At 36.9% G+C, this 288,358-nt stretch overlaps 4 protein-coding genes across 13 annotated transcripts; 2 read left to right on the top strand and 2 right to left on the bottom strand.

Annotated features, from left to right (window-relative positions):
• Positions 1–12,230: 12,230 nt before the first annotated feature.
• PROS1 (protein S) lies at positions 12,231–86,522 on the bottom strand. Of its 5 annotated transcripts, none has more exons than XM_042999112.1 (15): positions 86,506–86,522; positions 58,954–59,111; positions 56,201–56,225; positions 47,851–47,937; positions 44,986–45,108; positions 44,755–44,886; positions 41,207–41,332; positions 38,549–38,670; positions 35,785–35,900; positions 32,541–32,730; positions 25,893–26,060; positions 24,447–24,615; positions 18,728–18,876; positions 16,470–16,695; positions 12,231–12,627 (listed from the first exon to the last, which is right to left on the bottom strand). In XM_042999112.1, the coding sequence occupies exons 2-15, from the start codon at positions 59,053–59,055 to the stop codon at positions 12,467–12,469; spliced, it is 1,896 nt and encodes a 631-aa protein (XP_042855046.1). In that variant the 5' UTR covers positions 59,056–59,111; positions 86,506–86,522; the 3' UTR covers positions 12,231–12,466. The 5 variants fall into 5 exon arrangements, with proteins under 5 accessions (XP_042855046.1, XP_042855047.1, XP_042855044.1 ...); XM_042999113.1 differs by lacking the exon at positions 86,506–86,522 and adding an exon at positions 86,406–86,471; XM_042999110.1 differs by lacking the exon at positions 86,506–86,522 and adding an exon at positions 86,401–86,444.
• A 223-nt stretch (positions 86,523–86,745) lies between these two features.
• Positions 86,746–153,924, top strand: ARL13B (ADP ribosylation factor like GTPase 13B). Of its 3 annotated transcripts, XR_006222184.1 has the most exons (11): positions 86,746–87,060; positions 100,191–100,261; positions 106,713–106,962; positions 132,078–132,183; positions 133,239–133,441; positions 138,270–138,381; positions 141,325–141,550; positions 144,349–144,465; positions 145,426–145,494; positions 148,246–148,323; positions 153,695–153,779. XR_006222184.1 is itself a non-coding variant. In XM_007095927.3 (10 exons), exons 1-10 carry the CDS (start codon positions 87,002–87,004, stop codon positions 153,769–153,771), a joined length of 1,290 nt encoding a protein of 429 aa, XP_007095989.2. In that variant the 5' UTR covers positions 86,746–87,001; the 3' UTR covers positions 153,772–153,924. The 3 variants fall into 3 exon arrangements, 2 of the variants coding, with proteins under 2 accessions (XP_007095989.2, XP_007095990.2); XM_007095927.3 differs by lacking the exon at positions 148,246–148,323 and having other exon boundaries at positions 153,695–153,924; XM_007095928.3 differs by lacking the exons at positions 145,426–145,494; positions 148,246–148,323 and having other exon boundaries at positions 153,695–153,924.
• Positions 115,443–127,514, bottom strand: STX19 (syntaxin 19). 2 transcript variants are annotated; one of them, XM_042999105.1, is made up of 2 exons: positions 119,462–119,526; positions 115,443–116,698 (listed from the first exon to the last, which is right to left on the bottom strand). In XM_042999105.1, exon 2 carries the CDS (start codon positions 116,571–116,573, stop codon positions 115,689–115,691), a length of 885 nt encoding a protein of 294 aa, XP_042855039.1. In that variant the 5' UTR covers positions 116,574–116,698; positions 119,462–119,526; the 3' UTR covers positions 115,443–115,688. The 2 variants fall into 2 exon arrangements, 1 of the variants encoding a protein (XP_042855039.1); XR_006222185.1 differs by lacking the exon at positions 119,462–119,526 and adding an exon at positions 127,315–127,514 and having other exon boundaries at positions 116,671–116,698.
• Positions 153,925–160,708: 6,784 nt separating the features above from the next.
• Positions 160,709–220,376, top strand: NSUN3 (NOP2/Sun RNA methyltransferase 3). Of its 3 annotated transcripts, none has more exons than XM_015543734.2 (6): positions 160,709–160,949; positions 161,722–161,831; positions 173,137–173,480; positions 187,616–187,770; positions 188,496–188,617; positions 218,757–220,375. In XM_015543734.2, exons 1-6 carry the CDS (start codon positions 160,938–160,940, stop codon positions 219,025–219,027), a joined length of 1,014 nt encoding a protein of 337 aa, XP_015399220.1. In that variant the 5' UTR covers positions 160,709–160,937; the 3' UTR covers positions 219,028–220,375. The 3 variants fall into 3 exon arrangements, with proteins under 3 accessions (XP_015399220.1, XP_042855037.1, XP_042855038.1); XM_042999103.1 differs by having other exon boundaries at positions 160,709–160,902; XM_042999104.1 differs by lacking the exon at positions 160,709–160,949 and adding an exon at positions 166,538–166,667 and having other exon boundaries at positions 161,767–161,831; positions 218,757–220,376.
• The last annotated feature ends 67,982 nt before the right edge of the window (positions 220,377–288,358 follow it).

The following is a 288,358-nucleotide window of genomic DNA, read 5'->3' on the forward strand; positions in this document are numbered from 1 at the left end:
AGAGCCTGGAGTGTGCTTCAGATCCTGGGTCTCCCACTCTCTCCACCCTTCCCCCACTCTCTCTGTGTCACTCAAAAAGTAAATATTAAAAAAAATATTCCTCTCGTTTTCTCTGTTCTCTTAAATTTTAACATCAATCTAATATGAATTTTATAAATTTTTTTAACATTTATTCATCTTTGAGAGACAGAGAGAGACAGAGTGTGAGTGGGGGAGGAGCAGAGAGAGAGGGAGACACAGAATCTGAAGCAGGCTCCAGGCTCTGAGCTGTCAGCACAGAGCCCAACGCGGGACCCCAACTCACTGGCTGCGAGATCATGACCTGAGCCGAAGTCGGACGCTTAACCGACTGAGCCACCCAGGCGCCCCTCTAATATGAATTTTAGACTATAGTAAATGTAATGGGCTGGATGGTGTACCCCCACACTCCAAAAATACATGCCTACATCTTAATCCTTTAAACTACAGATGTTACTTTACTTGGAAAAAGAGATTTTTTTTGCACGTGATTAAGTTAAACATCTTGAGATGAGAAATCATTTGGATTATCTAGGTGGACCCTAATTTTTTTTAAGAGAGAGAATGAGGGAGGGAAGGAAGGAGGGAGGAGGGGCAGAGGGAGAGAGAGAGAGAGAGAGAGAGAGAGAGTGAGAGAGAGAGAGAGAGAGAGAGAGAGAGAGAGAGAGAGAGAATCTTAAGCAGGGTCCACACCCAGCACAGAGCCTGACACTGGGCTCAATCTCAAGACTGAGATCATGACTGGAGCCAAAACCAAGAGTTGGACACTTAACTGACTAAGCCACCCAGGCACCTCAGATGGGCACTAAATTTAATGGCAAAGGCCATTGAAAGAGACAGACGCACAGAGAAAAGACACACAGAAGGGAAAGCAATGTTAAGAAGGAGACAGAAATGGAGTAATGTGGTCACAAGCCAAGAAAGCCGAAGAATGCTGACAGCCACCAGAAATTAGAAGAGGTAAGGAATGGATTCTCTTCTACAGCCCCCAGAGGAAGCATGACCTTGCCAGATTTTGAACTCTGGCCTCCAGAACTGTGAGAGAAGAAATTTCTGTTACTTTCAGCCACCAAGTCTGTAGTAATTTGTTACAGCAGCCTCAGGAAACTAGTATAGTAAACAATGTGTTGGTTTTGGATGACTACACTGGAAACAGATTTTGAGGAACTGTTAAGAGTGGTATAGCTCAGACAGACTTGTGAGAGATGATTCTTGAATATTCAAGAATTTTGCAAATTTGTTGTTAAGTTGCTACCAATCAGGCATCCCCTTACCCCCTCAGAATCACTTGCCTATTTCCCCACTACCTCTCCTTGATACACTACTGGAGCTGGGTGTTCTCTCTTGGCCTAGGTCTCATCTTTTCACAGCCCTCACTCATTGAGTCTAGTAGAGCTCTGGATTCTGGCAATAGGCAATGTTTCCTTTCCTCAGGAGAGGCATCTTATGCCCTTTAGCAAGTTTTGATTATTACTGTTAGTGTGTATAGGGAGAAGAAGTGTGGAGAAAGCAGGATAAGAATATGAAGTGTTGCTAAACAGCAAAACAGGGGCTTCTATAATAGACCTGTTAGAAATGCTAGTTAAGTATCGACACATTCAACACCTCCCCCCACCTTCTCTCTACCTGCCTCAGACACACATATACTTCTATCCTAAAATTCAGCTTGTATTTCATAGGATAATTCCTGAGATCAGATATTCTTGAGTCAAAAGATATTTCAAATCAAAAACTGGAATATTGTAACTTCCCAAAACCCATAGACATGCCTCTACTGTCTGAATATCTGTTGATTTACCCTGTATTTTTTCCTTCTATCCCAAAAGTTTTACCTAATTCCTAACTACAGGAAACCTTCTGCTGTGTATTGAATTGTGCTTGCCCAAAATGTATATGTTGAAGCCCTAAACCCTAGTTTCTCAGAAAGTGACCTTATTTGGGGACAGGGTCTTTACAGACCCTAAGTATCAAGTCAAAATGATGTCATTAAAGGAGCACCTGGGTGGCTCATTTGGTTGAGTGTCAGACTTTGGCTCAGGTCATGACTTTGGCTCAGGTCATGATCTCACGGTTCATGAGTTCAGGCCCCACATCAGGCTCTGTGCTGACAACTCAGAGCCTGGAGCCTGCTTTGGATTCTGTGTCTTCCTCTCTCTCTGCCCCTCCCCTACTCGCATTCTGTCTCTCTCTGTCTCTCAAAATGAATAAAATTTAAAAAAAATTTTTTTAATTGTTAATATGTGTCCTAATTTAATATGGCTGCTATCCTTCTAAGAAGGGGACATTTAAACAATTATATAAGGAGGAAGATGATGTGAAGACATGGCAGGAGATGGCCATCTGTGAGACAAAGAAAGATGGGGGAACATATCTTCCCTTCCCAGTCCTTAGAAAGAGCCAAACTTGCTGATATCCTGAGTTCACATTAAGCCTCCAGAACCATGGGACAATGAATTTTGTTATATAAGCCAAACAGTTTGTGCTATTCTATTCAGCATCACTGGCAATCCCATTCAATCATGCATAATCTGAATAGAAAAATTGGACAAAGACAGAACCAAGAAAAATTATCTCGACTTACCCCACTTATGAGTATATAAAAGTGTCAGAATATACTATAAATAAAAACCCTTTATTTGACAAATACAAGGATAGTTCAATGTTAGGAAATCTGTTGATATAACTAACTACAGTATATTAAAGAAGAAAAAAATAATCCCAGTGGACACTAAGACATACATGATAAGCTTCAATAAGCAATCTGGAAAAAACCTAGAAAAATATAAAGTATTACTGTTAAGTAATTTATAAATAAATTGATGAGTAAGTAATATTTTTAGATATCAACAGCAAATTTTAACCTAATGGTGAAATAGCAAAAATAATCCCATTAAAATCAAGAGCAATATAAGAACAACTGTTAACAATCAGCAATATTCTGAAAGTCTTAGCCAATATAATTAGTAATTAAAACAAATGAAGCATAGTGTACAGAGAAGAAAAATTAGCACTATTTTAGTAGTAGTGAAAACAGTAAAAACCAAAGAAATATACTGAGCCAATCAAATGGAACATTCAGTGATAAATAATAGAAGACAGATGGTTTATAAGATAAATAATAGATGACATTTAATATCTATGATATATAAAAAGCCCCTAGACTTCAATAAGAAAGACAAACCATTGAATCGCAAAATACATAAAGAACAAGCAAGCCTCTTCTCCCCAACCAAGTCAACATAAAATTCCAATAAATGTGTGCAAAGTTTCTCAGCCCCATTCGTTATTAGTAAAAGGCAAATAAAAACAACAAGCTGCCACTTTTTTCTCATCAGATTAACAAAACGTAAAAAAGATTAACAATATGAAGCATTGGTGAGAAAGTGGAAACAATATTTAAATACATTTTGAGGGAATAAAATTTGGTATCTGACTAAATAGAACGGTAACATCAGAAAGCATGGTAATTTACAAGAGAACCAATCATTTAAACAGGTTTTACCAAGACTCTCCAAAGCAATATAAAGATAAATTCAAGAAAAAATTTAATATTGTATTCCAACCAGGGTTGCTTTAAAACATTTCTGAAGAGCCAGAACAGGCAGAACGTGAAACCTGGAAAAGAGTTGGCCTCAGTAGATCCCACTGCCAAAGTGGTATCTCCTCCACAATGGAAGAAAGTAATTTATAAAAAGGAGTTATCTGCTAGCGTAAGTTTTATGCCAAAAGTTTGGTTTGTTTTAGAAGCATATACGTTTTCAGACTTTTATTTCTGTATGAAAAGTATATTTCAAGTTAGAGGGTTTTTTAAACAAATATTATTTTTATAAGGTATATATATTACCTGCTAGAGTAAGTTACTTTTCCTACGGTACATGAAGGATTTTTTTGGCATGTGTTTTTAATAAAATCTTTAACCAAAAACATGGCAAAATAAGACACGCTTTAAAAATGGGGTGTAGAAATATAGCTTTTATTGAATAGGTTAAGTAAGAAGGTTCCTTAGAAACAATGGAAAGTTTTACTTCATGGTGGGAATCTACAGGTGGTTGCCAGGACCGCTTCTTTGCAGTTGTTCGCACTCCCGCCCCCCCTCCCACCCATCTAGCTTCATGGGTGATGCATGTTCCTGAGATGTGCCTTAAAATCACCTGCAGAGTTTTAAAACCCTCCATGACCAAATGGCACACCAACTGATTAAGTTAGAATCCTGGGCTGGAGTTTGGAGTCTGGGGGTGAGGCGAAGAGGATGGAGGTAAGTGGTCAGTATTTTTAAAGGTCTGCAGGTGATTTCGCTGTGCAATCAAGCTTGAGGACCACTGGTCTAATGTAAGCCCACCATTGTTGCTTTCCTACCATTGTTGATGGTTCAGAATGAACACTCGACCCAGGCTGGGCCACTCAAATATTCCCCTTGGAATTCTGGAACTGGAGATGAAAAAATATTACCTCTGAGCTGTATGTGACCTGAATATGCAAATTCAGAAACAGTTGGCAGCCATATTCCATGATGTTCCAATTCAATAGTTGAGGAAACCGGTATGTATTCTTATGGCAAACTATAGTTGTTCAGAGAGAAACAGCCATGAGAAACAATGTGAGGAAACTTTCCTCGTTTATTACAGCAATCCAACCCTCAGGAACAGTTTTTACCCTTAAATTCTGTAAGTCAACTAAATACCTTTCTAAAAATTATTTTTGTGTAAGCTAGTTCCAACTGAATTCCTGCTACTTGCAACCAATAGAATCCTAATTCGTTTGTGTCAGTAATAGAGGAGCATTTAGTGTTAAGTGTGGATACTCTGATTTTCTTTTAATATAAGGAGAGCTTTCTAAGAGAGCTGACGGTGGCAGATAGGGAAGCATGCTGCTTAGACCACCTTTGAGAACCTGCTGTTGGAACACAGCTGACTGACAGCTGCAGTTGTTCCCTCCCTGGATCCATCTGGAATGTTTCCCAGCCAATAACTTACCACAGTTACAGCATTTACGCCAGGCCACTCCTGCCTTGTGCAAAACTCTTCTGATGGACAATATTTTCAAGAAGTCCTCACCAACCTAGATGAAACTTTCTCAGAACTACACTGAGATATTAGACTCTTCCTATCAATCTATTTCCTTCTCTCTTTGTATGGGTATCAGACATACCTGGCTACCTGAAGATTCTCCCTACCGATTCCTGCTGTCTCCCGCTTTTTCCTTCACAGGTGATTCTCCCAATAAATATATTGCCTGCTGTATTTGCTAGGACTGCCAAAATAAAATACTACACATCAGGTGACTTCAACAACAGAAACTTGTTTTGTCATGGTTCTGGAGGCTAGAAGTCCAAAAACCAAGGTATCAGCAGGTTTGTTTCTCCTAGGGCCTCTCTCTTCTTTGCCTTGCAGATGGCTGCCTTCTTCTCACTATGTCCTCATATGATTTTTCCTCTGTGTGCGTACATCCTGTCTCTCTCTCTCTCTCTCTCTCTCTCTCTCTCTCTCTCTCTCTCCTTATAAGGATAGCAGTTGTATTGAATTAGGACCCCACTCTTACGACCTCACTTAACCTTAATTACTTCCTCAAATGCCCTATGTCTAAATACAGCCACATTGGGGTTTAAGGTTTTAACATACAAATTTTGTGGACATGCAATTCAGTTCATAACATCTGCCTAATACCTTCTTGGTATCTGCTTCTTGAAGCTTCCAAACTAATGCACTGAGCAAAGAGAAAAGGAGCTTTCTCAAATAGTGAGCCCTGCATCAGTGAAGGTGTTCACACAGAGCCTGAAGGATCACTTCTCAATGATATCATTTGGTCCTACTGATTAGGTTTCTATCTGAATTCCAGACTCAAATAAGGTTTTTTTAAATGTTTTATTATTTATTTTTGAGAGAGAGAGAGTAGGAGCAGGGGAGAGGCAGAGAGAGAGGGAGACACAGAATCCAAAGCAGGCTCTAGGCTCTGAGCTGTTTGCACAGAGCCTGACGTGGGACTTGAACTCACAAGCTGTGAGATGATAACCTGAGCCGAAGTCAGATGCTTAGCCAACTGAGCCACCCAGGTGCCCCCCACCCCCGCTTTTTTTTTAAATAAACATGAGCAGTAAAAAAGTAAACTGAAATCTGGAATACAAAGTAAAACCTGATTTAAATTAAGCCATGATATGCAAAGAGTCACAGAATATACTTTTGCTTTCTGGGTTAGACCTCTAGTTTCTTTTTTTCCCATGACTATATTTGTACATAGGTGCAAGATTTTCACTCATGTAGCCCAAGTACCTGCAAGTGTAGAACAAGTGTAGCATATTGTATGTGTTCCACAACAAAACTTTCAGAAGTTTTCCTACAATTGTGTGCAGTTCATGGCCTTCAGAAGCCCCACAGATAATTCTCTGGGGTAAACAATCTGATCACCAGGAAAACTTGATGTTATTATACCAATAGTTTTCAAGCAATCAGGGCCTGTAAGGCTTAATCTTCCTTACTAGAAAGGGAGGAAGGAATAAAGATGGAAGGAAAGAAAGGCAGGAGCGAGGAAGACATCTTTGTGATCTTGAAGGGAGATTCATGATTAGATGCCATGCTCTATGCACAGAGCTCTTGTGAAGCTAGATTGAGCTAAGAGTGAAATAATTACTATTTAAAAGTTACAGATCCCTTGGGGCGCCTGGGTGGCTCTGTTAAGCGTCTGAGTCTTGATTTCAGCTCAGGTCATGATCTCACATCATGAGATTGAGCCCCGCCTCAGGCTATGCACTGGGCTTGGAGTCTGCTTAAGATTGATTCTTCCTCACCATCTCTCTCTCTCTGTCCATCCCCTGCTTGCAGGCTCTCTCTATCTCAAAAAAAAAAAAAAAAAAAAAAAAAAAGGCTATATATCCCTAGTCTTTTCAGGCATTTCTAGAGTATTTTAAACAACAGACGGGAAAGTACAGATACCACAGAGTGTGAGGATTCAGCTCAAAATGGCCTGGCATAAGAGAAAAATTTTCTTTGAAAGCTACTATTTTTAGTTTCATATGCATCTGCCAAAGCCTTCCAAGAGCAACATGTTCAACAGCAAGTTTCACGCTTTGGGGAGATTCTGGAAAAATGTGGTGCTTGCAAGGAAAATAAAAACACATTACTTAAATTTCCAGACAATTAGTTTCCAAAACTAATTGTTCTACATGTTTTGGGGTCTATAACAAAGACAAAGGAATGTCAAAAATCAAGAGAAGCTGTTCCAAAGAGGTATAAGGAGATGGCTACATTACCTTAACGATTGATTCTACCGGAGGGTGCAATTCAAGCAAGCTTCTTCCTTCGTGGAATATGATATGACACTCTCTGTAACTCAGTAGTTTTCATAAACTTGTCATTTGCAAATACGACTGGATTTTCTTTCCTTCACTCCTAGGGGTTGCACATTTATATAACTAGACCACTATTAATAGGCCAGCAGCCACAGGCTATGATGCTTGGATTCTCATAAGACAGTGGGTTTAAAAGTTTTTGGGGTGCCTGGGTGGCTCAGTAGGTTAAGCGCCTGAGTCTTGGTTTCAGCTCAGGTCGTAATCTCACGGTTTGTGAGTTTGAGCCCCGCATCAGGCTTCACACTGACAGTGCAGAGCCTGCTTGGGATTCTCTCTCTCCCCCTCTCTCTCTCTGCCCCTCCCCTGTTCTCTCTCTCTCTCTCTCTCTCTCTCTCTCAGAATAAATAAAAACTTAAAGAAAAAATAAAATGTAAGTTCTCACTGTTCCAATTGTAGCATCGATCTCACACCATGTTTAAGAGTGCCCTCTCTCCTCTGCATTTCCCCAGATGTAATTCCTGACAATTCCTTTTGGTGTAAACTGACCGAGCCCCTAATTTCAAAGAGGTCAGAAATAAGGCCAGAAAAATGCCAGCGATGCTAGTGGCAAGCCCTTCCATCCATTCCTGGCAGAATGGTACAAGAGCATACCTATGAATTCCCATAGAGGATTCCTTGATGATGATTTTGGGGACACTCTGGGGTGTACCCTATTTAGCAGATACTTGGCCGAGAGCTCCACCTCCCAGCATGGAACATCATCTCCAGCCCCAAGTCTTACAGTTGCCACCCTCACCTTGGGTAAACTGAATGCGTCCCCTCTACTTCTTCTTGCCTTCCTCTATATTTCTGGTTCTCTTTCTTTCTTTTTCTCTCTCTCATTTCTTACTTTTTCCTCTTTTAATTATTACTATGTTCTTCTTGTTCCTGCGTTCTCTTCCCGGACATATTCTCTTTATTTCTACATCTGCCCCTTTCTTGTTTTTCTTCTGGCACTCTTTCACTCCTTCTTCCCATTTATATTTGTTCCTTCTGTCTGTCTGCCTATGCTTGGCTCATCTCCTCCCTACTTCTTTTTTTCTTTCTATGCTCATCTAGTCTTTTCTGTTTGTCTCTTTCTACCTTTCTTCTTTCACTTTTTCCTTTTAAATGTCTTTTCTTTTTTAACGTTTATTTTTGAGAGAGAGGGAGAGAGAAACAGATTGTGAGCTGGGGAGGGGCAGAGAGAGAGGAAGTCACCGAATCTGAAGCAGGCTCCAGGCTCTGAGCTGTCAGCAGAGATCCCGACGTGGGGCTGGAACTCACAGACTGGGAGATCATGACCTGAGCCGAAGTCAGATGCTTAACTGAATGAGCCAACTGGGCGCCCCTAAATTTCTTCTTATAAATTATTATCTCTATTTCATTATCTCAGTCTCTCTCTAATCCCTTTTCTATGTGGATCTCAGTTTGTCACTACTAATATCACCTACTCCTATCTAAGTGTCTAGAGGAAAGTAGATATTTCATTTTTTATATTTTTTCTCTATATCATATTCTCTTCACCAATATCTGTCTGTGTCCTTTGCTTTTTCTCTTTCCTTTTCTTCATTTTGTATCTTACCAAATCTTTCAGTGAATCTGTTTTCATATCTTTCTCATCTCATTTTCTCTTTGTCCTTTCCTCTCCTCCTGGTTTTGTTCACACACACTCTCATACTTGTCCCTCTCTCCCTTTCTCCTATCTCCACTTTTCACTGATTTTTTTGCTTTATGTCTGTTTTTCTGTGTGCCCCCGTGAGCTCACATGCACATGGGAGACAAAAGGAGACAGAGGGAAGAACCCAGAGGCTGGATCCGTGCCTTGTGACTCTGGTTATCCACGGGAATCTTCTGATTCAGTTGTCTGCAATGGCGCCAGTGAATCTAATAAGCATCTTGGGTTGAGATTCACTAGTTTAATGATAAAAGCTCTTGACAACTAGGATTAATCATCTGTACTTCATGCAATAATCAATAGGGAAATAAGGGAGATTTTGAGAATTATGCTGAAATAAGATCTCTGTGTGAGAGATTACCAAAACATTATGGGAAAGAGGACTTGGAAGCAGAGAAACTAATGGAAATTCATATGTTCATATATATGTATATATATGTGTATGAATATATATATATACTTAATGTTTATTTTGAGTGTGTGTGTGTATGTGTGTGTGTGAGAGAGAGAGAGAGAGAGAAAGAGAGAGAATGAGCAGGGGAGGGGCAGAGAGAGAAGGAGAGAGAAGGGAGGGGCAGAGAGAATCCCAAGCAGGCTTCATGCTCAGGGCAGAGCCCAATGCGGACGCAATCTCATGACTGTGAGGTCAAGATCTGAACCAAAACCAAGAGTCAGATGCTTAACTGACTGAGCCACCTAGGTGCCCCAAGAAATTCATATGTATCTTATTAGGCCTAATTTAAATAGCAACTCACTAGGCTTGCATTTGTAATCAATTTCTCCCTCACCAAAACCCCCTGCATACGGTTTATTCTCCTGTTGCACCTCTTACCAAACTCAGGCTCACATTTGAATTACTTGTACCATTTCTCTACTATCTCCTAGACTGTGAATATTTTTATGGGAGGACTAGAACATTTTCTCTGTTGTTTTCCTAGGACAATATATAGCCCAGAGTTCTAATTATATACATTTTCAGAGTCATTGTCAGCATTTCCTTAATTTAATTAAGTAATATTAATTTGTCTTCAAAACTATCAAATTAATATTATCAGCTGAGACTCAAAGACATAGCAAGTTATATATAGAACTGAATACAGAATTTGTTCACACCAACAATTAAAATTTACTGAGTGGTGGGATAACTGGCAAGGATAAAAGAGCAGTATAGATTTTTGAATTTGGACATGGACTCTTGACTCAGACGACCTAGTTTGGATCCCCTCCATGTAACCTGCTACCACATGTACAAAGCAGGCTAGGACTGTACCTATTTTCCAGAACAGCCAGCTGTTAATCCTCTGTGGCTGCCTTGTCCATGCTGAGTTGGCTCAGTAAGGTATTCATCCCTGAAGGCTCCAGCCTCAACCCATGTTCAATATAGCTCTGTTTAATAACATTTTATATTTATTATTTATATTTGTATAAAATAATTTATTATTATTTTACATTTATTTATTATTTGGCAACTCCAGATAATGATATTAGATTCTTCCTATGTCATTTAAATATTGACCCAACTCCCTGAAAATCAACTTGAAAAAAGATCAGATGTATCCAGTGGTTTTTCCGTCTGGAGACTACTAACAGAATAAGATTTTAGATCCCACCATTTGAAACTTTAGTAAGAAAAAGGATTTATCCCCTTCTGTAGGAGAAGATCCAATTTTCAAATGTAAGTTCTCTGGGAAGCCTTGAAGTCTGGTATAACAAGTAACCCATGTGTAAAATCATTGTCGGACGAATCTTGTTTGTAAGAAACACCCCCTGCCCCAAGCCACATGTACATGCATCGCAAAGAAAGATGGAGTGACATGAAGGTCACTGCATGTTGGAAGTTTTCTGTTTCTGATGGGAAATGTGGAATTGATCCCTATAGCTGTCCTCGTATCTGGGCATAATTAAGCAAGAATGTGAAAACTCCTCCGCAAAGAAAATTCATTTCCCTTCCTTCCTTTCCTTTTTTCCCTTTCCATATGCTTTCAGTTTTTGTACTTCTTTGCTTTTTTACACCAACATGATTGTCCATAGTTGTTGCCTGAATTCATCGCCCATAGTACACCGTAGTAATTGGGAGAAAGATTACAGCCAGTAAGATGAGCTAGCACAATTTCTGGTATGAGTCAAACACTCAACACATATTACCTTTGCTTTTCTTCCCTTTCTGAGCTCCAGCATACACCTTACCCATAACTACTGATCAAATATTTGAGCTTTACACCTTTCAACTAAAGAACTACTGTACTGTATGAAGACTCACATGTATATTACATAATTATACCTTCTGTTCAAAGAGTTGATAGAATATAGATATTATTCACCTAATTTTTAGAAAATACCCCAGTCGATTATGTTGTACATGCTATAAAATATCTACAGTAGAAAAAAAAATTTGTTTCCAAAACTAGCAATGAAACCTTTGGTACCTACCTAATGTGACTGGTAGGTTTGGGAGTGATAAAACTGCCATTGGAAATGCATTACCAACAAGGACTTGGCATCCTTACCTCCTCATTCCAAAGACACAATCTTAACTATGTCCCTGTGTGGTTATCCTTTCATTACATCTGTTTTACTTTTCAGAGTTCATTGCCCTTCAACAATCACGTGCTGGCAAGTTACCCTGGTAATTGAAGTTTGATTCAAGAATAACTATGAACTTCCACCTCATTCATTGTCTCATTCATCCTTTCCACTTAGGTTCTGCCTTTTCTAATCTAGAGCTTGTGCGCCCCCACACAGCCAAATTTAAGGAGTGTACCCGTCCCAGGTTTCCACGCCCATTCCAGCACAATCTAGTATCTCATCCTCGTGAACTCCAATTACTAACCAGCAAGAACCATGAGCTCTCGTGAACAGGTGTCCCACTTGTTTTGTAACTCACGAGAGCTACTGGTTAAAATGTGAAGCTAAGAGAAAGAAAAATGAAGCCAAAACTGGTCCGCCTGAGGAGCTGCTGGGAATAAAGCTTTAAAGCCTTCCACTCAATTCATACTGAGGCCACTGTCTCTCCTTCTGCCTTCATTAGGAAATAACGAAAATAAATAAAATAGTATCTGCTATGATCACAAGTATTTAGTACATGCACTTTTGTTTGAGTTTACTTCCCTGCCTTCCAAAAAAACACAGATATTTAAGCACCAACTCATGGCGATAAAATTAAATTTTACTTTTGCAAACATAAACATGAAGAGATGTCATTTGTAGCAAAAAAATTCAAATTAGAAATGTTTGTGTATTTCATTATTTAATTTCTAGGCAGCAATAGAGGTAAGAATTTTTTAATGTGGTTTGTATCACAAAAGGGTCTTGTTCTCTTGAAAAACAACCTTTTTTGAAATTCCAGGAAAGTTGAAGTACCATAAAATAATCAAGGCCTGCACACTGCAGGTAAAAACCCTTCAGCTATTATTGAAATGTAAGTATAATTACACACAGGAAAAAAATATCATCAGCACAGGAAAGATGCCCTAAGAATTCTTTGTTTTTTTCAAAACTGATGGACATGAGTGAGCTCTAATATCATTATGCTTAGAAATGGCTTCATCCAGATCCAACTGAACACCATTAATGCTCATTTCCATACAGCCATTATAAAAAGCATTCACTGGCGTGGCGCTGAACGGAATATCTGTAAAAACAGAACATTAAAATATTAGCCCAAGACTTTTGGCATCTTATTTGCTTACAACTAGAGGAACTATTCAGACTTCCCATTTCCAACCTAATTCTAATCATAAGGCAAATGTTAGTAATGTTATTCTATCCAATAAATTTATATTAAGTGACTCATGTATATAAAGTATTGTGCCTGGCACTGGATTCAGCATGTCATGAGTTCCTGTGATTTCATAAACACAATCAGTCTCATCAAAACCTAAGATAAGTAAACACACTCGAAAAAGAGTCAAAAAGAGCATATTCTTACTTGCGATGTTCTACTGTATTATCTTCTCTTTTTAAAATTTTTTTTTGAGAGAGAGAGCATGAGAGCAGGAGAGAGGGTCAGAGAGAGACAGAGAGAGAGAGAAAGAGAGAGACAGAGAGAGAATCTCAAGCAGGCTCCATGCTCAGTGTGGAGCCAGATGTGGGGCTCGATCCCATGACGCTGGGATCATGACCTGAGCCGAAATCAAGAGTCGGACACTTAACTGACTGAACCGCCCGGGCGCGCTTATTATTTTCTCTTTAAATTTGAACAATAGTTTATAAGCATTTTTAAATCATTTTTTCAAATCCAAGCTATAGCTACTTGGGAATCTCTTTAAAATGTCATGATAAATATATCTCTTTTATTATTGCTAGAATAAAAGCAGATTTCTGTATTTTCCCAAAAAATAGCTTCTTGCTGAGCATAAAATGGCAACTCATGATAGGGAATTCACTTTTATGTGCTCTCTGGTGTTCTAAAAAATAATTTTAATAATGCTTCAGTGACTAGTTTAGGGTCTTTGGGCCTTTCTACACTTTCACTTTCTTCATCAGACTTAATACTTGAGTTACACGCTTGAATTCCTAAGAGCTATGATTCATCTTAACAACATCCATCTCTATACTTGCTTCTTTCTTGGCATCTTCTCTCCATCAATTTAGTTCCCAATCCACATTTTTCAGCCTTTATTCTTCTTCCTTAGTGCCTTATGCAAAAAATATTCAGTTCAAATTTTCTACCTCTAGTTTGCCAATACAGTGAATAAAGTCCATACTTTTCTAGGGGCTCACAGCATTTTTTATGAACCCCTTTCAAGTCTGGCAGAGCATCAAAGATTATGCCACTATTATAAAAACCCTCAGAATCGTCAATTTTCCCTGATTTTTAACTCATAACATTCAATTCAATATGCCTATTTTGCATGTTAACTGGCAATTTACCTATCCCATTTTTTCTACTCCTAATATCTCAATTGTCACAGTTCTCCTCAATTTTCCTCACTCTTTTTCTAAACACATCTTACCTGAAGTCAATCTAAAGTGTTGGTGAAAAAGTCCTGGAACCACTAAAATTTGGCAGTTTTACCTCTTTTGAACTCTTTCATTGTCTGATTTACAAAAATTGCATTCAACTAATTTGTAAATAAGGAGGTAGATTTTGATATAGAATTCATTTATTTGAACAATTATACTTCCTAATAATTATTCACAGTAACTTAAGTAACTTTGTAATAATTAACAATGCTAGATTTTCTATCTGTCTAATCTATCACTTTAAAAAAATTTTTTTATGTTTATTTTTTTAATGTTTATTTATTTTTTGAGAGAGAGAGAGAGAGAGAGAGAGAGAGACAGACAGACTGTGAGCAGGGGAAGGGCAGAGAGAGAGAGGGAGACACAGAAACCGAAGCAGGCTCCAGGCTCCGAGCCGTCAGCAAAGAGCCTGATGTGGGGCTGGAACTCACAAGCTGTGAGATCATGACCTGAGCTGAAGTCAGACGCTTAACCGACTGAGCCACCCAGGTGCCCCATAATCTGTCACTTTCATAGAATCTTTACTTCTATTCCTCAAAAACCCAGATAAAATTTCCATATACAAAAATGAAGGCCCTGAGCAGTTAAAGTAATATAATGAAGATTACTAGAAGTCCAGACATCAAACTCAGAATTTTCCTAGGAGAATAACCTGAAAATGGTATCAGAAAATATTCCTCAAAAACTCTCTCCCTCAATTATTTTTGCCATTTAAAATGAAAGATCGATGCCAACTTCATATTTTTCAATATTAAGTTAAAGATGAATGTGCTCTTCCTCCAGTTTTCCCCATCTCACGGTAAATGGAATCTCCACCCATGAAACTGGACATGCCAGATACCTAAGAAGGGGATCCCTACACCTGCCTTTCTACCTTATTAAAAATTTTAATGTTTATTTATTTGTTTTGAGGGGGGAAGCATGGGGGGGGCGGCAGAGAGAGAGGGAGAGAGAGAATCCCAAGCAGGCTCCGCACTGTCGACACAGAGCCTGATGCAGGACTTGATCTCACGAACAGTGAGATAATGACCTGAGCTGAAATCAAGAGTTGCTCAACCAACTGAGAAACCCAGGTGCCCGAAATCCTATTAATTTTGTTTTTCACATACATCTCCAATCTAAACACTGTGCCATCTTCACTGCCATCATCCTAGTCCGGCAGCTTTCTCATCTGTAATATGGGCTTAATAATAGCACCTACCTCACAGGTCTATTTAAAATTAAAATTAAACAAGTGGATCCATTTGAAGCAGTCTGAACATGCCCAGACTGTTCACTAGGCACTGACTGATGACGGTATGCTTGTTGCTTCTGTTTGTTACCACTTCATTAGCCCCCAGCTCATCTCATCCACTTTTGCCTTCCACCTGTCCATCTCCATCCATCATGCATGGTATATTGATATACCATTTCCTTGCCTACAAAATTTTAAAGACTCCCATGGCTCTTACAAGAAGACTCAGGACCCCAGACCAGGTCTACAAATCCTCACCCAGTTCACAGCCTCATCTTGTACTACCATCCCCTTGCTCAATATGCTCTCACCAGACCCATCTTCTATATATTCCTCAAGCGTGTCAATCCCCCATTCTGTCCACATATAGACCATTTCACTTGCATATTAATTCCAATTCCTACCCCATTACTTGTTTAAGTTTAATCCTTCAATTTATCATATTTACATCTTAGCCTTTTCTGTAGAGAGCTCATTCCTGGCCCCCACAACCAGACCAAGTCCCCATTTTCAGGCTGTAAGAGCAATACCTACTATTCCTTTGTATGAGTTATCACTATTTTAACTATCCTCATATTTTCCTAACTGGTTATTTAATGACTGCCTCTACCACTAGATTGTAAAAGGTTTAGAAACAGGGATCATATCTTTTTTTTTATTACTATGTCTCTGGTACCTGGGATGTAGGTTCTTAATAAATATAAGGTAAACAAATGATGGATGAATTAAAGAATAAATGTTAAACTCACAAGACTATTTGAGGATGAACTGAAATAATAAATATGTTTTTTTTTAATTTTTTTAATGTTTATTTCTGAGACAGAGAGAGACAGAGGATGAGTGAGGGAGGGGCAGAGAGAGAGGGGGACACAGAATCCGAAGCAGGCTCAGGCTCCGAGCTGTCAGCACAGAGCCTGACGCAGGGCTTGAACTCATGGACCGCGAGGTCATGACCTGAGCTGAAGTTGGATGCTCAACCAACTGAGCCACCCAGGCGCCCCAATAATAAATATGTTCTGACTAGGATAGTCAAATGCAGCAAAACTTGGTTAGTTTTAGTTCACTATTAAAAACAATTAATAAACAAGACGTACCAATAAAATGTCAATATAAATAAATCCCCAGGAAAAGACTAACGGATACCGGAATTTTGTCTTCCCTTCTAATGCCCTTTTATTAAAATGAAAATTTTAAAATAGTATCAATTTGATTAAAAACATACTTTGAAAGATGTTTTAAAGATAACTTTGAAAAAAAAAAAAGTAAGAAGATACCTGGAAGGCCACCCAGGTAAGTGGACACTCTTTCTTTCATTGCTATGTCCAAAATGGCAAGTTGACTTTGAAGGTCTTCGGAGTAGATGATATCTTTTTTAAGTGGAGTCAACAGTTCCAGACTGGTTCTGTTGACCCTTACTTCCAGATGGAATTGTTCATTGGAACACAGACTTATGGCCTCTACCCGAGATACTACCGTATTTTCGATAGATACCAGGATATCCTGAAAAACAGAGCAAAGACAAAATATAAGCAAGTATTAATGGTAATGCCACTTAAGAGTGACTTTGGGGTTTTTAAGTTCAAAAACTGACTTACAATGAGGAAAAAATAAGTATGATAGAGCCTCCCAATTTAAATTTAAAAATTTTGTTATAATAATCATAACTTTAAAATATACATTAGCTTTACGAATTTCAGGGTCAGCTAAGATGTATAGTGGCTTCTAAAAATTCAGTAAGCCAAGAGAGTTGTTTGCCTAAACTCATGTCTTAAGCAATATTTTTCTGTTTGTGAGCCTTCCTAACTTCAACACTTACATGTGAAAGAGGAAGGAGCTGAATAACCCTTTGTTGGGGAAAAGACTTGGAAAATGTAAAGTGCTTTAGTAAGCACATGCCAGCGAGACTGAAAGGGTTTTGTGTGCCACACAAGCAATCCTGTTAAGACTTGGGACAAAGTGAGCGAAGAACTCCTGAGAGGGAAAAGCCAGGGTTCACCAGAACTAAGTTAGAGTATTCACCAGATGATATTCAAAACACAGAATGTTTTCATTTTGTTAACTTTTCAAAGTGCTGATACACAAAATCACTCAACTTGTTGACAGTGATCTATGCATATAACATATGTGTATGTAGAGGAAATGTAAAAAGACAAAATAAAATGGGGACTAGGAACATGGATGTTATGAGACGGTAGAAAGATAGTCTGAAATATTTACTCAAGAATCCAATATACCTATGTTAAGTCTCTACTTCACAAATACAGGAAATCTGTTACCGTTATACATGTCTATATCCTTGAACTCACTAATATGAGTCTTAAAATGGCCAGCTGACAAACTGTTCCAGAATGATCAACAGTATGTGAAATAATGTTATGAAACGCTGCACACAGATCTTGAGAAGGCAGTCTGACATGGAAATGAAGAAGGAGAAGGAGGAGAAGGAGGGGGAGCAGGAGGAGGGCAGTGGGGGGAGAAGCAGCAGCAGCAGCCATGGATTCAAACACGGAAAAGACCAAATAAACATCAAAGACATGGCATGCCTTAATGTCCTCTACTGCATGGATGTAGTGCTGAAGATAGGATTTCCATTTCATTAAAAAAAAAAAAGGCAAACAAAAAGTTGAAATCAAGTTGAAATCTAAAACGTAGTAAGCTCCTGGTGGTAGACTGGAGATAAAAACTTGGCAGGATCTCTTAGGTTGCTTATGCTTAACCACCAGCAACTCTCTGCAATCATCATTAGTCTGCAAACAGCACATCTTTGTATTATTACAGACATGATTCAATTACACGTCTCTTTCCAAAAGCTACAGAGAACATCCAAACCAACCTGGGCATAAACACAAGCTTCTTGTTATAACTTGTTGGAATCCACTGTCGATGACACATGGTCAGAGCTATTAGCCTCTAATAGAAGGCTGAATAATACAGATCTTCTGATAACGGTCCTGTTTGCTTTTATCCAAGAGGTTTTTTCCTGTTCTTCCTCCTAATTTGAAATCAGAGTTGCCAGCAAGAAGCCAGGTGGACTGGTTTTACTTTTCTCTAGTTCTTTCTAATTTACTCATGGGAGAAAAGATTAAGAGTGCCAGAGAGCACAAAACATTATAATTAGGCACAGAATATCTGCGAGTGAATTTTAATCAGACTCACTTTTATGTTGTTAGCACAGACTCCCATGATAACTTCCAGAACTCTAAATAAAGGTGGATCTCTATGAACTCTGGGAAACCTCGAGGTAGCCTGTGTGTGAATCTACCTAATCTTGGCTGTAGATGCAGTAACAGGCTTTTCAATTTCTCCTACTTCTTAGATCAGACCTTGGAAATAAGCCAGTAAGAAAGTAATAATAATGGACATTTATGGAGTCTTTACTGATGTACTAGAGACTGTGTGCCAAATACTTTGCATATGTTATCTCATTTAATCTTCAAAATAGCACTTTGAGGTAAATACTGCTAATATATCCACTTTACAGATAACAAAACAAAACAGAAAAACAAGAATCACAAAGGTTTAGTAAAGTTACCTGAAGCTTTTCAGAGGCGGAGTCTACCAAAGACAAGGCAAAGGGCACGGTGTAACCAGAAACCAAGGCGAACATAACACCAGTGCCCGCGGATGGACGAATATTCAAGGACACGTTTACTTGCCAGCCCTCAGCGTTGGATATATTATCTGTTTAAACAATAAAACAGAAGTAGGATCAGTGTACTCCTAAAGTACACCAGAAGGAATTATTACAATCCTATTCATACTCAAAGCCATTTTCGTGTAATACTAAAGATTTTAGTTCTCCTTTCTCAATGATCTATATAACTTAGGCAAAAAAAAAAAAAAAAACCCACAGAAAAACAAAAGCCATTTTTTTTTAAAATGCAGGCAAAAAACAAATAAATAAAGCCCCATTCTTCTGGTCTTTCTAGAATAAAATTCTAGATGTGGTATTTCAGATTATTATGAATTTTCCCTGTTTGCTCTTTTACAGATATTCCTTCCACCTGTATAATCACCACTGGTCAAATCTCAAGGTGGTCATATTTGAAAGCACACATTTAGAAGGAAGTTCACTGAATTTATTATAACATTTCTCAGGAAACACTCAGGTATAGCCCCACCACCCCACCATTCCTCATCCTTAAAGTGGGGGGGGGGGGCGGGTCAGTTCAAAGCAGGGGGAAGGAAAAATAAGGATTTATACAAATAGGGGAGTTAGATATTTGATAGTAGAGAAATACTCTGAAATCAATTCTGGACTCTGAAATTCTAACAGGAACTCTTCTCCTGTGATTCTCTTGTCATAATAGTTAGTTAACATCCTTTTTATTCATTACTAGGTTAATTGTCTATCCCACTAGAGTACAGGCTCTACATGTCTCTAACACCATGTTGTTCTCCACAGCAGTCACTCAACAAATATGTGTTGAATTGATATGTTTCCAAAATAGTGTAATTCCTAAAAATATTAATCCACAATTTGAATGAAGTCTTCCTTATTTAATAAGAAGTAATATATAGCAATAGCCCAAATACCGCTTGTAGATTTTGAAAAGGTAAATGTCAATGGAGAAAATAATGACCCCCTGACAAGATGATCTTCCACTTAGCCACATCTAATGCTATTACATTTTTTCCTCCTAATCCTTAATTTCCACTCAAGAGAAAAAAAATATATATACATATATATAAAATATAATCATTTTGAAATAAGTAAATTTACAATAAGATATTAACAAACTAAAACTAAAATAAACATGCAAATGTACAGAAATTATAATGTAACTTTAAATATTAATTTAAAAGTTGGTCACTTTTGGGCAGTATGGTACTGGCACAAAACCAAACACTTAAATCAATAGAAAAGAATAGAGAGCCCAGAAATGGATCCACAAATGTATGACTAATTAATCTTTGAAAAAGTAGGAAAGAATATCCAATGAAATAAAGACAGTCTCTTCAGCAAATGGTGTTGAGAAAACTGGACAGCAACATGCAGAAGATTGAACCTGGTCACTTTCTTACATCATTCACAAAAATAAACTCAAAATGGATGAAACACTTAAACGTAAGACAGGAAGCCATCAAAATCCTAGAGGAGAAAGCAGTCAAAAACCTCTTTGACATCAGCCACAGCAACTTCTTACTCAACACGTCTCTGGAGGCAAGGGAAACAAAAGCAAAAACGAACTATTGGGACCTCTTCAAGATATAAAGCTTCTGCGCAGTGAAGGAAACAATCAACAAAACTAAAATGCAACCAACAGAATGGGAGAAGATATTTGCAAATGACATATCAGATAAAGGGTTACTATCCAAAATCTATAAAGAACATATCAAACTCAACACCCAAAAAACAAATAATCCAGTGAAGAAATGGGCAAAAGACACAAAAAGACACTCTTCCAAAGAAGACATCCAGATGGCTAACAGACACATGAAAAGATCCTCAACATCACTTATCATCAGGGAAATACAAATCAAAACCACAATGAGATATGACCTCATACCAGTCAGAATGACTAAAATGAACAACTCAGGCAATGACAGATGTTGGTGAGGATGCAGAGAAATCCCACTACTGGTATGAATGCAAACTGGTGCAACCACTCTGGAAAGCAGCATGGAGGTTCCTCAAAAAATTAAAAATAGAACTACCTTACGACCCAGCAATTGCACTACTAGGTATTTATCCAAAGGATACATGTGTGCTGTTTTGAAGGGAAACATGCACCCCAATGTTTATAGCAGTGCTATTGATAATAGCCAAAGTATGGAAAGAGCCCAAATGTCCATCAACTGATGAATGGGTAAAGAAGAGGTAGTGTGTGTGTGTGTGTGTGTGTGTGTGTGTGCATGTATACACACACACACACACACACACATATATATATATACACATATACACACACACAATGGAATATTACTTGGCAATCAAGAGAATGAAATCTTGCCATTTGCAACAACGTGGATAGAATTAGAGTATATTATGCTAAGTAAAATTAGTCAGAGAAAGACATCATTTGACTTCACTCATGTGGAATTTAAGATATGAAACAGATGAACATAAGAGAAGGGAAGTATAAAAAAATATAAAAACAGGGATGGGGGCAAACCATAAGATGCTCTTAAATATAGAGAACAAACTGAGTGTTGCTGGAGGGGTTTGGGGTAGGGGATGGGCTAAATGGACAAGGGACATTAAGGAAGACACTTGGTGGGATGAGCACTGGGTATTATGTGGAGGGGATGAATCACTGGAATCTACTCCTGAAATTTTATTGCACTATATGCTAACTAATTTGGATATAAAATTTTTTAAAAAGTTGATCACTTTCAAGTTATCCATGAAATAGCTAATTACTTATGAAAGTGATTTTTTTCAGACACAATATAACTATTTTCATTTTCTTTTTTTTTAATGTTTATTTATTTTTGACAGACAGAGACAGAGCACAAGTAGGGTAGAGGCATAGAGGGGGAAACACAGAATCTGAAGCAGGCTCCAGGCTCTGAGCTGTCAGTACAGAGCCCGATGCAGGGCTTGAACTCATAAACCGTGAGATCATGACCTGAGCGGAAGTAGGAGGCTTAACCGACTGAGCCACCCAGCCGCCCCTCATTTTCTCTTCAGGGAGTTTTTCCTTCAAGCAAATTATTGTGGGCCTAGTTTTTTCCTGCATTCAGTCATCAACTTTAGTTGAAACATTTTTTAAAAATCATATACAGAACTAATGTTGAAGACATTGCATTAACTTATGTTAGGAATACAGAAAGTACCAACGTAAGATTCATCCTTAAAACTGTAGCAATACTTCGTAGACTGCAAATAAACACATTTCACATATAATTTTTTTGGGGGGCGCCTGGGTGGTCCAGTCAGTTAAGCATCCGACTTCAGCTCAGGTCATGATCTCACAGCTTGTGGGTTTGAGCCCCGCGTCAGGCTCTGCGCTGACAGCTTCAGAGCCTTGAGCCTGCTTCGGATTCTGTGTCTCCCTCTCTCTCTGCCCCTCCCCTGCTCTCTCTCTCGAAAATAAACATTAAAAAAAAAAAAAAAATATATATATATATATATACATATAATTTTTTCTCAAAGCAGAGATATCAGAATAACATTAAATTTATGACACAAAATTTAGTCACTCAAATAACGGACTCCTAAACAGAAAAAGACAAAGAACCTAATAAGATAGTTAAGATATAAAAATAGCTAATTAGCATCTGGAGAGATATTCAACTTCAGTAGAAACTGGGATAACCATACATAAAACTACAGGTTGTAATTTTTCAACTCTCAGATTGGAAACAAATCTCAAGCACAAACTCTCTTATTCTGTTGGTAGGAGTGTAAATTCATAAAACATTTTTGGAAAAGCATCTAACTGAGCAACAGGAACTATACATTTGCATAATCTTTGACGGACAGAATCTAAGCTTCTCTCCTACAGAATTAATCATATAAAAGTACAAAGATGTATGTCCTAGGATATTACAGATATATTATTTGTACACACAAAAACCTGGATCAGTCTGGCAAGAGCTCCTGTTCTGCTTAAGACTGTAGACAAAACTGGAAATAGCACTGCTCCTGCCCTTACAACCACAACAACAAAAGACCAATTATATACTTAAACACAATTTTTCTTGAACTGTCAGGGAGCTGTGGTTGCAGAGCAACTAACAAAGTAGAAATCTGAAGAAAGATAAGTGCTTCCATGGAAAGACAGGAAGAGTTTCCTCTCTTACTCAGAGCAGACACCAGATGCTATACAATTTGATGAGAAGAATTTAAATAAAAATATTAACAAACTGATAATTCCAAATGGGGCTCATATGAGAATACAGAAACCCTGGGAACTTCAGGCACATGAGGAATCCACACCCATTTATAGGCTCTTCTTCATAGACCTTAAATGGGTACTCAAGAGAAAAATGGGGCAGAGAAAGAAATTAGAGAAAGCTTCCCTCCTGGTGCAGGCCTAGAAGAGAGGAGCAGTAACCTGAAGGGAGTATACAAAGTCCCACCCAGATCCTTCTCTGTCTTCTTTAGGCAACAAAAGCCTTACAGCTTTGGGAGAAAGGCAACAAACTTTGTCATCATTAGGACACATGCAAAGACCCATTACATCTTCAGGTTAGGGAAAGGAAACTGGAAAAAAACAAAACAAACAACCAAAGAGCACCTACCATGGAAAAGAAGCAGAAAAACATCTTGAGTCTTGACCATTAGATATCTCCCCCGCTGGTGGTTGGGAGGGGGGAAAAGAAAAGTCAAAGGATACATCTGCCAAAAATTGAATCTGTACCAGACCATTAGAGAATGCTCTCCAGACCCCATTGCCTTGCTAGCAAATGTCAAGTAACGAGAGCATTCTTCTGGGGTGAAGCAAGACCATGGAGAGACACTTTCTTGAGGCATACCCTAAACAGAATACCTAAAACTAACGATGGATCAGCTATTAAGAAAAATCCTCTAGAAACCATTCCCTACCATAATCACTAGGTAACAATAAAGGAATTTGAAGAATACTCGTGGAAACAAGAAAGCTTAAGCAGCTCAACTCTTGATGAGACTGATTCAACCACCTTATTAAGGGCCTAGCAAAAGCAGAAATATGCTCATTTCCAGACAAAATAATTATTTATCTGTCTCTACTATTCTACATAAGTTGCTCATCTTTAAACCAAAAATTATCCAATTCAGAAGGAAACAAAGAAAAACAACACATCGTCAAGAGACAAAGCAGTCAACATGACCAGTCTTAGCTATGACTCAGATATTGGACCTATCAGACAGGGAATTGAAAATAATTATGAATAATAAGTTGAAGGCTCAGGTAGAAAATGTGTACAGATGGGCAATTTCAACAGAGGGGTGGACATTTTAAGAAACAATTACATGAAAATGCCAGAAATGAAGACAAATCCTTTTGATGCATTAATCAATAGACTCAATACAACCGAGAAATGGGTGAACCTTAAAATAGGTTAATCGAATTTACTTGAAATTGATCGGGTTATGTGCCAATAATCTTTAAATAATAACATAAGCATATTCAACTACTTTTTCCCCCTAATATACTTCAAAAAGTTAGTTTAAAAAATATATAACAATAAGAATTAGCCTAACACCATTCCTGGCACATAGTAAGTACTCCATAATGTTTACTGAAGGAATTACTGAAGTTTGTCAATGAATAAATTTAGTCATTAATGAGAAAAGAGAAGTAAAATGAGAAATCACTTACTATAATCTATGCTAAATAGGGCAACTCCAGAACCAGGATAGTAGGAACCCTTCTCCACAGTGACAAGACAATGCTTATTTTGTTTTTCTTGAATAATTTCCTTTACTCCCGAAGCTCCTTGATTCATCAAATTCCAGCCTCGTATACATCCATCTAGACGAGGGTTAATCTAACCAATTGAAATATAGGTCAAGGAGTGCAACTTAAACAAGTCAGACTCAGAGTGGTTTAACTGAATATAGATGCAGTTTTCATTTAGAGGGAAAACCCTTTCTTTGACGACATTTTAAATATTTTAAATGTTTCGAATTTTATCTAATTTTTTAAGGTACCCTTCAGATGGACAGTCTTTTTCAGTTTATGCCATCACAGAGCCCCACTGGGATCCTAATGATTTTTAACACCTCAAGTCCTACTGGCCTTTCCCAGCCAGAGATGGTTTTTCTGCTCTCAAGTTCCGTGTATGCTACTAGCTGTGGCCCTGGGCTGCAAGCTGCTTTCTTTAGTTGCATTTATAATATAGGTTTGTCTTGCCATCAGACCCTGACTGTCTTTGGGAACAAAAGTGTTTGCTTTCTTCAGTCAAAAAAGCATCCAGACTCGAGACACACAGTAGCCATTTTACCAATAGTTTTTGAATAATTTATTTTACTTTTAAAATGTCTTGATTTCTCAATTTCAAAGGAACAGATATATTGACTCTGACATGGGTGAACCAATTCAGGTTTTATATCATGTTGCAGAAATCTTTCAAAAGTTATGGTAACTGAATTGCCATGAGTAAAAGATGGATATAAAATAGTAAATATTTAAGGTAGATCAGCAAGTATAATTGGCAGGCCCGTGACTTCAAATGAAATTTTTAAAGCTCTTCAAGGACAGTGATTAGTCTCCTTCATAAAACCTATTCCATGGTTATTAGACAAACATCACATGCAGAAAATCATCTTTTATTTATAACTTCAATTTATGACAGGCTGAAGTTGTACTCCCAGCAAAGATTTTTTTTTTAAGATTTTTAGAAGTTCTATCCTACACGCTATTCTATCTCCCAAATTTTAAGTCCTAAAATAGACCTAAGAAAATTCTTTGACTGGCTTCCATAAAATATTGTATTTTTGGACTCAAATAAATGTATTTGTATCTGCAATAGCTGAATATGGACAGTTATGTTGACACTGAATTGATGCTTGAGAATTGAAAAGGCCTACTTCTCCATGGGTAACACTGGGGATTTATATGGGCTCAAAAACACGACATTCATTTTCTTATTTCCTTAATACAATTTCAAGGATCACTATGTGATTTTTCCTTGTTCAATTCAAGTTGTCACAGTTGGTGTGTTCAACAAAATAACTTCTTTGACTATAAGAAAAACACATCTTCAAATCTATTACAGACAAGAGGAATTCATCCATGATAAATGATAGAAGCTTGGATCATTACCGGTTTAATGAGTACATTCTCCCCTTTCCGAGGTAATCCTGCAAAATAAACTTTAGTTTCTAGAAATCCATTTGCAGGCTTAAAAAGGCTTCTGGGTTTATTTATATTCATTACGGCTTCTTTAGCTATTTTTACACTAATACTGTATTCTAATTCTTCCACAGAGACCTACAATTAAAAATACAGAAATTATCAAACAACCAAACATCACTGCATGTCATTTGAAACACTAAGATTGAAAAAATCCTGGTATTATTCCAGTAAATAATTTTTCAAAATAATCATTTTAATGTAATAATTAATTTGTCATAAACCCATTTGAAATGTCTAATTACTATAAAGGTGGTAAAAATGTGTTTTAAAGTGATAATTCTTGTCTGAAAAGTAAATGAATATTTTAAGGTAAAAAAATCAATATTATTCTTTTAAATTTAAACATTCAATTATAATACATCTTTCAACCCTAATGTGTAATTATACAAAATCTTAGGAAACTTTTAAGTGTTCTTATTTTGCAATTGTCTGGAAGTATACATATGGAATCAATAAGGGAAATAAATTTTTAATATAAATTATGAGAAATCAGTATCTCTAGTGTTCCGTTCATTACATGCAAATTATATTTTATTTCAAAATTCAAAAGTAATTGAGGTCATAAGGAAACACAATACATAAAATTAAATTGGGTTTTTCCAATTTTGAAAGTGGTTTGGTTTTTTAAAAAAGATTGAAAGTGATGGCAAACAACAATAAAAAATCCTCCCAAAAAGACGACTTGAAGAACCAATCTCCTCAAGCAAAACACTAGCACTCAAAATGAAAACTCTTCTTTTACTCATCAGTAATGGAAGTGAAAAGGTAGGCATGTTAAAGCACCACTATAGGAAGAGAAAAATTATGCTCTAATGTAAAATAACTTTGGTGACATTTACAGATTTAAAGTTGGTCAATGCTCTGTCCTCAATGCAGCCAATCAGTATCATTTTACTCAAATGACTATTCCCTTCTGGAGAAATTTTTTTTTTCAATATATGAAGTTTATTGTCAAATTGGTTTCCATACAACACCCAGTGCTTATCCCAAAAGGTGCCCTCCTCAATACCCATCACCCACCCTCCCCTACCTCCCACCCCCCATCAACCCTCAGTTTGTTCTCAGTTTTTAAGAGTCTCTTATGCTTTGGCTCTCTTCCACTCTAACCTCTTTTTTTTTTCCTTCCCCTCCCCCATGGGTTTCTGTTAAGTTTCTCAGGATCCACGTAAGACTGAAACCATATGGTATCTGTCTTTCTCTGTATGGCTTATTTCACTTAGCATCACACTCTCCCGTTCTGGAGAAATTTAAGTTAGCCTCTAGAACCTCAGTCTAGCTTGCTTCTGGAAGTCTTACCACTCCATCTCTGTCTCTTTTGGGGGCTCCTCCTTTTCTTTTCAACCTCTACAATAAGCCCCAGAGCTCAGTTCTCAGACCTTTTTCCCCTTAGTCATGCAAATACTTTTAAATGGGGGCTCTACTCTCCCACTCTAGGGCATTTGGAAAATTTGGGGGTGGGGAGGGTACTTAGCTGTTGCAATGAGTAGGATGCATGCTGACATTGCAAGATGCTGGATACCTGTAATAGGGAGGATCGTCATGCAAAATAATAAAATGCCCAATATCCTGCAAACCTTCTGAATATCCCTGCAGGATATTCATGCAGAGTGTACTCATGCTTATCTGAGTTTGGCATATATGAACACAAAACATTTTTTGTACCATTTCAGCATGCACTGAATTTTTCAAGAATATCAACAGTCTTGCAAACCAAGGATAAATTGATGTTTGTTTTGCGTGGATCTTTACCAGGAGTTTCTTACTATTTTGGAAGATCACCTTTACTGATGGTATCTATGCCTTTACAGTATTTGAATTGCCAATACAATACTCCAGCATGAGTCTTCATTTGCAGCTTTCACATTATTCTACATATAGGAGCAAGCTTTGACAAATACTGTGCTTGCACTTGAGCCCTTATATACTGAAATATGTATATAAATTACTTCCCTTTATTTCTTTGTATGGTAATTAGGGTATTATATTGGTTTCTACTAGGGATATGCAAAAGTAGCTTACATTATTGATGCATTTCATTATAGGACAGGAAAGGAGCATTATGAATATATGGGCACTCGATGAGACAGTTTAGAACCACAGATAAACAATAATCAATCTCATGGCTGTTAAACCCCTCTTTATGTTGAATATTCAAAACTTTTTATCTACCTTAAATTGAAGGCTGAAGCTCAAAAGTATATCCAGAATCTGATCACTTCTCACCACCTACCATCAACGCTCTAGTCAGAGATGCCATCTTCTCTCCACTGAGTTACTACAGTGGTCCAGTGGTCTCATAAGCCCATATCCTGTCTCATTCCTGTCTCTCTACTATCTAGTTTCCACAAAGTCATCATGTCCTGATTAGGATTATCTTCTTTTTTTTAGTGTTTGCTTATTTTTTTGGGGGGGGGGGGAGAGGGAGAGGGGCAGAGACAGAGTGAGAGACAGAGAATCCCAAGCAGGCTCCACACTGTCAGTGCATGTGGAGCCCCGACATGGTGCTCGATTCCACAGACCATAAGATCATGATCTCAGCTGAAATCAAGAGTCGAAACCCAATCAACTGAGCCACCCAGGTGCCCCTAGAATTGATTATCTTTTAACATACATGCAAATTAAATCATGTCACTTCTCAAAATCATCTTAGGTCTTTCTACTTAGCATAAAATCTAATTTCTCAATAGAGTCCCCATGGCCCTACCTGGTGTTATTCCAGACCACATTTCTAACCTCATTTTCTATTCCTCCCTCCCTCCCTTACTCCACTGCATCTATGCTGAGCTTTGCGTTGTTCCTCAAATACAACAATCACATCCGCTTGCCTGATGGTCTGTACTTGCTGTTCATATGGCACAGAATCATCTTGCCCCATATATTGCTCATGATTTGTGCCCTCAAGTCTCCGGTCAGATGTGATTTCATCGGAGATGGCTTTCCTGATTCCACATGCACACTCACCATCATGACTCTTGCCTGGCCTTGCTTTTCCTTTTCCTCTGAGCACTAACCACTATCTGACGTAGCTATTTTGTTCATGCATTCGTGGTTAACATCTCACCACTAGAGTGCAAGCTCCACAAGAGTGGTGATTTTGTTTTAATCACTATTGTAGCCTCACTACCTAGAAGAAGGAACAGCACATAAAGCACTCAATAAATACCTTTTTGAATGAATAAAAATATGGTACAAAGTACAAATTTCCCACCAATATTGGAATTATACCTAAATATGAGATGTAATGACTTATAGCCTTATTTATTTCTATGGTTTATAACCATTTTAATTAACAATTACCCACATTCCATTTATCTCAATTACAACAATCCTAAGCTCTACATTTTAAATTCTTATTTTCAAAGTATTTTATTTGAGGGGCACCTGGGTGGCTCAGTTGGTTAAACATCTGACTTTGGCTCAGGTTATGATCTCACTGTTCGTGAGTTCGAGCCCCGCATCAGGCTCTGTGCTGACAGCTCGGAGCCTGGAACCTGCTTCAGATTCTGCGTCTCCTTCTCTCTCTGCCCCCACCTCTGTCTCTGTCTCTCAACTATGAATAAACATTAAAAAAAAGTTTAAAGTATTTTATTTGAAATTTTAAAATTATTTAAAATTAGTGAAGCAAATGGTACTAAGTGAACACTCCAGTTTGCTTAATGTAACTTAAGTATTAATGCTTAATGATTAATATAACTTAACTTTGTCAATTAAAGCAATTTAATCTATTTATTTGAGATATCTATTTATTTGAGATAATTTCCGTGTCTGCATAAATTTGCCTGAAACTGTACAAGTTATTAACAAACCAACAAAACTGTAAAATGGTAAAAATACCATGAAGTAATATTTTTTAAATGAAAGATAGGGAGAAAAGAAATCTTATTTAAATGGTGGGGGAGAAAATTCATAAATTCCTAAAATATCAAATTAAGAATTTTTAAAAACTAGCCAGCATCAAATTTATTACCAGATTAAAGTTTTTCTCTGATTTCCTTATTATTCTTAAATTTCGAATGTCAAGTTGTATTCAATTTACAAAGGGAAATTTTGTTTTATTTAAAATATGGGCATATCATTAAATAATAGTTTATTTTTAATAAGAATCATAAATATAGAAGACAAAATGTATGGAACTGAATAGCTAGCTGCCTTCTATCCAATCCAGAATCCTGCCTCTAACATATCATTCATGGATAGTTCATTAGTAAACACTATCTGCAACTCAAGATGTTAGCCTTGTAGGTAAATATTTACCTTCTTTATATATATTCTATATTACCTAAAATGTATCTAAATTCTCCTCCAAACAGCTGACATTTTCAATTTGTATCAATTGATCAGAAAAATTCTGTTTGCTCTCTTTTGCTGAAAAAGTAATTTTAGTGATTTTTAGATAGGAGATGTGGGGACACGAGGCAATAAAATGTATTCTTCAGGAGTGCCTGGGTGGCTCAGTCGGTTAAGTGTCCGACTTTGGCTCAAGTCATGATCTCATGGTCCATGAGTTCAAGCCCCCACTTCGAGCTCTGCACTGACTGTGCGGGGTATGCTTGCCTTTCTGTCTTCCTCTTTCTGTGCCCCTCCCCTGCTCAAGCTTGCCATCTCAAAATAAATAAATAAACTTAAAAAAATGGGACGCCTGGGTGCCTCAGTCGGTTGAGCGTCCAACTTTGGCTCAGGTCATGATCTCACGGTTTGTGAATTCGAGCCCCACGTCAGGCTTTACTGACAGCTCAGGGTCTGGAGCCTGCTTTGGATTCTGTGTCTCCCTCTCTGTCTCTGCCCCTCCCCCACTTGTGTGTGTGCGCGCGTGCGCTCTGTCTCTCTCGCAAAAATAAACATTAAATACTTTTTTTAAAAAACTTAAAAATGTATTCTCTAGGACAGTGGAGGAATAGCTGTATGAGCCAAGTATTCTACGTATAGATGCAGTAGGAAAGATGTAGCGGCAAAGCTACGCTAATGAGAGCATTTGGAGAAGCCAGAAAATTTTAGTGATTTCTCTGACAGTTGCATCTGATCATGCGCAGACACTGTTTGGTCAAGAGTCAAGAGCCCCGGGGCACCTGGGCGGCTCAGTTGGTTAAGCATCCAACTCTTTGTTTTGGCTCAAGTCGTGATCTCACGGTTGTTGGGTTTGAGCCCCACATCAGGCTCTCCACTGACAGTGTAGAGCCTGCTTGGGATTCTCTCTTACTCTCTCTCTACCCCTCCCTGACTACCCGCTGTCCCTGTCTCCCTCAAAATAAAATAAATACACTTAAAAAAAGTGTATTTAAGAGTCCAGAGCCCCAAATCTATGGCTATCAAAGGACAGATAGCCCCATTTTTGGTAAACCATATCTGTGCGCAACTGTACCTTATTTGCTACCTGTACTGTAATGATTTCACATTATATTGTATTAGTTCATAAGGCATCACCTGTTAAATTGTGAGGTGCCAAGTAAGCTCAAGAGCAAGGAAAATCTCTTGCCATAGCTCTAGTGCCTTGAACTCAGGAACTTAGCATTTTCATCAATTCTTTGTTTTAAGTTGATTTATTTTGAGAGAGAAAGAGACAGACAGCACATGTGAACATGAGTGGCGGAGGGCCAGGGAGGGAGAGAGAGAGAATCCCAAGCCGACCCCGCACCAACAGCACAGGGCCGGATGCAGGGTGGAACTCACAAACCGTGAGATCAATGACCTGAACCAAAATCAAGAGTCAGATGCTTAACCGACTGAGCCACCCAGGAGCCCCAGGCACTTAACATTTTAGAAGTGCTCACTAAAGGCTTAGTTAATATTTGAGTGCACGAGTGGGTAAATAAAGAAATGAAATAATGTAGTGATGATGTCACATGTCTTTTCAATATAGACCTCTTGCCAGATCCCACAGGCATATAAAGTGTCTCTTTTGGGTACCACGTTCTAAGGTGAAGCTGATTTCTCAGTTAGAACCTGCTGAAAACAGCAATGACTCTTGCAGAAAAGAGTTCTCCCCATTATAGATGAAAGTATTCCCTTCACGAAAACTTCCATTTTAGGCTCACTTTTAGTGATTATCTAAAAGAGCACTGTAATTGGTACTGGCTGGTATATACTCTCTATACAAATTGGTTCCTTATCTATATGCTAATATTTGAAATTGAATTAATTACTATATGTACTAGTCTTTCGATGTGTATTTCTATGTTACTATTGCATTTCTCTTTCATTTAAAAAATATTGGTGGCTATTCAGTATTTTTGTCCTTGATCAGTAGTATCTTTGCATAAACTGTTATGCCCGCTAATAACCTATAGGAGAGACATCAATAAGTCATTAAAAAAGGTAAAAAGTTATAGAGTAGTTTAAGCAAATAACTGAAAACAATGTTACAAAAATCCTAAATATATTCTGTGACATTATCATTTCTCAGACTATTTCAAGGATTTACAGCGTATGTAGTATACTTCATATAACATCAAATAAATCCAACTCCATTTTGATTTGGTATCACCATAGAAATAAATTATTAATGATGTTAAACTGTGTTAAAGTAGAGATATTCTTTCTAAAATCTATAAAACATACCGTATTCCATAAACCATTATTAATAACTTTGCCTCCAGTTGTGATTTTGGTTGCATATTCATTCTTAAACTGAATTTCAATCTTTCCATCACGAAGAGCAATCAGGAACCAACATGAGTGGTCAAGAGATTCTGCGTACAGGATAACACCTTCTGAATCATAGGTCCGGAAATCAAATTCAGCTGAAAATCTATACAATGGGCAAAGAGAGAGCCTTAATAGAGAAATAGGGAATGCTTAATGCATTATTCTTTTTCTCTTATACTAGAAACAGTAATATGTTGAAAGAGTCAAGTATTTCTTTCTTTCCTGGAATTAGTAAAAAAGTAGAGCATGATTAGACTGTTCATGTGTTATCTCTGGCTCTGTGTATGCTCAAAATCAAGGTATTATATTTTCTTTCGTATTCTTGGAGACTTTTTCTCCAGTGAACAGATGCTTTGGTACTTTTTCATCTTTTTTTGGCATTTGTTTTGAAGGTACTCTTGTAAATGCTGGAATTCATACATATGTACAAAATATTAGATATATTGTATCTCTCCTGGAGCTTTTTATACACTATATAATCTGATGTTAAGATTCCTTTTTTTTTTTTTTTTTTTTTTTGGCTGTATCCTTGATTAGTAAAAGATGTTACCATCTCATGATTGGTTTATACATCAAAAGGCCTGTTTTCCCTGTGACTTCATATATGTCAGGAAGGAATCACTCACAGAGATATACAAAACAGCATCTGGATGACTGCAAACATAATTAAGTCTTTGTGTGCGGTAAGAAAAGTAAAGTAAAAAACTCTAAGATAGATCTGTTAGCTTGATTTAAAAACGTTCTCCAAAGCTTTAATTGTATAAATCACTACACTAGAGCACATGGAAGGAGACCTGAAAAGATATAGTCTAGTCATATGTTTGGGGGTACCTGAGTTTGGGTAATGTCTGTTGCTATTAAGACACTGAGTATATATGTAGCTATTACAGGGGAGGAAATATCTTAGAAATGCTGGGTTAAAAACTAACATGTATCCGGGCCCCTGGGCAGCTCAGTCAATTAAGCGTCCGACTCTTGATTTTGGTTCAGGTCATAATCTCACATTTTGTGAGTTTGAGCCCCATATCGGGCTCCACGCTGACAGTGCAGAGCCTGATTGGGATTCTTTCTCTCCCCCTCTTTCCTTGCCCCTCCCATGCTTTCCCTCTCCCTCTCTCTCTCTCAAAATAAATAAATAAATTTTAAGAAAAAATAACATGTATTGATTAGTGCCCTATGACACTGTAATGAAAATTAGCATTAACATTTCCAAGAAACCATCAAATCAAAATGATTGAAAAAAGACAAACAGGGAATAGAAAAAAATAGTTGTATAACTGTTAGTCACTTGAATTAAATTAAAATAAAGGTGATTTAAGTTAAAAAAAAAAGTCAGGACTTCAGATAATTTGCAAGAAAGGCAAGAAAGAATCCCCATAGAGGCACTATATGCAATGGGGAACAGACTTAACTTCAAATAGAACAAAGAAAGGCTGATGAAATAAATGTTTTAATCTTTAGAATTCCAAAGAAATATTTTAAAGAGGTTATGTGGAGGGAAGTATGTTGGACAGATAACAATGTAGTAGGGATTTACTGAACTAAGATTATTTTGTTTATTTACTTTTGCTTAGGATAAGGACCTCTATTCTCTTTCATAATCATCACATTTTGCTGATGTGAAGCAGGTATTATCTTGTCAAAACCCAAATCTGCGTATGCTCAGGATCTTCCAGAAGTTGATCCTCTTAGGGAGATAATTTCCTTCTCTTTGCAAAATCATGCTACACCAGTAACACAAAGAGTTGTGTTCTACATTCTTTCTGTCTGGAATACATCAGCATACCCCGGGGAACAATTCATTCTTTCTCTGAAGTTTTGTAGAATGAAAAAGAAGAGTGAATTTGTTAACTTTAGGGTGGGATAAGTATTTGATCATTGGAGACTGAGCTGAAGGAATTTGCAAAAAAAAAAAAAAAAAAAAAAAGGAAAAAAGCCACAACAAAGCACTAGTTATTCTTTGTGTTGGTTACCAGGTGGCAGTTTATAAACAGTTCATCAAGTTGTATATTTAAGATACGTGTTTATTTCTATACACACATACATATTAAACTTCAATAAAAAAGTTTAAACTATATAAATAAAGGACAAATAAATACTGGAAAAAATAATAATTTGGCTTATGTTATTCCGTGTTACAGCCCAAGCTATTGTGAATTGTCAGAAATGAATCCTCCTGATAGTGACTAAAGGTATGCAATAATTAACCTTTTTCTCTCTCATTCTCATTATTATCTTAGCAAGGAAATGTTGTCTCCAGTCTATGTCACTAGATGACATTATTTGCTCTGAGATATTAAAGGGGAAAACCAAGTCTTGGTAGATAAAAGAGTGTTGAAGGAGCACAATTGCATTAGTGAATTTTAGAATAATGTTCCTTAAGGATACAATTTCTATGAATTTAGGTGAATTATTTAATGAATAATCATTCATGTATCTAATGAATTAAATTGTACATATGCATGCTTATCTAATTAAAATATTTTAAAATATGGATTCTGTAATCAGTCTTAAATACATTCCCTTTCTATTATTACAACAAAATTCTAATTTCCTTTTTTCTAGTTTCAATCATATATGACTCTTAGAAAATTTGATAATTAAAGGAGAATCATGACTCTAAATCATCAACAACTATTCTTTCCCTAGACACAACCTAACTACAGGAATAGCAGATAAGCTACTCAATCAACTAAAATCATGTGATGTGTTTCTTTAAAATACCACTTACACAATCTTATGAATTTTCCTTAGTAATTATGAATACAGCTATATTCTGAAAGCAATACTTCCAGCATTTTCTTTTTACTTAGCTTTTATAACATGTATAAAGAAGAATGAAAATTTGACAAATATATTAAATTTACTTTCCCAACTTCTTAGTAAATCTGTATTCACTAGAAATGGAAGAAGGATGGATTAAGGTACAATGATCATTGGGGAAGGTCAGCCTAGAATGACCCAAATGATTTTAGCATGAAAATTACATGTGTGAAGGGGTGAATTAATGTTAGGGTTCCCTAAATTATCTGATTGATAATATATCTAAATTATCTAATTGGGAGTGCAATTTCATACATTTCAAACCTTTTTGGTCACTTTTCTTCTGTCCTTACCTGCTTACCTCTAGAGATCATCACTGACATTAGTACCTCACCTGGTGATTTCCGGCAAACGAAATTTTAAATATAAAACCACCCCTATGAACTGCTCTGCTAAGTAAAGTAATTCATAATTTTTGTCAAGGTTCAAGGGAAGGCACACTGGAACAGCCTGGAGAAAAGGAAACAAAGCACATAAAAAAATGCATAGATTATTGCTTGCTGTTTGTGTCAGGTTATACATTCTTTCTCTGGTTCCTAGTGATCTTGTCAAATGTATTCTTTGGGATACATTAAATAAAGAACACCCTTGGTAATAAAGCAACAGCTTTTACTTCCTTATATAGTCCATAAGTAAAACCTCCCAGAACACATGTTTTAAAGTCTTGTTCAATGTGTGTGGCTTTATATTTTTGTCCTTAATATTTCCTTTGCAAATCTCAGCCCAAAACACAACCTTTTCCTTCCAGTAACAACATGTATCCCCTTAACTAACTGCAGTTCTGATGCTTTCAAAGAATTACATCGGAAGAAAAAAAAAAAACTGGAGTCAGAAATCATGGAAGAATTAATATACCAATAAGTAGCATCTCATACACTCATTCATTTATTAAGAAAAAATTTTCTGAGCAAAAATATACTATCTAGACAGTGAAGCTGAAGTAGGGAAGTTGAAGGAAATCCATTTTAGAAAGGCTCCATTTCTGCTGTCTTCTTGCCAGGCCCTATTTACTCATGTTCTCTATTTCACTTTGAGTCTATATAGAAACCAAAGAAGCCATATTCCCACTCCAGGGGGGAAACAAGAAAGTTGATCATTTTCTGAGTTTTGTCCTAGGGCCCCCAAACACCTGATAACATCTAAGAAGAACCAGATCCCAAACATGTTGCAGGACATTAGCCTCGAATAAACCCCAGCTGATGCTGGCATCAACACCCCCTACCTTCTATGATTATAAAATAACAACTATTATCCACCACCACTTGCCTTTGATTGGACCCTACCTAGATTCCTGAAGGAACATGTATCCTGGACCCTTTCCAATATAAACCCCTAACCCTAAACAACGAAGAGACTCATTCTCTTTTCCTTTCTGTGTCCCCCAGACACTCTGTCTGCTATACTCTGTTATTCATGCTATTCAATAAACTCTGCTTTCACTTTCTCCAGTTTGCATTTGATTTCTACACTTTGCAAAGCCAAGGGACCTCTTGGATCATCCCGTGGGGACACCCCGCCCCACCTCAACCCAGGTTCTTGGACTCAGCCTGACAGCATCAAAGAGAATGCCTAGAAAACCTAGATAGGATAAATACAAGCAAATAGATTGTGTTAGTCTCCAAGGAATTTACAAAAAAGTGATTCAGAGTCATTAAATTTAATATCAAGTATTTTTTTCCTAAGAGTAACACCAAACATTAAAATGGAAAGATTTTGGGGTGCCTGGGTGGCTCAACTGGTTAAGCGTCCAACTTCAGCTCAGGTCACGATCTCACAGCTTGTGAGTTGGACCCCTGCATCAGCCCCCTTCCTGACAGCTCAGAGCCTGGAGCCTGCTTCAGATTCTGTGTCACCCTCTCTCTCTGCTCCTCTCCCCCTCATGCTCTGTCTCTCTCGGTCTCTCAAAAATAAATAAACATGCAAAAAATAAAAAAAAGAATAGAATGGAAAGATTTTTAGGGGTAAGTTTTCAGGCATACATACAGGGATGTTCTGGGGGAACTGTGCACACGGCACGGAAACAACATCTCATCTCCTCTTAGAACTTTAACAAACCTATTCTAAGGAAGATGGTGATGTGTAACTACTATGAATACTAAAATAATAAAAGGTTAAATTACAAAATAGACATTCAGCGGCATGGAATTCCATTCAATAAAATCAAAGTTACTACATAGATATAGTATAATCTCACCTTCCCTGTCTTTACCAAGGAGGTAGCATATATTGAATGTTTCATTCTTGGACATAGACAGTTTTATCTTGGTAACAGATACAGAGGTTTGTGTATATACATGATTAAATCATTATTGAGGTGGGGTTTTTTGTTTTTTTGCTTTTTGTTTTTTTTTCTTACTGTCTGCTTCATGATCATATAACATTTTACCTTCACTTATGAAAAGAAATGCCGGAGTTGGACCAAGAATCACTAACACATGATCCTTAGTTAGGGGGAGAAAAGCTTCAGATGTTGACCTATTTATTTCAGTGAAGGAAAAGCTACCCCCAACATTCAATTCCTGGATCAATAATGAATTAAATCCAAGTAACTAAAAGCAAGTTTGAGACATACAGATTAACAAAATCAACCTCTCTGAATTTTGATGTACTTAAACCTCACTGAATCCTATCCTGACAGTTATTTCCACCTGAGATTTTATGAGCCCTCTTGCAAGTACCAACATGACAAAATGTGATCAGACTCGTCAAGAGTGGGATAAAGTATATGTAGGAAAATGTTTCCGCTAAGTTTCTACATAAGATTTTTTTCCTCACAAAGAGAAGTATGAACCTCAGCTTGTCTTAATTTTTTAAATAAACATACACATTGGATTTTGTAAACGTATAGGCTATACAGATGAGTGCTCTCTGAACTATGACCTTGCAGCCTTTTTCAAACCTAGTCACTAATTATCCCCAATATTTATGGCTTACATGACCAAAATTAGTAAATAGGCTGTGACTCTGAGCCTGCTAGATCTCTAGCAATTATTATAGAATATCTGTATTTCCCCGACTTACCTCAGCTACATGGAAATAAGTACCCAGTTCTCTCATTTTAGAAAAGAGACGGGAAGTTTAACGTTGCAAAATGTTACCTCACAACTCTTGTGATCTTGGGCAAGTTTGAATCCTTTTTTCCCATCACAATAACAAGAGTAACCTCCAGGGTAATTGACACAAAGTTGAGCACACATGTTCTCAGAGCATTCATCCACATCTGGGGTAAAAGAGAACATAAATCTTAATATCTTCTACATGTTCAATCCAAGAGGAGTATTCTGATTTTAGTGTAAGATAATCAGTGATAATAGATTCTTTAGTGAAAGGAATCTCTGTGACATGAAATCACATTTCAACACTTGGCAGAAATTTAAATGAGTTACAAGCGTAATGCCTATCTATTTATACACCTAAAGCAACAAATGTAATGTATAACTTTCAGCAATAAATAATTAGTAAAAATATAACAACTACACTAATTTTCCAATTTTTGAATTTGAGGGAAAAAAGACTAAGAGTCTCAGGATAACTATCATTTCTTACTAAATAAATTCCATTAAGACTGCTTCACCATTCTTTTCTTGAAAGAAAAGAAAGGGAAGGGTAAGGAAGGGAGAAGAGAGGAAGGGGAGGAGGAGCAGGTAGTGAAGAGAGGGGAAGGGGGAAAAGATCCCTTTTAACTGAAGGTTAATGTAATCGGGTATTAAATAATATCGAGATCATTTGACTTCCCATAATGCAGTGATTAATGGTGGCAATATATTTAAGGTTATATCTTTATTTCTTACCAATTAAAAAAGAAAAACACACCTCACGGTACTATAATCTCCCATACCGTGAAATCTTTGATATGGCCCTGTCCTCACTCCATATTTTGAGAAAGTCATTCTTGGAAAGTTGTAATGATATGCTTCATCTAAAGTCCACTTCAGAGCTACATAGGATCCTTGCTATTTTCAATGAATGAACCCTGCAATCTTTGAAAGTTCCCAAGTACATAAACGCATATATTCATGGCATATAAATTCCCCCATAAAATGCCTCAACATACAACTCCAAAATTAGTGATCCCTTAGCATTAAAATTAATTGGCATATAATTCAGTGTGCCTGGGTATCTCAGTCAGCTACGCATCTGACTTCAGCTCAGGTCATTATCTCACGGTTCAGGCTGACAGCTCAGAGCCTGAAGCCTGCTTCGGATTTTGTGTCTCCCTCTCTCCCTCTCTGCCCCTTCCCTGCTTGTGCTCTCTCTCTCTCTCTCTCTCTCTCAAAAATAAATAAACATTAAAAAAAAAAGAACCTATTGCCAAATCCAAAGTAATAAACGATTTACAAAAAAAAATAAATGACATATAAAGTACTTTGAATATTGTACATAGGTACCACACATGCATCTTTTTTTTTTAAAAAAAGTCTGTCATTCTTGAATAAAACTACAGTATACACAATGAAGTTGGCTAATAATAAATCTGAATATTACCACAGTAATTTCTGTCTGGAGTCGTGGGAGAATAGAGATGGTATGTGGAGGGTATAATTTTTGATGAGTGTATGGGAGGTAAAACATCAAAATATCAAGAGAAGCACAGAAAAAAAACCTATTCTGGAATTACTATTGACTTAGGCAAATTAATATAGAGAGGAATTAGATTAAAGGTTATCTCCCAAAAAAGTAGATAGAGACAAAAGGTAGATTAGAGTTTAGGAGAGGAAGGAGGGGAAACTTATTGCTTAATGGTTACAGAGTTCTGTTTGGGATGATGAAAAGTTTTGGAAACAGATAGCCTTGATGGCTCCATAACCATGTGGAAGCAATTAATGCCACTGAATTGTACCCTTAAAAATGGTTAAAAGGGTATCTTATATCATATATACATATATATATATACATTTTTCATAGTGGAGACATATATACATATATATATGCATATATATATACATGCATATATATATGTATATATGTCTCCACTATGAAAAATCACTATTGATTTGATTAGTTTTAATTATGATATTAAGTTTATTTTGAAATTTTACAAAATTTAAAGGAGGATATGAGTCTATTTGCATATATCCATAATAAAAAAAAAAATCCCCCAAACATCTAAGCCTCTGGGGCGCACCTGGCAGTGCGCCTTCAGCCAAATGAAGTAATGAGTCCAAAGGGCTCTCCCAAATGCGCAGGTCCTGACAGTACTAATCAATACTTCTCAAATTTCTAGAGCTCAGTTATCATTTACTTATGATGAGATTTTTCTTTTACACGTATTTAATTATCACAGAACTACGTCATTTCCTATTTGAGAATAAATGACATAATAATACACGCACAGAAAATCATCCAAAAGCTTGGCATACACCTGAAGGTTTCTAACCATCCATGTAACACCTGTGTGATTTTTCAACTTATCTTTCATTTGCTTATGTTTTTCCTTCCAGGTTGAAATGCTTTTCGTCTTTGAATATTATTTAAATGATGTGAATGTATTTTTATCATCCACAGAAGATCTCCAATTCATACACAGCTTTGAGGGCAAACAGACTGCACAACCCCAGACCTAAAGACCATGTGTCTTACATACTGTTATTCTTGAAGGAAGCCAATGACCCCCAAACCGACCAAGCTACATCACGGAGCTTGCCATCGTAGAACATCTGATTGCTAATTCCAAGCAGAACCAGTGTTTCTAATAGGAAAGCAGGACTCAAACCCACCCTCTGTGCCATCAACAATGATAACCACCACAACTCTACCTTCACAAAACTTTAATGTGGGGTTATATCTGTAGCCTTCAGCACATTCACATTCAAAGTCTCCTGGAATGTTCTTGCACACAGCTGTGCCACAAATGTCTGGCTTCATTGAGCATTCATCCACATCTATAAATGAAACCAACAGATTAAAAAAAAATATTTTTTCCCATACCAGAGAATACTAGCAAAGAATGCTTGATTTGTGTTTCCTGGATCTAGTTTAATATATATAATGAGAAAAGAGAGTGGCCTGGGAATAACAAAATTTTAAATCTGTCACCATGTTTTAGTTTACTAAATATGATTTCTTCATACACACATACAGGGAATTTGATGTTTGCTATGTTCTTTATAGTTATGTAAAAGGAGAGGGCTGTAGTTATTTTCTTATCTACCAGGTTACATTACATGAATAAATGGGAGAAAAGATTCACCATATTCTTAATATATACCCCTAAATGCATGTTTTTGAAGTATGTTCTTAAAAGTAGATTCACTCTGTATTATCACAATCATAAAAAATAAAAAAGAGGTGGCTCATCAGTCACTTTTTCCTTTGGAAATATACACTAGCTAAATCTGCATACTATTATTGCTGGCTAAAGTATTCAAGAGTGATTCAAATTTAAAATGGAATTGAGTAAGGTCTCAAAGTATTTATAAAATCCCAATACAAACTTTAGTGCTAAATTAATATCCAGAAATTTCAGACACATTTATTATATTACATGGTAGAGTAGGAAATAAAGTATTGATTGCAGCTAGTCACTAGATAAAAACATCTATGAGAAAAACAAAGCAAGAGACAGAAATAGTTCAATGGAGATGTAATTATTTTGGTGAACTTTTCTCATCTGTAATCTCTGGAGACAGACAAGTTCAGAATAGGAAAAATATTTTCTACTCTAAAAAATTGAGAGTTTAATTTTTTCACAGACTAATAACCAAAATTTCAGATAATACTCTAGCTAAAAAAAAGCATGCACAGAAATAATTGAATCAATTCCTGTGGTAAGGGAATTTTTCTGTATCATGACTGTATCAATGTCAATGTCATAGGTGTGATATTGTACTGTAGTTTTGTAGAATGTTACTATTAAGGGAAACTCAGCAAAGAGTACATGGGATCTCTTTTTATAATTTCTTGCAACTGTATGTGAATCTACAATTACCTCAAATAAAATATTCATTTTTTTAAAAAGAGCTATAAAATCCATATTTTTAAATGAAAGTAGGGGCGCCTGGGTGACTCAGTGGATTGAGCAACCGACTTCAGCTCACGTCATAATCTCATGGTTTATGAGTTCGAACCCTGCATCGGGCTCTGTGCTGACAGCTCAGAGCCTGGAGCCTGCTTTACATTCTGCTCTACCCCTCCCCTGCTCATGCTCTGTCTCTCAAAAATAAATAAACGTTAAAAATAAAATAGTAAAAACATATGACTAAAATTATTTGGTTTCAGGCATATTGCAGAGAATTATTTAAGTCATATGAGTCCAAGTTATAGTACGTTGATTTTATTACTCTACACTGACATCTAATGTCTGATAAAAAGTTTCATTCTTCCATTTTTAGACAATTACTGGCAACTTGATCTCAAGCATATCCACATCTTGGCAAAGGCCTTATTGTAATAGCTATACACATATTCTTCTATCACCTAGTTTACAGATAAAGACTGTAAATCAGGATGCCTGGTTGGATCAGTCAGTTAAGCATCAGACTTCAGCTCAGGTCATGATCTTACGGTCCGGGGGTTCGAGCCCCGCATCAGACTCTGTGCTTGGAGCCTGCTTTGGATTCTGTGCCTACTTCTCTCTCTATCCCTCTCCCACCTCATGCTCCGTCTCTCTCTCTCTCTCTCTCTCTCTCTCTCTCTCAAAAAAAACAAACATTAAAAAAAACAGATTAATAAGAAAAAAATATTTGAAAAAAAGACTGCGTAAATGAAGTATACCAGAACACATGTTCTGGTCATCTGGGACATTCTGTGTGTGAGAACTTCTTGTAATAATTTGTATACATGTGTATTAACTCAATGGATAAGAATTAAATACCTTTTAATTAAAAATATAAGTTACAACTTCTTTAGAAGAACAGACCATTCAAGTACTAAGATGCAGAAGTATAAATGGGTATTATTTGCTTATAGAATGCATATGGTTCCTGCATTATGATGGCTTTCTATAATGTGTCCTAAGAATACTGGTATTCTAAATTTCTAACCTCAAACAGACCTTCAAATAGGCAGATGAGAAAGATGTATAGTCACAAATTGGGACAATGGTTCAGGAATAATTGTTAATGAATGCAGTTCACTTTAGAGTCATTTAACTGCACTTTAAATAATATAGTAAATTATACTAAACATTATAGTACGATGAGGGACAGATCATCTCTTGAATAGGAATTCAATCTGGGGATTTCCCAAAGCAGATATGAATAAAGTTGAACAAGGATACTTTATGTTTTAACTTACTAAATTTTCAACCTCACAGCAAAAAGAAGAGGAATAGGAGGAAGGAGGAAGGAAGAAGGAAGGAAGGAAGGAAGGAAGGAAGGAAGGAAGGAAGGAAGGAAGGAAGGAAGGAAAAATGGAAGGAAGAATGGAAGGAAGGAAGGAGGGAAGGAAGGAGGCATGGGAGGGAGGAAGGAAGGAAAGGGAAAATTGCTCCCAATTTCTAAAGGCAAAATTTAACTCCAGACTGGGAGATTTCATTTTTAGTCATCCACACACCTAGCATAAATATTTGAATATTTACCTATGGCAGATAAAGGAGTCAAATAGAAAGGACAACAGGCAGAAAGAAAAAGTAAAAATTGAAGGGAAACATAAAGACAAAGAAAAACAAAAGAAATACACTAGTAAAATGACTTACTGAAATAACCTGACAGGAATTTTTTTTAATCTGAAGGAAAAAAATTGTTATGACCAAAGATGAGATCTTAAATGTATAAAGAGAAAGAAAACAAGTTCTTCATCTTTCCCAAAACTGCAACAGGAGATAAGGTGCAAGAGGAAAGGTTTATACTGGATATGCAAAAGGTATTTCTAACAAGGAAATACGACCTACAGTGGAAGAGGTTATGAAGGATTGGATTATGGTGCACTACTTTGTATAGATGGTGTATACTTTGTATAGATGTTTACCTTATTGGAATAAAGGGCATAATATTATAGTGTCTGACAAAAGATACCAACAATGGTTTTGCAAAGACTCTAGTAAGCAAGGATTTGCACTGAGACTTCACGTTATCACCATTTGATGAAATTCTTTATTCAAACGTGCACAGGCACACACACACACACACATACACACAGTAAGAAAACAATAAAATACTCAGTAATAAAATACAATAAGAAAACACTGAAAAATTCTATAAATAACAAAATATGAGTATAAACATTAACCTAAAAGGCAGTCCCCTAGTATCATAAGGCTTCAAGGTGGATAATAACGTATATATATTAGAAGCACTTAGAACCAGACAGTTCCAAGCATTTTCGGGGGGAAATTCCTGTAGCGGAACTTTGCTCTCACACTTACCTTTACAGTCCTTCTTATTTGAAAGCATAACAAAACCACTTTTACAGGAACAGTGGTAACTTCCAGGTGTATTATCACATATCTGACTGCAACCGCCATTCACATTTGAGGGATCTTTGCATTCATTTTTATCTAAGAAGGGAAGAACGGATTGTTTTCAAAGAGATAAAGCCTTTGGAGAACTTCCCAGGAGGTCAATCCGGACGAGCCAGGCGGGTTTACCATACGTACCATGTTCACACTTGTCTCCTTGCCAACCTGATTTACAAACGCAAGTGAATGTAGCTTGGCCATCTTTGCAGCTCATATATCCATCTTCATTGCATGGTAGAGGACTACACTGGTCTGGAATGGCTGAAGGAGATAGACAACTATTTAATTTTACCACGTGCCATGGTAAAAAAAGAATGATATGCCCTTTAATAGAAATCCTGTGCACGAAGCCTGTAATCAATACCAAAAAAAATTACAACCCCTTCCTTCAAGTGACACTTTTTCATAGAAAAGTGAGTCCATATTTATTTTTTATTTTTTTTAACGTTTTTATTTATTTTTGAGACAGAGAGAGACAGAGCATGAATGGGGGAGGGTCAGAGAGAGGGAGACACAGAATCCTTAGCAGGGTCCAGGCCCTGAGCTGTCAGCACAGAGCCCGACGCGGGGCTTGAACTCACGGACCGCGAGATCATGACCTGAGCCGAAGTCGGACGCTCAACCGACCGAGCCACCCAGGCGCCCCTATTTTTTCTTCTATGATTGTTTGCCTTGTTTTCCAAACTCCACATATGAATGAAGTCACATGGTATCTGTCTTTCTCTGACTGACCTACCTCGCTCAGCATAATACCCTTCAGCTCTATTCACGTTTCTGCAAATGGCAAGATTTCATTCTTTTTCAAAGAGAGGCAGACCATGAAGCCGCCTTTTGACTATAGAGAACAGGCTGATGGTTGCCAGAAGGGAGATGGGTGGGGGGATGGGTTGAATGGGTGATGGGAATTGGAGTTACGATTGTGATAAGCGCAGGGTGTTGTATGTAGGTATTAAGTCACTATATTGCTCACCTAAAACTAATATTGCTTTTATGTTGGCTAACTGAAATTTAAATAAAACATTAAAAGAAAAAGGAAAAAAAGAAAGAAAACACATAACTTCCTGAAAAAAAAAAACTGATTCTACTAAACAAACCTTTATAATTATTTTGCAAAAGGGAACTACTTCTTTATTTGCAAATATAGACAGTACTTAACTGTAATTTGATATTTTTCATATAAATTATTTTATTTGATCCTTAAAATGCTTCAGTGAGGTGTGCAGAACAAATAAAACTACTCAGTATCAACAGAAAATGAATTTGGGACTTCCAATTTGGCTAAGAAGAAGTAACATGGACTAGATTTATCTTCCTGCTCAAAATACATAAAACAGTGGTTTCCAGACACTGGACAACAGGTAGCAGAGTATTGGTGATGCCCAGGGGAAGGCTATTTTCTTCATAAAATGTTATAGCACCTTATCACGATCTTAAATGATATGCCCATTTGCTTCTTTACTAATTTGTGGTCTTTCTCCCTCCACTAGACACTGCAATGGTCCCTTGGTTCCTGTACATTTCCACATCTGTTTCTCAAGCCTCCCCAGTTAACTCTGCAAGTTCCTTCCATCCTTCTAACACATTTCCCTTTGCTTAAGTTAGCTAAGGAATTTTCTGTGACTTGCAAAAAAAAAAAAAAAAAGTTTTAAACCTAACCAAAACCTAATTACCCAATTTTTCAACAAACATCCTCATAAAATCATCAAGTTTTTTGAAAAGTAGTAATAAAATAGGTATTAGTTACAATGATAGAAAACAAGCTAATTAGCAAGTTATCAAATTATTTTCATATATTTTGGTAAATTAAAAATAAATAAAGTATGGACGCCTGGGTATCTCAGTCGGTTAAGTGTCTGACTTCAGCTCAGGTCATGATCTCGCAGTTTGTTGAGTTTGAGCCCCACCTCTGGCTCTGTACTGACAGCTCAGAGCCTGCAGCCTGCTTTGGATTCTGTGTCTCCCTCTCTCTCTGCCCCTCCCATGCTTATGCTCTACTTCTGTCTCTTAACAATAAATAAACATTAAAAAAATTTTTTTTTAATTAAATAAATAAATACATACATACATACATACACACATACATAAAGTAGGGGTGCCTAGGTGGCTCAGTCGATTAAGCGTCCTACTTAGGCTCAGGTCATGATCTCACAGTACATGAGTTTGAGCCCCACATCAGCCCCACACTACCAGCTTGGAGCTTGACTGGGATTCTCTCTCTCTGCCCCTCCCCCACTAGGGTTTTTTCTCTCTCTCTCTCTCTGCCACTCCCCCACTCACACTTTCTCAAAAAATAAACTTTAAAATAAATAAATAAAGTATGAATTAAATATGTTTGTTCAGCAAACTGTTTTACCTGTGTAATTAAAACCAACTTAAAATTAGAGAAAATGCAGATAAATGAATATTTAGATAATGCCGATGCTATATGTACAATGTTCACTAGATAAACATCCCAATTTACACCTTGCAATTTCACCTTTGTCTCTTTGACTCTCAATTGGGAAAATGGGTAATGAGAGACAAATAATCTACCAGAATTATCACTAGGCCCTATGTGAACTTTAGGGGGAGAAGGCTAATTTGATATTCAAACAGTTTTCACATTTATGTTACTGATGCCAAAAGTTAGAAGAATAAACATGGCTCCACTTTGACCTATCAATCAACTGTAACATTTGGTCATACTACATGATTATGCAACAACATCCAAAATAAAACTGTTTGGGAATAAAATTCTGAAGTCAATGACCTAAAGCTTAGTAAACAAGGAACACTGTTCAATTTAAACCTTAGGTGGAATATTTATTTGAGTAAAAGAGCAGCATATGCATTTGAAAAAACACTTTTCCAAATGATGTCAAAAATATCTCTTTGCTGGGCATAACAAGTCTTGTAGGGCTCATTCGTTGATTTTAAACATCAGTTATATTTACATGGTGTATTTACTTGCAGATTTTTATTTTGTTTTGCTTTGTTACTCAAATGGACGACAGCGGTTCTTACCAGTGACACAGCTCCTTAGATCAGGGTAGGCATCGGTTGACTGACGTGCAGCAGTGAACAATCCAGCTCGGAAAGAGCCAAGACAATCTGGAAACACAAATGTAATCTTAGAGTAGACACATTTACCTCATCTGAAATCATGGTGGAAGTAGAAATTATCCAAAGTGATAGAATATTTATGTTCCTGTGGATTTATAGGATTCAGCATTCAAAACGTGAGCCCTAAATGTTTCCATCCACCTTTTTGAAAAATTAAATATCTATAAGCAAGATGACAATACATACAGATGACAATAAGGAAAGACAGGTTTATGGAAGCTTCTTCTCAGAGAAGAACCTTAAAGCAAGAAGTGAAACGATCTTAGGTTAACAAAAAAATTTATTCGCAAATAAGTCTATGTTCTTTATTCCGCAGCAGAGACCTAAAGTTACCCTCAAATCTGTAGATCAGAGCCTGGTTTAAAAGCATCTATAATTAAATCAATAGACTAACTTAGTGTTTCTGGTCACTGTAGGCAACTTCTACTTCTCCTAGTGTTGCATATAGATTAATATAATAATATTTGTATAATGCCTCAGTATTACAAAGTAGGTTTACTTCATTCATGTTATTCCTCACTACAACTCTGGGGAATTAGAGCAATCTGGCAGCAATAACAGCTGAAATAACAGAAAAAATACTTATATACTTAAAAAATAAAATAAAATACTTATATACTTTAAATTAACTAGGAGTCATTTAGTCTCAACAACATAACATTTCTTAATAGTCCCTCAAGACAACATTATATAAATATATATGTATGTATATATACACGTATGTATCTTACTTCATTGTATAGCTAACCACAACTTACTAAAAAAGTGGTATTTTTATTATCTTTTGCTGACTAACAACCCCCAAAATCAGAAGCTTAAATAACAACTCCATTTTAGATTAAATTTTAGGTCAAATATTTAGAAAGGGTTTGGTTGGGCTGTTTGTCCCTGCTGCACATAAGAGTCAGCCAGGGTGGCTAGGATCCGAAGATCCACTTCCCAGATGGTTTTTCACTCACATGGCTGACAGCTCAGGCTCCTTGGCATTTCTCTCTATACACATGTCATGTTTCAGGGCTTCTCACTGTGGTTGGGTTTCTCTTAGCAGGCTGGTCCTAAAGTGGTACTTCTTTCGTGGTAGCTAACTTCCAAGAGGAAAAAAGCAGAAACTGCCAGGCCAATGAAAGAGGCATTTTGTCACCTTTGCCACAGTCTACTGATCAAAGCAATCCCAGGGGTCATCCAAAGTCAGGGGGTAAGGGGGTACTATATTTTTATGAACACTTCATGCTGCTGCATAGAAGTGATTGTTTCTAATTTATTGCTTGTTAAACATTACTCCATGGCAAGCAACGACCATTTTTATAATCCCCTCTACCAATAAAAGATACTCAGGTTGCCCCCAACATCCCACCTCCACAGGTGCACTGTGATGGACATCTTCATATGTGTCTCATTAGTATATGCATAAGAAATAGATACCTGGGGGTTCCAGAATTGTGAGATCATTAGATAGGCAGGTACTTTGTGACTCTCTAGAGGTGCATTCCCACCAGAGAGCATAAGGATTTCTATATCTTGGCTGTCTAATTTTTGCCAGAATAGGTAATAAAGTGACATCGCATATTGTTTTTCTGATTTCTAGTGAGATGCAGAATACCGTTATGTCATTTAAAAAACTTTTGAGGGGCACCTGGGTGGCTCAGTTGGTTAAGCCTCCAGCTTCGGCTCAGGTCATGATCTCACAGTTTATGGGTTTGAGCTCCGAGTCGGGCTCTATGCTGACAGCTCAGAGCCTGAAGCCTGCTCTGCATTCTGTGTGTGTGTGTCTCTCTCTACCCCTTTCCTGCTCATTTTCTTTCTTTCTCTCTCTCTCTCTCTCAAAAATAAACAAGCGTTAAAAAATTTAATAAAGAAATAAAAAATTTTTGAGTTTCCTCCTCCGAAAATTTTCATTACTTACTAACCATTTTTCTATTGGCAGTTATTTATTGTTCATGTGGGTTTGCAGAAATTTAAACATTTATAAATATCATCTCTCATTCTGTTATCTGTCTCTTAAACTTTTACGTCTCTTTTAAGAGAAGTTCCTAACTTTGTTGTAATCAAATTTACCAAATACTTTGCCTTATGGTTTGTGAATTTGCAGGTGTTTTTCCATGCTGTTGATTACAAAGATATTCTACTGTGTTATTTCTTTAATTTCATGGTTTGTCTTTAACATTTTTGTCTTTATTCCACCTAGAATACACCATTACATTTGGTGGTACTTAGGGACCCAGATTTATATTTCTGGTTAGAGTTAGCCATTCTCCCCCACACCATCTTCTCAACAACCCACAGTGATTTGTGGTGTCCTCTTTATCAGATATTAGGTTGGCATATATACATGGGTCTCTGAACTCTCTAGGTTGATTAGTCTACATGTTCTGACAATATTATATGGTTTTCTTTATAGCTTTGAATTAATATTTGATGAGGTACTTCCTCCTTTTATATTTTTAAAGGTTTATATAGACATAGGTGAACTTTTATTCCCTGATTTAAATGCTAAAGTGAACTTACTGAATTCCTTTAAAAAATCTGAAATTCTAAATGGGATTGCTTTGAATATATAGATCAATTTGCAGTTAACTGATCTCTCTTTAGCATTACTCAATTCAAGACCATGAAATATCTTTCCATGATTTCAGTTCATCCTCTATATCCTTAATTCACGTTTAAAATTTTTCTATAGAGATCTTACAGAATTTGCAGCTATAGAAAAGGTATCATCTTTTCATTTTCTAGTGGACTACTGTTTGTGTAAGAACTACTACTGATTTTTATAGGCTAGTCTTAGAGCTATCTAAAAATCTCCTATGTGTTCTAATATATTGTCTACGGATCATTTTTATTTCTAGGCGTATCATTGTATCAGTTATAATTAATGCTAGGTATATACTTTGCCCATGAGCTATACAATTCCTATTTCTTTTTCTTTCCGTATTTCATTGACTATAACTTCCGGTACTTCTCTTCTTGTCCTCAACCATAGACTATATCTAAACTTTACCCAGTAAGTATAATTACTGCAGATTTTGAGTTTTTCCTTCCTTCTTTTTTCCTTTTTTCCCATCCTCTTTTTCTTTCTTTCCTTCTTTTTTTCTCTCCAGTTGTGTGTATATCATTAAAGTGACCATACATGGCAATTTTTCCAGAACAGTCCTAGTACTGGGTAGTACTGGTCCTGGACAAAAGTATCAAAATTTGTAAATTATATGGTTATTCTGTATAACCTTCACCAAGTTCAGAAAGTTCCCTTAAAATTATAGTTTGCAAAAAGGTTTTATAATTAAGCTCTGAATTTTATCAACTGCTTTTTCTGTATGAACTGAAGTAATAATATACTATTTACATGGATAATTACATTGATAGATTTTCTGATGTTAAACCACTCTTAAATTTCTGGAATAAACCTAATTTATTATGATATACTCTCTTTGATACATTTTAGATAGATTGGATATCATATTATTTTCTTGTGTTGTTCTTACCTGATTTTGACTTTTTTAAATTTTTATTTAATTTTGAAAGAGAGAGACAGAGCATGAGTGGGGGAGGGGCAGAGAGCGAGGGAGACAGAATCCGAAGCAGTCTCCAGGCTCCCAGCTGTCAGCAGAGTCCAGTGTGGGGCTTGAACCCACAAACTATGAGATCTTGACCTGAGCCAAAGATCATGACCTGAGACGCTTAATCGACTGAGCCACCCAGGCACCCCTTACCTGATTTTGGAATCAAGATTATACCAGCCTTTCTGAATAAGCTCACAGCATAGAATCTTATTCTCTCTTCTAGGGCAATTTTATAAGAGAAAATTTAACTTTTTTTTTTTTTTTAATTTGGAAGAAGTCATCTCTAAAACATCTAGATCTAGGAGATCCAGAAGAGGGCTTTGGTTGAGGTTTTACTTTTTCACTAGTTATTTATAACCAAGTTATCTATATCTTCATGTAAAATTATAGATGTTTCCTACTTTTCTAGGAATGTATCCATTTTATCAAGTTTTCAAATATATTTGGGTACAGCTGTTTGTATTATTTTGTGATTATATTTTATTTTATGATACTCTTTATTTTACCATTATAAATTCAATCAATGTTGGACTTCTAGTATTTCTTCTTTTTATCCTACACCTTCTATTTTGGCATTTCCTCTTTCCTTCTTTTTCTTTTTCCTTAATTATTCTTGCTAAAGATCAGGCTAACTTAATAACCTTTGCACCAAATGCAATTTTGCTTTTGTGAATGTTCTCTTTTGTTTTGTTTTCCTTTTAACTTATTTCCATGTCTATTTTTGTTATTATTTTTTGCTATTCAGTTTCAAATTTAAGAATTTTTCTTGATTTGTATGTTTAGGTCATTTTGTAAATTCTCCAATGTGTTTTTTCACTGCTGCTTCAGAGGTCACCACCCAGTCCCCACACACGCTAGGTAAATCCAGACTTCAGCTTACCCATGGATTCCTCACATTTCTTGTTGTTTTTCATTTTATGTTGTTATCATTAGGGCCTGGAATGCCAATGTTTCTCCTGAGATGATTTTAAGAGAAGGAGTCAGCAGTTTGGGCTAGTTCGCCAACTTGGCAAGAACTAAATAACTAAAACTTATTTCTAACGTTTATATTTAGGCTCAGAATTAGCATTTTTCCAAAAATTTTCTCTCCCATTAATAAAATCATCCATTCTATCAGGTGATATTTTAAAGGCTCATATAAATGGTAGAGTTATTTATTCTATTTTCTAAGGAAAGAACACAACTCAAAAACTTATGTTTGTATAATGAAGCCCCAGAGTATTTCTGACCAAATTCTATGTTTCCAGTGCAGCACATAGGATATGTGGATAAATTGAACCACTTTCTAAGTCTCTGAATCTCTAAATCTAAACACTGCCCACTGTGTCAGTATTAGTGGTCTAATTTCTTAGGTGTCCTTATCTTGCTGCAAGTTTTCTGAATGAGCTATGATAATTAGTAAAATTATGTTAGATTTACCAAGGACAGGATTACAAAGTTTTTGTTTGTTTGTTTGTTTGTTTCCAATTAGGGCCATTGGCCTCTAGAATGCACATAATCAAATGACAGAAAGGTTTAAATTAGGTAGAGCATTTCTTTTCTGTTTTCAGCAGTGGGATTCATTGCATATGCCTATATACATAAGTAAAGACCCAAATATAAAATATGAATCAAAAAATAAAACATAATAAAAAGTATATATTTTTTATATTATGAGTTGGTTAAATAATAATACTTTACATTTCAAGACAGTTCAGTGCAGTAAAAAACCTATCTGCATACATATACTTATTTGTTATTCCCAATAGGTCCAAAGTTAGAAAATATAATTATGGTGTACATTTAAATGCAGAACCTGAAAAGCTAAATAACTTGCTTAACCTGACACAGTAGAAATTTTTAGACCTAGGAGTAGAGCCCACATCTTGTGTTTTCATTTTTTTTTCCTTTGTTTGCACTTGTTTTTTCTACCAAGCTGCCACATAAGATAAGCAAAGAGAAGAAAAAGTTGAGTCGAGCCAGAAAAGAGGAAGTTGAGAAGCATAAAAGGAGAAAAAAAGCAAAGTATTTTATTAAAGGCATTCCCCAGAATACATAATACTGTATTAAAATGTTATTTATCTTCATCCAAATATACTCTGTGATCAAAGGTCTGTGCTTCTAGAGTACTGATATCTGCAGAAACACAGCTTCATTACATAAACCTAAGAAACAAGAATTAATACTATTTTTTAAGCTTTTAATTTTTCACAGTCAAATATTATCTTTTGTTTTTAAATAAAATATGTAAATTCCTACCTAAAATTGAGTAGCTGAAGCAGGCTTGATATTCTAATTTTTCTCCATTTTAACAGTATAAACACTTAGTTTTTGTTTTAGAAAGTGAGTAACTTTACATGTGTAACTTTACAAAAGAAGAGAGCTTTTTCATGGATGTGTATCTATACCCCATTGCTCTTTAAGATACGGCAGCTAAAGATTTTAGAGAATCTTGCTGCATTTTCACATCTATAGACATGAGTAATATTAGTACACAGTTTTTATAGTGTCCTCTTTCCAAATTTGAAGGAAACTGTTTAAGTTTGTTATCAGCAGCTAGAAAAGGGAAGGAAAAAAAGAAAATGGGAATAGAGGGGAAGTCAGGGAAGAAAACTAAAAAGGACTAGCATAACATATTCCTCTATGTACTTTCAAAACATCATCTCATGTTATTTCTTGCTAGCAACGTATTGGTAAATTGCTGTTATCCATCTGACCACTGAGAAAACTCGGGCTCCTTGAGGTAAAGTAATTTTAAGATCTTGCAGTAGATACGTATTAGATTGGAAATTATAGAAAGAAATTATAATAAGTCAGCTGGAAAACACCCCGCAGCCCACAGAACATGGGTTCAAATGGGTCATGCCATGAAGATCTAAGAGATACCACTGAACTGATGTCTTACAACTGTTAACACAGGTAAAATGAGATGGAGTATATTGCAGTTAAGTCTCCTTGGCTCAGGATATGCCACATAAGTAAGAATTCAGACCGTCGTGGATACAAAACATGTAAGAGTAACCACTTCAGGAATTATGAAAAAGGGCACGTGGTTCTAAAAGGGTGTTCTACCCAGTAGTCTTGGGCTCTTCTCTTGCTAATTGTCCTGAAGGGAAAATATAAGAACATACCATCATTTCAGTATAAATTTTCCTAGGAAAAGGGGAAAGGTATAAATCTAAAGACCATCTAAAGATGGTCTCTGAAACTTCAGAAACAAAACAAAAGCAAACAAAAAGTAAAGCCCTAAACTATAATGAAACCGTCTAACTTCAAGAGAAATGCATTTAACAGAAAGAGTTATTTGCAACATTATATTAATAACTCTAAGCTGCATAGTTATTAATGCATATAAGATCACATTTCTACTATTCTTTCTCCAAGGAAGATTTTTCATTTCTGCAGTGCTTGAACCCTCAAATTGGCTTGGATTAGAGCTGGGTGGAAAGAGGTACAAATGGTGAATATTCTGAGCCTAAAGGAGGAGGGAGAGCATGCCTGTGTAGGTTGGACCTACAGAGAATTCCATCAGAAAAAGGGGATTTTTGCAGATTTGCAAATTATAGTCTACTTTTATTGTTTGGAAATATTGACAACTTTCCCAAGTAATATTAATATATCTCAACATTTGCTTAAAGCAAACTGGAGCCTTGTTATCTTTCATGTCTATTGAGTTGAAATCATCTAATCTATTTGGGTGTAGAAATACCACCTCCCTCCTTGAGAATCCAGAATGGTATCCAAAGGCAAAACATGGGTAGGGATACTTCAGGGAATGGTGAAATGATGTTTCAAAGAGAGATACTAGTAATGATTTCTATAACTATTTAAATTATGATGATTTCTGTCATAAGCTCTGGGGAGTATAGAGATCTTTCCTTTCATTAAGAGATAATCTATAAGCTCCAGTTACAAAGTAAACAAGTCCTAGAGTATAATGTATAGGATGGTGACTACAGTTAATAATATTTGAAAGTTGCTAAGAAAGTGGATCTTAAAAGTTCTAATCACAAGAAAAAAAATTTACTATGTGTGGTGATGGATGTTAACTAGACTTACTGGGTAATCATTTTGTAATATATACATACACATATTAAATATTATGTTGTATACCTGAAACTAATCCAACATTATATGTATGTATGTTAATTATGTATCAATTTTAAAAAGATAATCCAGGGTGTCTGGGTGGCTCAGTTGGTGAAGCGCCAACTTTGGCTCAGGTCATGATCTTGCGGTTCGTGAGTTCAAGCCCCACGTTGGGCTCTGTGCTGACAGCTCGGAGCCTGGAGCTTGCTTCGGATTCTGTGTCTCCCTCTCTCTCTCCCCCTCCCCCTCACACTCTGTCTCTCTCTCTCTCAAAATAAATAAACATTAAATAAAAATTTTTAAAAGGTAATCCATGAAAATTCACATGCTTATAAAGAATGTCCTGATATATAAATATAATGTATCAACAGCTCATAGACCTTTATAAGAAAGATGTGAGAATGAAAAAGGCTAAAAGTCAAAATGCCACATGGTAATTAAAGAACCATTTCAAATTTTTCTACATGTCTTTAAATAAAAGGACAGCAAAACTGAATATAAAATGAGATATTACTCCCAAGGCAAATTAAATTATATTGGATGGAATATATGGATGGAAGATTGGACTTGATCAAATCGAACTTCCTTTCCATTTCTAAGATTATATGATTAAGATTCTTGGAACTTACCTAAGTATTTTGGATAAAAATAATCCTAGGAAGAAAGAAAAGAGAAAAATATATCTTAGCAAGCCTAAATTTCACTATACAGTTAAAACTCAATTTTATCATGTGTTTTGTATTAATGATGCAAATATATTACATATAAGTATCATTTCCATGTTACATTTTTGCTATAGTAAAATATAGCAAGAGTAGGTAACTAATAACATTAAGTCAATAAGATGCTTAGCTTAACTCAATATTGATCAATAAAATCATGTCACAAAAGCTTCTAATCTGAAAACAGGCTCTATTGAAGATGTTAAATATAACATATGCCCTCTATTTGTAACTCCTTTAATTTTTCCATAATGATCAGATACCCAGGTGACACATTTCATGTCATGCTGATGACACACACCAGATTTAATGCTGAATAACAGTGCCATAATTTGAAATTATTAAAGTGAACATTATCTTTTAGCATCTTCTGTACATGTAATCCCTTACTTACAAATTGGTTACGTACCAAAAGCTTGTCTGTAAATCGGTAATTTGGGCTAAGGAATGTACTTTACCAAATGGAGAAAAATGTTAAAAATGATTTCTGCAGGTAACATTTCTAGGCTGGTTCCCCAAAGCCATCTTAAGCCACAATATATCTAATATGTAACATTAGTAACACAAAAAACCAGTGCTTCAACAGAAAAACATACTCTAGTAAGGAACATACCTGGTCCAGTATAGAGTCAAAGTCTTCACTCTTGCCTCCTCTCACATATAAACCTACACAACACTTACCTACTAGTTTATAAGGATGGGATCTCCCACCAAGTGATTCCAACAGTGGTGTTTTCCTCTACAGAACAAAAGCCAAGAGGACAAGCAACGACGAATGGGTTCAAAGAGAGATGATGTGAGGGGAAAGGAAGATATTAGTGGCAGTGAAGAGGTAAGCAATAGGGTGGATACTGGGAGTGCGGACTATTACAGCATGGACAGGGAGAGGCTGGGGTGGGATAGAAAATGAGAAGCAGTCACAAATGTTTTTTCCTTTCTCCCTTTTCTTCATTACTCTCTCTGTCCTCTTTCGCTTTCATATATGAGGCCAAGTCAGAAAGTGGAGGAGAGGAAGCACATAAATGAGGTTCCCTTCTCCACTACTTTCCATCTTCTCCACTATGGTCTTCTACCTCACTCTCCATTTGCTATTCAGAGGCTAAGCTACCAGAACATATCTATGGTATTAGACATATGTACTCAAGTATTTATGGGCAATGTAATAATATGATATCTCAGGGATGCAGGCTTGCCTTAAGTAACCCAGCAAAACAAAACAAAAATTAGACTGGGTGGGGTAGAGAACAGGCAAAACAAGAATGGCTGATTGCTAATAATTGTTGAAGTCTAGGGAGGTATGCTATATATACCACATATATGTGTGTGTGTGTGTATATATATATTATAGTATAGTATATAACAATATAGTATATAGTATAGTATATAAATACATACTATGGTATTTAAACTTCTATAATAAACAATATAATATTTTACACCCCACACAACAAGAGTACTGGTCTGCTATATTGTGTGAAATAAAATTTTGTTGCCTTGTCAATTGCTTACCCACACAAAACAACAAAACTGAGAGAGAAACGTGTTGACTTAATCCTGGAGAATATTACAAACGATTCCTTGGATATCTTGGGGGAAAAAATGTCTTTGAACCTGTTAGAATATGTTGAGGTAAAAGGATTAAAGAGGAACTGTGGAGAACACAAGCTGTTACTGTCTTGGACAAGTTCTCTAATATAGACAAATGTTCCTGTTCATCCTCTCTCATCTAGTGTCACGGTCCCAGAAGCCACTGCCAAGCTGAAGGAGGTACTTTGTATATGTCTTCTTCCTCATTTCATGTTGGTTACATAGTTCATCTCAGGAAAAGTATCTGAGGTAACCCTGAGAGGTATCCGATTTGAATTCTCACGGTCATCCTCATCCTAACTTTTAGAGGCACTGTTTATAATCCTGTTTTCCACAGGCATATTAGAAAACACCCTCCCCCAGGGAAACTGGGGGACTACAGATAAGGTCGAGGGCTCCATATTTCTGTATGATATTTAGTGGTCTTTATGATTAAATTCTTCTAGACTAACTTGGAAAAATGTAGACACTAAATATATATATTCTAACCCCAGGAATTACTAATCATATTAGGTGGGCTCAGGAAACATCCCAAGGATCTTTGTTAAAGATTCTACTCAGGGAATATAATACAGTCATGAATTCTTCGTTAAGTATTCACTGGGTACCAATTATGTACCAAACTCTGGATCAGAGGGCCTTGTTTTCTAAAGCCTGGTAAAAAATGCCAATGGAGAGATTTAATGAAGTATAGTGATAATGCAGTCACACACACACACACACATACACACACCACACTTGAGACACCTTCTTCCCCATCTACCCAATACCACCAAATTCTGGTTGGGAGAAAGTATTTATAAACCATGAGGTCAAAACCATTGCTGACTCTGAAGTATAAGGAAATCATAGTTTGGTCAGAGCACATGGCTATGGCAGCAGTGTCTCCCTAACAAAGCCCACTTTCCTTTGAAGGTACTCCCTACTGAAATGTTTCAGTGGTTACACGTGGAAGGCGATAGACACAATTGACTTTGTAAAGGAACACAAGGGAACGCGGATTCAAGCTGGAAATGTTCCGTCTTTCACTGTATGGCTAGTATGCTAACTTATTAGCTTTCATGAATTCTTACCGTTTCCGGGTTATTTTCAAAGATCTCCCTGGCTTCTTCCTTATTGCACAGTTCTTCAATGCATTCTCTTTCCAGATTACCCTTTTTGGTTTCTTCAAACATAGAATTTGCACGGCGTTTCCTAATCAGGACTTGTGAAGCATGCTGCTTTGACAAAACTGAAGGAAAAAACAAGTTGGGCGGGGGGGGGAGTAAGTCTTTCATTTCTCCACTTAAAATATTTTATTAAACAGTGAGAATTAAAATCATTGTCTGATTGTGAATTGCATAACATTTAAACTCAGTATAGGTGAACTGAGAAGAAAAAATGCAGGTACATAAGCACTTTGGTTAACAATTCAAAGAGCGGGTTTGGTGTGCAAACTATAGCACTTGTAGAATGATCCACACAAATCATTCAAGTTCACACACAAGGTCAAACATACCAGACAATATTTAATGTTCACTTTATTATGACCATACTGGAAAAAGCATCATGCTGAAATGTCTATATCAAAAGTTACAACCACACATCTTTAAAGCTGGAGTAACAAACCTTCTCAATTTTAATGGAAAACCACATGATCTCTGTAAAGATAGAGAAATGCAGGAGTATGGTCTAATCAGCTATTTGAAAGATACCTGATGGGCTAAAACATTTGATTTATTCATACAAAGGAAAATAGAAATCTTTGAAACAAGGAAGACCTTGTACCAAGCACAAAATACAGAAGGCAAAGAGAAAAAATTTGGTAATATCAACTATATAACAAATTTTAAACAACTGAAAAACAACAACAAAAGTAATAAAACAAAGTTCAACATCAAGCGACAGACTAGAGGAAAATATTTCATGATATAGAATGGAAAAAAATTACACATTATAGAATGTATAGACAACTTTTGCAAACTAAAACAATAACAACAGCATTAAGACAATGAATAATGAGAATGTGTGCTCATTCGGTGGCTCAGTCAGTTAAGTGTCCGACTTCGGCTCAGGTCATGAACTCACCATTTGTGAGTTCGAGCCCTGCACTGGGCTCTGTGCTGACAGCTCAGAGCCTGGAGCCTGCTTCGGATTCTGTGTCTCCCTCTCTCTCTGCCCCTCCCCTGCTCATTTTCTGACTCTCTCTCTCAAAAATAAATATTTTTTTTAACGTTTATTTATTTTTGAGACAGAGAGACACAGAGCATGAATGGGGGAGGGTCAGAGAGAGGGAGACACAGAATCCGAAACAGGCTCCAGGCTCTGAGCTGTCAGCACAGAGCCCGACGCAGGGCTCGAACTCACAGATGCGAGATCATGACCTGAGCCAAAGTCAGCCGCTTAACCGACTGAGCCACCCAGGCGCCCCTCAAAAATAAATATTAAAAAAAATTTTTTTAATGAAAATTGTCTGGGATGCCTAGGTGGCTCAGTTGGTTAAGTTCAGCTCAGGTCATGATCTCCCAGTTTGTGAGTTGGAGCCCCATGTCCTGCCTCAGATTCTGTGTCTCCCTCTCTCTGTTCCTCCACAGCTTGCTCTCTCTCTCAAAAATAAACATTAAAAAAATTAAAAATGAAAATTGTGGAATGCCACACCTATAGCATAACCTGATATATATATCAGCCATACTTGTAGATATGTAAGTATCATGTGGACAAATTCATAGAAAAGAGTTTGAGAAGACAAACTACTGATTGCAATTATATTTGAAAAAAAAAAAGACAGTATGAAGCTTTGGTGTCATTGCTTTAGTATGTAAACAGAACATTGTTTTATAGTACAAATTTTTTAAACCAAAAATAAAATCTACAAATAATTTTTTAATCTTGATTTTAACCACAAATGGTTCATTAAGATAAGCAAGTAATATAAATAGATAATTTTGTTTTTTTCTTATTTATCTTATTACCTGGTAAATAAGGCACACACAACAGATGACAATAGAAGGAAGAAAAAAAGCAAAAGAACTAATTAATCAAAAATCTTTCAAGAGGGAAGGAAGTAATGTTACTATTTCTCCTACTTGCCAAAACAGGTGTTTAAATGTGATGATTAAATAAATAAAGTGTCTGGGTTACATTTTTAGCTCTATGTTTTACCATTTTTATCAGTGTTCATTAAGATCAAGATTAAATCAAGGCTGTATGTGTCTAACAGATGGGTTTCTGTGAGCACATTACCTCCCAAGTGTGCTACTGACTGATAAATGGTAGTCCTATCCACAATGAAAGAGTCTGACATGGCCAATTATTTCATTTATTTGAAATAGTCTTAAGGATGCTACTTTATAATAAATATAGCAAAAACATGGCCCTTTTGAACTTCAAAGCAAATATGTAAGTTTTTCTGGGGAAAGCAAGAGCATCATTCTTTGAAAGATAAATACAGTGATTAAGTAACCAAAAAATCAAGATCAAATGCACTTAGGAAACTAACCATAAACATCACTCTTTGGTATTTCTTCCTTATGGAATGTTAAGTTTTGGACTTTAGATCTTAATATTGGTATCTAAGAATATCTGGTCCCCTGCAAGGGACCCTGCTACAGGACACGGAATAGGTTTGATAACACAGACTATATTCACATTTGTGAAAGGGAAGGTTTTCAAGTGTCCAGAGAGAACTAAGGTAGACATTTAAAGGAATCCTTACATAAGTTTATAGAAGTAGAAGGAAACAAAAAAGCCTCCATTATTTCAGAGATGATGAAACTCACATAAAGAGCATGAAAGATAGTTACCCTAAGTTATAATAGCAAAATTAGGACTTAGATGCCAATGTCCAGACCTGTGACTATCCATTACCATTTGCTGCTTCTCAAAAAACAGACAGAGGGTTCGTTTTCTCCATTGATTAGAGGAATACTAAAAAGGAAAGTTATTAACACCTCCGTCCTAAAGGATAATGAAGCTAACAATAAAAAACTAATTTTGTCTAGATTTGGATGTTTATGTTTTATTTCATCTAGGTTCAAACCAATAATGCTTTAAATTGTCATGGTACTTAATAATTTTCAATGTGTATGTTATTTCATTTTGATCCTCACATAAATAATGAAATAAACTAGAGTGTAGAATTATCATCCCCACTTTCCTTGAGTTACTTAAACTTAAGCTGAGAGAGGTTTCATGATTTAGCCCAAGGTCATAGAGTTAGGATGTGGTCTCATGGGACAGGGATTCAAATATACCCATCCTTCTAATAAAGTGCTCTTTCCTCTGTATATTCTGCCACTAAATGACCACAATGTACTTGATTTAAAAAAAAAAAAAAGAAATTATGTGACTGTGGCATGGACAAGTTTGATATCTTCAATAAGACATTTACTGCCCTTTAGAAAATAAACCCATCCATTTAACAAGTGTGCTTTCAAAGAAGTCTACTATTCCTTCTCAAAAAAATATAAACATGACATTACAGATCCGAATTAAAAACTACAGAACTATAGGATGAGAAAAATATGTGCGTTAGAAGTGCTTTAACCAGATGCCTCCGTCTATCCACCTAAAAGCATCCACCCTGCTGGACTGCTCCATTATTAAAAAGTTCCATTATTTATCAGAATAGTCATGGTATATAAGCATATGTATGCTGTTTTTAATGATCTCCTTCAATACTAATCACAACTGTTCTAAGTAGACAGTAATTGTCCCATTTTATACATGAACAAACTACAACTCAGGGAAGCTGAGTTCATCTCACCAAGTTCACACAGCTGATCACAGAGCCAAGCCTGCCTCCAAAACATGTTCTCCTTTTGCATTACTACACTGTGGCTAGTCATTTGTTTCACTTCTTTAGGTCAAGAAGTATTTCAAGTAAGCCTTTGTTAAAACTCAACTTTGCTGCTTGAAATGTGTTACATTCAGATTCAAAATTTCAGGTTATTAGGTTCAGTTAAGAGTCTTTCAAGTTAGAAGAATGATGGAACTATTCACATTTTTAACTTATCTGAGTCCTCCCTTCTTCAAACAGTGTCCATAGCAGGTTCAACAACTACGTCAATAACAACCATTGTTCAAACATTAACTGGAATTCTTTCTTGACATTGCTTAACAGCCTTCAAATGTTCCTCTTTCTGTGGGGGCAAATCTTTGTTTTTTGAGCACAAAATTTGATGGTCTTATCTCCAAAAAAGTAATTTATTGTTATTGGTACTTCATCAAAGCACCTGTAATAAGGATAAGCGTTATCCTTATTAATAATTAAGCATTATTAATAATAAGTATTAGCATTGCCTCTGCTCACAGAATTTCCCAGTGTTCAATTCAGTTCTACCACGGTCACAGGGCGGTACTTTCCTCAGGCCCTTTTCCCACTTAAGTTTTCAAACTTGCTACCATCTGTTCGGGGGTGAGGACCACAGATCTGCAATTTGCCCAAAACTGATCAGTCAGATGTCAGTGAGGTTTCAGACAAGGGAGATGAAGAAGGTTCATGTTTTAGGAAAGTCCATCCTCTGAATCTTCTCCATTCTGTTCTCTTGTCCTTCGCAAAGCTGGTTCTCACATCCCTCCTTCCAAAAGCTCATCTCTTTTTTAGTTCTGCTTTCTGTCTCTCTTTTCCCCAGGATCTACTTATCTGGCATCCCAAGAATGAAAAACTACCCTAGAAAATGTGTCTGAGTTCTCTTGTAGAATTTGGGTTGGCAGAGTGTTTGAATCCTTGTTTCTGCTTCAGTCTGGGATGAAGCAGGGGAAAATTGCTTTCAATGTACAAATAGAACAACCAGACAATACTCTGAGATATAACTGTGCCTCATATGTGTCAACTGTTGAAATGGCATGTTTTCATTAGTCAAAGCCTGAGAAACATAGAACTGCATGTAATATAGAAAAACTGTTAGTTAATAATGATGGGAAAACATATGCCCAGATATTACCAATTGTATTTAAAATAATCACATGATAATCAAATGTAAAATGTTTCATTTTTTTCCATAAAGATTTCTCCCACAGAATATTTCTAATTGAGGAAAGATTTTAAAATATGAAGGTTGCAGGGACTATGAAAAACCAAAGATAGATTTTTTTTTTTTAAGGCAGGCTTCAAACCTAGCACAAAGCCCAACGTAAGGCTCAAACTCATGACCATGAAATCACGACCTGAGCTGAGATCAAGAGTCGGACGCTCAACTGACTGAGCCACCCAGGCACCCCCCACAAAGATAGATTTTTAATTAGGCATTTGTCAGCCTGTATAATTATTACCAATTTTCAGAGAAGCTTGGGCTAGCTTTCAGGAAGATATGCTATGTCTGTATGCATGGTACACTTCAATCTTTTTTTAAGTCAATTTTTTGAAGACAGCTATTACACTTACTTTTCTCTAAAGTTCTTACTTTTGTTTACAGTGAGGACTATGCCGCTGAGCAACTGATTCTTCTCATATTTTTATGTTAAAGGTTAGAAACGTGTTAGAAAAAAGTCTTCTCTAAAGGTGAATTATCCATTCTTCAAGACGACTAAGCAATAAATAGGCTAGTAAGAAATACTTTAAAAGAGTATAAGGAATAGATCTGGATAAGAATTTAAATCTGGGAAACAAAAAAAGGAAATAATCTGTGAGTTACCTGTTGTACACATAAAGCTGAGTCCTGGAAACATCTGGATTAGAAGAGATGAAGGTTGGCTTTCATTTAGAAGTTGAAAAGCCACTGATGGCATTAAAAAAAAATGCGATCATCGACCCCCATTCTGGATGAGGAGGGAAACAATGCCTGAACTGTTTAGCCACAACTGGAGTGACATGGACCTTTCCTTACTCCAGGATTTAATTATGACTTTAATTTACAGTCCCTATTCTAGGGGGGGTGGGGATGGGGGAGAACAAATCAAACACTCTGCTATTGTTTACGCAAGGTTAAAACCTTTGATTGTAGCCATAGACAGAGAAAGTGGTACATTTCAGTTATTCCTTCCAAAACAACAAACACTTCTACCCAAAAGACAGCTTATTACCCAGAAAACAAAACAGAACAAAACACTACGTTAATCATTTCTTTCATTTGACTTGTTTGCTCTTGGTGAGTGATAAATTACGGTACTTCATTTGAAGGGACTCAAGAGTTCAGATTTTGGCAAGGTGTGGAGAAGAATTTTCTATAGTCCTCTCTTTTCTTCTCTCGACTACCACACTGCAGGCTATACTTCCTGAGGCTACAGCAGGAGGCCTCTTTTATGACGTGCACAAGGTATTTCACGCAGTCAGCTCTCCTTGTCTTTTTTATCTCCTACACACTAGGACACCAAAACACCATCTGATTTTGACGTCATGTACCAAGAGGTTACAGCCCAGGAAAAGTTGTGTTTTTGTTCTATTTGACCTATTTGTTAGGATAGCATCAATTAATATTATTAGTTCACTGGCCTGTGTCTGTGTTTATGTTTGGAAAAGCAACAGGCAAACTGTTCCTGGACGTTTTTAAAGGCAACAATGAAAGAGTTGGCCTAATTCTGCACTATCCTACTTCCTGCAATATCTCCCAGATATGAAACAAGACTTAGAAAGACTCTAGATGCTTCTCCTTTGACTCCTAGGATATATTTTTCTTTAAGTGCTGATGTGAAAATGAGATTATTTGGAATATTGCTATAGTATTGAATAAATGCTTAGAATTCAATTTTTACATTTTTGCTAGCCCCTTGTTGACTTTCTAAAACGCTATAAGATACAGTCTAAATAACAATGGAATAACATAATTTCTTTTAAAAAAGGGAGAAAGCGATTGGGATAAGGAGTGGGAACAAGAAGGATAGTAAAACAAGTAATAAGGAAAGGTACACTTACCATACAGAAACTCAGGCTCACTTAAAAAAGTTAGCCACAAAATTAAAAAAAAACTACCTCTCTCATTCCATAATAACAAAAATAATAAATTAAGCAATTGTGTTCCACTTGACAAGGCATTATGGACTGAATGTTTGGTATTATGGTCTGAATGTAGGGTCTCCCACCCCCTACGCCCTGAATTCATATGTTCAAGTAGAAATCCCCAGTGCAGCTGTATTTGGAAAAGGGGCCTCTAAGGAAATAATTAAGGTTAAATGAGGTCATGAGGGTGGGGCCCTAATACCATACGCTTAGTGTCCTTATAAGAGGAAACATTAGCAAGCTTGCACACACACCCCCGGCCCCCCACCCCTTCTCTCTCCTTGCAAGCATGTGGGCCCTGAAGAAAGGCCATGTGAGAACACAGTGAGAAAACAAGGTCTGCAAGCCAGGAAGAGAGTCCTCACTAGAAACTAAAGTGGCCAAAACTTTCACCTTGGATTTTCCAGCCTCCAGAACTGTGAGAAAATATTTTCTGTTGTTTAAACCATGTAGTCTATGATATTTTTGTCAGAGTGGTCCAAGCAGACTAATTTATAAGGCAAGAAGGTTGGTGACTATTTCTAGATGCTCTTTAAAGACATAGAAAGTGGTGTTTATGGTTAGTGATGTTAAAGAGCATTTATCTGTTCTCTATCCAAGACAGCATTAAAATGACTGCAGGATATTTTAAAAAGGAAAAAAACAACAACAGTTGAGACAATGGGAAGGGTCTTTGGCAGATAAGAACTTTAACAAATTCTCCAGAAGCTGGAAAGCTGAGGAAAAACTGTTAATAAATAAGGGAGAGGAAGCCTTGACCCAAAATACACCCATAGAGATATAACAGAAGTAAGAATGCTCTTGCCTTTGGGAAATAAAAGCTCAGAAAGACTGTAATACAGCATTTAGTGGGAGAGTGGGAGAAAGGCAACTAGAAGCAGAAGATTAATTTGAAAGTCCAGCAATGACACAGCACTGGTTTCCCAGTACATCACAAAATACATGAAGCAGTACACTTAGAGTAGGCTCAATAAACATTAATTGTATAAATGAATCATGTAATGAGTGTATGTAGAGCTACCTGCTAACTCTCCCTTTAAAAAAAAGAAAGAAAAAAAAAAAAAAGACCAGCAGGAAGCCACACAACGGAGTCACCTAAAGCCTACCCAGTACTGTTGCTTAAATATGAAGAGACAACCAAGAATCCTCAGAAATATGGAGGAAAAAAATTAACAGCTACCAATAGCATGAAAAAGAAAACCAATATGAGAAAAAACAGGTAATTCAGAGAAGAGAACTTTAAAAAAACTTTTTTAAAGTCTAATGAATATCATCATAGTGACTTAAGAAGATAATGAATCCGTAAAAGGATGAAAGTAAAATCAAAGAAAAAAATACTTCAAGAAATTTACAATATGATTGCCAGTATAGAAGGTTTGAAAGAAAAAGTTAAAGAAATCTCCTGGAATATAGAGCAAAATTTTAAAGATATACAAACATGAGAGTCAAAGTCATGAAGGATCAATTCCGGAAGAGTTCTAGAAAGAAAACAGAGGCTATGGAGAGAGGAAATTATCATGTAAGTACAGGCAGAAAAATTTTTGGAGCTGATGAGAAATACTAATGTTCATATAAAGATGGTATTAAAGACACAAAAGATAACTTAAAAATGTATACTAAATATCCTAAAATAAATTGAGAGGATCTGGCATCCATAAAACAAAAGTAGGCTGCTATGAAAAGGGAGGAGAGAATTAAAATACGATTTTGAAATAAAAAAGTTAATGGATAAACTGAAAAACAGAATGGACTACTTTTCTCTCCCACCCCAAGAAAGTCACCCCCATTTATATCCCTATTGCACTGACAAAAATTTAAAAAGAAGTTCATGTCTAATGTTGGTAAAGATGAGAGGAATTAGGGACTCTTAAAATCTACTTTTAAAACCAAATTTCCAGGGAGAAATCTAACAATATATACCCAAAGCCTTTAGACATTCAGCTAACCATTCTATTTCTAGGAAATTAATCTGAGGAAATAAATATGGACAAATGTAAAGAAACACTTATGAATATGTTCATCACAGTATTATTGATACAAGCAAAACACTGGAAATAATGTAAATCTCCAAAGATACATTTTTGGTTAAATATATTATGATGAACATATATGAAAGAAAATTATAAATCAACTTTAAAGTGTGACAGAATTTATGGATATGAAAGCCATCATATCTTAATTTTATTTTTTTAATTAATTAATTTTTTAAAATTTACATCCAAGTTAGTTAGCATATAGTATAATAATGGTTTCAGGAATAGAATTTAGTGATTCATCACTTATACATAACACCCAGTGCTCATCTAACAAGTGTCCTCCTTAATGCCCTTTGCCCATTTAGCCCATCACCCTACCCCAAATCCCTCCAGCAACCCTCAGTTTGCTCTCTGTATTTAAGAGTCTCTTATGGTTGGTCCCCCTCCCTGTTTTTATATTATTTTTGATTCCCTTCCCTTATGTTCATCTGTTTTGTATCTTAAAGTCCTCATATGAGTGAAGTCATATGATACCTGTCTTTCTCTAATTTTGTTTAGCATAATACACACTAGTTCCATCCACATTGCTGCAAATGAGAAAATTTCATTCTTTTTGATCACCAAGTAATATTCCATTGTATATATATACCACATCTTCTTTATCCATTCATCAGTCGATGGACATTTGGGCTCTTTCCATAGTTTGGCTATTGTCGATAGTGCTGCTATAAATATTGGGGTGCATATGCCCTTTCAAAACAGCATACCTATATCCTTTGGATAAATATCTAGTAGTACAATTTCTGGGTCATAGAGTATTTCTATTTTTTAATTTTTTGAAGAACCTCGATACTGTTTTTCAGAATGGTTGCACCAGTTTGCATTCCCGCCAGCAGTGCAAAAGGTGCAAATACTCGCCAGCATCTCTTGTTGCCTAGGTTGTTCATTTTAGCCATTCTGACAGGTGTGAGGTCGTATCTCATTGTGGTTTTGATTTGTATTTCATTGATGATGAGTGATGTTGAGCATCTCTTCACGTGTCTGTTGGCCATCTGGATGTTTTCTTTGGAGAAGTATCTATTTATGTTTTTTGCCCATTTCTTCAATGGATTATTTGTTTTTTGGGTGTTGAGTTTGATAAGTTCTTTACAGATTTTGGATACTAACCCTTTATCTGATATGTCATTTACAAATATCTTCTCCTATTCCATCGGTTGCCTCTTAGTTTTGCTCATTGTTTCCTTCATTGTGCAGAAGCTTTGCATCTTGAAGAGATCCCAATAGTTCATTTTTGCTTTTGTTTCCCTTGCCTCCGGAGAAATGTCAAGAAGTTACTGTGGCCCAGGTCAAAGAGGTTTTTGCCTATTTTCTCCTCTAGGATTTTGATGACTTCCTGTCTTATGTTTAGGTCTTTCATCCATTTTGAGTTTATTTTTGTGTATGGTAGGAAAGTGATCCAGTTTCACTTTTTGAATGTCGCTGTCCAGTTTTCCCAACACCATATGCTGAAGAGACTTTTTTCCATTGGATATTCTTTCCTTCTTTGTCAAGGATTAGTTGGCCGTATGTTTGTGGGTCCATTTCTGGGTTCTCTATTCCATTCCATTGATCTATGGGTCTGTTTTTGTGCCAGTACTATACCATCTTGATGATTACAGCTTTGTAATACAGCTTGAAGTCCAGAATTGTGACGCGTCCAGCTTTGGTTTTCTTTTTCAGGATTGCTTTGGCTATTCAGGGTCTTTCCTGGTTCCATATAAATTTAAGGATTGTTTGTTCTAGCTCTGTGAAGAATGCTGGTGTTATTTTTATAGGGATTGGATTGAATGTGTAGATTGCTTTGGGTAGTATTGACATTGTAACAATATTTGTTCTTTCAATCCATGGGAATGGAATGTTTTTCCACTTTTTTGTGTCTTCTTCAATTTCATTCATAAGCTTTCTACAGTTTTCAGTATATAGATTTCTCACCTCTTTGGTTAGGTTTATTCCTAGATATTTTATGGGTTTTGGTGCATCATATATTTAGGTGAAACATCAAGTTCAAAATAATATTAGAAAAAAATAAAATAAAATACAAAATAAATTTAAAAAGGGACACCTGGGTAGCACAGTCAGTTAAGTGTCTAACTTAGGCTCAGGTCACAATCTCATGGTTTGTGGGTTCTAGCCCTGCGTTGGGCTCTGTGCTGACAGCTGAGAGCCTGGAGCTGGCTTCGGATTCTGTGTCTCCCTCTCTCTCTGCCCCTACCCAGCCCCTCCCAAAAATAAACATTAAAAAATAATAATAATAAAAGAAAAAAAATAGTATTAGAGCACAATTCCATTCTTGTATTTATGTATTTTAATTTCTAAGAATGTGTATATGCAGACAAGGTTGCTTAGAAGAATATAAAGCAAAACAATACTTTGGTCTCTGGCTAATGAACTACAGATGGATTTTATTTTTTTGTTTAGTGCAATATTACAGTGAATATCTGTATTCCCAAATTAGATTATATTAATCATGGATTACTTGAATGGTTTAAAAATGTTAGGGAGTTGGTAGAATACAGCTGGTAGTTTAAGCTGGAAAAAGATGTTCAATGAGGCTAGAAGGTCAAGTGGAAGCCAAGGAAACTTTAATATTTAAGGAAAAACAGAGATCAACAAAACAACAGAAGTAGAATTAGTAACACACATATATAGAGAAAGAAAGAATAAATTTTTTTAAGCAGGCTTCACACCCTGCACGGATCCCAAAGCAGGGCTTGAACTCATGACCCTGAGATCAGGACCTGAGCTGAGATCAAGAGCAGATGCTCAACCGACTGATCTACCCAAGTGTCCCAGGAGAGAAAGAAAAGTTGAAGATAATGTTTATAGACATAAAAGGAGGTCAATTTCAAAAAGATAATTTCAATAGTGTCAAATGTTGCAAGGAACTTATTAATAATAATTACCATGATTTGCGATGAGAGGTGAAATGTAGTTGGTTTAACAATAGGATCACCATTAAAATTCCCCATCACCAATACCAGCGGGAGGTATACCAGAAGGAAGAAAGGAAATAGAAACTGCTAGAATAAACTACTTCCTCAAGAAGTTCAAATGAGAGCAGGAAAAGAAAGAGGGGGTAATAACTTCTGTAGAGGGGGAGTAAAGGTAGCATTTTCCTAAAGATGGGAAGGTGAATCACAGAACAGCTGTAAAACTCAATGAGAAAATGCCAAAGACACCATTTTGAAATATGGAAACTATCACACAAACACATGAAGTTATAATTTCACCATTTTTATGAAGATTTAAAAGCCATTTTTCTTGAATGTGTCTTTTCAAAGTCGATTCCAAAAAAAAATGAACAAGAGGACTAAGAAGAATTCTAATGGCCTAGAACCAGTTTATATTACTTTACTTACTGTAGAAACACTCAGAATCTATTTAGATAAATATCCTTACTTCACTTCCCCTCAAGCCTGGAGGATTCAATTTCTATAGTTAGAACAATATAATATAAACAAAACTCTTATATGAGGTTGTTTCCTATACTAGAGTAATAACACAATTTATTATAGTTATTAAAAACAAAAAGGTATGGAAACCAATTTGACAATAAATTTCATATATTAAAAAAAAAAAGGTTAAAAAACTTAAATTAGATTGACCCAGGGGAAAAAAAATAAAAAAAATAAAATAAAAACAAAAAGGTAAACAAGGAATAAAAAGCATCATAACTCCCACTGAGTATTGTATGTAAATGATGAATCACTGAATTCTGCTCCTGGAACCAATGTTGCACTGTATGTTAACTACCTAGAATTTAAATAAAAATTTGAAAAGAAAAAAAAAAGCATCATGCCTCTACTCTCTAAAGACACTCACTATTAAAATGTTATCCATTTTCTTCCAATATTCTGTGTGCACAGTATTTTCTTGTCTAAAATTAATGAATTATTAATATTGTTAATTAATTAATATTATTATAATTATTTACTTATGTATTTCCCAAATATATGTACAATAAAATAGGAATATTTAGGTAAAAAGGATTTGCTTCACTTAATAGAAAAAAGAGTCAAGACTACTATCTGTTTTTGCATCACCAAGGTGAGTTTTTTCTTTTAGTGTTAACAAAACATTTACCCCCAATCAAAGCTTAACAATTTAAAAATAGCTTGAGTTTTGCTAATGTCACATACCAACTTGACCTTTTTTTTTAAGTGTATTTATCTGTTTTGAGAGAGAGAGAGAGAGAGCAAGAACAAGCGGGGGAAGGCCAGAGAAAAAGAGGGAGAGAGGGAGAATCGCAAGCAGGCTCCCCACTCACAGAGCAGAGCCTGATGCAGGGCTTGAACTCACCAACTACGAGCTCATGACCTGAGCTGAAACCAAGGGTTGGATGCTTAACCAACTGACCCACCCAGGTGCCTCCATCTTGCGCTATTTGATTCACTGACTGGTGACCAAAACCCCAATCACTTACCTGATAAAACGTCTCTTAAGACTTCTGCATTCTTTTGTAGCTGAGGTTCTCATGAGTCACTACTCACTCAGTGTGTTAGCTTTCAGTAAACTGTTCAACTCCGTTGCATCTTATGGAACTCTTCTCTTGGTTCTTAACCAACTTAAATGCGGAAATAACCTCTTGTGAAGAAACACTGGGGGTAGGTGGCAGGGGGAAGGTACGAAGGGCTATGGTTTACATTAAAGCAATTTTTGCAATTTAAAGTTGAGTCTCAAAAAAAAAAAAAAAAAAAAAGCCAGTTCCTAAAGGTCCTCTGTCCATCTCACATCTAATAATTTCTTCCTGGAGACCTTTTCACAAGCTGCATTCTCTTGCCTTGTGCTCGCTTCTTTTCTCCCTTCTCTGACATCCTCTCCCCTTCTGTATCCCTCGTTGCCTCCTACTGCTATCCCCTACTGCCACCCCTGTAAATTTCTGCTCACTTCTTATGCAAAACCATTGATCACTCTTTTCTGCTATCTCCTTATAGACCAAACATGATTCAAATTTTAAACGTGCATAGGAGTTACCTGGAATCTTCTTAAAATGCATATTCTGAATTGGTAGGTCTGGGGTGGGGCCAGAGAGGCTTCATTTCTAATAAGCTCACAGGTAATGCTCCCACTACTGGTTCATGAACTATTCTAGAACAGCAAAGCTATAGATCATGTGTTCAGGACTTCACTTTCTAAACCTAAAGCCACTTTTCAATCTAAAATAGTAACAGTTCTCACAAGAAATAATTTCAGTATCACCTATTACCCTATTTTTTTTCACCTTGCTACATTAACCACCAACTCACTGTCATCATAGTATGTCCCCAGCTTAGGTCTATTGGGCACAGTTAATTATGCCCTCCCTATTTAACAAGTAGTTATTACAACCTCACACTTTGTAAGTATATTACCAAAGGTAAAATAAGCAGTAAGTATTTGTGTTTCTCTTAGAGGAAGAAATAGTAATCTTAACCTTAGAGGAAAGAATTTGTAACAGAAACAATGCTGACCAAATATTCCATGTGCTTCCTTGGGTTGGAACTAACAGAACTATAAGCAGAAGTGAGTTTTGTCACTTCAGCACGCAAGTCCACCTCCTACACTGCTCTCCCTTCTCCTTCCTCTCATTGGAGAGATCAGTGCACTTGGAAGAAGACGCTTCAAATGAGATCTCAGCCCTGGTGGACCCCTTGATTTTAGCTTTATGAGACCCTGAGCAGGTCCCTGGACTTGAGCCTGGACTACAAGATAATAAATTGTGCTGTCTCAAGATGCCACGTTTGCGGTAATTTGTTATACAACAATAGAAAACCAATACAAAAGGCACGTGTAATTTTCCATCAGGCTGAATGTGTTAATATTGCTGATTCCATCCCATGTGCTAGCTAGGGCCACCAGTTTCAGTTCCAACAGTGGCTTGGTTGGCTAATGCCATCCTAGACAAAACCTCGGCGCACCCTAAAATGACTGAAAATCCAGACATTCCTTGGCATAGTATTAAAGCAAGAATTCACAAAGGCTAGGAGACAGACATTCTGGCTTGAATCTGTCACATTGTTCCTACCTATTCACTTCCTCACTTACCCATCCCACCTCCCAGTATGAAATAAAAGAAGGCATTTTCAAGATTATCACAGAAATAATTATTAAGGAACCCACTGGGCCTTCTAAAAGGGATTTTACTGGCTGTTCTCCCTGGATCAGAAATGCTGGTAGGAGAGGTTGCAATAGAAATGGGCTCCCAGATCTCAGGTGGAATGGGAAGAACCTGGGGGGTGGGTGGCTGAGCTTAGGTGGCAGCCCATATTCACACGAATCAAAGTCAAGGTGTTGTAGTGATTGAATGTTGGAGAAAGAATTAACAGGTGAAGATCCTCCTCGAATGGATGGGAAGACAACCCACAAAGTTCTTCACTGGGTTTTTTTTATCCAAAAACTCAGTGGGTTAGCAAACAGAGGCTGTACTTCAGTCACAATACAAAGAAATCGCCACGTCTCCTGAATCACCAATCTTGAGTCAGTTGATGGATCCAGAACCTCTCGAATGGAGGAGAGGAGAGATGCCCTTGAAGAACCCTCCTGTATACTGTGAACTTTTCTCCTTGTTCTCTCCAAAGCAAGTTAACTTTATTGGGTAACTGCACTAAGGGAAAAGATCCCAAAAACCTTTAGTGATTATTAGATATTGGCCTTTAGGGAAGCAAAGCATCTAAAATCTAAGGTTTCTCATTAGAACTGAAGCTTACGGGGGTCAGTCGATTATGGGAATTGTGTACTAAAACTACCTAAAACTACCTATTGTGTCCAATAAAACTCAAACTCCAAACTGATCCATTCCCCTGAGAGCACTGAACTATTTTCAGCAACAGTTTGGTCATGCTAGAATATTACTGTCCAAAGTGAGAGACAACCTTTTATAAACCTAGGTGTCCAACACTAAGGTGGAAGAATACATATTTGTGGACCCCTCATTTTTGAGGCATATTCCATTTTTAGGTGTTTCTATTCTGATCTGTTTACCCTATGAATCCAAAAGGTGCCAGATGTAGATGGGAACCAGAATAAGAAAATGCTCTCTACGTATTTCAAAGTTCAATTCAAGCAGTCTGTCAGTCAGACTAGCCAGTGACCCATCAGACCCAATTGTGTCAAACTGTCCATAGGATGGCAGGGTACTTTGGTCCTATACCGGGTACCATAGCAAGTCCCAAAAGAAGAATTTCCGTAGAGGTCCTTCCGATTAGAGAGCAAGTCACATTTCTTTCTGCAAGTAACTAGTCTACCCTTGACAAACTGTTCCTGGCATCCTTTTGGACCTCAGTGAAATCTGCAAATCTGACCACAGGATACCTGGTGACCATGTGATTTAAATAGCTCATCGTGAACTGGCTGCTACCTTTTCCGTCTAGCCAGAAATTTAGTTATGACGGCAGTTCAACTGTGACATGTTCAAATGGTATAAACAAGATGGAACTAAAGGCAAAACTATGTGGCCTGAGCAGGTTGCTCACTTTTCTAACTTGAAGAAGTCCTCCTGTAAGCTCCCTTTACAGCCTTAGGAGGGAAAGCCCATGACCAACCTACTGAAGATGCAAATCAACCCACGGAAGATGAAATATCTAGTTTACAGATACTTCTTTGTAATGTACCAATATGAGCAAGAGGTAGATCTGCTATGAAGATACAGCTTACAATGAACAAATAAACAAACTACAGCCTCCCTGCGGCTGAAATAGAATCCTGAGGAGAAACAGAATTTCTGGAGAAACAAAAACCTCACAATGGGCAGACATATAAGCAGTATTTCTCATTGTCCACTTTGCTTGGAATGAGATCAGGATCTATTCTGCTTCCTAAATGGTTGTAAATGGTCTGCTTAGTTGTTCAGAGACCTAAAAAGAGCTAGATATCAGGTCTAGCTAGAGACAAGGAAGTTTGGAAAGAATTGCCCAGAGCTGAGAGTATTTCTTTTCCAGTTGAATACTCACAACATAGCACCACACCAGAGAAGTTCTTAATAATAAGAGGGGATAGAATGATCCACTTAAGGATTGTCAGTTGTGTTCCTTTCCAAGGCAATCTAGTACAAGGGTCACAAACTCAGAAATCTACAAGTTTTAGATAGATACCATAAATAAGAGAAGAGAATTTAATGAGAGATGACAGGGGATGCTTAGAATTGTGGTTAACTGGATAGAGTATATTCTATCTCAAGAAGGCAGCTTTGAATGTGTGTCCAGTATGACCAGATCTTCCTTTATTTGCTTTCCTTTTTTTTCTTTTTAATTTTTTTTTTTTAATGTTTATTTTTGACAGAGAAAGACAGAGCACAAGCAGGGGAGGGGCAAAGAGAGAGGGAGACACAGAATCTGAAGCAGGCTCCAGACCCTGAGCTGTCAGCACAGAGGGGGATGTGGGTCTTGAACCCATGAACCACAGTATCATAACCTGAACCACCCAGGTGGCTGCTCCCCCTTTAGTTGTTTTTCAAGAGAAGTCATAACACAAACTTTTTAGATGAAATTTCCTGATCTTTAAAATGCCACGAAGGCCAAATATACAAGTCCGTGGGTACCTTTGGTGCTAAGGCTATCTCGGGTTATCACTTGCTGTGTCACTGGGTCTACTGTTGTTCGATACACATACCAGGTGGCAAGGATGGAGACTACGTATTGACTCAGCTATACAGATTTTTCCTCCCTCAGATCTACTAGGCTCTTACTACTAAAAGACACCACATTTGCCGGCAAAATTACCATTCCTTCTGCTGTTAGAGATTAGACGCATTGCAAAATCCAATCAGATACCTGGTGAATGGTTGATTAATTAGGGCTCTTTTATCATGCAGGAGCAGCACACTGTTCCCAGACACAGAGATATTTATTCTGTATTTAGATTTAGTTTTTCTATCGGTATCACTGTTGTTAGGCTTACTTAATGCTTTATGCTAACCACACAACTTTACCTCTAACGAAAGAATTAACTCCACGGTTAAGGAAATACATCAATAGGATGTTGATTATGGTGTTCATGGGTCCTACTGTGTACCCTAATACCTGAAAGGAGCTAGCCTTATAGCATGATGGACTGACCAATTATTGAAGGTTCTGTTACTGCCTTTTCAGACACAACACTATCTTCCAAAATGTGGTTAAAAGATGTGGTATGTTTTGGGGGCCCCTCGCTGGCTCAGTCGGTAGAGTCAGCGACTCTTGATCTTGGGGCTGTGAGTTTGAGACCCACATTGGGCATAGAGCTTACTTAAAAAAATGTGGTACATGTTTTGTACTAGACATCATAAAATTTAGTGCTTTTTCCCCCTAAAGCTAAAATGCACAGGTCAGGAATAAAGGTAGAAAGGGAAGAAGTAGTTGTCATGATATGATGCTTACTGACTGTCATGGATTGAAAGGTGCCCCCTATAAAGATGGTAATGACCTAATCCCCCACTACTTACAAATATGACCTTATTTGGAAAAAGCAGTTTTGCAGATGATCAAGTTAAGACAAGGTCATAAGAGTCAACTCTAACCCAATATGATTGATGTCTTTATCAAAAGGGGGAATTTGCAATGGAACCACTCATGCAGAGGAAAAATGATGTGAAGACATAGGGAAAATGCCATCGATAAACCAAGAGATGTCTGAGGCTACCAGAAGCCAGGAGAGAGGCATGAAACAGATTCTCCCTCACAGCTCCCAGAAGGAATCAATCCTGCTGACACCTTAATCTCAGACCTCTAGTTTCTGGAACTGTGAGACAATAAATTCTGTTGTTTAAGCCACCCAGTTTGTGGTACTTTGTTACAGCAGCCTAAGAAATTAATTCAATGACCCATTCCCAGTGTTTTTGCTTTCTTCCCTTGTTCATCTCAAAATTGGTAAACCAAGAAGAAATGCATTCACCATGGGACTTAATATATTTTCACTGAATTAGAAGCTGAGACTGTTATGTAGCCATTTCAAGTTCCTTATTCCTGTTGAAAAAAAAATTAAGAAGATTGTGCTGGTATGACAATAATCAAGGCAAAAGAGTGATGTTGCCACATATAAATCAAGGCTAGAAGGAGTGCTGCTCCCTCAAGATGACTATTATGCACAATAGAAATTGTCAAAGAGACGGATACAACCGACCACAGCTAGAACAAGGCTCAGATTCTTCCTGAATAAGGGTGTGGTTCATCTCAGAGAGCAGACAAAAAAATCAAACATAAGGGAACTACCTGAAAGCAAGAGACAAGTCGAATTGGGTAGTGAAGGAGGAGGTCATAAATACCAGGTCCAGCTCAAAAGAAAGAAAGACAGTTCACCCTAAAGTCAGTACTTGTATTCCCTCGCTGTCTTTTGATTATTATTGTTATATTATTATTGTTGTTGTTATTATTATTATAGTATTGGTACACTACAATGTACCATTTTATCCACAAGGCATAGCACATTGACATGAGAGGAGGCAGACACATCACTCAATGATCCCCTAAACTAGGAAATGGTAGCCTTGAGCCTCCCTCTTTGGATGTGGTGACTGGAATCTTCTAAGAAGGAGGTCCTTTCTGCTGTACCTTAGTTATTTGCATTATATGAAAAATATCTGCATTATACTTGAAATATTTGCAAATGGTGTTTATGGAAAGAAGGGCATATGTGAATGTTGTACAACCAATTAGAATGTGTAGACTTCTCTTGTTTCTGCTTCCTTTGCAGGACGCATCCCTTCGCTGGAGCTGTCAGGGCACTTCACCTGATTCTAGTGACCTGTCAGTCACAGGACTCTCCAAAACGATCAAGCTCTCTCTCCTAGGAATTTTGATCATGAGCGGGGACACCCAGGACTAGAAGGCAGTTAGAACCCAGTCATCTGATGGCAGCTCCTAACAGTGAGTGCATGAGTTCCCACTGTATAGATCACAGAAATGCCCAAGTTCCTGGCTTCTGTAGGCCGAGTTATTCACCATGCCATTCAGTAGTCTTCCAATAAATTCACTCAGCTTGCTCTTCCTTCCTTCCTTCCTTCCTTCCTTCCTTCCTTCCTTCCTTCCTTCCTTTCTTTCTCTTTCTTTCATTCCTTTTTTGTTCTTTCATTCTTTCTCTTTCGTTTTTTCTCTTTCTTTCTTTCTTTCTTTCTTTCTTTCTTTCTTTCTTTCTTTCTTTCTGCATTAGTTAGCAAGAGTTCATTACTGTTGCTTGTACCTAAAGAATATTGATATCTGTGTTATCAAGCTTCTCATTTTTTTCTCATAATATGTCGAAAATTTAAATACAGATCATTTAGGTGTGAAGAGGATATTGAACGTGGACAGAAAAGGTCTATTATGAAGCAGTACTTATGTAACCTGGCATAGAATTGATGATAAGAGAATGTGGCAAAGGGTATTGTGGTGGTTGTAGCAGAAATTGTCTCTAACTCACCCCAACCTTAAAAATGTCTCTCCATCAGTGCAACATTTTGAACTCTGAAATAAAGGGAATATAAGAGAATACAGGTAAACAGTGAATGGAATAGTTAGGGAGAGAAGAGAGTGAAAAGGAGAAGAAAAATATGAGTCAGTAATGTTAAGAGTACACTCACTATATCCACCTACAAGAGGAACTCTGGATAGGGCCAAACTAGTCAGAGAAGATCTCTTTTCTCCTATTTCTCTTCACCACAATTCTTAGTGGCAAATGATGAAATATGTATACAGTATATATTTTAAATCTGTCTCTCCTTTTCTGTCTCTCTCTCTCATATTTATTCTAAATATAAGAGATATTAAAAATCTTTCGTATATACAAATGTCTGCAAATTCAGTTAACATCTCTGACCAATTCTTGTTAAAAGAAAGATGTTGAACTGGACAATTCTAACAACTCTCAAAACTAAAACCGTGATTTGTAAACCTTTTTCTTGAAATAGCAACTATATCTCTATGGACTAACCAATGAATTATAAATCAAATATTTAGAGTTCTAATTCTATCTCAAATTTAAAATCTTAGGGAGTAAAAACATTCCAGCTGTATCTTGGTTTCCTCATCAGTTAACCAGAGATTATTTTTAATCCAATGAAACTATTCATATTTATTAAAAATAAAGGCAATATAAGGCCAACTATTCTTTATGTGATGTATTCGTACAATTAATTTCTCTATTCTATCAGGGTTTGTATATAACAAGTGCATCTCTTCATATATATGGTTTGATTACCTGTGTGTAATACATACAGACATTCACATCATTTTTAACTCTGTCTAGATTCAATGAAAATGTAACAATCTCTACAGAAAGAAAGGGTTTGTGATGACAAGGAGTGAATGTTGGAAGATACTTTTGCCTCTTTCTGGTTACCAGGCAAATATTTGATTGTTCTAATGAACCATATAAATCATAAATTCATACATGTGGTCTACATATAGGCTTAATGACAGTGGTTTGAATAGAAATGCTGCTATTGTAGCTCTTTAATATAAAATCAACAGATGATGTTTTAACCTGTAAACTAGAATTTTAAAATACCTCATTCATCCTGATCAGTAACTGATACAAACTAGTGGAATATTAGTAAATTCCTACTGAATTCTCCTAAAATTACCATCTTTGAAAAGTTTCCACAGGAGCTTGAAGCAGCCTAAACGTTTTTGCAATTCAAAGTTTATCTCTCCCATGCCATTTCCTGAGAATAAAATGTAGCACAAGTAAGCATTTTTAATCAGGGAGCATGCTTAAACTTTAGAAAACAAATTAACAGGCAATCAAAATGTACTAAATGCCTCAATATTCCTTATATACTTTACAGAGAAAACTCAATATCCTGCCTTGAATCCACCCGTGGGAACATAAAGAACTGGAAATACAAAAATAAAGTACAAAGAATTCATGCCATGACCTCAGATCAGTGACAGTGTCAAAAATAGTACAAAATGATCCGAGAAACACAACATTTAACAGTCCTTTTGATTTCAAGGTTAGAAAATGACATCTGCCTACTGCCATGCAAACCAGCAGTGATCCTAAAACAATTGTTTTGTCAATGTTGAGATAAGCAAACCAAGCTCAAAGTCCAGAAATTGCAAAAGGGAGGTAAATTGCAACAAGGGGTGCTGCCTGGGGACAGCCACTTGTACAAAGGGTATAAAATATAGTAGGTTGCCCTTTCCCCCCTATTGTTATACTGGAAGGTGCTCATCCCTGTCTTCTGACTGGGAACTTCAGCTGTTGAGGGCCAGTGGGTAGGTGTTGTAATTCCTTCACTGATATTTAGTGTCACCCGGGTTCTTGAATCTGTCCTGTAGGCAGCGCTTGACTCCCAGAGCAGGGCAATATCGCCCCTGCCCCACCATTACACTGCCCGCTAGATCCCCGGCTGCCTCCATCAGCCCGGAGATTGTCGGGACTTACTGGAAACTTTCTAGCAGGCTGCAGCCCCAGACGAGAAAATCCTATCGACAGGGCTCCCGGTTCAGAGGGCGCTGCTGGGGAGAGAAGACAGGACGCTATTGCTTACTCACAGTTTGCCTCGGAGACGGGGAGCACTAGCACGAGGCACGCCAGCAGCGCCCCACAGCGCCCACCCAGGACCCTCATCGCGGAGCGGGCGGAGGCGCGGGCGGGGACGCGGACCGTGGCGCGGCGCGGCGGGGACCTGCGAGCCGGGGCGCCGCTCTCCGAGGACTGCGGCGCGGCGGCGCCTGCGAGCGAGCGCTCCGGTGGAACAGCGGGAGCCGGGGGCGGGGGGACCGCCCGCTCCCAGCCCCCAGCCCGAGAGGGGAAGTGATAACGAGGACTTTTCCAGGAAGCTTTTCGACGCTGGGGGGCAGGGCTCCGGGAGAGTGTTGGAGGCCTAGTAAACACGGTGGAGACACCTTCCTCGCCCGCTCCCGAGCTCCTGCGTTTCGTTCCCAGTCTCCGCAATGTGAACTTGCCCGAGAAGGGAAGTTAAACGCAGTGGAAACCTCTAGCGAGCTAGGGTGAGAGGCTCAGGGGCCGGGGAACATTGAGGACTCAGAGGACAGGGTATCCGAGCTAAGATGGAAAAATCATGCCGAGACACTCTGATGTTGGGGATGAAGACATTCATCAAGCCTAGAAGCGAGTAACTCCAGGAAGGCGACAGAGAAGAGAGAGAATGGAAACAAATGGGATAGTTTTGATCATCTACATTTTTATTTTGTTTTTGCATTTATGATGTAAGAAAAAAACTATAGCAAAAATATGTTTTGAGAAGGAAATGAGAAATATATCAATTCCATCACCTTCAGACAGCTCGTTTTGGTTTTTTTTTTTGCAATATAACCCCTACTTTTTGTGCTTAGACATACACATTTGAAATGTTATGTAATGTTTAAGGGGGCATCTGGAACTAAAACGCCTGATTCAAATCTCAATACTTCTATCACTAGTTCTGTAACTTAAATTGCTTAACCTCTATAAGCCTCAGTTGTATCATCTGTAAAAGGGGATAATAATGGGTTTTCATAATGTTAATGTAAGGATATTTTAAAGTGTATTTATTTATTTTGAGAGAGAGAGAGAGAGGGAGCGCAAGCGCCAAGAGTGGCCAAGGAGAGAGGGAGAGAGGGAGAATCCCAAGTGGCCTCCTCACCACCAGCGCTGAGCCCCACACCCCATCCTGGGCTCCCCACTCCTGGGCTCCAACGCACCCTGAAACCAAGATTTGGACACTCAAGCAACTCAGCCAACCAGGCGCCCCTGAAATCACTATCATGAGATACTGTATTCCCATATTCATTACAGCATTTCTCAGAATAGCCAGGATTTGGAAACCACAACCTAAGTTTAATCAATGGATGAATGGATAAAGAAAACATATGATATAGAGATAGAGATAGATGTAGATATCTCACATTTATACATGGCTTTTGGGATATTATGCTAAGTGAAATAAGCCAGACAGAGAAAGACAACTACTGTACAGAATCACTTATATGTAGAACCTTTAAAAAAAAATTTAAAAAGAGAAAATTCATAGAAATAAAGGAGCTGAGGAGTAAGGAAACGGAGAAACACTGATAAAGGGTATATAAACTTTCAGTTATAAGATGAATATGTTCTGAGAATTCAATGTGCAACATGGTGACTATAGTTAATTATACTATATTATATACTGAAATTTGCTATGGGAGTAGATCTTAAATGTGTTCTCAAAAAAAAAAAAGGTTAACAATGTAAGGTGATGGATGTGCTAACTGTAGGAATCATTTTACCATGTATACATATATTAAATCATCGTATTATACACTTCAAATATGTTATAATTTTATTTGTCAATTATCCCTCAATAAAGCTGGAAAAAGAAATCAAGTAACATTTAGGCTGCTAAATAATCTCTGGGAGAAGAAATAAGAGTCTCAGCTAGAATCATGACAGCAAGATGGTTTTCATTATTAAGAATACACTAGATTACACTATGGTGAAATAGTCATGAAAATACAGTGGCTTAAGGTAAGTGATTAAGTGTTTACTTCTTGCTTATAGGAAGTTCAATGCAGGACTTCCTAGGCAGACATCTTCCATGTGTTGGCTCAGCATTCCACGCTGTTTGGGTTTCATAGTACTTCAAAGTTAACAACATAGTCTCCCACAATTACCATTTCGCTCACATTTCACTGGACAAAACAAGTTGCATGACTTCTAAAGGGTAGGAATAACTATCGTATATGCTTGTAAAAGGAAAAGGAAAAGAAAACTGAAAATAGTATGCAGTGCGTATGTCTACTAAACCACTTACGGTATTGAAAAATGAGTACTCAATTTAGTTGACTAACTGACCATCTATATGTGACACCAGAAATATTTGGTAATGTATCATTCTCAGGGAAGACAAGAAGTAGAGCTGAGGTTGAGTATATTTTGGGGGGGGGGGGGAGTGTTGAGTACAGTTCCAGAAATCCTGAAGAAACACCTGCATGGTAAGTCCCTTCAGGTACAGAAGTAAGTAATTGGATTCTTCAAGAGAACATGTTTTTCTTTATTTTTTATTTGTTTACTGAGAGAGAGAAAGAGGCGGAGAGAGAGAGAGAGAGACAGAAAGAACAGGGGAGGGGCAGAGAGAGAGAATCCCAAGCAGGCTTCTCGCTGTCAGCATAGAGCCAGATGTGGGGCTAGATCTCAGGAACCATGAGATCATGACCTAAGCTGAGATCAAGAGTTGGACACTTAACTGACTAAGCTACCCAGGCACCCTTAAGAGAACATGTTTTTGAAAAGAAAAGTAGAAGGGAACGCCTGGGTGGCTCAGTTGGTTGAGCGTCAGACTTCGGCTCAGGTCATGATCTCACAGTCAGTGAGTTCAAGTCCTGCATCGGGCTCTGTGCTGACAGCTCCTGGAGCCTGCTTCAGATTCTATGTCTCCCTCTCTCTGCTCCTCCCCCACTCACTCTCTGTCTCTCTCTGTCTCTCAAAGATAAATAAATGTTAAAAAAAAATTAAAAAAGGAAAAAAGGAAAGTAGAAGGATAAGGTCAGATCCTGGAGAATACATATTGGGAGCTGAAGGAAGAGTGACCAGTGAGATCAGAAGAGAACCAGAATAGTATGTAATTGTGAAAAGCCAAAGGAGGAAAGAGTTTTAAAAGAGTTAACTGTATTAAATGTATTAAGTAATGAAAAAGAAAATGAGAACTGACTTGGTAATTAGGAAGATAGAGGTTACATTTAAAAATGTGTTTTGCATAGTTTGATGAAGCAGAAGCCCAATCACAGTACATTGATAAAAAGAGGGAACAGAAAAAAAAAAATAGTGCTTTAAGCTTTTAGTGGTAAACTACCAGTTTAAAAAGTTAGATTGTGAAAGTAGAGTCATCAGAAGCTTACCCCTACTCCACCTGGAAATTATAGCCAAAGGTCTAGGAAAAGAAAATGGGGAGGGATGTATTTCACATGTTGGATCAAGAATAAATAATCAGGGGCACGTGGGTGGCTCAGTTGGTTAAGCGTTGGACTTTGGCTCAGGTCATGATCTCACAGCTCGTGAGTTTGAGCCCCATGTCAGGCTCTGTGCTGACAGCTCAGAGCCTGGAGCCTGCTTTGGATTCTGTCTCCCCCACCCTTGCCCCTCCCTCACTCATGCTCTCTCACTGTGTTTCAAAAGTAATAAACGAAATGTTAAAAAAATAAATAATCAAAGGAACAGGATTTCAGAAAAGTTGAGAAGTGATGTTTGTCAAAGTTGCAGGAAAGTGGTTAACCTTGGACAAGATAAGGTAGATACCTTCAGATATTAGAAAATGAGAAGAAACAGATAACAGTGAGAAAAGAAAATTCATGAAAGTATAATCTAACTTTCCCATTAGCACTGTAGAATAGAAGTATTATTGTTTCTGGATAGGACAGTCCAGGCAGAGGAAGCATCTGGCATGAAGGGCAGGTTCACTTAGGAAAACCAGTAGAGGTCATGCAGCCTGCAGTGACTGGAAACAAAACTGAAGTTATCAAGTTAGGACAATAAAAATACTAAACAAGATCCTACCAATTTGGAGAAAGAGGTGGGAGGTCATGTGCCATAAATGTTTATTAGGCAAACGACACCAACTTCGAAATCTGCCATCTGTTATTTGTTAGAAACTGCACTTAAGCTTTATTTCTCTCATTTCATCATCTTAGCATCCCCACAGTGTAGGTATTGTCATTGACATTTGGCAGATGGGGTGCTTGGGTTCAGAGATAGCAAGCTGTAAGAGATGTATATGAGTTTGAATTAGGGTTACATGAATGAGTGAAGAACAGAGAACAATTTTAAAGCTAAATCTATTGTAGTCCCAAACCATTATTTTTCCCCTGGATATGCTGGACATTACAGGGCCCTCTCTCCTCTTACCAAGATTTTAAAAAATTTATTTAAGTAGGAACAGAATAGACACACAGGTTCCTACAGACCATGCATGCATTTTTTTCCCCTACAGGAATGTACTTGTCATTTTTTTTCAATTTTTTTAAACGTTTATTTATTTTTGAGACAGAGAGAGACAGAGCATGAACGGGGGAGGGTCAGAGAGGGAGGGAGACACAGAATCTGAAACAGGCTCCAGGCTCTGAGCTGTCAGTACAGAGCCCGACAGGGGGCTCAAACTCACGGACCGCGAGATTGTGACCTGAGCCGAAGTTGGACGCTTAACCGACTGAGCCACCCAGGCGCCCCTTGTCATTTCTTTTTCAAAAAAATATAAAAACAAATGCAGACATCACATACCTTTGTAAATAAAATAAGACAGTACAAAAACAGCATATCATCATCTCCATCGCGCAGAAACCAAAGAGCTAGCAACCGAATACTTTCTAAAAATCCTAGAAACTATATTGAAATGTTAATATTGGTTATCTTTGGGTGGTGAATGTGAGATCTTGTTTTCTGATCTTATGTTTTTTTCAGTGTTTTTCACATTTCCTACAATGAACATACTATTTCTTTTGAAATCATAACCCCCCACAATATCATTTTACATTTTCTGTAACAGCAATAAACATTATAGAGATTAAAACGTCACTGTCATCTGAGTTATTGGATAGTTAGCAAATGAGTTTTCCCTTCGTCCTTAACTTATAATAACTGTCGCAGGGCATTGTTTCTGCAGTTGTGCAGTCAGAGTCTACCGGAGTCCCAAAGGATCCCAGTCCTGCTTGATAAAACAAAACAAAACAAAACAAAACACGCACAAGACCTAAGTAAGCTCTCTGGATCTCAGTTGGGGTTAGAGACACACGAGGAACAACACCCTCGGCTGGCAACACATTTTGTGTGGGTATACAGAGAGGACTTGCCCAAGATCTGTCGGGGATTTTTCAACTCATCTGTGGACGCTCCGGTTGCCTAGTTACGAGCGCCACCTCCCCGCCCCCCGCCGTCCCGGGGGAAGGGGAGCCCGACCCTTCAGCCACTCAGCGGCCCGCACCACGGGCCGACGAATGCTGATTGGAGAAGCGAAAGGCGGTGCTTGGGGAGGGCCTTCCGCGCCTGGGAGAAACGTCAGCGCGTCGACGCGGGGTTTTCACTGGCGGGGCTCCGCTAACACTACTCGGGTTTGGGTGTCTGCGCCTTTGGCCGAGCTGTGCCTGGGCGAGGAGGCCGTTGTTCGCTCGCCGGCCGGCGCGGTTACCGGGACTTGGCGCTGGGACTGACCACCTCGACCCCACTCCAGACTTCTCCGCCTCCGAGGTGCCTCGGAACGGCTGCAGCCGTCGGGACTCGGCCCGGGGCAACTAGGGGCCCTTCCTCGCTCGGGGCTCGGATGGGAGGCGTTGGGAGGAGCGGCCTGGGATGTTCAGTCTGATGGCCAATTGCTGCAGCTGGTTCAAGCGGTGGCGGGAGCCCGTCAGGTAAGCTGCACCCGGCTGGCCGGTGCCGTCCTAGGGGATTTGGACAGTTGCCCCCTGAGGGGCCTGTTGGGGCGCCACCTTTCCTCCGGGAAGAGTCGCTCCCAGGCCGTGGGGGATGGTTTTGCTCCCAGTTTGAATCGTCTCCGAGGGAGAGAGCAGGAGGTAGCTTTTTTGCCTAGTTACATTTCAGATTTCTCAGAATGCGTACTCTTATTATTTAAACGGGTTCGAATTTCTTAAGAAGTTGTGTCTTTTGCGTATGGAGTTGGAAACTACCCGTTGTGTGTTTTTCCTGACTTTTGTAATGGGATTTTTTTTTTTTTTAACAGAGAAGCATGGGATACAGTTATTATAACATCCACACATTATTTTCCAACACCCCCCCCCCACCCCACACACACACTCACTCACTCACTCACTCACTCACTGTTTTAAGGAGTTAGGTTTGAAATCTGGCTCCCCTGCTTAATAATTACATGAGTTAACCACTTTGGCCCCTCCTTTGTTATCGATTAAATGGGGGTGACAATCTCTGTGCCTTAAGAGTGTTGTATTAAGTGAGAATAGCTGATGGAAAGTGTCTTCCTAACTGTAGTGTAGCTTCAATTTTCATGTAACATCTAGTTAAGCCTTTAGTTGAAAAGGTCCACTTCTTAACCTTTCATTTTGGAATGCTAGATGTATTAATATTTAGCACCTGCTACTTGATATTCATTCATTTGTTGAGAAAATACCATGTTGCAGGTACCGTGCTAGGAAAGAGTCCGTGAAAATGACACTTTTTTAGGCTTACCCTATAAAGAAACCTTAAATTTGTTACTCCTTATAAATAATGTTGACTTTGGAATTAGACCAAGAGTAAATTATAACAAAGTTTTGATTTTCTTGTGATTTCCCATTTCCTAGTGAGCTTCAGTTATTCAGCATTTTGTCAGAGATCACAGAGAAGACTTTTGGGATACAAGAATAAACCTAAACTTTTACCCCAAAATTTTTTGTTAAATTTTATTGTCAAAAACATAAAGTCTCTCTTTTGTCTTCATAGCATTGATCTGTTTTCTTTAGTGTGCCAAACATGCGCAAGCCTCTTTTACCTAAAAAAAAAAAAAACCCAAACCAAATGTTTTCTATTGCTGCTGTAACAAATTACTATTAACTTAGTGACTTAAAACACAAATTTATTACCCTGCATTTCTGAGGTCAGAAGTCTAAAATGGGTCAGCAGGGTTGCATGCCTTCTGGAGGCTCTATGAGAGGATCTGTTTTTCTTTGCCTTTTCCAGAGGGGTGGGAAGGGGGGGGGTTGGGAAGAGGTTGCCTGCTGTCCTTGGTTTGTGGCCCCCTTCCTCCATCTTCAAAGCCAATTGCATAACATCTCTTTTGTCTGATCTTTTACCAGGACATTTAAGAGTCCCTTTTATAAGGACTCTTGTATTGAATTGGGCCATCCCAAAATAAGCTTCCATAAGAGATCCTTCACTTAATTGTGTCTGCAAAATCGGTTTGCCATGTAGGGTAACATATTCACAGGTTCCATCGATTAGGATGTGGACGTTGTGGGGAAGCCGTTATTCTGTGCCCACCATGATAAACAACCCTCTGTCCCTGCAGCTATGTTTGCTCTTTCCCTTCACTCCAGATGGAAGAGTTGGCTATGGATTCCTGTCTCTGACACTTTAACTCCTTTCCTCTCATGCATTCCTTAACTTCCTACATTAGGAGACTTCTGCCCAGAAGTTGTTCCTGCTACACCAGATGCTGCCTGGTTATTAAATCCAATGGATTCTTTTCAATCTCTTGGCATCATTTGACACGTAAGACCATTCTCTTCTTGAAATTCTGATTTTATTTTTTCTGAATTAAAAAATTTTTACCTTTCTATCTGTTGTCTTTTCTGTCCCTTTTTGGCATTTAGCCTTTCTTCATCTCACTCTCAAGTCTTCCCCAGGATTTTGCGTTCAACTCTCTCTTTTTTTCCGTATATTCTCCTTTCCTGGGCAATTTCACCACACAGAGACTTCAGCGGCTACTTAAACATTGACTCTCAAGTTCATATTTCCAGCAAAGACTCCTCTACTGCTTGAAGACTTACTTATCCTGTTCCACAAGAATCCTCAATCCCTGCGTATCCAAAATTGAACTTTATGTCCTCTCTCTTTTCTATGCTGAATTGCTTCTGCTTTCCTTTTACCCAAATCTAGCCAAGAGTGATTCTAGATACCTCTTTGGGCTTTGTTCTCTCAAATCATCAAGTCCTTTGGTTTCTACCTGTTTAATACCACTTATATGTCTTACACTCTTTTAGCCTTTCCATACCCACTGTTCTGTTGTAGCTAAACTTTCCATTATTTCTCCCCCAGATGTCTTTGACAGACTTTCCACTGTTCCCTTCTGATTGATTCTCTACACTGTTGCCAGTGGTCTTTTTCCTTTTTCCTCCTGTTGTGCCAGTTTTGGGGTACTTAAGTTCTCTAGCCCTCCATACCTCACCAAATGCCCTTCTTTTTTTTGGCTGTTCCTAATCATTCCTCACTTGTCAGTTGGGCAATTCTGTCAGGAAACTGTCTTTGCATTCCAGCTAGATTCTTTACCCTTTCATTGTGTTTGCTTTGCACCTTGTATTTGTCTCTACTTATCCATGTTTTGTAATGAAATGTTTATTCAGCTCTTCTCACTGGTCCTCTAGGATGGCTTGATGGCATGGATGGCTAAGCAAAAAAGTGGCAGATATTAGTTACCCTCAATCTCATACCCAAAGATTCCCATTTTGGTGTAGAATCTCTTACATATCTGTAAAGTTTCTTTTTATTGAAGTGTAACTGACATACAATATCTTATTAGCTTTAGGTGTATATCATAGTTATTCAATATTTTTACAGTATCAAATGATCCCCGTGGTAAGTGTAATTATGATTTGACATTATACAAAGTTATTATAGTGTTATTGACTGTATTCCTGATGCTGTATATAACATCCCCATGAATTATTAATTTTATAACTGGAAGTTTGTATCTCTTAATCCCCTTCACCTATTTCACCTGCACACCATTTCTCCCCACTCTGGTAACCAAGTTTGTTTCTTGTCTCTGTCTCTGTTTTGTTTGTGTGTTATTTGTTTTTTAGACTCCACATATAAATGAAATCATATGATACTTGTCTTTGTCTGATTTGTTTCACTTAGCATGATACCCTCTAGGTCCATCCTTGTTGTTGTAAATGACAGTATTTCATTCTTTTTCTTGACCAAGTAACATTCCATTGCATATCTATATAGTTCCTCTTCTAAATCTGTCCATCAATGGACACTTGGGTTGCTTCCGTATCTTGTGTATTGTAAATAATGCTGCAGTGAACATGGGGGTGCATATATCTCTTCAAATTGGTATTTTTGTGTTTTTTTTGGATAGATACCCAGAAGCGGAATTGCTGGATCATATGGTAGTTCTATTTTTAATTTTTTGAGGAACTTCCGTACTATATGTTTTCCATCATGGGTGTGGTTGCACCAATTTACATTTCCACTAATAGTGTATGAGATTTCCCTTTTCACCACATCTCCACCAACACTTGTTATTTTTTGTCTTTTTGATAATAGCCAGTCTGACCAGTATGAGGTAATATCTTATTATAATTTTGATTTACATTTCCCTCATGATTAGTGATGTTAAGCATCACTATGTGCCTGTTGTCTGTCTGTAGTTGTCTTTGGAAAGATATTTGTTCACGTCCTCTGCCTGTTTTTTAATCGGGTTGCTTTTTTTTTTTTTTCTTTTTTTGAGTTGTGTCTGTATATTCTCCTAAGTTTTATACATTTGGATATTAATCCTTTATTGGATGTATGATTTGCAAATATATTCTCTCATTCTTTGCCTTTTTGTTTTGTTGATAGTTTCCATATGTGTGAATTTTTAAACAATAGATAATAGAGTTGCTGTTTCACAGCTTTTTATTTATTTTTGCTCTAATCATAATTAACATCTTTTTGCAACATTACACGTTTCTCATCTTTTTAAGCAGAATAGTGTGTTCTATACATTCACCAAAGAATGTGTAATCATTCCTGTTATTAGATATTTAGGATATTTAAAATATTTCACTATTGTGAGCAGTGCTTGGGTGGGCATCCTTATATAAATATTTTTAGAAATGGAATTCAAGACCAAATGGTATGAAAAAGTTTAATGTATTTGATATCTGTTGCCAAATTGCTCTTCAGCAAGGCTTTAAAGAAAATCACTTGTTACTCCCACCAGAAGTATATAAAAGTGCCTTTTTCCCCTCAAAAAGTGAGAGTCATCACTTGTTTTTTCCAAGTTATAGGGGGAAATGCTATCTGCTTTTAGTTTCTATTTTCTGAGTTCCTAGTAAAATTATTTTTTCCCTTGGACTTTTGTATTTCTTGTTTTGGGAACTTCCCAACGATTTCCTTCTCTATTTTTCTATCGAGGCAAGTGCATTTTCTTACTGAATTTTCTAAAAGAGATTTTAAATGTATATAGTAGTAACCATTTCTCTGTAGTATATATTGCAGATATATTTTTTTTTGATTTGTTATATTTGTGAATTTTTGGTGGCATTTGAAGCATAACCATTAAAAACTTTTTTTTTATTGGGCGCCTGGGTGGCTCAGTCGGTTAAGCGTCCGACTTCAGCTCAGGTCATGATCTCGCAGTTTGTGAGTTCAAGCCCTGCATCGTTCGGATTCTGTGTCTCCCCCTCTCTCTGCCCCTTCCCTGCTCATGCTCTGTGTCTCTCTGTCTCTCAATAATAAATGTTAAAAAAATTAAAAAAAAAATTTTATTTACACCACTCTTTCAGTGTAATAATTATATTCCATTATATGTATCCAAGATTATATTCACCTACACCTTTTTTCTAATATGTTCATATTTTAATTTTTAACATTTAAAACTCTACTGAAATTTATTTTGTGTATAGGGAACAGGCTTCATCCTGGACACAAACCCCCAAGTCATGGTGGTCAGTATATTCTGGACCTTGTAAACAGGTCCTTACCCTTACATATTATCATTTACATATTTTGAATGCCTATTATTTATACCAAGTAGCATCTTGGTATTAGTGCATTAGTGCATATAAAATATGATAGAATATGCAAGAATTGAAAGATGATTTCCAAGATTTTTAGCAAGAATAGAAAGCAGGATTTTGGAAGCAGTATAATTTTGCCTGGATCTTGAAGAAATTTGTGCTTCCCAAGCTTCCCATGGGCATGAATTCAGAAGTGGCTCACCTAACAGAAGCAGAAAATTAATATCAATTTAAATGAAAAAAAATTGGCAACAAGAGTTATATAATATTATAATTAAAAAATAGGTAGGGGCACCCGGATGGCTCATTCGATTGAACGTCTGGCTCTTGTTTTCAGCTCAGGTCAGGATCTTCCCGTTTGTGGGATTGAGCCCTGCGACACAGGCTCTGTGCTGACAGCATAGAGCCTGCTTGGGATTCTCTATGCTACTCCCGCCGCCCCTCCCCGCTCCTCTGCCTGGCCTCTGCCCCTTCTCCCCCTGCATGTGCACATGTGCACGCTCTCTCAAAATAAATAAACATTAAAAAATAAATTAAAAGTATTTTTACTATTAATGTAAACAAAAAGAAAAATATACTAGGTACTCATGTGCCTATCACCCAGATTTTACAAGTATTAACTTTTGGTTAGCACATTTCTGCTTTTTTTCTAAAGAAAAATAGATAACAAATCTTTGAAGCTCCCTATATCCTATTCATCTCCTACCAATCCATCCCCAGAAGTAACCACTAGCTGGAATTAGTTTCTTGTCTACCTGTGTTTTTTGTTGTTACAATTCAGCCTATCTAAGCTTTACCGCAAATTTATTAGTAAATTGTCATTCATTTGGCCAAGTCTAAAGGAAGAGACTTAGATGTTACAGTAAGCACTGCAGATTAATGCTTTCTGTACATCACTGTGGTGTTTGGTAAGGCGTACATAGCCATGTTTTTTGGTTTAAATAAATATAACTATAAATCCTAGGTCATTTATAGAAATTGCTGAGTTTTTAATTTGTTAATTAAGCTGTACATACAGATTAGCAAGGATTATCTGATGTGCTGTACACAGAACTGGAATGTTTCACATTTCTTTTTAAACCCCTGTGGCTTCTTGTTTATCCTCAGTACGAAGTTTAGAATTTTAGGATAAAAAGGACTTAGAGACATTCGTATTCTACCTCTTTATATTTTAGGAATGAATAAATTGACACTAAAAATTTGACTTAAGATTTCAGAGTTAGCATATGATCTCAAGTTTGGTCCTCTTGCTATTTATTATTATTATGGTCCTCCATAAATTTAGGTAGTGATTTTGATGTAATATTATCCTGAACTCCACAGTTTGAATTAAAATGTCAGCAAATAATGCACTTGTACAATAAAATCACGCCATAATTTTTTTTTGGTAAATATTTTTTATTGTATCAATTTTTTTTGTGGTAGGTTTTTTCTTTCTCTTGTACATTTATCATAAAATAATGTTCCCACGTGTCTTCTCCTACATGTGTCTACATTACTTTTTAACTTTGGAACTTGCTTTATGTGGTTCCAAATACTTTCAGTAATATCAATTTGATGTGTCAGGTTTTTTTAGTGTTTTAGTGAAATATTTTATTTTGACTTGCAAAATATTTTTGAAGTTAGAAATAGTTTCTATGTAATTATCTCATTTGAGGTATTGTCTCCTTAGTTGATAGATCAGGAAGTTTAGAATTTTAGATGTTCAAATGATCGCAATAAAATCACTCAGAGAAGATTAATAATTCAAATATTTTCTGAATCTGAGTTCAAAAGCCCAGTATTATGTTGCTTATATTTCTTACATATCAAATTATTTATCTGTTACATACAAAGAGACTCTGAGATTAAATATATAAAACAAGCTTTTGACTTTTAATCCCTACTTTTTTTTTTTTTTACTCAGAATTACTTCAGTTTTAAAAATCTTTCTCACCATTAATTATTTCCTTGAAAACTTGGGCACGTAAACTTCTTTGGTTTGGTGTAAGAAGATAAATAATTGTGATTACGTTTTCTAAGATTGAACGGTTACTTTTATGTGAAGATTAATATAAATTAAATCCGTTATAATACTTTACCAACTGAAAATTATATATTTTAGTTTTACATAATGTTTAGTCAGGCAAATGGGGGAGTCAGAAAATATATTATGCTGTGTCATTCCGTAAAGATGCTTAATGTGTGCCCAGCACATTTGATCCTGGGGCTCCTGAGCTGATTGACAAGTTCCAGTAGAGGAGACTATGTGAGAAGTTGCATGAGAAAAATTAAGGTCTGTTTGCTGTGGTAGCATTGGACGGTCAGGAAGGACGGAAAGGACTAGGGGAATAGCAGGACTAGTAGGCCTACTGGAGGAGAGTGTCAGAAGAGGAGTCTGCAGAGTTGGGACTTGAGTCTGTTTAAGGATTTTAAGCAGAAAAATGCTATAGTTAGATTCCATCGACATCATGATTAGGTTTTATTAGCCGGATGCAATTCATGACCTCAGTATCCCTGTTACTAGGTAATCTACCTTCTGTTAGGTCCATAAACTAGGTTATGATTGTGACAGACCTAAGTCTGGGGTGATACTTGCAAGGTTCCTTGATGAAAACGAGCCACATGTTTATCTCTGTGCATGTATATAAATACTTTCTAAAATATTTTTCGAGAAAGAGAGAGACAGAGTGCAAGCCAGGGAGGGACAGAGAGCTAGGGAGAAGCAGGCTCCAGACTCTGAGCTGTTAGCACAGAGACTGACATGGGGCTCAAACCCAGGAACCATGAGATCATGACCCAAACTGGAGTTGGATGCTTAACCGACTGAGCCACCCAGGCGCCCCTGTGTGCATATATATGATGCGAATAAATGACAGGCTAAACAAATGGTTCAATAGTAATAATTCAATAGTAATAATTATTACTTTTTACAAACCATTGTACTTAAACTTCCCATGGAAACTTCTGTTGACTAACTTCTTATTAGCGCTATAGCCTTGAGTAACTTGTACCTGCTCTGCTTGCAGGGACAGTAAGATGTAAATGATAGGATAAAATAGCTTTGAACTGTTGAGACATACTGTATAAATTCAAAGCATTGGTTATTGCAGGATTTGGGAAAAGATGAGAGCATTTTCTTCTGAGTTACTTAATTTGGGGCAATTGTATAAAAGATACTTTTATTTTGCAAAACTTTGCAGTATTTGATATTGATTGTCTCTTCACCCCTCTGGAAACTATTCCCGGTGCAGCCATTTCTTTGGTCTCATTTCTTTCTGACTGAAGTTTTAAGAGTTTTTTCAAAGGTTCTTGGGGTGCCATGTTCCCCTGGCTCTTCTCCGTCCTGTGCTCTCCCTGGGATCTTTCATCTCTTCTCATAGTTTTAATTACCAGGTGTGTCTCATAAACCCAAGACAGATCTTTCTGCAGCTTCAGACTTCAGTGTGAGATGAGCAAGCACTGCTGTCGACGTGTGTAAAACTGAAACCTGTTCATTCTCTTCTGTAATCTGGTTCCTGCCTGTTTTTGTGGTCTCATCTCATGGACTCCCTAGCTTAAATTTTGTGGTATAGTAAGAATAGCTATTGATTGAGCATTTATTTTGTGCCACAGACATTGAGCACTTCACTTGCATTGTCATATTTCATTTTACCACATCCCTATGGGATAGTTGTTATAATCTCATTTTACTGATAAAATTCTAAGAAGTTAAATAACATGGCCCAGCTCATATAGCTTGGAAGTGGCAAATCTGGGACTTGAATACAGGTCTCTCTAATACCAACTGTGTGCAAATATATCAGATTGCACACAATCCCTGTTATTTGTTCCTGATAAAAACATAGTCCTTCCCATCCCAGCCTTTCTAGTTTGATATATAATTAGAGACTCAGGGATAAACTGCAATAAGAATGAAGTGATAACTTCTGGGAAGGTCACATTGTTAACTATTTGTTGATACTAGTTCCTAAAGCAGAAGTATATCAGGTTTCCTTTACACTCAATGTGTAGTTGTAGTGAGTCGTGATTATGTATGATGAGCCTCTAGCAAGCATGGTCTCCTTTTGTTTAATACGGCTCTACTGAGGTGTGCTCTTAACCCCTGGGTTTAGCAACCCGATATCCTGCCAGTTCTCCCCTCCTTGGTATGGTATCTTCCCAGGCAGTGTTCTCAGTCTGGAATCTCTTCATTCTCCCTCCTTCTATTTGCACCTTTCCCTTGCTTGGCAAACTTCTCCACTTTAACAATTTAGCTGAGGCATTGCCTTGTGTAAAAAGCTTCCCTGATCTTCTGTATCTGTATCTCTAGGCTAAAATTATCTTGCCCTGTATTACTTAAACATCTTGCATATATAGATGTGAATATTCAACTGTCATAGTGTCACAATGTGCTAATATTTGTTTATGTTTTAGTCACTCTCATTAGAAGATGAGTACACTGAGATAGAAAACCATGTCTCAGGCATTTTTGTGTCTGTAATGCCTAATGCCTAATGTACTTTTATTGAATTACTGCCTGATCAAATGACTAAATGATTGTTTTTTTGCTAGTGTCAACTTTTCCAGATGCTATGAACTTAAGAACACTGTATACTGTTTTTTTTTTCAATTGAAGGATTAATGTACTTGATCAGTAATCATAAGATTAAAGGACATAGAATGTCTTCCATTTTTGTACCACAGCCAACTGTTCCCAGTGATAATTTACCATACTTTAAGCAGGTGTAATGACATGTACATTTTAACATGTGTTAGATTGTACATCTTCATGTTTTAAAACGTTGCATAGGATTTTGAGTGTTAGGTGAATGTTAACCTTTTAAATCCATTCTATTCTGAAAGTATAAATTCAATGCTTTGTTATCAGAGATTGCAGTAATTCATGCTGATTTTTATTTGTACTGCTAATGTTATGTTTATTCATTAAGACTTTAATGACCTCAAGTATTTAATTAAAGTCATGTTTTCAAGTATATAGCATAATGATCTAAAAAATTAACTACTTTCAACAGTAGTCAAAGTAAAAAAGAAATCTAGAGAGGCTTATTTTATGCCAGTCTCAGCATAATTATAATTTTCCAAAGTGATTTGTATGTTTGAAGGACTTTTTTTGTTTGAACCTAATATTTTAGTAAGAAAGGAAAGCATTTTTTTTAAGTTTACTTATTTATTTATTTATTTAGAGAGCACAAGCAGGAAGGGGTAGAGAGAGAGAGAGAGAGAGAGAGAGAGAGAGAGAGAGAGAGAATCCCAAGCAGGCCCCACACTCTTAGCGCGGGTCCCAGTGTAGGGCTTGAACTCACCAGCCGTGAGGTCACGACCTGAGCTGAAACCAAGAGTCAGACACTTAACCGAGTGAGCCACCCAGGTGCCCCTAGAAAGGAAAGCTTTTAAAGTAAAAAGCAAATATCTTTGGTAGCTAGCTTTAAGAGCAGTGTTTCAAAATGTGTAATAGCAATTACTTGGAAGGTTTTTTAGGCCGACAGACAAGAATGGAGAGAAAACGTTAAGATGCAACCTGTGTAATACAGAAGGAAGGACAGCAACCTGTTTCTTGTTGTAAGGTATAGGAGGGCTAGGGATTGTGGATGTTTGTGTGCTGCTCTGTACAAGGTATATAATTAATATTTATAGAATAAATGATGCACATAAGCATACTGTGGGCATTTGTTCCCTCATGGTAATTGTTTTGGTTTATGGTCAGGTTTGAAGCATGGTGGATCTTGAAATGCATCATACATTTTTCAGAGGACAATTGAATTTGTTTTAATATCATTTTAATCTAATTCATTGTATATCTAGTAACTTGAGTTACCTAAAATATTACATAAATGTGACATTATCCATCCATCTCTTTTGGATAATCATTTATTGTATTTTGTTTAGGGAATTATTTTGTGTTTAAATCTTATTTGATATTTAGTAGTTATGAATTCTTCAAACAAAATAATAAATTTATATTCTTAAAAATCACACACAGTTCCTTAAGTAAATTCATATTTTTCAAAGTTGATAATGCAGGCAAAATTTCTGTATGCACAGAGATATCTGGACCTCAAATACAACCTCAGCTCCTTAAATTCGTGCCAGTACCATACTATCTTGATGATTACAGCTTTATAATACATCTTGAAGTCTGGACAGCTCCTTAAATTCGTAATCTGTCATGGTTCTCTTTGACATTCCCATTGACCCCACCACTGGCTGACAAGGTTGGGGTAAGGGGATGCTGCTAATTGTGGCTTACTTTATTCTTGCACTTACTCAAGCTTAGATATACTTCCATTCATTTCCCATGGTGGGTAGAGATGGTTGAAACATTTAGAAGACTAAGGCTCTTGGATAACAAAGGAAATTAATATGGAGAGTAAATTAACTTCATTCACAAAAACCAAAGCCCTCAACTACAAGGCCCCGCATGATCTGGCCTCTGGTGTCCTTCCCTGCTCCCTGTCCTTCCCTGCTCCATTCTCACTGGGTTTTACCACATTGACTTGCATGCTGATGCTAGAACATTCCTGCATACCCTCATGTTAATGCCTTTGGCCTGGGTGTTCTCTCTTGCCCTAGATATTTGCATGACTAACTCCCTCCTTCAAGGCCTTGCTTCAATTTTACCTTCTCAAGAAGGTCTGCCCTGATCACCCTAATGTAAAACTGCAGCCTGGCTCCCATCTCCATTCCTGCCTCCCTTTAGCCTGCTTTACTCTATATTCTTCTTTTTATAGTAACTAATCACCTTCTAACATACTACATAGCTTATAATGTACTTATTTCTTACATTTATTATTACTGTTTCTTTTCACTAACGTGTAAATTTAGTAAGGGAAGAGTTTCTGTGTCTGTTTTTGTTTGCTTTTTTTTGTTGCAGTCATTTGAATAAAAAGGTATATCTCAAGTACCTAGACCACTGGTGTCTAGCGTCCAGAGGGTGGTCAGTAACTATTTAATTGGTTTAATAAGCGACTAGTTTGGTTTTTGCAAGACCCAGTGTGTTCTTCCTCAGTGTGCAACCCCTAACTTGTCTGCCTCACACCTCAACTCTGTCCTTTCTTTTTGTTATATGAATCCTTTGAAGACATCTGGAATTAAAAACAAACAAACAAACAAAAAAACTCAACACAACATATCCAAGAGAGTCAGGGCTAGAGGGATGAAAGAACGCCCCTTCTAACATCTAAGCTCTGTTTTTTTAAACTCTTCTTGAGATGATCCTCAGTGAAGATGAGTTGGCAGAAACCCTGACTGTATCGCATAGGAATGTGGCCCTGTGGTTTTAACACAACAGCTGTGTTATGCTGCGACTTTCTCTCTATATTCCCAAATCCATGGTGTTAATGAATGGTCTTCCCTCTTGTATTGTGCAGTGGTTCAGCCTGAAACAGAAATGAGCTTTAGTGGTAGACTGAATTGCCAAGATAATAGGACCATTATAATAGGTTTGTTCCTTTATACCTATGCCAGGTTTAAGAAGTCTCTAGGAATTAAGTGACTTAGGTTCTGGTTTTGACTCTAAGCAACTTGTCTTACAAGTCTGGGTTTATGTTTCTTCGATTGTAAATTGAACTAGACTTTTTTTTTTTTTTCTGATTCTCTGAAGTTTAGCTATGTCATCAAAAGTATTTTAAGCTTTATAATTTTAGGAACACTCTTCCAAAATATGTTAGCACTTAATAATCATGTTATTATACTGTATTTAAGATTTATACTTGGAAAGGTGCTGCATATCTAAAAACAGAGCTGAACACACCGTTGGTGTGTGTGAATCTTTAGCCATGATAAATAGCTCATGTGTTAGAATCCTTTTCCTTCTTTCTCTTATTTCTTCTCTACCTTTTGTACTCTCTCTTGTACAACTTTCTTTTATTTTTTTCCTTTTTTGCTTATAGAACAAAAGGATGACACTTCAAGGATATTTCTCAAGAATTTTGTTTTTTGAATATGTTTCATTCATTACTGAACTGCCTGGGGTCCAGCAGATTGTCCTATACGTAGTAGATGTTCCTTATATGTTGCTTGAGTGAATGAATTTGCTTTTATTTTCCCCTGATATTGGACTAACTCAAAAGTGATTTTTAAATTTTTATTATTTTAAGAAAGGTGACTCTTGTGATGGTGGGACTTGATAATGCTGGTAAAACGGCAACGGCAAAGGGAATCCAAGGAGGTAAGTTGAAAATGTTTCTTATTAAATTACTCTGAATTATTTATTTATGTAAATTGATTTGTTACATAATCATTTGGTACAGATAGTATACACTCCATCTCTTTGTATTCTTAGTAGACTTGTGGCTAATATGGGGAATAGATTCTAGCTTACTAGTACCAGCCTATTAACATGTTTCAGATGTGAATAAATGCAGAGGTGCAGAGGATCCTTGAGGTCTTTGATCAGATAAAAGGCATTACATCTGTCTTCTCAGCACAGGAGGGAAAAAGTAAAAAAAGGACATGCCCATCTTTAAGGGTACCTATCTTCCACTTGCATTCTCTTGGCCAGAATTTAGTCCCAAGGCTGCACCTAAATCAAACGGAGGTAGAAATACAGTTAGCCAGCATGTCTTTCCTTGCGCGTCTTGATTGTTTTTCAATATGATACGTAATTTTTATAGTTATGTTAAAAGTAGGGCCTCTTTTTTACTAAAGAGTTTTATGTCACTTATATTACATCTCATTGGATGTATTACTTAGTCTTAATTTAATGCTGTTTACTACAACATAGAAGCAACTGTGCTAGTGAGTTTGTTGTGTACCCAGAAGATGTAGCATCAGCCAAGCATGAGTATGAATTGAGAAGAAACTTAACATATATTTTTTGCTGAAAAAGAATGTTGCAACAAGATACGCATACCAAATAGAGACTTTTATTTATGGAGGTTTATGAAAGAAAATTAACACCTTGCAAAACTTGCTTTTGAAGGAAAATGTTTTGCCACCCCATATTCTACCATGTAATATTAGATATAAATTGTGTATTATCATCTGTGGATTCTTATGGTACCCCTCGTGCTATCTCCTAGCTTATATCCTCGCAGAGCACTGACTGTCATCATCTTATCCAGGGGCTGGCAAACTTCTTCTGTTAAAGAGCCAGATAGTAAATATTTGAGACTGAGGATCACGCAGTCTCTTTCCCAACTATACAACCCTGACATAATAATGCAAAAGCAACCATAGGCAATATGTAAACAAATGAGCATGGCCACCTTCCAATGAAACTTTGTTTATGGACACTGAAATCTGATGTGTTATGAAATACTATCCTTTTGATATTTTTTGCAGTTATTTTAAAATGTGAAACACATTCTTAGCTTGAGGGCCATATAAAAATAGTGAGCCAGATTTGGCCTGCAGGCCATGACTGCTCATCTAAACATCTTCACTTCTTCCATTTCTTCAAAGCCTTACATTCAAGGGAGTAGAATCTAAGAATCAGACTATCTAATTTCTTGTGTGTACTTAGAACACCCTCTTTCCATTAGGATCTTTCTCTTCTGATTTTCACCTCCATATATCCATCAGTTTCTCTTTCTGAGTTTAGAAAAAAATATTCAGGGTGTTACATCATGAACAAAAAGTCAAAGCTGCTTTCCACTTTGAGCTCCCCTCTGGTTCTGTTTTTGTTCTTTATCTCATATTTGTTTACTCCTCAGCCTACTCCACTGGCTGATTTCTTACCTTTTTTCTTTTTTTAAAGATTCCAGTTATGTAGAGCTACATGAAATTTTCCAGTGGAACCTTTTCATGCTTTTGTATTTGTTTATGCTCTTCCCACTTGTCTTAGTAGAGGGAATATCTGCTTTTAAAGCAGAATATCTAAATGTCTCTAAAGATGGTTTTTTTGTTATATAGTCTCCTTTATGAAGTCTTTTCCAACCTCTTGCTACCTTTACCCATTCCCATCACCATCAGTAGACTTGGCTACTTCCTCTGCTTTGGACTATACTTACCTATACCTGCTTGTATCACTACTTAATTACCCCCTTTGTTCCTGTATCTCTTCACCTCTCCAGACCATAAATTCCCAAAGGGCAGTTTTACTCATTTTGGTGTCTCAGTTCAGCCATGCCATAGGTGTAGTAGGTGGTCTTCTTACAACATATCTGCCATGGCTTCCACTCTTCAGCTTATTTCTGCCTCATTTCTGTTTCTTTTCTTCCCTTTCTCCCTCCCCCCCCCCCCCCCCACATTTCTTTTGGGATATATCTGCTTCTCTTCTAACTGTAGTGTCTAAATCCACATCCTCAGTGTCTTTCATCTAGAATGTTATAGCTTTCTAATCAAGGAATACTTTCCATACCTTGACCTTTGCTTCTTTCAATCAACTTCTCTTTTTTTATGGCTGCCAAAGTGATTGTAGTCATTGGATATAGGTTCAGTTGTCCTAACAAGAGACCTAAAATAACAATGGCTTAACAAAATAGAATTTTATTTCTCATAACAGTGCATGCAAAAGTAGTGTAGGGCTGGCATAACACCCCCATGGTGTTATGTTCCTTCTCCTCTTTTTTTTTTTTTTTTTTCCCTTGCCTACCTGGTCCAAAATGGCTCACTAGTACTGTGCATTTCAGCTGAGGGAAGAGGTAAAGTGGAAGGGAGGCCATTTTCTTTTCCTTTAAGGGCATGGACTAGAAGCTGCCACATCACTTCAGTGGTATTTTGGAGCTGGCTCTTACTTGCTCTTATTGGCTTATATCAGCTATCGAGATCCAGTTAGGTATATCCCTTCCCAACCGTGTGTTCCGGTACCTCACACTGGTAGTTTGAAATTGGCCATAGTGGGAGTATTCACACCATGGAAAATGACAAACACTACATATCAAAGTCCTGCAAGAGAGGTTAAACATTTAATGCTACACCACTAGCTCACTATCTAGAATATGTTCTAATAGCCATTCCTAGCTGCCACAGAGGCTAGGGATTTAAGTCTTTACCCTAAATAGGTATGTGCTCAGCTAAAAAACTAGGATTCTCTGACTGTCCAGTGCTATTTCCTAATAATTTCTAAGGAACAGTTGTTTTTTGGGTAGCAAAATTCTTCTTTGTGTAAATTGGTCCCTAGCATTGTTGGATATTAAAATATCTTCATTGTATTACAGTTGTTTGTTTATGTTTCCCCTTTTCTCCTCTATGTAAGAGCTCTGTAAAGTCAGAAGATGGATCTTATTATTGTGTATCTAGGACCTTGCACGGTGCTTAGCATACAATAGATGCTCAATAAATAAGTTATCGATGATATATTTCACTTTATCTTGGACTTCGCAGAGATTGTCTTAGCACATATACTTTACCGAAATCCTCAGGGTTGGGGACCATTTGTCTTTGTACCCCTGGTTATTATATGATCCCTGATCTATAATAGACACATGATAAATGGCTACTAGCATGAATGGATGGATAAATATGTGGCATGACAAAAGGAAGGATGGATGTAAGAACAGTAGCTTCAGCTGTCATGGCAGTCTGTAATGTTGAGCCACTATGTACTTTGTGCTAAGTACTAAGGATACAACGATTGGTTCCAGCTACTGGGAAGGTATAGGCTATTGTGAGGACTGGCAAGAAGACAGGATATTATGATAGTGCAGGTGATACTGAAAGTAGGAAGGAATTATCAGAAAGGATTTATAGGGAAGTTGTATCCAGAACATTTAGTCCTGAGTCTTGAAACACAGAACCGTGAGTAGGAACCAGAGGAAAGGATAGACAAATCAGGGAGGGAAGACTTTTAAAGTTCTGACCTGGATTTGAGTCCTGGCTCTGCCTACCATATAATCTTAAAAAAATTACCTAATTTGAATTGGTTTCCTGAGAATGTTGCCATCATTTTATCTGTGCTTATGTTGCTCTCCTGCCTAGAATGTTCTTCTCCCTTCTTTATTATAATTTTGTGGTTTTTAAGACTTCATTTTTATTTCACGGCCTTTCTGAAGCCTTTGTGTACCATAACTTTCCCCTCCCTCCTCTTTACCCTTTTCCTCTTGAATGCCCTCAGTCTTAGTCTGGGCTGCTATACCAAACCATAGGCTGGGTGGCTTAAACAACAGTTATTTCTCACAGTTCTGGAGGTTGGAAGTGTGAGGTCGGGGTGCCAGCATGGTTGGGTTCTTGATGAGGGAGTCCTCTTCCTGATTTACAGACAATTATCTTCTTTCTGTGTTCTTATGTGGTGCAGAGAGACACAAGACAAACTTTCTTGTGTCTCTTTTTATAACGGTAGTAATCCCATCATGGGGACTACACCCTCATGACCTCACTGAAACCTAATTACTTCTCAAAGGCTCCACCTCCAAATACCATCACATTGGGGATTAGGGTTTTAACATAGGAGTTTTGCAAGGTGGTGGGGGAAAGGGGGGGCATGGACACATGTAATCTATAACATCCTTATAGTATCCTCTCCAGACTTTTTTCATAGAAATATAGATTCTTGTGTTAATTCCATTAATACATATCTGTTGATATTGTACTGTATGTTCTTTGAGGACAGCAACCCTATCTTATTCATCTTTACATCCTAATGCCTAACAAATTCCTGGTACTGAGTAGGTGTCTATACGTATTAGTTCCCTCATCCCTACTCCAGCATAGTTGATTTATTTGCGCTGATAATTTCCTGGGGGTACCTCTAAACTCGTATTCAAAGATGGCTGCCTGTTTTAACTATGGAAACCAATTCTGGCCTGGATTAGATCCATTTGTTTTAGATGTCCAAGGTAATCCTGTTTTAGGAATATCACACTGCTTAAATTGCTTCTAAACTTTTCTTTTTCTCCTAAATAAAGAAGACCTTAGAAAAGTGTGACTTGTAACGTCTCTGCTAACTTTCTAGGGAGTTGTTTAAATTTTTTTTTAATGTTTGTTTATTTTTGAGAGAGAGAGAGAGCGTGCGCAAGCAGGGGAGGGGCAGAGCGAGAGGGAGACACAGAATCCAAAGCAGGATCCAGGCTCTGAGCTGTCAGCACAGAGCCTGATGTGGGTCTCAAACCCATGAGCCGTGAGATCATGACCTGAGCCAAAGTCAGAGGCTTAACCAACTGAGCCACCCAGGTGCCTCTAGGGAGTGGTTTAAACTACACTAAAGTAGTTGCTGAAAGGGAGTAGTACGTGGCAAGTCTGTTGCCCAGTCGCACCTAAGCCTAGCAGCAAATGCCTTTCAAATTTATCTTTGTAATAGCAAATATTCTGTTGAATGTGGGAATAATAACACCAGTGTTATTCAACAGAGCTTTCTGCAATGATAGAAATGTTCTGTATTGGCTCTGTCTAGTAGTAGTGTGGGCCACTAGCCTTGTGTGGCTCTGAACACTTTAAATCTAGATAGTTCAATTGAGCAACTGAAATTTTAATTTAATTTTAATTGATTTTAATTTAAAAAGCCTAGTGTAGATTGTGGCCATTGTAAACAAAGTCCAGTGGAGTAATGTTTGTTGTGGATTCTGGTGGTGAAGAGAGAGTGAAAGAGACAAACATGAAGTTTGAACTCTTCTTCATAACCATTGAGTCACCAGGTTCTATTAATGTTTCATGAGTTCTCTCTTTCCATTCTTCTCATTTTCATATGTCTCTGAAAAGTGGCCGTCACTCTCATTTCTAGTCAGCTCTAGAGATTTTGCAAAGATGTACCTTAAAAAAGCACTACTTTAGTCACATTAATTATATGATTGGTCTGCTGAAATACCTTCAGCTTCCGTTTCTCTGTCTTCAGAACTCTCTTAAGTCTGCATTCCCAATCTTAAGGGTTTGCGCCAAAGTTCAGTTTGTACTTTCTTTCCTTTGCTATTTCTGCTACTTAGCTCACTCTTTAGCCTGTCTACATACTACCTAGCTTTAAGGCCTAAGTCTGAGCTCTTAGTTGAAGTCTTTCTTGAACCTTAGTTATCTTTTTAATGTTGTCATTATTACCACCCCCTTGGCAGTTATAATCATGCATCCTGTGCCTTCTTTGTATTGTCATATACAGAAGTCCAAAAAAATTCAATTTTAAATTTATGAAAACATATGAAACATGTTCCTTAGAAACAATGAAATCTGCTCTATGTTTGTAAGCTGTCCTGAAAAGTTTTTTTATTTCAATTATAGCTTTAATTCAGTAGTTTGAAAAGAGTGGTCCTACTCTTCATAGCTTCTCCCATTCTTTGGTTCTTCTCAACTATTCTCTAAATATTCAGTTTTTCTGTATAGCTTCACAGAAGTTGTAATGGTCCCTGGGGATGGCTGTAGTGTTGAAGGGTTGAAATTTTTATTGTTTGTAACTTGGAGAGTCAATAGCCTTAAAGGCAAGAGTTCATTTATTTATTTATTCCTTCTACAGATATTTATTAAGTACCTGTTATATGGTAGACATTATTCTAGGAGCTTGGGTCAATACAAAACAAATAAGCAAAATACAGAAATTTTTATCTGCATGGAGCATAAATTCTGGTTGGATATTTTATAGTATCTACCCTTCTCCATATCTACCAGTATGCTTAGATGTAAAGCTTAGTGTGTAAGCAAATAATAAACATTCCAATTAAGACTAAATTATGAAAAATACTTTTTATGTCCTTTAATTTGTGTAGTTAATGTTATTAATTTAAAGTCTAAGGTTGTTTCTTTTGTGTGATTTGAAACAGAGTATCCTGAAGATGTAGCTCCTACTGTTGGATTTTCCAAAATTGACCTCAGACAAGGCAAATTTGAAGTCACCATCTTTGACTTGGGAGGTGGAAAAAGAATTCGGGGTATCTGGAAGAATTACTATGCTGAGTCCTATGGGGTAATATTTGTTGTGGATTCCAGTGATGAAGAGAGAATGGAAGAGACAAAAGAGACAATGTCAGAAGTGCTAAGACATCCTAGGATATCGGGAAAGCCTATACTGGTGTAAGTAATGTTGGTGTCATTGTAAACACAGGAGCAGTGGCATTAGCCAATAAAAAAATTTACTTAAGTTCCAAAATAAGCTAAAATAAGCTGAATAAGCTAAAATCATCATGTCCTAGTATAATAAAATGTATGCAGTTAACGAGATTGTTTATATAGTGAGACCTTATTGTGATGTTCTCTGTAGGGATTAAGGGTTGAGGCTATATTATAAAGAAGAGTTATACTTCAGTCTTCTGGGTATTCAAATGTAAACTCTTTGTTTTGTTTGATAATTTACTTTTTATCAAATTTTGCATTTTGAAATGACCTATTAATAACATTCTAGAATGGTTTTCAGAAAATTTTTTGCCCTCTTTTAATAACTTATTTATGTTTTGCCTTTGTCCTGTTTTTCTTAAAGAGTATTCTTGTCTGGAAGTTATTTAAAAAGTTTATTCTTCTAATGCCACACTGATTTCCAAATTTTTATTTCTATATTTCCAAATTGAATATGTGATCTGTGTTATCAACTTAGTCATATGCTTGTATCACTTTGTCCAGCTGCCTAACACTCTTTACAAAGTGACAAAGGACTTTTACACCACCTGCCCTCATAGCCTTTCTGCATAGTAAACACCAGATGGTGCTGTACCTATAAGACGTAGTATAAAGTGAAAGTTCTTTAAGTTGCTCTTAAAATCAGAACGAGTTGAATGTGTGCCCTTGCCTTCTTGTCCTTTTTCCTCATGCTTGTTTCATTACTGACGATTAAAAAAAAAACAAAAAAAACAACCTGCTTACCACATGGTTAAGTGAGAAATTATAAGCAGAGTTTCTTAGTGGTTCTCAGTAGTAAATGAACATTTTTAAATGAGGCAGTTTGGAAGCTCTGATTACACGAAGTAAGACTTTATGGCATTATTTATTGGTACAGGTTTTATGGCTTAATTTTTACACATTTAACCAATTAGAAAAGTGATTTGTGTAATAAATTCTTACCTTTATTGAATCTGAAGGAGAGTTTAATAGACATATATATGAAGAATGAATTTTGTTGAACCACATAGGCTTAATTAGTCTCTACACGTTTAAGCAAAGAACCAGCGTCTTCTAAAGTAAAAAGTATTAATGACTGAGAAGACTGATGCTCATGTGTAACATAATCGTGTGTGTAGTTTTTAACCTAATAGTCATTTACTGAATTTATTCATTTATTAATTCGTGCATGTGTTAATGAAGCAAATATTTACTGAGCATCCACTATGTGCTAGTCATTGTTCTGGTGATGGGGATACCGCTGGGAACAAAACAATATAATCCATGGGTGGCCTCAGAAGCTTACATTCTAGGGCTGGAGACACACAGTAAATGTAATAAATAAGTTATAGCAGACATTCGGTGATAAGTATATTGAAAAAAAAGTAAAGATCTCTTATCCTATGGTGGTGGTATGGCAGGGGTATGTTGCTCTTGTAATCAGGATAATCATAGTGGGTCTTACTGAGGAGATGACACTTGAGGAGAGAGAGGCAGTCAGGCAGATATATGTGGAAAAGCCCCGAGATGGGAGCATGCAGTTCATAAGCGACTGCAGTTATCACTGAAGAATCAAATAACAGCAGGAGGCCTGCTTCCAATTCTTTCACCTCCCTCACCTAATAGATTATCAGAATAGAGGTGAAAAAACCCAGAAAACCTCCAACTAGGGGATTGCTTCACTATTATAATTTTGTGGTCAGTGAGATCTCACAAAGACATGAGAGTTCATTATGGATACTATAATATGCTTGTGAAATATAGAATGATTTGCCATTTGACCAATTTTCATCTGGGGAATTTTACAACCAAAGGGTTCTTATTAATAAAGGTAAACTGCTTTTTGAAATGAGTGTGCTTAAAAAGTATACAAAACATTCAAAAAGAGCACATTGTTAATAAATTTAGAACATGTAGGGAAGAGTGAGTTCAAAAACGTCGATCAAGGGGTGCATAGGTGGCTCAGTTGGTTAAGCATCGATTCTTGATCTCGGCTCAGGTCATGATCTCAGGTTTTGTGAGTTCAAGCCCCACATCGGATTCTGTGCTGACAGAGCTTGGGATTCTGTCTCTCCCTCTCTCTGCGTCCCCCCACCCCTAGTCCCCGCTCTCAAAATAAATAAATAAACTTAAAAAAAAAAAAGTTGATTGACCATGCAGAGCCAACCACTGCTAACATTCTGATGAATTTCCTATGCATAGTTTTGCAAAATTCATAATATATACTGTTGTATATAATATATAATAATTTGTACCTCACCTTTTTACCTTTTATGTATTTTTTTAAGTTTTACTTACTTTGCGAGAGAGAGAACACATGAGCAGGGAAGGGGCAGAGAGAGGGAGAGAGAGAATTCCAAGCAGGCTCTGTGTTATTAGTGTGGAGCCCAATGTGGGGCTCGATTTCATGAACTGTGAGATTATAACCTGAGCCAAAATCGAGAGTCTGACGCTCAACTGACTGGGCCACCCAGACTCCCCTTAATTTTTATTTAAAAAAAAAGTATATATATATACACACATATACGTATATATGTATATACATTTATTTATTTATTTTTAAGTAAGCTCTCATGACCCCAAGATCAAGAGTCACATGCTTTTCTGACTAAGCCAGCCAGGAGCCCCTGTATTTCATCGTCTTTCATATGTTTCTAAACCCCTCTTAAATATCTACCCCAAACCTGTGTTTGGAAATTCTCCTGTTTACCTTTTTCTCTCTGACCTACAAGTAATTCCTCTTGTTGATATTACTGTATTAATATGGCTTGAGTCTCCACTTCCCTCTCTATTCGCCTTGATGTGCTTCCTTTCATCCCCTCTACATTCCTCCCCTGTGTTACTTACTGGTCTTGACCAGTCTCTCTGTTGTCTATTCCATCCTCCAAGCTCTCCTCTGCATTGCTAGCAGGAACCTTTTTCTTTTTTTTTTTTTTTTTGATGTTTTTCAACTTTACAAAATTTGGTGTTTTACCAAAAAATTTGATGTTTTATAAAACTGGTACATGCTGTAACAAGTGAAACAATGCAGGAGTATATAAAGAATGTGAGAGCTCTTTTTAGCATACACATTTGATCATTTTACAGTTCCTCTGCTTAAAGGCCTTCAGGTAGTCTTCACTGCCCCATGCAGATAAGAAATTGTGCTTAACTGATACAACCCTAGCATGTAATAGGTATGACATTGAAGAGTCCACTAGGTAATAAGTGGGAAGAACCCTGCTAAGCTCAGTGCTAGGAGCTCTGGTGGGTTGTGGAGAGGCAGGGCAAGGTTACTTGAATTAGCAGGCAGGCTCTAGTGCCCCTTGTTGCACTTAGCTGCTTCCTTCCAGTCCACAAACATCTGGACCGATCAGGAGCAAAATTTAATGACAGCATCTCATCTCTTCTTCTGTTTCTCCCTTGACTGAGCCTAAACTAGCTGATTTAGGACCCACAAAGCCTCTCAGAACTAACTTCAACATCTAGATAACTTTCTCTTCCCACCCTAGAATGATGAACAAACAGAGAACAATATCAGACCTCTGAGAAAATTCAGCCATTCAACAGAAGGAAATAAACCTGAAAAATTAGAGTATTGTCTATAATCACAAAACTGCAAATTGGTGGAGCCGGAATTCTTTCATGCTATGGGAACAAAGTTAGATCAGCACAGTAGAAGGTCCTAGACAGTCTCTGGCTCTGCCTGATGTGCTGTTGCACACCAGCCTGATAGCATGTGTCACTGCAAATGAAGCCTCAGCCAAATGTCACTTTATGTCACAGCCTTGAGAGTTCTCTTGAAAGGTCAGAATCATAGAACATCATTAGGCTTCTGTGCTTTATTAGCTCAGAAGTTATCTTTTACAGTTCTATAGCTTTACTACTTAATAAGCATAATATTTTGATGAAAATCTCTGAAATAATGGTGAAAAATTGACAAACCATGGGTTTAGAGAGAAGATGAAGAATCTGGAACCTGAATTCTAAGAGCTGGTGTGCATTTGTTTATGAGTCTGGCAAGTCACTTTACTTCTTTGGACTTAGTGGTTAAATACCTCTTGTATTTTTTTTTTTTTTTAATTTTTTTTCAACGTTTTTTATTTATTTTTGGGACAGAGAGAGACAGAGCATGAACGGGGGAGGGGCAGAGAGAGAGGGAGACACAGAATCGGAAACAGGCTCCAGGCTCCGAGCCATCAGCCCAGAGCCTGATGCGGGGCTCGAACTCACGGACCGCAAGATCGTGACCTGGCTGAAGTCGGACGCTTAACCGACTGCGCCACCCAGGCGCCCCAAATACCTCTTGTATTAAAAGTAGATGTAAAATATTGTAATTCTGTTTTTTGTATCCAGCTGTATATAATCATGTGAACCATTTCAGTAGAAAAGTAAAAGTGACTGAAGAGATTAAAAATGGATGCTATTCAAACTTTTTGCCCTGTAATCATGTTAACCTGTTTATTTACTTAGAAAGTGTTCCTTTTACTCCCCTAGGTACAATAGAGATTAACCTGTACTCTGATTAAGGTATGCAATATATTATCTACCCTCATGTACCCCTGTATACTCTTGCTTTAACAATTTATAACTTAATTTTAAAAAAATAGAAAAAAGTGAGTAACATTTGCAGTAGTATGAATAGCACTGGAATCAACATACCCTCCAATTTCTTTTTTAGTTGAAACATAGTTGACATGTAATACTAGTTCCAGGTGTACAACATAGTGATTCAACAATTGTGTATACGTTACAAAATGCTCACTGTGGTAAGTGTAGTTACCGCCTGTCCCCATACACTTACTACATCATCAACTGTATTCCCATGCTGTACTTTTCCTTCCCATGACTTACTTATTTTACAGCTGCAAGTTGTAACCTCTGACTTTGAAGTCAGACAGGCCTAGGGGAGGTTACTTGCTCTGAGTTTCCGTGTCTACACTTGTAAATAAGGATTTTAGTAAGTGTGTTGTCATGAGAATTTCAGATCATGTATTTAAAGCAGCTAGTGCAGTGCTTTACTAGTGGCTTTGCAAGTGTGATTGATGATGGATATGAATAGTTATTGTTGATGATATGCTGTGTCTGGATGGAGATGAATTAGGAGAGCTTTTAAAATGTCTCATTATATGAATTCAGGCTACATGAAGCTTTTGATTACAGAAAATGACATAGTTTAGTAGGTGAGAACATGAGCCCAGGTGCTCATAGTAATTTTACCAGTAGATTTTCTAATATTGTCCCTCTAATGCTTAGTAAGTTTTTCCCTTTAAGGTAATCATTTTAAGGGAAAAAAAATACTTTTAGTGCCTAGTGTGTGGATAACATATAAAATATGTTAAGCAACTAATTAAGTATTCTGTTGTTTTTGTTGCTTAGGTTAGGTGATTCTTTTTTTTTTTTTAAGATTTTACTTTATTTTGTTTATTTATTTACTTTTTGAGAGAGCACACGCTCTCTCGTACATATGAGCTGGGGAGAGAGGCAGAGGAGAGAGAGGGAGATTCCCAAACAGGCTCTGTGCTGTCAGTGCAGACAGAGCCCGACACAGGGCTTGATCTCACAAACCATGAGATTATGACCTGAGCTGAAATCAAGAGTCGGATGCTTACCCAACTGAGCTACCCAAGGTGCCCTTCTCTACACCCAACATGGGGCGTGAACTAACAACCCCAAGATCAAGAGCCACGCTTCACTGCACCACTGATTGAGCCATCCAGTCCTCCCAGGGTGATTCTAATTAGTTTTAAAATATAACAGTGAAAATTATATGCGATATATTGCTTTGCCATGAATCTTTCTGTGTTGTCTTTCTGTAAAAGCACTATGTGCAGATATAAATACTAATAGAACTCTACAATTTTACAGACGCTTTTGGACATAATTATGCTAGTGAATATTAAATAATACTTAATGCTCTCAGTTTCCATGATAAACAATTTGGGAACAATTATAAACCAGTATCAGTAATGTCATAGATAAAAGGATATAGTGCAACTTCAGAAGGGGCAGAAGAAATTTATCACCACCTGATTAGGTGGAAAGTTTGTCATTGGTTTTAAATTTATCTTTTTTATAAAGTTCTTTAAACATTAGGAGCTGACATAGATGAAACATCTTTTTCTCTGGTAATACTTGATAATTGACACAGCAGAAAGCTCTTCAATTTCTTTGTATTTTATAATTTAAAATTTATTTTATAGCGTTAGGAGGTTATGTATATGTATATTCCTGTTATCCATCAACTCCGCTGTGCTTTCAACTAATAATTTTGCCTCCTAGTTCTTTAAGGAAGTAGAAACTTATGTAAGAATTCTTTCATTTAGGACCACCAAATTTGTTCAACTATCTGCTTTTATTCCTAAATATTGCCTTTTCTCGAGACTGTAATATGGAAAAAGTGCTTCTGCTCCTATCCAAGGCCACCTTCTCCATTTGTACCATAGATCCCAATCCTTTCTACTTTTGCATATAATCCCTTCCATTTCTTATATCAAGAGTTTGCCAGTGTGGATCGTTCCCATTAGCAGGATGTGCTCTTGGACTTCTTAACTTTAAGTGTTATGGAATCCTTTGACCCTGCATTCTTCTCAAGCAGTTCATTCCTTTTCACAGTCCTCTATTCACATAGCTGGAAAGTATACTTCGTAGTGGCTGCTATACTTCATATCGCATTTTCTTCAGCGTACTTCTCTTGTGCTTCTATCCCTGCAAATCCTTGAAATGGCTCATGTTCGAGTCAACGATTTGTCTTCACTTTGCCAAATCCATTGTCAGTTTGCTGTTCTGATTTTACTTCAGGTTGACTTCTTCCTAAACTTTGTCCTTTTAACACTCTGCATTGTAGCACACTTTTTTGGTTTTCCTTATACTTCATTAATAGTTTCTTCTCAATCTCCTTTATTAACTCTTCCACTTTAGGTGGAAATTTTGGAATACCTCAGGCTCTTCTCTGGGTATTTGATTTTTTTGGATCTACAAACTTTTTAGGTAACTTCATTCTAAAATCACCCACCTCTGGGGCACTTAGGTGGCCCAGCAGGTTGAGCCTGTGACTCTTGATTTTGGTTCAGGTCATGATCCCAGGGTCACGAGATCATCCAATCAGTCTCCTGTAGATTCTAGCTTTGAAATCTATCACAAGTTAGTCTCATTTTTTTTTCATCGCCACTTATATAGTACCTAGTAGTTAAGAATTTGTTTTGGAATCAGACAGCCTGGGTTCAAATTCTGATTCTCACAGTTTCTGTGGCCTGGGACAGGTTATTTAACCTCACCATACCTAGTGTTTTTGTGGGCAAAACTGTAAAATTATTAGAACAATGCTGAGACATAACACACTTTATTAACCTTGAGTGTTAGTAATGCTACCCCCACCACCACCTCCATTCCCATCCTAGTCCAGGCTTCCACCATCTCTTACTGGGATTGCTGCATTACCCTTCTGGTGGTTTTCTATACCTGCATCCTTGTCCTCCACTCATCTGCCTCAAATCCATTCTAACCCACATTCAGCAGACAAGATGATTTTTCTCAGATAAATTACATAATGTCATTTTCAGGCTAGAGACAGTCTCAGAGCTTTACATTGATTATACTTGCTGTAAACTTCGGACTTACATGGCCAGCAAAGCCTTTCATCTAGCCCCTGCTGACCTTTCTTAACTTTATCTCTTACCTCATTACTCCTTTCTTACTATGATACAGCTGTACTGCTCATTTTTCTTTAAACAGAATAAGTTATATCATCCTCAGGTCCTTTGTACTGTGCCTGGGATATACTGTTCCTTGTCCTCATCATTTAGATATTCATTTAATGTTCCCTTTCAGAGAGGCCTTCACTGACCACCCAAGGAAAAGAAGCCATTCCAAAAGTCAGTTTCTCAATACCTTAAGTTTCTGCCAAGAGCTTAACAGTATCTAATATTTGTATTTGTTTTTTACCTGCTTTCTCCATTAAAATGTGAATTCCAAAACTCTATTCCTGTGTGAGTTTAGACTATATCCCTAGACCATTGTGCAGTGTTCAGCTTCACCGTAAAGTGATAGAGAATCTTTTGAGAATGCAGTTGCCTTTATTTTTTACTTTCTTTGCCAACCTTCCTGATCTGTACTACAATGTCCTGAATGGACCCAAGTTCAGGAAAACAGCGCCTTACTTTCTTAGGCCTTAAGCTAGATTCAGCTCTCAGTTACCAACCAGACTCTTTATTCAGTACATAGTTGGATTTTTCCATGATTTGTTGACCACCGAGTTAACTTACCCATCTGAGCATAAAAGATTTGACACAGCTTCTGGTTTGATTTTAATATAGCACTTTTTGAGGTCTTGTTTCATGCACTTAATTTACCACTGAAATGCTCTCAAATGAGCCAGAAGGATTGGTTAAGCAGTTGTCACTTACATTCATCTTGTTAAGGCATTAAAAGTTACAAAATACATAATAGAGCTTGGTACCTGAATGGAAACATAAGATCATTGATCTCATTTTTAGTAGTTAACTTGTGAGTTTAAAGTTAACTAGCTATACTGTTTTTGGTTTAATAAATGACTTGCTTTGTCCCTGACTGAAGAAGTTTCTGTTGGTCTAGCAGATAAGGGCTGAAGAGGAAAATTATGACTTAATAATGATGAAAGGTATGTGAATGGATCTGTAAAATGAAGAAAGATGCTGAAATATGGGACATCTTTCATTCTACAACTGGAAAAAATGTCTAAAATAGCTTCTTTATTTTGAGCCACAGCACGGGCAACACCAACAACACAATACCTTACAAGGATTTCTTTTTTTGTATTTTACAGCAAGTCCAAATTTCTCTTTAGTAGTGTTAACATATTCTTTTGTACCATTCACTATCATTTCGATATTGTTGATGCTTTCTCCTTGTTCCTCTACTAAAAGAGATATCTGAATGAAAAGGTCCCTTAAATCTTTTATTTGGTTCTCCAAATTAACAAGTTCCTTGTGTCTTTGTTCTATCTCTGAGAGTTGTGCTTTAGTGATAGTGATTTCTGTAAGTAAGCTTTCATTAAAAACTTCCCATTTGCCTTGATAAAGCATATCATTTACTTCTTCTTCAGGCACTTCTTTTCCAGCAACTTCAAGCTGACGGAAAATAAATGTCTTGCACTTCTCCTGCTTTGCTGCTAATGTGTCATTGTATGCAAACATTGTTTGCTGAAATTGGCGGAACATCGCAGCATGCTGAGATTTAAGTATCCTTGTCACCACTGCTGATGGACCATTTTCAGCCTCTGACTTCTTAACTTCTTTTACTAAATCATCCAAACCTCTGTTAATGTGTTCTGCTTGTATTTTTATCTCCTTTGTAATGCTAGACTCTCTCTTAAGTAGACTAAACCTTCTCATTGAAGCCACCAGACTTCTCTGTTGCTGCCCAAATTTTTGAACATCATCTGTCAAATTGTTAATACTCTCCTGTAGTTTTTGGATCTCATGTAAGTGTCTCTCAGCTACCGGCTCTCTTTCATAAATAACAGCTTGCTGCAAAAACACCCCTTGTTCTTCTGCTTCTGTAGTCAACACATGCCTGTCTCTGGAGAGTTCGATTTCTTTTGTTCGTTGCTTTAGTTCTTGAAGTCGGTCTTTCATCTTCCGTTTCCTTTTAAGAAGCAAAAATGATTGTGTTGAACAAAGAAAAGTTTGGCATTTTCTCTCAGTAACGGTTGGCTTCACATAGCTAATGTGTGTCTCCCAGGAAAAATCCTCCTAGTTTTCTGAAAAGAGTTTGAAAAATTAGAAAAATCAGTAAGTATTTCCTCATAAAGATAACTGAATAGGAAAAGTAATGTAAAATAATTTATAAGTTACTGCATACCCTGTGGGCCTACTATGAGTCCTGTTCGGTTGGGTGAAATAGCTGAGAAAGCAGTGATAGAGATACAGTTGCCCCCAAATAAGTAGTTCAGTCTCATCTCATGATTCTGCCATTTAATAGCTTTTTGTGCATCTAGAGGATATATCTTAAAATGGAAGATTTGACCATATCTTCAACTTTTAGGAGTAAAAGGGCACTTTGAAAATGCCCTTATTACTAAAGATATTGTTCCTAATTAATTTGGTCTATGTAATGTTAAACTCATTTGCTAAATATGCATTTTAGTGACAGGGCAGATTCCATAGGAAAGATGGAAGCAATATAGATAATATTGGATTTTTTTTTTAATTTCTGAGGCTTCTAGATTGATTAACACATTTGACATAGCACTGTTTTTTTATCCATTATATACACACATATATATATATATGTATATATATATATACATATCCATTATATCCACATATGCTTGGTTTGATTATGCTGACTCCTTATTCTTAGCATTCCTTTGCAAAGATATCCAGACTTAGAACAAAATTTCTACCAATTCATATTAAGTGCTATTTTTTCAGAAATGACAATATATAAAATGCTATTTTGGGGTGCTGATAGGGTTGACATCACATCCTGTGTTGGTCGTTATCCACAGGATTAAATTTGGTGTACATTATATATACACACACACATATACATGCACACACATATATATGTATATAATTTATGCAAACAGCCATGGGATAGTACCCAGGCTGTAGGAAATGGGGTGCCAAGTTAAAGTATATATAATTTATATATACATATATATGTGTTTAGGTCTATACACATGTATGTATATACATATATAATTTATATGTACATATATTGATTTATGTATATGTAATATATATACACTCATTGTTAGGCGTATATATAAAATGAAATGAGTAAGGGGAATGCAAACTGATGTATTCTCTGGAAAACAGTATGGAGTTTCCTCAAAAAGTTAAAAATAGAACTACCCTATGATCTAGCAATTGCATTACTAGATATTTACCCAAAGGATACAAAAGTAATAATTCAAAGGAATACATGTACCCCTATGTTTATAGCAGTATTATTTACTTCCAAATTATGGACGTGTGTGTGTGTGTGTGTGTGTGTGTGTGTGTGTGTGTATATATGTTATCTCACTGGAATTTAGATAAAAACAAAAATATATTTAAAAAGACAATCTATGTTAATAAAATACTTTATTTTCATAGAACATCTTGACTTAAGAAGGGCATTTAATAATGCCTTTCATGATATTTTTGCAGATAAGAAGCTGTTGGGGAGTTACAAATAGTGTGTTGAACCACACATAATATCAGTATAAGCCAGAGAAAAATCAGCCAGTATTGCTAATGTTATGCTGTTATGCTATGGGATGTAAGTGTTTGATATTGCTTATGCAAATATTTTTATCAGTGATTTGGGTGTTGTCACAGAAGGCATACTTATCAAATATGTTGATGACACATAATTTGGAGAGATCTTCAAGTACAGAGTTGGGATTCAAAGATTAAAATAGCATAGAACACTCTACTAAAAGGAACAAAATTATGTTTAACCAGGACGGATATAAAATATTGCAACTAATTGTTTAGAAAGCATCTTTACATCTATAAAATGGAAGATCCTATCTTCATGCAGTGCTGATCAAAATAACTGCAGGTTTTAGTTGATTATGAGCTTTATATCAGAATAATCATTATGCTTTCATGAATAATATTGTCATGTCTAGATTGACTAAGAAAGATATTTGTTCCACTGACTTTATGTTAGTCAAAGCAAATGAGAGAAGGACTGTGTTAAGTTCTGATGTTTTGAGATAAGAATTCAAAAATTGGGAATTTCCATACTATCACGGGAAGGTTGAGATTGGAAGACAATCTCAGGGACATAATACAAGGAGAATCACTGAAAAGAATGGAAATACTTTTCCTGCAACAGAGATGTAGGGAGTATCTACAACTGTTTTCTGAAATGTGTAGGTCTGTATGTATAAGAGGGACCAGACTTAACTTGGCATTAATCCAAGAGACATGAGTGGAAATTACATGGAGAGAGGTTTGATTTAGTGTAAAGAAGACTTTTCAAATGAGTAGAGTTGTCCCAAGATAGAATGAACTGCTTCATGAGTTAATAGGCTTGTTGTCACTGGAGATGTTCAAGATTCTTGATTGATGACCCAGTTGATGATGTGGAAATGAGGCCTGCATTGCACGAAAAGTTAAACCAGTGTCCTAATAATATTCCTTTGGTTTTAAAGGACTGACATTCTGTCAAATAATTATTGAGGCTTACTATATGCAAAGTTTTAAATACTGTAGTATTTATTTAATAGTACCTGTCCTGGAATAATTTACTCTCTGAGGGGAGATGGGCAATATACAATTAAACAAATAAATGAGACAATTTTAGATCTTGATGGATCAATTAAGCAAATCTTCTCTAAGGTGGTATTTGAACTATGAGACCTACTGTTGAGAAGATGAAGAGCCATGGGATAGTACCCAGGCTGTAGGAAATGGGGTGCCAAGGCAATGAATGGGATTCCAGAAAGAAGCCTTATAAGTTAGCTAATCAATTTCCACATTTTTCTTATGGGAAAGTTGAGAATCAGAAAAGTTAAATGTCTTACCCAGAGCTTGTTCTTGTTAATGGTAGTACTGGTTAAATAATGCAAGATTTCCTGGCTTCTAGGCTAGTGCTTCTTCCAGTGTGAGATCTATAATATAAATTTCCCAGAATAAATATATATATATATATATATATATATATATATATATATATTACATATATATATATATATATTACATAAAGCTGGGATCATCTATATGCTCTTTTGTATTCAGTATTTTATTAAATGTCTGATGATCATGCTGGTGAAGATATTTAAAAACACTCAAAAACATTGGGAAGTGATTGTAGAAACTTTTTCTCATGTGGCAACTTTGTGAAAGCAGAATTACCACCCATAATTTACTATATACTTCTGGTAAAGACTCACCCTCTTTCTGGTGTAGAGGGAGGTTGATGCTAAAAAGTCAGTTAGCTTAATGATGTGTCTTGAATAGCTCCCTACTGTTCTTTGTTTGGTTTAGCATTATTTATTACTTCCTTATCTATATGCTCTCTCTGGTATTACCTTATTGATGCTGACAATAAACCCCTCCCCTTAGTGCTTAGGATGTCAGGTTGCTTGTAAACTTTGTCTTTTTTTATTTTTTTATTTTTTTTGGCTGAGGTAATTTCCTTATTTTACACTGCTTTTCTTCCAATCTCCCCCTCAACTTTATTGAGGAATAATTGACAAATATAATTGTATATTTTTAAAGTGTTCAGTGTGATGACTTCATATACATTGTGGAATGATTACCAGTTTCAATATAATGAATACATCCTTCACTTCATATAATTAGCCTTTTTTTTTGCATGTATGGTTAGAATACTTATGATGTACTCTGAGCAACTTTCAAATATATACACCATATTATTAACCACAGTCCCCATGCTGTACTTTATATCCTCAAAACCTATTTTTCTTTAAATTGAAATGTGTACTCTTTGACCTATCTCTGCTCATTTCAGTCTTTCCCCAGCCACCATTCTATTTCTATTCTGTTTCTATGAAATCAAATTTTTTTTTTTTTTTAAGATTCCACATGTAAGTGATACAATACAACATTTGTCTTTCTCTGTTTGGCTTATTTAACTTAGCATAATGTCCTCCAGTTTCATCCATGTTGTTGCAAATGTAGAATTTCCTTCTTTTATTTTTTAATTTTATTTCTTTTAATTTGCATCCAAATTAGTTAGCATATAGTGCAACGATGATTTCAGGAGTAGATTCCTTAGTTCCCCTTACCCATTTAGCCCCCCCCCCACAACCCTCCAGTAACCCTCTGTTTGTTCTCCATATTTATGAGTCTCTTATGCTTTGCCCTCTCCCTGTTTTTATATTATTTGTGTTTCCCTTCCCTTATGTTCATCTGTTTTGTCTCTTAAAGTCCTCATATGAGTGAAGTCATAGGATTTTTGTCTTTCTCTGACTGACTAATTTCACTTAGCATAATACCCTCCAGTTCCATCCACGTAGTTGCAAATGGCAAGATTTCATTCTTTTTGATTGCCGAGTAATACTCCATTATATATATATATAATATATATATAATATAAATATTATATACATTATATATATATATAATATATATATAATATATATATATTATATATATATACCACATCTTCTTTATCCATTCATCCATCGATGGACATTTGGGCTCTTTCCATAGTTTAGCTATTGTCAATAGCGCTGCTATAAACATTGGGGTGCATGTGCCCCTTCGAAACAGCATATCTGTATCCCTTGGATAAATGCCTAGTAGTGCAATTGCTGGGTTGTAGGGTACTTCTGTTTTTAGTTTTTTGAGGAACCTCCATACTGTTTTCCAGAGTGGCTGCACCAGCTTACATCCCCAAAACTTTGTCTTTTTTAAATTGGCTTTTAAAATATGATTTTTTTTCTCCTCAAATTAGCACACATAGACAGTTTAAGAAGTCAAATCACTTCAAAGCTTGTAAAGATATACAGCCAACCCTTGCCTGCCCCACCACGCCTCATTTCCATTTTCCCATTCCCAAAGGCAGTTGTTTCCAGCCCCTTAGCTGTATGTTACTTTTAAACTCTCTGTTTCTAGGTAATTTGCTTCCATAGGTGTTTCCGCTTTTTCAGTTTTAAATATTCTATTGTATCTCTGCTATGAAAGATGTGGTTTAACCACATTATACCCCCAGTCTTCCCTCAATTTTTCCCTCTCAGTATAGTTATATCACAATTTTTGGTTAGTATTCTGTGTTTACATTATTCTGACTACCCAAATATTACATATACCAGAGTCACAAAAGGTAGTATGGCTATATTTTCTTTCTCAGATAATTTTTTTCATTGTTTCTAGGCCTTTTCAGTGGATAAGGCTAGGAAATGTGTATTTTCACTTTAAGAAAGCTTTTTGTTGACGTATTTGCACATTTTTGTTGACGTATTTGCACATATACAGAAAGTGTCCCAAATAAAAATGTATAGTTTGATGATTTTTCACAAAGTGAACACATCCATGTAACCACTACTCAGATCAAGAACCATGTAACTTTTAAATTTCTCTTGAAAATACTAATTACCTCAGGTTTTTAGTTGCTTAATTTTGTACATGTGCATTACTACTTCACTCTAAACTCTTGACTTGAACTGAAAATACCCTCTTAATATATTCAAATATAGTAGGTATTCTTTTTCTTTTATTTCATGTTGTTATTCCATCTTCTGAGGCTTCTTTCTCGAAACCCTCTAGTATGACCTGATTTACTACACAGCTGCTATGTTTGGATATTTTTCTCTTTTCTTGTGTATTATCTCCTCCTGATCCCTAGTTCCTCATCTCTATTCTTGGTTTATTCCCTTGATTTGGGGGCATACCATAGTTTCCTTTTAAAACATAAATGTGGTGATCACTTATATTTCTGAAAACATTTTTATTCTATCCTTAATACCGGAATGACAGATTTTCTGCAGATATAATTCTTACTTGGAAATTATATTCCATAGAATTTTGAAAACCTTGCTGCATTTTTATCTAACATTCTTTGTCGCCCTTAAGAAATCTGCCATAGAATTCCTGGTATTTTAAATAGGATCGTTTTTTTCCCCTTCCTTTCATAAAAGTCTTGGCCTTTTCTTTTTTAATCTCAGTGTTCTGAATTTTCACAATAACATGACTTGGGGTACATCTTTTTGCATTTATTTGCTGGAAGTTGAATGATTTGTCAGTCTGGAAAATTGATGTATTTAGGATTTTTTTCAGGGGGGGAAAGGAGGTTCCTAATTTTTCAAAAACTTCATCTTTTCCATTCTCTTTGTATTACTTTCTTTAAAATTCCCCTTATTTGGATGTTAACTTTCTTAGCTATTCCTCTAACTTTCTTAGTGTCTGAAAGGTAAAGGGACTTGCCAGAGGCCACATAACTAAAAAGTGGCAGAACCTCATTCAGATACAAGACTACCTGATTGCAGATCTGTTCTTTTTCTGATTTCTATAGTGACTGGAAATAGGTTATCCTAGTGAAATATGCTCTAAATGAAGTTGATCTATATCAAATAGTGTTTTTAGTATAAGTACTATAATAAATTAGTATAATTACTATAAAGACTAAAAAATAAAGTTCTTGCAGAAGGTAATATAGTATATCAGAGCTAAAATAATTATGTTGTTTGCAGCTTTATTATAACCTGTAGTATAATTAGACCAAATTAAGCACTTTACAGTTTAGAAGAGGAAAAAGATTTAATTCTATCTCATATACCTATGTTACAGAAAGTCTCCAAGAATCTTTGAATCCTATCCTTGATACCATGGTAGAGATAGGTATTGTTATATTTTGTTTAGGCTCACAGTCATAGGCTGAGATAAGAGAGATAAGAAGTAATATTTCATTTCTATATATGTACACAGATTTCTGTTTTCTACTAACCTGTTACTATGAATTCTTACAGCTACAATGTATATACTATGCTTTATATAGTTATGTTGTTTTTTGCACTTTTATTTTTGAAAAAACTGACTTTTATCCTTGATAACATGGGAAAAAGAAAAGGCTGAGTATTAGAGGCTCAGATGAGAGATGGGGGTGGTAGGGACCAAAACAAAACAGATTCTGATTTTTATATTCATGAAAATTAAGTCCTGTTTAATGCTTATCTATGGCTAAGTAGTTTTTGGCAATGCTTAAATTTCACAGTTCTCAAGAACCGCAATGTCCCCAACTTTCTCCTTGGTGGCATGGTTTAGAACAAATCCTGAAACAACCCCCTCTAACATTTTTATGGCTGGATAGATATGGTTTTGTTTGTTTGTTTGTTTTAATTAGCAATAAGTGATCAGTGCCATCAAAAGCCTTTTTCTCAAGCATCATAGTTTGAAAAAATGTTTTAAGGAATAGAATATTTCAGATTGCTATTGTAACACAGTATGCCTTTGTAAGTGCTTTTAGAAAAGTAAATTTTACTGTCACTGATTTTGGAAACCAACACATTTGACTCTCACCCTTGTTAAGGTTGTCTTTTCCTGGGTTTCTGTTCTTGAAAGATTAGTTCCCTAGTGTACCTCATTTTAATATTTTTTTTCACATTTTAATATTTGAATAAAACATGCTTCAAGGAATCCTTCAAAATATATTGATAGTATTTTCTATTCATTAATATTAATAATTTTTCCAGAAAAAAACAAGTAAATATTCCACATCTTTTATTCTGTAGGTGTAAATGTTACTGATATTAAAGAAAAAACAGACTTCCTTTCAGTGCTATGTATCATGGCATGCATATTATAATAAATAATGTTTATATAAAATCAGCGATACAGTTTATACTGTGTTGATCTTCATTTATAGATCCAATGCCTTTCTTTCTTTTCTTGTTTTAAATGTTTTATTTTATTTTTTTGAGAGACAGCATATTTCTTTTGAACATTTAATTTAAAGTGTATTTATGTTAAAGATACCTTAAATTATTAGATTATTTCTGGTTTCTTAGGAATAAATTCCTTTGTTGTGGCCACAGACTGTTTCTTCTGGTGGTGGGCAGGTGTATTTTGTGACCTTTGTCAGTAGTAGGTGATTATATTATACAAGGATGTCCTGAGTGCTCTGCATTATGGATACATCCTTAACCCATTTTTTTTTTTGTTTGTTTGTTTGTTTTTGGCATGACTAGGGCCCTCTGGAGTTTGCCTTCTTAGCCCAGGTACTATAAATATGGGCTTGATTTTTCTCTAGTGATTTTTCTATAGCCCAGGTATATACATATGGGTCTGGATTTTTTTCTTAGTGATTTTTATAGCCTCAGTGGATACCTCACCTCCCACTGTAATCCTGACATTAAATCCAACAGATTTTCCTGTAACTGTATATGAACTATATTCTATTTTTTTCTAGTTTACCACTTTAGGAAGCTCAGTTTTAGTCCCCTATTATGCACAAATTCTAAACTGCAGCCTCTAAGGTAAAGTATTTGTATGGAGTTAGCTTTAATTCCTGCTTTCCATTTTGGCTGTGTGTCTCCTCTTCAATTCTAGCATCTGGAAATTTCCCTTTCTTACTTCAAATGTAATGATGCAATTTTAAATTTTGTGTTTTTTCCCTTAAGACTACATCAAACATGTCTACATTTTTTTTTTTAATGTGTTTTATTTTGAGAGAGGGAGAGAGAAGTCCCAAGCAGGCTCCGCGCTGTCAGTGTGGAGCCTGACGTAGGGCTCCATCTCACAAATCATGTGAATTGAAACCATGAGTCGAAACCTTAATCAACTGAGCCACCCAGGCACCCCGTACTTCCATATGTTTGTAGCAAGAGGGTGGGATATCTGTATATCTTGACTGAAAGTCATAGGTGATTATCTTTACAGAGTTAACATAGTTCAGAATGTTCCTTAAATTCTTCTTAATCTGCCCCAAAATTGACTTAATGTAGGAGGTACTCAGTTGCACTTACATGTTACATATAAATTGTATTTCCTAGTAGTTACCTTTTCATAAGTACATGCATAACTATTTCCAATTTAACCTCTTAATTTTACAGCTTCATAAATTAGAATATTAAGTAAAGTGAGACATATAAGTATATTAGAATTTGAAAGTTGGAAGAGACAGAGTTCATGAAGCCATAAATGTGTAATTGCTTAGGCTACATGAAATTGATGAGACTACCATTGTATATAATCTTTCTGTACCTTAAATGTATTTTTCTTAATGTTGGAAGATTTCTATCCAAATATGAATCCTCTGTCAGTATGTTTAGCTTACTGTGTTGCTATACAATTTTTAATTGTACTGTTAATAACTGACTTATCTTGAGCTTAAATAGGATATTTGCAAAAAGAAAGAAGACTAATTTATAAATATGGTAATCAACTTTGACAATTTGTTCTGGGAAATAGAAAAGTAAACTTTGTATGACGTAAAACTTTCTCCACCCTATTACAAACAGGGAACATTCTCAGAAACAGAAATATGAGTAAAAATTACCTAATGCTTTAAGAAATATATACCTTGAGACAGATATTTACAGATTTATAGATTTTTTTTAGTAAGAAATTTCTTTCTACAGTTACTGTATTAAATACACACTATTTTAATAAATGTAACCAGTTTTTATCCAACATGAAATAGAGTATTCTTTTGCTTTTATGTGTGAAGACAACTTGTAACATTTTCCTAATTCAAAGTGAAAGCATCTGTTCATGGAAAATTCACCTCTTGGGCTGCTTAAATATGGAAAGCAAACTAAAAAGAAATATTGAAAATTGCATATATTTTCTCAGAGTTTAAATTCTCATATTTTTTATAGTGCAGTCTTTCAGTACTTTTTTATTCTCCTCATTTGTTGTAAATAAATTGTTAAACTACCTTGCGTAATGTAACAGTAAGACCATTTTTGTTTAAATATTTAAGACTTTGGTATAATTTTGAACTCCCACTTATCTTATTAAGCTGTACATACATGAAAAGATTTTTATATTAAGTTTAAAACTACATAGCCATGGAGACAATGTGTTCTAAATATATCATAGCCAACTTTCAAGTCCACCCTTAAAACATTTAATAAAAGTCATTATTATTTTGATTGAAAATGGGCTATTTATTAAGATCTAACATGGTAGGAATTATAAAATAACTTTGAAGAAATATCAAAAAATAAAATAGGTTTTGGTTAAGCTTCTATAGATTACTTAATTCTGAACGTATCAGACTACCTATATATATGTTGCATTTAAATAGTACTGACTTAAGTTTTAAAACCATCAAATCAAATATATTTATATTAAGTTTTATAATTTAAGTACTTAGGATATACTTAAACATTAAAATATAGAATATAGAATATACTGAAACATTAAAACTCTGAGTACTTTGATATTTTTACTGTAGTCCTTTTATAACAAAGTTATTATCTAATTTCTTCCAATTTAAAAGATTTTCAGAAACAATGAAGAAATTAAGATCTTACAGGAAATTATCTTAACTTTAAAAATATTATACATGTGTGTCAATGTGTATATGTGTATGGACATAAGCGTCTTTTCACAATTAAATGTAAAAGTATTCTGAAAGTAAGCACAGTATGACTAATTTATAGTCTACAAAAGAAAGCATTTTAAGTTTGTTTTTAGAGGATCTGATTTTCTAGTGTTTCCAAAATGAGAAGTTATTTTTTAAAGGAATTAAAAGAAAAAGTTGATTTTTATTATAGTGGTTTATTTCAAAGAGCTCTAAACCCAAACCTTATTCAAGATATAGGAGTATAAATGAACAGATCAGTTACCTGGTCGAAATCTAAGCAAACCAGTAACTTTAATTATCTGTTGAGCTATTTTTAAATGTCACACATTTCAGTCTATGGATGTCTTGCATTGAAAAGTACAAAAAAGTAGTTTTATTTACCTTTGTCTTGTTCTTTTTGTTGCTTTTCCACCTGCAGTGTTGGAGTCCTGCCCTTGAGAGAACAGCTGAATTATCTGTAACGTTTCAATCAAATTATTTAAGCCTGTGTCTTATAGTTCACAGGCTAATTTCTGTATGGTTTTCATCTAGTTAATGTAATTGAAAGCCAAATAATGAAGTCAAATAAGTTAGACGCAGAGTTGTCCTTTTGCTGTTAGTATCAAATGAGAAGAACAAATTGCTTGCTTCACACCTGGAGGATCCGGTTTTGCCTGTTAGCTGCCTATTCTTTAGATTAAAGGAAGATCGTTTTCATTGGAGCTAGCCGGTAACAGGAAGTCCTTGTTAAACTGCCTACATAGAGCATTTGGCACAGGCTCTGTAATTTTGATCTTGTATTATGCATAAAAGATATTACGAAAAAGGTGGTTTGTCTTTAGATAGATGTTACTTTGCTTTCTTTAGGTATTAAAACTTGCTAAATGTTACAGAATTTGGAATAAATAGGAATGGAAACAAGCTTGGGGTGAAGCCTTTTTGTTCCATTTACTCTAAAATGATTGAATTCTACTTTATTTTAGGAAATCCCAAGGACTTAACTATGAAATCATTGAATTTCAGAACCATACCAGCCAGAAAAGAGCTCATATTTAAACCTTCCACTTCACTCTTCTTTTTACTTACGCTTGCTATTTTCACTTTAAAATAGTTTCAGTGTAGAAAACCTAAAGGTGTGCAGCAATATGTTATACTGTTTATAATATACAGTATAACAATTCAAAATTAATTTTCACTGGAGTGAAATACTTACATGAAGTATTAGAAATGAAATTTCTCTCACCTTACTGAATTTTCTTACTCTCCCTTTTTTGCTGCTTGAGTTGTTATAATTTGAGGGTAAGAGGAGGGAAATTGCTATAATATCGTTGGAATGTTTCCAAAATAAGAAATAACTCCATCACACACTTACTCTTCACAGCACTCTTTGTGACAACAAATCACTGGAAACAACACAAAAGCCCTTCCATGTAGGCCTGGCTGAATAAATGGAACATCTGTATAATGACCGTTTTATTCATTAATAAAGAATATAGTAATAAAAAAGATTTCTTTATACTACAGGGTAATTGTAGAATTTACAATTAAAAAAAGCATGCTAGTGCACAAAAGTGTATATAGTGTAGTAGTTTTTGAGGCAAAAAGGAAAGGTGGATATACACACAAATACTCCTCACCCCCCACCAATCAATAATGGTGAATTTCCATAGTCTCCAAATTGTGTGCTTTAAAATACCATTTCCCCCATATATATGTTTATATGTTCAAAAAGAAGCAATGGGAGGATGAGCTAAAAACTAATGAAAAAAGTTACCTAGATGAGAATGGAAGGAATAGAGAGAGGGACAGGGAAAGAGATGGAAAATAGTTCTGATTGTACCTTGTTTTTACAGTTTTGAATTTGGAACCATATAAACGTTTTAAAAATTAAATCTTAAAATAATAAAACTGTATGTAAAAAGCAAAAGAAGCCTGAAACAAATGAACGTGGCTACATATCTAGATGTTGGCATAGCCACACAGAGAAGCATTATTCCAAGTAATTTTAAAAACCAGTATTTTGACTCATTCATCTTTTGTGGGATGTATGTTAGAGACAAAAATAACCACAACGAGATCTTAACCTGCATTTGGAAGTATTTTTAGTAATAATATTGGTATTGTTGTGTTGAAACTCTTTATACTGTATGATAAATTGTTAATGTCGGTGTGATTACAAACTGAAGTTTTTAAGTATAAGAAAAAAGAACTACAAATTAAGCTAAGTAAAAACTAATATTTGATTTAAAATGGAAAAATCACTATGAGCTCATGATTTAATTTTTTTCTAAACCAATTTTTCCTAGCTCTATCCACTGAAAGGGTCTAGAAGCAATGGCAAGTCAATAGCAGTAAATGCCCATAGTCCCCAGATTGTGGTCTTTAAAATACCAGTTCCTTCTTTACTGAAAGGAATCAGGGCACCTTAGAGAAACTGACGATTTCAGGTCTGGGACATTGTTTCTTTTCTTTCTTTCTTTCTTTCTTTCTTTTTTTTTTAAAGTTTATTCATTTTTGAGAGAGAGAGACACAGCATGAGCGGGAGAGGGGCAGAGAGAGAGGGAGACAGAATCCGAAGCAGGCTCCAGGCTCTGAGCTGTCAGTACAGAGCCTGACGTGGGGCTTGAACTCATGAACTGTCAGATCATGACCTGAGCTGAAGTTGGCCGCTTAACTGACTGAGCCACTCAGGCGCCCCTGGGATATAGTTTCTTATGGGAAAGCAAAGAAGCTATCAAAGATTACTGGAGTTGTGCCAAAAGAACACAGGAGCTAGTTCAAAGAGGACTCCCAATGACCAAAAATCTGTAACTTTGAGCCTCAAAAAAGAACACTGACTAAAATAACCTAAAACACATTATCATATACATGTATGTTTGAAGATATTTAAGTAATCTCTACCCCCAACGTGTAGGCTCAAACTCCGGACCCTGAGATCAAGAGTCACATGCTCTTCTTCTGACTGAACCAGCCAGGCACCTCTAAAATCCATGAGTTCATAATGATATCTATCCCTCCACAAACCAAAGAAAGCAACTTGATTACCTTTGGAGGTTAATAAGGCACCAATTCACTCTTAGGAAAACTAGGAAATGAAGCAAAGGATCAAACATTTATGTTGACTTTTATCTGAATTGTATTTAAGCATTACCGAGTAGTTGATGAAAGTTTATTCTTTAGACAAAACATAGCTAGTAAATTCAGCAGGAATATAGAACTAGAAAAATCATGATTTGATAAGCTCTTGTAAAATAATGAAATTAAGCAAAGGTCATTATGCCTGTTAAAATCATTAGATGAAAGAAAGGTTAGTTGGGAACTTTATTTTGGATGAATCAAGCTGACTCTAGACGAATCCACAGATCTATTATAATATCACTAAAGGTTGTATAACTAGATGTAATATTCCTTCTAAGTATCATATTAGCACTATCTATGCAATATGCTTGTCATAATTTCAACCAGTACATCTAACTACAGATGTAGCATCTACCGATGTGTATCTAATTACAGATACAGGAAATGCACGTTAAAATGACTTCATGAGGAGGGTATCAGCCCAATCGTACTAAACACAGGAAATTCTATACAAATAGGGCTTGTTTTGTTTTACAAATAGATGTCATGGGAGGAAAAGAGGTGGTGGTGGTAATGTTGCAGGGGTGGGTGTGTTGGGACTGCAGATGATATTGATTCAGAAAGATTTAAATGAATACATTGTAATGTGTATCTTGTTTGGATCTGAATTTGGACATAACAAAAAATATCAAGGAATGTTAATTTTTTTTAGGCATGATAGTGTATTGTGGTAATGTTTTTTAATTTTTAAATTGCTGGGTGAAGTAACTTGACTGGGCAGGGCAAGTAAAAGATAGTAGATGAGCAAGAATGGCATAATGTTGATAATTTTTAAAGATAGGTGATAAGGGTTCATTAGACTTATTATTCTATATATTTGTTAAATAACATATTTGGCTCTGAAATGTCTGTCAAACCCTGACCATGACAGTGTTTTATTAAACTTTTGTCCTCTGCCATCTGATAGGCAAATGGTGTTATTTTGTAGTAATTCCTATTTTTTAATAATTTATTTTAGTTTTTCATTTTGTTTTCCCTCAATATGTTCCTGATTGAGTGTCATGTTTTTTATGCCCAATACTATGCCAAATAAATTAAAAGTGGCCCTGGGGTGCCTGGGTGGCTCAGTCGGTTGAGCATCTGACTTCTGCTCAAGTCATGATCTCGTGGTTCATGGATTCGTGCCGTCGACCGGGCTCTGTGCTGACAGCTCAGAGCCTGGAGCCTGCTTTGGATTCTGTGTCTCCTTCTCTCTCTGCCTCTCCCCCACTCGTGCTGTCTCTCTCTCTCTCTCTCTGTCTCTCTCTCTGTCTCTCAAAAGTGAAAATAAAACATTAAAAAAATTTTTAAAAAGTGGCCCCACCTCTCCAATAGGTTGCACATTTATGTGGACATATTCACACACTGAAAATATAGATGAACTCCAATAGTACAGGCTCAGAATGAATGTCTGGGTGTTTGAAAACATGATACAGTTTGTATTTTAAGAAGATAAGGACATGGGGCGCCTGGGTGGCTCAGTCGGTTGAGCGTCCGACTTCAGCTTAGGTCGTGATCTGAACTCAGGTCCATGAGTTCGAGCCCCACGTCAGGCTCTGTGCTGACACCTCAGAGCCTGGAGCCTGTTTCAGATTCTGTGTCTCCCTCTCTGTCTGACCCTCCCCTGTTCATGCTCTGTCTCTCTCTGTTTCAAAAATAAATAAATGTTAAAATAAATTTAAAAAAAAGGTAAGGACATAATTAATGTGAAAGCTGGAACCGATTGCTGAGGGCTGTGGAAACTAGCAGTCCACTTCTTTTTCTCTTTATAGCTTGTTTTGTTGTTGGCCTATTGACCTATTGCTTATTTTCTTGACACTTTTGTTTACTTGATTTCCTTTTATATAGGCCAAATCTTACAAACTTATTTTACCAGTAATAAATAAAGTGAAAATGATAACATAGATACTACAATACTCTCTAAAACCAGTATGTTTTGTAATCAGTAGGGTTAAATCTTTAGACTAAGAAGAACATGATCAAAATAATTCTAAGTGACTTTATGCTTATACATTTGCTATAAAACTACTTCATTTATGTCTCTCTAGGTTGGCAAATAAACAAGACAAGGAAGGGGCTTTAGGAGAAGCTGATGTGATTGAATGCCTGTCTCTGGAAAAATTGGTCAATGAGCACAAGTGCCTATGTCAAATAGTAAGTTTTTGGTGATTTTTTGCCCTATGAGATATGTTTTTGTAGAGGTGGTAGGCAATTAGGTGGTAGGCAGCTAACAAGATAATTTATTAGTGTTTAAAAAAATTTTTTTTTAACCCAGGAAATCACATTCTCCCTGTTCTGTTGATATTATTTAATACTATAACATTTGTTTTTCTGTTTGGTTGTTGCTTCCATAAACTATCTTTCATGATCTCCAAGACTTTAGATTTGCTTTTTGTTTAAGATATTGCTGATAGGAACTTTAAGTTACACAAACATGTCATGCTATAAATTTTGTAGAGGGGCGCCTGGGTGGCTCAGTCCGTTAAGTGTCTGACTTCAGCTCAGGTTGTGATCTCACAGTTTGTTGAGTTTGAGCCCACATCGGGCTCTGCTATCAGCTCAGAGCCTATTTCAGATCCTTTGTCCCCCTCTCTCTGCCCGTCCCTCACTTGCTCATAGTCTCTCTTCCCCCCCACCTCAAAAATAAGTTAAAAAAACAAAAAAAAATTGTAGCATGCTCTACTATAAATACAAAATGTAAGCATAGGAGAGGTTATCATGAGTTTGGAAGATTTTATCAGGAGAATTATCCTACAATCTTAAGAAAGGTGGACAGAAGATTTAGTCACTCCTTCTGGTTTCAGAAGATGGCCATTAGGGTGTCAATCTTAAAAGATGTTTAATGCTATAAATTCCCTGGTATAAGGAATTAAAACTTTCTGCTGTTTTTAATAAGTAGGGGTATTTTTCTTCTGGCAGTGCAGTTTTGTCTTCCAAGAGTTTGTTTAAAATTATAATTGGCACTGTCGACTTCTTGTAATGTCTTTCACAGCTTACAGATATTATCCACAAAATATATCAGATTATATGTACTAATGTTTAGTAATCATCGCAAAAGTGTGTTTTATAAGTTAAATAAACAGATGCTTCATATAATTAATTAATGGATTAGTTTTGATTTGCCAGTAATTACACTTAATAGTTTATAAACATTTTTGTGGAGAACTCTTAGTTTTAATCTTTAAGTCAAATAAATTTCGGTTTCTCAGGAACCTTGTTCAGCAGTCTTGGGCTATGGAAAGAAAATTGACAAGTCCATTAAAAAAGGCCTTTACTGGCTCCTACATATCATTGCAAGAGACTTTGATGCTTTAAATGAACGCATCCAAAGAGACACAACAGAACAGCGTGCTCTTGAAGAACAAGAGAAACGAGAGAGGGCTGAACGAGTGCGAAAATTACGAGAAGAAAGGTAAGTAGATTAATTTTGTACCACAGTGCATTTGAAAAGTCCAGAACACCACAGTTTTATGAATAATTTTATAGTTTTGTCTATTCAGTTTCCCCTTGCTATATGAAGGAAGACACTAGGTAAATATTTTATTTCTGTGGATCTTTCTCTACACAAGTTTGAGTGAGAGGGTACTAATTTTCTTAGTGGTGTTATAGTAATTAAATTTATTCCGTAGGTATTTATTAATTCCCAGAATTTGAAGATTTTTCTCTCTTATTTCTTATGGGTACCATTAGTGTAGTGGTTCTCAATTCTTGGGGTGATTTTGTTTCTCGGAGGACATTTAGCAATGTCTGGAGACATTTTTACTTGCCATGGCTGGGAGTAGGTAGAGTGCTTGCTACTGGGATCTAATGGGTAGAGGCCAGGGATGCTGCTAAATATCTTGTGATACACAGGACAATCTCTGATAACAAAGAATTATTGGGCTCAATATGTCAATAGATTAAGAAAGCCTTCCTGAGGCACCTGGATGGCTCAGTCAGTTAAGCGTCTGACTTTGGCTCAGGTCATGATCTATTGGTTTGTGAGTTCGAGCCCCATGTCAGGCTCTGTGCTGACAGCTCGGAGCCTGGAGCCTGCTTCAGATTCTGTGTCTCCCTTTCTCTCTGCCCCTCCCCTGCCCGTGCTCTGTCTCTCTCTCTCTCTCCCTCTCTCTCAAAAATGAGTAAACATTAAAAAAATGAAAAAGAAAGGAAGAAAGCAAGCAAGCAAGCCTTCTTTAGTCTAAGCAAAGATAGAAGGTAAGCTGCCAGTGGATCTATCAACTAAAGTAAAATCTGATCTTCAGCACTAGTTTTGTCAGAAAGTAGATTAAATTGCAGTGTCTTGCTGCTGGTGGGGATGCAAACTGGTGCAGCCACTCTGGAAAACAGTATGGAGGTTCCTCAAAAATTAAAAATAGAACTACCCTACGACCCAGCAATTACACTAGTAGGCATTTATCCAAGGGATACAGGTGTGCTGTTTCGAAGGGGCACGTGTACCCCAATGTTTATAGCAACACTATTGACAATGGCCAAAGTATGGAAGGAGCCCAAATGTCCATTGATGGATGAATGGATAAAGAAGATGTGGTGTGTATATATATACACGATGGAGTATTACTCAGCAATCAAAAAGAATGAAATCTTGCCATTTGCAACTACGTGGATGGAACTGGAGGGTATTATGCTAAGCGAAATTAGAGAAAGACAAATATGATGACTTCACTCATATGAGGACTTTAAGATACAAAACAGATGAACATAAGGGAAGGGAAGCAAAAATAATATAAAAACAGGGAGGAGGACAAACCATAAGAGACTCTTACATATGGAGAACAAACAGAGGGTTACTGGAGGAGTTGTGGGAGGGGATTGGGCTAAATGGGTAAGGGGGATTAAGAATCTACTTCTGAAATCATTGTTGCATTATATGCTAACTAACTGGATGTAAATTAAAAAAAAATTGCAGTGTCTCAGTATTTTAAAAGATGTTTTAAAAATTATTTTTAAAGTACGTTGCTTGAGAGCAAACTCTTAAATGGAATTTAGCAAACTCTGAATTAAAAAAAAAAAGTGATTATATAACTTTTACCACGAAATCATTTGTAATAATCTTAATGCTGGAAGAAAGTACTCAGATTTGATTAGAAGTTGAGTTTAGTACTTAATCCCATGATTCTTCTTTCTTTCTTCACTGGATTGTTATATGGTAGAGGAGGGGGAAAATGAAGATTTTTCAGTGAGTTCCTGTAAGATATAAAGTTATCTTCCATATACCTAAATAATATTGGCTTTCCATGTACTTTAACATAGCTGTAGTCTGATAGGCAAGAACTCACTAAGTGCTCTTGGTGATGCCTTTGTGAGATGCTTCCTTACACTGTTGAAGAAACCCTCTGATTACTGGCATCTGTCATTTAATTCGGAGATAGGACCTAAAGGAAAGAAATATTTCTAGAGACATACTCTCCATCTCCAAGATCTCTCCATCTCCATCTACTCAAGAATATGAGCAGATCATTCATCTAGGTCTCTCTTGATACCAGTGTGAGGTTTTATTTTGGTAAATGTGAGAGTCTTTGGGTTTTTTCTCCTAGTGTATCATATTTTAGTGATATAAAGCTTGGTACAACCAATCATTCATGGAAGTATACCTTTTATGTATTTATAAAAATAAAATACATGACCACGCTTTTCTGAAGACTCTTTTGTTTTTCTTCCACTAAGAAAACAAACAATGAAAAAAATTTAGTTGGAAAGAAGTCGTCTAATGTTAGTCACTTTTTTCAAGTTTTTAATTTTTCCATAAAGATATTCTAGATGAGGGACGCCTGGGTGGCTTGGTCGGTTGGGCGTCCGACTTCGGCTCAGGTCATGATCTCACGGTCCGTGAGTTCAAGCCCCGCGTCGGGCTCCGTGCTGACAGCTCAGAGCCTGGAGCCTGCTTCCGATTCTGTGTCTCCCTCTCTCTCTGCTCCTCCCCAGTTCATGCTCTGTCTCTCTCTGTCTCAAAAATAAATAAACATTAAAAAAAAAAAAAAAAAAAGATATTCTAGATGATGTTAGGACATGTTGTGGCTTTTGTGATACCCATTCTCCTTTCCTCCTTTTTTCCTAGCCATGCCACTTCTGGTCTGAGGCCTCTCCTGTTGAGCAGAGAGACTTTGGAATTAAAAGTGGCATTTAGAGAAGAGTTATTAAAAAAACGAAAAAACTTTTTATTTAATTAAAGGTTCAGATATTTTTGAAAAATAGTAAAACATGCTGTTGTTGATATCTGAAAATAATATGTCAGTGCCAGAAACCTGAAATTGCTTACTAATAAATGAATAACATTACCATCCTGTAGGTATATTCATTTACAGAGTACCTTCACATGCAGAGTACTTTGCACAACCTTATGAAGTACATATTTTTATAAACATTTAGGGGAAAGCTGAGGCTTAAAGATCTAGATATAAGTCCAAAGTCACAGAGGTAATAAATTGCAAATCTCTAACTCTTGGCTTCCTAGGTTTAGAATGAAAGGATATATATTTCCAAAATAGAGCATAATAAATGTCATAGTAATGAGCATTCATATTACCATACTTACAGTGTAGTTGTAGATCTACAATACTTATTCTTCTGTCTTCAGCTACTTGTTTATTTTTTTCACTCCAACAAATCTATTGAGTAATATCTCTGTCTTGAATTCAGCATAAGAAACTGACAATACAGAGATGAATCAGATCTGGTCCCTGCTCGTAATACATGCAGTAGTACAGTAGAGGAGCCAGAATTGTATGGAAACATTAGTTAAAATATTCAGTGACTTTGTTGTTTTATAGAGACTTGGAAAGACATATCTATGTTACCAGGGAAAAACCAGCTAGTTGGACATCAAGAAGCCCCAGGGATTGGCATCAACTTGGTGAAACAGACACAACACAGTTCTTATATAACTGGCCAGGATTTTTAGTCTTGACAACTCATTAAAAAATGGCGGGGGGAGGGGGGGCAAATTTCTGCCAAGGAAGTCCTCTGCAGAGGGACCCTAGTATATTAATTTATAATTAAAAGCAGAGCTTGGTGGTTGCCAAAGGGGAGGGGGTTGGGGGTGGAGCAAAATGAGTGAAGGAGAGTGGGAGGTACAGACTTCCAGTTACCAGAATGAGTAAGTGTCAGGGATGAAAGGTACAGCAAAGGGAACATATAAGGTATTATAATAGAGTTGTATGCTGACAGATGGTGACCACACTTATGGTGAACATCCAGCTACTCATTTTAAAAAGAAGCTTATTATTCTTCATGTATGGGGCAATATTAACTATGAATCACAGAGATAGTGTATGTTTCAGTAGTAACTCATGTGGAAATACTTAATCTGAGTGATATAGAGCAACTTAGTTTTATAGTTTCTTTACTTCTTTGCAGCAACAGTTGTTATCTAGTCCATATGTGATGTACAGTTTGACACAGCCCTGAAGAAGGCTGTTAACAAGAGGACTTATTTGTTAACATCAATGACAGCATTTGTTTGGGAGAGAAATTAACAAATCTGTGAATATAAACCTTTGGCACGTAGAAAATTAATTAGCAACTACCACTGACATTAAGGAGTCAGTCATAGGGAGAATGTTATTTTTGTCAGCATTTCCTTTTTTTTTTTTTTAATTCAAATGATTAACAGTGGAATATTACTCAGCCATAAAAAAGAACAAGATCTTACATTTGCAACAACATGGATAGATCTGGAGGGTATTCTGCTATGTGAAATAAGTGAAAGACAGATACCATGTATTCATTTATATGTGGAATCTAAAAAGCAAATGAAAAACAAAGTGAAACAGACCCGGAAGCACAGAGAACAAACTGGTGGTTGCCAAGGGAAGGGGGGGTGGTGGACAGGCAAAATGGGTAAAGGGGAGTGGGAGGTACAGGCTTCCAGTTATGGAATGAATAACTGATGGAGATGAAAGGTACAGCATAGAGAATATTTTAATAGTGTTATATGGTGACAGTGGCTATCCTTGTGAGCATAGCATAATGTATAGGCTTGTCACATCACTATGTTGTACACCTGAAGCTAATGTAATATTGTGGGTCAACTATACTTGAAATAAAAAGCTCCAATTATTACACGTGGCTAGGGGCCTATTACCAGAAGTAAGGATTTCTGAAAACCTCCTAGTAATTGAAAGCCATGTCCAGATGTTTAACTTACTAAATTTAATAGCGTTAAGCCGATTACAAATGTTCTTACACATGGTTCAGCGTTTTCTCATAAGGAATTCCAAAACTTTTCCCTCAAACAATAGAGAACAAAGAGAACGAGAGCAGGCGGAACTCAATGGAACCAGCAGCCTGGCTGAGTTGGACTCCGAACCAATTGTTAATCCTTTCCAGCCAATCGCATCTGTCATCCTTGAGGTACGGATGGTGGCAAATGTGATTTTTCCTATCTTAAGTTATAAAGTTAGAAGTTGAGAAAGGAGGTGGGGAGAAGTGTTTCACCAGAGATTATTCCTAAAAGAAATTAAATGGGAGAGATGGATTAAAGGCTTACTGCTTTTTTTTCCTCGTAAAGTTTACTTTTTGATCTGATATAAAAAAGGAGAGATGACTCCTGAATTAACCGAGAATGAAAACGAAGATTGAATGTGGCAACTGCCATAATTACTGTCCTGCTAAATCTTTTTTTTTTTTTTTGTCGTTTATTTCATAGGATAGTGCTGTATTTACTCTTTTTTACACTTTGTCCCTGTATTGCTGTTGCTATCTCTTTAAAGTAATATTTGGATGCCTGTGATGCATTTTAGAGTATGTAAATGATTTTTTAATTACTTTCCCAGAATACTTAAGAATGTTGGAAACTATAAGTTCTCCTATATATGAGTATCATTTATTTTAATTTTGATTGTCAGAAATTTTACCAAAATTAACTTGTAGATTTTAATCATGAAGAAGGAGCTGTGTATGTGTGTCTGTATGTCTCTATCTTCGTTTTCATTTCTCCACTGGGTGTCCAGAGTTTGCGCTGGCCCTGCTTCAGTCACCATCCGCAGCCATGCCTCCTTCGAGGCAGAGCTTTCTAAATCTGCTCTCCATTCACTCAGAGCTTAATGTGGCAGCTGGCTCGCTGGTCCCACCTGTATGTTCTCCATTCCTCTTCCCCTGTCACTGCCTCCTTCCACACAGGTCCTCATCTGGAAAGGTGGATGATTGTTTCTTCCTTGGGGCTGCTGCTGAGGAGGGAGGCAGCTCCACAGGTAAGAAGATGATTGGATAGTTTTGGTATTGCTTTATTTTGCAGAATAATTGGTAATAGGAGATATTTTGTCTTGGGTTGCTTAGATACCAGAAGGTTAATTGTATTTAATCTTTTTATTAACCCCGCCACATTTACCTTCAGTATATGCTTTTCTAAGTACATTAAAGCTGTCTTAATAACTTGACCTATTGATTTATCTCTAGCCTATTAAATACCATGTTTTCCAAGTTTTGTTGTATGTTCTTTAAAAAATAGTGGTAGACCAGGAAATCAAGTTTGACTTTACACTTTGAAACATTAATTTACTCTATATTTGTAATAAAGTTCACCTTGTGGATAATGACCAATTATTTTATAGCACCATGGTTGTAAATTACTTAGAAGGCCTTAGTGCTTCTATCACCAGTGTATTTTTCACAATAGAAAGATGTGAACAATACGGTGTACAGCGTAGCATACCTCATATTGAAAGTCCCTGAACTAATTAGTGGCATGCGGAAAGTTACTATGCTTTTAAACTGTGCTAATTTTAAGAAAATAATCAGTAAAGAAATGAAGTAACTGAAAACAAATGACCTGAAGTCTTCTTTTTACTGAGCAAGTATTTTTTTCCTTCTGTTAAACTTGTCTTTCAAAATGTTTGCATTTTAGAGAATCACCTTGCATTCCTTTGAATTTACTATAGATTAAAAAAAAAAAATGGTGAAGTATTCGTTCCAGAAGAGACTTGTCAATAGTACAAATAGTAACAAACCTAATTATACGTGAGCATTTAGGGTAAGGTAAAGGTGACATTTTATATTTGAGAGAAAAGGGAGTTGGAATAACTGAACAATCATTTGGAAAAGTAAAATTAATGAATAGCAAATATCAGGTTGAACTCCAGAAGACTTAAATGTGTAAAATGTGTAAAGTAGCCTTAAAAGTACTAGCACATAATATAGTTAAATATTTGCATATACTTGGAGAAGGAAAACTTTTAAAGTAGGACAATTAAGCCACAAATCATAAAGTGAAAAACAGATAGGTCTTATATTTGTTTTTAAAGATCTGTTCTACAAAGCTAAAAGCAAAAAACTCTAAACAAACCCTAATGAAAAATATCTGAGACACATAAGACAAAAAAAAAACAACAACAACAAAACAAACCCTTAGCAATTCCTATGAAAATAATGAGAATCTAGGAGGAAAAAAAAAAGGTTTTAGGTTACTATGGATAAAAATAAAAATGACAATAAGTGTAGTTGATAGTTCATTTTCACTAGCAATAAAAAAAAATGAAACTAACACTAAGGTAAAAATATGTACTTATTAGTTTGGTGGACATGTAAAAGATAGAAAATGGTATACAGGGATTGAAAAAGATATGGGGAAATGTCACTCTCTTAACCTTTTGCCTGGAGTGTAAATTCACTGTTGCTTTTCTGAAGGGAAGTGTTTAGTTACCTGTTGATCCAATAGTTCCAGTGTTAGGAATTTATTCTAAAAAACGAATTCCATAACTGCATTTGTTATAATGAAAAATTGAAAATAATTTGTCTACTGATTAGGAGTTGGTAAATTACGTTATAACCTTGAAAATGATAATGTAATTGATGAAAGTAGTAATAGCTAACACATATAGCTAACACTTTATCATGGGTCAGGTACTAGTCAAAGCACTTCATATATTTGTTGACAAGGAAAGAAATATACATTCTTAAGTAAAAACTTAAATTCTTTTTTGTTTAAAAAACAAATGCACAAAATAAATATGCATATAGAGAGAGACATTCAATCACACGTATGTTTGTGGGTGGTGTACCTGTACATATGTGGGGTAGGAGAAGAAAACACCTCTTAGTGATCATGCACCAAGTAGAGATCATCTCTTGATTGTGGAATTACAGATATTATTTGTTTTCTTTCTTTATACTATATGTGTTTTCTGCATGTTTACCAATTAGTATGCTTTAATGATATATTCAACAAATGCTTTTTTTAATAAAAATATCACAGTGCCCTGAAGTTACAGAATGCGTTTGGATTATTTGATTTCTCCCTTAAAACTGTCTTAGATACACAACTTTTATATTAAAAGTGATATATTTCATTTTTGTTAGAATGAAAGAAAACTTGAAAAAGACAAAAAGAGACACAGTATGGAGAAAGACAGTGATGGCTGCCCCCCGAAACATAAAACGGAGAATGAGCAAATAGAGACACAGAGCCAGATCAGTGACAATAGCCAAAAGAACAATGAGCTTGGAATAGTTGAAAATTATAAAGAGGCATTAACACAGCAGTTGGAGAATGAAGATGATACAGACCAGCGATCATCAGAATCAGGTGACAAATCTAGGTGATAAATATATTAAAATATATATATATATATATATGTATATGTATATATATGTGTATACACACACACACACACACATATACACAGAGTTTAATGATACATCTATCATTTGTCATGATTATTTTCACAAAAAATGTACTATAATATTTTTTGTCTCCAAATGCATTATTTATCATGGTTTTCTCATGGTTTTTAGTTTCTCCTTAATTTGCTAACTTATGTTTTTATTCATAATGCCTTAAAATGTGATCCTTTGCAATTGAAGTGAATTTCAGCAGAAAATTCTGTTTTCAGTTTTGTTTCATAAATTTGGAATATAGCACATAGTCCCAGGAATCCTTGAAATATATTTAACCTTTAAGGCACTTTTAGGGAGTTTTATTTGGGTTTTATTTTAAGCTTCATAATACTGCAATCAGTGTCACTTCTTTTATTGACTTGTTATTTCCATAGAATGCAGACCTACTCAGTTGAACATTTTCAAAGTTTTTATTTTATTTACTTTGATAGAGAGAAAGCATGAGTGGGTGAAGGGGGGAGGGATAGAGAGAGAGGAATAGAGAGAGAATTCCAAACAGGCTCTGTGCGGTCAGTGCAGAGTCCGATGCAGGGCTAGAAGGCAAAACCATGAGACCATGACCTGAACCGAAATCAAGAATTGGACATTTAACTGACTAAGCCACCCAGATGCCCCATGAACGTATTTAAAGCCAGTAGCCATTTTCCTACTATTTTAATATTATACAAAATCTTCAGTTCATAATTGCTTTGTTTTCTCTAAGTGGTTTTGTGATTTAACGGGAAGTTCATGTCTTTGGTTTCGTAGACAGCCTGTGTTTGGAATCAGACATCTTGGGATAGAATCGAGATATTTGTTATGTTACAGTGTATTGTTCTTCAGTCTTGGTTTCCTCATCTCTAAGGTGGGGATAAGCATCATATTTTTCCCACAGGGCTTTTAGTACTTATAACAAAAATAACCCTATAGTTCTTCTAGCACGGGGCCTGACGTATGAACTAATAATCATACATCCCTGCAGTTTCTGGCTAGCACTATGGTTCCATTGTATATAAGAATTTTTGTACATACTTGGGGTGCCTCGGTGGCTCAATGGGTTAGGTGTCCGACTGTAATTTCAGCCCAGGTGTGATCTCATGGTTCGGACAGTGTGGAGCCTGCCTGGGATTCTCTCTCTCCTTCCCTCCCTCTAAATAAATAAATAAGGAAATAAATCTTAAAAAAGAATTTTTGTATGGTATCAGAAACATTATAAAAATAAGATCTCAATCCCTGAGGTTCAGATTTAAAAAATTAGATTTGAAAGTTATACCTTTTGTAAGTTGGGAAGTTAGGGCAGCCATATTCATACCCTTGTAGCTCTGTTAACAGAGTTAAACAGAAAGTAGATTTAAAGTGGCCTCCCAATATGTTGAAAGAACTTTGAACAGTTACACATTGTTAAAGAGAAAAATATTTGGCAGATTATTTGAAAGTACAGTGTAGGAAGAAGATCTAAGATAGTCAAACATATAACTATAATAGTAATAAGTAACATTTTTGTGCTTTAGAACCTGGCTTCAGATACCTTAGATTATTTAATGCAGGATTATATTATTTAATGTAAATAACTTTAGGGTATATTATTCCCATTATTTTGAATAGGAAATCAGGGACTTGGAGAGGTTGAGGGAGCTTATTAAGATCATATGTCTTGTCTGTAGCTGGGACAGATCATCTGCCCATTATCCTGTGCTGTTTCATGACCCTGAGCCACTGCCCATCCTGAAATACCATATGGTTCTGGACCTTCTCTTTCCTTTTTCTCATCTGTAAAGCTTACAATTTAATTGTAAAACGATGTCTTTGTTTCTCTGTGGAGTAAGATGTCTCAAATGACACTACTTTATTTAGAAAAAGAATGTGTTTCTAAAAATGTTTATATTTCTCATTGCTTTGTAGATTTCATAATGTTGGTTATTTCTCACATAATAGATAATTCCCAATTTATAAAATGTATTACATACATATAAATTAAGCAGTTTGGGATTGTCACTTAAAATACTTTAGTAACTTTGATGTTTGGTTATTTAACTACATGGCCATACGGTTTACACTGTTAAAATTTACATGTTAATGGCATAGATGTCCTTAAATTGTTTATATGTGCTTAAGTGAGAATCTATAGTTATTTTTTAGAAAGAACACCGATTCTGCAATGTCCAATAATGTGATTTTGGTTACATATATTTATTTATATTGGGCATACCTTGTCTGGGGGTTATTTTAATGGGTAACGTGTTTAAGTTTGATTAGGGTATTTTTTCACATTCAAAGGATTAATTTTGGATTATTTATACCTAGAATCATTCTATATATTCTATTGAGACAAATAAACATCTCTCCCCTTTCCTTGGGCCATTCTGAGTTTTATGAGAATGCCTGGAATTAGACAATTATATTTACTTGATATGACATTTGGAAAAAATACAAGTTACTTTTGGAAATGTGAACTTTTTTTGTATGCTGAATAATCTCTCATAAAACTTAAAATACAGGCTTTTTTCCATTTGTGTCATATTCATTAAGTATTAATTCAATAAGGAATCATTTAAAATTTCATGCTTAGTGAAAGCAGATTCACATTTCATTACTGGTAACAATTTCCAAAGTTTGAAGATCTGTTTTTATGATAATGATAATATCAGTAGTCTAGTTCCATTCTTTTTTATTGTAGAAGTTTACATTTTCTCAAAGGCATATAGTTCAATGTTTATATTCTTATAGATAACAGCAAAAAGAAAACTAAGAAACTAAGAATAAAAAGGAGTCACCGTGTAGAACCTGTTAATACAGATGACTCTGCTCCTAAGAGTCCAACACCACCCCCGCCTCCTCCTCCTGGTGAGTAAATTGATATTGATACTGAATTTAGATTTACTGCTTTAAATGGTAAAGAAAAATAAAGAAATTTTGTAGTTTTATTCAGTATATTTATTTTTGTGTGAATTTATGAAAAGCTCTTTTCTCTCTTTTGTTCAAAATTTATCATTGCTTTTTTAATCAGAAAAAAATGTTTCCTAAAAGCAAAAAAAAAAAAAAAAAAAAGTAAAATTAATAAGGACACTTTACACCAGCACTTTCTAGAATGAATTCAGGTCCTATTTGAAGTATCATTGTCCAGATTTCTGAAAGGAATTTAAGTTTAATGAATGGATGGCTAATGTAAGGTTTTAAATAGTTGAATCTTTCATCCTGAAAGTTAACATTTAAAACCAAGATGTGTGAATTTTTCCAATATATTTCCGACTTACATACTGACCTTCTAAGTTGTTATGAGAATTAAAAGGAATATTGCATGTAAAACACTAAGACATACTAACTGCACAATAATTGTAATTTTTCAGCACTAGGCATAGTACCTCATATACTATACGTGCTCAATAAATATCTGAATGTATATATTTGTGGTGTCCTTTTAGCCCTGTTAGAAGGCTTTAGGTGGTAATATTTTCCTTTGAGAATTATTTCAAGACTCATTTCTAGTATTTCACTTATTAGAAGAAATTTCTTTTAGCCTTGGCTAGAAGCTAGAATAGTAGCCTAAGGTAATTTTTGATGGTGGTGAAGATGCTTATATTTTTAACTAAAGTAAAAACTTAAAAGAGATGTCACCAGCCTATAATTACATTTTTCAATAAAAACTATTTCAAATGCTTTTGTGGTTATTCAGTACTGTGTCATTCAACATACATATATGACCTGGCATCAAATATATACATTCCTGTCAAGGGAGGGAACCTCTCAACAGGCCTAAAGAGACATTGTTTAACAGTGTTTTAAAATGTTTTTCTTTTTCTTTAGTTGGCTGGGGAACCCCCAAAGTCACTAGACTTCCAAAACTTGAGCCTCTTGGTGAAACACGTCATAATGGTAATGCAAAAGGATCAGTTTTAAAATATACATATTAAATCCACTTTTCTTTACCTTGACAAACTTTTATTTTTGGAAGCCTTTCAAATCCACAACCATCCTTTTTCATTATACTTTACTCTTTTTATTTTATTTAATTTTTTTATTCTTTAGTGACTTTTGGCTCTATATAATTTGTTTACTTTGGAATACAGAGGTAAAAATAACCATAGTTTATCCATTACATAATTATGTAAATTGTTATGGAATGGGGATAGTTTTAAAGCAATTTAAGTTAAATATGAGAAATTACAATTATCCTTAGTATTAAAAACAGCATTGTCCTGTATATGCTCAGTGTACTCAGTGATAATGCTTCATAATTGTTTTTTGTCTGCTTCCAATAAGTTGACTCAGCTGCTGAATATTGGAATGAAGTAAAAATCAGCACAGTTTGTAAAATCAGAGACTAAATCAGTAAACCAAATGAAGTTCAGCTAAATAGAAAGTTACGAAAGACTTATTGACTCTAGAAAACAGTTTTCTTTGGATGAAATTAACATAAGGTGTAGTCCAGCCAATATACGGCATTAGAAATCCACATTTGGAAAGAGAAAGGGAAGCTGGGTATAGAGAACTGCTTTGTACAACAGGCAGAAGTTCTGATTTCAGACCATCAGGTCAGGCTGTTGCAATAAAATGTTTCTAGAATGCGAAAGTGTAATTATATATAGTGTAGCTCATTAAAGTTCTCCATCAAGAATATCCAGTTCCCAGGGCACCTGGGTGGCTCAGTCGGTTGAGCATCCGACTTCGGCTCAGGTCACGATCTTGCGGTTGACCAGTTCGAGCCCCACATCGGGCTCTGTGCTGATGGCTCAGAGCCTGGAGCCTGCCTCGGATTCTGCATCTCCCTCTCTCTCTGCCCCTCTCCCGCTCATGCTCTGTCTCTCTCTGTCTCAAAAATAAATAAACATTAAAAAAATAAATAAATAAAATACCCAGTTCCCTTTTTGATAGCTCTGTTTACCTAATCTAGAACTTGGTTTACTATGGAGATCCATTTACTAGCGGAAAAGAAAAATCAGAAGTTTAGAAAAGCATTATCATGTAACTTGAAATTATATCAAACTGCATAGAATACTTTTATTCAAAGAGTTTTGAAACTGGAATTATGGCTTTGGGTCAGATTGTGAAGTCCCTTACACATATGTTAAGATGTCTGGACTTGTTATAATTTTCCAAGAGACACTATACATTTTTGAACAGGGAAGTAGTGTTACTAGGTGTATTGTTTAGGAAAATAATTTTTTGTCACAATGGAAAGTACAGACCTGATGGTGGCCACACTTGAGGTCAAGATCCCATCTAGGAGGCTGTTGTAACAGTCACAGTGAGAAGTGAGGTATAGAAATTGGAATGAAGAGTAAAAAATGTACGCAGAAAAAAATCTTTTTTTTTTTTTAATGATTATTTATTTGAGAAAGAGAGAAACAGAGAGACAGAGACAGAATCTGAAGCAAGCTCCAAGCTGTGAGCTGTCAGCACAGAGCCCAACACGGGGCTCAAATCCACAAGCAGTGAGATCATGACCTAATCCGAATTCTGATGCCTGACTGACTGAGCAACCAGGCACCCTGGAAATATCTTAATTATAGTAATTAATATTTGATGAGTGGATGTATGGGCCGAGGGAGAGAGGAATAGAGGATTATTTATTCAAGGGGCTAGAAGGTTGGTGCTGTCTCTAAGACTGAAAATACCTGAGGAAGGAGATATGGTTTGGAGGTGTCTGTAGGCTTATTTATTTGTAAATGTCTTTTGGCCAATCAGTACCAGAAAGATTCAAGAACTCAGGAGAAAAGAAGGGACCCTGGTGGGTGGAGGGTTTGCAGATGGATTTTTTTTTTTTTCAGTTGTTATCACACAGTATGAAATCTTTGCCTGTAATAGATGCTTTGTAATCATTTACTGAATGAATGCGGGAAGGAATGATAGTTTCTTGTTTCTGAGAGAAATTTTATAGAATGAGGAGAAAAGAAGTAATGGTAGCATGCAGGGGGAAGCTAGTTAAGGGCAAGTGGAAAAAGGTCAAAAATGGGTTGAGAAGGTTATTTTGTTTTGTTCATCCTCACTTTCCTGTGTTTGTTTTAAAATTAGAACTCATGGGAAAGAATTGTAATAAATCAGCTAAGTTTAAGACCACCATATTCCAATAATTTAGTTAATTTTCAGTATGTATCAATAAATGTAGCTTCCCAGAACAGAGAAGAAAACACTGTAACTTCACAAGTTTTAAAATATTTTTATTGTTTTTTTCCCATAAGTTAGAAATTTTGTTTAATCTTTATGTATTTTTGACAGAGAGAGCGAGTGAGCGCACATACATAAGCGGGGGAGGGGCAGAGAGAGAGAGAAAGGGAGACTCAGAATCTGAAGCAGGCTCCAGGCTCTGAGCTGTCAGCACAGAGCCCGACACGGGGCTTTGGCTCTAATCCATGAACTGTGAGATCATGACCTGAGCTGAAGTCAGACACTCAACCAACTGAGCCACCCAGGTGCCCCTTTCCCATAAATTTTAAATCTAAGTATACATAACCTGGGTTTAAAAAAAAAAAAAAAAAGTACAATCAACTGCTTTCATTAATAGGGAAGAAAACAGGTATAATTAAAAATTGTAATAAAAATAATTTTTTAAGGTTTATCATAAGATCTTCATCTGAGATGCTGATAGCTGCAAATTTTAAAATTGCATTCTCTTCTTTTCTCTAGCTTGATACACATTTCTTTGCACTTGGTTAATGGCAAGTAAACAAAAGATACATGATGAACTAGAGTAGTAATTAAAAGGTAACTACTATTAGCTTGGCACTTAAAACTTACTCGGTTGGAAAACAATTTTTTATAGTTATATTGGGAATTTTTAAGGTAAATTCTTACTTGTTCTTTGATAATAGACATTTACCTTGATAGCAATTTCATTTTACTTTTCTAATGTCTATAATGCTTGCTCAGCGTAATAGTTAAGACAGGCATTGAGAAAAGAGACTTAAAAAGAGAATGTGTATTTACTATGTAAACACTCTCAATCCATACTTCATTAACATGTATCGTACATTATGGGAAATATATCAAGGATTCTGTTAGCTAAAAATACCAAATGCACTAAAGAATATTTCATATCTTAAAATGTGAATGAAGATAAAGTTTTGTATGTAGTTTTACTACTCTTCAATTTCATGTTTAAAAAGTTTGATGCTCTTTATAAAAATGTGTTAGCAATTAAGTTGATCCTATCAGTTGGGTACTAACATCAACATATATTCCCTACATTTAAGACAATAAGAAACCTCCTTTGTATGAATGATTTTATTTCCTGGCAAAGAAATAATACAAAATAAATTGTAAAAATAAAATAATTTCTTGGGAGGGAAAAAGATATTTTCTTGCCATGTGTATGTGATTTTTCTTTGTAGGAGGGTACTTTTTTTTTTAATGTTTATTTTGTGAGAGAGCATGAGTGGGGGAGGGATCGAGAGGGGGGACATAGGAGCTGAAGTGAACTCTGCACTGACAGGCTGACAGCAGCGAGCCCAATATGGAGCTCGAGTTCATGAACCCTGAGATCATGACCGGAGCCGAAGTCGGATGTTCAACAGACTGAGCCACCCAGGAACCCCTGGAGTTTTGGTTGTTTAATAAACTTAAATATACCATATTAGAAACTATGTTCACTCCGGTTTAATTGTGAGTTCTGTTAATGTATTAAAATTCTCATTAATTTTGAAAATAAGAAATAAGAAAAGTCATACTTGAAATTTATCAAAAATAATTGTTTTAATTTAAATAATAACAATGATATAGCAATAATATTAATGGTATGCTCTGTGTTCCTGGTTTGTTGCTAAGCACTTCAGGTACCATTATCTCATTTTCATTCTCCTAAAAGCCTTGTAAGATGGGCAGTGATATCCCCATTTTTTTGCACAGGGAACCTATACCCCGAGGTCACGTAGCTACCAAGTAGCAATATTAGGATTTGAACTTAGTTGTGTCCAGCTTTCAAATCCATACCTTTCTTAATTCATTATGTTATACTATTACATTAAGATTTATTAGGGTATCCTTGCAGCTTACTAGTTGGTTTGAATTTGTAGTTGCTTGAAAAGCCATTTTCTGCTGATACATTTTTATATTTAAAGTGTTCTTGTAGATAGCCTATAGTTGGATCGTACTTTTTGATCCTCTCTGACTCTCTGCCTTTTAATTGTTGAATTTGGACCATCCAGCATTCAAAGTGATTATTGGTATAGTTGGATTAATATCTACCATATCCATTACTGTTTTCTATGTGTTGCCCTCATTCTTTGTTCCTATTTTTGTCTTTCACTCTTTTTCAGCCTTTTGTCGTTTTATTCATTTATTTAGTTATTTGAAATGTTTATTTATTTTGAGAGAGAGAGTCCATGTGCACAAGTGGGGACAGGCAGAGAGAAAGGGAGAATCCCAAGCAGGCGCTGCGTTGATAGCCCTGACACAGGGCTCAGTCTCATTAACCATGAGATCATGATCTGAGCCAAAATTAAGAGTAGGATGCTTAACCGACTGAGCTGCCCAGGCGTCCCTGCATATTTTGGTTTTAATTGAGCATTTTATATGATTCCATTTTCTCTCCTTTCTTAGCATATCGGGTATACTAATTTTTTTTTTTTTTTTTTTTTTTTTTACCGTTTTTACTGGCTTCTCTAGAGTTTGCATTTACATTTACAACCAATCCAAGTCCACTTTCAAATAACACTATATTATTTAATGGGTACTTGAAGTACCTACAGTAATCAAATAATCTTAATTCCTTTCTCCTGTTCTTTGTGCCTTGATGTCATTCATTTGACGTATATATATAAGCATGCATAAGTGTATATATGTATGTATACATACATTCATAAGATAAATATGTTTATATACATAAATACATTGAACAAACTTTTATAGATCATTTAAGAATAAGAGAAATGTGTTTTCATTTTACTTTTACTTATTTCTTCAATGCTTTTTCTTTATGTAGATCTGAGTTTCTGACCTATATTATTTTCCTTCTTTCTAAGGAACTAATTTTTGCATTTCTTGCAAGGCAAGTCTACTCGCAATAAATTCCCTCAATTTTTGTTTGAGAAAGTCTTTATTTTTCCTTTACTTTTTAAGGGCAGTTTTGCAGGGTACAGAATTTTAGGTGGGTGTGTTTTTTTTCCTCTAAATATTTTAAATATTTCACTTTACTTTCTTCTTGCTTGCACGGTGTTTTAGGAAAAGTTGGATGTAATTCTTATCTTGGATCCTTTGTTGGAAAGGTGTTTTTTTTTTTTTCTGGCTTCTTTCAGGATTTTTAATTTTCTTTTATTTTCTGTAATTTGAAAATGATGTGCTTATATGTGGTTCATTTGGCATATATCCTGCTCAGTGTTCTCTGGATTCCTGGATCTGTGCTCTGATGTCTGACATTAATTTGGGAAAAGGCTTAGTCTTTGTTGCTTCAAATATTGCTTCTGTTCTTTTTTCTTTCTTCTTCTGATACTCCCATTATAAATAAGGTGTGCCTTTTGTACTTGTCCCACAGTTCTTGGATGTTCTCTTGTTTTGTTTTGTTTTTCCAGTCTTTTTTCTCTTTGCTTTTCAGTTTTTGAGGATTTTATTGATTTATCCTCAAGCTCAGAGGTTCTTGCCTCAGTTGCATCCAGTCTACTAATAAGCCTATCTCAGGCATCCTTCATTTCTGTAACAGTGGGGGTTTTTTTTGGTTCTTTTTTAGGATTTCTATCTGTCTGCTTACATTGCCATCTGTTCCCGCATGCTACTTATCCATGAAAGCCCTTAGTCTATTAATCATAGTTGTTTTAAATTCCTGGCCTGATAATTCCAACATTCCTGCCACGTCTTTTGCTGATGTTTGATCTAGCTCTTCAAATTCTGGGTGTTTTGCCTTTTTGAATGCCTTGTATTATTTTATTATTATTATTATTATTATTTTTTTTTTGATAGCCTGACATGATGTCCCAGGTGAAAAGAACTGTTACAAATTGGCATTTAGTAATATGGTGGTGATGTGTGGTGGAAGGAGAAGTGTTCTATATGTCTATGATTAGATCTTAGTCTTTTAGTGAGCCTGTGCCTCTGGACTATGAACTTCACAAAAGTTTCTCAGTTTTTTTTTCTGCTGAAAAGGAATGCACAGAATGGATAGAGCCAGCTGGAATTGGTGATTTCCTTCCTGAGATCAGTTAGGGTTTGATAATACCCCACTAGGTTAGGCTCTGGTTAACTAGTTTCTCCTGACAGCAGGTCTTGTGCCCCAGAACAGAGTGCCATGGGGTATTTCTAAATGGTTTCTTTTCCCCTCTCTTGCCAGAAGCAGGAGGGGACTTTTCTCCCGTATTTATTGTGGGAATTTGTTCAAGTTCCTAGAGATAAATCTCACAGTATTGTGGGGATCCTCTTATGACTTAGTCCCCCTGGAGTCTTTTATTCTCAGACTTCTGTGTACTAAGCCTCCAGCAATTCATCACTACAGTTCGGGTTTTCTTACCGGGCACTGGTTTCCTCCACAGATTCTATTCATGAATGTCTGCTCTGATAAACTGAGACTCCCTATATTTGCCAGTTTGTCTTTGGTATTGGGGCAGTGGTTTGTCTTATGACTTACCCCCCTTAAGGATCTGAGACAAATTGTTGTTTTTTTTTTTAGTCTGTTCAGCTTTTTTTTACTTCTTGTAGCATGCAGTGGTGACTTCCAATCTCCTTAAATGCTGTTATGACTTTGTTAAATTGACATTTGTTAAGTAGGGCCCCTGGGTGCTAGATGGTAAGCCTTGGTTCAAAAAGACCACAAGAGAAATCAAAGTGGGAGAAATTTATTACTCACAGGTTCGGGAGGAAGTATATGGCATACCTTGAGGGTTCCACAGGGGGAGATCAAGGCAGGGTACAAGCAGAGAGACCTGTAGGAACTGGGGGACATGCTAAGGCCAGTTTCGTGAATTCAAAACAAAAGAGTGTAGAAGCTCCACCATAGTCTCACCTCACGGAAGGCCCTGGAAGGTGAGGGAGACTGTTGGTCACAAAGGGCATTGGGGAAGTCCTATCAGGAACTTACATTTACTTGTGACCTTGCAGGCTCTTATCTAGGGCATGTGCTTGTTTGCATGAGGGGCTAGTTAGCCAAACTCTCCACATATGTGAAACTGGAAACAGACCTGTAATACATTTTTAATATATTTATTTCAAGTGATCCTAAAAATCTTTGCTTCTAGAATAATTTTAAGGTAATAGGCTAGGAAAGAATTACTTCCTGAAGGTTTACATATTCTTAAATTTTTAAAAATGTTTTATTTATTTTTGAGAAAGAGGGAAAGAGAGAGACAGAGTGTGAGTGGGGAGGGGCAGAGAGAGAGAGGGAGACACAGAATCCAGAACAGGCTCTAGGCTCTGAGCTGTCAGCAAGAGCCCGATGCAGGGCTTGAACTCATGAACCCTGAGATCATGACCTGAGCTGAAGTCAGATGCACAACCGACTGAGCCACCCAGATGCTCCTGAAGGTTTACATATTCTCTTAAATTTAAGCCAATTTATAATAAAGGGACAGGAACTTGTTAAGAAATATAAAATAAGACTTTCTTTGTATCAGATATGTCTTAAATCACTGACTAATAGTAAATCATCATTGTAAAAGATTACGACTTACCAGAAAACTAAGATAATTAACTCTTTTCCCAAAATACCTAGAAGTAATAGCCATTGGATGAGAACATGGATTACACACATACTGACTTACCAGGGCCTTGGCAACACTTTCCATAGATTTTGAATATTTGTTATTTGTTTGTTCTAATGCAAATGAATGTGTGATTGGAAATAACAATTGTGTGTGTGTATATATATATATATATATATATATATATACATATTAGATATAGCTTTTTATTAAATCAAGTGGAGATTAATTTATGATCTAGAGTCAGGAATTTATCCTACTGGTTGTGTTTTGAATCTATTCAAGTTTTCTGGAATTTTGACTTTTTTTTTTCTCTATTCTCCTCACCTGTTGTTGCTCCTGCCAAGTCAGAGTGCTCTACTCTTTTAAAGTGTTGGTTGGTAAATAATGAATTGTATCAAAAATTTTGATTTACCACATTTGTTTTATATTTTTGGTATCCCTTCTTTTCTTAGATTTCTATGGGAAGCCACTGCCTCCCCTGTCTGCGCGACAGAGGCCTAACAGTGATGCTCATGATGTGGTTTCATAACCGAGTCATGTGATGAGCTTTTTAAAGATCTGCAAGATCAACTAGAAGACCTTCCTTCTCAAAGAAGAAAAACCCTAAGCATTGATGACTGGGGCAAGATAACCATAGTGATTTCAGTGAGATAAATAGCCAAAGACCTGGCTGATATGACAATTATCCATGTTATTCATGGTTTAAAAAAAAAGGAAGGAAAATGACCAATAGATGGGATGAGCATTTGAATCAAGTTAGCAGGAGTTACTGTTGACTCTGGTTTTTACAGTCCTGCTCATGGGCATATTCCTGAAGGAAAACCTCTTCAGAAAAAGAGCCAATGGACTCTGCACACTTTCTTTACTATATGTTTAATAGTCTTTATTATTGTATCCTAAACATTTTTTGTAAGATACATGTGCATGGAAGGGGAACTCTTGGGAATTTATAACCTAAGTTTTTAACTTTTTATATTTTTCTAAAACTTATAAGAATTTTAATTATTATGATATTGACTGTGCACTTTTCTATAGATGCTTTGTTTAAATTGTGTCTGGAAATGGAGTTGATTTACTTGACAAACATGAACTACACAAACAGGACATATTTATATGGTTTAAGGTATATTTCATAATAGTATTGTTCTTGAAGTGTACATTCTAATTTTACCTAATTTTAAAATAATGCCTTTTAAAAATAGATTCTTAGATCTTTACTCTACCAAATTATATTATTTGAAAACACTACCCAAGGAGAGTTCAATTTTTTTGCCATTTGCTTTTTTTTTGTTTTTTTGTTTTTTTTTTTTTTGGTGATTATCACAATAAATCAAGGAGACTTGAAATACTTTTTTGACCTATATGCTTTTTAAATGAATAAAAATGTTATGTGAGATATTATTAAAATTCCTAATGAACACCTCTTTTATAAGATAGACCTTTTCAGACCAGGATGCTCCTTGTCCCCCCCCTCATTCTATCAGAAGCTTCAATCACTCTTTTAGGTTATTCTAATTGTTTTGTGCCTTGGAAATAAAGGCAGAAAGACTGAAAAAGCCACTGTAAGTACAGAGACTTGTGTTTTATAACCAGGAAGTGCTTGGGAACTAATCAATAAGAATAAAAATGTTGGCTTAAAATTACTAAATAATTCCAAAATAATTTCTCAATTTAAAATAATAGCACTTTTCTTGCAGTAAAAAATGGCATCTGTAGAATTCTCTACTTGTCTGGCATTTAGACAAGCTTTTAGAAATATACTTTGAGTAATAGATTCATAATGTTGCATTTAATTGAAAGTGTACGTTTATATCAAGGTGAAAATACAATATGAATCCTTATCACCTTGTTAAAATTGGTAAGTTGGGTAACTTGTACTGACAACAGACATATACTAGTATCTAACAATAATAAGATTAAGTAGGTCTAAGGCAGTTTAATATGGTTATTTACTTTAAAAGTTTAACTTTGGAGCATCATATTTTAGTCATATTTTATAACAACCTAAATTTGATAAATGGCTGAAATGTAAGGAAAAGCAACACAAGAAGGCAGAATGTAAATTTTGAATTGGATTTTAGAGAAAAACTTGTTTGTACATCTTTTTGGCTCCTTTTTGTAACATTTACATTTAGTCATTTTTAAAAAAAAAACTGAACTTTTACTTTTGCCATCTTTTAAATTTTCATCTAGTTTGAGAAAAAAATAAAGGTTAAATTTTTTTGTTTCCTACCAGTGATTACTGTAGTGTACAGTAATTACTGAGTTCATTTATTAGAAATGAATAAAAATGATTTTGAAATTAAATATATGATAAAGTGAAATAAATGTTTTATATCTCTCTCTCAAAAAAGTAATTTGTATTCTTAAAGCATTCTAAAAATATTTTAAAAGAAGTTTTGTAAATCCATGTTGCTTTTAACAAGTAAATGCCTATTTTGTTATATGCTGTATTTTTATTCATAATCATCATGAATTATGACATTTTCACACAATAAAAATAATTTATATCAGTATCCTGCTTTGCTTTTCATTTGATAAATTTAAATGATTTCTTTTTGGTAATAAAATAGAAAAGGATTTTTCGAATATGACTTTTGGAAGAAATTTTAAGTCAATAGATTAAAATAATGATATTTATATGGAACCTTTTTTCTGCACACAAGTTTTTATGTTTGTAGAAAAGAATATTGTCATTTTAAAGGCAGTTAAAAATAACATCATATCACTTTATGATTCTAGATGATCCAATGTCTGTATTTTGTTAAAGCTGCTACTGATCCAAAGATACTATTTTTACTTATTTCAAAAATAATTACTTATTGCATAATTCTTTATGCAAAAGGCATACATAACATATATCCAATATCATAAGTGATTCTAACTATGACACTATGATAGCAGCACTAGAAAAAAATGTTCCAAAACATTAATAATGAATTTTTTTAGAGTTATTGGTTGTGTGTTTTCCTCAATTTTTCAGACTAATTTTTAAAATTTTGCTTACTTTTATCATGGGAGAATCAAACTTACAATTTTGTAAAAATTAAGTGCCATGTTTTCTGCAAGCTTAAAATTAAATCGTCTTTTAAGTGTCAAATGAAAGACTTAATATATAAAATTTATTTTGAATAGCCCAGAAACATAGAATGTGCCATTATATTTGCAGCTGATCTCTTACTAAGTATTCTTTTACTAGGACAATATTTTATTTTATTTGATACTTAGTTCTATGTGCTATGTCTTTCATATTATTCACTTTCTCCTGTTCTGCACTAATCTAATACTTCTAGGTGTCAAAAGCTTATCAAAAATGAAACTGCTTATATAAATAAAGCTGTTGCTTATAAACTTTATTATCCTTGGCTTTAAATACTTAAGTTTTCTCTATGTGGAGTAGACTTTGCAAGTGAGATTCTGCTACTACTATTTATCAAGAAAATATTCCATCTGATCCAAAAAACAGATTCAGATATTTCAAGACTTACTTTAAAGTATGATTATAAATTATCAAAATAACAATAATGCATTGGCTTTGTGGACACACTAATGGAAGCCTTTTGCAGGGGGAGAGGGGAGATAGGAAATCAGAAATGAATTGCCTTTATTTTTACTTAATTTTTTAAATGTTTATTTTTGAGAGAGAGAGTGCATGTGCACACGAGGGAGAGGCAGAGAGAGGGAGAGAGAATCCCAAGCAGGCTCCTCGCTGTCAGCTCAGAGCTAGAGGACGAGAGACTTGATCTCAGAACCACCGTGAGATCAGGACCTGATCCAAAATCAAGAGTTGGTCACTCAACCATGTAAACCACCCAGGTGGCCCAGAAATGAATTTCCTTTCATGAAGGAAAGCTGTTTATAATTGAAGGAAAAATAGGAATGTAATTATTTGCTTGTTTAGAGCCTGAGTTGTAAATTCTTTCTGTGTGCTGATGAGGAAACAGAATTTATGATCTAGGTAAATGAGTAAGTGGTCTCCATATTTTTATGACACCTCTTTTCCAGTAAATGTTTAAGTTATTGTATTTGGTAGATCTGCCATAACATGTATCGAAGGCTTGGTGGATCAAACAACAGAAATTAATTTTCTCACAGTTCTGAAGTCTGAAAGTCCAAGATCAGTCTGGAACCTTGTTGGCAGGATTGGTTTCTTCTGAAACGTAACTCCTTGGCTTATAGATGGCCTCCTTTTCCCTGTTTCTTCACATGGTCTCTATACTGTGTGTGTTTATTCTTAGCATCTCAGCCTGTTTAAATTTCCTCTTTTTATAAAGATACCAGTCAGATTATATTAGGACCCACCCTAAAGGCCTCTTAACTTACTCACCTCTGGAAAGAGTATTTCTAAATAGTCACATTCTGAGATACTGGGGCTTAGGGCTTCAACATACGAATTTTGAAGGGATAAGTTTCAGCTCCTAACAGTTATATACATGTTTGGCTGTACTTTGTACATGTACCTCTCCCTAATTTTTTTTAAGTTTTTATAAAGTTAAATAAAAATACAAGTTATATTTACTTCCCAGTCCCAGTGGATTGTTTGTACATACCACTTTGGGGACCAAAATAATAAAATGAGAGTCTCTGCTAATTAGCTACTCTCCTGAGGTGAAATTTCAAGATTGCCTCTAACTATGCTTTGTTCTCTTGCTTTGATTGTGAATTTCTCTGTTTTGTTTTTCTGCCATTCATTGTAAGGAGCTAATGGTCTTTTGGTATTAGATCATTTTACTGGAAAGCCTGTCTTTACCTTTTTGACACACAAACCTCTCTACAAACATGAGGGTTTTGAGAAATGTTTTATGTAAATATGAAAATTCATAAAACATACAGAGGCCTATAAAGTATACCTATGCTGAAACACTTTTTTAAAATCTTTATTTGTTTTTGAGAGAGAGACAGAGAGAGACAGAGCCTGAGCGGGGAGGGCAGAGAGAGTGAGACACAGAATCCAAAGCAGGCTCCAGGCTCTGAGCTCGATGTGGGGCTCAAAGTCAGGAGCTGTGAAATCATGACCTGAGCCGAAATCAGCCGCTCAATCGACTGGACCACCCAGATGCCCACTGAAACAGTTCTTATATCAAATGGCTTTGTGATAAAATTGCTTAGATATGTAAAAATTCCTTTCCTGCCCAGTGTAGGTCCTTATTAAGTTGCTTTATTCTTTACTAATAATAATAAAATATATAATTGCTGGTATTTGTGTCAGCTCAATTTGTTATATCTGCAGTGATTTAAAACAAGTCTGCTAACAGTTTCTATTTTTAAAATTCAGTGTGGAGCTTTGTTTATTCTTCAGTAGCTATTTGGTGTGAGATAGGGGAAGTCCACTAACATTCTCATGATACATTAATGTTGATTCTAGATAGAGTAATGGGTTAAATATTAAACTGTAAAGAAAAAAAAAAAGAGAGGAAGAAACAAATAATAGCTTGCCTCTGTGAGAAGAAATTTCCAAGCCAAAAAGCAATGGAATCAATTACAAAATCAATTGCATAAAACTTTAAAGTATTTCCACATTTAAAGTCAAAGGATTGTAAGAAAAAATGGGAAAGTACTTGAAAATGTGATATGGTTAACACTCTAATATAAATAAAAATAGCACTCAGGCATCTATAGGTAAGTGGACATGAGGTGATATTTACAAAAGAAATATAATAACTAATGAGATTTGAAGACCTCAAATTAAGGACATAATAAAAAAATTTATAAGGCTATCAGACATGCAAAGAAACATGAACAAAACTGTTGATCCATAGTAAGGGGGTAGCTAGTGTAGTAACGTCCATACCTTGGAATACTGTGCAACTTTTAGAAATGATGTATATGAAGAATTTTTAATATAAGAAAATGCTTATAAAAACAGAGGATACATTATACATATTGTTTGATAAACCTTGAAAATGCAGGGGCGCCTGGGTGGCTCAGTCGGTTAAGCATCCGACTTTGGCTCATGTCATGATCTCGCGGTTTGTGAGTTCCAGCCCCGTGTTGGGCTCTGCTGACAGCTCAGAGCCTGGAGCCTGCTTTGGATTCTGTGTCTCCCTCTCTCTCTGCCCCTCCCCTGCTCATGCTCTGTCTCTCTCTGTCTCAAAAATAAAAAACGTTTAAAAAAATTTTTTTAAATGCATAAAATTAGAGGAATACACCAATATAACAATAGTGATGATCTCTAATGGCATCATGCCCATTTTTCATTCTCATAGGCTTTTGTTTTTACCTTTTCTTCGGTAATCATTAGCTTACTTAATATCAGAAAATAGAAACATGCTAAAAAAGTAAAAATATAATAGAACCAATATGACCTCTTTCTAAGCATTACACATCCCCTTTCCCTAATAGAAATAAAGTATATGATTTCTACTACCTCCTTAAAAGTCTTGACAATGTCTATTTTGCAAATATACTACCACATTAATTCATTAGATGCAGGATTCTGTAATGAGCACAGAAAAAATATAAAATCTCAAATATAGAGGCTGAAAGGTAGACTAATGACTTTTCCCTACACAACAAACTGCATTTAATCACTTGGCTCAATACTATAATTTTCTTCTGCACCAAATCTAAATGTATTTTTAGAATATGAATTCATATGCATTATTAGATTTAAAAAGGGGGGATGTGTAAATAAGTAAATATATTAAGCTTCTAATCACATTAGAGGTGATAAAAATTTTCATTTTACACTGTGCTAGGATTTATACTTGTGATATATGCCTATACTGACATTTTGAGCATCAGAGGTCTCAAAATGATGATGCTCATTAGATACCAGGGACCATATGAAGCCCTGATTTCCTGATGAATTGTTGATTGCTGTTACAAGGGAGCAACTGAATAGTAACACTAAAAGAGCAAATAAACTGGGTGTAAAACCTTCCTCAGAACCAGTAACACTGCCCCTAGTAAAAGTGGGTGGGAGGCTAGTGTGTAGGGTCATCTTGGTCTTGAGGCATTTGGTATCAGAACGTGATGATAACACTCTCGAAGATCATGAGAGTGAAGAGAATACATAGCAGCAGCTAACATTTGGGCATTTACTGTTTCCTCCTCTTTGTGCTAAATGCTTTACCGTATTTCAGTTAATAATTTAACCCTCCCTGTTAAAAGAGATTATCCCAGTTGACCATCTCGAGGAAATAGGTGCCTTAATTTCTTCATCATATCCATCCCTTTTACCCTGAGTTCTGAATATCTGAGCTAAGTGTGAGGGTCATCAAACTTGGTAGATTAATGCAGTAACTAGCTTAGCTCCTGAGAACATTTTTCAACAATGATCATTATACAAATCCTAACAGTAACAAAGACACCTTTTCCTTTTCTTTCTTTCGTCTTTTTTTTTTTTTTTTTAAACTGAGCGGCAAGCACACAGCAATCCGTTTAATGTGAAAGGTTCAACTTGAAGCTCTGGCCTCTCAAGGCTCCGCCCCAGGATCTAGCCACGCCCCTGGGAGTAAGTAAGGCCTTTACCTGCCTCCCGAGGAAGGAACTTCGCGCGTGCCTCTCGCGGGATCTTTTTGGCGAGATTTCTATAACGCAGGCAAAGCAGTATCTCGCGGGAAGTTGAACCGGAAAAGTGAGGGTTGGAAGCGAATGCGGGTGAAGCTCGCGCGTGAGGCTGTGCTTTTGGTTTCCTGGAGGTTTTGGATGCTGGATGGTTAGACCTCTTGTTTGGCATCTCCCAGCGGGATAATGTTGACCCGGGTGAGGGCTGGGACCCAGCTGGGCGCCTCGGCGAGGGTGGGGGTCGGGATGGGGGGACTTCGCGAGCTGTTGGTTTCTCTGGCTTCACTGTCCAAAGCCCTATAATGATGCTGAATGCTCTGATGCCTTCTCGTGAGCGTTCTCAGTCGTTTTCTCCCAAGACTCCCCTGCACCCCAAGTAACTTGTCTGCAATCCAGTCTTCAAACTTTATGACCTACACCCCTCAGCTTTGAACACAATGCAAGCTCCTCAAGGGCTGAGACTATCACTGTTCTGTCCTGAGAGCTTAGAACGATGTTACGTACCAAGCCCTCGATTAAGTTTGGATGAGTAAGTGAAATCCAATTGCAAGGAAGTTTCCACAGGAATCGAGTGACTTTTTTTTTCCCCCCCGAAATAAGCTCTTTTATTTTAGAACACTTTACAAAAGTTGCAAAGATAATACAGACTTCCATATGCTTTTCACCCAGTTTCCCCTAATGTTAACACCTAGATTGGCTTATTTAAGTTAATTTTGTTCCTTTAACACAGCTTCTGTTAATGCCACTAATTCTTTAACCTTTGTTTTCCATTTGAGCAATAATTATTTGAAGACACCCTCCTTTTTCATAAATAGCATGTCATAATACAGTTTTGTTGCATTTGAGGTACTGCTCCCTTGCAAGAACTAGTAATTATTTTAAAACATGTTCTTAAGAAAATAACTGTGTTAATTTGAAGTTGAATAAATTTGTAATATTAGATTGTGTCAGCAACGTTTTCTTGTTATAGCTGAAAACAAAATCAGAGAGGAAGCTTGCAAAACAAATTTGCAAAGTTGTATTGGATCATTTTGAAAAACAGTATTCCAAAGAACTTGGAGATGCCTGGAATACAATAAGGTTAGTGTAATATATCTCTTGATGCCTATGATAGAACACAAACCCTTTTGGGGGGGGGGGTGGCTGTGAGGATAAGGGGTGAAAGAATCTAAACCTGGCTTTGTTTTTCCTACAGGGGCTAGAGAAGGAAAGAACTAGGAAGAGATAGATGGAATCATAGGAAAATGGAAAGGGGAGAAAGAAAACTTTGTAGTGATAGTAAGAAAAAAATTGTTATGCCCTTGCTTGAGCAACTGTTTTGATCTTTGAAACAGGAATGCCCACCAGTTTGACAAAATTAATTCTGTAGCAGAAAAATCTGAAAACTTTTGTCTGGCTTCTGAATTCAGAAGAAACAACCTATTTACAGCTAGCACTGCTCTGTCTTAGCTAGAGTGACTTTATTTGATAATCCTATGTCTTCCCCGTGTCCATGTCTGGCTATGTTTTGAACACACGTGCACACACATACACACACACCCAGATTCTTTAAATGTATTACGGAAAACAAACATTTCATGGATAGAAGTTTGATTTGTGTGTTTAGTGAGTTTTACCTTTGGTCAGAGTGTTACTCCATGGCTTCTTTACATTGAGTTCTTATATAGTATGTCCCGTGCTCTGTGGTGTACAAAGCGCAAGACAGTCTCCGTGTCTAATTTGCTTGCAGTCTGGTGTTCATAGTTTATAAATTACTAATTCCGCAAATATCCTGATAGAAATAGGCAGGAGTACCTTGTCTTATTTAACAGAGCCTGAGGGTGCCAACAAAGGCCTGAGGAGAAGCCAGGCCTTGGGACTTCACAGGAGTTATCTCAGCAAAAGGAACCAGGCAGTTTAGCCTGAAAGAAGATCCGCTAGTTCTGAAGCCAGGGGCAAAAGCTCAACACGTTTTGCTCAGGGAAAAGAAGAAGTTCTGTGGCTGTAAACAATGGAATTTGGTTGCATTGTTGTCTTAATCTCTTGTTGGATCAACTCAGTAACAATTTCTCATTTACAAACGATAGCTTTAAGCGTTTTTTAAAACAGATTACACAGTGACTGATGGTAAAGTCTGAGGCTGTTCTGAGACCATTTTAGGACAGATTACGCTGTTTTAGAAACTTGTAAATGCTAGAATATGAAAAAGTCGTTGATAATTGTGGTTTTTATTTCAAAAGTAGATTTTAAATGGGTGTCTTCTGGCACAGAGAAAGAGGAAAGAACGAGAGTGAAGTGCAATAAATTCATTATGTTTTTGGTGTGCAAAGTTACTTAACGTACTATATCCAAATAACCATACACCTACTGTATGTTTATTATGTACCAGATGATATTGACTCTGTGTGATCCTTAGAACAAAGCTCTGAGGTTTCCCGTTTCCCACCTGATAAAACCAGAGCAGGGATTTGTGTCCAGTCTTTCTGGTTCAAGAACTCCCACTGCTAATCCCTATTTGCACACCTGGGGTGTAATTAGGCATATATGGATGATTTAAAAAAAAAAAAAAAAGATTTTGAAAGGTATATTGTTTTCAGACTATAGTAGTCTGGCTCCTCCTACCCTGTAATGAGTTATTTTTCTATTTAATGTGCTCAGACAGATTTATAAATTATTGTTTGACCCTAAACAAAATGAGCAATGAACCTCAAATCCATCTAATTAGCTGTGCCTTCTGCTTCATCTGTCTTTTTATTGGGTTTTCATGGTAATTTAAGTTTTGCATAAATGTGCTAAATTTACCATGGGCAAAATAAAGGCTGAGTTTAGAAAATGCTCTGAGCATGGAAGATGGCATGGGGAAATAAAAACAAATATTTTTGGTTTCTTTAACTTTTATTTGGAAGACATGGTATCATGCTTGCAGAGTCTGTTTACTTCCAGGGAAAGGTGAGTGCATTTTTGTCCTCTGCCTAGAAATTTACTCAACATTTTTTGTTTCCTTTCTTATCTAACAGATTTAGATAGTGGGGAAGATTTAATATTTATTTAAATTTTATTGTTTTGTAATAGCTTTTTTTTTTTTTTTTTAAACAAGTCACCCTTTGAGAATCCTTTAAAGTTGTTTACAGTGTGTTCAAGTTTTGCTCTGTTTGTTGCCTACATGTTACCCTTCAGGTAAGCCCATTCATGGTAGGACTTTAAACTTCCCTCAATATGCTGCCATCTCAAGCTTTGCGGTCCTCCACAAACTTTGTTCCGTAGTCCTCAGTATATTCTGGTGACTTCACTTGGTTTCATACTAGGCAATCTCAAAAGCGTGTTATTTTTCCCTTCCAAATCTGTGTTGTCATTTGTTGCTTGCATATCTTATCTCAACTGAAGGTGTCACCATTAATATGTTTCTTCTCCTCCTCCACACCTTCAAGGTACAGAATGAACCTGAATCAAAAATAAGTTTGGCATTTGCCCTCAGCTCCTTGGAGGTTATCTGTAAGCCCTTGGAATGTCCCGCCTGAGAGTGTCTTTGTATACCCAGGGGACTAGGCCACACTGGAAAGTCTAACTGTGGTTTATGGTGGCGGCTGTGGGCCATGGTATCAGCTCGCCCTCTGACCTGTGACCTCCAGAGGAGCTGGAGACTAACGATTAGCCAATTGATCATGTTTGTGTGACTGAACCCCAGTAAAATCTACACTCCAAGGCTCGGGTGAGCCTTCCTACTTGGCAGTACAACATATTGACACATGTTGTTGCAGGGAAAAGTTGTCCTCGTCCGTGGTTCCCCCGGAAAGGACAACCGAAACCTTCTCGCTTTGATCTTTCCTGCGCTCTACACCACGTGTCTCTTACCTGGACTGACTTTAATGGGTCTTGGGGGCTCCCAAACTATGTACTCCCATACACCACTACCCTGCCTCCATCAAAATTTAAATGCCCAGCTTTTGCTTCTTCCTGAGAAATTTCTTAATTTGGATTTCATTTTTATCCCCTCTATTACTGTTTAGTTAGGCCTTCATCATTTCTTACTTGGCATATTACATTAGCTTCTTTCCATAGTCTCCTACCTTTAGTATTTATCTGTTGGCTTGTTAGCAGCTGCTTTATGGCATGATACTCCAGGCAATATTCTAATCACTTTTCAAATACTAACATAATCCTCTGTACAGCCTTCTGAGGTAGTTATTACTATTGACATTTTACAGATAGGAAAGCCGAGACAGATAGAGGTTACTTAACTTGCCCAGTAATACACAGCTTATGTTTGAAAGAGCCTTGGGAGTTAGTTTTACCCTCTGTGTGGTGCTGCTTCTCATTGCCATCGTGTGCCATTGGGCCACCCCTGGAGTACACGCCTCCTCTGCTCCCCTGCTGTCTGCAGCATTCTGTTTGTACTAAATACATTCTCCTGGTAGACAGGCTCCTTCATCCCTTTGAGATCGGATATGCTATTCCCTCTGCAAGGAATGACACTCTCCTTTTTCCCTCTGTACAGTGGTTAAAGTATGGGTTTCAATCCTACCTCTGCATCTTGTAGCATATGACCTAGGTGAGTTACTTAACATCCCTGCCTCACTATCCTAATGTGTAAAATAGGATCTATCTCGAATAATTATTTGGGAAGATAAAATGATTTCATATACACACACAGTGCTTAGAATATTATTTGACAAACTGTAAACCCTCAATACGTGATAGCATTATTTTTTTTTTTTTTAATTTTTTTTCAACGTTTTTTATTTATTTTTGGGACAGAGAGAGACAGAGCATGAACAGGGGAGGGGCAGAGAGAGAGGGAGACACAGAATCGGAAACAGGCTCCAGGCTCCGAGCCATCAGCCCAGAGCCTGACGTGGGGCTCGAACTCACGGACCGCGAGATCGGACCTGGCTGAAGTCGGACGCTTAACCGACTGCGCCACCCAGGCGCCCCTGCATTATTTTTATTACTATTACTGTTATTACCCGGTCCTCCATCAGGCTGTCTCATATACCCTTGACAAAATTAGTTCTGCCTTTGTGTTTCCATTGCATTTTGTTGATAGAGCTATTATAATTCTTTCAAGATTGTATTGTCATAATTTATTAAGTTGTCTCCCAACAAGGGAGGGTCTTGAAGAACCAATACCTTGAGACTTGAGCAATTCATCTACTTACTCACAATTTAGTGTTTAATAAACCAGGCATTGTGCTAAGTATTGGGATACAAAGATGGATTTTATATATATATATATATGTATATATGTATGTGTGTGTGTATATATATATATATATGTATGTATATATATATATAAAAAATACGGATGAATGAATGAAATATATATGTATATTCATTCTGCCTTCAAATATATATGAGGAGAGGATTACTTGGAAATCTTTACATGAACTTTGGAAATTTTGTGTGTGCTTTGTAGAAAGCAAAACAAAAGAGCCTCAGTTAAGTCTGGCATGTCTGTAAAATATATATGTTTTTTTATTTAGACACTCTTCTCATTAATCCAGAGTTCACATAATTCACATATGGGGGAAAAGGTATTATATAACCAGATTCCATTACCAGAATCTGTGAAGGGAATAGAGTGGGATGGTTGGGGAAAACAGAAATGAACTAGTGTCTGTATTTCTTATTTTGTTCCTTATGTTGGCTTTACACAAATATTCAACTTTAATTTGTGCAAATTCCTGTGAAGTAATAACTTTTAGCCCCTTTAAAATTCGGAAGTTAGAAAGTACCAATTTTAATGGCCAATTCAGGCCTGTGATTTTAAAATCCATGCCTTTTCCTTTACCGCATGTGCTGCTGTGAAGGGTCTGGAGTCCCAGCCCTGGGAGTATGTGCACACATCTCCTGATACAAGGGAGTAGATATGCAGCATTTTCATCCTTTTGCTGGTCTTTACCAGAAGCACAAACCTTCACTCAGGACTTCCTATCTGAGGTACTGTAGATAACAAATATGGACATAGATTACCCTTCTATGACAGATACTAAGAAAACAATGGCAAGAAACAGTAGGTGGTCAGTTCATCATTAGAATCTCTGAAGAATAAAAATAAAAGTCTCAAGTATACTTAGATGCTCTTAAATGAATCCATGAATTCATTCATTTCTAAACCAGACTTTTAAAATGATTGAATGACCACCTTCTAGTGGATACCAATAGTAATAAAACAAAAGGTTTTTTTTTTTATGTTTAAAAATATTTCTTTATTTTGAGAGAGAGCATACGTGTATGTGGGGTGGGGGTGGGAGGGGCAGAGAGTAGGAGAGAGAATCCCAAGCAGGCTCTGCACTGTCAGAGCCTGAATGGGGCTCATCTTAGGAACCGTGAGATCATGGCCTGAGCTGAAATCAAGAATCTGGTGCTTAACTGACTGAGCCACCCAGCCTCCCCATAAAAGGGATTTTAATTTTTTTAACCATAAAAATTTAATTGATTTTGTAATTGGCAGGGTTATACTAATTTTGCTTAGCAATACCTAGATAAAATGATTTTTCATCCTCATCATTAGGTAGGAAGGTAGAGTAGAGAATAGAACAGTAAGAAGAACTCACAAAAAAATTGAATGAAAATAATATCAATGTATAAATCAAATAATTATAAAATAATACATTATATAATCTTTCAAGGGATATTTGGGCACAGGCAAGTTACAGCAATCAACTTCTAGATTCTCAGTTTTCATGTATGCTCTTTCAGAAAACCAGTTTCCTTATGTGCCTAAGAGAGTATTTACTCTCCTTTCAAAACCTGCCTTTCTGTTACTGTCTTTCTCCCACTTTACAAAAAAAAGACACACTTTAACCATCCTGACTCTTGCACATTGCATTTTTCCAGGGTGTCAACACCTCCACATGCCAGAGGCTGTTGGAATGTCATTGTAAGGGTTTAGAAAGTAAATGACTAATGACTAACAAATCTTTGACAGGTCATGTGGTTTCCAAGGTTTGCTTTTAACAAAAGTAAGGAGCTCCAATTGAGTTGTCAATTAACAGATCATTTAAAGTATTTTTGAAGATAGGTCATTAAATAATTTGGGAAAACTACTCAGGAAGAAATACAAGTCAAAAGGGGAGATACTGCTATAGGAAAACATTAAATTCCCACCCATTTATGTAAGTGAAGTTTTTTTATCAACCTTTGTGAAAACAAAATAGGAATAAAATTGATTTGAACCCTGACTCAGTATAGCACTAGGTAATATTCATCTCTGGATGTATGGGGGCAGGTGAAGCTCATTTCATTGAGATCCATTTCCTATCACTTTTCCTTTCTTTAAAAAAATTTTTTTAAGTTTATTTATTTAGAGAGAGCATGAGTGGGGTAGCATCAGAGAAAGAGGAAGAGAGAATTCCAAGCAGTCCCCATGCTGTCAGTGCCAGAGCCCTATGCAGGGCTCATATACCGTGAGACTATGATCTGAATCGAGATCCAGAGTCGGATGCTTAACCAACTGAGCCACCCAGGCACCCCTCACCTTTTCTTTTTATGTTTAATTATTATCAAATCAGTAATAGGTTATTTTCATCAATTTTGTATTGACAGCTCTTAACAAGTTTCCATTTTAACAGAGATTTAGGCCACAAGGAAAACAAATTTAGTATATATACACTTTGTGTGTGTGTGTGTGTAGCAGAGAAGTACAATAAGGCAATAAAAGATTTCAAGCACGAAAATGTATTAGGATAAAGTGATATGGGGAAATAGAATGTAAATAGAAAAAGGAGCTGTAAAATTTTCACCTGTTTAAGAAGAGTCAGTCCATGAATTTTTAAATGGACAATGATGGGTTTCAAAATCACTCTGGTATTTAGGTTCCATTGGATACATTTTAAAAAGTGGTATAATTTATATTTTAAAATGTCAATTTTTATAGTATGCTGGAAATTACATTCTTAAACATGTGGTGAAGATTTTGATGTCAACTTAAAGTGTGCCAGAGGGTACATAGTTTTTTTCAAAATGGTGTCAGTTGGAGGTACGAGCAAAACATTTGCAGGTCACTCATCTTGTGGGTCCCAGTTCATCTGGCTGCTGATGTACTTGAATTTCTGTCATTGAAGACCAGTAAGTGGAACAGCTTCAGACTCCTCATGAATCTTGAGAGTGGAGAATGTCTTCTTGAGTCCTCTAATGTACACCCCCTCCACTGTCTGACGGGTTACTTGCCCATCCAGTTAGAGCTTTGGACTTGAGTAGCCATTGGCATGCCAGCCTCAGGGGCATCATCCTGCCATCACAAGCACTGGAGAATTGTGTGTGTGTGTGTGCGCGCGTGTGTGTATGTGTGCGCGTGTGTGTATGTGTGCGCACGCATATGCCCATGCCGGAGGGAGGAACGCCACTGGTAGCTGGGTGCAGGGGGAGCTGAGATCTACATTAATAGGCAGTTTTGTTTTCTCAGGGCTAGGAAGCACCAGCCTGAGTAGCCCGTTCATCGAGTGGTCACATATCGGGTCCTCAGGGCAGTGTGCGTCAGGCTGTTCCCCAGTGTTAGAAGTGATGGCAGGCCACGGCGCTGACACTAAGTGAGGGTTAGGTGCAAATTCTCTGTCTCTCCCTGTGGTATGCCACTAATGCTACAGTACCAGATCTCACACTATGTCAGCCAGATTTTTGAACCAGGTACTTCTGGTTAGTAGTGATGTAGCTTTGGGTAAGTTGCCGAATTTCTGAAAGTTTTAGTTACCTAAGTTCTAAAATGGGTATCATAGCTCCTCTTCACGGTAGTGATAGTTACATGGGGTAAGCATGCAAAATGCATGTTGTAAGTATATAATCAGTATTTTTATTATTAGTATCAGGGTGAGGTGGAGCAGGTTAGTTGGGTTGTGGGTAGAAAGGCTTCCCTGGGGAGAGAAATCCTAAACCACCCCCCTCAGCAGAGAGTAGGGGAGTCAACCAGGCTACAGGTGGGTCATTGTAGGTCAGAGGAAGGGTCATTCTAGGCAGAGGGAGCAGTTTATCCTGAGACCAGTAAAGGCTAAAGACAACATGTTCCAGGAACTTCAAGTAGTTCAGTAGGGCAGGGTATATGTTAGGAGGAATCAGAATATTTATTTATTTTTAAACTTGTTTTATTTTTTATTTTTTTAAAATTTGCATCCAAATCAGTTAGCATACCTGATTTCAGGAGTAGATTCCTTAGTGCCCCTTACCCATTTAGCCCATCCCCTCTCCCACAACCCCTCCAGTAACCCTCAGTTTGTCCTCCATATTTATGAGTCTCTTCTGTTTTGTCCCCCTCCCTGCTTTTATATTATTTTTGTTTCCCTTCCATTATGTTCATCTGTTTTCTCTTAAAGTCCTCATATGAGTAAAGTCATATGATTTTTGTCTTGCTCTAATTTCACTTAGCATAATACCCTCCAGTTCCATCCATGTAGTTGCAAATGGCAAGATTTCATTCTTTTTGACTGCTGAGTAATACTCCACTATGTATGTATGTATGTATGTATGTATGTATGTATGTATGTATATATGTATATATATACATATACACATGTATATGTGTATATATATGTATGTATCTGTTTATACACACACACACACACACACACACACACACACATATATACATATATATACCATGTCTTCTTTATCCATTCATCCATCGATGGACGTTTGGGCTCTTTCCATAATTTGGCTATTGTTGATAGTGATGCTATAAACATTAGGGTACATGTGTCCCTTCGAAACAGCACACCTGTATCCCTTGGATAAATGCCTAGTAGTGCAATTGCTGGGTCGTAGGGTAGTTCTGTTTTTAGAAGGAACCTCCATACTGTTCCAGAGTGGCTGACCAGCTTGCATTCCCAAGAAAATTTGTTTAAGCAAGTTCTTGTTTTATCTAGTTGTTAAAGAATGAGGACAATTTCTGAAGATTTCCTGCCTCATCCTGCCGTAAGTGTGTGTTTTTAAATCCAGTGAGGCTGTCTTCCCAAAGTCCTTCAATAACTGCCCATCACATACAGGATAAAATTTTAAAACTTTATCATCTTATACTTGACCCATACAATCTTCCATAAACCACACTAGACTTTTTTTTTTTTAATGTTTATTCATCTTTGAGAGAGTGGGAGTGGGGAAGGAGCAGAGAAAGAGAGGGACAGAGGATCCGAAGCGGATTCTGCGCTGACAACAGTGAGCCTGATGCGGGCCTCGAACTTACACACTGTGAGATCTCCACCTGAGCTGAAGTTGGACACTCAACCAGCTAATATACCCAGGCGCCCCTAGACTACTTTTAATTCCCCAAATGGGAATGTGCCTGTGCATGTGCTATTGCCTTTGCCCTTGAACTTCTTTCTCATTTTGTCCTGTAACTAATTCCTCCTTATCCTTCAAGATTTAACATACTGTATAATATATGAAAATAACTAGCATTCCTAAACTAACTGTCCTTTTATGTACAATAAGGTTGAAAAGAAATATGCAAGATTAATAACCTTTATACTAAGGGATCTAAAAGAAAATGTGAATAAATGCATAAACATATAGTTCAGTGTGGAGACTAACTGCAATAAGTGTGTTAATTCTTCCCAAATTTAGTACATTTAATATAATCCCAAAGTTTCTATGTTCGCAGATATTTTATAAATTATTAACTGACACACTGATTTCTGAAGTTCATCTGAAAGAATAAACATTCTAAAATCACTTTGGAAATTCTTAAGAAAAAAAAGAGAATAGAGATTTGCTCTGTCAGATATTAACCAGTTGAAAGTGACCTACCTTTGTTAGCTAAAGAGATGGACACATGTCAGCCAAGCCACTCCAATCTGTATGAATTATGTTTCTGACCCTTATTTCTCTGTTACTGTGATTCAAAATTGTGAGTAGATTTTCATCCAGTTTGGAGGGTAAGATTAGGATGTACTGAAGTAAGAGTTACAGCAGTGACGTTCACAGATTTCCCTTTTGGGTCCATTTTAATGCATTGGTTCCCAAAGTATGGCCTCGAAGATTGGCAACATCATTCTCACTTGAGAGCTTGCTAGAAATGCAAATTCTCAGGTCGCATCTCCGACCCACTGAATCAGAAAGCCCTTGGGTAGGGCTCAGCAGTCTTTTATAGACACTGGATGCATGCTAAAGTTTGCAAAGCATGTTCTTAAAAAAAGAGGCTGGGCGCCTGGGTGGCTCAGTCGGTTAAGTGTCCGACTTCAGCTCAGGTCATGATCTCGCGGTTCGTGGGTTCGAGCCCCGCGTCAGGCTCTGCTCAGAGCCTGGTGCCTGCTTCAGATTCTGTGTCTCCCTCTCTCTGCACCTCCCCACTCACACACACACACACACACTCTCTCTCTCTCTCTCAAAAAATAAAATGTTAAAAAAAAAAAGAAAAAAAGAGGCTGTCATCCTCCAGAATTCCTAAAACAGGTACTGGGTCCTATGATGATGCACCATCATAGTAAGAGGCAGTGAAGGAGAAAGCAGTTTCACATATTAGTCCCCAGTTGAAATTCACGTGGCACAATTCCAGTCGCAGGTGTTACATTTCAATCCAGCCATTTCTCACATAGGCAACCCCAGGGTGAGTAGCAGCTGGAATTTATTTAATTGACCATGGTTAATGAGGCTCCCAAATAACTCAGCTAGAAAGGTCAGCTTGTAAATAAATTAAATATTTCCTGCTGTATCATCTGTCAGTTGATGTGAGCTTGTTACTGTTAAGAGATCTAGATATTAGACTGAATAAGAAATTAGGAAGGTAAAATCTGCTGGTGGAGGTGTGTGTAGGGGGCGGGGGTGGGTGGCATGATTTTTAAATCATCCTTGGTTTTGTATCATCTGAGCCATTGAGCGCCTCATTAACTCTGTTACGATAGAGTTGACTATAGTTAGTTTTCCATACTTTGATTTCATGAGAGGAAGACTTTAACACTCACTCCTTTAAACACTCTTTAATGATAGTATTTTTCCTTCCAATATTAGCAGTCTCAGGTTTTAAATTTTGTCTTTATGAAAAACCCTTCCTTGTGCAGAGTGATAGACTGACATCTATTTTGATGTGTTCAGAGGTATGTAAAAACAGACGTGTTTTTGGCAAGATGTTCTGCAGGAAGGGACTAGGCTGAGGCATAGGAGGCATTCCTTTCTGATGCAGATATTAAGGGGCCCCTAAAACCCAATAATCAAAATAAATGATTCCTTAATGGGCACAATTGATGCAAAAGAAAGAAAACCTATGATGAATAAAATGCCAAAGTTTTAAATAAAGGCAGGATGTCATAACACCAGTAGACTGAGCCATATAGTCTGACGCAAAAGGGCAAAGTTGATGGTAATAACCCTGACTCTGAAAAAAAACACAGGTAAGTGTAGACTAAGACCCCATTCACTCAATTACTTACAAAATTATATTGGTGTCTGTAATACTAATGTTTATTTGTTTTTCTATTTCTAGGGATATACTAATAACACCATCATGCTGGCAATATGCTGTCCTTCTTAACCGATTCAATTATTCTTTTGAACTGGAAAAAGATTTACGTTTAAAGGGCTATCACACACTCCTTCAAGGATCTTTACCCTACTATCCCAAATCAATGAAGTGTTACCTTAGTAGAACTCCAGACAGAATGCCTTCAGAAAGACACCAAATTGGAAATCTAAAAAAATACTATCTCCTGAATGCCGCCTCTCTTCTCCCAGTATTGGCTCTGGAGTTAAGAGATGGGGAGAAGGTTCTGGATCTGTGTGCAGCTCCTGGAGGCAAATCAATAGCTCTGTTGCAGTGCGCTTATCCAGGTAGTGTGCTTTTCTTTCAGTAATTGACAACTCTGAAATAGCCATGTATTACAAAATACTTAAAGTACATGGGGAGAAATGTAAGATTGAGTTTGCAGACTTTGGAAGCCTGAAAATCAGGACAGTATGTAGAAGAATGGAAGTTTTAGCTGAGGGAATCAATGTAATAGCATTTTTTTTTTCTAGCTAAATACTAGCAGATAATTTTGAACACAACTGCAGCATTTTATAAACACAAATCTGTCAGATAACATGAATCCTGATAAGCCAATAACAAATATTTTTTATTGTTACTTTCATACTTAAGAATCTTGTATTGATACCTTGTCATACTTTTAAGCAACAAAAATATACACATTTAAAACCATTTTTTGTATCATTGGTTATAAGTTCTGTCCAGTAGAAATATAATATGAAGTGTACATAAAATTTTACATTTTTAGGTACTCATTTAAAAAAGGTAGAAAAACACAGTTGAGATTACTTTTAGTAGTACATTGTAGCCCAGTACATCCAAAATATTATTTCAGCATGTAATCAAAATAAAAGTTATTAATGAAGTATTTTGCATTCTAATTTTCTTAGAATGTCTTTAAAGTGGATATTTTAAAGCACATTTCAGTTTGGACTAGCTACCACCTTCTAAGGGGTTATAGTCACATGTGGCAAACGGGGATGGTGTTAGACAATGCAGTTCTAAAAGATTTTGAAAAGTTCTTTGGAAGTAACTTGTTACTATTAGTACAAAAATGATGAAATGTATTTAAATGTACATTTTTATAAATATTAAAAGTAATGAGTCAACATTCATCAAAAATTCTTTTCTTAATTAGATGATGAGACTGTTTCAAAAAATTATTTCAGATTTCCCTAGATAAATATTACTTACAGCTTGAGAAGACAGGGTTTAGCAACAGTTACGTCTGGTTTTTGTTTGATGTTTTTATTTTTATAAATGTAAATGCCTTTGTTCATAGAGATAAGATGATGGAAATGGTGGAAATTGTGTTACAGTAATTTCACTAAGCTCTTTAAACTCTTGAGTTATGACCCCAGATCACACAGATATTTTTAATCAAGCATTATTTTAATGATCTGTTAGGCGAGCACTCTTCGGTCTGCTTTTGATATTGTTGAAGGCAAAGGATTACAAACCATCTCAATTACAAAAGGCTACATCGCCTAGTTGTTTAACTCATTTACTTTATCAGCCAGGGTACCCATGTGTTTAACTGCCTTTGGTGCTTTGGAAGTTTTTACACCCTGGCACAATTTGCAGTAATAAGATTCTGGATGGGTGGGAAGCATGCTCCTCAGTTATGAGGTTGGTGAAGGGTCGTTGTGAAAAGAGATGCCCTGGTGTTCTGCTTTAGAAAGTTGATGATCTGACATTGATTCTTCTTCTTCTTCCTTCTTCCTTCTTCCTTCTTCCTTTTTCCTTCTTCCTTCTTCCCTGTTCTCCTCCTCCTCCTCCTCCTCCTTCTTCTTCTTCTTCTTCTTCTTCTATGTTTATTTTTTTATTTTGAGAGAGTGAGTGCACTAGTTAGGGGGGTGGGTGGGCAGAGAAAGGGAGAGAGAGTGCTAAGCGGGCTCTACACACTGTCAGCACAGAGCCTGAGGCAGGGTTCAACCTGACAATTGTGAGATCATGACCTGAGCTGAAATCAAGAGTCAGACGCTTAACTGCTTAACAGACTGAGCCTCCCAAGTGCCCCTGAAAATCGATTTCCTTTAAAACTGTCCAAGCTTCCTTATCCCTTAGAAAGTTGTTATATATCCCTAGGGCATACATATCCCAGTTTGAAGACTAATTTATATCTTCCTTATTATTTTTTTTTTTAATTTATATCTTCCTTTGAGGGCACTCCCTGTTGAAATAGATTTCAAAAACTTTTATGAGAATTGTGAATCCAGTTGTACTAGTCATTGGTATGAATATGTATTTAGGAGAAAACATGCTGTGTGTTTTCGAATTGTGGTGAAACCTCCATTATTGAAGCTTGCTATATTTTTTAATGTAAGAAATCACAACCAAAGAGATCATTTTGTAAGGTTATTTTATTATTTTTATAATAAATATAATAATGACCTGAAGGTTTATGGAATCATGTGTTATAAGGAATATTTTTATTTTCACTCTTTTTGTGTTCTTTTGACAGTATTCTTATTTTGGCTGTTACATCAGTTTTGAATATAGAATTTTTAGTATTGTAAAAAAATGGAAGAGAAATGTTGAATTTGGGTACCATTTTGAAGAGAGCATTTTAATCGTAAATTATCCTCATTAGTAGGTAGGCTATAAATATTTTACATACTTATGATAGGGAAGGTGATTTGATTAGGAATCTGAATGCAAACTGATATTCTAGGAGTTTGAAGTGGAGAAGAATCTTCCTGTTCTTACATCAAGGGCAATGAACTACAGGCAGTGTTCCAAGTAAAGTAGCTTTTCATCTAAGTAGGACTAATGATAATGGTTTAGTAAGAAGTACAGATGTCTTCATGCTGATGCTCAAAGCCCAAATTAGGTTAGCTACAGTGCTTGAATTTGGAATGCAGAAGCAATGCTAAAATAAGCTTTTAAAAGCAAAACCTATAATGATGGCTGCAACTAAATGTGCATTTATACAATGAATTTCTGTAGATCAGCACTGGCCTTTATTCTGGGCCAAAAGGCTCACAGCTTTGAATGATTAAAAAGCTCATATTTTAGGATGATTAAGGAAATTAGTGTAGTTCTCTTTTGGTCCAGCTGCACCCACCTGTTAGCACAGTGATGGATTGTGCCATTGTTTTTTTGTTGTTGTTTTTGTTTTTGTCAACACAGCCTTTGTTATGTCCTGGTCTTGGTGGAAAAAGAGCAAAGAATTCTACTCTAAATAGGAAGGCATTAACATACTAAGAATGACCTAGCTTGGTAGAGTGGCTTCATCAACTTTCTGGCTGAGGGCTGTATCCTTCCATGGAATTCTCTTTGCTGTCAGTAATACCTTTGCCATCTAAGTTAGCCTTTGGTGGTAGAAAAGGTGAGAAAGACTCCTTTCTTTACTGAATTGCTTTTATTCTGCTTCCTTCTTCCTTTTAGGCCTCCAGGCCTTTTACACACCCTACAGATACCACTTTTCTCTACCTCTTGCCCTGCTTGCTTTTTCATCAGATTTTCACTCAGGAATCAACTTTCTTAGAAAGCCTTCCAGAACTCCCTGAATTAGGTGCACTTTTTATTTATTTTGTTAGTAATAAAAACATTTTGGAATACCTAGTATGTGCTAAGGACTGTGTTAATCACATTGCATAAATCAAAATTTCTGTATAAATACGTTTATGAAATCCTAGGGCTCTGAGGAACACAGTGTGACTATCTCTGGTGTGCATGATCTTAATTTAACCCTGCAGTCACATTAGTTGGGCACTGTTATCCCCATTTTAAAGATGAAACCAAGACAAAGAGAAGTTAACCTAAATTGTCCTAGGTAAGTGGCAGAGAGCTGTGCTCTGAACTCAGGTTTTCACGAATGTGCACTTGACTCTGTTTTGAGGTCTCCTGATGTTACCAGAATCCTCCATTAGACAGCTTCTTGAGAATAGCGCAAGTTCTCACTGGTGTGTGCAGCTGCTAGCACCACGCCCATTCCGTAACAGGTACTCAGTAAACCAGGATCTTGATGTGGGTGTATTCTCAAGTGTATTTTAATCTGTCATCAACCATGTTTTAACATATTTGTTGTTACCATTGTGTTCTTTTGTGAATTTGTAACATTGCTTTCAGATATCTGGGAGAACCTTATCATTAGCTTTCATAGCACTTGTAATACATGGACAATATTATTATTTCAATATTTGTGTTGAGAGGAAAATCTAATTCCTCAGACAATCATAATTAGGGCTTATGGCTCTAAGGAATAATGAACAGAAATGAAAATAGGCAGAATTGTTTTCTTTTTTTTCTTTTCAAGTTAGTTGCACCAAAATAAATTAATAAATGAAACTATCAGCTTCAGTTTCTTTCCATGGACGAAGGCTACCATATATAGATGTAAAGCTTCAATGACTTTTGCAAGTATTTGTTAAATTCACTTCCTTTCCTGCTTAGATGAAAAATTACCAAGAGTTGGTTTATTTTTGACAATTTAAGCTTGAAGTTAATTCTGCTTCAATGTAGGAAGTCTTAGTATTATATATATATATATATATATATATATATATACACACACACACACACACACACACATATACATATACATATATATACACATATGTACATATATATAATATATAGTATTATATATATGTATATATATATATGAGACTTGGGTTGTGATGTCTTATATATTACATATTTTAAAAAAAGTTTAACCAATCTAAGATTTTTAAAATAAAATCTACATCTACACCAAACAGTAATAAAACATAAAGCTATATTTGAACTAAGAGGTATTTTAAAATGCTATGTTGAGAATCTTGACAAAAGCTATAATTTAATGAAAAACTGACCTGATTTTCAGTTTTAGCAATTCATTCTTTATTATAATGTCATGTTTCAAATCAAGTTAGCTGCATTTAGTGAGCACATACTACACGTGAAAGGCACTGGATGTGAAGGTGTGGAGATGTGAAGGATATAGAAGTAACTAAGACTTCGGTTCTTGCAGAATGACAAACTAGATCTCCTAACGAAGCCTCCCACTGAAAACAACTAAGAAATGTAAGATATAATATTAAAGAAAAACACAGTCAATGATCTCTAAATACTCAGTGACCAAAATCTAAGAGATAATGGGAACCTAGGAGATCAACTAAGCATTGAAGCTAGCTTTTCACTTGAGAGCATTTGCTTAACCTGAAAAATTTGCATGTTGCTTTTCATTACTTCCTGAAAATGTAAGAATAGAAGACTGAGCCTCCCCAAAAGAGCATCTACTAGGAGGTTAACTTACATAAAGCTGAGATTCCAAAATGGTATACCCTCCATGTAAGGTAAACTAGGAAGAAATTGTCCTCTCCAAGGGACTGAAAGGAAAACCATCTGTCTTCAACTTTGATGATGAGAGCAGAAGAACTCTCTGAATTTGTGTAAGCAGAACTAAGCCAGTGTAGACCATTATAGTCAAGTTGTAGAACACTGAAAATAAAGAGAAGATCTTAATAGCAGTCAAGTGGACATTTTACCTTCAAAAGACAACCACCTGAAGATTGACCTTTGAGAGTAACAATGGAAACTAGCATTCAGAGGAATGCTATTTTCAATGTCCTAAGAAAAGATGACTGCAAATCCAGAAACATATTCACCAAAATATCTTTGAAGAGCAAAAGTGAAATGGACATGGTTTTTAGACAAAGAGAGAGACAGTATAAGTTTGTTACCAATGATTCTGAAGGATGTGCTTCAGGAAGAAGGAAAGCCATTGTAGATGGATGATAAAACATACAAGAAAAAATGAAGAACAAAGATGAGGGGAAATATATGGGAAGAATCTGCCATTGACTGTAGAAGACAATGATAATAATTTGTGCAGTTAAAAAAGGTAAGCCCAAATAAAACCCAAATACACAGTAATAATAGCATCTAGTTTGAGAAGGAGAATTAAAAGATTCTTATATCTTTTAGGAAAAATGGTAAAGGTTGACTTAATGTAGATTTTTTTTTTACATATGCATGTTAAAATCTTTAGGTTTACTAATAAAATAATGAAAATGGAATGTAAAACATTTAAACCAGAAAAAGGGAGAAGTGGAATGAAAAATAATTAGAGACATGTTTTTCTCCTTTGAGTCTCTTAGTATCTGATGGGGACCTTGGCCCCATTTTCCGCTCCACCACAGATATGTTTGGCTTCACCTTTACTGTCATTCCTCACGTCAGGGCTGGAGACACCTGAATTGTTTCCAGATTGGAGAAACCCTAGAAAAGATTCATGCTATTCCTGCGGGTATCTGCTGCTGATGTTACTACTGCCACAAACTGAGGAGCCTCCAGATAGCGGCCAGCTGACCAGCAGAAATCACCACACTTAAGTGGTTGCTGTAACTGGCCTTGGGACTCTCTGGCTAGGGCCAGGTAGCACAGACCTGAAGTGTGTGGGAGTTAGCAGCTATTGAGAGGGACTTTAACCAGGGAGAGGCAGGAGGCAGGAAGATGCCAGCAGATTCATTGTTCTTCCTCCCTATATTGTTAAACCCCATAGTTTCTTCCAAGGCTCAGTATTTTCAGACTGTGGACATATCCTGAGAGACTGACCAGTGCTGTAGCCAGCTTGATTGCAAACCCTTTTACATTTGTGCTCTCCCTTTGCATGATTTCCTTCCTTTTTTCTCTCACTCTGACTTCCTTGGGATTGCATCCCCTCTGTAACAAACTTTTGTCTTAGGTTGTTTTCTAGTGATTTCAAGCTTTTAGACAAGAGCTTTTAGCCTGTCCATAAGCTGCCTTAGCAAATCCTTTAATGCCTCCCAAAATAAACATGTAAACTAATTTTTTAAAATTTAAATCTGTTAGTTAACATATGATAATTTCAAGAATAGAATTTAGTGATTCATCACTTACATATAGCATCTAGTGCTCATCCCAACAAGTGTTCTCCTTAATGCGCCTTACCCCTTTAGCCCTTTATATTATATTACATTAACATATAATAATTTCAAGAATAGAATTTAGTGATTCATCACTTACATATAACATCTAGTGCACATGCCAACAAGTGTTCTCCTTAATGCGCTTTACCCCTTTAGCCCTTTCCCCACCCAACACCCTTCCAGCAACCCTCAGTTTGTTCTCTGTATTTAAGAGCCTCTTATGGTCAGTTTTGCTGATTGTTTCCTTCACTGTGCAGAGGCTTTTTATCTTAATGAGGTCTCAATAGTTCATTTTTGCTTTTGTTTCCCTTGCCTCTGGAGACTGTCTACTAAGAAGTTGCTGTGGCTGAGGTCAAAGAGGTTGTTGCCTGTTTTCTCCTCTAGGATTTTGATGGCTTCCTGTCATATGTTTAGGTCTTTCATCTGTTTTGAGTTTATTTTTGTGTATGATGTAAGAACGTGGTTCAGGTTCATTCCTCTGCATGTTGCTGTCCATTTTTCCCAGCACCACTTGCTGAAGAGATTGTGTTTTTCCATTCAATATTCTTTACTTCTTTGTCAAAGATTAGTTGGCCATACGTTTGTGGATCCATTTCTGGGTTCTCTGTTCTGTTCCATTGATCTATGTGTCTGTTCTTATGCCAGTACCATACTGTCTTGATTACAGCTTTGTAATACAGCTTGAAGTCCGGGATTGTGATGCTTCCAGCTTTGGTTTTCTTTTTCAGGATTGCTTTGGCTATTCGGGGTCTTTTCTGATTCCATACAAATTTTAGGATTGTTTGTTCTAGCTGTGTGAAAAATGCTGGTATTATTTTGATAGGGATTGCATTGAATGTGTAGATTGTTTTGGGTAATATTGACATTTTAACAATATCTGTTCTTCCAATCCATGAGCATGGAATGTTTTTTTCACTTCTTTGTGTCTTCAGTTTCTTTCATAAACTCTCTATAGTTTTCAGTGTATAGATTTTTCACCTTTTGGTTAGGTTTATTCCTAGGTATTTTATGTTTTTTGGTGCAATTGTAAATGGGATCGATTCCTTAATTTCTCTTTCTGCTGCTTCATTATTGGTGTATAGAAATAAAATCAATTTCTGTACATTGATTTTATATCCTGCAACTTTGTTCAATTCATGTATCAGTTCTAGCATTTTTGGTGGAGTCTTTTGGGTTTTCCACACAAAGTATCATGTCATCTGCAAAGAGTGAAAGTTTGACTTCCTCCTTGTGATTTGGATGCCTTTTATTTCTTTCTGTTGACTGATTGCCAACACTGTGTTGAATAACATTGGTGAGAGTGGACATCCTTGTCATGTTGGGAGGAAAGCTCTCAGTTTTTTCCCATTGAGGATATTAGTGGTGGGTCTTTCATATATGGCCTTTATGATCTTGAGGTATGATCCCTCTATCCCTACTTTGAGGGTTTTTATCAAGAAAGTATGCTGTATTTTGTCAAATGCTTTTTCAGAATCTATTGAGAGTACTATGTGGTTCTTATCCTTTCTTTTATTAATGTGATGTATCACATTGGTTGATTTACAGATATTGAACCAGTCCTGAATCCCAGGAATAAATCCTACTGACCATAGTGAATAATTCTTTTAACGTATTGTTGGATCCAGTTTGCTAGTATCTTGTTGAGAATTTTTGCATCCATGTTTTTCAGGGAAATTGTCCTGTAATTCTCCTTTTTAGTGGGATCTCTGTCTGGTTTTGGAATCAAGGTAATGCTGGCTTCATAGAATGAGTTTGGAAGTTTTCCTTCCATTTCAATTTTTGGGAACAACTTCAAAAGAATAGGTATTGACTTTAATACCTATTAAATGAGTGGTAGAATTCCCATGGGAAGCCACCTGGCCCTGGACTCTTGTTTGTTGGGGGATTTTTGATTACTGATTCAATTTCTTTACTGGTTATGGGTCTGTTCAAATTTTCTATTCCTGTTTCAGTTTTGGTAGTTTATATATTTCTAGGAATTTGTCTATTTTTTCCAGATTGCCCAATTTGTTGGCATATAATTGCTCATAATATTCTCTTATCATTGTTGGTATTTCTGTTGTGTTGGTTGTGATCTCTCTTCTTTCATTTGAAACACATAAACTAAATTGAAAGAGAGTATACTACCCATGCAAATGCAAATAAGGTGACTTTCTTTTCAAAAAATTTTTTTTAAATTTTTATTATTTTTTTAAGACAGAAAGAGAGAGCAGTGATAGGGGGAAGGGCAGAGAGAGAGGGAGACACAGAATCCAAAGCAGGCTCCAGGCTCTGAGCTGTCAGCACATAGCCTGACGCGGGTCTCGAACTCACAAATCGTGAGATCATGACCTGAGCCAAAGTCAGATGCCTAACTGACCGAGCCACCCAGGCACCCCTTTAAGGTAATTTTCTACTCTTTTCTGCTCCTGACAAAATTGATGCCATCTCCTGAGCACTTTTCTGTATAGAAGTCACGGCACACTGGTAGTAGGAAAGGTAAGCAAAACACACACAAACCTCTATCCTAAGACAAATTATGGTAAGTACTGTAAGAGAGGTTTGAAGTATGTATGAGAAGTGGACAAGTCAGTCAAATTTAGTGGAGCACAGAGTATGTTGATAAAATAGCAGGAGGTCGCAAAATTGAAAGGTTGTCGTGAGAGCTTATTATCACAGACCTTGAAATAAATCACTAGTTTGAACTTTAATGGATGATGGGAAATCATTAAAAGTTTTTAATCCTGGAGTGGCAATCAAAAAACAACAACATATGTGTAGATATATATAGATTTGTAAATGCATGTATATTTATACAGATATATATTTGAGCAAAGGGTTTACAAAAATATTTCCCCTCTACATTAGAATTTCACCTTCATTTAGTACTCCAGCTTTGTTTCCCTGGTAACCGGACATATTGTCACTATGTTTCCAGGCAACATTACTCATGATAAAAAAGACCCTGAAGGGTAAAATCCATGTGCACTTGGAGAAAGAATAAATAAGCCCAGAGATCTCATGGGGATGCCCTGACTGGGCCTTCCTGAGTACACTGATTCTTGTAACTTGGCATGTCCCTCATGGGGATCCTGGAAGCTGTGCCTATAGAGTTGTTAGAGGAGATCTTGTCTCCTATGGGACATGAAGCTTTTAAGCCAGGACAGCTCCTACACCTGCCCAGTGTGAATCTTATCATCTTGCGCCTAAATTACCAACTGTGAGGATTGCCCAAGGTCTTCCATGAAAGAGGAGTGTCTCACCCTGCCCTCTTGGCAAGCTGTGATTCCTGTGGGATGAGGCCAGACATGGCCTGCATGAATGTTGAGCTGAGTCAGACCTGAAAATCTAGTCTGAAGAGACTGCCTTGAATAAGACCAAAAAACCTAGAAATTATAAAAGTGGTATGATTGACTATTAAAAAATTGTGAAACTTATCTTAGAATTAAGATACTACAAATAAATTCAGAATGCAATTTAGGAAAGATTTGCAGATCACATGGCAGATAGAGAGTATCTATACTATGAAAATATCTCTTACCTAGTAGAAAAAAATACAAATAGTGGAACAGGAAAAAAAAAAGACAAAGAATAAGAATAATCATTGACAGAAAAGCAAAACCAAATGGCAAATGGAAAATTAAAAGATAATTGTGTTATAGGTCAAGGATTATACTACAACATCCCATCTCGTGTTATACTACAACACCACTTTGATAATAACACTTCTTGTGGGAGTTTGCTGGAAGGACCGGGTAATATTTACTAAAAGTAAAAAATTCCCCTGCCCTAACCTATCCATTTCTCTGGAACTGTCTCATAATAATAAAATCATATTATAATAGGATAACTGTATAAAGATGTTTACTGTGCTTTATTAGTGACAGCGATGTGTATGCCCAATGATTGGTAATGGATGAATAAAGGATGGCATCTCCATCTCATGTACTATTTAGCAGCCTTTAACAATTACTTATATTTCTACCTGTTGACTTGGTATTGTTTCTTTTAAAGTGTTGGCATAGTATATGTGGAAAACAAGGCTTATATTGGGTTGATAATTGAAGTTCCTTTTGATGGGCAGCTGGTGGAGAGGGTAGATGAAAAATGAGATGCAACAACTCGAGGATAATATATAATTCCACTTATATAAGTTTTATATGAGTATACACATAAAGCAATGTGGTGTGATTATCAAAATGTTAAATGGTTACCTGAAGACAATTGGTTTGAGGTAATTTTTGATGTTCTTTGTACTTTTGTGCATTTAAAAATATGCCTGTAAGGGTGCCTAAGTGGCTCAGTCAGTTTAGCCTCTGACTCTTGATTTCAGCTCAGGTCATGATCTCATGGTTTGGTTCATGAGTTTGAGCCCCATGTCAGGCTCTGTGCTGATGGTGTGGAGCCTGCTTAGGATTCTCCCCCTCTCTCTCTGCCCCTCCCCTGCACTTACACATTCTCTCGCTCGTTGTAAATAAATAAATAAACTTTAAAACATATGCTTGTATTTATAGATTATATATTTATATATATATCATATAACTTCTATGATATATATAAATATATACAAACATGTAAAATAGCTGTTGGTGAAGATGTGGAGAAAGGGGAAACCTTTTGTACTGTTGATGGGAATTCAAACTGGTACAGCCACTCAAAAACAGCATGGAGGTTTCTCAAAAAATTAAAAATAGAACTACCCTACGACCCAGCAATTGCACTACTTGGTATTTATCCAGAGGATACAGGAGTGCTGATTTGAAGGGCCATATGCACCCCAATGTTTATAGCAGTGCTATCAACAATAGCCAAATTACAGAAAGAGCCCAAGTGTCCCATCGACTGATGAATGGATGAAGAAGATGTATATATACACAATGGAATATTACTCAGTGATTGAAAAAAATGAGATACTGCCATTTTCAATAACATGAGTGGAACTAGAGTGTGTTATGCTAAGCGAAATAAGTCAGAGAAAGACAAATGTATGATTTCGCTCATGGGGAACTTAACAGACACAGCAGAAGAAAATAATGCTCCTGAAACTAATACTACACTCTATGTTAACTAACTTGAATTTAAATAAATAAAATTTTTAAGTGATTAAATTAATTTTAAGAAAATGTGTACTTAGGGGTGCCTGGGGTCGCTCAGTTGGTTAAGCCTCCAACTTAGCTTAGGTCATGGTTTCATGGTTTATGAATTTGAGCCCCATGTTGGACTCTGTGCTGACAGCTCAGAGCCTGAGGCCTTCAGGTTCTGTGTGGCTCTCTCTCTCTCTCTCTCTCTCTGTGCCTCTCTCTCTGCCTGCCTCTGCCCCACTTGTGTGCATGTGCTCTCTCTCTCAAAAATAAATAAACATTAAAAAGATATGTACATATATATTTAAATAAAGGAAAGACAAATCACTATTTCACTAGGGAATAAACCATTTATAGGTGCCTTCTATAGTGAGAAGCAGTATATAGCATGATGCTTAAGAGGTGCTTAACGATAGGTAGGGCTCTGGAACTGTCTGGATTTCTGCTTCTGAACTTAGGCAAATTACTTAACCTCTCATGGTCTAATAGGTTTCCTCATTAGTAAAATATAAATAACAATAAAAGTACCATGGGGAGCCTGGATGGCTCAGTCCTTGGGCATCAGACTTTGGCCCAGGTCATGATCTCATGGTTCATGAGTTCAAGTCCCATGTCAGGCTTTGTGCTGACAGCTCAGAGCCTGGAGCCTGCTTCGGATTCTGTATCTCTATCTCTGTCCCTCCCCTGCTCATGCTTGCTTTCTCTCTCTCTCTCTCCTCCTCAAAAATAAATTAAAAAAAAAATTTTTTTTTAGTTTTAAAAAAAGTACCTACCTCAGGTTTGTGAGGATTAAATGTGACCCTACATGTAAAGTTTTTGTTTTTGATTTTTTTTTAATGTTTATTTATTTAGGGGGAAAGAGCATATGAGCTGGGGTGGAGCAGAGAGAGAAAGAGAGAATCCCAAGCAGGCTCCACGCTGTCAGCGTGAAGCCAGATGTGGGGTTTGATCCCACGAACCTTGAGATGACCTGAGCTGTAATCAAGAGTTGGATGCTTGACTAACTGAGACACCCAGGCCCACCCCCTGACATGTAAAGTTTTTAGAGCAAGGCCTAGCGCTTGATAAGGACTCAAGAATTGTTAATAATCATAAACAGTTGTTACTACTACTTTTGCAGTCCTATGCTAGAAATACTACTAAAGTATCACGTTTTAAACTGAACAGGTTTTTAAGGCAGCCAGTGTAGAGGAGATAAAATTTTGCTGAGACTGACATAAAACAGGTTAGTATAAGTAAAGCATATAAATTTTGTTTAATAGAATTGTACATGTATATGGGAGTTGCCACAAGAAAACAAAGATCCAAAAAAGTGGCCAAGTCTAAGTGCTTATATTACTAGGTTGAACATAAAGTGCCAGTTGTGGAAAAGTAACCTATGTGGGGGAGAAGACAGAAAGAATTTTTAACAAGGTCTATTTGTGCAGATTTCTCTGGGCCCTAACTCCTCATTTCTTGATGATCAGAATATTTCTTTCCTTCTGGTATAGGGAGAGTGTCTGTCATGTGAGAGTTCATCTCCGGCTTTCAGGAAGAAAAAGGAAGGCAGAGATGCTCTTTGTGCATCTGCTGTTATTCAGGTGCCTTTAACTCAAAATAATCAACAGGGCAAAGTGGCATGTTTTAGAGATGCATGTTCTGACACAAAAGGAAACTGAGACTCTTAAAGAAAGCTAAGAAACTTCCCCAGAGTCTTATAGCTCATAACTTGAGCCCATGATTTCCCATAGAGCCAACAGCACTTTATGTGTCTTTTCCCATATACCATATACTTTCTTTTACTTAATATGTTCTTTCCTGGAAGGAGAAAGAAGAAAGAAAAGGGGAAGGGACAGGAGGGGAGGAGAGGTAGAAAGGGAAGGGAAAGGAAGAGAAGAAGTAAAGGAAAAGAAGGAAGGGAAAGGGGAGAAGGAAGGAAGGAAAGAAAGGAAAACTGGGGTGCCTGAGTGGCTCGGTTGGTTAAGCATCCAACTTTGGCTCAGGTCATCATCTCAGGGTTGATGGATTCGAGCCCCATCTTGGGCTTGGTGCTGATGGCTCGGAGCCTGGAACCTGCTTCAGATTCTGTGTCTCCCTCTCTCTGCTCCTCCCCCACTCACTCCTCTGTCTGTCTGTCTGTCTGTCTGTCTCTCTCTCAAAAGTAAACAAAACAAAAAAAAAAAAAAGGAAAAGAAAGATCATACACCAAATATATCATTTGCTCTTTAGAGCTTTAGGGGAGAACTGTGTTTGAGGTATTGGTTGCATAGCATATCTTTAGGAATCCATAATTAAATTTGAATGAGTGTGTGGTCAGAGCTGATGGGCTGTGTAAGGCATGACTATTATAAATTTGTGTGTGTGTGTGTATTGCTATTTTTTAAACATAATCATAATATTTATCTCTGCACCCTATTTCTGCATGATTATGATGAATTTCTTTCTGAAATTTATTTGGTCAAAAGTGGAAATTTAACAGTTCCATTGCATTCAGTTTAAAACTTTTTAATCCTTTATATTTAGGTTATCTTCACTGTAATGAACATGATAGTCTGAGATTGAGGTGGCTGAGGCAGACGTTAGAATCATTCATCCCGCAGCCTTTGGTAAATGTAATTAAAGTGTCTGAATTGGATGGCAGAGAAATGGGAGATGCCCAGCCTGAAATGTTTGACAAGGTACTGTTATTACATTGTGACAAACTGATGGACTCCCAATGATACCGCTGTTATGCTGCTTTGTTGTTGTTGTTTTCCATCTGCTTCCAGACATAGCCTGATACAATTTCTCAGTACTCTGGGAAATTTTGATAAAGTGAACAAGGAAGCAGTTTTTATTTGGTGGTCAGCATGGTTCAAAGGAAGCGGTAACATTGGGATTGGGGATTATTGAATGTTTTTCATTTCCAAGTGCCTCAAAGATACTCAGGAAAAGATCAGATGTTATTTGGGTCAGTGTACAAACATGTGCACTGTATTGCTTTAATTTGGTAATATTTCATATCAGCATATGACAGTTGAAGAAAAAGAGAACATTTCAATAAACCAAAATTGAAATATTAGTTCTTAAGAGTAAATGCTGAGAATTCAGAAATATAGTTATGTCTGTTTAAAATGAGTAACTTCTGTAAAAATTTTTGCTGTAGTTGTCAAGAGTATGAAATGTGATTATATGTTAGTAGACTTTTAGTTCTCCTGTTATCTACCGCCCCCCCCCCCCCGCCCCAGAAAAACAAACCCTGGAAGTGTAAAGTATTACTGAAGAAAGGTCATGAAGAATTTAGCATGATATATTTTTGGCTTTAAAAGAAATGACTTTATTTATTAGCTATTTTTTTTTATCACATTTTACATAGCTTCTCCATGTACTACGTATTTGCATCATATATCCTTTTTTTCTCTAGGTGTTAGTTGATGCTCCGTGTTCAAATGATCGAAATTGGTTGTTCTCTTCTGATTCTCAGAAGGCAGCCTGGAGGATAAGCCAAAGGAGCAATTTGCCTGTTCTGCAGATAGAACTCTTAAGGTGAGGGCTATTAATACAAAAGTTTATTCCGGCTTTTAATGTAATTTAAATAGGCATGACAAATCATGACACAGAGAAGTCCCCAAATGGAGGGTTTCCTGTGTAGGTGTTGGTAATTATTCCTCCAAAGGCTGTATCCAGAAAATTCTTAACCTTTTTCCTTTCAGCTCTCCTGCTCTAAGGACTCACTACTCCTATCCACTCAATGAAATTTGGTATTGCTGTGTATTGTCATCTAAAATTGTTTGCATATCTGGGCCGTCTCAGATCTAGGGTTTGGCACCCTATTCTTTCTTCAGGACCTGAACAGCACTCCCATAATAGTAGCTTTGGACCAGGTTGTATTTTGTTGGTAATGGACACATTGTTCTGGATGAGTCAGCCTCCTAGGAAGTTGTAGTTTATTGTTAGCACTTATCTACCCTTTAAGAGTTTTCTAGAAGCATGCGACCACCAAGAGATACTTGGCTTTCCTCTAAAAAGAGACACTGTGGGACATACTGTCCTGGTTTTAAAAGAGATTTCTACTTATACTCCACTCTCAAGCAATTCCTGTTGTTTAATGCTGAACAAAAATTCTCTGAAATATTTAAAATATGGTTAAATGATGCATTATCACCTATTATCTCTTACATGTGGAATGAGAATGATTAACATTTTGTATGCACTGCTGACAATGTGGTTTGCTTCCAACTTCTGATTGATACACAACAATGAATACATGCCATTATCTAAGTATTACAGTCAACTAATATGTAGTCTTGTTCTTGTACTGGATTAAGTATCAGCTCATTATGGCTATTCTGGTTAGTACCCATTAGAGGGTTCTTGTAGACGTTACTCATCTGGCATTTAAACTGTTCATATGATTCCAGTGTCAGCCTTTCATCTACTAAACCCTAAGATATTTTGAGAATTTTATATCACTTTTCCCCTTCTACCTCTTGGGTTATTAGCTTTGGCATGTTGATCTGGCTTCTTGGTTAATTATTCCAGCTACTCTGGGCCTTGCTATTATTATAACTTATGCCTTGTAATAGACAATAAGTGTTATGATGGCTTGTTACCATTGTGACCTCTAATTTTTTTTAAAGTGTGATTAAGCAACCAGGCTTCCTGGGAATATCATTGTTCTTTCTCTCATGAAAAAGCCTCCCTATACTTCTTTTTCTTCCTGTTCATTATTAAGCTTTTTGTGTTTTATATTCCGTCGATTGCTTTTCCTCCCATTTTGTCTCAATTCATGGTAATCTATTTTCTGTTCCCTTTATTCTTCCAAATATATGCTTGTTAAAAATACTAAAGATCCATTAAATGGATAAATAGATATTTTTCAATTTTAATTTTACTTGATCTCTTGATAGCATTTAAAATATATATTTTATTATACAACTATTAAATGCAAACATTTTCATTGTAAACAAACTCAGATAATAAAAATGAAGCAAAAAGCCCCCTTGGATGTAGACCCAGCCAAATACCAGCTTTGTTCACTGAGTTAATTGTTGGACTTAAGTTTGGGGCACACTCTTCCAAACTTGTTCTATAGCTCATTTTACAATTACATGTTCATAGAGAAATACATTAAAAAATAACTGCTATCGTTGTGTATATATTGATCTGAAACTTGCTTTTTTGTACTTAATTTTTCTTAGTTTTTTTTTCCTTGTAGATTTACTTTGTTCTTTTCAACTTTTGTGAAATATTAAATAGCGTCAGTCTATCCTATGCTATTTAATCTTCTAATTTTGGATGTTTACATTATTCCTTTTTTTTTTTCTTTTTACTTTTTAAAAATGTTTATTTTTGAGAGTGAGAGAGAGAGAGACAGACAGAGGGTGAGCAGGGGATGGGCAGAGAGAGAGAGAGACACACACAGAATCTGAAGCAGGCTCCAGGCTCCAAGCTGTCAGCACAGTCTCATGCGAGATCATTATGTTATATATAACATCATATAGCATTACAGTCATCATCATGAAGGTCCTGCATTTATATAAACCTCACATAGGCACCTTCTTATGCCTTAACAACGAAGGCTCTTCCTTAGTGGCCCCTCCCCTCCCCTCCCCCATTGTCTTAGTCTCCAAAAGGAGTGGCTTTAGCGCTACATCATTTTAGTAGCATATCGAACAGGTGCAAAACTGACCTCTCAATCACTACAGGTGTAGATTTTCATGTAATCACATGGGGAGCACCATCATACTAGCTGTCTCGTATTCTTTTCCTTGAACAGCTACTCTGCACTTCCTGTCCCTGATGCTTGGTCTGTGTGAGAGTTTTCAGAGCCACTTAGACTAGTTGAAACTTTGGGTCCCTTTGCTGTATGATTATGATGATACCGGGGAAAGCGTGGGATGCCCAAGCTCTAGGCACAGAAAGCAGTTCTAGTTCCCTGACATCTACAAGTCTGGGAGTTAAAAAGATAAAGGAAAAAATGATAACTCTAGCCACTTTCTCTTGTATCACCTGCCCCTGACTCCAGAAAATGAAATATGTGTGTGGGTGTGTACACACATATATAGTAATTTTCTCATAGCTCTATCACCATACCACATATAAAGAAGTTTCCTACTTTCTTCGAAATCTTTTTCACCTAGTTATTGCCTTACCTCCCTTTAACAAAAGATTATCCTTTTATTCCACAATAAGAAATAAAAGGCTTCAAATGCAAACATATGCAAGAGAGTAAATATATTGATGTGTGAATTTTAGTCAAAAGTATAAAGGATTGATAGTAGATCCTTATTTACATTTGCAAAGAGCAATTAGAAGGCAAGCAAGCAAATATTGCCTGTCCTGATATTGTGGACAGAAGATGGCACTCAGGAGGGAGAAAACAAGAGGATAATTGAGAGGCAAATAAGGAAAACTTTTTGTACTGTTTTTTTGAAGACTAGACTTGTATTTGCATTTGTCAGCTGACAGGTTATGGTACACAAAGATACTTTATGTTCTCTATGGCTGTATATTCATTTACGTTACCAGAAATCATTCATATTTATATTAAATAGGCCATCTACACACTGTTTACAGTTGTAGCTTTTGAAAACACAATACTCTGTAGCCAAATATTAATCTTACATGTTTTTATGAATGTGATACCTAAATTAAAATTGGTACTTTTTAAAAGTTTATTTATTTATTTATTTATTTATTTATTTATTTATTTATTTATTTCAAAAGAGACAGAGAGAGTGAGCAGGGGAGGGGCAGAGAAAGAGGGAGAGATCCCAAGCCGGCTCTGCACTGTCAGCGTGGAGCAGGAAGCGGGGCTTGAACTCACGAACCACCACGAGATCATGATCTGAGCTGAAACCAAGAGCGGGATGCTTAACCTACTGAGCAACGCAAGTGCCCCTAAAATTGATATTTTTTTAATAGAAGTTTCTTGATTTACACTTTTTTAAAAGACTAATATTAGTAGATATGTCTTTTTTAAAAAATTCTTTTAAAGATTATGCATATAATCATGAAAACAGTTATCAAACCTGATTTTTCTTTTTAGCATGAAAAGCTTATTAGAGGGCATAATGATGACAGGAGATAGATACCAGAGCATATGGCTTCATTGTACACTTTTTGAGGACCCTTTGATTTATCCATACAGAAATGGAAAAATTAGACTCTTCTATTTAATTTACAATACAGGAAGATAAAACTGTATACAACTCTCTTACACATCTGTCCCCAAACCATTTTCAGAAGATGAGAATGTAGGACAATGATATAAGGAATAATTGAACATAAGACATTTTTATTAATTGAATACCGTTTGAAAGTGTATCTTTATTATCATTTCTCAAAATAATTTCTGAGAGCAGTCATTTCTGTTACAAACTGTGTACATACATAATCAGGTTCTCTTGCCTCATTTTTATTTAAATGTATTAGGATAAACAGAGTGAGAAAATATGCTGAAAATGATATACATGTTGTCTCTAGAAAGTGCCATGGTGTTTGTGCAAGAGAAGTTTACATGATTTTTAGGTGGGAAAGCATGAACTGAAGAGTATGATTTATAACAAAAATATTGGTATGTTATTGCAGTAATGTATCATGTCATCTATTTACCCAGAGAAAATCAATCACATTTAAAATACTGACCCCTTCTGGTTCTCTTTTCTCACTACTTGACAAGTAAAATCCAATTTGTGAACTCATTGAAAAAGGAAGCTTAGATTATTCGGTAACATTTTGAAAATTTGTATAAATCATCCAGATAACTATCCTTAAAAAGTGGTACTCTGACAGCAAGAATTGTGTTTTAAAAGAAACATTAAAAAAATAAAAATCACCAACAATTCTTCTGTCATGCTCTTGAGCTGAGATAAGGGATACCTGGTGACTGTGAAGCCTGAGTCTTCATCATTCATCAACACAGTGACTAAAACGTTGATATATTCATGTTGGAAAAATAATCTTTGGACATACAGGTCTATTAGAATGGAAGATTTCCACCAGTGTTTCAGTTATGTATATATTTTCTTCTTAAAGGTCAACTAATTCAGTTAGCTTTGCATACTATCATGATATGCTTAGTCATATGTTTGGAATCCAGAAAACACAAGCAAACCCTTAATACCCCTACAGCTACTATTGCTACTGCTAATACTTCTCTTACTCCCCTACCTCCTCCTTTTTCTTCTTTTTCTCAAGTTAGATGGCAGGAGTCAGAGATTCTCAGATTAAAAATCTGTTATTTGTTTGAGGCACCTGGGTGGCTCAGTCAATTGAACGTCCGACTTTGGCTCAGGTCATGATCTCACAGTTCATGGGTTTGAGTGCCCTGCGTTGGGCTCTGCGCTGATAGCTCAGAGCCTGGAGTCTGCTTTGGATTCTGTCTCTCTCTCTCTCTGCCCCTCCCCTGCTCACACTCTGTCTCTTCCTTTTTCAATAATAAACATTAAAAAATTTTTTTAAAATCTGTAATTTGCACAAAGTACACACTTCTTTTTATTAAGATTGTACAGATCAAAATATTCCACATTAAATACAATTGTAAAAGGTTGAAGAGACATCCAAAGTTTGTAGCTATTGTATTTTCAACACTAAAAATGTCTCAAGTATAGATTGACAATATGAAATACAATCTTGAGTGTTATGCTAAGTGAAATAAGTCATACAGAGAAAGACAGATACCATATGTTTTCACTCTTATGTGGATCCTGAGAAACTTAACAGAAGACCATGGGGGAGGGGAAGGGAAAAACAAGTTAGAGAGGGAGGGAGCCAAATCATAAGAGACTCTTAAAAACTGAGAATGAACTGAGGGTTGATGGGGGAGGGGGGTGGGAGGGAGGGGAAAGTGGGTGATGGGCATTGAGGAGGACACCTGTTGGGATGAGCACTTGGTGTTGTATGGAACATGATAAATTTCATATTAAAAAAAAAGAAATACAATCTTGAAAATAAGATTTTATCAGCATTTATTAATTTATCCAACATTTATTAAGTACTTTATATCAGAACTTTGCTAGGTATTGCAGATACTAAAATATATATGAAATGCTCCTTGTTCTCAAGGTCCTCAGGGCAATTGTTTTAAAATGCGGCAAGAATGTGGTAGTAGAATAGAGCACAAAGGGAACAAGAGGAGGGACACCCAACTTTGGTCATGTTAAGGATGGAGTATGGGTGTAACAAAGTAAATTTTACAAAGTAAGCAACAGATAAATATTTAAACTGAAGAGGTTTATTCTAATAACCTTTCCTAACATGGAAGTAGTATAGTCTCATAAAACATTTGAAATATACAAAGAAATATAAAGCAGAAAATAAGCCACCCATTGAAACTTACACCGACTTAACTTCTTTGACTGCATATAGTATTTATAATAGAAATCAGAATAGAATTCAGTATCTTTGTCTATTTAATTTATTATGATCATGTTAATTATTATTTTTAAGAATTTGAGAGAGCGAGCATGTGCGTGTGCACAGGAGGGGCAGAGAGAGAGACAGAGAGAGAATCCCAAGCAGGCTCCATGCCATAAGCACAGAACCTGATGCCGGGCTGGATCTCATGAACTGTGCGATCATAACCTGAGCCAAAACCAGGAGTCAGATGCTCAACCAGCTGAGCCACCCAAGTGCCCCATGAACATGTTAATTAGTAAATAGTCTTTGAAAATATAATTTTGAGATGACTGCATATTAAATCCCTCATTCATTCATTCATTCAGGTAGTTAGGAGTATCAAAGACTTTCTTATGATAGGATATCATAAATGCAAGAAATAGGTATAGGTACAAAACATCCTAGTGGAGGGGCGCCTGGGTGGTTCAGTTGGTAAAGCGTCCGGCTCAGGTCGTGATCCTGTGGTTCGTGGGTTTCAGCCCCATGTAGGGCTCTGTGCTGACAGAATAGAGCCTGCAGCCCACTTTGAGTTCTCTCTCTCTCTCTCTCTCTCTCTCTCTCTCTCTCTCTCAGAAACAAGTAAACGTTAAAAAAGAAATCCTAGTGGAGATTAAAACAGCAGCCTTTTCAGTGATCCAGGAAGAGCTTGATAACTCTCTGGGAAAGAAGTTAGCAGCTGGGCTGTGATCCATTTCTCTTGATTTCTATGGAGGCACTCCCATGGAAAGAAAGAAGGCAGGTGACCCAGTTAAACATGTTGATAACTGACCTCCTTGGTGAATAGACTAATGAATTTTGCTGTCAGGAGAACTCCTACTTATGTCATTTTTTGAGCAGAATATCCCTGATTAGGATTGTGGTAAACACAGCCTAGAATCTGTAGATTTGTGAGGCACAGCTTTCTGGAGAACGTCATTCAAGCTTTTCAACTCCTTAAGATATATTAGAAATACGACATCTCCCCATTGTGTGAACTTACCTGTGAACTTTGCTTAGAGAACTCATCTCTTATCTGAGCTAGAAAACATTCTGAGCTAGAAGCTCTGTTTGAGCTATTCTGAGCTATAAGCAAGACTGAGGTAGCCACTTTGGATGTCCCTGCTTCTTTTGTGCTCTTTGATTACTTGTGTACTTGAAATTATTAATATATCTTGATAGTAGGTAGGTTCATGAGAATCTGATTTGACAATCCAGTCCTTTGTATTAGCTCACCCTAAACCCCAACCCGGTGCCTCTGATGAAACCTCTTATTCCAGTCCCACATCTAACTCTTAGAATTCATTCAACTAATCAGCAAACACTTAAAAAGTAAAACCCCTTCCCCTTTATATCCTATGCATTGAAACATGATTAAAAAGATGAAAGGGTAGGACTTGTGCCAGAGGTTAGTCAGGTCCAAGAGAACAAGAAAGTTTGTGATGTTCCATGAATAGTGATTTTTCCATTTTGGCTCCATCACTAGTAAAAATAATAACAGTGGATACCATTCATTGACTACATTAGCTACTTCTCCTCCTTGTTTGCAGAGGCTCAAGTAAGTAGGTGGAGAGTCTTGCATTGTTTACTCCAACAAAATGCCTACCCCTGCCTTGTAGGTGGAGGAGGAAGAATCTCCTCTGTCTTCATACAAACATGTGGCAAGGTTGGTGACAGTTCTCCCCTAACCATATATTCTTTCTAGAAGTATTTATTGAGTTCCTTTTATGTTCTGGGCACCAGTGGTAAAACAGGGCAGATTCAAATTTTGTTTGAATTGGCTGCTATTATTTTGTAGGTAATTAACCATCCATTAGTTCTGATTTAGGAGTTTCATGTCTTCTACCAACATCCCTGTAACTGGCATGCTACCTGTGTAACTTGCAAGAAGGATGAACATCAGTCCCTTCACAATTTTGTGGCACAAATATCTCCTCCCATATTGTGGCATGGTGGCTCACCCTTTCACTCTTCTTGGTGTTTTGGTTCTTTTATTTTTGTTTTACAAGAAGAGTTTATTGCTTTTTGTATATAATTTATTACATCTATGTCTTCTTTTAGGATTAATGCTTTTTTGTGTGCCCTATTTTAAGAAGTCTTTTCCAAACCTCAGATAATTTCTTGTGTTATTTTCTGGAAGCTTTATTTTTTAACTTTTACATTTAGGTCTATAATCCACCTCAGCTGATTTTTGCTTAGTAGTGGGAGGTAGGAATCTTATTTTCTTTTCTTCCGTCTTTTCCTTCTCCATTCTTCATTTTTTTTTTTTTTTTAACTTTGCGCATGGATACTTAATTGTCCCAACAGCACTTATTGAAAAGTCTGTCCATTTGCCAGGAGTCTGTAGTGCTACTTCTTTTGTAAATCAGATGTCCACATTAACATCAGTCTGATTTCTGTTCTATTCAATTGCTTTATTTATAGACCCAACAGCTAATGCTACACTGACTTAATTACCATGGCATTAATATCATAATATGTAGACACAGATATTCCCTTGTTATTTCATTCTGTTTTGTTAAGAGTATCCTGACCATTTTCAGTTCTTGCATCTTTATATACATTTTAGAATCAGCTTTTTAAGTTTCATGAAAAACTTGTAGGGATTTTGATTGGAATTACATTAAGTCTACCAATTCAGACAGTTTTGACATTTTCCTGCTATTTCACGATACTGAGAAATTTATTAACTCTAAAAATTTATAGATTCTTTTGGATTTTCAACAAAAGCCCTCATGATTCTATAATATGTAGAAATATATATAGGTGATTTTTTTTCTGGATTCTGTGTGATATTTTGCTTAGGATTTTTTCCATGTGTGTTCATAAGTGAAACTGGCCTATAATTTTTCATTTTTGAAATATTCTTAGAGTTTGGAATTAAGGTTATAGTAGCTTCATAAAATGAATTGAAGAGTAGGTTCTCATTTATATTCTCTGGAACAGTTTATGGCAAGTTGCAAGTATTTTTTCCCCCTGAATATTTGATAGAAATTGCCGTGGAAGCCATGATGGGCCTGGAATTCTGTGGGAAAATTTTTGACCATTGATTTAGTTTCTTTAAAGGTTACAGGACTCTTAAGTTTTCTCTCTCTCTTTTTTTTAATCAGTTTTATGAGAGTTTGTTGTTAAGTAATTTTCCATTTTATCCAAGTCAACAAACTTACTGACATAAAATTATATACAGTATCTCCTTATTATCTTCTTAGTGTCTTCAGGATTTAAAATGTTCTCTTTTATTTTTGTTAATCAGTCTTGCCTGAGGTTTGTCAAGTTTTATGTCTTTTCAGGATCTAGTATTTAAATTTGTTCATCTTTTTTTTTTTAATATTTGTGAGAGAGAGAGAGCACACAGGTGAGTGGGGAGGGACACAGAGAGAGGGAGACAGAGAATCTGAAGCAGGCTCTGTGCTGTCAGTGCACAGCCTGACTACCTGACATGGGGCTTCAACCCATGAACCTGTGAAATTATGACCTGAGCCAAAGGCAGACGCTCAACCAACTGAACCACCCAGGCACCCCTGTTGATCTTTTTTTACTGTGAGTTTGTTTCCAGTTTCCAAACATATGGGTATTTTTTAGCTATCTTATTATTTTTTAATTTTTATTGTGATCAGAGAACATGCTATATCAGCCTGTTGTTTTCCTCTAAACAATTATTTACAATAGTGGCTTTTAACCTTTGCTCTATAAAGACATAGGGATTCTGTAGCACTGTTGTAGGAGCCATCTTGAGGGGAGGGAGAGGGATGACTTATACTAACTAGATCCAACTAGTGGCGTATCTTCATCTGGTTAAACTTGTAGGTTGTCATTTGAAGAAAGTTTCTTTTTACTAAAGAAAAAAAAAAGTTTGAAAAAACTTTAAAAGACCACTTAAATCTGTAAGAAGCAATCTGTCTTCATTTATAAGCATGTTTGCCATGGGCCAAAATTTAGTCAATTCTGGTGGTTTTCTTCAAAGCTTTTCATTAGTTCTTTTTCTTTGTATGAGTGAAGAGACAATATTTGATAGTAGATTAGAGACCCTACATAAAAGTTAGGCAGACCTAATGTGGTCTGTTGTCACTCTTCCTAACTTAAACAACACAAAACTGGCTTCCTTTATATTCAGTCTCAGCAGAGAGCTTTTCAAACTTAACCAACCCTCCTGTGCTCATCTTAATGAGGTAATTAACAATTGAGAAAATATACTAAAGATCTCCAAGTAGAAATGTATAAGAAATGTATTAAAACTTGTTTATAATTTATTTCAGGAGTATCTAGCATCTTTTATCACACCACTCTACCACATATAAAAATACTATATAAAAAATATTCATTCTTCAAGGTAAAAAGTTCTGCCAGTGGAGAGGAGATAATTATCAGCATTATTTTTGTTTCTTAGGTTGATAAAGGAATAGCTGCTGGGTATGGCATCTCTGAAAATAGCAAGCTTGGTCATGTTTCTCTATCTTGAATTTGCAGAACTTCTTTGATAATAAACAGTTTGATATCTAGAAATTTGATTACTTACTGTGAGCATAGTGAAGGGTACCCTCAAGGCTTGTAAAATAATACTTTTAAAACTGATGATAGCACTAGGTAACTATCAACCCAGAAATATCTGTGTTTTAGATGCTTAAAGTACCTGAAACTTAATTTTGAATCTGCATTTATTTGATAGATTGTACATGAGCTTCAACTTTTCACCTTAATGTTTTCTTTGGTCATAGTACATAATAGTGGTATTTGCTTTCTTAGACTGCTATTTGCCAGCAGAAATAGTAAACTGATACAAACAGAGTGGAAATGATGAGAAACAGGCCATGGAAAAATGAAAGAAATAAGGAACAAAAATAGAAAAATTCTAAAGGAATACGAGAAGCCAACAATGTAACATGGGAAAAAAATATGGGATGATAAGGAAAAATAAATGAAATGGAAATATCCTGAAATACTCAGAGGAAAAAATGATACAAAAAATAGAGGAGTTAAACTTTTAGGATTGTGGGGGGGACAGAAAAGGAACAACTTAAACTTAAAAGCTTTGTGAGCTCCTAACAGTTGGCTAAAGTTGTGGTTTTATTATTTGTTAAATTACCTTGTAGTAATTAAAATATTTAGTATATCAAATTAGGCTAATAATTTTTTTAAGACTAGATTTACTTTCTTCCTTTTAAATCCAATTGTCTGCCCCCCACACGAACTTTCTCTGTTAAATTTCCCTTGTGTATCCAGAAAGACAGCGTCAGGGATAACCTTCATTTTTAAGTATGTCTTAATGGTATTTTTGGTGTCTAAAAGGGTTCTGGTATTAATTCCAATGTGGTAGTTGTGGGGGGGGGGGAGTTCTCACCCACACCACTAAGGAATTCTCTGTGATATCAGCTAGGTGTCCTACAGTTTAACTCAGTCTGACACTCTCTACCTGCGGTGTCACATCCCACAGGTTCAGTCCCACAAGGCTGCCCCCACCCACATTTCAGATGCCACTTACAGGTCCAGGTTTGTCACCCTGCTTTTAAACAATGGGCTATAAATCACAGGTTCCCATGACCCCCTTGTTGGTTCCGTTTGCTAGAGCAGCTTATGGAACTCAGAGAATACCAATTCTATTAAAGAAGACAGAATTAGTAGATACTGGTAATATTAGAGATATCTTCTAAAGATAGAAGATAGATATTGGTAATATTTTATTACCAATTCTATTAAAGAAAATGATAAAGGATACAGATGGACATCCAGATGGAAGAGATGCAGAATGTAAGGTATATGGGAAAGAGCAAGAGCTTCCATGCACTCTCTGCGCATGTCATTCTCTCCCAGCTTCTCTACATGTTCACCAACCCAGAAGCTCTCTGACCTAAACTGCTGGGTTTTTATGGAGCCTTTATTATGTAGGCATGGTTGTTGATTAAATTGTTGGCCATTGGCAGTTGTTAAATCTTCAGCTCATCATCCTTCCCTAGGGATTCGAGGGTGAGGCTGAAAGTTCCAATCCCCTGGTCATATGACTGGTTTCCCTGGAAACCAGTAGCCTTCTTTAGCTGAGGTCCAAAGTCATCTCATTAGTGTAACAAAAGAAACCTTTGTTACAATCACTCTTAGGAAATTTCAAGGTTTTAGGAGCTCTGTGTCAGAAAAAGGAATGAAGACCAAGATCACAAGATCTTATTATATATTATATACCACAAGATCACAATACCACATATCTCAGTTTTAAAGTAGTGGCCATGGTTTTCCCTATGGAAAGTCAAGTTCATTTACTAAAATTTACCAAACTATTCCATTCAATCAGAATTGAGACCACAATTGTTATGTAGCAACCTTCCTTAATAGATTATTTTACTTTTTTTAGGAGTTTATCTACCCCTGTTAGTAAGGGAAAAAACCTTCCATTTTTATAAATATCTCATTTTTATAAATTACCTGTTGGCAAAAGCTTTATTATTTTTTTTCCAAATAAAGCCTCTGGCCTCTTAACATTTCCATCTGTTCTACAACATGAGAGTTGTAGTTTGCTTGAGCTGTTTGTTCCCTACTCAGAATTTTTGAGTATTAGTTGCAATGAAGCGTATTTCTTTTGTTTTACACTGAAAAGTTCTCTGCCTGACCTACCTCTTAATTGAGGTGGCATTCATTCATTCATTCATTCATTTATTTAATGAATATATTTTGAGGACATACTTTCCAGTTGTGCTATACATGAAAAAAGCAACAATGCATATCATATAAACCCTGTTTTCAAGGAGCTGAAAACTTCTTGCTTGGGAAAAATAGAAGAGGAAGGAATTTCATGGGAAGTCAGTGGAAGTTTCGGAGATTATGTGAACTTTGAAATAGGTCTAGAAGGATGAATAAAAGTTTGATTGAAAGGAAACTGGAAAATAATTATGTAAGCATTAGAATTTACTAAACACCTAGAAAGATGAGGCAAAGAATGAATTTTAACTCCTTTACTGACTTGATAGTTACTTACACAATACTGTCTCATTCTACAGAGACCAAGGTATTCCTGACTGACTGTTAGTTAGGGTTTGATCAGAGAAGAATCTCTGTAAGTGAAGTAAGGGATCTTCTAGGAATAAGATCTTACTGAATCCATAGAAGCTGGTTAAACAGTCTGTAGAAGTTGTGTATAATTGTGCCTCTACTTCTGGTGTGGAACCTGAAGTTAACCAGGGCTAGTAATCAGCACACAAAGTGGGGGGGGGGGGTAGTACAAAGACACACTAGAACCCAGAAGGACAGAGTAGCCACGTTTTTCTAGCACCAGAACCTTCATAGGTCTCTTATCACCTCTAATCATCTGTTTATAATGATATGGGTGATCTGCAGACTAGCACGTGCATTTCATTATGGAACTGCACAGGAACATGGTCTAGAATTCAGGGAAGCTGAAGGAAGAACCCATAATTGCTGGAGGAGCTACCCCCTACCCCACCTACAAGTTGAGCCAGTGGATCTGTAACATGTGCATACACGAGGCTGTATGTGCGTTCAAGGAATTTTGACAGTTACATAGGCATGTGTAACCCACAACCTTATCAAGATATAGAATATTTCCGTTGCCCAGAAAGATCCCTGGTGCTTCTTCAGAATCCATTTGCTCCACTCACCAAAGGCAAACGTTGTTCTGACATCTCTTACTGTAGATTAGCTTTGCCTGTTCTCAAACTATATAAAATGTAATCAAACAGCATGTATTCTTTATTATCTGGAATTTTTCTCTCCGCATGTTTTTGATATTTATTCATGTTGTGTATATCAGAAGTATGTTCCATTTTCTTGGATGAGGTGTGAAAGAAACATCTTTGTTTTTGGACTAAATCCCACTGTCCGAATAAGAACATTTGCTCAGAAGTGCTAGAGCGAGACTTGAGGCCACTGTCTTATCTCTGCAAGAGCTGCCTCTTCAGGAATACCTTTTGATCACTGCTTTACTTTGGGGCATGGAATCTGTCGACTCTTTCAACCCTAGCAAGGCCCAAATTATCGAATTTCTTTGTTGATTTAGATTATAACCCATGGGCAGAGAGCCTTCCTTAGGAGAGCTGTATTCCTTCCAGCGCTCCTTCCAAATGACTGCGATCTTTTCAGAGCTTTCTTTCATTAACCTAGAGTAACATTTTGAGATTTTGTTCTAGTCACCCTAGAGTTCTATAAGCTTTGTTTAGCATATGGTCTGTCTTCCAAGATATGATAAACAATGATTTTATTAAATGTTTTTCTATGGCATAATAAGGGTTACTGGCTGTATTATTCTGGGTTCTCCAGAGAAACATAGGATGTGTGTATATATACAGAGAGGAGTTATTTTTAAGGAATTGGCTCACATGATTATGGAGGCTGGCAAGTTCAAACTCTGCAGGATGAGTCAGCAGACTGGAGATCTAAAGAAAAGTTGATGTTGTGGTTCAAGTTTGAATGCTACCACCTGGTAGAATTCCTTCCTGCTCAAGAGAGGTGTCAGTCTTCTGTTCAGGCCTTCTGTGACTGGTTGAGGTCTGACCTCATTATGGAGTGCATTCTGCGTTACTCAAAGACCACCAATTTAATGTTGATTTTACCCCCAAATACCCAGAATAATGTTTAACCACATACCTAGGCACAATGGCGTAGTCAAGTTCACATATAAAATTAATAGTCACTGGCTTTCCAGCCGGTAGTATTGTTTGAACATGCCCCCTATTGCCTTCTTACTAAGCCAGTTCTACATTTTAGATTCTGCTAAAGCAAGTCCACGTTTGGTGCCAAATTCTGTATAAGATCATTTTCCGATGGAGAAAGAAATAGACAAAGGGAAAGACTCAAAATAATAGTGACTTAAGTGAGTAAAAGCCTGAGTAGGCTTCTCAGGGTTGTTCCAGCAATCAGTTGATTGCCAGAGTCCATAATCATCAGAGATCCAGGCCTCATCTTTCTTCTATCTCATGCTCCAAGGTGGCTATTCCAGCTCTTGCTGTTTAATCAGCATTGCAACTAGTAGGAAGGAACAAAAGAACATACCTCACATTACTTCTACTCACATCTCCTGGGTCATACTTAGTCCTATGACTACCTTTAGTGAAAGGCAATTTAGGAAACTAGCCTTAACTGTACCTAATTAAAAATTGCATTACTACAGAAGAAAGTGAGAACTGGTATTAGGGAACAGTTAAAAGTGTTTGTCACAAGTTGGAAATCCCTTGATCAGATAACAATAACATTGGGAGGCTACAAAGATTTACAAGAATACCCTTTAACAAGAAAACCAATTTGAAAGAATTTTACAGTAGTCAAGAATTAGATGCCAAAGGCCTTAACTAACTGAATAGTAGGGAGATGTGTGGTTAGATTTGCAAGATAATTTCAGTGGAAAATTAGTAGAACTTGGTGATTGATTGGCTCTGGAGTGGGAAGGAAAAGAAGGTGTCAAGGGTAACACCTCGGTTAACAGCATGAACTGTAGAGCTCTATTGCCTGGATTTGAATCTTGGTTTGTGTATTTACTGAGTGGCCTTGTACAAGTTGCTTAGCTATCTTGCCTTGGTCTTCTCATCTGCAAAGTGAGAATAAGAATTCATGTCTCAAAACTTAATTGAAAGATTGAATGAGATAACATGTAGCACATCGAACTTTAGGAAGAAGGGAGCCTGGCTGGCCCAGTCGGTAGAGCATGCGACTCTTGATCTAAGGATTGTAGGTTCAAGCTCCATGTTGGGTGGAGAGATTACTTAAAAATAAAATCTTTAGGGACACCTGAGTGGCTCAGTCGGTGAAGCATCCAGCTTTTGATTTCAGCTCAGATTATGATTTCACATGGATCCAGCCCCATGTCATCGAGCTCTGCACTGACAGCCTGGAGCCTGCTTGGGATTTTCATTTTCCCTCTCTCTCTGCCCCTCCCCTGCTTTCTCTCTCTTTAAGTAAATAAATAAACATTAAATTAAATTAAATTAAATTAAATTAAATTAAATTAAATTAAATTAAATTTAAAAAAATAAACCAAGGATAAAATTCTAGGGAAGACTTATATTTAATGGATAGGAAGTAGAGGAAAGGTGGATAAGGAGGCTGAAAGGGAACTTTAGACTTTTGTAGAAGGAGGAGTGAACAAAGTGTCCAGGAAACCAAAGTTGGGGAATGTTTCTTGAGGTTGAGGATGAATGACAGAATCAAATAGTATGGTAAGATCAAAGCTGAAAATGAACCTTTTAGTCTGGTTTTGTAATCATTTTATCAATAAACTTCTGAGGAAAATAATATTTTTTAATGTTTATTTTTGCGAGAGAAAGGGGGCAAAAGTGCATGTGTGTGAGCCGGGGAGGAGCAGAGGGGGAAAGAGAGATAATCCCAAGCAGGCTCTGTGCCACCAATGCAGAGCTTGATGGGGGGCTTGAACCCACAAACCTCTAGACCATGACTTAAGCGGAAATCAAGAGTCGAATGCTGAACCAACTGTGCCACCCAGGTGCCCCAGGAAAACATATTTTTATTTAAAACTGTGTAAATAATATTTGGCTAAATTAATTTCCAGATTCTTTGGAATTTGGAGTACTTACCGAATTATTCCAAATTATTTGGAATTTTAATGGAGTGACTAACTCAGAGGTTCTAACAGTTGAGTGTAGTTTGTGAAAATTCTTTACAACTATGATTTAGATGTCAGACTGTGGCGAAGAGGTTCAAATTATGTGTCAACATGAAGTAATTGCTTTCATTTACCTCATCATAAATTCTGTGCTATATAGCACTTGAATAGGTGAAGGTTGTATATTCTATAAAAGGAACAGGTAGCCAAGAGTTGCAGGTCATAGTGCCAGACCTATTAATTCTTAGTTTCTTTTTGTTAAAAGTACCTGGAAGTATATGATTATTCCTCACTGAAGGTGAGTATTTGGGACAGTTGAGATGACAAAATGTATGCATGTGGCATGCTCTGTCTTATTGCCCTAGATTCCATACTTATTTTAGCAGTGGTAACATTTGCTTCAGGGTATATAGCAGTGGTAAGGCTTGCAGTCCTTTTCCTGGTATTAGATTAGGATAACAGTCTTTGTGCTGCATTAATTAACTGTGTAACTTTGAGCAAGTCACTGAGTCTTTGTGACCCTCCATTTGATAAATTGGGCCAGAATGTTTACCCTGTGCATCTCATAAGGTTTTATTAAGACTCCATGTGTGAGGTGCTCTTTAAATTAAGTACCAAATAAACATAAGGAAACATTACTAATTAGACTGATCACTTGTCCTTCACTTGACTAACATAGGAATCAACATCTCATTTGATTCCTGGACCAAATCCATATTCCCATTGATTCAGGAATATTCTCTTTTATTCTAAAAAAAAAAAAAAAAAAAAGTAAAAATTTCTTCACAGAGAAACATGTGCTGTGTGTGCAGTGTCCTCTGGAAGCATTTAACCTTTTCAGTTTTGGATTTAGTTTGTCATTTGAGTAGTAAGATACAAAGACTGCCAGTAGTATTCATACGTTTCTCACAGTATTAATTATACAAATGTTTTTCTTTTCTGTACAAGTTGCTAGTAACCTTATAAAGTAGTCTTAAATAGAATCTCTGAAATATGAATTGAATATTAAATGGTTACAGGGGACCAATTTCAGGATTGATGCTCCTATGCTCATTTAAAATTTTTAAAATTAACTACAGTCTTACCTGGTTTTAAAAAAAAATGTTTAATACTAGAGTTTCTAAGAGGAAGGGAATAAGCTTGGGAATATTGTGGCAATAAAGGAATCTTTAAGTCCATTTCACTTGATTGCTTCCCTGTATTTACATCTGAAGGGATGGTAGCTATTGCCTTGATGCTTTAATGTTGGTAGAAGGGAAGAGAGGAAAGATGAAGAATAAATATATTAATCACAGTAATGTTTAGCTGTATTCTTAATTTTTCAAAAGTACAGACATCTATGATTGCTTTACTTCTACACCAGAAATTGTTGTAAGAGGGTCAGTGACTGTCACTTCAAACACGTTACAAGGAAGACATACAAAGATGTTGTTTATCTCCTGATAGTAAATCATGAGGAATTAATGAAAGGGGGAGAGAATCACTTTCTGCTTTGGTCAAAAGATGGCACTATTGCCGCGCTGATTATTTTCTTCTGCAGTTTGGTTCAGTCTTTTTAAATGCAGAAAACAGTTAAATTTAGTGATCTAATTAACACTGACCCTCCCAACAGAATGCCAGATTTCTAATCAAGGACCGAAAGAATAGACCAGAAAAATGGAATTTGTATTTTAAAAATGTGTTAGGTTGTTTTAGGAGCTATTCAAATAACATTCTCTGAGATTCAGAGATTTGCCTTAGGAACAACAGAACACAGAACACCCTACATCATGTTTTCAATTTTGGTTAAGTTAAATAAATACCTTCAGTTTGGAACTTTGATAGCTGCCAGGGTTCCAAGACATGTTAGTTAGAGGTGTGGGGGGGGGGGGGTGGGTTTAGTTTTTCAAGGTCATTGAACTTATGCTTTGATTAAGGAAATAATACATTTTATTTTCAAGGTATGACAGTCAGGTAATGATTTTTTTTACCCCACTCAGCCATTACATACTTTACTTCTTGGTAGCTGGAAGACTGTGGACCAGTCTGTAAATATAAAGGTGACCTCCCTTCTTGTGCTGGGAATGCAATGTCCTCTCATCTTATTTCTTTTTTTTAATGTTATTTTATTTAAAAATATTTTAATGTTTATTTATTTTTGAGAGACAGAGCACAAGCAGGGGTGGGGCAGAGAGAGAGAGAGAGAGAGAGACAGAATCTGAAGCAGGATCCAGGCTCTGAGCTGTCAGCACAACCCAACACGGGGCCTGAACTCATGAACTATGAGATCATGACCTGAACTGAAGTCAGATGCTTAACTGACTGAGCCACCTAGGTGCCCCGTTCTCATCTTATGTCTAAGCCAGTACCTTACATGGCTCTTGGGGCTTAATTCTCTGTTTCTCTTTAAGCAGATCTTTCAAGGATAAAGAGATTCAGTGAAAAGCAGTGAACAAAATGACAAAATAAACTCCTGATAAAAAGGCTTTATTATTGATTGTACAAAGTGTTCTTTAAAAATACAAAAAGAAATACAAAAAATAAAATAAAAAATACAAATGTACAAATCAAAACACTTTTTTAGGGAGAAGGGGGAATCTTTGGTGTATTGAGAGAACACAAAACCAATTTTTTTTCTTACTTGATGTTAGAATAGGAAAACACTGATGGACTCTTGTATACAGACTGCAGACGTACTTATCTGATGCTTTTTAAAGTTAAGATTTTAATGGTTTACTTTTAAAAGTAATTAAATTAAGCTTTCATCAGTTAACGATGTGGCTAATTTATCATGTAGATATAGTACAGAAGATATTTATGTAACTTTGCACTGTAACTCATTTGAATCTAAAATACAAGTCTAAAACCTTAGTCAAAATCATTGAGGCCAGATGTGTTTCAGAATTCTGATTTTTTTTTGGATTTTAAAAAGGTAATGTAGTAGATATTTGGTATGTCACCCACTGCCCCCAGTAGGGCCTGAGGCCACACCCTGTCATCAAACATTAATATGTTTTCAACAAAACCTAGGAGTAGTTATGTCACATGGGCTAAGTCTTGACCATAAATAGCCTCACATCAATTTAGGTCAGATTTTGAGGCCAAATGAGTCTGCCACAAACTTAGAATAACTGTAGGTTGCAGAGCGTTTGGATTTCACAAAGGCATGTAAGAGATAGTAGACCTGAAGTATCGTTCGGGTGTGCTCTGTGAAGTGCCAAAAATCAGCTAAGGTTTTCTGTTTGTAAATGGGAGAATTTAGTTTAACATTTTATTCTTAATTTCATGGCTTTTTAAAGAATATTTTTTATTTTGTTTTTAGTTGCTTCATTAACTAGGTGGTTCAAGCACAAAATGCTTTTCAGCTTATTTCATAATATACTGAAAGACAACCAAAGATTTGGAGACAGTAGTATAGCCAATACCTGCCATAAAGCAACAGGCTATCTAGCATAGGTTCTGTGGCAAGAAAGCCATCATTCTTTTTCTATTAGTGCTTGAGGTAAAAACATTTCCCACTTTATTCTGTGCTATAGTATTAATACCAGCTTTATTTCCTACAGCAGTGTTGTGAGGTAGAATCTTAATTTCTTATTTCAAGTAGTATTAAGCGTGATAACCACTTAGATTGGAGGTTTCTGAAGACAATATATATGTTTCAGGGATATGATAGAGGGATTATATTATGTGGCATATCTGCTTCCTTTAGGAGTACTTCCCCAGTTCTGCATTATAGGCATTATAGGCATTGTGTATTCAGTAATATAGCTAACCCAAGATAATGTCTACTAGTTTCTATTTCACCTTAAGGTATTAGGTTAGCCTTCTACCTAATCTGATCAAAATAATACTTCTGCTCCATCTATTATAGTCAGTCATGACATCTTTTTCTGCCTTCTGCTGGCAAGTATAATTAGCTCTGCTGACCATCTCTCTAGCATCTGTTATAATTCAGTGGTAAATAATGGCAGTCTTAACACAACTTGGTTTGTAGTAATTCGATGCAGTAGAGTTAGTGTTCTGTCATAGATGGAAAATATCCCATTACTCAGGTTCTTGTTAAGCTGTGAAATTTACAGTCATTGAGAAACCACAGGGCCACAGCTCATCTGGAAAAGGTTAGCAGAGGATACCATTATGCCACAATGGATGTTGCTGAGTTAACTTAGTTTTCTTTCCTATTATTAAAAACCAAAAAAAGAAAAAGAACTTTTCATGGACAGAAATTTACACAATCATAGAGAACCTTTTTGCCTTCTACCAGACCCCAGATCCAACATGTCTTATTTTTCTTCTCTAGTCCTGACTTACGTATTTATATGGTCATGACCACAGCTTTGCCAGTTTACTTGTATTATTCAAGTCTCTCTGACTTCTAAATGTGTTTTCCCTCTCTCTGGAATTTTAAATTTCTTACTGGGCTTGTTAAGATCTATTAAGCAGTATCTTTCTTCCATTCTGATTGTAATCATTTCTGTCTTGAAGCATCACACCCTTCTCCCACCATACTGTCTAAAAAATAATATTTGGTCTTTTTATGATTGGGATGAAGTAATAATTACTTGGTTCTTATGGACTGTTTCAAAGTGTGAATTATTATAGAAGCAGATGATTTATCCTAGACACAACTGTAGTAGGCAAAGTAGTGCATATTTAAGTACTTATATTTTAGAAGTGTGTTAATTTTCACTTAGTATATTATAAAACACATACTAAATTAATTTATCAAGATGCCAATACCAGAAGTATTGGTTTTTAAACCATTAAACTAATCTGATTATGCAGTTGTTATATACTGTAGCCTTAACTAAAATTAAGTACCTGTTGCCATTTATGTGTCAAACTGAAGAAACTATTATACGTTTTGATAAATGCTCATTATAAAGATATCTTTATACTTTACAATAATTCCCAGCTGTCTGAACCTTGGGAGTGAGTTTTTTCACATTATCTATTTTCCTTGATTTTTTTTTTTTAATGTTTATTTATTTTTGAAAGAGAGAGAGACAGAGCATGAGCAAGGGAGGGTCAGAGAGAGGAGAGACAGAATCCGAAGCAGGCTCCAGGCTCTGAGCTGTCAGCACAGAGACCGGCACGGGGTGCGAACTCACCAGTCATGAGATTGTGACCTGAGCCAAAGTCAGATGATTAACCAACTGAGCCACCCAGGCGCCCCTTCCTTGATCTTTTAATACAAAATCATGGTATTCTTGAAATCTATAACTACTACAAGCAAAAGGACAAAAATGGTATACAAACAACCATCATCAGCAGCAAAATAGCAACAACCATTTTACAGAAATCCCTAACAGTTTGCCCTATGGTGTTGAGATTAACCCAATTTGTAAAAAGGCCTTTGTGTTGCCACATACTATTTCCTTCTGTAGAAATTAATGTGACCAGTTAACTTATACCAACCTAATTTTAGAAACATAAGTTATGAATGTTGGAAAAAAAAAAACAAAAACAGAAGAATTAGCCAACATTGCCAACATTGTAGAAATTAATTAAATTTCCATTAGGCCAGGAACATATTGTTTGTAGATGATGAGGCTTCTGTGTACTTTTGTATAATTGTAATAAGAAAGAATCATACTTACTTGATTAGGCATTGGCTTTGCAAATTGTGGAACTAGGAACAAAGTCCTTTTAGTGGGGGTTTAAAAGATCTCCATTCAAACTGTGTATATATCCCTTACACAGTAATCTGAGTTTTTTAAAGAAAATCTTATACCCATTGCTATAATCAGAAAATGATCCAAAATGAGTGTAGTTGTAATTTATGCAGTTTTAGAAAAATCTGCTAATACCTTAGTAGGTTACTGTAAAAGAAAAATTAAAAAAAAAAAAAAACCTGTCACTAGGTGTGTATTAATTTTTTATTGTTGCTATAACAAATTACAACAAAGTTAGTGGCTTAAAGTAACACAAGTTTATTATCTTACACTTCTGAGGGTTCTAAGTTCAAAATGAAGGTGCTGGCAAAGCTGCAATTCCTTCTGGGTGCTCTAGGTGAGTGCTATAGACTGAACATTTGTGTCCTCCCAAAACTGATGTTAAAATCCTAATCCTAAAGGTGATGGTTTTAGGTGGTGGGGCTTTGGGAGGTGATTAGGTTATAAGGGTGGAGCCCTCATGAATGGGTTTTGTGTCCTTACAAAAGAGACCCCAGAGAGTTCCCTCAGCCCTTCTGCCATGTGAGGACACAAGGGCCATCAGTGAACCAGAAAGCATGTCCTCACCAGACACCGAACCTGCTGGACCTTGATCTTGGACTTCCTACCGTCAGAACTGTGAGGAATAAATGTTTATTGTTTAAGCCACCCAGTCTGTTATTTTTGTTACAGTAGCCTAAACAGACTAAGATGGAGGGTTGCTTCCTTACCTTTACAGTTTCCAGAAGCAGCTCACATTCCTTGGTTTATGGTCTTTGGCCAGCAATCCTGTCACTCCTGCCTTAGCTATGGTTATCAACTCTTCCTCTGACTCTCCTGCCTTCTTTTTGATTTCTAAGGATTTGGGGGATTACATTGGGCATACTCAGATAATCCAAAATAATCTTCCCATCTCTAGTTCCTTCATTTAATCACATCCGCAAATACCCTTTTGCCACTTAACGTGAGATGTTTAAAGGTTCTGAGGATTAGGATATGGACAACTTTGCCATGTGGCCATTATTCTTCCTACTACAGGCTCTACACAAATGTGAACACATTAATGGTTCACATGTCTGGTGTCTAGATAGGAGCCTTTTGTGTGTGTGGTGGGTGGGTGGGGGGGAAATTTAGGGCACAGTGAACAGTTAAAAGGTAAATGTAAGAAATTTTTTAGACACTGCCAATAAACACTGAAGGTTAAATAGGCTTTCAGTGGTAAGAAATTCCCAAAATATATTTTAATCAGTAAACGAATACATGAAGAGCCTAGAAATTCTGAATACCATAACATTTTAGTTATCTGGAACCTCAGGGAATAAGTTTTCTAGAGAGTTAATTCCTTAAGAGTAAAAAAAGAAAATAACTGACATCTGTAGGAACATTTTTGCTATTTATCCTACTGTCATAGCCCCTTTAATTTGTATTATCATAGAAATACACATATGGGTAAAAATTTAAAATAAAAATGAGCTTTTACTTAAAGGAAATTTACTCCTACCCCTCCTCCCTCTTTCCCTAGTCTTATTCCTCATAGGCAACACTTCTAATTATTTCTGTTCTTTACTTATTCTGTACATAACTCCCAAACCTCTGACTAGTACGTTTAGCTGTCATTTCTTAACCTAACAGCTTTGGACGTTGACTACTGACTTCTTGCTCAGGTTTGTCTCACTTACGCCACCCTTACCTCTTCACACCACACTCTACACCCTGAGTTCTTACCCTGTTCTCATTTCTTCCTCATTCAGCCTAGAAACTTAGTACACTGCATGCTTATACTTAGGCTTCTTGTTCTGTTAGTATTGGAATGTGTCTCTGGCATACTTCAAGCTTTATTCTTTTTTGCAATAATCAGGCCACTATCTCCTGGTTTCTCTCTTTGTGTTACAAGAATATTTGTACTCCCATTCTGCCTTCCATTTCTCCCTCCCTTCTTCCCAATGTCTGTAGCTTTATGTTTGGGTTGGACAGTATTCTTTCAGGGACGTAAAAATCTGTTCTGAAGCATTACTAAGATCAGTCTATGCAATGATTCTGAACATTGAAGACCCATAATCAGTGTATGTTAATTCTGTAAATATTGTTCATTGCAGAATGGACAGATACTTTGGAATTAAATTTTCTTTTCTATTGCTTCAGTGTAATGATCAAGTGCCACTGAAAGGAAAATTTTCCTACAGTCCAGCTTGATGGGAAAATCTCTCTCTTCTTTTCCTCCCTCCCCCCAGCCCCAGTCTAGTTGCATATACCAGATCTTCAAGGTTTTCTTAGTTTTCAGTCATTTCATCTCTTCATCCCTTCTCACCTCTAATGATCTCCCTGTCATTCTAGCCTGGAGTAGTTACCTCTAGGGCTCCTGAGTAGTCATCATCCTGGGCTTCACTCCCCTCACTGCTTTTCTGTGTTACATTTACTATTTTCAGTACATTTTTCCCCCTTTTTTAAAAATATTTTTTTTAATGTTTGTTTATTTTTGAGAGAGGGACAGAGAGAGAGGGAGACACAGTATATGAAGTGGGCTCCAGGCTCCAGGCTGTCAGCACAGAGCCTGACACGGGGCTCTAACTCACGAACCGTGAGATCATGACCTGAGCCGAAGTTGGACGCTCAACCGACTGAGCCACCCAGGTGCGCCCATTTCTCCCCTTTCTTGATTGAGCTCCTCATTTTGCTAGAGGTAAAATTTTTGAGTCATCAGATATCTGAAAAGTTTCTGTATTTCTCCTCTATATTTATTTGACGGTTTGGCAGTAAGTAGCATCCACTTTAAATTGCTTTTTTCCAGGGTTTGGGGTGAGCGACACCATTGATACCAGTCAGTTTCATGAACCCTTATTGGTGACCCATTTTTCTTTCTGGAGGCAGTTAGCATCTTTTGTTCTTGAAATTCTAAAGTTTAACATTAATGCATCTAAGTATGGATTTTTTTTTGTTCATTATAAGACTGAAGCTTTTACAGTAATATAAGACCTTCTGCACCCCTCCCCTCTTGGCTTTCTGATCTCATCTCGTCCTGCCACCCCCTTGCCCACCTTGCTTTAGCCACTCTAGCTCCTCTTTCCTCTTTCCTCAAGTATGCTATAGGATCTTTGCACTGGCTATTCCTTTTGTGTGGAATGCTCTTCCCTCAGATATTTGCATGGCCACTTCCTTACCTCCTCAGATCTTTGTTCAAATGTCACTTCCTGAATGTCATCCTGTTCCAACTACCCCATTTAAAATTGCAATCGTCTCCTCCATCCACACTCTTCTAACCCTCTTATACTGTTTGAATTTTCTACATAGAACCTATTGCTAGATTAAAAAAAAAAAAAAAAAAAAATAGGGGCTCCTGGGTGGCTCAGTCGGTTGAGCGTCCGACTTCGGCTCAGGTCATGATCTCACAGTTGGTGAGTTTGAGCCCCGCATCAGACTCTGTGCTGACAGCCTGGAGCCTGGGGCCCGCTTCGGATTCTGTGTCTCCCTCTCTCTCTGCCCCTCCCCCACTCATGCTCTGTCTCTCTCCCCTTCAAAAATAAACGTTAAAAGAAAATAGGCAAACTGTGATATTGTGAAAATATATTTGGTCTTTGTTCCTGGATCCTGGCCAGGGCTCCTAAAACTTTTGAAATTTCCTCAATGGTAAGAGGGATAGGAACATCTATTGTTATAATGTTTGCATTTTGTAAAGATGAAAGGAACTTTTGTTATTGATAAACTTTTCTCAACCACACCTTGGTTTATGTTAATGAGGTGGCTTTTGGAAAGTTTCTAAGGACTTTCTGGGAACCAACCATGTGTTTAGAGGGTTGGAACTTTCAGCTTCCCTCCCATCTGCCTCCCCTGCCAGAGAGATTGGGTAAAATCACGAGTGGCTAATGTTTCAATTAATTACACCTCCTTAATGAAGTCTCCGTAAAAAACAGTGAAGGGATTTGGAGGGCTTCCAGGTTGGTGAGGAAGAGGTGCTGGGAGGGTGGCATGCCTGAAAAGCCCACAGTAAACCTGCACCCCTTTTAAAACTCATACTCTTCCATCTCTGCAACTCTACCATCTGGCCGTTCCTGAATTGTATCTTTTTATAATAAAACAGTAATCTAGTAAGTAAACTCCTTTCCTGAGTTCTGTGAGCCATACCACCAAATTGTTGGACAGGGGTTGTGGGAACGTTTAACATATGGCAGGTTAGTCAGAAGTGGCCTGGATTTCCGGTTGTCATCTGAAGGGCACCTTGTAGGGCTTAGCCCTTAACCTGTGGGATCTGACGCTAACTCCAGGTGAATAGTGTCAGAACTGAGTTAAGTTGTTAGACATGCAGTCACTGTTTTGAGAGACTTGGAGAATCGTCTGGTGAGGAAAAAATTCATAAACACACATACACCCATATACAGTAAAACCTTGGTTGATAGGCATAATTCTTTCTGGAAACATGCTTGTAAGCCAAAACACTTGTATGTCAAAGCGAATTTCGAGAACCGTTGGCTCAGTTGTGATCATGTGACATTCAGCATCCTGTACTACTTGTATTGCAAAACATTGCTCATTTATCAAGTTAAAATTTATTAGAAATGTTTGCTTGTCTCATGGAAAACTCACAGAACAAGTTACTTGCAATCAAGGTTTTACTGTATATGTTGTGTGTGTATATAAATATATACATATATATATACATACACATATATAGAGAGAGAAAATGTGTGTGTGTATATATATACATATACACATATACACACATATATGGTTTAGGTTTATGGTTTATATGTGTGTGTGTGTATATATGTATTTGTTTACACATACACTCACAAGTTGTTTTTTGGTGAGTGTATACTTTGTATTAGTTTTCTAGGACTACTGTAAAGTACCATAGACAACAGAAGTTTATTTTCTCATGGTTCTGGAGGATAGAAGTCTGAGATCAGGGTCCCCAGGGTTGGTTTCTTCTGAATCCTCTCTGGTTGGCTCGTAGATTATCTGTCTTTTCCTTGCGTCTTCACATAGTCTTCTCTCTGTAACTCTGTGTCCAAATTTCCTCTTCTTATAAGGACACCAGTTATATTGGAGTAGGGCCCACCCTAAAGATCTCATTTTAAATTAATTACCTCTTCAAAGACCCAATCTCCAAATACAGTAAGATTCTGAGGTACTGGGGGTTAGGACTTCAAATGAATTTTGGGGGGGGACACAGTTTAGCTCATGACAGACTTACTATTGGTATTATTTTTTTAATATTCTGTCTCCCCAGCTAGAATGTTAGCTTCATGAAAGCAAAGGGTATTGTTGTTGCAATTGTTGTTGTTCTATTTTAATATATACCTAACTTCTAGAACAAAGCACAACATAATAGATGCTCAATAAATAATAATTCTAGCCTACTGATGAGTTCTTTCTAGCCTACTGATGAACACTGCTTTTATCTCTGGAAATTACTCTTATTATTTCATTGATTTAATGTCCCTCACTACCAGTTCTCTGTATTACCTTTCTGGTATTCCTGTTAATTGAAATTTGGATCTGCTTGACCTTACTTGTCTCATTTTCAGTCAATCTGTTCTACTTTTTTAGAAGATTTCTTCAACCTTAACTTCCAAACACTTCTACAAAATATTCTTTATCATGATGAACATATATTTAATACCTATGAGCCTTTTCCTTGGTCCTGTTCCATGGCATTGTGTTACTGTTCTGTGGGTGCTGTATCTTTACTGATCTTTCTGCATTTATTAGGTCTTATTATGTCTCGTTTTCTGAATTTTCTGTTTTTTCCTAGGCCATTTTGTTGTTGTTGTTTGTTTGTTTATTTTGTTCTTGCTCTTACACATTGCTTAAGCATTTTTCAACTGAAATTATCTGGCAGGTTGTACTTTTTTATTTAATGGGACAATAAAGTACTAGGAAGTTTATTATAGGGGTGGAATTTTTTGCCTCGTGATGTCACTTTATGAGAAGCTGGCAGTTACCCTGGAGGTTCTCCTCAAGGTATAATGTAGAGGTCTTTGGTTTCGGGGACAAACACTTACAGTGACTGTCTTAGGTCTCCCGAAACAATTTATTCAACTTCCTTAGACAAAAACTTTGCAACTTTTTCTTGGCTTCCTGACTTGCTAAATATGGGAATATGGTTTCTTTCTCTTTTTTTCTTTTTTTAATGGTGATGTATTTTTTTTTAAGTTTACTTATTCATTTTGAGAGAGAGGGAGAGAGAGCACACGCGCGCTGGCGAGGAGCAAAGACAGAGAGAGAGAGAATCATGACCCGAGCAAAGATCAAGTGTCAGATGCTTAACCAACTGAGCCACCCACGTGCCCCTCCATGGTTTCTTACATATGCTTTGAATCAGTATCTTTGTTTTCACTTTTTACTCCCATCACATTACCTCTGGTATTGCCTGGTCCCAAACTCTTCTGTAGTTCAACAGGTCAAATTATGCCCTCTGTGGGTGCTGTCCTCACCATGAGAGGCTTTCTCCACTCTGGTGAACTGCTGCCACTCCCTGTCTGCATATCATCTTTCAGAAATGTGTTGAAATCTTTTGTTAGTAATTCTGTCCTATTTATTGTATTGAGTCTGTACTTAAAAATATACATATGTATATATTTTTTACCTTACTGTTAAAGTGTGTCTAGGAGGTTTGAGGAAAGAAAACCTTGTCATCAGTTTCTTTGTTTTGAATTAGAATTCTTCAATCCTTTAATAATTGAAAATAGGGAATAGAATTTGAACTAGTTTTGATCATGTGGGTAACCTCATTTATTGGCCTGTGCTCTAGTTTTTTAAATACAGATGTGTGAGACATGGGGCTGTCTGTACACTTAAATCTGGTACAGATTCTAGAACATGGATTTCTTAAAAAAAAAAAAAAAATCTTGAGTAGTAATTGCTCAGAGGTTATCACCACAGCAGCAGAACTAAGACTTTCTAGTTTTCTCTCAGGAGATTACCTTACCTCCCACTCCCCTCTTATTATCAAGGCTTTGTGTCATGAACTTTTGTTTACCTTCCAACATCCTAGTTCCCTGTTCATGCTCCCACATTGTTTCATATGAAGAGCTGTAACCCCTCTTTTCTGAAGCTAATAACTCTTTCATTTGCAGCGTGAAGTCCTGGGACTGTTCTCCTGGATCTGCATTTACAATTATGTTTAAGTCTTCCCCTAAAAGAAATAAAAAACAAATAAACAAAAACCACCTTCCTTTCCATATTTTCTCAAAGCTACACATTCATCTGGTGAAGCTGCCTTTATTTCCTTTCTAAGTTTTGCCTCCCTTTAAATGTAGGTATTCTCTTAGTGTCTGTCTTTAGTTTACTTATTTTCTTTCTTTCTTTCTTTCTTTCTTTCTTTCTTTCTTTCTTTCTTTCTTTCTTTCTTTTTTTTTTTAAGTCTGTTTATTTTGAGAGAGAGAGAGAGAGAGAGCGCAAGCCGGGGAGGGGCAGATAGGGAGATAGAGAGAATCCCAAGCAGGCTCCACACCATCAGTGTAGAGCCTGATATGGGGCTCGAACTCCTGAACCGTGAGATCATGGCCTGAGCCAAAATCAAGAGTCAGACGCTTAACTGAACTACTTAGGCACCCCAGGCCACTTATTTTCTTCTCTTTTCCTGGGAAATCCTATTTACTACTATGACTTCAGCTATCACTGAACCTTAACTCCTTTCCTGAAGTTCAGATGTTTTCTTCCCACCTACCTATTAGTACCACTCAGTATATTCAAAGACAAACCCATTACATTAACAGCTCTGAGCTGTCTTCACAGAGGCCGATGTGGGGTTCAAACTTACAAACCATGAGATCATGACCTGAGCTGAAGTCAGATGCTTAACCCACTGAGCCACCCAGGTGCCCCACCCATCTTCCTATTCTTAAAAAAAAAAAAGAAAGAAAAAGAAAAAACAAAGCAAGGAACCTGTCAAACACAATGCCTGGTTTTCCCATGTTGATTAACCTGATTGTCATTTTTCTCAAGTCATCCAGGGATACATTAGAAAGAAATAGTTGTAAGGGTAGAAAATATCCAAAGTTCTTGCAGCCTGAATCAGAGTAAGGGTAGTTTCAAGTATATAAGCTTCCTTGACCTGTGACTTCATCTGTTTCTTTTAACGAATCTAACCAAACTTCTCCATTTTCCTGATGACACACAGGTCTGCAATTAAGGCCTTACGCCCTGGAGGGTTACTTGTGTACTCTACATGCACACTTTCCAAGGCAGAAAATCAAGATGTCATCAGTGAAATTTTAAACTCCTACAGTAACATCATGCCCGTGGACATTAAGGAAATGGCAAGGACTTGCTCCCAAGACTTCACATTTGCTCCCACTGGCCAGGAATGTGGACTCTTGGTGATACCAGATAAGGGCAAAGCCTGGGGCCCAATGTATGTGGCCAAATTGAAAAAATCATGGACTACGTGAAATTGGTGACTTGCATTTTGTAAACCATGTCAATGTGTTATTTTATTTGTTTTCCTGAGCTCTTTCTGTTTTAACATTTAAATAATTATGGAGTCATTTTCCCTGGGTCTGTTTGGAATCCTATTTACTTAATAGTTGGCATCTCAGAATTTAGGCTTGAGAATTTTCCAGGTGTATTTTTTTCCTGAAAATACATCTATAGCACTGGTTTAAGGTGTTGCAGATGGTGTTTGTTCTGTATAATACATCTCCTGTCTTTTAGTTGGCATTTTGTAGTTAAATTAGTCAGAATACATGGTTTTATGCATAATGTGTTTAGGAATACATTCTATCCATGATGTTGGTGCTTTGAACCTTTAAAAATGCACATTTCCTGGCCCTTTCATAATTTTTCTCCTTATCAAATATACAGATTCTTTAGAAGTCCCACCCCCTATCCTTTTCTGTAAGAACTGATTAGAATTCTGAGACTAACTTCTTAAGCAGCACTATTTCTAGTTCTAGAAAATAGGTTTCTTATTTGCCACGTTGTTTTCTGCTAAGGACTATCTTCTGTTTACTGCAAAGGTCAGTGACTCTATTGACACCAGCTTTATTTCTCCACTTTTTTTTGTATTCACAAATACAAATTGAAAGGGTAAATTATGTTGAAAGGCTGTTAGAACAGCAGATTCACATGCGCAAGTTTGACTTTCGACATTCAGGTTGTAGAATAATGGAGTCTATCCAGCAGGCTATAAAGCAAGTACTTGAAACAAAACCAGAATGATTAATAACTACAATAACTGAACTATATTTGGAGAGTTTTGTTACATAATTGCAGTCATAATGAGCACTACAGAATCTGATTATCTTACCGTTGCAATCTGGAGGGGCTTTTTATTTCACTCTGCTCTGAAATGTTATATGAGAGTATGATGTCACATATCAATGCACAAGAGGGAGATGCCTAATGAGAGTGGATTATACTATTACCAGAGCCCAATACCATTTACTGAGTGACTCTTTCTGTTTACATATATCTGGGAATCTTGTATACATTTCTGTATATGAACTTAGGGTTTTAGCTTCAGGTTTGGATCATGTGTTTTCTCTAGAAATTACTTCACTTAGAGTCCAAATGTACTTTTCCAACTATTAAGAAAAATTCTGCAGCATACTTCAAAAGAGAATATCTATTTGGAAATTAACTTAAAAAAATAAACTGACTATAGAAACAGAAAATTCTGCTGAAGCTGAATCTTTTTGAATTTGTTTACTATATTCTATGCATTTAAACTACAGACTGCTCATTAACTGGTTTTCTTTGGTATGTTTCTTTGTTGTTTTTTTTGTTTTGTTTTGTTTTTTAATTTGCAAGCATATATAACGAGTTTCCTATAGCTGGGAATGAAAAACCAGATCTCTTGGACTCAATGAAATATACTGGATTAATACAGAAAATTAATGATAATGGAAAACTTATTATTTATTTATTTATTTATTTATTTAAGTTTGTGCTTGTTTTGTTTTTTTTTCAGTTTGAAACCCTGTCTTCAGTTATTATAGATTTAAAAGTGCATTTATTCTGTGTAGGTTAATCACAAAGTAAATTTTCACAGTGCACTTTGTTGAATGTCATTATTTTTCCATTATGCTGCCATGAAGCCTAATCTGAATACTCAGTGTGCCATTGGATTTGACCTTCCTGTGATTACTGACAAATGCAAATAGAGATGTGTGTGTGTGTGTGTGTGTGTGTGTGTGTGTGTGTGTGTGTATAACTTATGTTATTATTAACATTAATTATAATGAAGCAGCGGGCATTTGTGGAGCATCAAATATTATTAAGTTCTCTATATACATGTTATCTTTTTTGATCTTCAAAACAACTTGAGGAGTGAGTATTGTAACTGCCTTATGTGAATGAGAAAACCCTAGCTCAGTGCCGTTTGTACTATTCTGGTAAGTAAAGAATGGAGCCAAGGTGAAAACTAGATCCAAAGGCCCAGGCCCTTCAACCTACACTATGCTGTCTCACAAGACATAGGTTATAGGAACCCCCAAATTTATCAGCTGGCCCTCCCTTACTCTCCATCACTCAGTTTTTCACTTGTATGCAATTCTTTAGTCACAGAGCATCAAAGGTTCATCGGTACTTGGAAACAAACTAGAGTCTTCAGGGTGTGTTCTAAAATACTTCTGATTGCCATACCCACAAATCTCCCATGGAGGTGCTCTGTGCCTTCCTTTTCTTTGCAGATGCTGAACTGAAGAATAGAAATTTGGAGCATCCCTGCAATGTCAATTGAAAAGCAAGGAGTAATTGATATTACTTTCTGTGGCATTGAGTTACTTTCAAAATAGCTTTATAAAAATTTAGGTTGCTTACCAACACATTAACTTCTCTCTGCCTTCAGCACACTGAATAGCCACTAGTTTCAGAAATAGACTGTGAATAAATGTAATGCATTTAAATGGTTTATACTGAATTTTTAAAGCATTGGATATTATCTATGGCTTGGAATCAAGGCGGCATACAGTCCTTTGTCGTATTATGTGTATTCATATAGCCTCATATTCAAGATTGCATGTTACCCCCTTAGCAGTATTGTAAAAAATATCCTTTCCTACAATGTGAGTAGGTGTAACATAATAGGTACCAGAACACTTGCTACATGACTAAATAAAGTAATCACAAATCTAATAGGCCCTATTCAAGAAGGCTTTATACCTAGAAGATAAGCATCAGATGATCTGCATAGGCTAATGCAACTCTCCTGGAATACAAAGAGACAATTGGAACCAATAGCAACAGTTTTATTAGATGCAAAGAAGTCCTTTGATGCAATTGAATGGGACTACTTACATTATGTGTTAGGTAAATTTGGCTTTGGGGACAAATATAACAGCACAACCCATTTATATGGTTCAAACCAGTGGTTTACAATCTCCCTTCCTTGCCTTATTGCTGCAGTGGGGAGGAAGTAAGGATGGTACCCATTACTGCTGTTACTTTTCAGGCTGACATTGGAGCTATAATATCACCCAGATCCCATGGGTATCTGAAGGATATTCAGATGAAGGTTCACAAGTTAACTAACGTCTGCTGATATCCTACCAGTTGTGCTGAAAGCCCTAACAGCATCTGTCCTGAAAACATTACAAGTAATGTCAGAATTTGGATTGGCTTCAGGCTGCAAAGTCAATGGGAGAGAATCAGAAACGCTATCTTAACAGAATAGTTTCTATTAATATTACTTACTGTGTGACATTTAAAATAAGATGAAAATTTAACAAGAATTGATTTGAGATTCTAATTAGGGGCTGATTAAACAATGGAGTAAAAACAAAAAACCAAACACAACTTTAAAAAATTGACCTGTAATTTAATGCTAAGATTTTTTAAAAATAGGTTTCTCTAAGTCTGAGGAGGAAGAAAGCCTGGTAGACCAGAGAGCTCTTTAAAATTTAATTAGCTCAATCAAATGTCATTCCTGTAACTTCACAAATGAAAAAAAGTAATTTCCTTAGTTATGTGAGATCATATAGTCATGTTGAAACTCGGTGAAGTCATATGCTACCTTAGAAAAAGGGCTTTTTTTTTGCCTCCCTGGAAGCTATTTGATGGCATACGTCATGACTCAATTAAGCTTGCTATGGCTTGTCAAAAGGAATTTTCTGCTGCACATTGCTATGGAAGAGCCTATTACACACAAATAACTGTACAACCTAGGAGAATCAACAGAGACTAAAAACGTATAGCCTATTGAAAAATAAGCAGGACCCAGCTTCTTTCTAGTTCTTAAAAACAAGTAGGAGTAAAATTGCAGGTGTTAACATGAATGGACGAAGTAAGAGAGATTAATGTTGGTGATAGAAAAGGGGGACTGAATTTATTTCAACTTACAATTATTAAGTTAGAGAAAGACTAATAGTTACTAATCCAAACAAGGTGTAATAGCCTTTCCAAAACAGTAAGTATTTTTCTCCCACTGTTACATTAATCATGGGGGTGAGGGATAGAGAAATGAGAAGACTAAGGAACCAGTGCTGACTCATGAACTGGTGTGAGTAGGCATGGATTACTGTGGACTTATAGCTCATAACTGCCAACTTTTTTTCTTTTTTTTAAGTTTACTTATTTTAAGAGAGAGCGAGAACACACATGCAAGCAGGGGAGAGGCAGAGTGAGAGGCGAGAGAGCCAAGCAGCCTCCCCACAGTGCAGAACCCAATGTGGAGCTTGATCCCACAAACTGTGAGATCACGATCTGAGCCTAAATCAAGAGTCAGATGCCCAACTGACTGAGCCACCCAGGCGCCCCCATAACTGCCAACTTTTAAGAAAAAAGAGAACATGGTGGTGGCAATTACCTCTGATGCTACTGGAAATCGTTCGGTATGATATAGCCATGAATAGCCAACTAGCTGTACCACATTTCTTAATTTTTTTTTTAATGTTTATTTATTTTTGAGACAGAGAGAGACAGAGCATGAATGGGGGAGGGTCAGAGAGAGGGAGACACAGAATCTGGAACAGGCTCCAGGCTCTGAGCTGTCAGCACAGAGCCCGACGCGGGGCTCGAACTCATGGACTGCGAGATCATGACCTGAGCCGAAGTCGGCCGCTTCACCGACTGAGCCACCCAGGCGCCCCATACATTTCTACACATTATCCCAAGAGAGATAGATATGCCTCTTGACTCAATTATAAAAAACCTCAGTGTAAGTCCTAAATTATAACAAATGTGTTTAATAAGCAGAATAGACATACACAAACTACCTGTGGTCTTCAATTAAGAAGGATTGCTTTTGTCATATATTCTATAGCTAATCTCTGTTAAATGTTTTATATGAAACTAGAGCTCTGCCCATAGGCACATTATTTTCAACTACCTAGTTGACCTGACTATATAGGGTTAACAGGTTTCTTTTCCACCCCACAGTGTTGAGTTGGCCAAAGCAAGTTGATGGAGCTTCAGAAGAGGTGATTGTTGAACAAGGAGAATGGTTCAGGAGAGGTTTAAGTAGGATCTGGAATATCACTCTGGGATAGGGTCTAGATTGAGTCAGTCAAGTGTGTTTCACAAATAAAGGACACTACACTAGGCCTAAAGGGTTTTAGGATACACTGTCATTAGGAAGCACATTGCAACTCCATACAAAGGTTTTGTGTTCATCTACCTGCTAACACTCTGCATTCACTGAGGACTTTAGTGTCTAGCTCATATCTTCTCCATTGGAACTCCTGACAAAGGCTGAATTCAACACCTTTATGGAAAGCCCATCCAATATCCTGCCTTTCTGGTTCCTTTACTGCCTCTCTCTCAATGCCTTTTGTCTTCATTGTCTTCAGAGGCTCACACTCTTGGGCATTTTCTAAAACTTGGCATTATCTAGGGACACACTCTCCAATGGAGCTTTCTATATGATGGCAGTGTTTTACCTGACCTGTGCAATATGGACAGTATGGTAGCCATGCATGGCTACTGAGCACTTGAAATGTAACTAATGTGACAGAGGAACATAATTTTTTTTAATATGAAATTTATTGTCAAATTGGTTTCCATACAATATCCAGTGCTCATCCCAATAGGTGCCCTCCTCAATGCCCATCACCCACTTTCCCCTCCTCCCCACCCCTCATCAACCCTCAGTTTATTCTCAGTTTTTAAGAGTCTCTTATGGTTTGCCTCCTTCCCTCTCTAACTTTTATTTCCCCCTTTCCCTCCCCCATGGTCTTCTGTTAAGTTTCTCAGGATCCACATAAGAGTGAAAACATATGGTATCTTCCTTCAGAGGAACATAATCTATTTTTTAATTATTTTAAATATAAGTAGCCACTGTGGCTATTGGCTAATAACCATACTTGACAGCACAGATCTAGAATTTCTGTAGTTAGGAAAATTTAATCTCAGTACCCCCTGTCCTTCCAACTTTTTTACTCTCTTATTCTCATTAAGACTATAATTCAATTTCTGGGGTGCATCCAACTTAGGCTCAGGTCATGATCTCATGGTGCATGGGTTCAGGCCCCATGTCAGGCTCTGTGCTGACAGCTCAGAGCCTGGAGCCTGCTTCAGATTCTGTGTCCCCCTCTCTTTCTGTCCTTCCCCTGCTGGGACTCTGTCCCTCTATGTCTCTGAAGAAATAAATAAACACTAAAAGAACACCTATAATCCAGTTTCCTTGACACCTGTAGTTTTTAAAGCTTCATTCTCTTAAGACTATTCATTCCTCTTTTGTTCTCCTTTCCTTATCTATCATACTAAACACTAAGATTGATGCCTTAAAAATTTTTTTCGAACAGTGCTTTTATCTCCCCATACTTTTGGATTCAACTGCCTCTGATATTTAAAATTGCAACTCTGGATTAGTCCAGTAGTCCCTGAATCTGCCTCTGTCATACCTAGATGGCCGAGCATTATTTGGGAAAAAAGAAAACTGTATAGTAGTGCAGATTGATCTCATTACATATTCACACACCTGTGCAGATTAATTTCATTACAGATTCATGTTCACCTGCCTCCCCTAAGACTTTTACACTGCTCAATAACTTTGGCTATTCTTGAGCCAGCTTCCTTTTCCCTTCCCATTAGTGACTTTCCTGAACTTCCACTATTGTCTACAATTTTTCGAGATAAACACTCTCCTCTTCTCCCTCAGAAGATACTCCTGCCTCCTAGTTTCTTGAGAAAATTGTGGCCATCTGAGTGAATGTCCTTAATCTTTCTCTATGCATACTTCTCATTTTATTTAGAAGCACCTCCATCCATCTGGCTTCTCAAGCTGGAAACCTGGGAGTCGTGTTCAGTTTTTCTCTTTCCTTTTTTTTCACTCTTACCTCTAGATAATAACCAAGTTTTACCCTTTTTTATTGTTCTGTCTTAATACCATTGGTGTTGCCTTAGTTAAGCCCACCTGAGCTATTGAATTTTTTCCTACCTCCTGCCTTACACTTCACAATCCACTCTTTTTTTTTTTATATATTTTTTCTAATTCTTTTTTTATTTTTTATTTTTTTAAATATGAAATTTATTGTCAAGTTGGTTTCCATACAATACCCAGTGCTCATCCCAAAAGGTGCCCTCCTCAATACCCATCACCCACCCCCCCCTCCCTCCCACCTCCCATCAGCCCTCAGTTTGTTCTTAGTTTTTAAGAGTCTCTTATGCTTTGGCTCTCTCCCTCTCTAACCTCTTTTTTTTTCTTCCCCTCCCCCATGGACTTCTGTTAAGTTTCTCAGGATCCAAATTAGTGTGAAAACATATGGTATCTGTCTTTTTCTGTATGACTTATTTCACTTAGCATAACAGTCTTCATTTCTATCCACGTTGCTACAAAAGGCCATATTTCATTCTTTCTCATTGCCACGTAGTACTCCATTGTGTATATACACCACAATTTCTTTATCCATTCATCAGTTGATGGACATTTAGGCTCTTTCCATAATTTGCCTGTTGTTGAAAGTGCTGCTATAAACGTTGGGCTACAAGTGTCCCTATGCATCAGCACTCCTGTATCCCTTGGGTAAATTCATAGCAGTGCTATTGCTGGGTCACAGGGTAGATCTATTTTTAATTTTTTGAGGAACCTCCACACTGTTTTCCAGAGCAGCTGCACCAGTTTGCAAATGGTGCTGGGAGAACTGGACAGCAACATGCAGAAGGATGAAACTAGACCACTTTCTTACACCATTCACAAAAACAAACTCAAAATGGATAAAGGACCTGAATGTGAGACAGGAAACCATCAAAACCCTAGAGGAGAAAACAGGAAAAAACCTCTCTGACCTCAGCCACAGCAAGGAGCTATTGGGACCTCATGAAGTTAAAAAGCTTCTGCACAGCAAAGGAAACAATCAACAAAACTAAAAGGCAACCAACGGAATGGGAAAAGATATTTGCAAATGACATATCGGACAAAGGGCTAGTATCCAAAATCTATAAAGAGCTCACCAAACTCCACACCTGAAAAACAAATAACCCAGTGAAGAAATGGGCAGAAAACATGAATAGACACTTCTCTAAAGAAGATATCTGGATGGCCAACAGGCACATTAAAAGATGCTTAACGTTGCTGCTTATCAGGGAAATACAAATCAAAACTACACTCAGATATCACCTCACTCCAGTCAGAGTGGCTAAAATGAACAAATCAGGAGACTATAGATGCTGGAGAGGATGTGGAGAAACGGGAACCCTCTTGCACTGTTGGTGGGAACACAGTCCACTCTTCTTTGCTGCTGAAGTTCTCTTCTGACAACAAAATCCCATTATGTCATTACCCTGTTTAAAATTCTTCAGTGTCTCCCTGTTGCCTACAGGATGAAACCTGAGCCTTTAGCATTTCATGCTAGGTCCTCTTGCTTTGAGATCTGTATCTTTCTCACTGTCACCCTCTTTCACACACACAGACACACAATTACATCCTCTTTAACTTCATCAAAATTTGAATACTCAGGTTGAGGAAACCTAACATCACAATGTATGAAGTGTCCCAGCTTATTGGTTGGGATATCCTTAAATAACTTGCCAGCACTTCCACTCTAGAATTAGCTGAAGTTCTACTAGAGGACTTGTTATTTTTTTCAAAGTTGATCTAGATTTTTAAGAATATAGTCTTGTTGTTCTTACACTCTTACATGAAAACAATACAGGCATATTTTAGGCTGCAATATTTAAGTTTTCCATAGTGAATTGGAAGAATAGTCAAATCATTTTCAAAAGCTTGTGCATTGGACTGAGAGATGTAAATTAAATAGAGAACCCACTGTATTATGAGCATGCTTAGGCATGCATACAGTGTGGGAAAATTTTAAAATGAAATAGGCTCAATAATAAGGTTGGAATGCCAATGGATAAATCCATAATTGTCTTCTAGAGGATACTTCAAACCTACAAGGAATATCCAAGGGCAGAACAGCAGATGAGAATGTCTTAAAATAGAAAAAGAAATTGTACTTCAGCATATCAAGGACAGTCAAAAAATAGATTATTAAAGTGGCACTTGCAGAAACTATAGAAAAATCTTATTCTCCATAAACTTATCAGTTACTCCAGAGTTTTTCTTTTTTCTTTTTTTAAAATATGATTTGGAGCCACTTCTGCCTTTAACTCTATCTGTAACATTAAATAGGTCTCTAACTTTCTAAATCTTGGTTGCCTAATTTTTAGAGTAAAACAGATTGTCTCTAAATATGTTTTGAGCCATTACTATATTTCAGGCGTTGTTCTAAGTATTTACATACTTGTTATTTTATTTAATCCATTCTCTTCTCTTTTGAAAAGTTTCTGAGCTGAAACAGATTGAGGTAAAGGGCTACTAATACCGTGTATATTAAAGAAAGAAAATAGACGATAGTGAACCAAAATACGTGTAAGAAGAGTTGATAAATAGAAGAGTAAGGTCTGAGTAGGCAATGTGTCTGACAAGGGAGAAGCAGACAGGAGAGAGCCTGGTTGAAGAGGGCACATGCCTGTGTTACTTCATACTCTTGGCAATTACATTCATTTTGCTAAACTGACATTTCTTTTAAGCCAATATGCCAGAAAGCCTGGTTGTTTCCATTTCTTTTTCTCAGAAAACAACTTTTTGTTTCCAAGCATGATATTTTTCACTGTAATGTATCTCAAACTTTGGTAATATGGGAGCCCCCTTTTAAGGAGCAAGAACATTTTCTGAAGCTCCAGTGTTTTATTATTTATTTAAAAAGAAACAGAACGGTGTATAAAATTCTATATACATATGGTTTTACATAACTCTCAAATCCACAAAACCCTATATTTTCAAAATTGAAAAATAAAGTTGAAATAAATAGCATTAGTTAATACCACAGATGACACTGTTCTATTGAAACTGTTGCCACTTGAAAACTGAGCATGGTATTAACTGGTAAGGTATAGGGCTTTAGATTTCAGACTGTCTTGGCTGTCATGCATCACTTAATTTTTCACTTCTTCCACTAATTTTCTCTGTTTGTACTAAAGTAAAACCTTCATTTTTGTGGCGTGCTATGATGCCATTCTGTCTCCAACTTTTCATGAATACAGGACATATATATACTAAGAACACCTTTAGTGTTCTTAAGTTATTATGTCCCAGATATTATAACAGTACTGCTTAATCTTAACTGGATAACAGAAACACCTTGAGCACAGCAGTCTTAATTGTGACCATCCAAATGATAGAGAGTATGCCTACATTCTTCTTTTTTTTTTTAATTTAGAGTAACTTTAATGAACTTTGGTCTGAGAAAAGTTTTCTGCTCTTTATTGACACTTCTGAATAGGAAAACATGGAGTTTCCTCTGACAGGTATCTCTCAGAGGGCTTACCAGGAGAAAGAGAAGCATGAGAAAATCCTAATTTGAATAAAAGGATAGAACATCTTTGGTAGCCAGGTTGTCCCTACAGAATATTTCCAGGCCAGGGACATTTTTCCTTGCTGTGGAAAGGGCGGTCACATAATTTGTCATCCATCCAGGACATTTTTGAGAGTGGAAGGGCAAGCTATTAATAATTTCAGCCAGACAAGTGATGAAACCACAACTATCATGGACCCATAGGTCATTTGGTCAACCTAATTGTGCATGGGGCAGGGTGAGGGGAGTACTCATGCATTTGAATATTTCAAATATGGTTCAAATATGGGGCTCCTTGGTTAAATGTTCAACTCTTGATTTCCTCTTAGGTCATGATCTCACAGTCGTGAGATCCAAGTCCCACATCAGGCTCTTGGCTGTGTTTAGAGCCTGTTTAATATTCTCTCTCTCTCCCTTTCCCACTTGCCCTCTCTCTCTCTCAAAAAAAAAAAAAAATAGATCAAATACATCTCAGGCTTCATGAGAAAAATGTTTGTCCCTCCTGTACACTTTCCTGCAGTTCTCCATCTCAGCACAAATAGAAACGTCTTTAATTCAAAAATGGCTTCCTTTCCACTTCTTTGCCTTAAATCTGAAGCATGAGGGTCTCCTTTTAGTCAGCAACTCAAAATGCTAACTCCAAACACTTTGTAATGACTTCAGTTTAGGTGATCTTTTATGAAGCTGAAGCTTTGACAGTATCCCAGCTGAATAACTGATAGTCTGACAGGGTGAATAGCATAAATTAATGAGTGTCTTTTAAACTTAAAAAAATGTAAATCATATTTATAAGATGATATGTACATATAAACCCACTAACATACAAAAATTTTTATTATACAATACAGACATGCCCCTTTATTGCAGTTTATTACACTTCATAAATATTACAGTTTTTACAAATTTAAGCTTTGTGGCAACGCTGCATGGACCAAGTCTGTTGGTGTAATTTTTCCAACAGTATTTGCTCGCTTCATGTCTCTGTGTCACACTTTCTAAATTCTCTCAGTATTTCAAAGTTTTTCATCATTATATTTGTCATAGTCATCTGTGATCAGGGATAGCAACTCGCTAAAAGCTCAGATGACAACATTGTTTAGTAATAAAATATTTCTTCAGGTAAGTACATTTTTTAAAGTTTAATTTTATTTATTTTTGAGAGAGAAATAGAGTGAGTGGGCGAGGGGCAGATAGAGGCAGACAGAATCCCACGGAGGCTCCACACGGTCAGCACAGAGCCTGATGCGGGGCTTGAACTCACAAACCATGAGATCATGACCTAAGCCAAAATCAAGGGTCAGATACTTAACTGACTGAGCCACCCAGGCACCCTGCTATGTACATTTTTTATTAAGTTTTTTAAATTCTAGTATGGTTAACATACAGTGTCGTATTAGTTTTGGATGTACAATGTAGCAATTTGAGACTTCCATACAACACCCGGTGCTCATTACAAGTGCTCTCCTTAATCCCCATCACCTATTTAACCCATCCCCCCCACCCACCTCTGGTAACCATGAATTTGTTCTCTATAGTTAACTAGAGTCTGTTTTATTGTTTGTCTTTTTTCCCCCTTTGTTCATTTGTTTTGTTTCTTAAATTCCACATATGAATAAAGTCATGTGGTATTTGCCGTTCTTTGACTTACGTTGTTTAGCATTATACTCTCTAGCTTCGTCCATGTTACTGCAAAAACCAAGATTTCATTTTTTTTATGGCTAAGTAATATTCCAGTGTGTGTGTGTGTGTGTGTGTGTGTGTGTGTGTGTGTGTGTGTGTATTCCACATATACATTGTTTTTAAAAATGTAATACTATTGCACGGTTAATTTACTACAGTAGAGTGTAAACATAACTTTTATATGCACCAGGAAACCAAAAAATTCATTTGATATTCTTTTGATTTCAGTGGCCTAGAACCAAACCCACAATATCTCCAAGGTATGTCTATATTTATTTTTGAACTTGTGATGTATTCCCCCTCTTCAACATAAATATATGCCTGTATAATTTTTTAAAAACTGCCTGTGACTCACTTAGCTAATTTCATGATCACTAATGGTTCGTGATCTGCAGTTTGAAAGGACTGCTAAGCAGCCATTCCCACTGTGTCAAGTAAAAAAGTATATACTGTACTTTATTAATTAATTTCTACATGCTTTCACAGAACTGCACTGTACTATTTTGTTCTTGGTTTATAATAATCTCAGAACACGTCAAAATCTTATATAAGATACAGTGTACAATGTCATTCAAAATCCTCCCCATGTAAGGACCCTAGTTATGAATTTTTCTTAGATTTCAGTAAATGTTTTCAGATTAGGAAGGCTGTGTAAATCAAGTTATCTCCCATTTTGCCTTGGGTGCTGAGAAACATAGATGAATTCTGTGACCAATTGCAGCAAATATCTGTCTCCCTTCACCTACCTCATTTTATGCATGGCTGTTATTCTCCTTTTCAAATAAAATAATCGTGTTGTGGAATGTGTCCTACTGTATGTACCAGAGTCAAACTTCAGAGTTGGTGATGTTAGTCAAGTTACTTAACCTCTTTGTATCCGAGTTTCCTCATCAGCAAAATTACAGTAACCATAATAATAATTTCTATTTTGTTGGGTTTTTGAGAACTAAATAGGATAATAACTTGTAAGTACTTTGAACATTGCTTAGCTTACAGTGAGGGAACAATAAATGAAGTTATTACTGGTATCATCTAAAGTTTTGGAAGCAAACATGCAATTACTTATTATTTATTTCCCAATCTTACAGAACGAGGAAATCCCCATAAATATAAAATCTTGTCTGACGTGAGCATGAAAACATGTCTCTGCATCTTACTCTATAAATACCCCTTTCTCAGGTACATTAACAGACAAATGTTTTCTCTTGGAAGCTCCAGGCTGGGTAGTTAGTTCCACCCTGCCTCCTTAGTTACTCCTTTGTGTTATTTATGTATGAATTCCTTTTCCCACTGTGGTGCAAGAAGCTTAAGGGTCAGGCTCAGTCTGATCAGTCTTTGAGTTCCCCCAGCACTTCCTTCAGTGCTTTGTTACGGTAGGCATTTCACAGATGTTTAACGAAAAAATTTAACTGGTTCTTTGCAGTGTCAATAAAGTGAGGAAGTTCTCAGTAAGGAGTGAACAACCATGCAGAGCTTGATGAAAGCACAGAGAGAGTTTGAGATGTTAGCAGAGGCAGTAAGGCCTATTAAGAATGCCCAGCTTTCCTATCAGTGGCGGTTAAGAACATGGGCTTTGTTGGTAAATGTGGATATAAACTCTTGTCTCTGTCACTTCCTAGTTATGCAAACTTGGGCAGAGTATGTACCCTCTCTAAACTTCAGAACCCTTAGCTCTACAGTAAAGGTAATATAAAAAATCATATTTAAAGTATTTAGCACACATTATTCCTACGTGTCAGACACATAGGAAGCTCATGTATTAGGTTTTCTTTTGCTGTGTCACAAATTACCACAAACTTGCCAGTTTAAAATCTATTATTTTACAGTTTTCATGGGTCCATAGTTCAGAACGTTTTAAGTGGGCCTTCTGTTTATGGTTTCAAAAAGCTAAAATCAAGATGTAAGCCAAGTATACCCTCATCCAGAGATGAGACTAAGGGAGATATGTTTCCAAGCTCTCTTGACTTGTTGGCCCAGTTTTGATATTAACTGTCACCTGAAATCATTCTCAGCAATTGGAAGCAATTGGCAGGTCCTTGTCCTGTGGCCCTCTCCATATGTCATAGGCCCTCTCACTCTATGAATCTCTTAAGTCTCTTCATTTCTTTCTTCAGAAAAGTCTCCAAGTCACTTTAAGCACTCACCTCATTAAGTCAAGCCCACCTAGGGTAATCTCCCTTTTGATGAACTCATAGTCAACTGATCCTGTAACTCAGTCTTGGGAGTGAACTTCATCATATTCAGAGGTCTGGCCCACACGCAGTAGGAGGAGGGTGTGTGGGTCATAGGGGAGTGGGAATCTTAAGGGCCATCTTAGAATTCTTCATAACATAAGAAGTGGTTTCAGATCCCCTCTGAACAAGCATTTAAGTTTTGGGAAACAAGTGACTAAAGAGAGAGAATTTACATTTCATTCCACCATTCCACATTCAGTGAGTCCATACACTGTAATAAGTATGAGAAACATGTTCCCTCGCTGCATGCGTTGTACTGTGAGCATCTTGCCATTCTGAGTATGATTTTACTACTTGTATATACATATACATTATATAGCATGGCTCTTAGCTATTTAATCAGGGGATAAATTGAAGAAACAACATTTTTTTTTTTAGATTGGAAGAAAAACTGGCTTTGTTAAATTTTTTGACACCAGGTAGATCTCCAATATAGCACTTCCCTAAGAGATTTTTAAAGGAATTTTGGTTATATAATATTTGCACTTAATACTCTGTTTCTAGAACCCAAATTCAATAAAGAAACAGCTCTACTATATTTTTCTTATTGTTATTGTCATCTAGGACCCCTTGAGGTAACCTATCAGAGAAAAATGAAAGGATGAGTTAGGAAGGTACAGGTCCTCTTTCATATCCCTCCTGTATCAAGTGGTTTAAACAGAAAATTTTTTATGATTTTCCATTGTATGAATTATATTCAGTGTTGTAGGGAGTACAAAGTAATAAGAAGCTACCTATATAGTCAACAGATTTTCAACCTCGCTGCAAAGGTAAGACACAAATATGAAGAGCTAAGTCATGGTAGAAGGCAGTATGTAATTATAAGTAAATGATAGAGTCATAATTAAAAACTGGGGATGTTGAGGATTGCTAAGGGGAGTAGGGGACCACAGCTCAACCTACAGAGATGGGAAGGGTGTCACCAGATAGAATGGAAGAGGACATTTCAAGTGGGTGGAGCAGTATGAACAGAAATGCAGAGGCACATACAATGAAAGACATTCATGGAGTGGCAGTCAGCCTGGAATCCACAGTCCATCTCAGTGAACAGGAAGAGATCAAATTGAAAATGTAGATATTCTTTGGAACTTCAAGTGCAAAGCCAAAGAGTTTGGACTTAATTAAATAGGCAATGGCAGTCCATTGAACATTTTTCAAAGAGGGATGTTGCACAGAGTAAATATTGACTAAGCATTTGCAGAATAAATGAGTACATAATGCATATGTTATTTTCAGAAGAATACTAGTTTGGGGAAGGTTAAACTGGAGGAAATAGAATATTGGTCTGGACTGTATTATTCAAAGGATCTGAGACATGGCCTGTGCAGTCATAGGATCTGAGGTCATATCATAACAGTGAGATTTCAAAGGCAGGTATAGATGGAAAGGAAGAATTAATGGGATTTGAAGACAAATTTAATATAGGGGTAAGGGAAAGGGAGAGGAAATGAAAATACCTCTGGATTTCTAGCCTGGAAAATTTAAAAAAATGATGGTAGCACTTTACACTGTTTCTGTATATAAAATGAAGAAAATAAACAGTATTTACCTCATAGTAAGCACATTTCTGTTATTATTGTTATGTACCTAAAATATCTAACACATTGCTTGAGTGATTGTTAGCTTTCATTAAATAATTGTTATTGTAATACTGTTGTCATCATTAATATTATTTTTTTAAAGTTCATTTACTTTGAGAGAGAGTGTGAGTGAGGAGGGGACAGAGAGAGGATCCCACGCAGGCTTCATGCTGTTGGCACAGAGCCTGATGCGGGCCCAGACCCGCAAACTGTGAGATCTGACCTGAGCTGAAATCAAGAGTCAGACAGTTAACCAACTGAGCCACCCAGGTGCCCTCATCATTAATATTCTTTAATTCGCAATCCCTGAATCCAAAAAGCTCTGGAAAAAACTTGTTGATAATGCATTCAGTAACCTGAAGTCCTTTGACAGCAAAACCTTACTTGAACTGAGAAGTTATTTGTATCTTTATTTATTATGTCAGTAACGGTATCTTTTGCTCCCTAAATGTTAACATATTTATAGTGAGAGAAGATGTTTGGTTCAAGCTTTGTGACCTACCTTTGCCTGTTTCCCTGACTCAACTCTTTCAGCATAATTATGACAGTAGCATTCATGTTGTTATCTAGCTCAATGAAAGGAACAGATTTGGATTCTGACTGAGATACTCCTGGGACTGTTAAAAAACATGTGGTAAATAGAATATGTTGCTCTTCTAATGTTTGAAAATATCTAATTTCAAGTTCCATCTAGCTCAAGGGTGTTACTTACAGGATAGTGAACCTGTAATGCTGTTGATGGGAAAAGAAAAACAGAGCTACGTTAAAGGGACAAATAGTTGATCTGGATACGTTGGGTTGGAGGTGGTTTTTCTCATCCAAATGAAACACTGTTTTTCAGGAAATTGGAGATGCATGGTTGGAATTTCAGGCAAATGAGTGAGAGCAATATCTCAGTGAATTTTTAAGCTGTGAGTAGGATGGGATCTTCTAGAAAGACTTTGAGGAGGGAGGAAACGAGTACTGAGGGATTACTGAAACCTGGGGTGTGCACACCATGCATGTAATGAAAAGCCCAGGCTAAGCTACCACAGTGCAGATGCTTGGTCAGGGTGGAAGCCGAGTCAGTAGGAATAGTTTGAAATGGGAAAGGTGTGGGATGGCTCCAGAGTTGGCAAGGAAGGAACTAATTTTAAGAAGGAGCAGCTGATCACTAGAGTCAGATGTGACAGAGAGGTCAGGGAAACGGGGAACAAGAACAACAGATTGGATTCGGTAATTTTGAAGGTTCAGAGGTGGTGACCGTGTATGCTGAACTGCTAGCAGGGAGGTGAGAAGAGAAGCCTCAGGATTTCAGCGGGGGGAATGGCAATGACCCGTCTAGATTTTATTACTTCTTCTTCTTTTTTTTTTTCCTTAATTATACCCATCCCTGCTTTATCCAAGAACAAAAAATTCAAAGAATCATAGAATTTCCAGACTAAATCTGATCATGTATTCCAGCCCTTGTGCTTTGCAGTTAAGGCTGCTAATATCCCCAAAGTAGTTAAGATTCTGATACTGCTGAGTTAGTGGCAGAGCTAAGACTAGACCATGAGTACTAAGACTCCCAATGTAGTGCTATTTGTGCTATGCCTTATGTGTCCAAGCAGGAGACTCTGCTACGGGTGCTGTTTGAATGCTGCCTGTAGATATCCTTAGCACAGAAGCAAAGCTAGTCCTCCACCAACCAGCTCAAGTATAAAAAGGCTGTGTATAGGCTACATATATCTTGCCTATATGTGTCCATATATATGTATATATGGTGGTTTCTATTACAAAGCATTTTTCTTCACGCTAATTTGCCTCTCACACAATTGGTATTTTATGGAAAATTGAAAATCTCACACATTCATATATTTTAACTTCCAGTGCGCCCAGAGAACCGTTCCTTTGTATCAGTGTCCATGACAGGAGATCAGTCACTCTGTCCATAAACTCTCTCGGGAGTTTCATTTTTCTTTGGCTTAATCTCTATAACTTGCAGAATCCCAACAGCTTTGAGAGGAGCGCCACAGCATAGTGAGTTTTTAAAGGCAGGGGCTTTATCTTACTTATCTTCTGTCTGTGGCATCCTAGAACAATGTCCGGGATACAGTATATATTCAATAAATGCTTGTTGAATGAATGAATGAATAGGCAAAGAAACGAATGAAGGAAGGAAGGAATGTAATGGTCAGTAAGCCTCGTCCAGAGACCGTGGCGAGAAAAGATATTTGGTTCAATCTCCTGACCTAGCTTGTGCCTGTTTTTTTTCTCACTCAACTCCAATAGAAATGGCCCTCAGCATATTTGTAAGTACAACAGTAGCCCTCAGTCAAAGCATCAGATCTGAATCGTCCCTCAGAATTATTGTTAACAGATTTACTTCTCTGGGTGCCAGTAACCCTGAATAAAGATTTGGGACTTGAGGAGGGGGTCACAGGGATGGTGGTAGAACGCATTGATCCTGGCCCTCTAACATTCTGGTTATATATTTCTTTGCTACTCAGTCTCTATTTGGGCTTCTTGTTTCTTCTGACATGCAGCCTAGAAAGCAAAAAGATATACCAGAAAGTCCAGCCCTATTTGGAAGGTCTCTGTCGAAAATGGCTTATCAATACTCACCACTTTGCCAAGTTTAGTGCACAAATAGGCCTCATTTCAAGAAATGTGAGAAGTATTCATCATATATTTCACACTGTACTTTAAGAATTTTTTTTTCTTCTCTGAGTGTGATGGATTTTCAACTTATAACATGTAGTGTCACAGATTTCTAGCACTGCCAGATTAAAATTCCTCAGAGGCCTGATTCCCAAGGATCTCACAATAGGCCCGATCTCACTAAAATGCCTGTACTTTGCCCAAGGACCCATGTATTATGCTGGCAGTCTGCCTCACTAGTGAGTTACCTTGGAACAAAAGCTTTGTCGGCAGTGGGACACTCTTTTTCTCTGTAAAACCTTTTATTTATTCCCCACTCTCCTCCCCCAGCTAGGTCAACCTGTATTTTAAAGCCACGATCATAGGGGCGCCTGGGCGGCTCAGTCGGTTAAATATCTGACTTCGCTCAGGTCATGATCTCACGGTTCGGTTCGTGAGTTCAAGCCCCACTGGGCTGTACTGACAGCTCAGAGTCTGGAGCCTGCTTTGGATTCTGCGTCTCCCTCTCTCTCTGCCCTTCCCCCGCTTGTGCTTTCTCTCTCTCTCTCTCTCTCTCTTTCTCTGTCTCTCTCAAAAATAAATAAACATAAAAAAAAATTAAAGCAGCAATCATAAAGTACTTAGCTAGTTTGTCAGGATTTCTAGATAAATTAGCTTATAGAGCTACATAAGTGGAATTTACCTCCCTGGCTTCTCTGCCAGCCTACCCTGAGAACATTCTGGCTTAATTCCTACCTTTAACAGGACCTAGAAGACAGTCTTTGCATATCCATGTGCAGAGTATTTACATATTCAGAGATCAGCTTGGCAAACCACAACTAAGAATATGGGGAATAAACATTGTCTCCATTCTTTTTTTCCTCCTCAAAGTTGAGAATTTAATTCTTGAATATGGTAAGAGCTAAAAATTGGCAAAGGGGAGATGACAGCAGTGATGTGGCATCTGTCAGAAACTCATGTTGATCAGGGAAGCCTCTCTGCCTACCTGTGCACCCTCGGACTCTTGTGAGCTTGACAGTTGTTTCCCTTTTTCCCCTTCCCTTCCCCTGAACTGGCTGCCATAGGCCTTAGAGAGGCAGAAGCAAACATTCCACAGCTCACACCGCCTGATTTAAAATGCACGGTGGGTAGAAATTAAAATTAAAATGAGTTCTTTTTTAAGCAAAAATGTCACCATTCTCTTGCAAAGATGAGAATGTGAGTAATGACTCTCAAGAGAAAAGATTGGTGTCAAATTATGAGGTTGTGCTTAGTGAGCTTATGATTGATGTATAGGGATACTTAGTTTTTTAATCAAGAGCAAGATGAGGTTGAAATTGTATTTATTTGGCAAGCTAACATTGGCTTCTTTTACCTTTAAGCCATTAGCATACGTTTTATGTGTCATGTACACTTATTCAATATCATACAGCAAGGACATGACTGTTCATGCTCAAAACTAGGGCAGGCACTCATCCACTAGACCATTGCAGGAAGTCTCCAAAGAATTCCATGGGATGAGATCTCTCTATGTTGTGATGTGTCTAAACCATTCATTTTGTTCCTAGGAGTGTGATTTCTGTAGCTGTCCGCTCTGTCTCTCCCTTTTGTCTATTAATGCTACAAAGATTGATCTTTTCCCTCAGGCAGGTGGGAATTTCATATAACGACCACTAGCTTTTAGAAATTCTTTGGAAATTTATATTCAGTTCTCCCTATTTCTCTCCCCAGAAAGGCGTGCTATTTTAGCAGTCAAGGTATTTGTGTACCAAAAATAAGAATTGTAAATCACCTCGTCTGTCTTCACTAAGTAATAATCACGAATGTGATTACGTGTGAGATTTTCCTGTGGGTTCCATGTGACCTCTTGAAGGCCTGGGGGCTGTTCCCCCACCGTCTGCATTGTCATCATGACGGCTACTCTCTAAGATGGCTCTTCCTGATCCTTTCCTCCTGGAATTCATACTCCTTTGCACTCCTCCTCAGTGTTGAATAGGGATGATCTGTGCAACCAATAAGATATTGTGGAAATGATTATGTGTAATTTCTGAGCGTAGGTCGTAAAGAACACTGCAGGTTCAGCCTTTTTCTCTTGGATCGTTTGCTTTGGGGGAAGCCTGGTGTCACGTTAGAGGACATTGAAGAAATCTCTGGAGAAGACTGCGTGGCAAGGAAGTGACACCTGTGAATAAACCATCTTGCAAGTGCATCCTCCAGCCCGAGCCAGAACTGCAGTCCTGGCCAAATTTTGTCTATGCTTTCATGAGAGACCCTGAGCCAGAACCATCCTGTTAAGCTGCTCCCAAACTCCTGACCCATAAGAACTATGAGATGAAACCTTTTTTGTTCTTGTTTTAAGCTACTAAGTGTTGAAGTAATTGTTACACAGCAGCAGATAGCTAATATAATCATCACTGCACTCCCTGAATGCCTTCCATATACAAGCAAGTATATCAGTTCATTCTTGTACTAATCCTCTGAGTTTGTAGTCATATCCTCACTATACATGTGAGCAAATGGAGGCCCAGAGAGGTTGTGCCACACATGTAGTGAGTGGATGAGCTAAAATTTGAACACCGACTTTGTTTTTAACCAGTGTTCAGTGTTCTATTCTAAGTAGTATAATCTTCAGAGTATAAGGCTGTTGCTGGCAATGTCTGAACATGATACCTGGGGAACTTGGTACCACAAACCACTCTCAGTAATGTTCCTCTTAAGGCACAAGGTTGGGATCCCTAGGTACTTTGAGTTTCAGGAATTATTTGAAGCTTCCCAGAATCTTCTAAGATAATGCATAGGTTCTATATAGTAACAATCTTTGTCTCATGCTAAGTTTTTAATTAACTAGCTAGTCCGTTCCCAATGGAATTGAACACAAGAGGGAAGTTTGGATGGTAGAAGGGGATCAGGAATAGTGACATTGAAAGATGAGAGAGATACATAGAAATCTTGATTTTAAAATGTGATAATCTTTCATAAATCATCCGCCAAGTCTGGCCTTCAAAGAAAGGTATACTTCTTTACTATTAGTAAATGACTAGTAGCTTCCCTTGTTTTCCTTGGTTCACTACTCTAGTATTTCATCTTAAAAATGGTTATATCCAATAGGGAGGGGAGAACATAAGAAATCCCCAACCTGAACTTTATTCACATCCACTCCTATTTCCTATCAGTCTGAAATAGAATTAAATGTAATTAAAGTAATTTTCCCAGTAGAACCCCAGCAAAGTAATGTGAATTATATGTTCTGATTGTTTAAAATGTTTACATGAAATTAAGACACAAAGCTTATGTCTGTGAAACAGGTGCAGGCTTAAAAATCTAACTGATGAGTACTTAAAGATGACAGTCTAATTTCCCCAAATATATAAACCACCTCATAATGCCATTTTTGTGCTCAGTACTCCCCTTGTCCTTTGTGTTTTAAATTCTTTTGCTGACTTATTTCCTGTGTCAGTTTTCCACAGTCAGCGTCCTTTAAAATTGGCTTAGAATTTTGCTACAGAAAATGCTGAAAAAATCCCTTGCTGATTGTGTATGGCATATACCCCACATAAAACACACCATATCTCATTTTCTTTTTGACTAGTGGTTCTTAGAAACATGAAATTACAATGGAGTTGGGGAAACTATCTAGAAATGAACAAATGGTTGATATGGGTGTATGGCAGACTCTTTATGGGCACTCACACTATATAAGACCTTGAACCTAACTCCAAAAATACAAGGACACAATATAGAAAAGAGGAGATTGGGCGTCCATACAAATAGCCAAATGGGAAATGGATTCAGCAGGAAACTTACTGAACCAGTGGGGTATTGTGGCAGCCAGTAAAGCTAACGGGCATTTAACAGAAGAATGCAGTTTAGAATGAAGAAGATGATAACCGTACTCTGCTCAGACGTTTGTTGGGAGATTGCATTATATTCTGAATAGCAAACTGTTAAATAAATAGAAACAAACCAAGCTATATTCAGAGAAGAAAATTTTAAATGTTGGATTATTTCAAATCTATGTCTTATGAGAAACATATTCAAATGTTTAATGAGCTCTGTGGAATCAAGGTTAATGTATATATTTAATTTTATGTTAATATTTTTTAAGTTTTTACTTAAATGCCAGTTAACATACAATATTAGTTTCAGGTGTAGAATTTGGTGATTCAACACTTCCATACAACACCCGCTGCTCATCGCAGCAAGTGCCCTTCTTAATACCCATCACCTATTTAACCCATTCCCCCCTGCCCCTTCTGGTAACCCTCAGTTTGCTCTCCATAGTTAAGAGTCTGTTTCTTGGTTTGTCTCTCTTTCTCTCTCTCTTTTTTTTCCTTTTGCTTGTTTTGCTTCTTAAATTCCACATATGAGTGAAATCATATGGTATTTGTTTTTCTCTGACTTATTTCACTTAGCATAATACATTCTAGCTCCATCCATGTCATTGCAAATAACAAGATTTCATTCTTTTTGATGGCTGAGTAATATGCCATTATGTATATGTATCTACTACCTCTTTACCCATTCATCAGTCAATAGACACTTTGGCTGTTTCTATAATTTGTCTATTGTAGATAATGCTGCTATAAACATCAAGGTGCATGTATCCCTTTGAATTAGTATTTTTGTATTCTTGGGTAAATACCTAGTAGTGCAATTGCTGGATTGTAGAGTAGTTCTTTTTTTAGTTTTTTTGAGGAAACTCCATTGTTTTCCACAGTGGCTGCACCAGTTTGCATTCCTACCAGTGGTGCAAGAGAGTTCCCCTTTCTCCACATCCTTGTCAATACCTGTTTTTTCTTGTATTGTTGATTTTAGCCATTCTGACAAGTAGGAGATGGTGTCTCATTGCAGTTTTGATTTGCATTTCCCAAACGATCAGTTATGTTGAGTATCTTTTCATGTGTCTGTTGGCCATCTGTATGTCTTTGGAAAAATGTCTATTCATGTTTTCTGCCCATTTCTTAATTGGATTATTCAGGTTTGGGGTGTTGAGTTGTTTATTTATATATTTTGGATACTAACCCTTTATCAGATATGTCATTTACAAATATCTTCTCCCATTCAGTAGGTTGCCTTTTAGTTTTGTTTCTTGTTTACTATGCTGAAACTTTTTATTTTGATGAAGCCCCAATAGTTTATTTTTGCTTTTATTTCCCTTGCCTCAGGAGACGTATCTTGGAATTAGAAATTGCTACAGCTGATGTCAAAGAAAAGTTACCGCCTGTGTTCTCTTCTAGAACTTTATGGTTTCCTGTCTCACATTTAGGTCTTTAATCCATTTTGAATTTATTTTTGTGTATGGTGTAAGAAAGTGGTTCCATTTCATTCGTTCACACATTGCTCTCCATATTCCCCAACAGCATTTGTTGAAGAGACTATCTTTTTCCCATTAGGTAGTCTTTCCTGTTTTGTGAAAGGTTAATTGACCATATTGTTGTGGGTTCATTTCTGGGTTCTCCATTATGTTCCATTGATCTATATGTCTATTTTTGTGCCAGCACAGCTGGGACAATATTGTTTTGATTACTACAGCTTTGTAATATAACTTGAGGTCCAGAATTGTGATGCCTCCAGCTTCGCTTTTCTTTTTCAAGTTTGCATTAGCTATTCAGGATCTTTCATGGTTCCATACAGATTTGTTTGTTTTAGCTGTGTGAAAAATGCAATTGGTATTTTAATAGGAATTGCACTAAATGTGTAGATTGCTTTGGGTAATATAGACATTTTAATAATATCTATTCTTCTAATCCATGAACATGGAGTGTCTTTCCATTTCTTTGTGTCATCTTTAATTTCTTTTATCAGTGCTTTATAGTTTTCTGAATACAGATATTTTACCTCCTTTGATAGGTTTATTTCTAGGTATCTTATTGTTTTTGGTCTAATTATAAGTGGTATTGATTCCTTAATTTTGTTTTCTGCTGCTTTATTATTGGTGTATAGAAATGTAACATATTTCTGTACATTGATATTGTATCCTGTGACTTTACTGCATTTATCAGTTCTAACGGTTTTTTTGGTGGAATTTTTTGGGTTTTCTATAATATATAATATGTCATCTGCAAATAGTGAAAGTTTTACATTTTACTTGCCAATTGGGATGCCTTTTATTTCTTTGTTATGTCTGATTGATGTGGCTGTAACTTTCATTATATGTTAAATAACAGTGATGAGAGTGGACATCCTGTCTTGTTCCTGACCATGGAGGAAAGGTCTCAGTTTTTTCCCATTTAGGATATTAGTTGTGGGTTTTTCATGTATGGCCTTTATTATGTTGAGGTATGTTCCTTAAGTTTCATATTTTTAATTAAGTTTTCAAATTATGGACCTGAGCCTATGCATAGAAGAAAATAGGCTGAATCAAAAGAATTAAGGAGATAAGTAGCTGCTTTAGGAGGTGTGTATTTTTGGTTATTAAAGGTGCTCAAATGTAGAAAACTACTTGTGAGAGAATGTGTACATAGATGCATCATCTCTTAATATAAAGTTGTCTCAGGTTTTGCCCAATCAATGTCCAGGATTTAGACCAATCAGATTGGCAAATCCTCACTGCTTAGTGGGGGGCAGAGCAGCAGAAGCCTGGAGGAGGACTAGTTACTATTATTTCTCCTGCCACACACACACACACACACACACACACACACACACACACAAAACAATATTAGTAAATTTATCTTCCCTGGAAAAGAACTAGAAAACTGTTTGGCAATAAAGAGTAGGAACTTTAAAGATGCTCGTGTCATTTGATCTAACAATTTCACTTCCAGAGTATGAAAGATATAAATGGATGTTGTGAGAAAACTTTATATACAGAAATGCTCAGGGCGCCTGGGTGGCTCAGTTGGTTGAGTGATTTCAACTCAAGTCACAATCTCATGGTTCGTGGGTTCGAGCCCTGCATTGGGCTCTGTGCTGTCAGCTTGCTTTGGATCCTTTGTCCTGCCTCTCTCTGCCCCTCCTCCGCTCATGCTCATGCTCTCTCTCTCTCTCTCTCAAAAATAAATAAACATTAAAAAAAAAAAGAATGCTCATCACAACATTATAATAGTAAAAAAGAAAAAAGTGTGGGATCTTTTCAACTTAGCAAATATTTACTGAACACCTGCTCTGTTACAGATATTTTGTAGGTGCTTGGGCTGTATCAATGAGCAAAAGAGTTTCCTGCTCTCAAGGAGTTTATGGTCCAACAGGGAAGGTAAAAGTAAATATAAATACAGTAAACAAATATTTATATAATAATATTTATATAATATTTATATAATGGTAGAAGGGAACAAATGCTATGGGGCAACCAAAAAGCAGAGAAAGCAGCCGATGTTGGGATGGGTGGCTGCAGAGTGACGAGGGTAGATCTCATTGAGGAGGCAGGATGTCCAAAGACTCGGTGATGCTGGTAGCTGTGCAGATATCTGGAGAGAAATAACAGTATGTAAACTAATAAGAATGCCTTAGTAGGAAGTGAAAATCTGATGAAATAGGATTTCTTTCATTAAAATAGGCAATGGTAACAATATAGTATTCAGTGAAATAAGCAGGGTATAAGTTGTATATTCAGTATTGCAGTTTTTCATTATGTACATGTGTATATATTCATTTATTCCATAAATATTTATTGAATACCTATTTATTTTATAAACATTTATAGAGCACTTACTATATTCCAGGCCCTATTCTAAGCATTTCCAAATATTAATGACATTGAATCTTCCAAACATTGTTATGAACAAGGACTATTTTGACCTCACGAATGGAAAAGATTCTAATTAATTAATTACCTAAGGTCACATTGTCAATGAAAGCAAACCGCAGTTTTGCTCTGAGTCTGTTTTCTTTTTTTTTTTCTTTTTTCCCCCCTTTTTTAGTGTTTATTTATTTTTGAAGGAGAGAGATACAGAGCGTGAGCAGGGAGGGGCAGAGAGAGAGAGAGGGAGACACAGAATCCAAAGCAGGCTCCAGGCTCCGAGCTGTCAACACAGAGCCCAATGGAGGGCTCAAACCCATAAAATGTGAGATCATGACCTGAGCAGAAAAAGTCGGATGCTTAATCGACTCAGCCACCCAGCCCTGAGTCTGTTTTCTTAATCCATGTGATTCTGTCTCTTTGCTGGGCACTGTTTGCATGTTGGGGAGAGAGTAAGACACATAAATATATGCCTAGAAAAAGTTCTGGAAAGATACATGCCAGATGTTAATATTGATTTTTCTGTGTGGGTGGAATTATAGATAATACTCATTATTTTGCGTAGGTTTGTGCTTTTTTAAATTTTCTATAATAAAGATATTTAAAATTATGACTAGAATATTACATATATTTTAATAGTGTAATGCCTTTTACAGTACTTATGATGCTTATGATAATAAAAGCATAAACAGAGTTTGAAGGCAGAGCTGGAACAAGACTTTGGTCTCCCTTATTTAGTTAATTTTTTTCCATCCTTAGCTGTGTTTCTTTTACATAGTATATTAACATACTATGGTAGAGAGATGATTTTACTGGAAGCTAGACTCCAGTCCTACTTCTGACTCTAATAGCCTCTGCACCTTCAAACAAGTTGCTTAACCAGTCTGTGCTTCAGTTAACTCTTTTGTGAAATTAGAGAACTGGACTCTTCCGTATCTGGTCCCCTTTCATTTCTGACTTGCCTTGATTCTTTGTGAGTTTCACGTTCTTATCTTAACCAAAAGGCAAATTATTCTGAAGTAGACATTGGAATACCATTGGAATACCAATGTCTTTATTAGCTTGTAAAATGAATTATGTGGCATGTGGACAAAAACCTTGGAGGTCTGTATTATTAATTCATTTTCTTCATATAGCCAAGTTACTGTTTTGAAGATCAAAACAATAGGCAAATAGTAACAAATTGGTAATGTTTAACTTAATACATGGAAAGACACAGTAATCAGCCACTTTGTTGATTAAATTTGAAGTTACTATCACATGCATAGAGATACTGGAGGTTCCAATAGTTAGAAAATTTTGCAATATAGACTGACCAGCCTTGGAGTCTGAAGTTTGCTTGGTGAGTATAGAATCAGAGTAAGGTATTAGAAGAATCAAGCTGTCTAATGCCATCAGCGTAAGATAGTCTGAAACATCTATGGATCCACCTGGAGACTCAAAATCTGTTGCCTATAACTGCCATATGCCAGCCCCACCCATCCTTTCTAATGAGACTAGTTGTCCTTGAAATCTGTTGAAATGTTGAAGGCTCTCTCTTTTGGCGCATTGCCAAAGTTAGGCTCTGTCCCGACTGAGAAACCTATACCTTTTCTTCCTCTGTTTCCTGGCTGGGCCCAAACTTCTTTCTCTGGAGGATTGGCTTCTTTGGGTTACTTTGCATATCCGTTTCATCCAGGTTATAGTTTAACGCCCTAAAGGCTTTTTCTTTTTATCGATATCCTAGTTTTTGAAAGAGGGGAGCAATTCACCATTGACCTGCAAGTATTGGTAACACAATTTGCTCCTTTGGTCCTGTTTGGCTAGAAGAAGCAACTTTTCCTTAAAATCTCAGGCTGAGAATAAATTAAAGTTACCTGTGAAGCCACTAGAGCACCCAGGCACCTCTACAAAGCTGTTACTAGCAACTTTGCTGTCCAAGAAAAGAAGCACCAAATGCACCCGCAAATCAGCTTCATAATTCACAGATGGGCGTTATTAACAATGTGCACCATCTGGCAGCTTCCTCTTTTTGACTAATTTGTCTTGCTAACTAGGCTTAGTTATGGTCTATGCTGCTGAGGAAGTTCATGTGCTGTCAACATGTATATATAACAAATTTTAAGACTGCGCAACCTTCAAATCATTACTTTAGAAGTTTTTTTTTTTTTTTAAGTTTTCACCACCCAGCCCTAGGTTATTGCTGTGCTTTTACGTAAATATCCTCAGTTTTCTCATATATCCTATGTTGACGGGGAAATTTTAGAGGATTTTTCTTTTAATCAATATGGAGAAATATCTATGGAGCACATAGACAGTAAACAGTGGAAGGTTACAAAAGCCTCCACGTTCTAAAAACCCAACAAAATTATTATACCAATTATTGTCTGTTTTATAGTTTCAAACTCCGTTTCTTATATGAATTCTGTGGAATATCTAAGGTGGTCTATACATTTAACACTATTCTATGGTATTTCTATTCTGAAAATTGCTATCATTAATCTTCCATTTCTTCCTGCTCAATATCCTCTCTATTTTAACTAGGAAAGGGCAAATTACATCATTCCCTGGTATATAGTTGCTGTGGAATTGATTAAATACAGTTTCAGTAACTTTCCCATTATAGCTAGACCTTGCACTTTTTATGAGAGATTATCTTGCCTATTAACAGATTGTCAGATCTTTTTAAGTTATAAGGGGCAGAAACTCCACTCAGACTAGCTAAGCAAAACAGTGGATTTTATTGATTCACCACCTGGGGGAAAAGAAAAGGAAATGGCGCCAGTTACGGCCAGATCCAGCATGCACGGATATTTTCAGAATCTCTTTCTCTCGACTGTTCAGCTCTTTCTGTCTCGGTGTGTTAGTCTCAATCCCTCCTGTTGCTTTTCAGCTTTCTTTTGCTGGAAACTTCAGGCCTGTAAGAAACCAGCTTAGCACCTTCGAAGATGGGAGTGAGCACCAACTCTTTTCCCCAGTGTCCATATTGCAGTCTCTGGAGAGGACTCTGTTGGGTTTTGGTTAGTCACTTACCACCAGTGAATGAATTCTGGAGATCACAATGGGGTTGTGTGCTCCCATGCCAATCTTTGGTTATTCTTTTGGCAGGAGGTGGGGGACTGGGTAGTATTTGTCAACAGAAAAAAGGGAAAGTGTGCATTCATGTTAAATAGGCAAACACAGTAGCTACCCTGGTTTACTATAGCATCTAAGAATAAAGTCATTTGCAGTATTATATTTAACTTTTCATTATGGTTAGCCAAACATTCTGGATCTTCTGGAACAATCCTGATTTTGAATACTCTCTCCCACTGAGTGGCCATGTGTTCAAAGTTTTGAATTGGAAAATTACATCATTCTGCTCTAAGGCATACAGTGATTGGCTCTCACAGCAGAACATTTTGATAGCTTTTTACATGACCATCTACATGTTTTTAAAAAAGCTTTAATTATTAATGGACTGGAGTATACATTCAAGGGGAACATAATCAACAAAAGGTTGTAAAAAATGTAGCCAAATACTCTTGTAAAAGAAAAAAAAATAATTTGAGGATTTTGGTAAGCCCTCAAACCTTGCCAGCAAATATCCTTTGCCATTTTGAACTTATGTAACTCTCAGTGCTGACACGTAAGCTACTGTTTTCTTGGCACTTTTCGTGAGTTCATTAATTATGCTTTGAAATTTTACTTTACAAACTATTACTTTTTAATGAGAGAGCTCATTATCTTGCAGTGGAAGTGCTTCCCTGCCAAGTGCTACCATTTCGTAGGAGGTAGGCAGACTTTAATTTAAGCGGCAGCACAAGGCTCCATTATGCTTTTCTGTTCACATTGGCCCCAGTCCTCTGTCCTTGCCCCTCCCTGCCAAAATAAACATTTCCCCCCACCAGGCGTACATTTTCAATCCTTGGAACTTGAAGCAGCTATCAGGAGTCTACAAATTAATCTGTTCTGCCTTTGCTAACAGATGCCGCACTGGCACCGGGCACATGGGCTGAACTCAAGGGATTCGTAACATTAAGAGTAAGTGCGAAAACTATAAGCATTCGAAAGGCACTTATTTTGTTTAATTCACCAGGCCTTGGCATTTTATTAAAAAATGAAAGTACAAACCCCTTTCTCATTACCCTTCTCAAGTAATTTCTCCTTTATTGAAAAACAGGGCTCTTTTTAATAAGCCCCCCAATAAGCACAACAACCAGATGTGACCAGAAAAACTGCATGAAACCATACAAACTAATTATCATAAAATGCCACCAAACGCTTTAGGACCCAAGGGACTTTTTCTTAAGGTCACTGCCCACAGTACTGCTACAATACATGCATTGTGAGGATAGAGGGAGAACCACCAGACAGAGGAGAATAAGACGTGGAAACCGTGTGCCTTTCCAGGCAAGTTACTCAAGAGGCAGTGCCTGTGTGGCGGTGGAAAAGTGACAACGTGTTTTGGAAAGTAAATTTAAAGGACGAGAATACTTTTGCCACCTTAACGCCATAAAAGGGAGAAAGTACACAACGGGCTTTTAGGAATCATGAGAGAGTTGGGGCATGCAGTGTTCTGATTTAAAATCCTTTTAAAGACTGCCCATTTTTTCTTACTCTTTCTCATTTCCTGACAATAGAACAGAAAGCACTCCATGGTATGCAAGTGACACATCATTTTATGCATCCAAGTGCTTTCTTCGCTTAACCATCTTTTCCAGCAATTTAAATAAATCACAGAGATGGAATTAGATTTTCCTGAAGAGCTAGAGAAAAGCAGTGAGAGGCTGAGTCACAGTTAATTTCTACTGAGCTGATAGGAATCTCACTCCCTCCATTTAGGTGATACTCATGTAGTTTGGAGAGTAATGTCTGGCATCTTATCAGCCTACTATAAAGGCTGCTTAAGCTCCTGACTAATGAGTCTCTGAAATGTTTCTAATGAATGATGGGGGGAGGAGTATGAAGTGCCCTCATGTTTATTCATTTCCTCCTTGTAATGCTAGTTGATAGACTGACTAAAAGATTGAGCACTTAAATAATTAACTCATTTAAAATGTGAATTATATGCATGATTTGCCTGACATGCTACTTGCGAAGTGGAACACACACGAAAACCTCTGCACTGGTAGAGAAGAGAGCAAGTTATTTTAGGTCTGGTGACTCTGGGAAGGAACATTTAGTGAAAGGATGAGACATTAAAGGGAATGAAGAAGCAGAGGATCATAAACTCAATTTTCTTCCTCCAGGGCAGGGGTCTACAGTCTTTTTTAGTAAAGGGCCAGATACTAAATATTTTAGGCTCTGCAAACTATTTGGTCTCTGCTGTGTCTCCTCAGCTGTTCCAAAGCAGCACAAAAGCAGCCATAGACAGTATGTAAACGAATAGATGTGGTGGCATTATAGCAAAGCATCATTTATTGGCATTAAATCTGAATTTCATATAATATGAACTGTCACAAAATATTCTTCTCTTGACTTTTTCAATCAGCAAAAATGTAGAAGATTTGCTTAGCTCACAAGCAGGACAAACTGTCAGCGCCCCTGTGAGTGGTAGTTTACAGTCTCAGGCTGGAAGACTGAATTAGGTTTCTCCATTTAATTACGAAGTGACTGTGTCCAGGGCTTGAGGTAGGACATAGAGTTATAAAATTCTAGAATGTTAGATCCGAGTGGCCTTTAAAGATTGTCCAGTGCAACATGCTCACTTTAATGATCATCCTTAGCATTTCTAGTTCACCGTTTAGTATGGTAGAATATAGATATAATAGTATGGTACAAAGAGTATCGTATCGTCGATGATTTGGCTTGGTATAAGATCTGCTTTTTGGCTTTGCAAGTCCAATAACACTTGTCAGTACTTTAGATTTCCTTAGACTAGGTGAGGCTGGCTCATGGTAATTCATCATGAGTAATTAACCTCTTAAAGCCCCTTTTCCTTTTGCAATATTACAAAGCCCAAGGATCTCATCTCAGAAAAGCTTTTTAAAAGCATAAAATAAAATGCACTTGCCAGTGATTGTTTATAATGACACAAATTATGTTAAAATACAGTTGTAAAATTACAAATGAATTGTGCTATGGTAATGGTTGTTTATTGTTTATGGTATGCTTGTTTTTAACTCAAAATAATAAGATTTAGTGAAGAAGGGATGAATACACATGATATTTTGCAAACAATGTTTCGTGTCACAATGTGATCTGAAAAGATTTGTGATTTATATTGGAAATGAAGCCTTAAGTCCTGTTAAAATCTCGTAACATAGTGAAGTATATTAACAAGAATGCTAATGTATTAGTTTTCAGTAAGAACTATAAATACGAAGGAGACCAAGTCTTCCTACTGTCTTTACTGTATTGTTCCCTCTATAGGCCAAATGCATAAGAAGTTAAAGCACAGGGACGTTGCTTTATGAGCAGAGAAGTATAGAGCAAAGGTGGTTTTGATTCAAGTAAATTGATTCCTCCACCCCCACAGTGGAGAGTCATGGAGAAAACAAGGTCTACTTGGCAGTGTCCTCCCCTGCAGAGTACTGGGCTAGATACTGCCAGTACTTCCTATGGTGGCAGCTTTGTTCTGTGTCCCTTTGAAACAGTGACTCTGAAGGACACATTCTTTATGTAACAGGCTTTTCTGTAGTTCATCTGCTGAGCAAGCTTCCCAATCATATGTGGAGTCCCTTAGTAGGTACCTTACATATGCTCCCAACAAGAACTCTTCCTGCATTACATTCCCAAAATGGCCATACACGCACACATACACTCACTCACACCCCTTCTATCTATACTATTAATACTTTTTTTAAAATTTTAGTTTTACATTTATTCATTTTTGAGAGAGACAGAGCACAAGTGGGGGAGGGGCAGAGAGAGAGGGAGACACAGAATCCGAAGCAGGCTCCAGGCTCTGAGCCATCAGCACAGAGCCTGACGTGGGGCTCGAACTCACGAGCTGTGAGATCATGACCTGAGCCGAAGTCGGACGCCCAACCAACTCAGCCACCCAGGCGCCCCTATACTATTAATACTATTGATACCCTGCCTCCCACACCACTTCTTAGCTCGACTGTATGGTATGCTTTGGCCGATGGGACATGAGCAAAATGACATAGCAGGGTCATGAAGAGCACTTGCACTTAGGGGTTTGCTCCTCTGTTCTTGAAACCTAGAAACCCTACATGAGAAAGTCAGGGCTCACTGGCTTGGTGACCGAAGACACGTGGCTCATAACAACGTGACTCTTCTACGCCTTGCAGCTCCTTTCCAAATCCCGCAAGTGACGAGAAGAGATACCAGTTAAATATGTCCCAAATCTACAGGCTCTTGCAGCCAATGCATGGATTCCAGAGCAATAATAAATGTTTGCTGTTTCAAGCCTCCGTACTGTATGATACGTTGTTGTGAAGCAAAAGCCAACTGCTGACAGCACCGTTCCCTTTGCCCTCCAACTCCATCCCTTTCCAGCACGCTGTCTTCAAAGCTTAAGGAGATGCCACTGTGCTCCAAAGGCACTCTGCTGAAGTACAACATTTCTTCCCAACCTTCGCCCACCATTCCTCAGTGTTACATTCTCCCACCGAGATCCTAGACAAGTTGGCTCAAGCACCCCAAATGTAACACAGATATCTTGTGGAAATAACTCACTGGTTTGATTCCAAAGGGTATCTCTTCTGTGACAAGGAAGGAGCATGACAGTATAATAAACTCATCTTTAGGGGCATTTGAATGTAGGATATATCGCAGAGAGAAGGCGAGGCTTTGAAAAAAGGAATAAACTGCTAGTGATAGAATTTTAGGAATCGGGTGCCTGGGTGGCTCAGTTGGTTAAGTGTCCACTGCTGATTTCAGCTCAGGTCCTGAGACTGAGCCCTGCCTCATGCTCTGCACTGGGCATAGAGCCTGCTTAAGATTCTGTGTCCCCCACTACCTCTGCCTTCCCCTCCTCTTTCTCTAAATAAATAGAAAGAAAGAAAGAAAGAAAGAAAGAAAGAAAGAAAGAAAGAAAGAAAGAAAGAAAGAAAGAAAGAAAGAAAGAAAGAAAGAAAGAGAAAGAAAGAAAAAGAATTTTAGGAATCATTTGAGATATTTATAGGCAAAATAGGTTTCCTAACACATTTTAAAATGAAATAAACGCATTTACTGAACTTATTATACCGTATCTGTAGCCAGGGCTAGGACTAGGGTAAAGCCAGCAATGTTTGTAGGACACAAAATTTGAGAAGGTGTTTACTCTCAGGGCCCCCCAAGTGTACAGAGTGAATGCATCCCTAAATTTGGTGCCCCAGGTGCCCCAATCCCAGCCCTGTCTGCTCTGCAGCCTTCTGCAGAGCATTGTACTTACCAATATTTGCTCTCACTGTGGCAGGACACTGTTGGTTGTAACTGTAACAGCTATTTCTCTCCTTTTCTTTCTTTCTTTCTTTCTTTTTTTTTTTTTTAATATTTATTCATTTTTAAGACATGGAAAAAGACAGAGCATGAGCAGGGGAGGGGCAGAGAGAGAGGGAGACACAGAATCTGAAGCAGGCCCCAGGTTCTGAGCTGTCAGCACAGAGCCCGACACAGGACACGAACCCACGGACCAAGAGATCATGACCTGAGCTGAAGTCAAACGCTTAACTGACTGAGTCACCCAGGCGCCCCTTTTCTTTTTTTTTCAGGGAGAGAAAGAGAGAGGCAAATGGAGAGGGAGACAGAATCTTCAGCAGGCTCCACGCTCAGCATGGAGCCCAACGTGGGGCTCAATCTCATGACCTCGAGATCATGATCTGAGCCAAAATCAAGAGTCAGATGCTTAACTGACTGAGCCATCCAGGTGCCCCTCTCCTTTTTGTTGTGCTGATACAGACTGAGTTTTGTGCAGGTGCCTTCACAGAGCTTTGTGTTTATGCATTAATGGGCTCCTGACCTACCCCAGGAGGCAATCAGGGTAAGTCTAAGGTATGCATGGTGCCCCACACCCCTTGCCAGTGATTGCTCTCCACGAGTGGGGTTTAATCTTAAAGAATGGGACCTGAGGAAAACCTGCTGTGGTGCTTCTGGGAAAGGTATCCTCCCTAATCAAAAGAAATGCACCGGAGGGAAGCCTCTGTTCCTTGCTAAACATGGTCTTCTTTGCAAATGCTGCCTAGGCCTGCTACAACCATTTACAACCGTGAGGGGTGGATCGCTGACATGCTGGAGATGGCAGATGAAAGCGATGTCAAGCACCCGGGTCCTTAATGACAAGGCTGAGTCACAGAATTAACCGCAAATGAGTGCTACCTCTGGACTCTTAAAATATGAGATAGAGTTTTAAGCCGCTTCTAGTCAAGTTTCTGTTAATTGAAGCTGAAAGTGTATGTGATGCAACCGAATAGTCTGAATTTGCAGAAAGAGAGCTTGCTGATGGGGGAGACTGCACTTCCTTCATGCTTTAATTAAACAGCGTACAAAATATCTCCTTTCATTTCAAGCATGGCTAAAGAAACAGCAAACAACTTATGAGACCTGAGATCTTATGAATCCATGTAATTTAATTTGTGGAGTGAGCTGTATAGCCACAGGCTACGTATTAATGAATGCAGAAAGGATTCTGCAACCTCTGGTTACAGAGATGGCATCTCAGGACACCAGGGTGAGAAACACAGGTACTAATAAGCAGAGTACCTCTGGTTTTTACTATGAGAACAAGAAGAGCAACCAAGAAAATTGGTGGAGAAAAAGGCTCACTTACTTTTAATCGACTGAGATACACATCAGTGATGATTTAGAAAAGTTGATGGACTGATGGCTACCTATCTATAGAAACAAACCAAGAGAAGACATGTCTTGCTCTGGAGACTTTATTATTTTTTTAATGATTATTTATTTTTGAGAGAGAGAAAGAGCACTAGTGGGAGAGGGGCAGAGAGAGAGAGAGAGAGGGAGAGGGACAGAGACAGAGGATCCATAGCCAGCTCTACGCTGACAGTAGAGAGCCCGATGCAGGGCTCGAACCCACGAACTGTGAGGTCATGACCTGAACTGAAATTGGACGCTCAACTGACTGAGCCACCCAGGTGCCCCATGGAGTCTTTATTTTTAAGAGAAATTAGAGGTATGAGAAGAAAACCATGACATCATAACTGTATAGGTTGTACAGGCTGGGCTTTTCTCCACAGCTCTATTCCATCTCTGCACTGGGAGTGTGAAACCAGAGAGGAAGTTACAAATGGGAGGGAAAAGAAGCTAGAGCACTGGTTGAGGGAAACACAAATCAGGAAAATCTGAAAACACGCAAAGCAAAATGATGCACTGGGACGAAGAGATGAGAGACGGAATTGATAAGAGAAGCCAGGGAGGGCAGCTGTGTTCACTGCCTACCTACCGTGTGCCACGTTGGTCATCACGCCTGCTCATTTAATTTGCACAACAATCTTGCAAAGAAACGATTTTTACCTCCATTTTACAGATACGGAAACTCAGACAGTAAGCTTATGTGACTTGCTCATCTAGGTGATTGGGTTGGGATTCACATTCAGGTCCAGCCTGTCACACTCTGCCACAAATTAAAAGTCTTTGAATTTACAAGTGCAAGCGCTGTAAGATGGGAAAAAAAAAAAAATTAAGTCTGCCTTAGATATTCACATGTGGAACCCTTCAAGTTGTGAGTCAACGCAAGACCAAATGAGCTGACTGATCTAAGGCACTGGGAAAGCTAGGTGTCTGGCATGAAGTGCGGGGAGAGGGAAAGGTAGGTTTCTGGGAGATGCCAAATGGACATGAAGTGGTCTTGAGTGATGCGATTTCATTGGGAGGGGTTCTTCCATGAGGTAGGGAGATAGAACAACAGAAGAGGACACAAGACAAACTGGGACTGGGGGTATAGAGGTATGGTAAGCCAAGCTGTTTGCTCGGTGCCTGGAACTGTCCCACATGGTCAGTTGAAAGGGAAAGATAGGGAGACAGAGAAGTAATTGGTTGGGTTTGGCAGTGGTCCTGTGAGGCACCACGGTTTTTATCTGCAACATAGTCCTATTGGCTTCTCGTTGTCCCTAACAACAGTCCAGCTTTCTATCCAAGTTAGAATAGGCTTCCTAAGAGGGATGTATCCCAAGTGCCAGGAGAATATGCTTCTGCTTGGATTTTCTGGGTTAGTTCTTCCTGGGGAAGGTAGCCAGGAAGAGTTGCCACAAGTTACCAGATCAGGAGGAAGATGGCCATCAAAAGAAACCCCAGAGCATCAATCTCATATAACCTCTATTTGCCAGGTTTCACAGATACCTTACTTCCAGCATGTCCCAAACCAAGCTCATTTTCTTTTTTCTAACGCTGCTCTTTCTGTCTTTGTAACCACAGGTCATAACATCAAGACACTCATGCCAGAAACCATGGTATCATTCTAGACTCTTCCCTCTCCTCCTCTGACACATCCCGGGTCCCTCCAACTTCTCTCTTCAATCACCCTTTCCTCTGTTAACTCCTTCTACACACAGTTATCATTGCCCTGCACCAGATCCTCACCATACCATATCTGGATTCTTCTAGCTGTTCCTGCCCTTCTCATCCAGTCCCTTTTCAGTTCACTCCCCACACTGCCCAGAGTGAAGTTTCTACCATACTCCCTTGCTATGATTAGCTCTTGGTGAGTCACAGCATCAAGCACAAGCTCTTTGGCTACTCATTGTAGTACATGAGTCTCTCCAATAACTAGTTTTAAGTACTTCTTAGTCTTTGTCTCTTCCTATGATCTGTTTTGAGCTTTATTATTTAGCAATATCTAACAGTTTATAGTTCTCAGAACATACCATACTGGTTCATGCCTTAGGTATTTGTTCATGTCTGGATGTCTTTGTCATCTTTCACCACCTTGCTAACTCCTTAATCATCCTGTCCAGTACATTAGTCATCTTCTTCAGGAATCCTGAACCAAAGGTGAGGCTAAGTACCACCCCCTCCCCACCCCCCTTCGCTTCTGTGCTCCAAATAGAGCCCTCATTAGATCCCTAATTTAACATATAGACATTTTCTGTCTAGGTATCTGCCTCCCTCAGAAGATCATAGAAGTCTAGATGGCAGGACCTTGAGACTTGCTTAGCTTTGTATGTTCAGTCATCTAAATAATAGACATAGTAGGCAGATAATAAATGTTTAATAAACCCAATGAAAATTCTCTTACATTGACCAAAGTTTGCTGTTTGCATTCATCACAGACACAGTCTCACATGCCATAAACGTACTTTGAGCTGGAGGGATACCCCTGGGCTGGTGGCCTGGGTAATACTTGTTACACTGTCCAATTAATAATACTTCTGTTTTTAAAGAAGCAGACAGAAGTGTTATTTTTAGAAATACTTTTTTAAAATTATGTAAACAAGATTTTGGAGACTAATGTCTAAATCATTGCAAGAGGATAAGGGTGTCTGTGTGGCTCATTTGGTTAAGCATCTGACTTTGGGTCAGGTCATCATCTCACAATTGAGGGGTTCGAGCCCCCTGTTGGGCTTCGTGCTGACAGCTCGGAGCCTGGAGCCTGCTTTTGATTGTGTCTACGTCTCTCTCTGCCCCAGCCCCCACCAAAGATAGATAAACATAAAAAAAATTTTTTTAATTAAATCATTACAAGAGGATATACTATAGTTATTTCTTTGCTGAATTACCATCTGCAAGTTAAACTCAACCATGAACCTCCAGGAAATGTCATTTTGAGATCGATGTATTGTATGTCCTTGTTTCTTTGTCCTGTTCACTTACAAAAACTAGTTTGAATCTTACCATATTGCAAGCTAAGTGCGGAGTCCATGGACTAGCTTGTGGATAAGACACACAAGAGCCCTCGGTAGTTTTAAGAGCTTATAGAGCGGATGACGTATAGCCATTATGCTTTCCTTGGTATCGAGGATAGTTGAAAAATTGATGTTTTTCTCTTACAAAAATAGACTTTTTGCAAACTATGATACTGGAAGAAATGAATTTTGTACAGTTTATACTGCAGGCATAGGTATAGGTGGGGGGTTTTCCCCCCTATTTTATGTGGAAGGATTGTCTTTTTGCTGATCTACATGGACACTTTCAATTGGTTTCTTAATAGGTGTCAAATTTTAAGAAATAACGATTATATACACAGAGTGTTGAGTGCCCCGAATATGTGTGGACCCAATAGGTGTTGGTTGTTGACAGTGTGATATTTTACCTCTCCCATCACAATGAGTGGAAACGCGCCGGAGATAGGCCTCATTCCAGCCCTGCTCTGTATAGCTAATAAGGTTTGTGCTCTTAGAAGAGCCCAGGGTATTCTTTGGGCCTCAGTTTTCTCATCTGTGAAATGTAAGGGTTCAACTTTATAGTCTCGAAACCAAAGTTATATTTGGTACTGAACACTGCTAAAAGCTTTAATGCTTGGATGATAGATTTGTGATCACATTTACCTTTCTTTTCTACTTTTCTGTGGTTTCTGTTCTTCTCAGTATTTTTTACTGGCTTGTTCTAGAAAATGAAAATAATGTATGGAATTACACTGCCTCTAAAACAACTAAATAGCATTATTTAAGTATCCGTTATACATACCACGATACCAGTAAGTAAATTATCTCATTTAGTTATTACATCTGCACTGAGAGTTAATTATCTCTACTTATGATAAGGAACCTAAGGGCAGAGAGATGAAATAGCTTTCCCAATGCAACTAGTTAAGTTAGAGAATCAAGATGCTAAGCTCTACATACACATTCCTAGTAGGCCATGCTGCTTCTGTTTATAATATTTTAATATACAAGGAATTGGGGAATAAAAAAAAAAAGATTGGTCTAAGGAAGTTAGCCTGACCTAGGGACAATGCTAATATAGGCTGTGATTAAAATGCTTTAGGGTATTTTCTGTTTTCTAGTGGTTGAATTTTAAACTTTACCAATGTCATAGCTGGCTGAAAGTACGCTCACCATCTGTTGTTAAAATCTCCAATCTTCTGGCTGTCCTTTTCAAATAGAGTAGTGTATGCACGTCTCCTCCTTAGTGATGTATGCTGTGCTTTCTATGAGCCACCGATCCGCCATCAATCCAGCTTCTCTACTAGCTGTTACCCAGCATCAGTGACAGATTTCAAGCAAAACTCTGCAGACTTGGCCTACAACCAATTCACGCTGCCTGACTTTAATTGCTTCTTAATCCTTTCATTAATCTCTTGTTGATCCTCTAACACAGACTGCACAAGAGCTATTCCAAACCTTCGCTCACTTTCAATTCAGGGTCCCATCCCTCCCTCTCATTTTGAAGTGGACAGCTTCCCTTCTTTATCAAGAAGTTAGAGACTATGGGAGCCTTTTTTTTTTTTTTTCTTTTTTTACATTTGAGCATAAGAAGAGCTTTTCTTTCGAGCTAATGCTTCCACTTGAGTCCCAGGTGCCATGGCTTAATCACCTCTCCCTCCAGCATCATTAATCTTTTTTTCTCTTACTTCCACCATGTTGAAATATACATTCCTTAACCCTACACTCTGCATCACTCAACTTTCGTTAAACATCTTCCTTTAATTTCTGAAGCTGTTCTATTTATCTATATTCAGCATCTCCAAATTTGCATTATCTATCCCCTCTCCATTTCCTTAAAATATTTATTTTGAAGCTCCATAGTCCAGTGAAGCTGCTCTCTCAACAGAGCCCAGGGCCCATTTTTCATTTTCTTAAGAAATATAATGACTGTTTTATAGTTCTTTTTGACATCTCTTTAAGTACTTGATTTTTAATCTCTTTGTCATGATTTTTTTCCTCATTTCTAAGACCTTTTCATGACTCTTCTGGCTCCCCCGTGGCTCTTCTTTCCAGCTTCTATATGTTCTTCTGTTACATGATGTTTCATTTCATAATGAGTCTCTGAAATATCTGACAACAAACTCGTATCTCTTCTAAGTTCCAATCCTTGTTATTTAGATATTCTATTAGTTTTAGTGCTCACTCTAAAATAATTTTTGTTTCCTCCATCATTTTTTGCTCTTTTCATCATGTCTTGAGTGATAGAAATAGTACTGCCAGTGCCCCATTTATCCAAGTTTCTCTTCACCTGAATCCACGCAATTATCATCTAGCTGTATTAGTTTTCTATGCTATATAATAACTTACCACACATTTAGCAGCTTAAAATACATTTATTATGTCGTATTTTCTCTTGGTCAGGATTCTAAGTATGGCTTAGCTGGGTCCTCTGCTTAGGGTCTTATGAGACTACAGTAAAGATACTAGCTGAGAATGAGGTCTCGTGTGAAGTCTCAACTGGGAAATGATCCATTTCTAAGCTCCCACAAGTTGTTGGTAGAATTATTTTCCTTTTTTTTTTTCTTTTTTTTGTTTGTGGAGAAGAGGTGTGTAGCTTTAGAACCAAGGGTGGCTTGCTTCTTCAGTGCTGTTGTGAGATCAAAATTGATAGGAGATCTGCTGCCTATCTGACCATCTATGTTAAACAAGAGAGTGGTAGCCAATCACTCTTACCATGTTTTTGTTTTGTTTTGTTTTTGTTTTCATTTTGTTGTTGTTGTTTTTTGTTTTTTGGCTACAGGCAAGTCATAGGTCCTGCCTACAGTCAAAGGAGAGGGATGATACCCAGCATAACGCCAAGGGGCTATCTTAGAATTTTGCCTATTTTCTACAGGACTCAGGCAAGGGAAAGAAGTGCCTCTTATCCATGCTTCTGGAACAATTTTGGAGCCAAATTGCATAAGCGTATAAAATGCACAAAAGACACTTTAGTTAACTACTAAATCCCTGACATTCCAGGGAAGGAATCAAATTGGGTTTAGAAAACAGATAAGATGGGTCAAACAGCTGCCATTAACATCTTCCCCAGATGGTCTAAGTCAGTGCTTAAGCTACCTGTGGTAATAGATCAAGATTTTTATTTGTGTGTTTCTGTGTTTGTTTGTAACATATCCAATCTATTACCAGAATTTTTGTAAAAGTAAATATGTGTGTGTGTGTGTGTATAGAAAATGAAATAAAAAAGAAAACAAAAAACATATAAAATGTGAGTCCAAATTTTTCATTATAGATAAAACAGACATAAAATCACTCTGTTAAATTTCTATAAAAGTTTCTAAATGCTTATTTTTAATACCCTTTTGTTTGTTTGTTTTTTGTCTCAAGGACACATGACTGTTTGAGGAACAGCATTGTCTACAGTCCATACTCTGAGCAGGACTGATTTAATGCACTCCCACAGCATAAATTCTCCTGGGTATGCATTAATTCCCTTTTCTAGATTCAAGTCTAGATCTCTTCTCTGAGCATTTTTGTTTATTTATTCACAAATGAATTACTGAGCACTTACTGTTGGTCAGGCACCATGCAGCATGAGACAAAATGCTAGCTAAATTGATGGCTTCTCTTTACACATCTTTACTTTAGGATTCAAATGATCTCAAACACAGCATGCACGAACTTTGAAGAGTAAACTTACCATCTTCCCTGTCGCCTGCTACCCCTACTGTGTCTTCTAGTTTCACAGAAACTGTGAAAAAGAAACCAGATTACTTACTTCCAGATACAGATTTAAAATGCACTGTGAAAAATTCTGCCAATAAATCTCTTTCTACAGAAAAACTAAGATCAGAAAAAAAAGAAAATAAATTGATGATTTACCCATAGAAGATGAAATCTTGGAACAGTTATTCAAGAACACAAAATCAGAGTTAGAAATTGGAGTGAAAGTTCAAAAACAAGAGGAAGATGTCAATATTAGAAAAAGGCCAAGATTGGGTATAGAAACAAATGGCAGCTTGACTGATGAAGCAATGCCAGGGGTAACAGAATATCTCATGAAAATGAAATTGGGTAGAAACATAAGCTCAAGAAAGATTCACTATGGTCCACTGAAGAAGAACTATCTATCAAAGATAGACGTCGGGATGATGGTGGTATGCTTCCAAGTAAGGTGTTACTGACTGAATTTAGATCACTGGTGGTTAGTAACTTTACCTCCAGAAATGCATCCAGTGTAAACAGTGATTATGGTCAACTAAAGAATTTCAAGGATTTCAAAACGGTAACATTTCCTGAGTAGGAAAACATTCACACATCATTGGAGGATCAGATCTAATAGCTCATCATGCTTGGAAGAATATAGAATTGGAAGAATGGTTAAGGCAGGAAATAAGGTGCGGAATCAACATGCAAAAGAAGAATCTCTTGGTGATGATCTCTTTAGATACAATCCTAATGTAAAGAGGAGAAAATAGCTGAGGATTTTATAAAGAAGCCACAGACAAACATTTCCCATCAAGCATTTCTGTCCATTTCCTCTGGGATACATGAATAAAGTATATAGAAGAGATTTAAATTACAAATTTTTTCTGGCCTAAATTTGTTGAATAAAATGCACAAAACTCCAAAAAAAAAAAAAAAAAAAAAAAAGTCCCCAAACAAGAGACTAGAGTGCTGTTCTCTCTCCTTGCTCTCACTCTTTATATCTAGCCTTCAGTCCTTGTCAGTTCTCCCGCTGACACTCCTCCATTCCACCCAGCTGTCTGGGCCACCACCTCTTCTCTGGCTCTTTTAATCTACTTTGACCCTCCTCCAGTTCGGCCTCACACTTCTTTCTAAACACAGATTGATTGTCTCTCTTTCTTTGTAAACTCTTTGGTAGCTCCCGTCACCTCCCTGGAAAGTCCTGGTTCCTCTAACTTGTGCTGGTTCCTGCTGCTCTCCACAACCTGGTTTGTGCTTTCCACTTCCATCCACAAATTGCCAAAGTCAGAATTTTACTTATTTACTCTTTACTCCCTCATGTTTTCTTTCCAAAATTTCAAATGTATCTATTGACATGTATCTCCAGTACTCCTACATTGGTTCAGACACCCAACATTTCCCATTGGGACCAGTGCTCTCCTTGGCATCATTCTCGCTTCTCTCCATTCAGCTGCCACAGTACATTCAAGAGGATCTTTCTTTTTCTTTTAATTTTTTAAATGTTTATTTATTTTTGAGAGAGAGAGGCAGAGTGAGAGCAGGGGAGGGGCAGAGAGGGAGGGAGACACAGAATCTAAAGCAGGCTCAGGCTGTAAGCTGTCAGCACAGAGCCCAACATGGGGCCTGAACTCCTGAACCATGAGATCATGACCTGAACCAAAGTCGGACGCTCCACCGACTGAGCCACCCAGGTGGCCCTAAAGAAGATCTTTCTAAACTCTAAATCTCATTATGTCATTGCTTTGCTTAGGACCCCTCCTCAGAGGTTCCTAACAGCTTACCTACCAAAAGACCTGAAAATCTATCAAGGTCTATTTTTTTTTTTTTTAATAGACTGATTCCTGATTACATCTTCTTCTCTTGCCTCACTTCCTCTCTGAAACTTTATTCCAACCACACTGAGTTATTTCAATACCTAGGATTTTCCATGCTGTTTCTTGCGTCAGTTTTGTATGTTTGCTGAATTTCCTCCCTGACACATCTTTCACTTGATCCTTTATTTGAGTACTTCTTGTGGCCTCAACATTGGATCAGGGTTTTTGTTTGTTTGTTTGTTTGTTGTGTTTTTGTTTTTTTCCAGGAAAACTTCCATGGTGCATCCCCAGTCCCTGTTGGTGTCTGCCTTTATGGTGCAGCACTGTCAAATTTGGCTGTAATACAGAAAGGAAATGGCTGGAATATTTTCCATCATTTGACTGTGAATACTTGAATTTAGAAATTCCATCACATTTTCACTGACATTTTGAAATGGATATATGAAAGGATTCTAGAGAATGGGTTTTTACGCATGTTTTGGGGGCAAGCTCAGCCCCCTTTAATGAGGTCAAATTGATCTGTCCTTCTCCAGTTCTTGCTGTCACCACCCTGGTTCAAGATCTCATCATGGCATATATGGAGTATCACTACAGCCTTCTCCTCACTTTTTGGGAATCCATTTAAATGCCTTTTCGGAGCCTTTAACTATGCATTCAGAGATAATAAATATTTGGTTAAAGGCATTTCATTTTTCAACCAAAAAAATTTTTTGAGTACCTACTCTGTGCCAGTCACTCTTCTTGATACTTGGGCCACATCAGTCGGAAACAAAATAGAAACGAAACAAAACGTAGTCTTGGGAGCTTGCGTTTATTTTATTACATTTTTGGTGATGACATTTGTTTTAACCACTGAAATGTATCTACAGCTCGAATTATATAGATGTAGTTGCATATTATAAGTAAAGAAAGCCATGGCTCCTTATGCATTTGCAAATGTTGCATCCATTACCCTATATCGGTTATATATCACACCACAGTGTATTTATTACTGTGCAGTAAACCATCTCAATCTCAGTGCCTCAAAAGAATACACTTGTATTATTTCTCATGAGTCTGTGAGTCAGCTTGACAGTTCTGCTGATCTGGACCAGGCTCAGCTGCTCTCAGCTGGGTTAGCTCACACATCTGTGGAAATCTGGCGGATCAGCTAGAGGCTGCTTCATCTAAAATAGTCTTACTCATGTCTGGCTGTGTGCTGGTTGCTGGTTGGGGTGATGGAAATGACCAGGCCAGATATGTCTCACCATCTAGCCATCTAGCTTGGGTTTGTTCACATTCTGGTTACAAGGTCCCAGGAGAGAGAACAGAATAGATCAGGCCTCTTGAAACCTTAGGTCAGAACTGGCACATGGACTCATCTGTTGGCCAGAACAAGTTATAAGGCTAGTCCAGATTCAAGGGGTAGAGGAATGGATTCTACCTTCGGAAGGAGGAAACGGTCACATTGCAAAGTGGGTGAAGGATTGAGGACATTTTGGCAATCAATCTACAACAGTTTCCTTCTTTGCAGATTCAGTCCGTGATAGAATGCTTAGAGAGGTTTTTGCTTGCCAGTCATTGTACACAATTAGCTTATTTCTGTATGTGGTTCAGAACTTCCTGTGATACATAAAACTAAAATGTTAAACCCTTAAGTTTTTGTGAGCTTCTTGAGGACAAGGAACATACCTAATTCATCTCATCTTCTGTGGGACATAGCACAGCACATTGCACAGAATAGACTCTCAAAATACTTGCTGAATCAGTTATTCACGAAATCAGTCATATGAACCTGCAATAAAGAGTAGGAGAGTGCCCTAGTGAGATGTCCCTTCACATATACTTGACTTAAATGGAACATGAAAGCACTAATTCAAAGTACTTTCCCAATATTATTTGGCTAGCTAAAATACTTTTCCTATTTGATGGGGGGAAAGAGCTGAAATCCATTATTTTTGACTCACCAACAGTCATGTGATACTTCTGAGAAGCGATAAGGATTGATTTCTTCAGATAGTTAAAGTGCTGGCTAACAACAACAACAACAACAACAACAACAAAACAACCAGGAAGGGAAGAGGAGAGATCAGATGTCCTGCCATATGCCACAGTGAAGTTAAACTGGGTAGAGCTAAAGCCCTATCATCCTGTGTTTGGGGGAAGTAGGAAGGTGTGGTTAAAAAAAAAAAAGTCTATCAAACTCTTGCCTTAGTTGAGCCAAGGCTAATGAGGTTAATAAAGAGTGAAATAAAGCTTCCAGGGAAAGCATCTAAATTACTCCCAGGAGACCCTATCTGGAGATAAGGTCCATGTAAAAGATAAAATACAGGTAAATTATAAAGGCAAACTATCCTCATTCATAGTGTTTGAGAGATATGTTACTGCTAGAAAGCTCTGATATTAATAACAGAGTTTTTATTTTTGTTTTTGTTTTTTTTCATTTTCCCTCCAGGATGTCTCATATAACTATATGATGCTGAGAGAAGATGGGGACAAAAATAAAAGAAGAAGAAGAAAGTTCCTTAGCTTTAAGAATTTGCATTTTGGGGGCGCCTGGTGACTAAGAGTTGGTTAACCATCTAACTCTTGATTTTGGCTCAGGTCATAATCTTACAGTCTGTGAGACTGAGCCCTGCATTGGGCTCTGTGCTGACAGCGTGGAGCCTGCTTGGGGTTTTCTGTCTCCTCTTTCTCTGCCCCTCTCCTGCTTGTTCTCTCTCTCTCTCTCTCTCTCTCTCTCTCTCTCTCTCTCTCTCAAAATAAACGTTAAAAAACCACAAAAAACCTTATTTAAAAAAATTGCTTTTTGCATTTGTAAATGTAATTCTGTCAACTTTTAAGAGTTGGAAGGAAATGAGATAGATATATGTTTTTAAAAATGACTAGAAAAATTGGAAAGAGGAGTTAGATTTTCATTTATTAAAGAATATTCTGTTTTCTTTAGGATAGACTATATTATTTCATATGATATTTACTTTTGAAAGGAAGTTTGGAATTGTTTAAGTGAAATTTGAATTTTAAGACTTTGTTTTAAATAAAACTAACACCAAAGTATACTCAAAAAGGAGAATAGAATCTCTGTTAAGGGTCATGTAGTATAATTACTACAGAGTACTAATTTAATCACAATAGCCTGTAACATATATGGAATAAAGTAATAATATTGATGTAAACTATTATATTAAGGAAAGTTCATCTTTTTTGAATAACATGGGCAGTCAGGTTTAAGTCTTACAACCCCAAATTTGTATTTTGCTCAAGCAATCCGGGTCTTATTACATTAGGCAAACACTATTCAGGAGAACAGTGGATCATGTAAATACCTTTAATATTATTCATGAATTTTACTTCCACAGTAGGTTGGAAATATGCTACAGATACTCTCTTATGAATGACCTTATTTAACTTCTGATATTGCATTTCTGACTTTTCTCATAACAATTTAAAGAGGCTCTGATTTACCTTCCTGCTACAGATTTAGTGTTCTTTTGTCTCTACATTTTACTCCAGTTTTCTGAACAGTTTTGCCTCTTTGTTTACCTTCCTTTTTTTTTCTTCATCCTTACAGGTCTCTTGGCACTAGTTCATATCAACAGTCAGGATTATAGGCCTATGTTAATAAGTTTGGCTTTAGACAACACACGTTTTGTGTGTGTGTGTGTGTGTGTGTGTGTGTGTGTGTGTGAATCAGCCTGTAATTTATGACTACTTCATAGAAATGAGACCAATGAACTCTTGTGCTACAGGACAGCTTTGATAAGCACACTGCTCCTGTCATGTGGCGTCTTTTGGGTGTATTGTAATCTCAGAAGAATGAAAAGAAATATACAACATCAAAAACTAGACAAAACACCTTTGGTACTTCTATATTAACATATTTCTTAATCTCCATAAATAATTTTTCCACTTTAATAAAATAATTTTGAGTTAAGCTGAGCATCCTTAGGAAATGGGGTCAGGAATGGGGTAAAGACCAAAAACAATTAATGAAATTTATTTCCCTTTATTGTTCAGTTACCTTCAATCACATTAACTCATGCTCTTTATTCATTCAGTTATTCAATAAATATTTATTGGGTACTGATAGAGCAGTGAACAAAACAAAAGTGTTGATCTCTTGGAGTTTCTATTTTTAGTTGAGACAGGAAAGAATTAGAAAGTTGACTAGACTAGGTGCTAATAAATGCTAGAACGAAAAGTAAACCAGGAGAAAGGCACCCAATGACAGGTAGAATTTTAGGTATTTCGTTCGGTTGCATCATCACTGGCAGGTGATTTTTTGATCCAAGCCCTATGTGAAATAAACAAGTGAATAGTGTGAATCTCTGAAGGAAAGAGTTTACCTCACAAAGATGTTTGCTGGGTGTGTTAAAGACAAGGGGAGAGGGCCAGTTCAACTGCAGGGAATGAGTGATGGGAAAGTGGGAGATGAGGTCAGGCAGGTGGGTGTGGGGGTTGGTGTAGACACTGTAGAGAGTGGTGGGGGGGGCAATCATGCTTAGCCCTCTGGGCCGAGGAAAAAGTTCAGGATTTTGCTGAATAACATGTGAAGTTATGGGAGGATTTTGAGTTGAGGAAAAATAAGCTCTACCATGATTCAAAAAAAAAAAAAAATCAAGTACCAGTTCTCTATATATTGTTCGGTAACATTAACTATATTTATATCGCTGTGCAACAGATCTCTAGCTCTTTTTCATCTTGCACAATTGAAACCTTATACCCATTGAACGAAAACCCCCCATTTTCCCCTCCCCCCAGCCCTTGTCAACCACTGTTCTACTTTCTGTTTCTATGAGTTTGAATATTTTAGATACCTCATCTAAATGGAATCATACAGTATTTGTCATTTTGTGATTGATTTCTTTCACTTTGACATGACTTTTATATTTTTGACTTAATTGTTATACTATAGCTTCTATGTGGAGGGGATATATACACGAAGAGAGGGGCAAAGGTGGAAGCAGAGGTTCAAGTTTTGAAGCCATTGCAGTAACTATAGGTAAGAGATGATGGTACCTTGAACATGGCTGTACCAGTAGAGGTAGAGAGACTCTGGATAGATTTTTAAGGTAATGCTAATGAGATTTACTGATGTTTTGGACATGCGATGTGACAGAAAGAGGAAAGGCTATGAATTATTATATAGTGAATTGTTTGAATCATTTAATCACCAATCCCTTATTCATCATTGAGGATAATCTTTGTAAAATCTCTATAAATGCTGCATGGCTTCTATAAAAGTGTGCCGATGCCAAATCGGCTTAGTTGATGGCTTAGTGTTATTATTTGAACTTCAGTTGTTATATAGGTGTCCTAAATAGACATGTGGATGGTATAAAACCTAGGATGTGAGTATGTCAGGAGAAACGATATGGGAAATCTGGCTGGGCCAGGCAATGACGGACATTTTCTGGTAGAGGAAAAGAATGTCTGATTTTGACAGTAAGTTGGCTCCACACCACCAAATATTTTAGAACATTATCGAGATGTTATAGTGCAAACTGTCATCCTTATAAGGTCTACTCAGTGCTCTGTGAGTGTGGGATGAGCTGTAGAAATGTGAAACTTAGCAAAACTTAAGACCTGGAGAAAACAGGAGGGGCAGAAGGGGAAGAATCATACTTTCCTTTCCATTTTTAGGTTAACATTGGAGACAAAAGAAAAAAACAATTCCATAAACAGATTTTTCTAAAGCTAAATGTGTAGAATACTAAAACATAGCCAATGAGGAATATCTCTACGTGTTCGAAAGTTACTGGTTATTGGCTTAAACTGTACAATGAAAATCCATTTATGGGCAGCCTGAGATTTATAAAAAATCTGGTTATGTGTGGCATGCCACATTTCTTATGAGACAATGAGAGGTGTAATGAAAGGACACATGGTCTCCTAGGCTGTGCTTCTCCCTAAGATTGTGTTCTGTATTTTCTTGATTGACAAGAGGAGATGCCGTGGGTGTTGGGGAGCTGTATGTTGGCCATGTGTACTTTTTTTTGACCGTTCTTAAAGCATGTCAGGCAGAATTTTGTAATTAGTTGAAAAGGCACCCAATTCAGTTTCACTTTGCTGAACCCAATCTTTAGGATTGACAGCATGCCCTTAATAGATTCCTTCAGTAGATAATTAGACCAGTTTAACGCAAGCACTGCATGAATTAACATTTGCACTTGGGTATGAATATTCAGGGCTACAGTGCTTTCTATGGTGTGCGTTGTTTTGCCAGGATTTGCGGGAGTGACTATTAGGTGCTTGTAATGTATTGATTAGTACAGAATGGCACCAATTAGAGGGTATGGAAACATCCCTGGAGTCAGAGATGATATGCTTATTGGTGGTACTTATGCTTTTTCCTGTAAACCTTAACCCAGACAACAGATTGCCTGCTTTAACTAGGCATGCGCTTCAGTTTTGATGTGAATTTTAAATTGCTATGCAGAAACCTATGAAGTTTCCTGGCCTTTCCTGGAATTATGCCATCTGTTCATTTCTCCACTCTCTATGAGATTTTTCAACTGTGAGATTAACCCAAAAGATCATATGCTCTAGATGTTATAAATAAATAATTGAATAAATAAATAAAAGAATCATTGGGCCACTGGAATTTGCTTTTTATAGTGATAAAAATTGCTTTGGCACAGATTGCTAGTGCATCAAATATTGGCTCAGAACTTTGTTTGCATTTATTTGGGACTTTCAAAGAACTCTACACTCTTTACAAAATCATCTGAGAAAATAAAAGCTTAAATGTGCGTTCCTTTAGGGTAAACCTAGTCAGGGAACATGGAGGTGGAGGGGGGGATTGGATAGCTGAGAATAATCAGGTTAATATCTCTGTATGATGATTTAAAAGGGAAATAAGATTTTAAAAACTTCAAAAATAAATTTTCTGAAAACCGAAAGTTGTATAATGTGGTGATAAACAGTGCATTCTGGAGCCAGAATGCCTGGGTATGAACCCAGCTCTACCAGTAGTTTACTAGCTATGTGACCTTGGGTAAACTACCTAAACTTTCAGTTCCCTCATCTGTAAACAGCACGATAACAATAGTACCTACCTTAGGTTTGCTCTTCCTATTTTCTCATTAATATATGTGTAGCACAGACACTTTGAAATGGTCTTTCCTAAAGTATGTAAAACATTGAATGTAAACCTTAAAATATTTCAAATACTTCTTACAAGACGCAACAACTGTTCACAAAGTGAGGTATGCATTTGACTGCCTTCCCTTCCCTAATCTACAAGTCCCCAGCCTCCTCCTCTGCTCTTCCCCACCATCCGACACTGAACATGCATTTTGAAGGTTAATGTCTGGTCTAGTTCACAGGTAATTTTCATGGCCTGGAAAGCGACCAGATGATTTTTAAGTGTACCGTCTCCATGATTTTCAATACTCCAATCCTACATCTTTGGAGTGCTGCAAAGAAGCTTATATAAATCGTATGTGAACACCAGCTTCCAACCCGTGCATTGTCCCACACTGGATTTAGGACGTTTGGATCATGATATGGAAAGAATGTTAAGAAGCTTCTGTTTGCCATAATTGAAAATGCCTCCGGGACTGAATCACAGTAGGAGTAGACCCATGCTGCTGTCAATAAAAGTGAAAGGGAAAATAAAGCCCCTCTGTAGAAAAGTAAGTGGATCCCTACCCAGCAGAAATTAGGAATTGTATCACCCTGGGGTCATTTAGGAATAGCCTGAAGGCCACCTATTCTTTCTTTATGGATTTTCTAAGCGTTACATAAATAAAAGTTGCTTAAATCGAGTTGGTGAGAGACCTCAGGTCTCAGAGTTCTAATGAACGCTAAATGCCAATGAGAGCATAGGTGTCCTTGCTCTTACATATTCCTCTAATGGCAGAGTTCTTACACTTGGAAACACTGCTTCTGCAGAGGCAGAGACATGGGAGCCGGATGAGGCTATATTCCCAGTATGTCTAAGAAAACTGAGGGATGCTTTCAGACCCATACAAATTATGTTAAACCGAGCTTATCTGTGGCTTTTTAAAATTGAGATTAATCAAATACTGTATAATCATAACCTTTTATATTTTAATCGTATGGACAATGAATGCCAATGTCTTATATCTGCAAGGAAGTCATTCATTTTACTCACCATTCCGCACATTGATGAATCTAAAACTCCTGATTTCTCAGTAAAAATAATGTCATACTCTCCAAGTTATTTGTTGATTTAGAGATATTTCTTTTTGAGGATTGAAGCAATTGATTTTATATAGGAAGTGCTTCCGTTGAGAGGAGTATTGTGAGAACACAGGGTGAATGCTTTGGAGCCCCCCCCCCCCCAGGGCTTTTTGGTGAGGAAAGCGGGTACTGTGTGTATGTGTGTTGGGGGGGGGGGAGGGGGGGCAGAGGGGCACTCTGAACTTGGTCTCAGATTGAGGATAGCCGTCCTGTGTGCATCCATGTCAGCATCCTGGAGGATGCCTTTTGTCAAAGCATGGGGAAAAACGATTTCCCGCAGCCAGATAAATAAGAATGAAGATTTGCTTTTCAAATATCAGATTAGATGAGAATGCCAGCATCATTCTGCTCCTAATTTTTTTTCTCTTTAGGCTTATATGTGCAAACAGAAAAAGAACAAACATTCGTCTCTCCCAAGGGTAAATCAGCTAGGATTTTCCTAGTTTCCTTCCTTTCTGACTTTAATTTTGCCACTTTACAAATTGAAGTTGTGAGAAAAAAAAAAGCAAGATTAGCATTTTATGAATTTCCAGAATTTCCCATAATAATTAGGGTACTGCATATATTTCAATATATACAATATATTAGGATGTTGCAACATTGGAGGAGAAGGAAATATATCATTGAAATAAAGAGAAATATAAGATTTCATAATCAGCTGATTTAAAATTTAGGATTGGTAACTGCCTTACTTTTGGGGTCTAGGAAAAACTTACAGAATCTTGGTTGCTCTGCCTCCTTCATGAAAATGCCAAGTTAAGGAGTAATGATTTTTGTAGGAAACTTTAAAGTTATACATTTTGCCATGATACTGCACTATTTTCAGGGGATAATTTTCCTTGAAGAAATGATGGCCTTATGGTTAAATTCCGATGTCAAAAAAATCTGAAAGTGTAGTCAACAAAAGGAATTTTACAAGTTGGAACAAATGAAGTCACCCATTTGTTTCTAACGAAAATTATGTGCATTCTCCTCCTGCAGCTCCAGTTTCATTCACACTAAATGTGAGAACAGATAGTGTAATTGACAGTTAAGTCTATTACTTAAGATGTCGCCTTTCATATGGGCGTGTGGGATGTGAGTTATGCATTAGAAGTTGTCATTATTGTTCTTAAGTGCATATTCCCCAGCATCTGACATCGCTCTCATTTGGGCTTTTTATTTTTCTCTGCCATTTATTTCTCAAGGTGTGTACTCATTAGTAAGTTAAAGTTGTTTGTTTTGTTTTGTTTTAATTTAAGGCACATGTGTGTAGCTGAAAATAACTTTCCTAAAACTTATTTCTCAAAGTTTTTATGTCTGAAACTTTGACAAGTTTTATAAAGTATGAATGACCCGAGCTGAAGATTCTGTGAAAATGTTACAAAATAATACACTTATCTCCCCTCAAATTGCTTTATGTGTTTTCCTATAAAAGATGTAAATGTTGAAGCAGGTAATTCTTCCAGACTTGAGACCAGGAGTACTTTATTTATTTATTTATTTATTTATTTATTTATTTATTTAGTAAGTATCCAAGTTAGTTCAATAACGATTTCAAGAGTAGAATCCAGTTATTCATCCCCTACATGTAACACCTAGTGCTCATCCTGAGACCAGGAGTACCTTACATTACATGGAACTCAGCAGGGTCATGTGTCACAAACATGTTAAAGAGTGGGAAACCTGGTGGAGAACGTCGAATCTGAATGGCAAAAGAACATGATGTCAGACAAATATGCTTGTATATCAGGGCTGAAACTTACTGTCTAGGTAACCTTGGTCAATATACTTAGCCTTCATGAACCTCAGTTGCCTTCTCTGTAACATGGAGATAATAACACATGTGTACCTGTTTCCTAGGGTCGTTATGAAAGACTGGATGGAATGGCTTATGTCAACATTTTGCATAGTGACTAGTTCATCGTGGGTTCTCAAAACATTGTAGTTAGTTCTTTCCTTCCTCCTAAGAAAAGGAATTTGTATAAGGCTACTGCTGGTGTTAGTACCCTCGATTCTCTAGCTTCTGTTTTCATTAATTTAAAACTAATTATTTTTCTTTTCTTTTTTGGTGAAATAGGAGAACCATTATAAATGGATGGTAACTTTGCTCTATGGTGGGTAGGAATACAAATGGGTTCAACCTTTTACATGATACTCCTGTAATATAAATGCATATTATATGTAATATAAATGTTATAAATGTTTATGTAGTATTGTTTATAATGCTGAGGAATTGGAAGCAAACTAAATGTATATAATTAGGGGACTGGGTAAAAAAATATTTAAGATATGCCCATAATAGAATATGTTGAAGCTATTAAAAATAATGTCACAGGGGCACCTGGGTGGCTTGGTTGGTTAATAAGTGTCCGACTTCGGTTCAGGTCATGATCTCACAGTTCATGGATTTGAGCCTTGCATCGGGCTCTGTGCCAACAGCTCAGAGCCTGGAGCCTACTTCAGATTCTGTGTCTCCCTCTCTCTTTGCCCCTACCCTGCTCATGCTCTGTCTTTCTCTGTTTCAAAAATAAATAAAACATTAAAAAATTTTAAAAAAATGATGTTGCAGAAACATGCATTCATATGGAAAGATGATCATTCTATATTATTAAGAGAAAGAAATATGTAACAAAACTGTATTAACCAAGTTAAAAGTATTTTCACAATTTAATATAAATAAATATCTAATTGGGGCACCTGGATGGCTCAGTCGGTTAAGCATCTGACTTCGGCTCAGGTCATGATCTCACGGTTCGTGGGTTCGAGCCCTGCGTCAGGCTCTGTGCTGACAACTCAGAACCTGGAGCCTGCCTCAGATTCTGTGTCTCCCTTTATCTCTGCCCCTCTCTTATTTGCACTCTCTCTCAAAAATAAATAAACATTAGGAAAATTAAAAATAAATAAGTAAATAAATAAATATGTAATATATCAGTTGATATCTGTAGACAATGGTTGCTTTCTATTTTGTATATTTTCTTATTGTCTATATATTGAAAAACAAGCAAGTATTGCTTGTGTTTGCTTACTTGGGAAAATGTCCATTATTTTAAAAATCATTTCATTAATATATAAAATTATTCAGGTAGCACATGCTATTTAAAAGTTCAAACAATGCAAAATATATAAAGTAAGAAATGCAAATTAATTCTACCACCCCTATGTGTTTCATTTATATGCCGTAAAAAACAATAAAATTTTTTCCTGTTAATAAAAATAATCAGACCCTTACTAATATAAAACGTCATCATGAGAGCAAGAAGTAGAAATAGAGCATAGTAGAGGCAGTTTACTGCCTAAATGGTTTGGTTGACAAAGCCAAGGTGTTCTGAGAACCGTGACTGTCATTGTTAACTTCTCCCTTTCTGATGCTGCCATTGGAACCTCATTTGAAGCTTTAAATGAATTCAGAATAAAAAACTTGTTGCATTGGCCAAGAGCTTTCCTAATATGCAGAACACACATGCCCACCCATTGTGTGAAATTGCACTGACAAGATTCTATTGGAAGCTTGCTGAGCCACAGTTAACTGTAATGTATGCCAGTCTACCTAGGTTGAACCGAGAGGTGCTGTATGGAAAGGGCCTGCAGGAGATTTGGCTAAACGCAGCCAGGAAATCACACCTGGTTTAAATATTCGTAATCACAATTAAGGTTGCTTTCTCTTAATTGACACAGAATCTCCTGAAAGGTGTCTGTTACATAATCCTCCTGAAGGGCAAATGCATCAAAGTACATGTGGTCGGGAGAAATGTTCATTTTTGGTCTTAGATTGCATTAAGCATAAATGGATCTCAAGGGATTTTAATCATGTAGGAACAGAAAATTATCCTTTTTAGCAGTTTTGGGAAGTAAGGCATCAGTCAGATATGTCATCATTAGTTTACCTCATCAGGATGTTATCATTATCAGTAAATGGTATTTTGCCGCATTGTATCCTATAAATTAAGTTTCCCTCTCTCTGAGCCATCTTTGTTTTGAGGAACATGAGATATCTGCAGTCTTCATAGGAAGCTGCCTACTAGAAGAGTCTTGTGTTAGGGGCTCTCCACACCTCAATGCGGGCCAGGTTGAGGGCCAGGGCACTGCCACAGTCACCAGGCTTGGGATTTGCTTTTCTACCTTGTGCACACACCTTTGAATCTTACCTTTTGCATTTGTGAAACGTGGAGAATTTATTTGTAGACACCAGGCACTCCACTAAGAACAGAAAACTAATGCAATGATATGGTCTGTATTCTTTTTTTTTTTTAAGTTTGTATATTTATTTTGAGAGAGAGAGAGCGAGAGAGAGAGAGAGAGAGAGAGAGAGAGAGAGCAGGCAGGAGGGGCAGAGGGAGAATCCCAAACAGGCTCCACACCATCAGCACAGAGCCTGATGCAGGGGTTGATCTCACAAGCTGTGACATCATGGCCTGAGCCGAAATCAAGAGTCTGACACTTAACTGGCTGAGCCACCCAGGTGCCCCTGGTCTGTCTTCTTATGATCTATAACAATCAGAAGGTAGTATGAGACAGGGAATATAGGGATCATAAGTATATTTCCTTAGTTCATTCTTCAGGGTTGTGAATGAGAAGGGCTCAAGTAGTTCAAACATCAGTATTACAGACTCTTTTATGCTTTTCCTTTGGAAGCTGTAAAGTAACCAACAATATAAGACAGCATGCTGTAAGGTTTCCATTGTTTCAGATATAAAGGCTTCTTGTGAATTTCGTGATGCACCCAACATGCTTTCAGCTTGTAGCAGACATGTCAAGAAATGAGCTGTTGGGAAAATTAACTGCCTATAATCTTTTTTTTTAAAGTTCATTTCTTCTCATTTTTTATCTTGGTAAATCACTAGAAAGTATTTAAGGTAAAATTGTTGAGTAAATGAACTCATACGTATAAAACCTCTCCTTTAAAAAAATCAAACATGGAAAATTGTTTCCTGTGACTTTATGTAAATAAAATCCTTTGAATCATAATCACTAATATGAAAAAAACTGGCTAATTGAATATGAATAAGTTTTATGTTTCAATTCCTTAATATACTCTTTCCCACACCTTTGTAAACTTTTTCTTTAACATCTGAAATTCTGGGAAAATGCCCAAAATCTTGTAAGTATTTAGTAACTCACTCTCTGCCATGCTATCCCATTTTCTCATTGCAAAAATGTGCCTGTTGTATAGGTTAAGGTAAAACAAACAAACCAACAAACAAACAAACATGGAATGAAAAAAAAACGAATTGCTTATCTAGAAGCCCTCCCTAATATATAATATTTTCTATGATTAAAGCATATAATATCTGGATTTTTCATGAATCTTTACATTTTTAATCTGGATGTCTGGAGACGGCATTAGCTGCTCCCTAAGAGGGATTATACCACCAATGCAGGAGCCCAGATAAGTGAGAGCCCAGGTTTTAAAGGAGGGAATAGTTTAGTAGTTTAGAATTTTTTTCTTTAGCCCTAGAATTGAAAGCTGATAAAATGAGAGTGACTTTTTAGGACCTGATGAAACATAAAGATAAAACCTAAAATATAATTTAAATGAAATTGTGCAAAACCTCAAGGATGTAGAACACCATGTATCTTTCCTTCTTGGGCCTCACTCTTCAGGGAGTAGGGGGTCTGCGCAGTTTGTAAAGATAGCATTTGAAGTCATTGTGGCTTTTCCACCTTTTCATTCCAGCACCAGGATGCGCGAAGCTTTTTCAGCCTCGGAATATCTATAAACCAATCTGCGGGGAATGAACAAAAGCATAAAAGTGGAAGGAATAGGGAAGCTAATCAAAGGGTTTTTGAGTTTTTCTCAAGCGCGTTTCTCTTTGGAATATACCTGGCTCTTTCTTTTCCCTGGTGGCGATCCCATTCTGGGATGATGGTGTGGTGACGCTGTTCATCCTGCCACTGCCACTTCTGCGGACTTCCGCCATCAGCCACAAGGCACAAAATTACTGCATGCTAATTCAGGCTCTCACTTAAGATATGCTTCCTGTTAACTTCTTTCAGGATGAAAGGCTAGCCTTTTGTTTACTAAAATGACATCTCTATAATTTTGCCTTTCACTTCCTGAGGGACGTTTCCTCTACTGACTAGTTTGAGGAAGAGAACCAAATAAACTATAGTGCTGGCATACTCGTGCTCTGTCAGGTGTCATCTCTTACTGAACAGTGAAAGGTAATGCCCGAGGCGTTCTTTCAATTTCATGGTGGTTTTGGGGGATTCCTGGCCCTTGACTTTCCTGAACAATTTTTGTCCTGGTTTTAGTTCCTAGTCCGTTTCCTTTGGTCAAAATCAGATTATTACAAAATTTCCCCTATTCCAACTGTGAAATTCAGGAACGATGTCCCAGTAATGCTGGGATAGGTAATAATGAGCAGAGAGAAAACAGACTTTCAAATTATTTGATTTTTATCACATTTCTCCATAATTAAGACCTATTTCAAACATACAAAACATTTCTCTCCTTTTTAAAATTTTGTTATTTATTTTTAAGAGAGAGACAGAGTGCCAGTGGGGGAGGGGCAGAGAGAGAGGGAGACACAGAATCTGAAACAGGCTCCAGGCTCTGAGCTGTCAGCACAGAGCCCAACGCAGGGGTTGAACCCACGAACCGTGAGATCATGAGCCTAAGTACGACGCTTAACTGAATAAGCCACCCAGGCACCCCAAACACCCAGGACATTTCAAAGAATGGTATATAAAATGTAGCCCTTTTGTTTTACTTGCTTTAAATTTAAAAAATGAAATAAAAGTTTATAAAGTTGAGACTACCTTGGGTACCTTTCTCCTATCCATTTACTCTCCCTTCCTTTCTTGAGATAAATAAGCCCAAGTTAGTATTTATCATTCCAGATTTCTACACAGCAACTAAAACTGCATGTATTCGTAAACAATACATAGCACTATTCTGTGTATCTTCTAGATTTAAATACTATTATTTTATGCATCATACAATAACTCACTCTTTTCATTCAATTCTGGTTCTGAAATCAGTCCATGATGATGCATGTGATTCTAGTTCAATCTTTTTAACAGTTGTATAGCGCTTCATTGAATAAATATATCATGATTTACTTTATCATTTCTTTCTGGGAGACATTTAGGTTAAACAAAGTTGTAATCAACATTTCAAGTACATATTTTTTCAGTCCCCTGGGAAAAAGTATCTCTAAGAACAGCTGAGCATTTTAACTTTATAAGATATTGCTCAATTGTTCTCTAAAGTGGATATGCCAATTTATCCTCCCATCACTGGATGTAAGTTTTGTATGTCTCCACTTCCACAACAGATATTAGGCTTTTGAAATTTTTTACCGAATTGGCAATTGTGAAATGATATCTCACTGACATTTTTAGCTTGTGTTTTCCTGATTACTAGTGAGGTTATGCACCCATTTTATTTCTGTTGGCCATTTGGGTTCCTTCCTTTGTGAATTCTTATTCATTTTCTTTACTGCTTTTCTACCGAATAATTTGTATTTTTCTCTACATATGGTCTGGACCTGCATGAGTTACAAATATCTTTTCGCAGATTGAAGCTTTAAAGTAATTTTTTGTTTATGGTGTCTTTTGTTGACAGAAGTTTCTATTTTAATGAGTCAGATGTATCAGTCTTTTCATTTGTGGCTGGCACTTTTTGTATTTTCCTTAAGAGGAATTTCTATAAAATGTCATCTATGCCCATTTTTATTTTTTAAAAATTTAAATTAATAGGCTTTGTTTTTTTAATAGCAGTTTTAATGTTCACAGCAAAATTGAGTGGGAAGTGCCCCAAGTTCCCCATAGGTACCCCTTGTCCTCACACACATACAACCTCCCCGACTATTGACATCCTGCCCTAGGGTGGTACATTTGTTACAATCAATAAGTGGTACAAACATTACAATTACCCAGGGTCCTTAGTTTACATTAGGGTTTGCTCTTCTTCTTTTCATTAGGGTTCACTTGGTATTGTACATTTTATGGGTGACAAATATATAATAACATGTATCAATCAGTGTACTATCTGCAGAATAGTTTTCACTGCCTTAAAAATCCTCTGCACTCAGCCTATTCATACCTCCCTCCACTCTAATCCTGGCAACCACTGATCTTTTTACTGTCTCCATTGTTTTATCTTTTCCAGAAGGTTACATAGTTAGAATCATTCAGTATGTCGCCTTTTCAGATTGGTTTCTTTCACTTAGTTACATGTGTCTTTTCATGGCTGGATAGCTCATGCCTTTTTAGCATTGATTAATATTCTGTTGTCTGGTTGTACTACAGTTTATTCATCCACTTACTGAAGGACATCTTAGTTGCTTTCAAGTTTTGGCAGTTATGAATAAATATGGATAGAGTTGCTACGAAAATCTACGTGCACATTTTCATGTGGATATAAGTTTTCAATTCATTTAGGTAAATACTGAGGAGTATGTTTGCGGGATTATATGGTAAGAGGATGTTTACTTTTATCAGAAACCACCAAAATGTCTTCCAAAGGGGCTGTACCATTTTGCATTCCCACCAGTAGTGAATGTTGCTGCATGTCCTCACAAGCATTCGGTGTTGTTAATGTTTTGGATTCTGGACATTCAAACAGGTGTGTAATGGTATGTTATTGTTGTTTTCATGTGTAATTGCCTAATAACATATGCCATTGAACATCTTTTCATATGGTTACTTTTCATCTGTGTCTCTTCTTTAATGAGATGTCTGTTCAGGACTGTTGACCTTTTTTTTAAAAAAAATTTTTTTTTAATATTTAATTTTGAGAGAGAGACAGAGAGACAGAGTGTGAGCAGGGGAAGGCAGAGAGAGAGGGAGACACAGAATCTGAAGCAGGCTCTAGGCTCTGAGCCCTCAGCACAGAGCTCAATGGGGGGCTCAAACCCACGAACCATGAGATCATGACTTGAGCTGAAGTCGGAAACTTGACCGACTGAGCCACCCAGGCACCCCTGTTGACCATTTTTAATTGGGTTATTTTCTTGTAGTTGAGTTTTAACAGATCTTTGTATATTTTGTGTAGCAGTCTTTTATTAAATGTGTCTTTTGCAAATATTTTATAAATCCTCAAGAGTGTGTCACTATTAGAGAGAGAACAATGATTGCAGCAAGAGAATATAAGTGATCAAGAATGCTCATGTTGGAGGGAGCTCAGGTAGATCAATGTTTCCCAATATGCAAAGTATGGTAATTGCAGTCTTCAGATGACTCTACCAGTGTCACTTTGCCTGATCTTAGCCACATGAAGGACTCTGAGTGAGAACCAACCAGTTCAGTCCAATCAGCCACTAGAACCATGACACCTAAGAACAATAGTATTATTGTATCACTGTTCGTTTTTTAGCTCATTAATTATATTATGGTTATATAACAAATTAACATTAAGAGAAGTTTGGTGAATGATATATAAAAGCTCTCTGTGCCATTTTTGCAACTTTAGCAAGTATCAGGTGATTTCAGATTAAAACCCCTGAAAATGAGACACAATGTTGTTTTATGTCACTAAGATTGGAGTAGTTTATTTCACAGCAATAGACAATCACATCACAACACTGAGGTAAAATATTGTCCCCTGAAGCTCATAGAGATGGGGGTGGAGGTTGCACTTTTTTAAATTAACTTTTAATTTGAAATCATCTTGCACTCACTAAAAGTTGCAAAAAGAGAAGCTTTTATATACTATTAACCCAACTTCCCCTGATGTTAATATCTTGCCTACTCATGATAAAATTAATGACTGCAAAAAATAAACATTTACAGAATAATATCATTAACTAACCTAGAGATTTCGAATTTTCCCAGGTGTACCACTAATGCCACTTTTCTGGTCCAAGATTTAATCCAGAATCCCACTTTACCTTAAGTTGTTACATTTTATTAGTCTTCTCAAATCTATTATAATTTTTCTGTCTTAGTTTGTCTTTTATGACCTTGACATTTTGAAGAGCAGGGACCCGTTATTTTGTAGAATGTCACTTGATTTGGGTTTATCTGATGTTTCCTCATGATTAAATTCAACTTATGCATTTTTTGCCAAGAATATCACAGAAGTAATGTTATAACCTTCTCAGTGTATCATATCAGGAGGTATGGTATTAAGAATTCATGGTACCTTATGCAATTCCAATTTTCTTCACTTGCTTAAGGTAGGATCTGCCATGTTTCTCCACTGTATGGTTATTTTTTCATTTGTAATTAATAAATGTCTTGTGAGGAGATATTTTGAATGTGCAAATATCCTGTTTCTTATCATATTTTTACCTACTAATTTTAACATCCATCTGTGACTCTTGCCTGTAGTAACCATTACTGTGGTATTTGCCTAATAGTGATTTTCTATTTTCATCATTCCATCTGCATTTATAATTAGAATTTGACTATAATAAAAGCCATCCCTTCTCATTATATATTTACTCAATTACTTATTTATATCACTATGGCATATGGATTAAAATCAAATATATCAGTTAGTTCATTGTTCAGATTTACTCAAATTTGGCCATTGAAATTCTTCAAGTTGTTCTTTAATGTGTTCTCATCATTCTCTAGTATTTCCTTCTTTTTGGTACGACAGCATATTCCAGGATTGTCTGATATTTTTCCTACATCGGCCCTGGAATCCACTACTCCTCTAGGAGCTCTGCTTTGTTTTTTTGTTTTTTGTTTTTATTGGAGGAAAGTATTTAGAAACTAAAATCTGGGTGCTAGATATTTATATTCCTACTGGAGCAGTATTGCTACTTAGACTTTCTCAGTGGACATACCTGAGCAATATACATACGTAAACTCACCTATGCATATAGGCATATCTGTATTTTGTATTTATTTCTGTATCTATCTATTCATATTTATATTAAAACTGATAAGGCATTTGGATTCTAATCTACCACAGTGAGAAAACTCACTCTTATTTCCACAATACCTTTATATATAAAAATTGACTTTTGTTGGTTACCAAAGAGACACTCCCCCTTATAGCTTCCCTTTTCCTACTTCTAACTTCAACTACTTTCTTGGCATTTCAGATCTTATAAAGGTAAATTTGTCAATAGAGACAAATGGAAACTACCAGTTCTGTACAGTTATGCAGTTAAATAGTGTACAGGGGATAGGGGTTGATAAGCAAACACAGACATTTAATTAATGTTTTTTAGTAACTCCATTTTACTAGGCTAATTTCATATTGGCTTAAGAAAATCAATCATTTAATGGATTTTGTTGAGTGCAGTGCTAACACCCTTCATCAGGATTTACAATAAAAATAGCAAACTGAGACTGAGTATATCTGGTAATATATGTCAGACATGTCCCAGAAACTGAAAACAAACAAAATTAATATTATGAGTTATTTTAATTTTGTAAAGGATGTTGGAATACTCTTTCTGTGAATGATGCCATACAAAACTAGTTTGCACTGTTCTGGTTATATAGTGACAAGAATAAATGAATATCAATTAGATGTTTGTTTTTCAGTTATTTTAAGCTTAAAAAATGTTAGCTGTATCATTTGAATAATGTATGTACCTATTTTAACTAATAGTCTTATTTTTTTTCAGCTACTTAGTTTAGAAATGATAATTTTAGCTTTAAAGCATGTTTTGATTTGCAAATTTGTTACCCAATCTTTTTGCTTATAAATAGATTTCTAAATATCCATAACTTTAGAAATAAAGTACTTGTATTATGTTCATGAAAGTCCTCATCAGTGAGTTGGATTATCTTGCATGATTTATTTTTTTAAATATAGAAACAACAGTTGCCATGGCAAGTGTGAGTTTTAGACTCAATATTCACACGAAGATTGTCTTAGGAAATGTCATCAAACATAAAGGGTGAATGTTGAACAAATTGTACCAGCTTTTTGCAGACTATCAAAGTATGCACAAGAGAACCGGAGACTTAAATTAGGGTAAGGAATTTAAATTTAATTCTGAGGAGTGATTTTCTTATGGTGAGAACTGTTAAGCCCTCAGATATTCACTTGAAGGCAAAGATTTAGAATTTATTCTCTCAAGGTCTTTCTAAGCTAGTAAATTTATAATTCCAAGATGGTTTAGGTGTATCTCACTTAAATATAGAGTCATAGACTCAAGAGTCTCCCAAAGGTTCCATCCTAGCCTCAAGATTCTAAGAGTGCCATTTGTACTTAGAATTTGCATTTGAATGGGACCAAGGAGGCTATCTGGTTCCACCTGTCCACAGAGAAGTGATGTCTATAGAAATGATGTGAGACAACTCTGGTATGCATACCTATGCATTAGTAGGTTTGGACCAGAGCTCCCTCTGGTATAGTGGAATAACAGTAACAGTAAGAGCTTTTGTGTAGTAGGCTACATTATGATTTTTTTTTAGTGTATATTTTATTAGTGCAACAACACTATGAAGCAGAGAATATACTATTTCTTCTACATCTTCAGGGAAACTGAGGAGCAGAGATTTTAGAGTACTCGCCTAAGGTCAAGAAGCAGAGGTAGGCCTTGACTGTTTATTGTTTGACATAACCATTGCTCTTTCCATTTAGCTGCTGCCTTTTGTTCACAAATATTTGGGGAAACAATGGAAATGGCAGACATAAATGAAGATTGCATGTGTGTGGACTCAGATAAAAATGTATTTGTTGGAGGAAGGAGGCATGTAGTTTCAGTGGCTGACCAGTACTTCTGAGAGTGTCCTCTGAAGAACGTTGTTCTAGGAGATGATGATAGGTGTTACGCTGTATTCGTTAGGACTTGATTCAGCCTTGAGCAACAGAAGAACAAGGTAACACTGCTATATACAAAACTGAAGAATTATTTCTCTCTCACTTAAAGGAGTTGGAGGTAGGCACTGTGTGGCCCATGTGGTGGCTCCACAATGATGAAGTATCCAGGTTCGTGCTGTCTTGCAGCTTTTTCCTCTTTAATGAGCATTTTACAGGTTTAAATACTAAGGCTGAAACTATTACTCTGCCTTCTGGCCAGCTGAAAGGAGGAAGGGAGTGGTACAAAGAAAGGTGTGCCCCTTGCCTTTAAGGCTATTTATAAGTTGTTATACGTATCATTTCTCATTGGTTACCTCATTGGTTAAAACTTAGTTTTGTGGCCAAGACTAGCAGCCAGGGAAGCAGGAAATATAACCTGTTGTCTAAGTATCAGTGTGCCCAGCTAAAACTGGATTGGGCTGCAGAAGGAGAAGAGAGGGATGGATATGGGAATTGGCTGTATCAATGACTGCTACACACACCCATAAAACTGGGCTCAGCTTTAAAGAAAATAAAAGGAATTTCGTGGTCAAACAAGCCTTAGAAGTACAAGGTTAAATATGTTAATCAGATCTCTTTAACGCCAGGGGTAAGCAAAGATGCTAATGAACTTTGTGACAATCTAAGAGATATACCACGTAGAGTTCTCACACTTATTTGACCTTAGAACTCTTGCTCATGGAACATCAGTTGGGATTAATGGTCCACAGAGTATACTTTGAGGAAATGCTGCTCTAAACTGTTGACTCCAGGATGAGTAATTCTTCTCTGTTCACCGCTGCCAAGTACTGACTGAACAAAACCTTGTGCCTCCTCTGATTTACTTAACTTGATTTTATTCTATGTGTAAGTCAGGGATATGGTGAAGCATATATAATAAGCATGACTGTGGGGCAGTTTGCAAATATAAAGGATTGTGGAAATGCCAAGTAATTGGACATTAAAGAGGAAATTCTTAAATTTCTCCCTAAAAACATGTCAAGCAATTTTAGGGCAGGTAATTCAGTGTTGTCTAATACCTCTGTTAAGGGAGAGGGTGCTTTTGAGTAACACAGTAATAATAGCTGCCACTTGTTCAACACCCAGGGAACCTTGGATCCTGCCGCTAGGGTACCCAGCTTGGACTGTGGACACTCTCATGGCTCTGGACCAGGCACATCAAGTACATCTTTGATTTACCTGACAATCATGCTGTCTTTGCCTAATTCACTCACTCTCCCACTTTCTCTCTCCTCTCACATCCAACTTCTTCTCCCTTATCCTCACTTTCTGTATATGACCTATTTCCCACCTTACGGTGTACTTAGAGAAACTCAGAGGAACGTCCATAGACTTCCCTTATCCACTCGCCTAGCAGCCTTTGTATCTGCATACTTTACTTTCTCACCTGCTACAGAGAAGAACTACACACATCTTATTCTAATGTCAATCTCTCCTTGGGCACTGGATTTTATCTCTTTTGCACAGTCAAGGGCATTGGCCCCATGATTTTTACCTCTATCTCCTATATCACCAATATTTTTTTTTCCCTTTCTACTAGGGTGTTTCATTAGCCCACAAATCTGCTCCCCTTATCCCCGTTTTTAAATAAGAGAGAGAGAGAAATATTTTCCTTTTGGTTTCATTTTTCTGCTCCGATTTGTTTTTTTCTTTTTTCTTTATTTTTTTTAAATTTTTTAAACTTACACCCAAGTTAGTTATCATATAGTGCAACAATGATCTCAGGAGTTAGATTCCTTAATGCCCCTTACTCATTTAGCCCATCCCCCCTCCCACTACCCCTTCAGTAACCCTCTGTTTGTTCTCCATATTTAAGAGTCTCTTATGTTTTTTTCCCCTCCTTGTTTTTATATTATTTTGGCTTCCCTTCCTTTATGTTCATCTGTTTTGTATCTTAAATTTCTCATATGAGTGAAGTCATATGATTTTTGTCTTTCTCTGACTAATTTCACTTAGCATAATACCCTCCAGTTCCATCCACATAGTTGCAAGTGGCAAGATTTCATTCTTTTTGATCATCAAGTAATACTCCATTGTATATATATATACCACTTCTTCTTTATCCATTCATCAGTCAATGGACATTTGGGCTCTTTACATACTTTGGCTATTGTTGATAGTAATGCTATAAACATGGGGGTGCATGTGTCCCTTCGAAACAGCACACCTGTATCCCTTGGATAAATACCTACTAGTGCAATTGCTGGGTCATAGGGTAGTTCTATTTTTAATTTTTTGAGGAACCTCCATACTGTTTTCCAGAGTGGCTGCACCAGTTTGCATTCCCACCAGCAGTGCAAAAGAGATCTTCTTTCTCCGCATCCTCACCAATATCTGTTGTTGCCTGAGTTGTTAATGTTTCTGCTCCAGTTTGTAATAAACCTCTTGCTGCTTTCAAGTTTTCTCCTTTCTTCACATTTAGCCTGTCAAGTCAGGCTTTTGCTTCTACCAGTATGCTGCAACTGCTCTTGTGTGGGTCCCCAGTGATCATCATTTGCTAAAGCCACTGGCCAATTCCAGGCCTCATCCTTCTTACTCAGCAGCATTTAGTGAAGTAGATTGCCCTCCATCACACAACACACTTTCTTCATTTGGCATTTAGGACATGACTGTCTTCTGGTTTCGTTTCTATACCATTTTCTGATTGAAATTTTCTGATTGGGCATTTTCTGATTGAAAAATGTAGCACATTAGTCATTCAACATACCAAGATGGAATCTCAATCTCAAGTCTTTGGGAATGTCTAGGAGGTTTCAAAAGCAAAAACAGGGTGAAAAAGTAGATTGCGTAGATTGTCTGAGTTAGTTTCTTTGGGTGTAATGTAGAAGGGTTTGGACTGTATGGTCTTGAAGTTATCTTGCAGTGCCCCAATTCTTAGCACTATATGATCTACAGTAAACCAGATAAAGAGACAAAACCCTGTGTTCTACTGTATCATCCATTCTAATAGCCTAGGTTAATCGCATAGCTCTTTTAAGCCTTAGCCATCAGATCTGTTACATGGGGAATCCTATCTTTTCTACCTTTCTAAAGAAAACCCCGTTATAAATATCAAAGCAAACAAAGGTTTGTATATGAATTTACTCAAGAATGCTGCAACACTGTGATAAGGAAGGAAATGAGTATGTTGTCTAAGAATCAAAGAGGCAAATTTAAAGCACAGTGGAATATTTTGATATAAAAATTTCATGATGTAACATTCATTCCCTCTGCTAGTCTTTTCCATTACAGAAAAGGAAAAGTTCTTTTTCAGTTGCTGGGGCCAACCCAACCTTGGGATGGTACATTTCTTTTCTGTTCTGCTTACAGCCAATCACATTAGAAAATACTTGAATTTCTACCTTCAACATCTGTCTGTAGCCCAATTACTTCTTACCACTTTCCGCCAACTTGTCACCATCTTTCTGGTATGTACTAACGTCATCTTTCACTAAGATTGTTGCAGTAGCACCCTGGACTCTGGCTTTTGTACTTAGCTCAGGTAGTCTGTTCTTTGCACATGAGCTGCAGTGGGCCTGTTCCAGCGTTTAGAGATTATGTCACCTCTCACTCACGACCCTGATAGGCTTTCAAATTTCATTCAAAATAAAAAGCAATGTCCTCAAATGACCTACCCGGGCACATTCCACTCTTCCTTAACTCTCTGAACTCATCTCCTGCTGAACTTTATGCAGTCTGTTTCTCTGCCATGAACACTTATTCCTCAAATTTCTACATAATTAATCCCCTCCCCTCCAAAATGTGTCATTTTCTTTTCTTTTTTATAAAGTTTATTTATTTATTTATTATTTTTGAGAGAGAGAGAGAGAGTGAGTGGGGGAGGGGCAGAGAGAGAGGGAGAGAGAGAATGTCAAGCAGGCTCCATACTGTCAGCACGGAGCCCAGTGTGGGGCTTGAACTCATAAACCATGAGATCATGACTTGGGCCAAAACCGAGAGTCGAATGCTTAACTGACTGAGCCACCCAGGGGCCCCTCAAATGTCATTTTCTCAATAAGGCCTACCTTGTCTTCCTTATTGAAAATTGCAATCCATTCACCACTGTGACTGTTTTAATCCCCTCCCTAGTTTTTATTTTTCTACATCATCATCACCCTCTAACATAATGTAGAATGTACATATTTATTATATTTATTATTA

This window comes from Panthera tigris, chromosome C2 (assembly GCF_018350195.1).
Source record: "Panthera tigris isolate Pti1 chromosome C2, P.tigris_Pti1_mat1.1, whole genome shotgun sequence".
NCBI lineage: Eukaryota > Metazoa > Chordata > Mammalia > Carnivora > Felidae > Panthera > Panthera tigris.

Coding starts and splice junctions, on each gene's coding strand:
- PROS1 (XM_042999109.1), bottom strand. CDS start 81,313: ATGAGGGTCCTGGGTGGGCGCTGTGGGGCGCTGCTGGCGTGCCTCGTG. Junction 24,616..25,892: donor AGAATGTACTCATTAAACCG/GTAATGATCCAA, acceptor TCAATTGGTTAG/ATTAACCCTCGTCTAGATGG. Junction 16,696..18,727: donor CCGCCTCTGAAAAGCTTCAG/GTAACTTTACTA, acceptor TCTGTTTTTCAG/GATATCCTGGTATCTATCGA.
- ARL13B (XM_007095927.3), top strand. CDS start 87,002: ATGTTCAGTCTGATGGCCAATTGCTGCAGCTGGTTCAAGCGGTGGCGG. Junction 100,262..106,712: donor GGCAAAGGGAATCCAAGGAG/GTAAGTTGAAAA, acceptor GATTTGAAACAG/AGTATCCTGAAGATGTAGCT. Junction 141,551..144,348: donor CCAGCGATCATCAGAATCAG/GTGACAAATCTA, acceptor ATATTCTTATAG/ATAACAGCAAAAAGAAAACT.
- STX19 (XM_042999105.1), bottom strand. CDS start 116,573: ATGAAAGACCGACTTCAAGAACTAAAGCAACGAACAAAAGAAATCGAA.
- NSUN3 (XM_015543734.2), top strand. Junction 161,832..173,136: donor GATGCCTGGAATACAATAAG/GTTAGTGTAATA, acceptor TTCTATTTCTAG/GGATATACTAATAACACCAT. Junction 173,481..187,615: donor GTTGCAGTGCGCTTATCCAG/GTAGTGTGCTTT, acceptor CTTTATATTTAG/GTTATCTTCACTGTAATGAA.